Genomic DNA, 288,358 nt, shown 5'->3' on the forward strand with positions numbered 1-288,358 from the left:
ACTGGGGTGACACTGTACCCTGGCAGGCAGGCACTGAAACGCACACGTGTGAAGGAAACTGACTGCTATTATTTAACACAGTCAAAAAAGTGTTGTTTTTTTTAAATCTACACTACTGTTACACCAGATATGAGTTTGCACTGGGGTGACACTGTGCCCTGGCAGGCAGGCACTGAAACGCACAAGTGTGAAGGAAACTGACTGCTATTATTTAACACAGTCAAAAAAGTTTTTTTTTTTTTTTAAATCTACACTACTGTTACACCAGATATGAGTTGCACTGGGGTGACACTGTGCCCTGGAAGGCAGGCACTGAAACGCACACGTGTGAAGGAAACTGACTGCTATTATTTAACACAGTCAAAAAAGTGTTGATTTTTTTAAATCTACACTACTGTTACACCAGATATGAGTTTCACTGGGGTGACACTGTGCCCTGGCAGGCAGGCACTGAAACGCACACGTGTGAAGGAAACTGACTGCTATTATTTAACACTGTCAAAGTGTTTTTTTTTTTAAATCTACACTACTGTTACACCAGATATGAGTTGCACTGGGTGACACTGTGCCCTGGCAGGCAGGCACTGAAACGCACATGTGTGAAGGAAACTGACTGCTATTATTTAACACAGTCAAAAAAGTGTTGTTTTTTAAATCTACCCTACTGTTACACCAGATATGAGTTGCACTGGGGTGACACTGTACCCTGGCAGGCAGGCACTGAAACGCACACGTGTGAAGGAAACTGACTGCTATTATTTAACACAGTCAAAAAAGTGTTGTTTTTTTTTAAATCTACACTACTTTTACACCAGATATGAGTTGCACTGGGGCAGTGGCGTCACTAGGGGGGGTGCGGGGGTTGCGGGCCGCACCCGGGTGACACCCTCCAGGGGGTGACACCACCAACAAAAATTTATTTTTATTTTTTTTAAATTTTTTTGAAATTCAAAGAAATACAATGTAGAGATGCATATTGTTTTCATTAAAGGGACCAACATTTGTGAACATTAGTGGGACTGGGGAAGTTGTAGACACTTCATTTTTTTGCCCCTTGAGCCACCGCTGCAATTTCCACAAATATTTTTCACGGCTGCTTTTGCTTGTTTGTACTTAGCTCCTCCCCTACCCAATTTCACTATGAATGTTGTGGGCGTGCCGTGGGGCTTGCAAAGTTGCACTGCTAGCTTAAACGTGCCTGCCTATCTGTTCTCACTGCTCAGTGACTTGTGGAGCAGTGGAGTCACTCACTGCTGTGCTGTCTCTCTAAACGGGAACTGGGAAATCATGAGGGGGATGCCTGGCACCTGACCGCATGACTGTCTGACACTGTCTCTAAAGTGAAGGAGCCACGTTTAATGCCCACCAGACCGGTACAGTTACGGTACACTATGTTCACACTGAAGAGGTAGGAGGGGAGGGCAGGCGTGGGTTGGGGGGTGGTCAGAGAGCAGAGGTGCTTAGCCATAAGAAGCGGTAGGCACGCGGCCCGGGGCTGTGCACTGACAGACTTGGAACAGAGTCAGAGCGCAGAATTTTCATAGTTTGTGCACCTAAAACTTTTTTTTAGTGATTTATTTTTAGAGTGCTCTGTTTATCTTTCATTTGACGCTCTGCTGAGCCAGGGAGCAGCTCTAGGCATGAGCTTTATAATTAATGCAGTGCAGTTTACATATTTTGTATGTGTGTGTGTCTGAGTTTTTGTGTGTGTATGTGTCTGAGTATTTTTGTGTGTGTGTGTGTGTGTCTGAGTGTTTCTGTGTGTGTGCTTGAGTGTTTTTGTGTGTGCCTGAGTGTTTGTGTGTGTGTGTCTGAGTGTTTTTGTGTGTGTTTTTGTATGTGTGTCTGAGTGTGTTTCCGAGTGTTTGTGTGTGCATCTGAGTGTGTTTTTAAGTGTGTCTGAGTGTGTCTGAGTGTTTGTATATGTGTGTGCCTGTGTTTTTGTGTTTGTGTGTGTCTGCTTTCTGGGGGGAGGTGGGGGGGTGACACCATAACTTACCGCACCGGGTGACACCAACCCTAGTGACGCCACTGCACTGGGGTGACACTGTGCCCTGGCAGGCAGGCACTGAAACGCACACGTGTGAAGGAAACTGACTGCTATTATTTAACACAGTCAAAAAAGTGTTGTTTTTTTAAATCTACACTACTGTTACACCTGATATGAGTTGCACTGGGGTGGACACTGTGCCCTGGCAGGCAGGCACTGAAACGCACACGTGTGAAGGAAAACTGACTGCTATTATTTAACACAGTCAAAAAAGTTTTTTTTTTTTTAAAACTACACTACTGTTACACCGGATATGAGTTGCACTGGGGTGACACTGTGCCCTGGCAGGCAGGCACTGAAACGCACACGTGTGAAGGAAACTGACTGCTATTATTTAACACAGTCAAAAAAGTGTTGTTTTTTTAAAATCTACACTACTGTTACACCAGATATGAGTTGCACTGGGGTGACACTGTGCCCTGGCAGGCAGGCAGGCAGGCAGGCACTGAAACGCACACGTGTGAAGGAAACTGACTGCTATTATTTAACACAGTCAAAAAAGTGTTGTTTTTTTAAAATCTACACTACTGTTACACCAGATATGAGTTGCACTGGGGTGACACTGTGCCCTGGCAGGCAGGCAGGCAGGCAATGAAACGCACACGTGTGAAGGAAACTGACTGCTATTATTTAACACAGTCAAAAAAGTGTTGTTTTTTTAAATCTACACTACTGTTACATCAGATATGAGTTACACTGGGGTGACACTGTGCCCTGGCAGGCAGGCACTGAAACGCACACGTGTGAAGGAAACTAACTGCTATTATTTAACACAGTCAAAAAAGTTTTTTTTTTTTTTTAACCTACACTACTGTTACACCAGATATGAGTTGCACTGGGGTGACACTGTGCCCTGGCAGGCAGGCACTGAAACGCACACGTGTGAAGGAAACTGACTGCTATTATTTAACACAGTCAAAAAAGTGTTTTTTTTTTTTTTAATCTACACTACTGTTACACCAGATATGAGTTGCACTGGGGTGACACTGTGCCCTGGCAGGCAGGCACTGAAACGCACACGTGTGAAGGAAATTGACTGCTATTATTTAACAGAGTCAAAAAAGTGTTGTTTTTTTTTAAATCTACACTACTGTTACACCAGATATGAGTTGCACTGGGGTGACTCTGTGCCCTGGCAGGCAGGCACTGAAACGCACACGTGTGAAGGAAACTGACTGCTATTATTTAACACATTCAAAAAAGTGTTGTTTTTTTTAAATCTATACTACTGTTACACCAGATATGAGTTGCACTGGGGTGACACTGTGCCCTGGCAGGCAGGCAGGCACTGAAACGCACACGTGTGAAGGAAACTGACTGCTATTATTTAACACAGTAAAAAAAAGTGTTGATTTTTTTAAATCTACACTACTGTTACACCAGATATGAGTTGCACTGGGGTGACACTGTGCCCTGGCAGGCAAGCACTGAAACGCACACGTGTGAAGGAAGCTGACTGCTATTATTTAACACAGTAAAAAAAGTGTGATTTTTTTAAATCTACACTACTGTTACACCAGATATGAGTTGCACTGGGGTGACACTGTGCCCTGGCAGGCAGGCACTGAAACGCACTCGTGTGAAGGAAACTGACTGCTATTATTTAACACAGTCAAAAAAGTGTTGTTTTTTTTTAAATCTACACTACTGTTACATCAGATATGAGTTGCACTGGGGTGACACTGTGCCCTGGCAGGCAGGCACTGAAACGCACACGTGTAAAGGAAACTTACTGCTATTATTTAACACAGTCAAAAAAGTGTTGTTTTTTTTAAATCTACACTACTGTTACACCAGATATGAGTTGCACTAGGGTGACACTGTGCCCTGGCAGGCAGGCACTGAAACGCACACGTGTGAAGGAAACTGACTGCTATTATTTAACACAGTCAAAAAAGTGGTTTTTTTTTTAAATCTACACTACTGTTACACCAGATATGAGTTGCACTGGGGTGACACTGTGCCCTGGCAGGCAGGCACTGAAACGTACACGTGTGAAGGAAACTGACTGCTATTATTTAACACAGTCAAAAAAGTGTTGTTTTTTTAAATCTACACTACTGTTACACCAGATATGAGTTGCACTGGGGTGACACTGTGCCCTGGCAGGCAGGCACTGAAACGCGGAAACTGACTGCTATTATTATCACAGTCAAAAAAGTGTTGATTTTTTTAAATCTACACTACTGTTACACCAGATATGAGTTTCACTGGGGTGACACTGTGCCCTGGCAGGCAGGCACTGAAACGCACACGTGTGAAGGAAACTGACTGCTATTATTTAACACTGTCAAAAAAGTTTTTTTTTTTTTTAATCTACACTACTGTTACACCAGATATGAGTTGCACTGGGTGACACTGTGCCCTGGAAGGCAGGCACTGAAACGCACACGTGTGAAGGAAACTGACTGCTATTATTTAACACAGTCAAAAAAGTGTTTTTTTTTTAAATCTACACTACTGTTACACCAGATATGAGTTGCACTGGGGTGACACTGTGCCCTGGCAGGCAGGCACTGAAACGTACACGTGTGAAGGAAACTGACTGCTATTATTTAACACAGTCAAAAAAGTGTTGTTTTTTTAAATCTACACTACTGTTACACCAGATATGAGTTGCACTGGGGTGACACTGTGCCCTGGCAGGCAGGCACTGAAACGCGGAAACTGACTGCTATTATTATCACAGTCAAAAAAGTGTTGATTTTTTTAAATCTACACTACTGTTACACCAGATATGAGTTTCACTGGGGTGACACTGTGCCCTGGCAGGCAGGCACTGAAACGCACACGTGTGAAGGAAACTGACTGCTATTATTTAACACTGTCAAAGTGTTTTTTTTTTAAATCTACACTACTGTTACACCAGATATGAGTTGCACTGGGGTGACACTGTACCCTGGCAGGCAGGCACTGAAACGCACACGTGTGAAGGAAACTGACTGCTATTATTTAACACAGTCAAAAAAGTGTTGTTTTTTTTAAATCTACACTACTGTTACACCAGATATGAGTTGCACTGGGGTGACTCTGTGCCCTGGCAGGCAGGCACTGAAACGCACACGTGTGAAGGAAACTGACTGCTATTATTTAACACATTCAAAAAAAGTGTTGTTTTTTTTAAATCTATACTACTGTTACACCAGATATGAGTTGCACTGGGGTGACACTGTGCCCTGGCAGGCAGGCAGGCAGGCAGGCAGGCACTGAAACGCACACGTGTGAAGGAAACTGACTGCTATTATTTAACACAGTAAAAAAAAGTGTTGATTTTTTTAAATCTACACTACTGTTACACCAGATATGAGTTGCACTGGGGTGACACTGTGCCCTGGCAGGCAAGCACTGAAACGCACACGTGTGAAGGAAGCTGACTGCTATTATTTAACACAGTAAAAAAAGTGTTGATTTTTTTAAATCTACACTACTGTTACACCAGATATGAGTTGCACTGGGGTGACACTGTGCCCTGGCAGGCAGGCACTGAAACGCACTCGTGTGAAGGAAACTGACTGCTATTATTTAACACAGTCAAAAAAGTGTTGTTTTTTTTTAAATCTACACTACTGTTACATCAGATATGAGTTGCACTGGGGTGACACTGTGCCCTGGCAGGCAGGCACTGAAACGCACACGTGTAAAGGAAACTTACTGCTATTATTTAACACAGTCAAAAAAGTGTTGTTTTTTTTAAATCTACACTACTGTTACACCAGATATGAGTTGCACTAGGGTGACACTGTGCCCTGGCAGGCAGGCACTGAAACGCACACGTGTGAAGGAAACTGACTGCTATTATTTAACACAGTCAAAAAAGTGTTGTTTTTTTTTAAATCTACACTACTGTTACATCAGATATGAGTTGCCCTGGGGTGACACTGTGCCCTGGCAGGCAGGCACTGAAACGCACACGTGTGAAGGAAACTGACTGCTATTATTTAACACAGTCAAAAAAGTGGGTTTTTTTTTTTAAATCTACACTACTGTTACATCAGATATGAGTTGCACTGGGGTGACACTGTGCCCTGGCAGGCATTCACTGAAACGCACACGTGTGAAGGAAACTGACGGCTATTATTTAACACAGTCAAAAAAGTTTTTTTTTTTAAATCTACACTACTGTTACACCAGATATGAGTTGCACTGGGGTGACACTGTGCCCTGGCAGGCAGGCACTGAAACGCACAAGTGTGAAGGAAACTGACTGCTATTATTTAACACAGTCAAAAAAGTTTTTTTTTTTTTTAAATCTACACTACTGTTACACCAGATATGAGTTGCACTGGGGTGACACTGTGCCCTGGAAGGCAGGCACTGAAACGCACACGTGTGAAGGAAACTGACTGCTATTATTTAACACAGTCAAAAAAGTGTTTTTTTTTTAAATCTACACTACTGTTACACCAGATATGAGTTGCACTGGGGTGACACTGTGCCCTGGCAGGCAGGCACTGAAACGTACACGTGTGAAGGAAACTGACTGCTATTATTTAACACAGTCAAAAAAGTGTTGTTTTTTTAAATCTACACTACTGTTACACCAGATATGAGTTGCACTGGGGTGACACTGTGCCCTGGCAGGCAGGCACTGAAACGCGGAAACTGACTGCTATTATTATCACAGTCAAAAAAGTGTTGATTTTTTTAAATCTACACTACTGTTACACCAGATATGAGTTTCACTGGGGTGACACTGTGCCCTGGCAGGCAGGCACTGAAACGCACACGTGTGAAGGAAACTGACTGCTATTATTTAACACTGTCAAAGTGTTTTTTTTTTTAAATCTACACTACTGTTACACCAGATATGAGTTGCACTGGGTGACACTGTACCCTGGCAGGCAGGCACTGAAACGCACACGTGTGAAGGAAACTGACTGCTATTATTTTAACACAGTCAAAAAAGTGTTGTTTTTTTTAAATCTACACTACTGTTACACCAGATATGAGTTGCACTGGGGTGACACTGTGCCCTGGCAGGCAGGCACTGAAACGCACAAGTGTGAAGGAAACTGACTGCTATTATTTAACACACTCAAAAAAATTTTTTTTTTTTTTAAATCTACACTACTGTTACACCAGATATGAGTTGCACTGGGGTGACACTGTGCCCTGGAAGGCAGGCACTGAAACGCACACGTGTGAAGGAAACTGACTGCTATTATTTAACACAGTCAAAAAAGTGTTGATTTTTTTAAATCTACACCTACTGTTACACCAGATATGAGTTTCACTGGGGTGACACTGTGCCCTGGCAGGCAGGCACTGAAACGCACACGTGTGAAGGAAACTGACTGCTATTATTTAACACTGTCAAAGTGTTTTTTTTTTTTAAATCTACACTACTGTTACACCAGATATGAGTTGCACTGGGGTGACACTGTGCCCTGGCAGGCAGGCACTGAAACGCACATGTGTGAAGGAAACTGACTGCTATTATTTAACACAGTCAAAAAAGTGTTGTTTTTTAAATCTACCCTACTGTTACACCAGATATGAGTTGCACTGGGGTGACACTGTACCCTGGCAGGCAGGCACTGAAACGCACACGTGTGAAGGAAACTGACTGCTATTATTTAACACAGTCAAAAAAGTGTTGTTTTTTTTTAAATCTACACTACTTTTACACCAGATATGAGTTGCACTGGGGCAGTGGCGTCACTAGGGGGGTGCGGGGGTTGCGGGCCGCACCCGGGTGACACCCTCCAGGGGGTGACACCACCAACAAAAATTTATTTTTATTTTTTTAAATTTTTTTGAAATTCAAAGAAATACAATGTAGAGATGCATATTGTTTTCATTAAAGGGACCAACATTTGTGAACATTAGTGGGACTGGGGAAGTTGTAGACACTTCATTTTTTTGCCCCTTGAGCCACCGCTGCAATTTCCACAAATATTTTTCACGGCTGCTTTTGCTTGTTTGTACTTAGCTCCTCCCCTACCCAATTTCACTATGAATGTTGTGGGCGTGCCGTGGGGCTTGCAAAGTTGCACTGCTAGCTTAAACGTGCCTGCCTATCTGTTCTCACTGCTCAGTGACTTGTGGAGCAGTGGAGTCACTCACTGCTGTGCTGTCTCTCTAAACGGGAACTGGGAAATCATGAGGGGGATGCCTGGCACCTGACCGCATGACTGTCTGACACTGTCTCTAAAGTGAAGGAGCCACGTTTAATGCCCACCAGACCTGTACAGTTACGGTACACTATGTTCACACTGAAGAGGTAGGAGGGGAGGGCAGGCGTGGGTTGGGGGGTGGTCAGAGAGCAGAGGTGCTTAGCCATAAGAAGCGGTAGGCACGTGGCCCGGGGCTGTGCACTGACAGACTTGGAACAGAGTCAGAGCGCAGAATTTTCATAGTTTGTGCACCTAAACCTTTTCTTTAGTGATTTATTTTTAGAGTGCTCTGTTTATCTTTCATTTGACGCTCTGCTGAGCCAGGGAGCAGCTCTAGGCATGAGCTTTATAATTAATGCAGTGCAGTTTACATATTTTGTATGTGTGTGTGTCTGAGTTTTTGTGTGTGTATGTGTCTGAGTATTTTGTGTGTGTGTGTGTGTGTCTGAGTGTTTCTGTGTGTGTGCTTGAGTGTTTTTGTGTGTGCCTGAGTGTTTTTGTGTGTGTCTGAGTGTTTGTGTGTGTGTGTCTGAGTGTTTTTGTGTGTGTTTTTGTATGTGTGTCTGAGTGTGTTTCCGAGTGTTTGTGTGTGCATCTGAGTGTGTTTTTAAGTGTGTCTGAGTGTGTCTGAGTGTTTGTATATGTGTGTGCCTGTGTTTTTGTGTTTGTGTGTGTCTGCTTTCTGGGGGGAGGTGGGGGGGTGACACCATAACTTACCGCACCGGGTGACACCAACCCTAGTGACGCCACTGCACTGGGGTGACACTGTGCCCTGGCAGGCAGGCACTGAAACGCACACGTGTGAAGGAAACTGACTGCTATTATTTAACACAGTCAAAAAAGTGTTGTTTTTTTAAATCTACACTACTGTTACACCTGATATGAGTTGCACTGGGGTGACACTGTGCCCTGGCAGGCAGGCACTGAAACGCACACGTGTGAAGGAAACTGACTGCTATTATTTAACACAGTCAAAAAAGTTTTTTTTTTTTTTAAAACTACACTACTGTTACACCGGATATGAGTTGCACTGGGGTGACACTGTGCCCTGGCAGGCAGGCACTGAAACGCACACGTGTGAAGGAAACTGACTGCTATTATTTAACACAGTCAAAAAAGTGTTGTTTTTTTTAAAATCTACACTACTGTTACACCAGATATGAGTTGCACTGGGGTGACACTGTGCCCTGGCAGGCAGGCAGGCAGGCACTGAAACGCACACGTGTGAAGGAAACTGACTGCTATTATTTAACACAGTCAAAAAAGTGTTGTTTTTTTAAAATCTACACTACTGTTACACCAGATATGAGTTGCACTGGGGTGACACTGTGCCCTGGCAGGCAGGCAGGCAGGCAATGAAACGCACACGTGTGAAGGAAACTGACTGCTATTATTTAACACAGTCAAAAAAGTGTTGTTTTTTTAAATCTACACTACTGTTACATCAGATATGAGTTACACTGGGGTGACACTGTGCCCTGGCAGGCAGGCACTGAAACGCACACGTGTGAAGGAAACTAACTGCTATTATTTAACACAGTCAAAAAAGTTTTTTTTTTTTTAATCTACACTACTGTTACACCAGATATGAGTTGCACTGGGGTGACACTGTGCCCTGGCAGGCAGGCACTGAAACGCACACGTGTGAAGGAAACTGACTGCTATTATTTAACACAGTCAAAAAAGTGTTGTTTTTTTTAAATCTACACTACTGTTACACCAGATATGAGTTGCACTGGAGTGACACTGTGCCCTGGCAGGCAAGCACTGAAACGCACACGTGTGAAGGAAGCTGACTGCTATTATTTAACACAGTCAAAAAAGTGTTGTTTTTTTTTAAATCTATACTACTGTTACACCAGATATGAGTTGCACTGGGGTGACACTGTGCCCTGGCAGGCAGGCAGGCAGGCACTGAAACGCACACGTGTGAAGGAAACTGACTGCTATTATTTAACACAGTAAAAAAAGTGTTGATTTTTTAAATCTACACTACTGTTACACCAGATATGAGTTGCACTGGGGTGACACTGTGCCCTGGCAGGCAAGCACTGAAACGCACACGTGTGAAGGAAGCTGACTGCTATTATTTAACACAGTAAAAAAAGTGTTGATTTTTTTAAATCTACACTACTGTTACACCAGATATGAGTTGCACTGGGGTGACACTGTGCCCTGGCAGGCAGGCACTGAAACGCACTCGTGTGAAGGAAACTGACTGCTATTATTTAACACAGTCAAAAAAGTGTTGTTTTTTTTTTAAATCTGCATTACTGTTGCACCAGATATGAGTTGCACTGGGGTGACACTGTGCCCTGGCAGGCAGGCACTGATACGCGCACGTGTGAAGGAAACTGACTGCTATTATTTAACACAGTCAAAAAAGTTTTTTTTTTTTTAAATCTACACTACTGTTACACCAGATATGAGGTGCACTGGGGTGACACTGTTCCCTGGCACGCAGGCACTGAAACGCACACGTGTGAAGGAAATTGACTGCTATTATTTAACACAGTCAAAAAAGTGTTGTTTTTTTTAAAATCTACACTACTGTTACACCAGATATGAGTTGCACTGGGGTGACACTGTGCCCTGGCAGGCAGGCACTGAAATGCACACGTGTGAAGGAAACTGACTGCTATTATTCAACACTGTCAAAAAAGTGTTGTTTTTTTAAATCTACACTACTGTTACACCAGATATGAGTTGCACTGGGGTGACACTGTGCCCTGACAGGCAGGCACTGAAACGCACGTGTGAAGGAAACTGACTGCTATTATTTAACACAGTCAAAAAAGTGTTGTTTTTTTTAAATCTACACTACTGTTACACCAGATATGAGTTGCACTGGGGTGACACTGTGCCCTGGCAGGCAGGCCCTGAAACGCACACATGTGAAGGAAACTGACTGCTATTATTTAACACAGTCAAAAAAGTGTTGTTTTTTTAAATCTACACTACTGTTACACCAGATATGAGTTGCACTGGGGCAGTGGCGTCACTAGGGAGGTGCTGGGGGGTGCAGGCCGCACCCGTGTGTCACCCTCCAGGGGGTGACACCACCAACAAAAATGTTTCTTTTTTTTTTTTTTACATTTTTTGGAAATTCAAAGAAATACAATGTAGAGATGCATATTTTTTTTATTAAAGGGACCAGCATTTGTGAACATTAGTGGGACTGGGGAAGTTGTAGACACTTCATTTTTTTGCCCCTTGAGCCACTGCTGCAATTTCCACAAATAGTTTTCCCGGCTGCTTTTGCTTGTTTGTACTTAGCTCCTCCACTGCCCAATATCACTATGAATGTTGTGGGCATGCCGTGGGGCTTGCAAAGTTGCACTGCTAGCCTAAACGTGCCTCCCTATCTGTTCTCACTGCTCAGTGACGTGTGGAGCAGTGAAGTCACTCACTGCTGTGCTGTCTCTCTAAACGGGAACTGGGAAATCATGAGGGGGATGCCTGGCACCTGACCGCATGACTGTCTGACACTGTCTCTAAAGTGAAGGAGCCACGTATAATGCCCACTAGACCGGTACGGTTACGGTACACTATGTTCACACTGAAGAGGTAGGAGGGGGGGCAGGCGGGGGTTGGGGGGGTGGGCAGAGAGCAGAGTTGCTTGGCCATAAGAAGCGGTAGGCACGCGGCCCGGGGCTGTGCACTGACAGACTTGGAACAGAGTCAGAGAGCAGAATTTTCATAGTTTGTGCACCTAAACCTTTTCTTTAGTGATTTATTTTTAGAGTGCTCTGTTTATCTTTCATCTGATGCTCTGCTGAGCCAGGGAGCAGCTCTAGTCATGAGCTTTATAATTAATGCAGTGCAGTTTACATATTTTGTATAAGTGTGTGTCTGAGTTTTTGTGTGTGTATGTGTCTGAGTTTTTGTGTGTGTATGTGTCTGAGTATTTTTGTGTGTGTGTCTGAGTGTTTTTGTGTGCGTTTTTGTATGTGTGTCTGAGTGTGTTTCCGAGTGTTTGTGTGTGCATCTGAGTGTGTTTTTAAGTGTGTCTGAGTGTTTGTATGTGTGTGTGCCTGTGTTTTTGTGTTTGTGTGTGTCTGCTTTCTGGGGAGAGGTGGGGGGGTGACACCATAACTTACCGCACCGGGTGACACCAACCCTAGTGACGCCACTGCAGTGGTTCACAGACCGCATGTCTTGTTGTTATATTTTGCCAGGATAATCAGGCACGCTATATAGACCTCCCCCGATAGTGGGAGTAACAGTGATCAAAGTTCTAAGAATAGTACTACTTAACACAACCTAGTTACCATGGGTCCATGACCGCATGTTTTCTTATTATACTTTGTCAGGGTAATCATGCAGGCCATATAGACCTCCCTTGATAGGGGGAGTAACAGGGATTACAGTTCTAAGAATAGTACTACTTAACACAAATTAGTTACCATGGGTCCCAGACCAGACGTTTTGTTGTTATACCTTTGACAGGGTAATCATGCAGGCCATATAGAACTCCACCGAAAGAGGGAGTAAGAGGGATTAAAGTGCTAAGGAAAGATTTACTTAACACAACCTAATTACCATGGGTCCCAGACCGCGTGTCTTGTTGTTATACTTTGTCAGGGTAATCATACACGCCATATAGACCTCCACCGATAGGAGGAGTTACAGGGATTAAAGTGCTAAGAATAGTACTACTTAACACAACCTAGTTACCATGGATCCCAGACCGCATGTTTAATTATTATACTTTGTCTGGGTAATTATATATCTAACAAATCTATCTATTTCTCTTCTATCGATTCTATCTAACTATCAATCTATGTATATCTATCTATCCTATCTATCTATCTATCTATCTATCTTGTGTCCAGACTGTTTTGAGACAGCCACTTGTGTTTTTGACAAATTTGAAGTAGGAGGACAGACCAATCATCTTCTTCCATCTCCCGGTTCCAAAAATGAAGGCCATATAGACCTCCCCCGATAGGGGGAGTAACAGGTTGTAGTAAACTGCTAAGAATAGTACTACTTAGCACACCACGGGTCACAGACCGCATGTCTTATTGTTATACTCTGTCAGGGAAATTATATATATTTCAAATCTATCTATTTATCTATCAAATCGATCGAACTATCAAACATATCTATCAAATGTAGATTGCATCTATTGATCGATGTAATTTGTACCACCCCCCAACATTACAACCCACCACCCACATACCCCTACTCTAACCCAAACCCTCCTTAAATAAACCTAATACTACCCCCCTGAAGATCTCCCTACCTTGAGTCATCTTCACCCAACCGGGCCGAAGTCTTCATCCAATGGACCAGAAGAGGACATCCAGACCAGCAGAAGTCTTCATCCTATCCAGGCAGAAGAGGACATCTGGACCGGCAGACATCTTCATCCAAGCGGCATCTTCTATCTTCATCCATCCGATGAGGAGCGGCTCCATCTTCAAGACCTCCGGCGCGGAACATCCTTCCTGCATGACGACTAGACGACGACTGAAGGTTCCTTTAAGTGACGTCATCCAAGATGGCGTCCCTCGAATTCCGATTGGCTGATAGGATTCAATCAGCCAATCGGAATTAAGGTAGGAAAAATCTGATTGGCTGATTGAATCAGCCAATCAGATTCAAGTTCAATCCGATTGGCTGATCCAATCAGCCAATCAGATTGAGCTTGCATTCTATTGGCTGTTCCAATCAGCCAATAGAATGCAAGCTCAATCTGATTGGCTGATTGGATCAGCCAATCCGATTTGCATACCGCAAATCCCCTTACATCAGTTGCGTATCCTATCTTTTCAATGGGATTTTCCTAACGCTTGGAAAAAGTGAGCGGTACAGCCTCTCCTGTCAAGAATCCTACCGCATTTAAAAGTCAGTAGTTAAGAGTTTTATGGGCTAACGCCGTAACAAACTCTTAACTAAAGTGCTAAAAAGTACAACAGCCATAAACTACCTATTAATCCCTAAACCGAGGCCCCCCCACATCAAAAACACTTAAATAATTTTTTTAACCCCTAATCTGCCGACCGGACATGCCACCACTTCAATAAATATATTAACCCTTAAACCGCCGCACTCCCGCCTCGCAAACATTAGTTACTTTTTATTAACCCCTAATCTGCCGTCCCTAACATCGCCGACACCTACCTACATTTATTGACCCCTAATCTGCCGCCCCCAACATCGCCGCAACTATATTAAATATATTACCCCCTAAACCTAAGTCTAACCCTAAACCTAACACCCCCTAACTTAAATATAATTTAAAATAATCTAAATAAAATTACTACAATTAATTAAATTATTCCTATTTAAAACTAAATACTTACCGATAAAATAAACCCTAAGATAGCTACAATATAACTAATAGTTACATTGAATCTAGCTTAGGGTTTATTTTTATTTTACAGGCAACTTTGTATTTATTTTAACTAGGTACAATAGTTATTAAATAGTTATTAACTATTTAATAACTTCCTAGTTAAAATAAATACAAATATACCTGTAAAATAAATCCTAACCTAAGTTACAATTACACCTAACACTACACTATCATTAAATAAATTACCTAAATTAACTACAATTAATTACAATTAAATTAAATAAACTAAATTACGAAAAAACAGCAACACTAAATTACAGAAAAAAATAAAATAATTACAATTTTTTTTAAAACTAATTATACCTAATCTATTCCCCCTAATAAAAAAAAAATTGCCCCAAAATAATAAAAATCTCTACACTATACTAAATTACAAATAGCCCTTAAAAGGGCTTTTTGCGGGGTGTTGCCCCAAAGTAATCAGCTCTATTACCTGTAAAAAAAAAGACAATACCCCCCCCAACATTACAACCCACCACCCACACACCCAACCCTACTCTAAAACCCACCCAACCCCCTTAATAAAACTTAACACTACCTCCTTGAAGATCACCCTACCTTGAGACGTCTTCACCCAACCGGGCAGAAGTGGTCCTTCAGACGGTCCGAAGTCTTCATCCTACCCAGGCAGAAGAAGTCCTCCAGATGGGCAGAAGTCTTCATCCAGACGGCATCTTCTATCTTCATCCATCCGGAGCAGAGCGGGTCCATCTTCAAGACATCCGACACAGAGCAACCTCTTCTTCCGACGACTAACACTAAATGACGGTACCTTTAAGTGACATCATCCAAGATGGCGTCCCTTCAATTCCGATTGGCTGATAGAATTCTATCAGCCAATTGGAATTAGGGTAGAAAAAATCCTATTGGCTGATGTAATCAGCCAATAGTATTGAAGTTCAATCCTATTGGCTGATCCAATCAGCCAATAGAATGCGAGCTTAATCCCATTGGCTGAATGGATCAGCCAATAGGATTGAACTTCAATCCTATTGGCTGATTCGATCAGCCAATAGGATTTTTTCTACCTTAATTCCGATTGGCTGATAGAATTCTATCAGCCAATTGGAATTGAAGGGACGCCATCTTGGATGACGTTACTTAAAGGTAAAGTCATTTAGTGTTAGTCATCGGAAGAAGAGGATGCTCCGTGTCGGATGTCTGGAAGATGGACCCCCTCCGCTCCAGATGGATGAAGATAGAAGATGCCGCCTGGATGAAGACTTCTGCCCATCTGGAGGACCACTTCTGCCCGGTTGGGTGAAGTCGTCTCAAGGTAGGGTGATCATCAAGGGGGTAGTGTTAGGTTTTATTAAGGGGGGATTGGTGGGTTTTAGAGTAGGTTTGGGTGTGTGGGTGGTGGGTTGTAATGTTGTGGGGGGTATTGTCTTTTTTTTTACAGGTAATAGAGCTGATTACTTTGGGGCAATGCCCCGCAAAAAAAGCCCTTTTAAGGGCTATTTGTAATTTTGTATAGGGTAGGGATTTTTATTATTTTGGGGGACTTTTTTATTTTATTAGGGGGCTTAGATTAGGTGTAATTAGTTTTAAAAAAAAATTAATTATTTTATTTTTTTCTGTAATTTAGTGGTTTTTTTTTCTTAATTTAGTTTATTGAATTTGATTGTAATTAATTGTAGTTAATTAAGGTAATTTATTTAATGATAGTGTAGTGTTAGGTGTAATTGTAACTTAGGTTAGGATTTATTTTACAGGTATATTTGTATTTATTATAACTAGGAAGTTATTAAATAGTTAATAACTATTAAATAACTATTGTACCTAGTTAAAATAAATACAAAGCTGCCTGTAAAATAAATATAAACCCTAAGATAGCTACAATGTAACTATTAGTTATATTGTAGCTATCTTAGGGTTTATTTTATTGGTAAGTATTTAGTTTTAAATAGGAATAATTTAATTAATAATAATAATTTTATTTAGATTTATTTAAATTATATTTAAGTTAGGGGGAGTTAGGGTTAGTGTTAGATTTAGGTTTAGGAGTTAATAACTTTATTATAGTGGCGGCGACGTTGGGGGCGGCAGATTAGGGGTTAATAATTGTAGGTAGGTTGTGACAACATTGAGGAAGGCAGAATAGGGGTTAATAACTATAATGTAGGTGTCTGCGATGTTGGGGGCGACAGATTAGGGGTTCATAAGTATAATGTAGGTGGCGGCGGTATCCGGAGCGGCAGATTAGGGGTTAATAATATAATGTAGGTGAGATGTGGAGCTAAATTCTGCTCTACGCTCACTTTTTTGCGGCTAACGCTGGGTTTCTAAAGACCCGTAATACCAGCGTTGTCTGTGATGAGCGGTGAGGGAAATCTGTGCGTTAGCACCGCACACCATTACCGACAAAACTGGTAATCTAGCCGATAGTTTCCATAGATCGCAATGAAATGGCACTTTTCAATGCCGTTTTTTTCTAACACCCCACACCACCAACTTTAAAGCCCCAAAACTGCCTAGTGCAGTTTTTTTTTTAATTTAAAAAATTGCTACATTTTTTTTAAATAAAAAACTACAATGCCCTCTATATTGAGGGCATTTGGGCCACTTTTAGAAAATTAACAACTGTCTAATTTACTTCTATTATCTAATCTGTTTTATTCTCTTGGTATAATTTGTTGAATGAACAGCAATGCACTACTGAACACATGGGTGAGCCAATGATAATCAGTTTATATATGCAGCCACCAATCAACAGCTAGAACCTAGGTTCTCTGCTGCACATGAACTTGCCTAGATAAACATTACAACAAAGGATAACAAGAGAAAGAAACACATTAAATAATAGAAGTAAATTGGAAAGTTGTTTGAAATTGTATTCTCTCTCTAAATCATGAAAGAAAATGTTTGGGTTTCATGTCCCTTTAATTCTCGGAGTGACAAGGTCGCGGTAGCAATGAACAGCCACTTATAATGACTGGTTAATTATTGCACTCTCGCAAAAGGGCAAATTTGCGCAATAATTAAGTGCTCCACTTGTAATATAGCCCTATATCATTTATACACTGCAATTCTCCTTTAATGCTATCTAGCAAGTAGATATGTGCATTCAGAGGTTTCAGACAACTCTGGGTGTGAAATTAGGCTGACACTTGTGCCGTTCGGCTATTTCCGGAGCCAAATTTATTATTGTGAAATTGCAACCCACTAGGATCTGTGCAAATCCAGGCCCTAGTGTGCTGCAGTTTTACAAAAATAAATTTGACTTTGAAAATAGCAGAAAAATGGTATGAGCATTATGAGGTATACGCAACCTCCCAATACACATACAGGGAGTGCAGAATTATTAGGCAAGTTGTATTTTTGAGGATTCATTTTATTATTGAACAACAACCATGTTCTCAATGAACCCAAAAAACTCATTAATATCAAAGCTGAATAGTTTTGGAAGTAGTTTTTAGTTTGTTTTTAGTTATAGCTATTTTAGGGGGATATCTGTGTGTGCAGGTGACTATTACTGTGCATAATTATTAGGCAACTTAACAAAAAACAAATATATACCCATTTCAATTATTTATTTTTACCAGTGAAACCAATATAACATCTCAACATTCACAAATATACATTTCTGACATTCAAAAACAAAACAAAAACAAATCAGTGACCAATATAGCCACCTTTCTTTGCAAGGACACTCAAAAGCCTGCCATCCATGGATTCTGGCAGTGTTTTGATCTGTTCACCATCAACATTGCGTGCAGCAGCAACCACAGCCTCCCAGACACTGTTCAGAGAGGTGTACTGTTTTCCCTCCTTGTAAATTTCATATTTGATGATGGACCACAGGTTCTCAATGGGGTTCAGATCAGGTGAACAAGGAGACCATGTCATTAGATTTTCTTCTTTTATACCCTTTCTTACCAGCCACGCTGTGGAGTACTTGGACGCGTGTGATGGAGCATTGTCCTGCATGAAAATCATGTTTTTCTTGAAGGATGCAGACTTCTTCCTGTACCTTCTTGAAGAAGGTGTCTTCCAGAAACTGGCAGTAGGACTGGGAGTTGAGCTTGACTCCATCCTCAACCCGAAAAGGCCCCACAAGCTCATCTTTGATGATACCAGCCCAAACCAGTACTCCACCTCCACCTTGCTGGCGTCTGAGTCGGACTGGAGCTCTCTGCCCTTTACCAATCCAGCCACGGGCCCATCCATCTGGCCCATCAAGACTCACTCTCATTTCATCAGTCCATAAAACCTTAGAAAAATCAGTCTTGAGATATTTCTTGGCCCAGTCTTGACGTTTCAGCTTTATGTGTCTTGTTCAGTGGTGGTCGCCTTTCAGCCTTTCTTACCTTGGCCATGTCTCTGAGTATTGCACACCTTGTGCTTTTGGGCACTCCAGTGATGTTGCAGCTCTGAAATATGGCCAAACTGGTGGCAAGTGGCATCTTGGCAGCTGCACGCTTGACTTTTCTCAGTTCATGGGCAGTTATTTTGCGCCTTGGTTTTTCCACACGCTTCTTGCGACCCTGTTGACTATTTTGAATGAAACGCTTGATTGTTCGATGATCACGCTTCAGAAGCTTTGCAATTTTAAGAGTGCTGCATCCCTCTGCAAGATATCTCACTATTTTTGACTTTTCTGAGCGTGTGAAGTCCTTCTTTTGACCCATTTTGCCAAAGGAAAGGAAGTTGCCTAATAATTATGCACACCTGATATAGGTTGTTGATGTCATTAGACCATACCCCTTCTCATTACAGAGATGCACATCACCTAATATGCTTAATTGGTAGTAGGCTTTCGAGCCTATACAGCTTGGAGTAAGACAACATGCATAAAGAGGATGATGTGGTCAAAATACTCATTTGCCTAATAATTCTGCACTCCCTGTATCTACTAACTAGAGAGTCAAACTTTTTTTTTTTTTAACTTAAAGGGATACTAAACCCACATTAGCCACCAATCAGCAAGCTCTACCCCGGGTCCGGAACCAAAAATGGGCCGGCGCCTAAGTTTACAAGTAAAATAGAAAGTTGCTTAAAATTGCATGAAAGAAAAATATTGGGTTTAGTATCCTTTTAAACTTTCAGATGTAATTAACAATAACATGCAACTGTATGTCTGCGCTTAATACTTTGATGTTTAAAGCATTATTTTTAATAATGTTTGTAACATTTGATAAGTAAAGATGTAAAAGCAGATATTTCAGTAATATCACTTAAAGGGATATTCCAACCAAAATTGAAAACCACATGGGTGCATTTTGGTATTGAACAGAAGCAATTTTGTTATATATATGCATTAGCAAAAATGCTTCTAATAAAAGCTATAGCTGTTTCAAAAGTGTATTTAAGTATGCACCGTGCACCAGCATTTTAAACACAACACTTGCTCTGAGAGCCTTTGGCGCTTGCACCATCTTGTAATGACTTAATTTGTTAATTGCTGACATAATACAAGCCCCAGTGATGATCTGAGCAGTTGCATTATTTAACATGTAGGTGCAGTGACAATATCTAGCTATGCTTCACATGCACGTGCAGAGAAAAATGTTAACACAAAAACAGTGATAACTTTTACTAGAAGCATTTTTGCCAATACATTTATATGGCAAATATGTTTCTATTCAAAGATGTAATAAATCTATGTGCATTTATATTTTGACTGGAATGTCCCTTTAAACAAGAAAAGGATTATATTATGCAGCTAGCAGAAATATGATTCAGAATATGTTGCTAGTTTGTTGCAGGAGATTAAAAGAGAGGGAGCTAAGAGACAGAAAAGAAAGGGTGAGAGGTTGAGAATATACAGGCAAATGAAAAAGGAGAAAATGACTGTGTTATATAAATCTTGCTCCTGAAACAAATCAAACATTTTTCATTTGCAATTATTTCTTTTTTTTTCATGTTGAAAATATTTGTTTTGTTGAAGGGTGTGATTTCTACTGCAATGTTAAATGGACACAGGAGTGATGCATTAGCTTTTCTATATCACTTCCCCTTAGAAAGGATATTGTTTTTTAAAAAACACGCTTTTATTTTACATAAGAAAAATGACCAGATAAGGCCTCCCATTTCCAGTCTATTACTGTATTCAATGGTAGAGTATTTAGTTAAATTCTATAATTTGAATATATTGTATTTTGCGATTGGATAAATCTTTAATGTATGTACTGCAATGTTGTTATTATATATTTATTGTAGGTAATCCTAAGTATTTATCAACATTCAGTTAATAAAAAGATATAAACAGGTATATACAACTGATATATATAAACTTGTTGTCTAATGTGAGCTTCTTATATATATATAAAAACTAATAAAACATTTGTATAATTAAACAGAAATTTAATAACTTGTTAAAAGCATACAGAAAATAAAAGCACTTGACAGAATATCAAGGATCACTGGTTACATTACAACTATATTGAAACAGCTACGATCACAAGTTTGACGTAGGAAAAGTCACATGACATATTTTTAAATACCAGTCTCTCACTAACGGACCGGTAACACACACCCCCCACAATAGCGGGGAGGTCATCTCGTTTGGATCTTTAAGTTTTTTTAATCCAATTTCTGGACATTATCATTTGTTACACTATATAACAGGTACCTGATTATCAAATAGCGGAAATATATACTACAGTTATTCAATTGTTTTCTCTGATGAAATCGATGTTATAAGGGAGACGTCCCCTTTTTATTTTATGTATGCTTTTAACAAGTTATTAAATTTCTGTCTAATTATACAAATGTTTTATTAGTTTTTATATATAGATAAGAAGCTCACATTAGACAACAAGTTTATATATCAGTTGTATATACCTGTTTACATCTTTTTATTAACTGAATGTTGATAAATACTTAGGATTACCTGCAATAAATATATAATAACAACATTGCAGTACATACATTAAACATTTATCCAATCACAAAATACAATATATTCAAATTATAGAATTTAACTAAATACTCTACCCATGCTAATCTAGCGCTGGACTACATTCACTACATATCAACCACTGTTTTCTTAGAGGGGAATACATTAGTCTAGCAGGGTCAATTCTCCATCGCCTCATCTTTCTCACTACCAGTTTATTACTGTATTCAACTCAGGTAATTCTTCCATTTCTATGATATATCACTATAAAAAAAGATTGAGGTACCTATATACAATATTTGGGGTCATAAACATTTATTTTTGTTTACAGTTGGATACATGTGCAAATAGGTGAGCATTAAAGAGATATTTTTGTTTAAATTAGTCTTCATATTTTATATTAGGGTTTTGCAGATTTAACAAGAAGAAAAGCAAATGAAAATGACTCTATAACAGTGGTCTCAAAGTACGGGCCCTGGGACCATATTTGGCCCTCAAGATAGTTTAATATGGCTCTCCCTTATTTATTAAGTAAATGGTTCATTTGGCCTCATCAATAGTTTTTTAGGGTTCTAAGAGGCTAACTGGTTGATGTTCTATAAAGGCAATCACAAAATAAATATAAGGGCAAGCTTGCATTGTCAATTGTAGATTCCCTCCATTCTCTGCTTGGATAAATATACACTGTGTATGTCTATTGTATATTACAACTCCCACCATGCACTACTACTTGAGTAAATGACACGTCTAGTTCCTGCTAAATCCACTTCCAGAGCACTTAATCTGTTCAGTCACCCTCATGGGAGAAGAACATTTGGCCAGTGGCCCCCAGATAAAATGATCTTGATACCGCTGCTTTATAATAAAAAGCAACTGATACCCTATCTAAGATTATGTTATGGTTAATTTTAGCTGCATAGTTATAAATCATATTTAAAATGTATATTTTATTAACACTACACAAGGCCGCACTTTTGCCATTATCTGCCCTTTTTGGCATCCAAAAATCTTAAAATTATAATTTATTACTGTTATAGTATAAATAAGCTTAAATATTTATCTTGCTTATAGCAAAATGCAAACTGCACTGCTGCAAAGTGGGCCTCCTATCTGCCATCATTCATTTGGGAGGGATGTTGACACAGATTGTGTAAGAACAAAAACCCAGCCTCAGACATAATGCTGGACTTGAGGAATTCAGGTGAATTATAAGTAATGTTATATATTAAAGGGACAGTATACTATAAAATTGTTTTCCCTTAATGTGTTTCCAATTACTTTTTTTTCCAGCTGAGTATAAAATGTATGAGATTTGATTTTATAAGGCTTATTTGTGTATATGAATTAGCTGATTTTGTGTTTGAAACCACAACCTAATAAAATGGGTTGAGCTTGTAGGCATAATCAGATCTCATTACTTTATCACACTGAGGCATATTTAAGAAATGTCTTGCGGACCTGATCCGACAGTGTGGATCAGGTCCGCAAGACATAGCTGAATGCGGAGAGCAATACGCTCTCCGCATTTAACATTGCACCAGCAACTGCTGGTGCAACGCCGCCCCCCTACTGACTCGCGGCCAATGGGCCGCCAGCAGGGGGTGTCAATCAACCCGATTGTACTCGATCGGGTTGAATTGTTGCGATTCCTGTCCGCCTGCTCAGAGCAGGCGGACAGGGTTATGGAGCAGCGGTCTTTGTGACCGCTTCTTCATAACTGCTGTTTCTGGCGAGTCTGAAGACTCGCCAGAAACACGGATCGTCAAGCTCCTTTCAGATCTTGATAGATAGGCCTCATTGTGTCAATATACCTGCTTCTTTATCTTATATCTGTCCATAAACCAATCACCAATACTATAACCCACTGTTAGTTTAATTTCTTCTACTGGCAGTGTTAACACAGCTTGGCCTCATGGCCAAAAACTTTCAGGATGGGTGGGGACACCACAGGCTAAATAAACTAATTCAAATGCCAATATAAGGTTAATAGAAATACTTGTAAACAATTTAATACACTCCAGCAGGTAAAGTGGATCATTGGGAACAAATTAAAGGGGAGAAAATTTTGGAGTAAACTGTCCCTTTAAGTCTAGGGATTTTGTAAATGAGAAAAAATAAAAATAAATAAAACATTTTCTACAACCACAGAGTTTCTTATTATAATTTCTTTTTTTATTTTAAAATATATTAAACTATTTCTGTGGGCACCTAAAAGTATTGTAAGCCCTAGGCACTATGTATATTATGCCTAATGTATTGGTGGCAGTGTGCAGTGTGGCAGTGTGGCACTGACACTACACATACAGAAAAAAAGCATGAGGAGAGAAAGGGGTTTGTGACAGAAAGTGAGGACAGATGCAAATAAGAGAGAAAGCACGTCTGAAGATCAAGGACAGTATGCAAAAAAGATACAACAACAAAAATAGCAAATAAGTTATGCATGTGCTTTTGTGTACTTTGTTAGCAATAAACGAATGCCAAAAATGGCCTCTCCAGCGGCATTCAGATGGATTTCCTCTTGTGAAAGTGCAACACACAAAGATCTGGATTTCCTCAGCTCCCCCTATGATTAAATGAGGCTCAGTAGGTGATTACTTACAAGCCCTCTGTCTGTATAAAAGCAGTATTGGAACAAACTGTGTTACTACACCATCTTAAGCAATATTTGGACAGTATTGTTCTGTAGGAAGTAGTATATTGCTCTCAAAATGGTGAGAAAAAGAAAATTAACAAAGGAAGACAGACAGACCATTATAACCATGTTATAGGAAAAGTGTAGTTCTTTCCTTTAGAGAAATTGCAAAGAAGCAAGGTGTCAGTGAGTACAGTTTCCTACACCATCAAAAGGCACTTGGAAACTGGAGGAAACTCTGAGGAGGAGGTCTGGCAGACCCAGAATCAGAAGCCAAGTTTCTGAAAGTCAACCGCTTGCGTGACAGGCAGCTCACAGGACAACAGCACAGCTTAACACTGATCGAAGTAAGCAAGTCTCCGTTTCAACTGTGAAGAAAAGACTTCCAGCTGCAGGTTTGATAGGTAAAGTGGCAGTAAGAAAGCCATTGCTAAGATAACAAAATAAGAAAAAGAGGTTTGCCTAGGCCATAATGCACTGCTAGTGGACTTCTGAAGACTGGAAGAAGGTCTTATGGACAGATTAATCAAAATTTCTTTGGTTTATCACGCAGGGTTATTGTACGCTGTTGAGTAGGCAAAAGGATGGTTCCTCAGTGTGTGACACCAACTGTCAAACTTGGAGAAGAGTTTGATGGTCTGGCTCTCTTTTGCTGGATCCAGAGTCGGTGACTTGCAAAGAGTGAGTGCACAGAGTGAGTGGCACCCTGAACCGAAACTACTACCACAGCATTTTGCAGCACCATGCAATATCCTCCGGCTTACGGCTAGTTAGTCAGGGGTTCATCCCTCAGCAACATAATGACCCAGAACAAACCTCCAGGCTGTGTCAGAACTACTCTAGAAGAAAAGAGCAGGTCGACAGACTTAAACCCCATTGAGCTGGTTTGGGATGGTCTGGACAGAATGGTGAAAGCAAAGCAACTACAAGTGAAACACATTTGTGGGAACTTCTGCAACAGTATTGGGAAGAACTTTCTGAACAATATTTGATTTCAGTTGTTTAAAGAATGCCACAAGTGTGTTCGGCTGTTATATCTGCAAAAGGTGGCTACTTTGATGAGTCTTTGTTAAAGAAAATGATCCCTTAATTTCTTTTTTATGTCCAATAGTTTGTGTTCTATGCTTTATTTTAATGGTACATTGAGACATTAAAATGCATAAATTAAAAAAAAAAAAAAAGGAAAAATGGAGGTGTTCTAAAACTTTTGATCAGTATTGTTTATTTCAAAACAATAGTTTTTATATATATATATATATATATATATATATATATATATATATATATATATATATATATATATATAATATAAATAAAAATAACATTTCTTCTATGTGAAGAACATTGGAATGTAAAATATGCATTTTTTTGTTTTCAGTTTGTTTGGATTTGAAAGCTTGCATTGTGTGGCTGTTTTAGGGTCTCAGGTATTGGAGAGGACCTTGACGTGTTGTATTAATTTGTTTTGTAATATTCCCTACGGTTCTTGCACCCAGACCTGTCTGGGTTTAACTGCTTGTGGCTCTGGGGACAGCACAGCTTCCTGTGAGTGCCAGTGGCACCCAGGGCTGAGCATGTTGCAGGGTCATGGGATGTGTACCCGGTCCGGTATGAGAGTGCAGTTCCCTTCCGTGTTTTGTATATGTCTAGGGTGATTACATATTCCTGTGCACCCTTTTTTTGTTTTCAGTTTGTTTGGATTTGAAAGCTTGCATTGTGTGGCTGTTTTAGGGTCTCAGGTATTGGAGAGGACCTTGACGTGGTACCTGAGCTTGTCCCATTTGGCCAGATGCGGTGACTAACCTTTCCAGTTTTGCTTTTAAATCTTAGCTGAGAGCTTGTAAGTGAGTGCTGGGTTTTCTCTGTGTGTTGTATTAATTTGTTTTGTAATTTTCCCTATGGTTCTTGCACCCAGACCTGTCTGGGGTTAACTGCTTGTGGCTCTGGGGACAGCACAGCTTCCTGTGAGTGCCAGTGGCACCCAGGGCTGAGCATATTGCAGGGTCATGGGATGTGTACCTGGTCCGGTATGAGAGTGCAGTTCCCTTCCGTGTTTTGTATATGTCTAGGGTGATTACATATTCCTGTGCACCCTTTTTTTGTTTTCAGTTTGTTTGGATTTGAAAGCTTGCATTGTGTGGCTGTTTTAGGGTCTCAGGTATTGGAGAGGACCTTGACGTGTTACCTGAGCTTGTCCCATTTGGCCAGATGCGGTGACTAACCTTTCCAGTTTTGCATTTAAATCTTAGCTGAGAGCTTGTAAGTGAGTGCTGGGTTTTCTCTGTGTGTTGTATTAATTTGTTTTGTAATTTTCCCTATGGTTCTTGCACCCAGACCTGTCTGGGGTTAACTGCTTGTGGCTCTGGGGACAGCACAGCTTCCTGTGAGTTCCAGTGGCACCCAGGGCTGAGCATGTTGCAGGGTCATGGGATGTGTACCCGGTCCGGTATGAGAGTGCAGTTCCCTTCCGTGTTTTGTATATGTCTAGGGTGATTACATATTCCTGTGCACCCTTTTTTTGTTTTCAGTTTGTTTGGATTTGGAAGCTTGCATTGTGTGGCTGTTTTAGGGTCTCAGGTATTGGAGAGGACCTTGACGTGGTACCTGAGCTTGTCCCATTTGGCCAGATGCGGTGACTAACCTTTCCAGTTTTGCTTTTAAATCTTAGCTGAGAGCTTGTAAGTGAGTGCTGGGTTTTCTCTGTGTGTTGTATTAATTTGTTTTGTAATTTTCCCTATGGTTCTTGCACCCAGACCTGTCTGGGGTTAACTGCTTGTGGCTCTGGGGACAGCACAGCTTCCTGTGAGTGCCAGTGGCACCCAGGGCTGAGCATGTTGCAGGGTCATAGGATGTGTACCCGGTCCGGTATGAGAGTGCAGTTCCCTTCCGTGTTTTGTATATGTCTAGGGTGATTACATATTCCTGTGCACCCTTTTTTTGTTTTCAGTTTGTTTGGATTTGGAAGCTTGCATTGTGTGGCTGTTTTAGGGTCTCAGGTATTGGAGAGGACCTTGACATGGTACCTGAGCTTGTCCCATTTGGCCAGATGCGGTGACTAACCTTTCCAGTTTTGCTTTTAAATCTTAGCTTAGAGCTTGTAAGTGAGTGCTGGGTTTTCTCTGTGTGTTGTATTAATTTGTTTTGTAATTTTCCCTATGATTCTTGCACCCAGACCTGTCTGGGCTTAACTGCTTGTGGCTCTGGGGACAGCACAGCTTCCTGTGAGTGCCAGTGGCACCCAGGGCTGAGCATGTTGCAGGGTCATGGGATGTGTACCCGGTCCGGTATGAGAGTGCAGTTCCCTTCCGTGTTTTGTATATGTCTAGGGTGATTACATATTCCTGTGCACCCTTTTTTTGTTTTCAGTTTGTTTGGATTTGGAAGCTTGCATTGTGTGGCTGTTTAGGGTCTCAGGTATTGGAGAGGACCTTGACGTGGTACCTGAGCTTGTCCCATTTGGCCAGATGCGGTGACTAACCTTTCCAGTTTTGCTTTTAAATCTTAGCTGAGAGCTTGTAAGTGAGTGCTGGGTTTTCTCTGTGTGTTGTATTAATTTGTTTTGTAATTTTCCCTATGGTTCTTGCACCCAGACCTGTCTGGGGTTAACTGCTTGTGGCTCTGGGGACAGCACAGCTTCCTGTGAGTTCCAGTGGCACCCAGGGCTGAGCATGTTGCAGGGTCATGGATGTGTACCCGGTCCGGTATGAGAGTGCAGTTCCCTTCCGTGTTTTGCATATGTCTAGGGTGATTACATATTCCTGTGCACCCTTTTTTTGTTTTCAGTTTGTTTGGATTTGGAAGCTTGCATTGTGTGGCTGTTTTAGGGTCTCAGGTATTGGAGAGGACCTTGACGTGGTACCTGAGCTTGTCCCATTTGGCCAGATGCGGTGACTAACCTTTCCAGTTTTGCTTTTAAATCTTAGCTGAGAGCTTGTAAGTGAGTGCTGGGTTTTCTCTGTGTGTTGTATTAATTTGTTTTGTAATTTTCCCTATGATTCTTGCACCCAGACCTGTCTGGGGTTAACTGCTTGTGGCTCTGGGGACAGCACAGCTTCCTGTGAGTGCCAGTGGCTCACCCAGGGCTGAGCATGTTGCAGGGTCATAGGATGTGTACCCGGTCCGGTATGAGAGTGCAGTTCCCTTCCGTGTTTTGTGTATGTGTATATATATATATATATATATATATATATATATATTAATATAATATAAATAAAAATAACATTTCTTCTATGTGAAGAACATTGGAATGTAAAATATGCATAACTACCTTTGGGTTTAGCGCTGTAAGTCTAATGTGATGTCAGGTTAGCATGAAAGCATTAAGTGTTAGATTTTTTAACAGCGGGTTCCATTAAAGACTATGGGGAGAAGAAGCTAGTGTGATTGTGATATCTGAAGACCTGAAGTTAGTGCTCATGGGGTTTCGCTTGCGTGCAAACATTTTATTTCAACTTTTAGTGCCCTAACCTGCGCACATAAAACTTTTACTTCTAGCGATGTTTACAAGTGAGCAAAATCCTTAAACCGTGTGCCCCTTGTAATCTAGCCCTAAATGTTTAAACTTGTTTATTTAACAAACAAGTGGTCTAGAGGCCACTACTCTCTGATGAACGCTTCCTCTCCCATGAAGACCTTTCTTACACCTAGATTACAAATTTTGCGCTATAGAGGGTGCGAAACGAACGCAACAAAAGTTTAGCTATTTCACCCCCCATAGTGCTGCCATTACAAGTTTTTAAAAAGCCACCTTGTGCATGCAATATGGTGGTGATGAGCTCCATACCACACAAAATACAATTGCTGCTTTGACGTGCTTGTGCACGCTTTCCCCATAGACATCAATGGAGTGTTAAAAAAACAACAACCTGCGATTGCGAAATGAAAAGCTCTGTAACGCAGCACCATTTATGTCTATTGGGAAAAAAAAGTACGTTTAACCCTAACTCCCTAACATAAACCCCACGTCTAAACACCCCTAATCTGCTGCCCCCAACATCGCAGACACCAAAATAATGTTATTAACCCCTAATCTGCTACTCCTGGCATCGCCACCACCAAAATACATTCAATAACCTCTAATCTGCCGCTCCCGATATTGCACCACTATAATAAAGATATTAACCCTCTTCCGCTGCTCCCTAACATCGCCGCCACTAAATAAAGTTATTAACCCCTAAACCTCTGGCCTCCCAAATCACTGCCACTAAATAAACCTATTAACCCCTAAACCGCCAGCCCCCACATCACCAAAAACTAAATTAAACTATTAACCCCTAAACCTAACAACCTTCTAGATTTAAATTTAAATTACAAGATCCTTATTTTAAAATAAATAAAAACTTACCTGGGAAATTAAAAAAACCCTAAGTTTAAACTATATATTAAACTAACATTACTATTATACTAAAATTAAAATAACTATCAATTAAATAAATTAAATTACACATTAAAAAAACTATCACTACTAAAAAACAATTAAATCTACAATTACAAAAAATAAAAAAATACTAAAGTATAAAATATAACAAACACTAAATTACAAAAAATTACAAACAAAATTATCCAAAATAAAAACCATTACACCTAATCTAATAGCCCTATAAAAATAGAAAAGCCCCCCAAATTGGAAAAAAACCCTAGCCTACAATAAACTACCAATAGCCCTAAAAAGGGCCTTTTGTAGGGCATTACCCTAAAGAAATCAGCTCTTTTCCCTGAAGAAAGTACAAAGACCCCCAACAGTAAAACCCACCACCTAACCCACCCCACAAAATATAAAACCTAACGCTAAAAAAAACCTAAGTTACCCATTGCCCTGAAAAGGGCATTTGTATGGGCATTGCCCTTAAAAGGGCATTCAGCTCTTTTTCTTGCCCTAAAAAGGGCATTCAGCTCTTTTAAGAAAAGCCCAAACAATAATCTAAAATAAAAACACCCAAAAAAAGTTTCTGAAGCCCGGACATCCATGCGGAGAATTCTTCATCCAGGCGGCATCTTCTATCTTCATCTAGGCGGCATCTTCTATCTTCACCCTGGTGGCGTCTTCTATCTTCATTCCAGCGGCGCGGAGCGGGTCCATCCTGAAGACATCCAGCGTGGAGCATTCTCTTCATACGGTTGCCGCCGTAGACTGAATCTTTAATGCAAGGGAGCCTTTTCAAAATGGCGTCCCTTGCATTCCTATTGGCTGATTTGATTTTTTAAATTCAAATCAGCCAATAGGATGAGAGCTACTGAAATCCTATTGGCTGTTCAAATCAGTCAATAGGATGAGAGCTAGGGAAATTCTATTGGCTGATTTGAATGCGGGGGGCCTCGGTTTAGGGGTTAATAGGTTTATTGGTGTTTAGTGTACTTAGTAACACTTTAGTTATGAGTTTTGTTTAACAGTTTTGTTACGTAAAACTCATAACTACTGCTCTCGGGTTGCGCAACGGATCGTGACGGTATAGGGTGTAACGCAAGCTTTTTAGCCTCAACTGCAAAACTTGTAATGGCAGCGCTATGGAAATTGCACACAAAAACGTAATTGTAGGGGAGCGGCGGAATACGGCTTAATACATTTTATTAGTGGCGGCGATGTCCGGAGCATCAGATTAGGGGTTAATAACTTTAATATAGTATTTGCGATGCGGGAGGGCCTCGGTTTAGGGGTTAAGAGGTAGTTTATTGGTGTTTAGTGTACTTTGTAACACTTTAGTTATGAGTTTTGTGTAACAGTTTTGTTGCGTAAAAAGAACTGGATGCATAACATCAACATAACTAATAAGTGCAACATTTACATTTTTTTATTAGTGTATAGATGCTCATAATTATTATACAGCACAGAATGCTCATTATCAGTGTATAGATATTCAGCATCATTATATAGCACAGAATACTGATGGTGTATAGTGCATGCAAGAATTAGTGTTTGATTTTAGGGAAATGTTTTGGGAGAAGCTTAGCTGCCTTATCAATACAAAACTTCACCAGCTCCCACTTGCCCTAGATATACGACATTAAATTGTGTTTACAAATTGTATTTTGTCCCACACTTTCTAGAAAGCCAAAAACCAAAATCTATAACCAAGGCTTTCAAAATACAGCAAATTTCTTAAACCAGCTATTCAACTTGCAGTATCTGTTGGCCTATATTTACATGTACACAAGAGGTGTTTAATTTTCTCTTAAGTTTTGATATATATATATATATATATATATATATATATATATATATATATATATATATATATATATATATATATATATATATATATATATATATATATATATATATATATATATATATATATATATATATATATATAAGTAAACAGAAACAGATGCACTCTCAGGACTTCCACAAAATTCTTTAATGGAACGTTTTCGGGGTTCACAACCCCTTCATATATATATATATATATATATATATATATATATATATATATATATATATATATATATATATATATATATATATATATATATATATATATACACACATGTACATATACTTTTTTTGCTTTCTTTTGTTTAGCGTTGGAGATGATGGATTTGACATTAGTTTCTGCCTCCAAAATGAGTTGTTATATGTGAGCAACTTTTTTAAAAAAAAATGTAAGCCAACATTTGTCTTTGAAAATACGTCTAAAGAATTTGAATTCCATGATAACATAAATATATATAATTATAGTTTTTAAATAGGTTACTTATGAAGAAAACAGAAAGTTTGCAGGGAAATTGACACATAATCACTGTACAGTGCTTTAAAGAAATATTTTTCCTCACAAATTGTCATTCTCTTTTGTGCTGACTGCTTTGATGAATTTCAGAACAATAAGATACAGAGGAACTACATTTTATTTATTTTCAATTTAACTGGCTTATATCCCACTGGGCACCAATGGCTTAGCCAAATATCCTTTAAGCTCAGGCAAGATTGTGTTGTGCTTTCTCATACAGTGATGCACGAATTGTACAGTAGCACTGAATTGTTGAATCTTGCTGGCCAGTACTAATTATGGCAGGCAGGAGTACTGGGAAATAAAGAAATTTAGAGTCAGGAAATAATATTTCTTCTACACTGCAAATATGTTGTGCCACTAACTAACTAGGACCTACTTTAAGTAAAAATCTCATTGTCCATTTAAGGAAACATTGAACACTTTCTGATTTTGTTGTAAAGAGGGTGGTTGTCCCACAATCCCTAAAAGAAGCCAAAAAAACTATCTGTTTTTGTTTTGTTAGTTTTTTCCAAAATACTGCTTATTGCCCTAACCAGCTTTTTGTTTACAGCAGCTTAACCCCTTAACCCATTATGACGTATATATATATATATATATATATATATATATATATATATATATATATATATATATATATATATATATATATATATATATATATATATATATATACAGTATATATGTTTTGCGGTACTTTGCTTATTGTACCGCACAACGTATATATATGTTGGAGCTGCAGAAAGCTCCAGCAGTCTCAGCTGCTGGAGTTCCTGAGCTCCAAGAATCTGTCTGCATATGGAACCAGATCTGTGTTATGGTTCCATATGAAGCCAGATGCCAGATCGTTACAGATCATCTGCTGGTGCTGGAGGGAGGTTTGGGAGGGAATATGGGAGGTGGGTGGGAGGTCCAGAAGCGGAGGGGGGAGGGAGGGCCCTACATTGCAGAAAAATAAAATAAAGGGAGAGGGATTGGCAGCTACACTACAGAAAAAGGCTATAGTGGTAAATCCCCTAATGATCACGTGTGAGGGGAGGGGTACTACTACACTACAGAAACTTTAAAAACAGTAAAAAAGATAAACTAAACATTATATTAAAAAATAAGCATTTTATAGGTACTGGCAGAGAGCTGCCAGTACCTAAGATGGCAGGCACTGGTTAAAGCGGGGAGGGTTAGAGAGCTGTTTGGGAGGGATTAGGGAGGTTTGAGAGTAAAGTGGGATCCTACACTTCAGAAAATATAAAAAAATATAAAAAATATTTAATAAAAAAAAAAAATCTTCATATTGGCAGACTCTCTGCCAGTACCTAAGATGGTGGTGAACAGGGGGGGGGGGGGGGGGCATGAGTATGCTTGCCACCTCGGCCATGTTTTCCTTGACACAGGCTGCAAGGTTTACAGAGGATAACATGCATTATTATTAACAGCACTATTCATGTTCCAACCCCTGCACACCCTGCAGCATGTTTAACTCTTAAAGGGAAACTCAAATCAAAATTAAACTTTCATTATTTAGATAGAGCATGCAATTTTAAACAACTTTCCAATTTACTTCCAATAACAAAATGTGCACAGTGTTTTTATAGTTACATTTTTTGAGTGACCAGCTTCTACTGAGCATGTGCAAGAATTCACAGAATATACGTATATGCATTTGTGATTAACTGATGGCTGCCACATGATGCAGTGGGAGTGGAAAAATACATAATAATGATCTACAGCTCATTTGAAGTTGAGACAAAGGGGCCAATTTATCAAGGGCTGAACAGCCCTTGATGCCGCTGTTTCCTGAAGGCTCGACGAAATCAGCAGTTATGAGGCAGCGGTCTAAAGATTGCTGCTTCTTAACTGGTCCGTCTGCTCTGAGGCTGCGGACATCAATCCACCTGATCCTATAGGATTGGGTTGATTGACACCTCCTGCTAGCAGCAGATTAGCTGCAAATCTGCAGGGGGCAGCATTGCACAAGCAGTTCTGGTGAACTGCTTGTGCAATGTTAAATGCCAACAGTGTATGCTGTTGGCATTCAGCGATGTCTGTCGGACATGATACGCTACAGTTTATCATGTCGGACAGTCTGGACAGACATTGATAATTTGGCCCCTAAGTGCTATTGCATTGCCTTGTTATCATGTCTTTGTTGATTATGAAAAGCTACTGTATTTACTGGTCCTTTAAGTGTCCAGTAAAACATGACCGAGGTGGCAGCCCTAGGGGTGAGGGAAGGAAGAGAGCTGTTTGGGAGGGATAAAGGGGTTGGAAGTGTCAAGTGGGATTGTAATCTCTATAATAAAGCTAAAATTTACCCTTTCAAGCTACCTGATTAACCCCTTCAATGCCAGTATTTTGTGTAGTGCACATCTGCAATTAGCAGAATTCTAATTACCAAAAGGCAATGGCAAAGCCATGCATGTCTACTATTTCTAAAAAAGGGGATCCCAGAGAAATTTTTGCAACCATTTTTTTCATGATTGCACAAGAGGTAAGTAAATAATTTCAGTGAGAAACTCAAAGTTTGTGAAAAAGCTAAAAATAAATTGTTTATGATCGCATTTGGCGGTAAAATGGTGGCATAAAATATACCAAAATGGGCCTAGATCAATACATTGGGTTGTCTGCTTAAAAAAATATATAGATTTGACAGGTAAATAAAAAAAAAAACATGAATACAATCAGGTTGATTGACACCCCCTGCTAGCGGCCGATTGTCCGCGAATCTGCAGGGGGCCGACAGCATATGCTGTTGGAATTTATCAATGTGCAGCGGACATGATCTGCAATATCAGATCATGTCCGCTCGCACCATATTAAATAGGCCCCTTTGTCATCTCTAGGTAGCATGGAACATTCACAATTTTTAGAAGACACAAGGAAAAAGGGGCCCCACATAGCATAATCTTGTAAAGTTTAAATATGTGAAATTCAGAGAAGAAAATGACTCACACTTTATGATGGCACCAAAAACAATAGTGCAATAAACACAAGTTGGTACTCTCAGTCTCAGGCCCGGCGCTTGCATAAAGGTAAGTAGGCAACCGCCTTAGGGCTTGGAGAGCGAGCAGTGTTTTTTATTTTATTTTAATTTTTTAAATATTTTACATTTTATCAGCGGCAGAACTTCCAGGGACCCAAAGGTCGCATAAACCAATCCATTTGCGGCCACCGGACTATTTAGATCCGCCACTTAGGAGGGCCCTGCTGGCAGCAGCAAACACCATTTCCCAAACTTTCCCTAAGGTTCCAGACCAGCAGTGTGCCGTTCCGGTATAAGCTCCGTCTCCTCCTGCTCTAATATAAAGCGCGCGTGGTGCTCTGTCACGCATCCAATCACTAGTCATCCTCCCTGCTAACACCTTGCAGAAGTTGCAGGACTGCAGCCTGGCCTGCCGTCACCGGTGGTGTGACAGAAGTGAGTGAGCCTGTTTTTGGATTGCCTGTCTGCCCTTAATGCCTGGCACTGGGCACGGGAGTGTACGCAACATGTCGCAGGGGCATATGCCATCACATGCTTTTGGTGCTGCACTGAGTGACCATGCTGGCTTACAAGATGTCCATCTTCCTTCATATCGGTCTAAACATCAGTTATACTTTACCCCATACAGTAACCCCACACACATCAGTTATACTTTACTCCAAACTGTATGGGGAAAAGTATAACTGATTTGTGTAGTGGGGGTTGTTACTATATGAGGTAAAGTATCACTGATGTGTGTAGTGGGGGTTACTGTATGGGGTACAGTATAACTAAAGTGTGTAGTGGGGGTTACTGTATGAGGACGGGTAAAGTATCACTGATGTGTGTAGTGAGAGTTACTATATGGGGTACAGTATCACTGATGTGTGTAGTGGGGGTTACTATGGAGTAAAGTATAACTGATGTGTGTAGTGGGGGTTACTATATGGGGTAAAGTATCACTGATGTGTATAGTGGGAGTTACTGTCTGTATGGGGTAAAGTATAACCGATGTGTGTAGTGGGGGTTACTGTATGGGCCATGCAGTAACCCCCACTACACACATAAGTGATACTTTACCCCATACAGTAACCCCCACTACACACATTAGTTATACTGTACCCCATACAGTAACTCCCACTACACACATCAGTGATACTTTACCCCATATAGTAAAAAACCCCACTACAGACATCAGTGATACTTTACCCCATATAGTAAAACCCCCCACTACACACATCAGTTGTCTGGTTAGAGCTTACACTAGAGCATCTGTATTTCCTACATGTGATTTCTTACATGTGATTTGCTATGCAGCACACCAACTTTCTTATTTGCTATGCAGCACAACCACTGTCTGATTTGCTATGCAGCACAACCACTGTCATATTTGTTATGCAGCACAACCACTGTCTGATTTGCTATGCAGCACAACCACTGTCTGATTTGCTATGCAGCACACCCACTGTCATATTTGTTATGTAGCACAATGACTGTCTGATTTGCTATGCAGCACAACCACTGTCTGATTTGCAAGGCAGCACAACAACTGTCTGATTTACTAGGCAGCACAACCACTGTCTGATTTACTATGCAGCACACCCACTGTCATATTTGTTATGCAGCACAACCACTGTCTGATTTGCTATGCAGCACAGCCACTGTCTGATTTGTTATGCAGCACAACCACTGTCTGATTTGTTATACAGCACAACCACTGTCTGATTTGCTATGCAGCACAACCACTGTCTGATTTGCTATGCAGCACAGCCACTGTCTTATTTGTTATGCAGCACAACCACTGTCTGATTTGCTATGCAGCACAACCACTGTCATATTTGTTATGCAGCACAACCACTGTCTGATTTGCTATGCAGCACAACCACTGTCTGATTTGCTATGCAGCACACCCACTGTCATATTTGTTATGTAGCACAACGACTGTCTGATTTGCTATGCAGCACAACCACTGTCTGATTTGCTATGCAGCACAACCACTGTCTGATTTGCTATGCAGCACAGCCACTGTCTGATTTGTTATGCAGCACAACCACTGTCTGATTTGTTATGCAGCACAACCACTGTCTGATTTGATATGCAGCACAACCACTGTCTGATTTGCTATGCAGCACAACCAGTGTCTGAATTGCTATGCAGCAAAACCACTGACTGATTTGTTATGCAGCACTACCACTGTCTGATTTGCTTTTGCTGCACTACCACTGTTTTATTTGCTATGCAGCACACCCACTGTCATATTTGCTATGCAGCACAACCACTGTCTGATTTGCTAGGCAGCACAACCACTGTCTGATTTTCTAGGCAGCACAACCACTGTCTGATTTGCTATGCAGCAAAACCACTGACTGATTTGTTATGCAGCACAACCACTGTCTGGTTTGCTATGCTGCACTACCACTATCTGATTTGCTTTTGCTGCACTACCACTGTTTGATTTGAATTTAGCCACCAATCAGCAAGCTCTACCAAGGTGCTGAACCAAAAAATGGGCCAGCTCCTAAGCTTACATTCCTGCTTTTTAAATACAGATACCAGGAGAATGAAGTAAAATTGATAATAGGAGTAAATTAGAAAGTTCCTTATAATGTCATGCTCTAAAAAATGTGGGTTTTATATCCCTTTAACTAGCAATGGGATGGTATGTAATGGGGGAGGGGGCGGCAAAATGTATCCTCATCTGTTTGACCAAAAATCCTAGCACCGGCCCTGCTCAGTCTCCAGCTGACTGCCACTCTGCGGAACTGCTCCGTGTTTAAAGTGTACTATTTTCTGTATGCTGTTCCCTTCGGCAAATGTTCAGCTGGTAATAAAGCAAGGGATCTACAACACTTCACATCACTTCATCACTTCCCTACCTACAACTCCCCCTCCCTCTACCCCTCACGCCAAACTTCACAGAAGCACTAAGTCACTAGATCTGTATCAGCTCGCTAGCTCTCTCAAACCTCTCCTCTCATCCATCACCTCCTTTTCCTGCCCTGACCAATATATCTGCCAGTATAATTCCACCCTTACATCGGTCATTGACACTCTGGCCCCTCCAACCTTAGCTCAGAAACCACACACTCATCCTCAGCCCTGGCATACTCCTCTGACACGATACCTATGCAGAAGCTCCCGTACTGCTGAGCGGCATTGGAGGAAATCTCGGAGTTCAGCTGACTTTCTTCACTACAAGTTCATCCTGAACTCCTACTATTCTGCCCTTAATCTTTATAAGCAACAATATTTTTCTAATCTCATCTCTACTCTTTCCTCTAACCCTAAACGTCTGTTCAATACGTTCAACACTCTTCTCCGCCCACCCCCACCTCCTAACACAACCTCTCTCACAGCTCAAGATTTTGCAAGCCACTTCAACAACAAAATTGACAGAAGTGAAATCAGCTCTCAACATACTTCCAATCTCCCACCCCCTAAAAAGCTCACGATCAACCAAAATATCCAAAAATGCAGCTCTTTTGCCCCTGTTAATGAGGATGAAGTTTCTGCCCTTATACTTTCCTCCCACCTCACTACCTGTCCCCTCAACCCCATCCCCTCACAGCTACTCCCCTCCCTCTCTTCTACCCTCACCCCCATACTCACACACATTTTCAACTTCTCCCACAGCACTGGTATATTTCCCTCATCTTTAAAGCATGCACTGGTCACACCTATCCTCAAAAAACCTTCCCTTGATCCAACCTCCCCTTCCAATTACCACCCTATTTCCCTACTCCCTCTTGCCTCAAAGCTCCTCAAAAAGCTAGTTTACGCACGTCTATCCCATTTCCTTACACTAAACTCTCTTCTTGACCCACTGCAATCTGGATTTAGTTCCCATCACTCTATAGAGACAGCAATTGTCAAGGTTACCAATGACCTACTTACAGCAAAATCCAAAGGCCACTTCTCTCTGCTTATCCTCCTTGACCTGTCTGCAGCCTTTGACACTGTTGACCACCCTCTTCTGCTCCAAACCCTCCAATCCTTCGGCATCTGTGACACAGCTCTCTCGTGGTTCTCTTCCTATCTGACTAACCGTACATTTAGTGTAGCCTTCTCTGGAGCATCCTCTGCCCCGTTACCACTTTCTGTTGGGGTACCTCAAGGCTCTGTCCTTGGTCCCCTTCTCTTCTCAATCTACACGTCATCACTAGGTTCCTTAATAAAGTCCCCTGGGTTTCAATACCATTTGTATACTGATGACACCCAAATCTACCTCTCTGCACCAGACCTACCTCCTTCCTTACTAACCCGTGTCACTAAATGTCTTTCTCACATCTCATCTTGGATGTCCTCTCACTACCTTAAGCTAAATCTCTCCAAAACTGAACTCCTTATTTTTCCCCCTTCTTCCAATGTCTCCACCCCCAAAATTTCAATTTAACTGTTGATAATTCCATCATTACCCCTACCCCGCTCGCCCGATGTCTTGGGGTCACACTTGACTCAGATCTTTCCTTCACTCCTCACATCCAGTCCTTGGCTAAAGCCTGCCGCTTCCACCTTAAAAACATTGCTAAAATTAGACATTTCCTTACACAAGATACAACCAAGATTTTAATCCACTCTCTCATCCTTTCCCACCTCGACTACTGCAATTCCGTCCTCTCTGGTCTACCTAGCTGCCGCATAGCTCCTTTAAATCCATTATGAATGCCTCTGCCAGGCTCATCTTCCTTACTCGTCGCTCTTCCTCTGCTGCACCTCTCTGCCAATCCCTTCACTGGCTTCCTCTTGCATCCAGGATTAAACACAAAATCCTCACCCTGACATATAAAGCTCTCAACTGCACTGCTCCCCCCTACATCTCAGAACTTGTCTCTAGATACTCTCCCTCCCGTCCCCTTCGATCAGCTCAGGATCTCCTCCTCTCCTCCTCTCTTGTTACTTCCTTACATTCACGTTTACAGGACTTCTCCAGACTGGCCCCCATCTTGTGGAATTCCCTGCCTCGCTCCATAAGACTCTCCCATAGTTTTAACAGCTTCAAGCACTCCCTAAAAACTCTACTATTCAGGGATGCATACAACTAACACTAACCTTTCCTAACGCCATTGCTTTCCCCTTGAACCCCTTTGATTGTAAGCCTATGGGCCCAGCTGTTTACAGATCACTTTATAAGAGCCAACTACAACAGTGAAACTCTCGGCAGGGCCCTCTACCCACTTGACTCCTACAAAAGCTATCCTGTACACCGACTATGTTTACAGCGCTGCAGAATCTGTTGGCGCTCTACAAATACCTGATAATAATAATAATAATAATAATAATAATACAAGAGATTTACTCAAACAAAAATGCAAAATTATAAATAGCATATTAGACCACCACTGTACAAAGAAATAGTGAAGCTGTTAACTCTGTAAAAGAATATATATTTGCTGACTGTTTCCATCAGGCTGTAATAATACTGTAAAAAAATCTAAATAATCCTTATATATGTATATATATATATATATATATATATATATATATATATATATATATATATATATTATTTTTTATTATTTTTTTACATTATGTATAATCATTTTTAGCAATTCTTCATGTGCACTAACCCCACACTGTGTGCGACCTAAGCGTAAAAAACACGAATCGTGTTACACATATTTTACATTCCTATGTTCTTCACATAGAAATAATATATTATTAAATATATATTTCTTTATATATCTTATAATGCTAATGTAAAATAGATATCTATAACTATATATTTATAGGAATAGATATACAGGTATAGGTATATACAAATATATATATAGATATATGTATTTACTATAAAAATAACATTGTTCTATAAGCTAAGAACATTCGAATGTGAAATATAAATAACTCCTGCCGGGTTAGCATGCAAGCAATTGGTGTGTTTTTCTTTTGCACTCACCATTGACATCTATGGGAAAAATACGTTATCAATATTGTGAGGTCCGAAAGTTAGCGATCGTCGGGTTTTGCTCACGCACAAACTTTTTACTTTCAACTTGTAACATGAACGCAACCCACCGCACACAAAATGATTACTTCTAGTGAAGTTCACTTGCCCTTTTTTTGGGTACACAGTGATTTTGATGATCTTTTTTTAAAAATTTAGATGTATAACTGTGTTAACATGAATATTACTTCCCTCATCATATTTTCTTTTGTAATGTAAGTGACATATTTGTTTAACCTCTATGAAACAGATAAAACACATTTATCTGCAAGACATTTTGCAACTGATTTGCAAAGTGTTTATTAAAATCATTATTTTTTTTGTTCTCCATAGGCTTCACACCTGAGTGTTCTCCGACATGAATTTTACCTTGCACACCCACAGAAGTCTATTATAACCCACTTGCTCTTTCCGACATGTATGTTAGTGTACACTAGACTATAACTCAAGTGATTGAAACTAACTTTGGGCTTGTAATATAAGTGCAAAATAAAAGCAGTAAGGATTGTGTCTAGTCATGTTAATGCACCTTACCAAATGCTCTCCATTTGTAATCTAGGCATTGTTGCTTAGTTTATATGCGATAACTATATAATAATACATGAGTGGAATATAGTAAATTGAAAAAGGTTCAGTGTTCTTTAAAACCTGTTGGTATTATTTAATAATTCCAGTATCCAATTTGAAATTTAAGTTATTTATTAATTTATTTTAAATTTATGATTTATATGGTGTAATAGGTAATGAATATACGAGTGTAACACAAAGAAACTATTTTACAGCACCATTTTAGCCCATCATCTATACAGTATAGGAAAAACATACTGAGCTCATAAACAGACATTTTCAGCTCTATACCTGTAACACCTGATGTTTTTTCCTACTGTGACCACCTCCTACTTTATGGAACAATGACTAGTCTACAACCTCAATGGTTTCGACAGCCTCTCAAGATTCTGTTTTAACTTTAAAGCGCCATAAAAAATGTTGAGATCTGTGCATATCCTAAAAAGGGCTAATTAAGTATAAATACTGTGCATAAAAAAAATGTTTAAAAATGGCTGGCAAGTATTTTAAAATAATTTTCAAAAATAAGCAAAAATACCTAAAAAAAACATGCTGTCTGGAGCAGTCTGCCCCACCCCCTCTTATCAGTGTTTAGACACAGGCATTGTATTTCAACTGAGTTCACAGCTTCTAGGCATGCTCCAGCAGATAATCACTGTGCACTTTTGCATTCTACCATTCTAGATACAACTATCGAAGCAAATGTGTGGGGGGAGTTAGAACTTTACAATTTGGAAACTTAAAACAAAGGGTTAATGGTGAGGCACTGCAGAATACATTTGCAGGTAAAGTTATTAAAGTACATATTATTATATTTTGTATCTATCCCAACTTGTTTTATGTCCCTTTAACAGCTGAATTTCTAATATTGAACTATAGCTTCATTCTTAAGTGTACGACCTGCTTAGAATAACATAAGAGCTGGTGAATCCAGAAAGGCCAGGGAATCCAGTATAGTCCCAGTGAGTTACTTCTCTATGGTACAGGAGCTTACTGCAGTAAGAAACAGCATTATAGAACATTAGCCACTGGGATACCGTGGTTCTGTTCTGTTTTCTCCCTATGTTCTGGTTTAGCTATCAGTGATTATCTACAATATAAAGAATGATGTAGACTCATAGGGCCCTGTTTAAGAAAGCCTGGATGGAGACATTTTGCTTCCACAAACCTGTCCACCCAACATTGTGTCCAGTAGGCAGCAATATGCAGCCCACATTTAACATTGCACAAACAGCTTTGATTGGCCACGCACTAGCAGGGGCTGTCAATCAACCCTGTTGGGCTAGTCTGGGTGATTTTAATCCATCAGCTCAGAGATAGCATATTGTTTAGGAAGTAGCAACTGCGAGTAGCCATGTGCAAGAATGAGCTGTCAACCACCCCATTTGGACAAGTCTGGGGGTGATTTTAATCCACAAGCTCAGTGCTGTAGTATAGGTTAGGAAGCATTGTTTTCATCCTACTATTGACTGCAGGCTATACCGAAGGCACTCCAAAGCTGCATTCACAGCTTGATTAATGGAGCTCATAGTATTAAGTGCAGACAATGCAGCATGCTACAAGCCACATTAATAATATAAAAAAAATATATATAAAACTTCCTTAGTCTATGAATAACCTCTTACTATAATCCTTAGACATGTATATTCGTATTCGGATGAATCTGTATTCGTAAGAATATTATCTAATTTGTTCATTCATCACAGTACTGAAAATACGAATGGCAGCCTGCATAAATTAAAAGAATAATGAATGAATGTATTAATGAAATTTGTTAATACATTTTTAATTAATTCATTATTCTTTTAAATAAAACAAAAAACTGCTATAATAAACCTACACAGCCCTATGCTATTAACCCTTAAACCGCCAAAACACCAAATGCAAAACCCCACTACAATACTTAACCCCTAAACTGCCACAACACCCCTGCACTTCTTAACCCTAAACAGCCACAAGCTCCATCGCAAAATCCCCCTACACTACTTAACCCCTAAACCGCAACATCCCCATCGCAAAAAATACTATGCTATATTGACTCCTAAACAGCCACAACCCCATACCAAGTAAAACCACCTACACTACTTAACCGCTAAACCACCACAGCCCAATCACATTAAACCCTCCTAATCTATTAACCCACTTAATGCTATCTCCACAAGACCCCTAACCTAAGAACCCCATAAGTTAAAAAGAACACTAAACTAAAAAAGCAACTAAAATAAAAAAGCCATATAAAAAAACTAGAATACCCTAAAAAATAAAAAGCCCCCCTAAAAACTCTTTCTTAAAACTAAAATACCCCCTAAAAACTCCTATCCTAAAACTAAACTATAAAAAAACAAGCACTAAAACAAACACATTTGGTCAAACACTAGAACCCCAAGTTTTACTACTAACCATCCGTGATCTCCAGGAGCCCTTTTCTTGATAAGGTAGTGGTTCCTCAATGGCGGCAACAGGTCCTCAGCTGAAGGTCCATGGCGGCGGTCATCAGTGGTGGTTTTCCCCTCAATTTCAGTCCTCTCCTTGGAGGCGGAGACGGATTTTTAAAATCAGCCAACAGAATTAGCTTTTTACCTGTTTAGACAAGGAACCCTGAGGGGAACCTAAAGCTGGGTGAATGTGGAATGTGAGATTACAAACCATATAACTCCCGTGATATAGGGCAGAGAGTCAGTGTCAGTATAAGACAAAAAAGATGTCAGCGGCAAGGCTCCTCTGGTCTTCGGCGTGAAGATTTCTGAAAATTAAAAGTGAGAAAGAGGGCGCCACATAGCGTGATACTGTTGATACAGGTTCAGAAGGCAAGGAATTTCAAAAAAGGCTTACCGAACAGCTCGGCGCCGTTCTGTGACCGGTGCTATCAGGCAGACTAACACTCTCAGTGGTTAGCACACTGGGTGGCCTCAGATGAGATGCAGGCGGATGGATTTTAGCGTTGTAGGATTAGCACACTGGGTGGCCTCGGATGTGATGCAGACAGGTGGATCTCAGCGTTGCTCAATTGAAGCAAATCAGCGTCTCTGCAACATATGCACTGCAGCCTTCAATAGGTTTTAGACAAAAATACCTTTCCAGGGATCCCTTGTTTTTATGCCTGAGGAAAAGACCATTGGTCTAGAAACGCGTAGCAAAAATCTGGATTGATTAAAGATTTTAACTTTGTTATACGGAAGTTGTCGCTCACAATCATTTACCTTACCTGGAAAGGTATTTTTGTCTAAAACCTATTGAAGGCTGCAGTGCATATGTTGCAGAGACGCTGATTTGCTTCAATTGAGCAACGCTGAGATCCACCTGTCTGCATCACATCCGAGGCCACCCAGTGTGCTAATCCTACAACGCTAAAATCCATCCGCCTGCATCTCATCTGAGGCCACCCAGTGTGCTAACCACTGAGAGTGTTAGTCTGCCTGATAGCACCGGTCACAGAACGGTGCCGAGCTGTTCGGTAAGCCTTTTTTGAAATTCCTTGCCTTCTGAACCTGTATCAACAGTATCACGCTATGTGGCGCCCTCTTTTTACCTGTTGACTGATTTTAAAAATCAATAAGCCCATAGAATTTACTTTTTTCCTATTGGCTGATTTAATAAAAAAGAAGCTCCTTCAATTTGCTGATTTTGAATTAAATTTGAAAATAGTCAATACACTGCCAGGACACCCATATCAAAGGTAGAAACTGTTATTTAAGGCTCACCCTGCTGCGGGGACAGCATGACGATCAGCCAAAAAGGGAGGAGCCGCAGAAGAAGACCACTGCCAAGGACCCGTCTCCGTTATTGAGGAGCCACACCCTGATCAAGAAAAGAAGAGGGACCCTGTGGATCACGGATGGTAAGTAGTAAAACTTGGGGTTCTTTTGAGTTTTACTAAAGGGTTTAGTTGTTTTAGTTTTAGGATAGGGGTTTTTAGGGCTAGCTTTATTTTTGGGGGTACTTTAGTTTTAGGATAAGGGTTTTTATGGGGGCTTTTTTTTTTTAGGTTATTTTAGTTCCATATGGGGCTTTTTTTATTTTTTAGGTGCTTTTTTTACTGTTTAGTGGTCTTGGGGGGTTATAAGTTAGGGGATTAATAAAGTAGTTGGTTTATTGTGATAAGGGTTTTGGAGGTGTGGGGGGTTGTGGCAGTTAAGGGGTAAATTAATTAGGGGTTTATTGTAATGGGGTTTGTGGCTGTTTAGGAGTTGAATAGTGTAGGAATTAAATAGTGTAGGCAGAGTTGTTGTTTTTTTTTAATTTAAATTAAAACTAAATTTGCTTTGTTTTTCGTTAACAAACTACTGCTACTAATGAAACAAATAAAGTGCCTAACGTAAATCAGAAGGATCGAAAAAGTTCAAATTTCAGAATGATTTGTCCAATGGACATGCCTAAATTATAATTATTTAAGTGAGGTAAGTGGAATTTTATTTATAGACAAAAACAACTAATGGATGTTCTATTCAGAAAAATATGGTATGAAATTTCATTTAAACTACAAATGATGTAGTGGCAGTTGTCTTTCTGATATTTATGACTATTCATCCATGCCTACAGGTACGTTAAAATAGCCCATGTAAGCAACTGTACTTATATATAAATGGTTATTTATTTCCTGTTATGCTCACCTAATGTACTCAATCCATATATATAAATAAAAAATGAAATTTGTTTTAAAAAATAGCCATCTTTCTTCACATTTACTCTTAGCCTTTTTTGAGGCTGACAAAGCACTTTGTCTACAATTTGTACATAACAATAAATATCAATGACATACAGTATGACATAAATTTAGCTTAAAGTGTGCTTTTACGTAAATGACAGCTTAACTTTTTGGTTCAGATTTTGGCACCAAAGTGTTATTAAATATGTAAAAGAGAAATGATGACTGAAAACTTAAAGGGACAGTCTACACCAGAATTTTTATTGTTTTAAAAGATAGATTATCCCTTTATTACCCATTCCCCAGTTTTGCATAACCAACACAGTTATATTAATACACGTCTTACCTCTGTGATTATCTTGTATCTAAGCCTCTGCAAACTGCCCTTTTATTTTTTTTGACAGACTTGCAGTTTAGCCAATCAGTGCCTGCTTCCAGATAACTTATCGTGCACGAGCACAGTGTTATCTATATGAAACACATGAACTAACACCCTCTAGTGGTGAAAAACTGTTAAAATGCATTCTGAAAAGAGGTGGCCTTCAAGGTCTAAGAAATTAGCATATGAACCTCCTAGGTTAAGCGCTTTCAACTAAGAATACCAAGAGAACAAAGCAAAATTGGTGATAAAAGTAAATTGGAAAATTGTTTAAAATTACATGCCCTATCTGAATCATGAAAGTTTATTTTGGCCTAGACTGTCCCTTTAAATAAGTCTAATCTAGTGTCCTATCTTAAATACGAATAACTTCCTAAGAGCTTTTCACATCGTAGTGCTAAAGTCACTTTTAACTATTTGTACTCATTTTATTTTAAAATCCATTTAAAGGGATATTAAACACTTCAAAATATAAAAGAATAAAATGTCAAATGTTTAATAAGGTTTGGCAAGAATTTTTTTTTTATTTTTCCAAATTATCAATGACCCTTCTTACAATCCAGTGGATTCTGTGGAAACAAAAGATGAGGAAGTAAAATATGAATAATTGGTTTTATAGTGATGATAACTAGTGATGTCGCGAACCTAAAAATTTTGGTTTGCGAACGGCGGACTCGAACTTCCGCAACTGTTCGTGAACCGGCGAACCGGGCGAACCGCCATTGACTTCAATAGGCAGGTGAACTTTAAAACCAACAGGGACTGTTTCTGGCCACAATAGTGATGGAAAAGTTGTTTCAAGGGGACTAAGACCTGGACTGTGGCATGCCGGAGGGGGATCCATGGCAAAACTCTAACGGAAAATTACATAGTTGATGCAGAGTCTGGTTTTAAGCCATAAAGGGCATAAATCACCTAACATTCCTAAATTGTTTGGAATAACGTGCTTTAAAACATCAGGTATGATGTTGTATCGATCAGGTAGTGTAAGGGTTACGCCCGCTTCACAGTTACAGACCAAACTCCCCGTGTAACGCACCGCAAACAACCGCAAACAGTCCATTTGCACAACCGCAAGATAGATAGATTTGATAGATAGATACATAGATTACATAGATCAATAGATGCAATATACATTTGATAGATACGATTGATAGTTAGATAGATTTGATAGATAAATAGATAGATTTGATAGATATATAATTTTCCAGACAGAGAATTACAAGACGTGCGGTTTGGGACCCATGGTAAGGTTCCCAGAGGCAGTTGCGGCACCAGGGGACGTGTATATGGCAGGGATTTTAGGAACCGGGAGATGGAAAAAGATGCTTGGTCGGTCTTCCTACTTCAAATTTGGGGCACTGCGCGTGCAATCTACTGTGGCACCAGATATGAGTGGTGTGTTAAGTAGTACTGATCAGTTTAATACCTGTTACTCCCCCTATTGGGGGAGGTGTATATGGCATGGATTTTAGGAACCGGGACATTCTAAAAAGATGCTTGGACGGTCCTCCTACTTGAAATTTGGGGCACTGCGTGTGCAATCGTGGCCGCACTTTTAGCCAACTGCCATTTGGCTGATGGACATTTTTCCGATGGACATTTGGCCGAAACACCAGTGGCTGTCACAAAACAGTCCGACCACGAGATAGATAGATTTGATAGATAGATACATAGATTACATAGATCAATAGATGCAATATACATTTGATCGATACGATTGATAGTTAGATAGATTTGATAGATAAATAGATAGATTTGCGGTGTCCCCTTTCAGGGGATGTGTATATGGCATGGATTTTAGGAACCGGGAGATGGAAAAAGATGCTTGGTCGGTCCTCCTACTTCAAATTTGGGGCACTGCACGTGCAATTGTGGCCGGACTTTTAGCCGACGGACATTTGGCCGAAACACAAGTGGCTGTAACAAAACCGTCCGGCCACGAGATAGATAGATTTGATAGATAGATAGATAGATTTGATAGATATATAATTTACCAGACAGAGAATTACAAGACGTGCGTATTGGGACACATGGTAAGGTTACTTCCTTTTGCACAATCAAGTACAGGTTGGGGATTGCCTTTTGTGCAAATAAATTGTGGCCAGGTACCTTCCACTGCTGTGTCCCCTATCAGGGGATGTGTATATGGCATGGATTTTAGGAACTGGGAGATGGAAAAAGATGATTGGTCGGTCCTCCTTCTTCAAATTTGGGGCACTGCGCGTGCAATCGTGGCCGGACTTTTAACCGACGGACATTTGGCCGACAGACATTTGGCCGAAACACAAGTGGCTGTCACAAAACCGTCCGGCCACGAGATAGATAGATTTGATAGATAGATACATAGATTACATAGATCAATAGATGCAATATACATTTGATAGATACGATTGATAGTTAGATAGATTTGATAAATAAATAGATAGATTTGATAGATATATAATTTCCCAGACAGAGAATTACAAGACGTGCGGTCTGGGATCCATGGTAAGGTTACTTCCTTTTGCACAATCGAGTACAGGTTGGGGATTGCCTTTTGTGCAAAGAAATTTCGAACGGGTACCTTCCACTGCGGTGTGCCCTATCAGGGGATGTGTATATGGCATGGATTTTAGGAACCGGGAGATGAAAAAAGATGCTTGGTAGGTCCTCCTACTTCAAATTTGGGGCACTGCGCGTGCAATCTAATGTGCCACCAGATAGGAGTGGTGTATTAAGTATTACTATTGCTATCAGTTTAATACTGTTAAGTGTCTTTTTTTTTTTTTTGTTTTTGAAGCCACAGTGCAGCACCAGAGGCCAGAAAAATTTGGCATGTACACATGCCCTTAAAATTAGGTATTGTTGCAGCCGCTGCTGTAGCAGGGGCCAGAAAAATTGATGTTTGTTTCCCAGGCAGAAAGTGCCCTAAAACATTGCGGCTTAAACCCTAGTTGGTCTAGTTGCCAAACCCTAGTTGGTTGGTTGCCAAGTCACGCAAGTCATCCGGCATTTGAAGATAAAATACAGCAGTGTGTGGACCATTTTTAGCCCAAGGAAGCTCATGTCATCAGGCCTTTTTTACTCGAATGTATCGCCCAATATCAGTCCCTTCGGGATCCATCTCTCATTCATCTTAATAAAGGTGAGGTAATCTAGACTTTTTTGACCTAGGCGACTTCTCAGTGACAATACCTCCTGCTGCACTGAAGGTCCTTTCTGACATGACACTCGAAGCGGGGCAGGCCAGAAGTTCTTTGGCAAATTGGGATAGCTCAGGCCACAGGTCAAGCCTGCACACCCAGTAGTCAAGGGGTTCATCGCTCCTCAGAGTGTCAAGATCTGCAGTTAAGGCGAGGTAGTCTGCTACCCGTCGGTCGAGTCGTTCTCTGGGGGTGGACCCCGAAGGGCTGTGGCGATGCATAGGGGTTAAAAAGCTCTGCATGTCCTCCATCAACAACACGTCTGTAAAGTGTCCTGTCCTTGCCGGCGTGGTCATGGGAGTCGGAGGATTACTTTCAGCTCTTCCCATGTGAGATTCACGTTGTGCTGTGACATCACCCTTATACGCTTTGTAAAGCATACTTTTTAATTTATTTTGGAAATGCTGCATCCTTTCCGACTTGTAATTCGGTAACATTTCTGGCACTTTATGCTTATACCGGGGGTCTAGTAGCGTGGACACCCAGTACAGGTCGTTCTCCTTCAGCTTTTTTATACGAGGGTCCCTCAACAGGCACGACAGCATGAAAGACCCCATTTGCACAAGGTTGGATGCCGAGCTACTCATGTCCTGTTACTCGTCCTCAGTGATGTCACTGAAGGTATCCTCTTCCCCCCAGCCACGTACAACACCACGGGTACCAGATAGGTGACAATGAGCACCCTGGGATGCCTGTTGTGGTTGGTCTTCCTCCTACTCCTCAAAGCCACATTCCTCCTCTGACTCCTCTTCCTCACAATCCTCCTCCAGCGGAAGTCGTTTCTGGTGGTGATGGTGACCACAACTCTTCCTCTTCACGCTCATCTATGGCTTGATCCAGCACTCTTTGCAGGGCACGCTCCAGGAAGAAAACAAATGGTATGATGTCGCTGATGGTGCCTTCGGTGCGACTGACTAGGTTTGTCACCTCCTCAAAAGGACGCATGAGCCTACAGGCATTGCGCATGAGCGCCCAGTAAAGTGGCAAAAAAAATCCCAGCTCCGCAGAGGCTGTCCTAGCACCCCGGTCATACAAATACTCGTTAACGGCTTTTTCTTGTTGGAGCAGGCGGTCGAACATTAGGAGTGTTGAATTCCAACGTGTCGGGCTGTCGCAAATCAAGGGCCTTACTGGCATGTTGTTTCGCCGCTGGATATCGGAAAAGTGCGCCATGGCCGTGTAGGAACGGCTCAAATGGCCACACAACTTCCTGGCCTGCTTCAGGACGTCCTGTAAGCCTGGGTACTTATGCACAAAGTGTTGTACGATCAGATTACACACATGTGCCATGCACGGCACATGTGTCAACTTGCCCAATTTCAATGCCGCCACCAAATTACTTCCGTTGTCAGAAACCACTTTGCCGATCTCCAGTTGGTGCATAGTCAGCCACTGATCCACCTGTGCGTTCAGGGTGGACAGGAGTGCTGGTCCGGTGAGACTCTCTGCTTTCAGGCAAGTCAACCCCAAAACGGCGTGACACTGCCGTATCTGGAATGTGGAATAGTACCTGCGGAGCTGGGGGAGTGCCGTTGATGTGGAGCAAGACGCAGCATCAGAAGAGGACTCAGCCGAGGAGGTTATGGAAGAGGATGGAGTAGGAGGAGTAGAGGAGGTGGCAGCAGGCCTGCCTGCAAGTCATGGCGGTGTCACCAACTCCTCCTCTGCAGAGCCACGCATTCCATGCTTGGCAGCCATCAGCAGGTTTACCCAATGCACAGTTTAGGTGATATACCTGCCCTGACCATGCTTTGCAGACCAGCTATCAGTGGTCATATGGACCCTTGCCCCAACACTGTGTGCCAGACATGCCATTACTTCCTTTTGCACAATCGAGTACAGGTTGGGGATTGCCTTTTGTGAAAAGAAATTTCGGCCGGGTACCTTCCACTGCGGTGTCCCAATAGCTACAAATTTTTTGAACGCCTCAGACTCCACCAGCTTGTATGGTAAAAGCTGGTGGGCTAAGAGTTCAGACAAGCCAGCTGTCAGACGCCGGGCAAGGGGGTGACTTTGTGACATTGGCTTCTTACGCTCAAACATGTCCTTGACAGACACCTGACTCTGGGCAGATGAGCAGGAACTGCTCCGGAAGAGAGACGGAGTGGCGGATGGTTGAGAGGGGGAAAGGAGGACAGCAGTGGTTGACGTGGCTGAAGATGCTGGACCAGGAGGAGGATGGCGGCTTTGAGTTTGTGTGCTGCTTCTACTCATGTGTTGATCCCATAGGCATTTGTAATGTGCGATCATGTGCCTTCGCAAAGCAGTTGTACCTAGGTGGGTGTTGGACTTCCCACGACTCCGTTTCTTTTGGCATAGGTTGCAAATGGCATCGCTGTTGTCAGAGGCAGACACACAAAAAATGCCACACTGCTGAGCTCTGCGATGAAGGTATTCTGGTGGTGGCAACAGCATGCGTTGATTGGCGTGCTGTCTGGCTGAACCCGGGTGCCGATGCATGCTGTCTGACTGTGCCACTAGCTACTTGCGACAACCTCCCCCTGCTTTCAACTCGTCTCCTCCTCCTCCTCTATGTCTCCCCATCTGAACTATCCCCCTGTTCTTCTTCTCTTCTAGCGGGCACCCACGTGACATCCACGGACGCATTGTCATCATCAACTGCTTCACTTGTATCAGACAAATCAACAAAGGAAGCAGCAGCGGGTACAACATCATCATCATCACACCGTACGTCCATGTCTGTAATGCTGCCTGACTGAGACATATCATTGTTATCTACCTCTGTCATTGATGGTTGCACATCACTCATTTCTTCCAACTGATGTGTAAAAAACTCCTCTGACACATCAAGTGAAGCGGCTGTGGTGCTAGTGTTGGTGGTGGCGGCAGGCGGATGAGTGGTGGTAACTTGAGAGGTCCCCGAAGATAAGCTGGAGGAGGATGGTGCATCAAGGTTCGGAGCGGAAGCTATAGAAGATTGGGTTTTTTCTGTGTTAAAAAGTCAACTATGTCCTCCTCAGAACTTTTCGAGTTCATGGGACATGGCCTCTGAACACTGGGCATTATTCTACGGCCAAAGGGAATCACAGCACCACGACCACAATGGCACCTGTGGGGTTGCCTGCCTCTGCCTCTCATTTTTTTTTAAATGTACACTTACACTACTATTAAACAAGATATGAGTGGTGGCACTAGGCAAGTGTGCACAGTATATGCTGTGAGCCTGGCACACATGCTGGCAGGCAGGCAACTGCAATTAGATTACACTAGCAGACTGATGTTTCACAGTCAAAAAAGTTTTTTTTTTTAAATTTACACTACTGTTACAACAGATATGAATGGTGGCTCTTAGCAAGTGGGCCTGGCACACACACTGGCAGGCAGGCAACTGCAATTAAATTACACTAGCAGACTGATGTTTCACAGTCAAAAAAGTTTTTTTTAAAAAATATTTACACTACTGTTACAACAGATATGAGTGGTGGAACTAGTTGGCAAATGGGCCTGGCATACACGCTGGCAGGCAGGCAGGCAACTGCAATTAGATTACATTAGCAGACTGATGTTTCACAGTCAAAAAAGTTTTTTTTTTAAATATTTACACTACTGTTACAACAGATTTGAGTGGTGGCACTAGTTGGCAAGTGGGCCTGGCACACACGCTGGCAGGCAGGCAACTGCTATTAGATTACACTAGCAGACTGATGTTTCACAGTCAAAAAAGTATTTTTTTAAAATATTTACACTACTGTTACAACAGATATGAGTGGTGGCACTAGTTGGCAAGTGGGCCTGGCACACACGCTGGCAGGCAGGCAACTGCAATTACATTACACTAGCAGACTGATGTTTCACAGTCAAAAAAGTTTTTTTTTTAAAAATTACACTACTGTTACAACATATATGAGTGGTGGCACTTAGCAAGTGGACCTGGCACACACACTGGCAGGCAGGCAACTGCAATTAGATTACACTAGCAGACTGATGTTTCACAGTCAAAAAAGTTTTTTTTTTTTAAAAATTACAATACTGTTACAACAGATATGAGTGGTGGCACTAGTTGGCAAGTGGGCCTGGCACACATGCTGGCAGGCATGCAACTGCTATTAGATTACACTAGCAGACTGATGTTTCACAGTCAAAAAAGTTTTTTTTTACAAAATTTACACTACTGTTACAACAGATATGAGTGGTGGCACTAGTTGGGAAGTGGGCCTGGCACACAAGCTTCACTTGTATCTGACAAATCAACAAAGGAAGCAGCAGCGGGTACAACATCATTCATCACACCGTACGTCCATGTCTGTAATGCTGCCTGACTGAGACATATCATTGTTATCTACATCCTCTGTCATTGATGGTTGCACATCACTCATTTCTTCCAACTGATGTGTAAAAAACTCCTCTGACACATCAAGTGAAGCGGCTGTGGTGCTAGTGTTGGTGGTGGTGGCAGGCGGGCGAGTGGTGGTAACTTGAGAGGTGCCCGAAGATAAGCTGGAGGAGGATGGTGCGTCAAGGTTCGGAGCGGAAGCTATAGAAGAGTGGGTTTTTTCTGTGTTAAAAAGTCAACTATGTCCTCCTCAGAACTTTTCGACTTCATGGGACGTGGCCTCTGAACACTGGGCATTATTCTATGGCCAAAGGGAATCACAGCACCACGACCACAATTGCACCTGTGGGTTGGCCTGCCTCCGCCTCTCATTTTTTTTAAATGTACACTTACACTACTATTAAACAAGATATGAGTGGTGGCACTGGGCAAGTGTGCACAGTATATGCTGTGAGCCTGGCACACATGCTGGCAGGCAGGCAACTGCAATTAGATTACACTAGCAGACTTCTGTTTCACAGTCGAAAAAAGTTTTTTAAAAAAAATTTACACTACTGTTACAACAGATATGAATGGTGGCAATTAGCAAGTGGGCCTGGCACACACACTGGCAGGCAGGCAACTGCAATTAAATTACACTAGCAGACTGATGTTTCACAGTCAAAAAAGTTTTTTTAAAAAATATTTACACTACTGTTAAAACAGATATGAGTGGTGGCACTAGTTGGCAAGTGGGCATGGCACACACGCTGGCAGGCAGGCAACTGCAATTAGATTACACTAGCAGACGATATTTCACAGTCAAAAAAGTTTTTTTAAAAAAATTTACACTACTGTTACAACAGATATGAGTGGTGGCACTAGTTGGCAAGTGGGCCTGGCATACACGCTGGCAGGCAGGCAACTGCAATTAGATTACACTAGCAGACTGATGTTTCACAGTTAAAAAAGTTTTTTTTTAAATATTTACACTACCGTTACAACAGATTTGAGTGGTGGCACTAGTTGGCAAGTGGGCCTGGCACACACGATGGCAGGCAGGCAGGCAACTGCAATTAGATTACACTAGCAGACCGATGTTTCACAGTCAAAAAAGTTTTTTTTAAAAAAATATTTACACTGCTGTTACAACAGATAAGAGTGGTGGCACTAGTTGGCAAGTGGGCCTGGCACACAAGCTGGCAGGCAGGCAACTGCAATTACATTATACTAGCAGACTGATGTTTCACAGTCAAAAAAGTTTTTTAAAAAAATATTTACAATACTGTTACAACAGATATGAGTGGTGGCACTAGTTGACAAGTGGGCCTGGCACACACGCTGGCAGGCAGCCAACTGCAATTACATTATACTAGCAGCCTGATGTTTCACAGTCAAAAAGTTTTTTTTTTACAAAATGTACACTACTGTTACAACAGATATGAGTGGTGGCACTAGTTGGCAAGTGGGCCTGGCACACACGCTGGCAGGCAGGCAACTGCAATTACATTACACTAGCAGACTGATATTTCACAGTAAAAAAAGTTTTTTTTAAAAAATTTACACTACTGTTACAACAGATATGAGTGGTGGCACTTAGCAAGTGGGCCTGGGACACACACTGGCAGGCAGGCAACTGCAAATAGATTACACTAGCAGACTGATGTTTCACAGTTAAAAAAGATTTTTATTTTTTTTTTTACAATACTGTTACAACAGATATGAGTGGTGGCACTAGTTGGCAAGTGGGCCTGGCACATACGCTGGCAGGCAGGCAACTGCTATTAGATTACACTAGCAGACTGATGTTTCATAGTCAAAAAAGTTTTTTTTTACAAAATTTACACTACTGTTACAACAGATATGAGTGGTGGCACTAGTTGGCAAGTGGGCCTGGCACACACGCTGGCAGGCAGGCAACTGCAATTACAATTGCAATTACATTACACTAGCAGACTGATGTTTCACCGTCAAAAAAGTTTTTTTTTTAACAAAATTTACACTACTGTTACAACAGATATGAGTGGTGGAACTTAGCAAGTGGGCCTGGCACACACACTGGCAGGCAGGCAGACAACTGCAATTAGATTACAGTAGCAGACTGATGTTTCACAGTCAAAAAAGTTTTTTTTTTTAAATTTTTACAATACTGTTACAACAGATATGAGTGGTGGCACTTGTTGGCAAGTGGGCCTGGCACACACGCTGGCAGGCAGGCAACTGCTATTAGATTACACTAGCAGACTGATGTTTCAAAGTCAAAACAGTTTTTTTTTTTAAAAATTACACTACTGTTACAACAGATTTGAGTGGTGGCACTTAGCAAGTGGGCCTGGCACACACACTGGCAGGCAGGCAACTGCAATTAGATTACACTAGCAGACTGATGTTTCACAGTCAAAAAAGTTTTTTTAAAAAAAATTTACAATACTGTTACAACATATATGAGTGGTGGCACTAGTTGGCAAGTGGGCCTGGCACAAACGCTGGCAGGCAGGCAACTGCTATTAAATTACACTAGCAGACTGATGTTTTACAGTCAAAAACGTTTTTTTTTACAAAATTTACACTACTGTTACAACAGATATGAGTGGTGGCACTAGTGGGCAAGTGGGCCTGGCACACACGCTGGCAGGCAGGCAACTGCAATTGCATTACACTAGCAGACTGATGTTTCACAGTCAAAAAAGTTTTTTTAAAAAAATTTACACTACTGTTACAACATATATGAGTGGTGGCACTTAGCAAGTGGGCCTGGCACAAACACTGGCAGGCAGGCAACTGCAATTAGATTACACTAGCATACTGATGTTTCACAGTCAAAAAAGTTTTTTTTTTAAAAAAATAACAATACTGTTACAACAGATATGAGTGGTGGCACTAGTTGGCAAGTGGGCCTGGCACACACGCTGGCAGGCAGGCAACTGCAATTACATTACACTAGCAGACTGATGTTTCACAGTCAAAAAAGTTTTTTAAAAAAATATTTACAATACTGTTACAACAGATATGAGTGGTGGCACTAGTTGGCAAGTGGGCCTGGCACACACGCTGGCAGGCAGGCAACTGCAATTACATTACACTAGCAGACTGATGTTTTTTTTTACAAAATTTACACTACTGTTACAACAGATATGAGTGGTGGCACTAGTTGGGAAGTGGGCCTGGCACACAAGCTTCACTTGTATCTGACAAATCAACAAAGGAAGCAGCAGCGGGTACAACATCATCATCATCACACCGTACGTCCATGTCTGTAATGCTGCCTGACTGAGACATATCATTGTTATCTACATCCTCTGTCATTGATGGTTGCACATCACTCATTTCTTCCAACTGATGTGTAAAAAACTCCTCTGACACATCAAGTGAAGCGGCTGTGGTGCTAGTGTTGGTGGTGGTGGCAGGCAGGCGAGTGGTGGTAACTTGAGACGTGCCCGAAGATAAGCTGGAGGAGGATGGTGCGTCAAGGTTCGGAGCGGAAGCTATAGAAGAGTGGGTTTTTTCTGTGTTAAAAAGTCAACTATGTCCTCCTCAGAACTTTTCGACTTCATGGGACGTGGCCTCTGAACACTGGGCATTATTCTATGGCCAAAGGGAATCACAGCACCACGACCACAATTGCACCTGTGGGTTGGCCTGCCTCCGCCTCTCATTTTTTTTAAATGTACACTTACACTACTATTAAACAAGATATGAGTGGTGGCACTGGGCAAGTGTGCACAGTATATGCTGTGAGCCTGGCACACATGCTGGCAGGCAACTGCAATTAGATTACACTAGCAGACTTATGTTTCACAGTCAAAAAAAGTTTTTTAAAAAAAGTTTTTTAAAAAAAATTTACACTACTGTTACAACAGATATGAATGGGGGCAATTAGCAAGTGGGCCTGGCACACACACTGGCAGGCAGGCAACTGCAATTAAATTACACTAGCAGACTGATGTTTCACAGTCAAAAAAGTTTTTTTTAAAAATATTTACACTACTGTTAAAACAGATATGAGTGGTGGCACTAGTTGGCAAGTGGGCATGGCACACACGCTGGCAGGCAGGCAACTGCAATTAGATTACACTAGCAGACGATATTTCACAGTCAAAAAAGATTTTTAAAAAAAATTTACACTACTGTTACAACAGATATGAGTGGTGGCACTAGTTGGCAAGTGTGCCTGGCACACACGTTGGCAGGCAGGCAACTGCAATTAGATTACACTAGCAGACAATGTTTCACAGTCAAAAAAGTTTTTTTTTTTTAATTTACACTACTGTTACAACATATATGAGTGGTGGCACTAGTTGGCAAGTGGGCCTGGCACACACGCTGGCAGGCAGGCAGGCAACTGCAATTACATTACACTAGCAGACTGATGTTTCACAGTCAAAAAAGTTTTTTTTTAATATTTACACTACTGTTACAACAGATATGAGTGGTGGCACTAGTTGGCAAGTGGGCCTGGCACACACTCTGGCAGGCAGGCAACTGCAATTACATTACACTAGCAGACTGATATTTCACAGTCAAAAAAGTTTTTTTTTAAATATTTACACTACTGTTACAACAGATTTGAGTGGTGGCACTAGTTGGCAAGTGGGCCTGGCACACACGATGGCAGGCAGACAACTGCAATTAGATTACACTAGCAGACTGATGTTTCACAGTCAAAAAAGTTTTTTTAAAAAAATATTCACACTGCTGTTACAACAGATAAGAGTGGTGGCACTAGTTGGCAAGTGGGCCTGGCACACAAGCTGGCAAGCAGGCAACTGCAATTACATTACACTAGCAGACTGATGTTTCACAGTCAAAAAAGTTTTTTAAAAAATATTTACAATACTGTTACAACAGATATGAGTGGTGGCACTAGTTGACAAGTGGGCCTGGCACACACGCTGGCAGGCAGGCAACTGCAATTACATTATACTTGCAGCCTGATGTTTCACAGTCAAAAAGTTTTTTTTTACAAAATGTACACTACTGTTACAAAATATATGAGTGTTGGCACTAGTTGACAAGTGGGCCTGGCACACACGCTGGTAGGCAGGCAACTGCAATTACATTACACTAGCAGACTGATATTTCACAGTCAAAAAATTTTTTTAAAAAAAATTTACACTACTGTTACAACAGATATGAGTGGTGTCACTTAGCAAGTGGGCCTGGGACACACACTGGCAGGCAGGTGCAAATAGATTACACTAGCAGACTGATGTTTCACAGTTAAAAAAGTTTTTTAAATTTTTTTTTACAATACTGTTACAACAGATATGAGTGGTGGCACTAGTTGGCAAGTGGGCCTGGCACACACGCTGGCAGGCAGGCAACTGCTATTAGATTACACTAGCAGACTGATGTTTCATAGTCAAAAAAGTTTTTTTTTACAAAATTTACACTACTGTTACAACAGATATGAGTGGTGGCACTAGTTGGCAAGTGGGCCTGGCACACACGCTGGCAGGCAGGCAACTGCAATTACAATTGCAATTACATTACACTAGCAGACTGATGTTTCACAGTCAAAAAAGTTTTTTTTTAACAAAATTTACACTACTCTTACAACAGATATGAGTGGTGGAACTTAGCAAGTGGGCCTGGCACACACACTGGCAGGCAGGCAGGCAACTGCAATTAGATTACAGTAGCAGACTGATGTTTCACAGTCAAAAAAGTTTTTTTTAAAAAAATTACACTATTGTTACAACAGATATGAATGGTGGCACTTAGCAAGTCCTGGCAGGCAGGCAACTGCAATTAAATTACACTAGCAGACTGGTGTTTCACAGTCCAAAAAGTTTTTTTTAAAAAAAAAATACAATACTATTACAACAGATATGAGTGGTGGCACTAGTTGGCAAGTGGGCCTGGCATACACGCTGGCAGGCAGGCAGGCAACTGCAATTAGATTACACTAGCAGACTGATGTTTCACAGTCAAAAAGTTTTTTAAAAAAATATTTACACTACTGTTACAACAGATATGAGTGGTGGCACTAGTTGGCAAGTGTGCATGGCACACACGCTGGCAGGCAGGCAACTGCAATTAGATTACACTAGCAGAAGATGTTTCACAGTCAAAAAAGTTTTTTTAAAAAATATTTACACTACTGTTACAACAGATATGAGTGGTGGCACTAGTTGGCAAGTGTGCCTGGCACACACGCTGGCAGGCAGGCAACTGCAATTAGATTACACTAGCAGACGATGTTTCACAGTCAAAAAAGTTTTTTTTTTTTAAATTTACACTACTGTTACAACATATATGAGTGGTGGCACTAGTTGGCAAGTGGGCCTGGCACACACGCTGGCAGGCAGGCAGGCAACTGCAATTACATTACACTAGCAGACTGATGTTTCACAGTCAAAAAAGTTTTTTTTTTAATATTTACACTACTGTTACAACAGATATGAGTGGTGGCACTAGTTGGCAAGTGGGCCTGGCACACACGCTGGCAGGCAGGCAACTGCAATTACATTACACTAGCAGACTGATGTTTCACAGTCAAAAAAAGTTTTTTTTAAAAATGTTACACTACTGTTACAACATATATGAGTGGTGGCACTTAGCAAGTGGGCCTGGCACACACACTGGCAGGCAGGCAACTGCAATAAGATTACACTAGCATACTGATGTTTCACAGTCAAAAAAGTTTTTTTTTTTAAAAAATTACAATACTATTACAACAGATATGAGTGGTGGCACTAGTTGGCAAGTGGGCCTGGCATACACGCTGGCAGGCAGGCAACTGCAATTAGATTACACTAGCAGACTGATGTTTCACAGTCAAAAAGTTTTTTTAAAAAATATTTACACTACTGTTACAACAGATATGAGTGGTGGCACTAGTTGGCAAGTGTGCATGGCACACACGCTGGCAGGCAGGCAACTGCAATTAGATTACACTAGCAGAAGATGTTTCACAGTCAAAAAAGTTTTTTTAAAAAATATTTACACTACTGTTACAACAGATATGAGTGGTGGCACTAGTTGGCAAGTGTGCCTGGCACACACGCTGGCAGGCAGGCAGGCAACTGCAATTAGATTACACTAGCAGACGATGTTTCACAGTCAAAAAAGATTTTTTTTTTAAATTTACACTACTGTTACAACATATATGAGTGGTGGCACTAGTTGGCAAGTGGGCCTGGCACACACGCTGGCAGGCAGGCAGGCAGGCAACTGCAATTACATTACACTAGCAGACTGATGTTTCACAGTCAAAAAAGTTTTTTTTTTAATATTTACACTACTGTTACAACAGATATGAGTGGTGGCACTAGTTGGCAAGTGGGCCTGGCACACACGCTGGCAGGCAGGCAACTGCAATTACATTACACTAGCAGACTGATGTTTCACAGTCAAAAAAGTTTTTTTTAAAAATTTTACACTACTGTTACAACATATATGAGTGGTGGCACTTAGCAAGTGGGCCTGGCACACACACTGGCAGGCAGGCAACTGCAATTAGATTACACTAGCATACTGATGTTTCACAGTCAAAAAAGTTTTTTTTTTTTAAAAATTACAATACTGTTACAACAGATATGAGTGGTGGCACTAGTTGGCAAGTGGGTCTGGCACACACGCTGACAGGCAGGCAACTGCAATTACATTACACTAGCAGACTGATGTTTCACAGTAAAAAAGTTTTTTTAAAAAAATTTACACTACTGTTAAAACATATATGAGTGGTGGCACTTAGCAAGTGGGCCTGGCACACACACTGGCAGGCAGGCAACTGAAATTAGATTACACTAGCAGACTGATGTTTCACAGTCAAAAAAGATTTTTTTTAAAAAAAATTTACAATACTGTTACAACAGATATGAGTGGTGGCACTAGTTGGCAAGTGGGCCTGGCACACACGCTGGCAGGCAGGCAACTGCAATTACATTACACTAGCAGACTGATGTTTCACAGTCAAAAAAGTTTTTTAAAAAAATATTTACAATACTGTTACAACAGATATGAGTGGTGGCACTAGTTGGCAAGTGGGCCTGGCACACACGCTGGCAGGCAGGCAACTGCAATTACATTACACTAGCAGACTGATGTTTCACAGTCAAAAAAGTTTTTTATTACAAAATTTACACTACTATTACAACAGATATGAGTGGTGGCACTAGTTGGCAAGTGGGCCTGGCACACACGCTGGCAGGCAGGCAACTGCAATTACATTACACTAGCAGACTGATGTTTCAAAGTCAAAACAGTTTTTTTTTAAAAATTTACACTACTGTTACAACAGATTTGAGTGGTGGCACTTAACAAGTGGGCCTGGCACACACACTGGCAGGCAGGCAACTGCAATTAGATTACACTAGCAGACTGATGTTTCACAGTCAAAAAAGTTTTTTAAAAAAATTTTACAATACTGTTACAACATATATGAGTGGTGGCACTAGTTGGCAAGTGGGCCTGGCACACACGCTGGCAGGCAGGCAGGCAACTGCTATTAGATTACACTCGCAGACTGATGTTTTACAGTCAAAAACGTTTTTTTTAACAAAATTTACACTACTGTTACAACAGATATGAGTGGTGGCACTAGTGGGCAAGTGGGCCTGGCACACACGCTGGCAGGCAGGCAACTGCAATTACATTACACTAGCAGACTGATGTTTCACAGTCAAAAAAGTTTTAAAAAAAAAATTACACTACTGTTACAACATATATGAATGGTGGCACTTAGCAAGTGGGCCTGGCACAAACACTGGCAGGCAGGCAACTGCAATTAGATTTCACTAGCAGACTGATGTTTCACAGTCAAAAAAGTTTTTTTTAAAAAAAAATTACAATACTGTTACAACAGATATGAGTGGTGGCACTAGTTAGCAAGTGGGCCTGGCACACACGCTGGCAGGCAGGCAACTGCAATTACATTACACTAGCAGACTGATGTTTCACAGTCAAAAAAGTTTTTTAAAAAAATATTTACAATACTGTTACAACAGATATGAGTGGTGGCACTAGTTGGCAAGTGGGCCTGGCACACACGCTTGCAGGCAGGAAACTGCAATTACATTACACTAGCAGACTGATGTTTCACAGTCAAAAATGTTTTTTTTAAAAAATTTACACTACTGTTACAACATATATGCGTGGTGGCACTTAGCAAGTGGGCCTGGCACACACACTGGCAGGCAGGCAACTGCAATTAGATTACATTAGCATACTGATGTTTCACAGTCAAAAAAGTTTTTTTTTTTTTAAAATTACAATACTGTTACAACAGATATGAGTGGTGGCAATAGTTGGCATGTTTGCCTGGCACACATGCTGGCAGGCAACTGCAATTACATTACACTAGCAGACTGATGTTTCACAGTAAAAAAGTTTTTTTTAAAAAATTTACACTACTGTTACAACATATATGAGTGGTGGCACTTAGCAAGTGGGCCTGGCACACACACTGGCAGGCAGGCAACTGCAATTACATTACACTAGCATACTGATGTTTCACAGTCAAAAAAGTTTTCTTTTTTTTAAAAATTACAATACTGTTACAACAGATATGAGTGGTGGCACTAGTTGGCAAGTGGGCCTGGCACACACGCTGGCAGGCAGGCAACTGCAATTACATTACACTAGCAGACTGATGTTTCACAGTCAAAAAAGTTTTTTAAAAAAATATTTACAATACTGTTACAACAGATATGAGTGGTGGCACTAGTTGGCAAGTTGTCCTGGCACACACGCTGGCAGGCAGGCAACTGCAATTACATTACACTAGCAGACTGATGTTTCACAGTCAAAAAAGTTTTTTATTACAAAATTTATACTACTATTACAACAGATATGAGTGGTGGCACTAGTTGGCAAGTGGGCCTGGCACACACGCTGGCAGGCAGGCAACTGCAATTACATTACACTAGCAGACTGATGTTTCACAGTCAAAACAGTTTTTTTTAAAAAATTTACACTACTGTTACAACAGATATGAGTGGTGGCACTTAGCAAGTGGGCCTGGCACACACACTGGCAGGTAGGCAACTGCAATTAGATTACACTAGCAGACTGATGTTTCACAGTCAAAAAAGTTTTTTTAAAAATTTTTTACAATACTGTTACAACATAAATGAGTGGTGGCACTAGTTGGCAAGTGGGCCTGGCACACACGCTGGCAGGCAGGCAACTGCTATTAGATTACACTAGCAGACTGATGTTTCACAGTCAAAAATTTTTTTTTTTACAAAATTTACACTACTGTTACAACAGATATGAGTGGTGGCACTAGTGGGCAAGTGGGCCTGGCACACACACTGGCAGGCAGGCAACTGCAATTACATTACACTAGCAGACTGATGTTTCACAGTCAAAAAAGTTTTTTTTTAAAAAATTTACACTACTGTTACAACATATATGAGTGGTGGCACTTAGCAAGTGGGCCTGGCACAAACACTGGCAGGCAGGCAACTGCAATTAGATTACACTAGCATACTGATGTTTCACAGTCAAAAAAGTTTTTTTTTTTAAAAAAATTACAATACTGTTACAACAGATATGAGTGGTGGCACTAGTTGGCAAGTGGGCCTGGCACACAAGCTGGCAGGCAGGCAACAGCAATTACATTACACTAGCAGACTGATGTTTCACAGTCAAAAAAGTTTTTTTAAAAAATATTTACAATACTGTTACAACAAATATGAGTGGTGGCACTAGTTGGCAAGTGGGCCTGGCACACACGCTGGCAGGCAGGCAACTGCAATTACATTACACTAGCAGACTGATGTTTCACAGTCAAAAAAGTTTTTTTTTAAAAAATTACAATACTGTTACAACAGATATGAGTGATGGCACTAGTTGGCAAGTGGGCCTGGCACACACGCTGGCAGGCAGGCAACTGCAATTACATTACACTAGCAGACTGATGTTTCACAGTAAAAAAGTTTTTTTAAAAAAATTTACACTACTGTTACAACATATATGAGTGGTGGCACTTAGCAAGTGGGCCTGGCACACACACTGGCAGGCAGGCAACTGCAATTAGATTACACTAGCATACTGATGTTTCACAGTCAAAAAAGTTTTTTTTTTAAAAAAAATTACAATACTGTTACAACAGATATGAGTGGTAGCACTAGTTGGCAAGTGGGCCTGGCACACACGCTGGCAGGCAGGCAACTGCAATTACATTACACTAGCAGACTGATGTTTCACAGTCAAAAAAGTTTTTTAAAAAAATATTTACAATACTGTTACAACAGATATGAGTGGTGGCACTAGTTGGCAAGTTGTCCTGGCACACACGCTGGCAGGCAGGCAACTGCAATTACATTACACTAGCAGACTGATGTTTCACAGTCAAAAAAGTTTTTTATTACAAAATTTACACTACTATTACAACAGATATGAGTGGTGGCACTAGTTGGCAAGTGGGCCTGGCACACACGCTGGCAGGCAAGCAACTGCAATTACATTACACTAGCAGACTGATGTTTCACAGTCAAAACAGTTTTTTTAAAAAATTTACACTACTGTTACAACAGATATGAGTGGTGGCACTTAGCAAGTGGGCCTGGCACACACACTGGCAGGCAGGCAACGGCAATTAGATTACACTAGCAGACTGATGTTTCACAGTCAAAAAAGTTTTTTAAAAAAAATGTACAATACTGTTACAACATAAATGAGTGGTGGCACTAGTTGGCAAGTGGGCCTGGCACACACGCTGGCAGGCAGGCAACTGCTATTAGATTACACTAGCAGACTAATGTTTCACAGTCAAAAAAGTTTTTTTTTACAAAATTTACACTACTGTTACAACAGATATGAGTGGTGGCACTAGTGGGCAAGTGGGCCTGACACACACGCTGGCAGGCAGGCAACTGCAATTACATTACACTAGCAGACTGATGTTTCACAGACAAAAAAGTTTTTTAAAAAAAATTTACACTACTGTTACAACATATATGAGTGGTGGCACTTAGCAAGTGGGCCTGGCACAAACACTGGCAGGCAGGCAACTGCAATTAGATTACACTAGCATACTGATGTTTCACAGTCAAAAACGTTTTTTTTTAAAAAAAATTACAATACTGTTACACCAGATATGAGTGGTGGCACTAGTGGGCAAGTGGGCCTGGCACACACGCTGGCAGGCAGGCAACTGCAATTACATTACACTAGCAGACTGATGTTTCACAGTCAAAAAAGTTTTTTTAAAAAAAATTACACTACTGTTACAACATATATAAGTGGTGGCACTTAGCAAGTGGGCCTGGCACACACACTGGCAGGCAGGCAACTGCAATTAGATTACACTAGCATACTGATGTTTCACAGTCAAAAAAGTTTTTTTTTAAAAAAAAAATTACAATACTGTTACAACAGATATGAGTGGTGGCACTAGTTGGCAAGTGGGCCTGGCACACACGCTGGCAGGCATGCAACTGCAATTACATTACACTAGCAGACTGATGTTTCACAGTCAAAAAAGTTTTTAAAAAAAATATTTACAATACTGTTACAACAGATATGAGTGGTGGCACTAGTTGGCAAGTTGTCCTGGCACACACACTGGCAGGCAGGCAACTGCAATTACATTACACTAGCAGACTGATGTTTCACAGTCAAAAAAGTTTTTTATTACAAAATTTACACTACTATTACAACAGATATGAGTGGTGGAACTAGTTGGCAAGTGGGCCTGGCACACACGCTGGCAGGCAGGCAACTGCAATTACATTACAATAGCAGACTGATGTTTCACAGTCAAAACAGTTTTTTTTTAAAAAAATTACACTATTGTTACAACAGATATGAGTGGTGGCACTTAGCAAGTGGGCCTGGCACACACACTGGCAGGCAGGCAACTGCAATTAGATTACACTAGCAGACTGATGTTTCACAGTCAGAAAAGTTTTTTTTAAAAAAAATTACAATACTGTTACAACAGATATGAGTGGTGGCACTAGTGGGCAAGTGGGCCTGGCACACACGCTGGCAGGCAGGCAACTGCAATTACATTACAATAGCAGACTGATGTTTCACAGTCAAAACAGTTTTTTTTAAAAAATTTACACTACTGTTACAACAGATATGAGTGGTGGCACTTACCAAGTGGGCCTGGCACACACACTGGCAGGCAGGCAACTGCAATTAGATTACACTAGCAGACTGATGTTTCACAGTCAAAAAAGTTTTTTTAAAAAAAATTTACAATACTGTTACAACATAAATGAGTGGTGGCACTAGTTGGCAAGTGGGCTTGGCACACACGTTGGCAGGCAGGCAACTGCTATTAGATTACACTAGCAGACTGATATTTCACAGTCAAAAAAGTTTTTTTTTACAAAATTTACACTACTGTTACAACAGATATGAGTGGTGGCACTAGTGGGCAAGTGGGCCTGGCACACACGCTGGCAGGCAGGCAACTGCAATTACATTACACTAGCAGACTGATGTTTCACAGTCAAAAAAGTTTTTTTAAAAAAATTTACACTACTGTTACAACATATATGAGTGGTGGCACTTAGCAAGTGGGCCTGGCACAAACACTGGCAGGCAGGCAACTGCAATTAGATTACACTAGCATACTGATGTTTCACAGTCAAAAAAGTTTTTTTTTTAAAAAAAATTACAATACTGTTACAACAGACATGAGTGGTGGCACTAGTTGCCAAGTGGGCCTGGCACACACGCTGGCAGGCAGGCAACTGCAATTACATTACACTAGCAGACTGATGTTTCACAGTCAAAAAAGTTTAAAAAAAAAATATTTACAATACTGTTACAACAGATATGAGTGGTGGCACTAGTTGGCAAGTGGGCCTGGCACACACGCTGGCAGGCAGGCAACTGCAATTACATTACACTAGCAGACTGATGTTTCACAGTCAAAAAAGTTTTTTATTACAAAATTTACACTACTGTTACAACAAATATGAGTGGTGGCACTAGTTGGCAAGTGGGCTTGGCAAACACGCTGGCAGGCAGGCAACTGCAATTACATTACACTAGCAGACTGATGTTTCACAGTCAAAAAAGTTTTTTAAAATTTTTTTACACTACTGTTACAACAGATATGAGTGGTGGCACTTAGCAAGTGGGCCTGGCACACACACTGGCAGGCAGGCAACTGCAATTAGATTACACTAGCAGACTGATGTTTCACAGTCAAAAAAGTTTTTTAAAATTTTTTTTACAATACTGTTACAACATATATGAGTGGTGGCACTAGTTGACAAGTGGGCCTGGCACACACGCTGGCAGGCAGGCAACTGCTATTAGATTACACTAGCAGACTGATGTTTCACAGTCAAAAAAGTTTTTTTTACAAAATTTACACTACTGTTACAACAGATATGAGTGGTGGCACTAGTTGGCAAGTGGGCCTGGCACACACGCTGGCAGGCAGGCAACTGCAATTACATTACACTAGCAGACTGATGTTTCAAAGTCAAAACAGTTTTTTTTTTAAAATTTACACTACTGTTACAACAGATTTGAGTGGTGGCACTTAGCAAGTGGGCCTGGCACACACACTGGCAGGCAGGCAACTGCAATTAGATTACACTAGCAGACTGATGTTTCACAGTCAAAAAAGTTTTTTAAAAAATTTTTACAATACTGTTACAACATATATGAGTGGTGGCACTAGTTGGCAAGTGGGCCTGGCACACACGCTGGCAGGCAGGCAGGCAACTGCTATTAGATTACACTAGCAGACTGATGTTTTACAGTCAAAAACGTTTTTTTTTACAAAATTTACACTACTGTTACAACAGATATGAGTGGTGGCACTAGTTGGCATGTGGGCCTGGCACACACGCTGGCAGGCAGGCAGGCAACTGCAATTACATTACACTAGCAGACTGATGTTTCACAGTAAAAAAGTTTTTTTTAAAAAATTTACACTACTGTTACAACATATATGAGTGGTGGCACTTAGCAAGTGGGCCTGGCACACACACTGGCAGGCAGGCAACTGCAATTACATTACACTAGCATACTGATGTTTCACAGTCAAAAAAGTTTTTGTTTTTTTTTAAAAATTACAATACTGTTACAACAGATATTAGTGGTGGCACTAGTTGGCAAGTGGGCCTGGCACACACGCTGGCAGGCAGGCAACTGCAATTACATTACACTAGCAGACTGATGTTTCACAGTCAAAAAAGTTTTTTAAAAAAATATTTACAATACTGTTACAACAGATATGAGTGGTGGCACTAGTTGGCAAGTTGTCCTGGCACACACGCTGGCAGGCAGGCAACTGCAATTACATTACACTAGCAGACTGATGTTTCACAGTCAAAAAAGTTTTTTATTACAAAATTTACACTACTATTACAACAGATATGAGTGGTGGCACTAGTTGGCAAGTGGGCCTGGCACACACGCTGGCAGGCAGGCAACTGCAATTACATTACACTAGCAGACTGATGTTTCACAGTCAAAACAGTTTTTTTAAAAAAATTTACACTACTGTTACAACAGATATGAGTGGTGGCACTTAGCAAGTGGGCCTGGCACACACACTGGCAGGTAGGCAACTGCAATTAGATTACACTAGCAGACTGATGTTTCACAGTCAAAAAAGTTTTTTTAAAATTTTTTTACAATACTGTTACAACATAAATGAGTGGTGGCACTAGTTGGCAAGTGGGCCTGGCACACACGCTGGCAGGCAGGCAACTGCTATTAGATTACACTAGCAGACTGATGTTTCACAGTCAAAAATTTTTTTTTTTACAAAATTTACACTACTGTTACAACAGATATGAGTGGTGGCACTAGTGGGCAAGTGGGCCTGGCACACACGCTGGCAGGCAGGCAACTGCAATTACATTACACTAGCAGACTGATGTTTCACAGTCAAAAAAGTTTTTTTTTAAAAAATTTACACTACTGTTACAACATATATGAGTGGTGGCACTTAGCAAGTGGGCCTGGCACAAACACTGGCAGGCAGGCAACTGCAATTAGATTACACTAGCATACTGATGTTTCACAGTCAAAAAAGTTTTTTTTTTAAAAAAATTACAATACTGTTACAACAGATATGAGTGGTGGCACTAGTTGGCAAGTGGGCCTGGCACACACGCTGGCAGGCAGGCAACTGCAATTACATTACACTAGCAGACTGATGTTTCACAGTCAAAAAAGTTTTTTTAAAAAATATTTACAATACTGTTACAACAAATATGAGTGGTGGCACTAGTTGGCAAGTGGGCCTGGCACACACGCTGGCAGGCAGGCAACTGCAATTACATTACACTAGCAGACTGATGTTTCACAGTCAAAAAAGTTTTTTTTTTAAAAAAATTACAATACTGTTACAACAGATATGAGTGGTGGCACTAGTTGGCAAGTGGGCCTGGCACACACGCTGGCAGGCAGGCAACTGCAATTACATTACACTAGCAGACTGATGTTTCACAGTAAAAAAGTTTTTTTAAAAAAAATTTACACTACTGTTACAACATATATGAGTGGTGGCACTTAGCAAGTGGGCCTGGCACACACACTGGCAGGCAGGCAACTGCAATTAGATTACACTAGCATACTGATGTTTCACAGTCAAAAAAGTTTTTTTTTAAAAAAAAATTACAATACTGTTACAACAGATATGAGTGGTGGCACTAGTTGGCAAGTGGGCCTGGCACACACGCTGGCAGGCAGGCAACTGCAATTACATTACACTAGCAGACTGATGTTTCACAGTCAAAAAAGTTTTTTAAAAAAATATTTACAATACTGTTACAACAGATATGAGTGGTGGCACTAGTTGGCAAGTTGTCCTGGCACACACGCTGGCAGGCAGGCAACTGCAATTACATTACACTAGCAGACTGATGTTTCACAGTCAAAAAAGTTTTTTAAAAAAATTTACACTACTGTTACAACATATATGAGTGGTGGCACTTAGCAAGTGGGCCTGGCACAAACACTGGCAGGCAGGCAACTGCAATTAGATTACACTAGCATACTGATGTTTCACAGTCAAAAACGTTTTTTTAAAAAAAAAATTACAATACTGTTACACCAGATATGAGTGGTGGCACTAGTGGGCAAGTGGGCCTGGCACACACGCTGGCAGGCAGGCAACTGCAATTACATTACACTAGCAGACTGATGTTTCACAGTCAAAAAAGTTTTTTTAAAAAAAATTACACTACTGTTACAACATATATAAGTGGTGGCACTTAGCAAGTGGGCCTGGCACACACACTGGCAGGCAGGCAACTGCAATTAGATTACACTAGCATACTGATGTTTCACAGTCAAAAAAGTTTTTTTTAAAAAAAAAATTACAATACTGTTACAACAGATATGAGTGGTGGCACTAGTTGGCAAGTGGGCCTGGCACACACGCTGGCAGGCATGCAACTGCAATTACATTACACTAGCAGACTGATGTTTCACAGTCAAAAAAGTTTTTAAAAAAAATATTTACAATACTGTTACAACAGATATGAGTGGTGGCACTAGTTGGCAAGTTGTCCTGGCACACACACTGGCAGGCAGGCAACTGCAATTACATTACACTAGCAGACTGATGTTTCACAGTCAAAAAAGTTTTTTATTACAAAATTTACACTACTATTACAACAGATATGAGTGGTGGCACTAGTTGGCAAGTGGGCCTGGCACACACGCTGGCAGGCAGGCAACTGCAATTACATTACAATAGCAGACTGATGTTTCACAGTCAAAACAGTTTTTTTTTAAAAAATTACACTATTGTTACAACAGATATGAGTGGTGGCACTTAGCAAGTGGGCCTGGCACACACACTGGCAGGCAGGCAACTGCAATTAGATTACACTAGCAGACTGATGTTTCACAGTCAAAAAAGTTTTTTTAAAAAAAAATTACAATACTGTTACAACATAAATGAGTGGTGGCACTAGTTGGCAAGTGGGCCTGGCACACACGCTGGCAGGCAGGCAACTGCTATTAGATTACACTAGCAGACTGATGTTTCACAGTCAAAAAAGTTTTTTTTTACAAAATTTACACTACTGTTACAACAGATATGAGTGGTGGCACTAGTGGGCAAGTGGGCCTGGCACACACGCTGGCAGGCAGGCAACTGCAATTACATTACAATAGCAGACTGATGTTTCACAGTCAAAACAGTTTTTTTTAAAAAATTTACACTACTGTTACAACAGATATGAGTGGTGGCACTTAGCAAGTGGGCCTGGCACACACACTGGCAGGCAGGCAACTGCAATTAGATTACACTAGCAGACTGATGTTTCACAGTCAAAAAAGTTTTTTTAAAAAAAATTTACAATACTGTTACAACATAAATGAGTGGTGGCACTAGTTGGCAAGTGGGCTTGGCACACACGTTGGCAGGCAGGCAACTGCTATTAGATTACACTAGCAGACTGATATTTCACAGTCAAAAAAGTTTTTTTTTACAAAATTTACACTACTGTTACAACAGATATGAGTGGTGGCACTAGTGGGCAAGTGGGCCTGGCACACACGCTGGCAGGCAGGCAACTGCAATTACATTACACTAGCAGACTGATGTTTCACAGTCAAAAAAGTTTTTTTAAAAAAATGTACACTACTGTTACAACATATATGAGTGGTGGCACTTAGCAAGTGGGCCTGGCACAAACACTGGCAGGCAGGCAACTGCAATTAGATTACACTAGCATACTGATGTTTCACAGTCAAAAAAGTTTTTTTTTTAAAAAAAATTACAATACTGTTACAACAGACATGAGTGGTGGCACTAGTTGCCAAGTGGGCCTGGCACACACGCTGGCAGGCAGGCAACTGCAATTATATTACACTAGCAGACTGATGTTTCACAGTCAAAAAAGTTTAAAAAAAAAATATTTACAATACTGTTACAACAGATATGAGTGGTGGCACTAGTTGGCAAGTGGGCCTGGCACACACGCTGGCAGGCAGGCAACTGCAATAACATTACACTAGCAGACTGATGTTTCACAGTCAAAAAAGTTTTTTATTACAAAATTTACACTACTGTTACAACAAATATGAGTGGTGGCACTAGTTGGCAAGTGGGCTTGGCAAACACGCTGGCAGGCAGGCAACTGCAATTACATTACACTAGCAGACTGATGTTTCACAGTCAAAAAAGTTTTTTAAAAATTTTTTACACTACTGTTACAACAGATATGAGTGGTGGCACTTAGCAAGTGGGCCTGGCACACACACTGGCAGGCAGGCAACTGCAATTAGATTACACTAGCAGACTGATGTTTCCCAGTCAAAAAAGTTTTTTTAAAATTTTTTTACAATACTGTTACAACATATATGAGTGGTGGCACTAGTTGACAAGTGGGCCTGGCACACACGCTGGCAGGCAGGCAACTGCTATTAGATTACACTAGCAGACTGCTGTTTCACAGTCAAAAAAGTTTTTTTTACAAAATTTACACTACTGTTACAACAGATATGAGTGGTGGCACTAGTTGGCAAGTGGGCCTGGCACACACGCTGGCAGGCAGGCAGGCAACTGCTATTAGATTACACTAGTAGACTGATGTTTCACAGTCAAAAAAGTTTTTTTTAAAAAATTAACACTACTGTTACAACAGATATGAGTGGTGGCACTAGTTGGTAAGTGGGCCTGGCCCACATGCTGGCAGGCATGCAACTGCTATTAGATTACACTAGCAGACTGATGTTTCACAGTCAAAAAAGTTTTTTTTTACAAAATTTATACTACTGTTACAACAGATATGAGTGGTGGCACTAGTTGGCAAGTGAACTTGGCACACACGCTGGCAGGTAGGCAACTGCAATTAGATTACACTAGCAGACTGATGTTTCACTGTCAAAAAAGTTTTTTTTTTAAATATTTACACTACTATTACAACAAATGTGAGTGGTGGCACTAGTTGGCAAGTGGGCCTGGCACACACGCTGGCAGGCAGGCAACTGCAATTAGATTAAACTAGGAGACTGATGTTTCGAAGTTAAAAAAAAAGGTTTTTTTTAAAATATTTACACTACTGTTACAACAGATATGAGTGGTGGTACTAGTTGGCAAGTGGGCCTGGTACACACGCTGGCAGGCAGGCAACTGCAATTACATTACACTATCAGACTGATGTTTCACAGTCAAAAAAGTTTTTTTTTTAAATATTTACAATACTTTTACAACAGATATGAGTGGTGGCACTAGTTGGCAAGTGGGCCTGGCATGCACGCTGGCAGGCAGGCAACTGCAATTACATTACACTAGCAGACTGATGTTTCACAGTCAAAATTTTTTTTTTTAACAAAATTTACACTACTGTTACAACAGATATGAGTGGTGGAACTTAGCAAGTGGGCCTGGCACACACACTGGCAGGCAGGCAGGCAACTGCAATTAGATTACACTAGCAGACTGATGTTTCACAGTCAAAAAAGATTTTTTTTTAAAAATTAACACTACTGTTACAACAGATATGAGTGGTGGCACTAGTTGGTAAGTGGGCCTGGCCCACATGCTGGCAGGCATGCAACTGCTATTAGATTACACTAGCAGACTGATGTTTCACAGTCAAAAAAGTTTTTTTTTTACAAAATTTACACTACTGTTACAACAGATATGAGTGGTGGCACTAGTTGGCAAGTGAACTTGGCACACACGCTGGCAGGCAGGCAACTGCAATTAGATTACACTAGCAGACTGATGTTTCACTGTCAAAAAAAGTTTTTTTTTTAAATATTTACACTACTATTACAACAAATATGAGTGGTGGCACTAGTTGGCAAGTGGGCCTGGCACACACGATGGCAGGCAGGCAACTGCAATTAGATTACACTAGGAGACTGATGTTTCACAGTTAAAAAAAGGATTTTTTTAAAATATTTACACTACTGTTACAACAGATATGAGTGGTGGTACTAGTTGGCAAGTGGGCCTGGTACAAACGCTGGCAGGCAGGCAACTGCAATTACATTACACTATCAGACTGATGTTTCACAGTCAAAAAAGTTTTTTTTTTAAATATTTACAATACTGTTACAACAGATATGAGTGGTGGCACTAGTTGGCAAGTGGGCCTGGCATGCACGCTGGCAGGCAGGCAACTGCAATTACATTACACTAGCAGACTGATGTTTCACAGTCAAAAAATTTTTTTTTTAACAAAATTTACACTACTGTTACAACAGATATGAGTGGTGGAACTTAGCAAGTGGGCCTGGCACACACACTGGCAGGCAGGCAGGCAACTGCAATTAGATTACACTAGCAGACTGATGTTTCACAGTCAAAAAAGTTTTTTGTTTTTTTTTAAAATTACAATACTGTTACAACAGATATGAGTGGTGGCACTTGTTGGCAAGTGGGCCTGGCACACACGCTGGCAGGCAGGCAACTGCTATTAGATTACACTAGCAGACTGATGTTTCACAGTCAAAAAAGTTTTTTTTACAAAATTTACAATACTGTTACAACAGATATGAGTGGTGGCACTAGTTAACAAGTGGGCCTGGCACACACGCTGGCAGGCAGGCAACTGCAATTAGATTACACTAGCAGACTGATGTTTCACAGTCAAAAAAGTTTTTTTTACAAAATGTATACTACTGTTACAACAGATATGAGTGGTGGCACTAGTTGGCAAGTGGGCCTGGCACACACGCTGACAGGCAGGCAACTGCAATTAAATTACACTAGCAGACTAATGCTGCTTCACAGTCAAAAAAGTTTTTTTTTACAAAATTTACACTACTGTTACAACAGATATGAGTGGTGGCATTTAGCAAGTGGGCCTGGCACACACACTGGCAGGCAGGCAACTGCAATTAGATTACACTAGCAGACTGATGTTTCACAGTCAAAAAAGTTTTTTTAAACATTTTTTGCAATACTGTTACAACAGATATGAGTGGTGGCACTAGTTGGCAAGTGGGCCTGGCACACACGCTGGCAGGCAGGCAACTGCTATTAGATTACACTAGTAGACTAATGTTTCACAGTCAAAAATGTTTTTTTAAAAAAAATTAACACTACTGTTACAACAGATATGAGTGGTGGCACTAGTTGGCAAGTGGGCCTGGCACACACGCTGGCAGGCAGGCAACTGCAATTACATTACACTAGCAGACTGATGTTTCACAGTCAAAAACGTTTTTTTTTTTTTAAATATTTACACTATTGTTACAACAGATATAAGTGTTGGCACTAGTTGGCAAGTGGACCTGGCACAGACGCTGGCAAGCAGGCAACTGCAATTACATTACACTAGCAGACTGATGTTTCACAGTCAAAAAAGTTTTTTAAAAAAAAAATTACAATACTGTTACAACAGATATGAGTGGTGGCACTAGTTGGCAAGTGGGCCTGGCACACACGCTGGCAGGCAGGCAACTGCAATTAGATTACACTAGCAGACTGATGTTTTACAGTCAAATTTTTTTTTTAAAATATTTACACTACTGTTACAACAGATGTGAGTGGTGGCACTAGTTGGCAAGTGGGCCTGGCACACACACTGGCAGGCAGGCAACTGCAATTAGATTACACTAGCAGACTGATGTTTCACAGTCAAAAAAGTTTTTTTAAAAATAATTTACACTACTGTTACAACAGATATGAGTGGTGGCACTTAGCAAGTAGGCCTGGCACACACGCTGGCAGGCAGGAGACTGCAATTAGATTACACTAGCAGAATGATGTTTCACAGTCAAAAAAGTTTTTTTTTTTTTTAAAATTACAATACTGTTACAACAGATATGAGTGGTGGCACTAGTTGGCAAGTGGGCCTGGCACACACGCTGGCAGGCAGGCAGGCAACTGCTATTAGATTACACTAGCAGACTGATGTTTCACAGTCAAAAAAGTTTTTTTTTTACAAAATTTACACTACTGTTACAACAGATATGAGTGGTGGCACTGCAGGCAGGCAACTGCAATTAGATTACACTAGAAGACTGATGTTTCACAGTCAAAATTACACAGGCAAAAAAAAAAATGACTGATGTTCTATCCCTAAAAAGGGCTTTTTGGGGTGCTGTCCTTACAGCAGAGATCAGATGAGTCCTTCAGGACTGTAGTGGACACTGAATACACTAGCCTAGCTATCAATTTCCCTATAAAATCAGCAGCAGCTACCCTATCCCTCCTCTCACTAAGAATGCAGGATCAGAATGAATCTAAAATGGCTGCTGCCCAGGAGCTGGGAGGGTCTGGGAGTGTCTGCTGCTGATTGGTTGAAATGTGTCTGCAGACTGTGAGATACAGGGTCAAAGTTTACTCAATGATGATGAATAGGGGGCGGATCGAACATTGCATATGTTCACCCGCCGTGGCGAACGCGAACAAGCTATGTTCGCCGGGAACTATTCACCGGCGAACTATTCGCGACATCACTAATGATAACTGCATAGTTTATTTAAATGCAGTTTTTCATTTTATTATTAATATTAATTGATAATTTCATATCATATTTGTGAATTCAATTATGTGTGAGTGTGCAAATTTTTAAAAAAATAACTTTTTAACTTATTTTTTTTTTTTTAATTTAGTTTTCTTAAAGAAAAAAGTACATCCATTAAGATCACAGTTCCGAATTTCAATTGAAATAACTTACATAAACATATAATGTGTAATTTATATAAACATATTAATTCAACTGTAAATTGTTACAAAAAAATGAAATGTATTTGAGGTCTAGCAATACCTCAGCAGCTTGCATTTTCATCTTAGAAACAATGTAGAGCTCATTTGCTCTACAAAGCTCTGGTTAACTTTCAACAAAACAAGAAAGTGTCTCAAAACACATCAAGAATACATTACAAAGTACAGTTATCCTCATAATAACATCTAATAAAAATTATTAAAAAAAAATATTGCACACAAAAAATATAAGGTCTTGGGTGTTAGAAAAATAAAGGCAGACAAAGGGATTTAACATAGAGATACATACATGGCTAATATATATATATATATATATATATATATATATATATATATATATATATATATATATATATATATATATATATATATATATATATATATATATATATATGTGTATATATATATATATATATATATATATATATATATATGTGCAGATATGTATATTATATGTGTAAGTACGTATTTACAGACATATATACACATATACAGGGAGTGCAGAATTATTAGGCAAGTTGTATTTTTGAGGATTTATTTTATTATTGAACAACAACCATGTTCTCAATGAACCCAAAAAACTAATTAATATCAAAGCTGAATAGTTTTGGAAGAAGTTTTTAGTTTGTTTTTAGTTATAGCTATTTTAGGGGGATATCTGTGTGTGCAGGTGACTATTACTGTGCATAATTATTAGGCAACTTAACAAAAAACAAATATATACCCATTTCAATTATTTATTTTTACCAGTGAAACCAATATAACATCTCAACATTCACAAATATACATTTCTGACATTCAAAAACAAAACAAAAACAAATCAGTGACCAATATAGCCACCTTTCTTTGCAAGGACACTCAAAAGCCTGCCATCCATGGATTCTGTCAGTGTTTTGATCTGTTCACCATCAACATTGCGTGCAGCAGCAACCACAGCCTCCCAGACACTGTTCAGAGAGGTGTACTGTTTTCCCTCCTTGTAAATCTCACATTTGATGATGGACCACAGGTTCTCAATGGGGTTCAGATCAGGTGAACAAGGAGGCCATGTTATTAGATTTTCTTCTTTTATACCCTTTCTTGCCAGCCACGCTGTGGAGTACTTGGATGCGTGTGATGGAGCATTGTCCTGCATGAAAATCATGTTTTTCTTGAAGGATGCAGACTTCTTCCTGTACCACTGCTTGAAGAAGGTGTCTTCCAGAAACTGGCAGTAGGACTGGGAGTTGAGCTTGACTCCATCCTCAACCCTAAAAGGCCCCACAAGCTCATCTTTGATGATACCAGCCCAAACCAGTACTCCACCTCCACCTTGCTGGCGTCTGAGTCGGACTGGAGCTCTCTGCCCTTTACCAATCCAGCCACGGGCCCATCCATCTGGCCCATCAAGACTCACTCTCATTTCATCAGTCCATAAAACCTTAGAAAAATCAGTCTTGAGATATTTCTTGGCCCAGTCTTGACGTTTCAGCTTGTGTGTCTTGTTCAGTGGTAGTCGTCTTTCAGCCTTTCTTACCTTGGCCATGTCTCTGAGTATTGCACACCTTGTGCTTTTGGGCACTCCAGTGATGTTGCAGCTCTGAAATATGGCCAAACTGGTGGCAAGTGGCATCTTGGCAGCTGCACGCTTGACTTTTCTAAGTTCATGGGCAGTTATTTTGCGCCTTGGTTTTTCCATACGCTTCTTGCAACCCTGTTGACTATTTTGAATGAAACGCTTGATTGTTCGATGATCACGCTTCAGAAGCTTTGCAATTTTAAGAGTGCTGCATCCCTCTGCAAGATATCTCACTATTTTTGACTTTTCTGAGCCTGTCAAGTCCTTCTTTTGACCCATTTTGCCAAAGGAAAGGAAGTTGCCTAATAATTATGCACACCTGATATAGGGTGTTGATGTCATTAGACCACACCCCTTCTCATTACAGAGATGCACATCACCTAATATGCTTAATTGGTAGTAGGCTTTCGAGCCTATACAGCTTGGAGTAAGACAACATGCATAAAGAGGATGATGTGGTCAAAATACTCATTTGCCTAATAATTCTGCACTCCCTGTATGCACCTAAATATATACTGTATGTACACATATATAAGTGCATTGGAGTCCTTTGCAGTCAAGTAGATGAAAGCATGTAAAAACGTATTGATGCAATATTCATATTTAAGTGTTATAGTGTGTATTTACTGTGAATATTTCACATTCCAATGTTTTGCACATAGCAGAATATGTTCTAAGTATTTATAAATATGTATATATGTATATATCTATACGTATATATAATCATCTATTACTCATAAGTATAAAAATATAGGCCTAGATTACGAGTAGAGCACAAAATTGTGCTTTATTTGTGCTCCATTCAATGTTATGCGCTTCCACTTGGAGGGTGGCTGTCTAATTGGTGGATACTTGCAATTAGCCGATGACATCATCTACATTAAAGTGCGCATGGGTAATGTGTGAAAGACTAACACGCTCGATCAAATATTTTCACCTGAATAGACCTTAGTAACTGGCTTATGGTAATGACTATCACAGAGGTTTTGGAAAACATACAATTATTTAATATATAATTAAAAACGTATAAATATTTGCTAATAGCTTGTAATTTAATATAAAAAATATTTTTTGCAACACAAACCTTTCAGTCCCTATAATTGCAGCTTCTGCACATTAAAATTACATACACGAATTTGCAAGCATTTTAAAATCATGCATGAAAAAAAAAATGTGTACAAACCACTGGCATGTTAAAAATAAATAAATAAACAAAACAAAAAATATGCTAAATAAGAAATAAAATAGTAATGATTTGTACATGCAGGATAGCTTTAGCCCTAACACTGCTCACTTGACAAGACGCCCCAGGCAAGCTTTCTTAGGAAATCCTGTAATCCCATCCATGCAGCTTCTGAAAAACAGAGAATCTCTTTTGTGGCTCAGATGAGTAGTAATATGAGGTAAGTGAGCACAGCAGGTATTTAATGCTTCAGGGGACTTAGTAATGTAACCCTCTTCATTACTTGCAAAATCACTTTTGTCAATACCATAGCAATGTCTCTACTGACAGTTTCTATATGTGATATGCTCAGTCTTCCTTTTTATGAACTGACAAAGACATATTTTTTTTTAGAAAAATACATTTTTGTTGATTATTTTCGTAGTACAATAAATAACAGAGTGATTTTACAATGTGACATGTTTTTAGTCTAAAAAAAATAAAAAAAACTTTTAAATTAAATAAGCAGATGAAAGGAAGTATGTCCGAGTAGCAGAAGCAAAAGAAAGAAAACACTCTCAATATAGAGTATGATTTGTAAATGAATGTTCCAATAGATACTCTAAAAATGGAACAGTCTCTTCAGTTGATCTGAAAAAGTTGAAGAATAACCTAGTACTCACAAGTCACGCAAACATGATCACGGTTATTTAAAAACACAACATAAGAAGATAATATTGCATATTTCATAATCAAATGTTATGTACATAGAATATTATGTTATATTTATTCTTAAAGAAATATTTAAATATATATCTGATGGATTTTTGCACAAATATATTATATACCTAAGTATACATATACAATGGGGCAAAAAAATATTTAGTCAGCCACCAATTGTGCAAGTTCTCCCACTTAAGAAGATGAGAGAGGCCTGTAATTTTCATCTTAGGTATGACAAAATGTGGAAACAAATCCAGACAATCACATTGTCTGATGTGGAAAGAATTTATTTGCAAATTATGGTGGAAAATAAGTATTTGGTCAATATCAAAAGTTCATCTCAATACTTTGTTATATATCCTTTCTTGGCAATGACAGAGGTTAAACGTTTTCTGTAAGTCTTCACAAGGTTCTCACACACTGTTGCTGGTATGTTGGCCCATTCCTGCATGCAGATCTCCTCTAGAGTAGTGATGTTTTGGGGCTGTCGCTGGGCAACACAGACTTTCAACTCCCTCCAAAGGTTTTCTATGGGGTTGAGATCTGGAGACTGGCTAGGCCACTCCAGGACCTTGAAATGCTTCTTGCGAAGCCACTCCTTTGTTGCCCGGGTGGTGTGTTTGGGATCATTGTCATACTGAAAGACCCAGCCACGTTTCATCTTCAATGCCCTTGCTGATGGAAGGAGGTTTGCACTCAAAATCTCACGATACATGGCCCCATTCATTCTTTCATGTACACAGCCCCAAAGCATGATGCTGCCATCCCCATGCTTCACAGTAGGTATGGTGTTCTTTGGTTGCAACTCAGCATTCTCTCTCCTCCAAACATGACGAGTTGTGTTTCTATCAAACAGTTCTACTTTGGTTTCATATGACCATATGACATTCTCCCAATCCACTTCTGGGTCATCCAAATGCTCTCTAGCATACTTCAGATGGCCCGGACATGTACTGGCTTAAGCAGGGGGACATGTCTGGCACTGCAAGATCTGAGTCCCTGGCGGCGCAGTGTGTTACTGATGGTAGCCTTTGTTACGTTGGTCCCAGCTCTCTGCAGGTCATTCACTAGGTCTCCCTGTGTGGTTCTGGGATGTTTGCTCACCGTTATTGTGATCATTTTGATCCCACGGGGTGAGATCTTGCGTAGAGCCCCAGATCGAGGGAGATTATCAGTGGTCTTGTATGTCTTCCATTTTCTAATTATTGCTCCCACAGTTGATTTCTTCACACCAAGCTGCTTGCCTATTGCAGATTCAGTCTTCCCAGCCTGGTGCAGGTCTACAATTTATTTCTGGTGTCCTTCGACAGCTCTTTGGTCTTCACCATAGTGCAGTTTGGAGTGTGACTGTTTGAGGTTGTGGACAGGTGTTTTTTTTATACTGATAACAAGTTCAAACAGGTGCCATTAATACAGGTAATGAGTGGAGGACAGAGGAGCCTCTTAAAGAAGAAGATACAGGTCTGTGAGAGCCATAAATCTTGCTTGTTTGTAGATGACCAAATACTTATTTTCCACCATAATATGCAAATAAATTCTTTCCAAATCAGACAATGTGATTGTCTGGATTTGTTTCCACATTTTTTTTTTTTTTTATAATATAATTTTTTTATTATAAGCATAAATTGTTACAACTGTTGTTTCAAACATTACAAGTATTGGGTAAACACAAAAATCCCAAACCGCATTAGGGCTGAGAGACAGTAACATTGTATAACATTGTCATTTTTTCCCTCTGTTCTTTACCATTCTGGGGAGTCAATCAATTCTTAGTTGGTAAGTGAGGTGCGGGGTGTGTAGATGCGCTCACGGTTAAGTAAAGTCATAATCTGCGGGTAGGTTAGGATTGTGGCGATTTCCGCCTCTTTTGAAGTGTAGTTATGCTAGTAGTCCAGTGATGGTTAAAATACTGCATGAAAAGGTAGCTGAGTAATAGTGCGGAGGCCGACAGGGGCCACCGCCCACATGCAGTCGGACCTATATCTCATTAAGATTATCTTTGTACTGTCGTGGACTAAAGTACTCCCACTGGGGGGGAAGGGGTAAGCAATCAAAGGATGGTAAGATGGTTTAGGTAGGGAAGGGGGGGGAAAGGGCTTATTAAGTGATAAGGAGGAGGGGGGGTTAAGGAGGACGCAGAATCAATCTGGGTTCCGTTTCAGGCATTAGTACTACCGAGGGACTGAAATGTCTAGTGCTTAATCTTATGTCTCTGTAAGTAAGACTCCCAGGGTTCCCAGATAAGACAGAAGATTTGTGTGGGGGCATTTTCTCTAATCCTAAGTGTAAGAGAGCCATTCCGGGATCCGTAATCTCTGGGAGACCCATCGAGCTACAGACCGTGCTGGTTTTACTCCAGAGTGGCTTAAGGCTGGGACAAGACCACCATGTGTGCAGTGGGGCGCCAATGCCACCACAGTTTCTCCAACAAGAGGAGGAGTGGCTAGGATAGAGGGTCTGAAGTCTGGTTTGGACCAGGTGCCACCTGGTAATCATTTTAAAGTAAAGCTTGTACATTGTGGTGCAGTGCAGAGTAGCCTTGGTCTTGGTGATGGCCAGTGTCCATTTCTTAGTATGTCATTTTTAGGTCTGCCTCCCAGTAGAGCATGTGTCTCGTCTTTGGTGTTGTAGGAAGTACCAGTAGGCATCTATAGTGTGCTGTGAGAGGTTTATAGGTCTGGAGGCCCATTTCCCATCTAGACTCCCAAGCCGTAGGGGCTCAAGGGGTATCTCCCAGGAACCCCCATGCCTTCAGCAGGGACCATAATCTTAGTTGTTCAAACTCCATGTGTCGTGGGATCTCAAAGTTAGCCACCATTTCGCCTTGCGTAAGGAGACGGTCCCCTGCGTAAAAATCTCTGACTGTCAAAATCTCCACTTGTCGCCACCAATTCAGTCTCACATTAGGGAAGGTCTGAAGTATGGGGAGTATGGGCTGAATAGGAGAAGGATGGGGGGGGGGGGATCTAGGCATGATGTGTAATTTATACCAAAGTAATTGACATCCTCTCACTATTGGATTGGAAATAACATATGTAGAGGCAAGATGCGGGGGGAACCATAACAAGTCAGACAGATCTATATACGCCGGAAGTGAGGCCTGCTCCAGCTCCCTCCATCTCGTGGGCAGGAGATCCCGCCCCATGCCGAGACGTGGGAAATCATTGCCGCCTCATAGTACAATCTCACACTTGGCAAGTCTAAAGCTCCCTGGTCTAGGGGGGGCTGCAAAATTGCCGCTGAGACTCTGGGCCTCTTGTTGTTCCAGACATACCTATTAAAGAGGGTCTGAAAGCTTTTTAGCAGCTTTTCTGGGGCTGGAAGGGGAATACATCTCATGATATATGTTATCTTAGGTAACAACATCATCTTCAGGGCCGCGATTCTACCCATCCAGGAAAGTTCATCATACTTTTTGGCTCTCAAGTGTTTGTCAACTTCTTTCAGCAGGGCCTGATAGTTCTCTTGGAGGACTATCTCTCTGTCGTGAGATAGGAAAACCCTGAGGTACTGAATTCCTCTGGTACACCATATAAATGAGAATTGTTTCTGCAAAGCTCTCTGCTCTGAATGGTCAAGGTGTATCATGTATGCCTATGTCTTGGTGACATTGATTTTGTAGTTAGAAAGTTTACCAAATCTATCAATTAGAGCCATCAATGGCGGAAGCAAGAGAGTCGGTTCCACAATAAAGAGAGTAAGGTCGTTGGCGAATAACGCCACCTTCTGGACTGAATCATGCAACAATAGGCCCTGGATCTGGGTGTCTCGCCTAATTGCTTCTGCTAGTGGCTACATCACCATCGCGAAAAGGAGCGGCGACAGGGGACACCCCTGCCTCGCTCCATTCCGTATATGTATCCTAGGGGAGCAAAAACCCAATCCCTTGACAACTACTGTGGGGAGGGTATATAGGGCCTCTACTGCTTTACAGAATGAGTGCGGGATCCCAAATATCCTCAAGGTTTCAAACATGTACTCCCATCTCACCCTGTCAAACGCCTTTTCAGCATCTAATGACAGGGTGAGAAGGGGCAGGCCCATATCATGTGTTTCTGCGAAGACATTTAGCAGCCTACGGGTATTGTCGGTACCCTGTCTGCCTTGGACAAACCCAACCTGGTCCTGGAATAGATCTTAATGTCAACATTGATAAGGGAGACAGGTCTATAGCTTCCACATTCCTTAGCATCTTTCCCTTCTTTAGGAATGGTCAAAATGTTGGCCTCCAAGAATTCCTTTAAAATCTTGCCTTCCTTGGCCACACCGTTAAACAGTCGGAGGAGGAGAGGAGAAAGTAGAGAGGCAAAAGTCCTGTAGAATAAAGATGTAAAGCCATCAGGGCCAGGGGCCTTATGGGGCTTAAGGGACAAAATGGCCACTTTTATTTCTTCCAAGGTGAATGGTTTATCCAAATCTTCAACAGACTCCTCGCTCAGCGTTGGTAAGTGCAGCTTTGTTAAGAACTGCCCCAACTCCTCTCTACCTGACAGTGGGTCACTAGACCTGCGGTCTAGATCGTAAAGGGTAGCATAGTAGTCTGAGAAAGCTTTACCAATCTCCTTGGTGGAACGGACTATGCCACGGGCCGATTTAATGGCCGGGATCCTGCTGGTGACCGCTCGGTTTCGAAGTTTGCGGGCTAAGAGCCTGTCAGCTTTGTTTCCTTTGCAATAATATATCTGTTTCAGCTTAAACAAGTTAGCCTGAACTTTTAACAATTCTCGTTTGTTGATTTCGGATCTTATAATACCCACCTGGGTGGCAAGAGCAGGATCTGGAGATTTTTTGTTAGCCATTTCAAGGGGTCTCAGTTCTGCGTACAGTTTCGCTAGGGGGATCTTGTGCGGCGCTTTCCATTGGGTCCTTTTCTTTATGAAATGGCCTCTTAAGTACGCTTTAAGAGCGGCCCACACTATTTCGAGGTTCGTATCCTCAGTGTCGTTAAATGTCAAGAAATCTATTTCTGTGAGACACTGATCTGGAAGTTTCCAAGATGGCCTACAGTCAGGGGGTTGCAGGATTGAGAGTCGGGCACTAACCATGTCATGGTCTGACCACGAACAGGGCCTAATCTTTTAGGTAGTAACTTTATCTAGTGTCCATGAATCATATAGCAAGTAGTCTAACCGCGAGTATGAATTGTGAGGTATCGAATGGTGCATGTAGTCTAGTTCAGTCGGGGCTAAACACCTCCAAACGTCAAACAGTCCAAATTGATACATGAGCCTACGGAAAGCCAGTGATAGTGTACTTAAGTTGCGGTCAATTGGGTGATTTGTGTTCTTTTTTTTATCTAGCACTGGGCCCCAAACCAAATTCAGATCCCCTCCCATCAAGACATGTCCTCTTTTGATGAGATCTAGTTTGTTTAAAAAATTTCAGAGAAAGGGGATCTGTCCCCTATTTGGGGTATAGATGGAAGCCAACGTATAGAGGATCCAATTTAAAGTACAGACCAGGATGAGGAATCTACCCTCAGGGTCTCACTCAATATGTTCTATCTTACAACTGACATCTCGGTGAATCACTATGGCTACCCCTCTCTTTTTTTTCGTAAAAGAGGCAGTTTCACATATCGGGTACAGGGGGAACTCCTAGGCAGTTTAGAGTCCTTTTCCCAATGGGTCTCCTGCAAAAACATTAAATGCATTTTATGTGTAAGTAGGAAGTTATACAAGATACTCCGTTTAGTAGGGGAGTTAAGCCCCTGAACATTCAGGGTAGCTGCCGAAATGGGAGCCATGTTATAAGTGGATTTCTCCTGTCTCGCGGGTCAGGATCGCAATTGTGGGTCAGGGCATAAAAATTGGGGGAGGTGGTGAAGGTAGGCGTGGTTGAGGGAGTGTGGGAAGGGGAAAGGGGAGAACGGATGTTAGAAGCACTTCAGTCCACGAACAGAGTTTCTTGTCCTTTAGATCTTACTAGCGTATGTCGATGTGTATATAAACACTATCACTATGAGTGATCTCTCAACTATCAGTAGGAGAGCACAACTATATAAGTGTGGGGGGGAGAGGCCGGCATGAATAGCCTAGCCCCAGTCAGCTAACTTAAAACATGCCAAATTTTCTCATTCTATATGAGAATCTTATACTATTTTGCTGTAATGTGGTCACATTGTTATCTCTGTCTCAAGATTAAAAAAAGTGCAAGAAAATTCTACTCTCATATCTCTAGTGTAGAAGTCAAGTGAAAATATTCGTACAATGGTCAGCATCTAAATTTTACTGTCCATGTCATCTGGGGCACCCCTTGGGGTTCCTGTGTATCAGTACTGTACTCAAGCAGGGCAGTGTGTCTTATATCTTATAAATATGATGTTGTTAACATAAACAGTAAAATGAACAGTAAGAAACATAAACAATAACAACACCATTAAAAATAACAATATACATTGATGACCATCATCTCGATAGGGCTAATCTGGGAAGTTATAGCGTCACTACTCCTCATGGCTGCTTTCTCAGGAGAGTCTAGTGAATGTCCGGTTTACAAATGACTGCCCTAACAGGAATAAGGGTGGCTGTCTACAGTAAGTGGGAAGTAGAGGAATAAGAGTTTTTAATCTTTCGTAGTACTTTCTCTATAATAGGGGTATGCAACCTAAAGGGAGCGTGAAAAACTATTAGTGGTGCACATTACCTCTTGGTTATTTCTCTTAATTACAAAATAGGGCATGTGCAGCTCTGGGTGATGATCATCTAAGTGCTGTGGCAAAACAAGGTAGATCACAAACTATAACATCTCTTATCTATTATTGAAAAACTTGAGATATACTGCAACAGGTACTCGTGAGCACAAAGAGATAAAGAGGAAAAAGGAGAGAGAGAAGAGAAGGAGTGTAGAGATGAGAGAATAACAGGTAGGGAGAAGAAGGGAGACAAAGAGGAGAAACAGCCAAATACATTCATGTGGAATACATTTATTATATTGTAGCAGTCTTACCAATCTTCGTGTACCCTTGATACACACGGGTCAGTCTCTTTAGTTACAAAGGATCTCTCAATCAAAAGTCCAGAGTATGGAGAGATAACAATCTGCATATCAAACTAATGTCCATCAACTAATGTCTCTTGTGGGAGAGTCTCTATCCCTTGGTATTGAGGTTTTCCTCTGGTTGATTCTAGATCTCTGCGGAAGGGAGCCCCATTCGGGGGCTGATGCTCTCAAGCCTCTTCCTGGTACAATTGCTTGGGCAGTTGCGGGTGGATCCTGTGATAGTAGACCGCATATTTGAAGTAACTCTCTCGCCTGCTGGGGAGAAGAGGCCGCAAACTGCTGTCCATCTTTGTTTATGTAGAGCTTAACAGGACAGCCCCACCTGTATTTGATGGCTTTGTCCCTCAAGATTTTAGTGTAATGTTGGTAGTGTCTTCTTATTTGGAGGGTGTGGGGAGAGAGATCCTGATATACTTGGATATCGGCATATTGCTCCGGAAGTGGCTTGTCACTTGCTAGGGTTCTCAGCAGTTTTTCTCGGAAGGTATAATAATGAAGCCGGGCAATAACATCTCTCGGTTTGTCTCCTTCAGCCGTCCGCGGCCTCAGGGCTCTATGTGCTCTGTCGATCAACATCTCTTTCTCGCTCCCAGTGCCAAGGACAGCAACAAAGAGATCCTGCAGGAATTTTTCCAGATTCTGTGGGGGCACAGACTCAGGGATACCCTTTACCCTAATATTATTACGGCGAGTCCTGTCCTCAAGGTCTGAGAGTTTGAGTTCCAGATCCGTGATCTGTTCTGCAAGTCCCTGCGAGTAGTCTAAGAGGTTGGCATGATCTACCCTCAGGTCCTCCTGCTTGCGCTCTAGTGCATCTGTTCTTTCCCCGATAAGGGCTATGTCTCTCTTCAGATCAGCATGGCCCTTGTCAAACTTCTTAGACAGGGAGTCATGGTGCGAGGCCAGTAGCCAGGAGTCCATAATATTATTATCAGCATTTGCGTCTTGATGTTTGAGGTGGCCTGTGGCTTGAGTTAATGTTGTTCTGATGCGAGCATCATTGAGGCTGCTTGTGTCTGAGGCTTCATCTTCTGAGCCAGATTGTTGTCTAGAAGTATGTTGACCAAAGTGATCAGCAACTGTTCTTTTCGGAGTGTTGTGGGACTTTTGTTTTATCTTGAAAGTTTGAGGCATCTTGTGTTTCTGCAGTTGTAGTGGCATGAGGTATACCAAACAGATAATGAGAAAAATATAGCACTATGGAGATATCTATTATAGGGCTGACTGGGGCTATGGCATTAGCTGAGTTATTGCATCGTCATCTCAATTTGTTACATCCATCCGCAAATGGAGCTGAGCTTATTAGGAATCTGTGCCTTAAAGCTTGAGGTTGATAGGGTTTTCACATAAATGTATAGTCTCTCCTCTGGGGGGGTTGTCCCTTTAGGACGATGTGGGGTCAAGTATGGGGGTATGACCCGCAGGCAATAAGGGCCAGCGGGAAAGGAAGAGGAGAGACCAGTGAGACAGCAGTAAATACAAAGCAGAGTCTGGATCCTAGTCTGCTTTCTGGGCAAACAGTGGAACTATTTTAGTGGGGTAGCTTCTTGGCTTGGGCAAATAGGAAGTTCTGATGTGTTACCCCAATAAAGGTGGGCTAGAAATATTGGATGTTGTCAGTGTCCCAGTATCGGGTCAGTGGTCCTAGGCCGTCTGTATAAATAGCCCCAGGTATTGAGGGCTGGGTACACAGCTCAGACTATGTTTAAAACAGCTTTGTGCTGTCTATATCAGCCTTAGTGATGAAATAGCAAAGTTTGGCTATATATAAGGTTCACTGCCCTCCTATAATGGCTGCTTTTAACTAGGCCTCTCAGAGATAAGGTTACTCTTTGTCAATTTGATTAACTGCGTACAGGCTAGGTCTACAGTTCTCAAGGGCTTTCAAGGTGCAGGCACTTATTACAGAAGTTTTAATTTGCTGCATGGGCAAGCCTGGATTAGAGTCTAAGGTACTGCGGTATGTCCCCAGGCCTCACTGAAAGCCTCAAATGGCCAAAAGGTAAGAGTCAATGGTTGGGACTGTTCCACAATCTTACCAGAAGTCTCTGCTGAGCAGCGTGCAAGCCGCCCTAAGGACTACCGGTGGTCGGGAGATCGAGCTGCAGAAGTAGGCCCAGAAGAAGATGGCGGCTTTTTCCGCCACTGCGTCTTTACAGTCCTCAGGTTCCGAGCTCCACAGTTGCCGATGCCGGTGAGTGTTAGGTGCTGTGGTGGTCCCCGCTGGCAAACGCTGCTTGTCGGGTTAAGCTGAAATAGCGGGTATCTGTTCGCGGGTCACAGGCCGTGTGATTGCGGCGTCACGAACTGAAGTGCTCCTCAGACGTCTAGCTGTAGACAAAGAGTTGGGCTTGGAACTTCAAACTTTAGCCCCCAAGCTCCAGAGCGGATCCCTGACCCTCCGGAGCTCTGCTGCGTTCCCTAAGTGTCCAGAGGCTGATGGTCGACCAATGCCGCTTGTGTGTGGCTTGCATTGTCTCTGTGCACCGCACCTATGTACTCCAAAAGTCCGGGAACTCAGTATGAACGGATGTCCTCCTGCAAACAAGTGGTGTTAGGCTACTAAAGTTCAAATTTGGCTATTTATATCAGGCAAAATTCTGTTTTTTATCTCTCAGAAGCAGAGAGCTATAGACAGACACGTCTGCTTCACTCGGCAGCTAACTCCGCCCCCCTTGTTTCCACTTGTTATGACGAAAATTACAGGCCTTTCTCATCTTCTTAAGTGGGAGAACTTGCACAATTGGTGGCTGACTAAATACTTTTTTGCCCCACTGTATACAGATTTAATAAAAGAATATCTATTTAAAAATACATAAAACATATTCTGCTGTGTGCAAAACATTGGAATATGAAATATGTAAAGTAAATACACAGTATAACATGTATTAACTAAAAATATTGCATACATATGATTTTTCCTGTTTTCATCAACTTGACTACAAAGGGCTCCAGTGCCCTTATATATATGTCTATATATGTATTCATGTATATTTATATGTTTATATGTGTATATATATCTGTAAATACACATATAAATACAGATCTACACACACACATACACACACACACACATATATATAAATTCCACTTTATTCTCACAAAGAATAAATCGCTGCACTCACCGGACTTTTTAAAAAGGCTCTTTTAATGCATCAAGTATAAATAACAAGTACCCCCAAACATTTCGGTAGCACCCCGGCAAGTATCTAAGAGGATTAGTGAGTGCACCTGACTCAGACTGCTCCATATATATACATATATAGTAAAGTAAAATTAACTGCAACATCCAGAAAATGTCCAAAGTTGAATATTTAAACTTTTAAACTTTGAAACAAAGTTCTGACTCCGGAGGGTAAACGTTCATGAACCAATAGGTTAGCAGAAAACCACATATGACCGCTCAAAAAACTGATCAAAGTAATACTGATCCAGCAGAATTCCCCCTATGCACGCTCTGTGCATTAACAATAAACTGCAGCATATTTATTCACAGCTCTAGAGAACAGCAGGGTTGTACATATTTTAACCACACACAGGTATTGGGTAATAATCAGGGGGAAACCGTGTTCCCAGGAGGCACTACCGCCTCAACTCACCACCACACGGGTGCACCGATTAACCTCTCGTCTGGTGTGTGTATTCAGCGTCCCTTAGACATCAAATCCCCAGAGCTGACTTGATCCAAAATGCTGCAGCGTCTTCGGCAGAGCGTCTCACTATGCGGGAGGGGGTGTGTTCCAATCCTCTCACACCATGTGGTATCCGTGGATCAATCGAAAAGAGGGTCTGTACTGCTTGGAAAAACCTCCGTGAACTTTGGAGCTTAGAGTCCTTAGACCGTTGCTGCAGCCCAGTTAAAAGTACACAGCCAAAAAAAAAGGATTGTGCAGACAACGGTCAATATGGATAAAACTTCATCTTTATTGTGCAAAACATAAAAGCATTCCAGGGGTCAGCACAAGCACACAACAGCACAAATGTCCGCTAACATGTTTCGGCCCTCAGGCCGTAATCATAGCTAAAGGACTGTGCACCTGTGTTTCTTAAAAAGCAACAGGATCTCATTGATTGGTTTAAAATAAAGAGCATGTTGTGTGGAGTTTAACACTGTGGGAACCCACTTTGATTTACATACATATATATGTGCATTGCCCATCTAAGAACTTAAACAGATTGATACTTAATAAATGGCATTAATTGTAGTACATAAATGCGTTATTTACGCTTGTAAAAATAGTGATTCAATGTGAGCTTGATAAACAGTATTCAATATTAATACATTGCAATTCATTATATAATTTCATAATTCCATACGATACTCATCAACAAAGTTAATCTCACAAGCATACAGTTTATGTAGTGCAAAAAATATGCTTCTTAAACGCCAGATATTACAAACCTAAAATATCAGAAAACTAAACTAAACTAAAATATCAGCATATAGAATACTTAAATAATGTAACATCATGTGCTACAAGAAAGAATTTTTAGAGAGAGAGAGCAAAGAAACAGGTAAATGTTATACATGATGATAATACTGCATGCTATGTAGTGTCTGTGGTGCTGAAGATTTGGAGTGTCAGCAGAAAAGGACATTGGAAAGATGTTAGACCATCATTAGAGTTATATAGTAAACCCTTAATGATGTACTCTACACAGAGCAGGGAACCAGGGGCGCATAATAGAAAATGTTTGTACCATAGTTATATAGAAACACTAAGACGCATAGTAATAATGTATAATTATAGCATTGGTATCATGAAAATAGTGTACTATGTGTATCTCATAACTGTACAATAAATTGCAAAAGAGTTAGTTGGTAAATGAGAACAGACCACTGCACAAGAGGGAAGGGACATTACTCCCAATAATTGATCAGGTCATATTCTGAATTTAAACCCATGGGTACACGTGTTTGCAATTTAAAAATCCAGAACATTTCCCTCTTCTGCAGTAGCCTGTCTCTATCACCCCCTCTAGGAGGACAGAACACTCTCTCAATGGCCTGCCACCTAAGTGTTTCCACACTTTTCTGGTGACGTTTTGCAAAGTGTTGCACTAGAGGAGTAGATGCAACACCTGCCTGGATTGTGGATAAATGATTTCGGATGCGTACTTTTACCTCAGTGGTCGTGAGCCCAACGTATTGTAAATGGCACATGGTGCAACTTAAAACATAAACTACATACGTTGAGGTACACTTAAGGCAGGATTGTATGGAATAAACCTCTCCGGTAACTTCTGATCTGACACTATCTGATTGTAGTACATATTCACACACCCTACATTTATTCAGGCACTTAAAGATGCCTTTATGGGTCAGCCAGGAGCTCTGTCCTTGGTCAGTCTTGGGTAAAACAGAAGGAGACAATAAGTTACCAAGTGTAGTTGTCTTCCTATAGGAGCAACGCAAACCTTGTGCAATACAATGCTCTAGTTTGTCGTCAGCCGCCAGAAATGAAAAATGTCTTTTGATTATTTTACATATATCTGCATATTCCTGACTGTACTCCGTGACAAAAGTCACTCCTTTATGCTTATTGATGGCTTTGGACTTATTATTAGTGCCATCTCTGTTTAAAACTGCAGACCTTTCCAAAGGATCAACTTGGCTCCTGGTCTTCCTAATCACTTTGGCATTGTACCCTCTGTTTTTTAATGTCTGCAGCCTTTTTTTATAACACCTGAGACCTCACATCTTTGATCCCTAATAGCTTTTTATTGCAATTTTTTTATAACAGCGTTATTATGAGTGTAACTGTACTTTTAAATGTATTTCTGACATGTTTTGTGCAACTTTTTGTCGAGCGTAACAGTTAACCAGAGCTCTGAGGCCCACGGTAATCATTGTAGTGTGACTCATGCTTTAGAATTCAAATTCTAACTTGTAATATGAGCGGAATTTAACTTGCGCACGAACAGATGTGAAAATGTGATATTACTCGCGTGCAAACGACAGTGCTCCACTAGTATTCTAGCCCAAAATTGATTATAGTATGGCTGGGAAGTGAGCCTATGAACAAATTCTTGCATTAAAAATTTTTTTATTCAAGGTAGGGTAAAATGGGTAATGCAACCCACAGGTACACACACACAGAGTAGCACTAGATGGCTTACGCGTTTCGGCTACAAACATGTAGTCACAGCCTACAGTGCTTTTTCTAACTCAAGTTTAAAAAGCATACAAAGGTTAGTAATAGGTTAAAAACAACAACGCCTACATGTGTATGGACCAATCAACTATATACAAACTGAACATGCATTGCGTTACAGTGTTTACAGAATACATAGAGCACATGAAATCTATACAGTATGACCAAAATTAGTAAATCAGAATCAAGTTCAATCCGATTGGCTGATTCAATCAGCCAATCAGATTGAGCTTGCATTCTATTGGCTGTTCCGAGGGCTGGTACGGTAAAAAAGCTTTGAACTTTAGTAATTTAGAATAGGGTAGGGCATTTTTTTATTTTGGGGGTCTTTGTTATTTTTTTTTTTTTTTTAATAGTTTTTTATTGAGGAACAATGAAAAAACTTTAACAGCGAGAACAAGACATATGTGTAGGAGTTACACAGGCTAAACAGTTGTATAGCACAATTTTCGTTAGGACATAGGATTTTAGTAACATCATGTAACAATTATATTAGTATATATGGCATACTATAAAAAAAAAACAAAAAAAAAACAAGGTACTGTTCATCGCGAGGCAAAGGCATATATACATACATTATTTCCTCATTTTTCTTTTCGTATATATATTAGATACATATGTATATGAGAGAATATAGAAACAAACGTTAAACTAGTATCTTACACTCTGAACAACCAGCGCAACCTAGATCGATTGAATATCTCCTCATAATAGGTTCGTATCCCACTTGACACTATATGCAGTTTATCAATCAAGGAGAGTGAGTATACATGTTTGAATAAAATTGGCATGTTTGTATAGAGAAATGCTAAATGCTTGGGTGTTTAAGGGTAATAAGGGGCAGAGGGGAAGGGGGCACAGGGAAAGAAGAAGAGGAGGAGGTTAGGAAATAGGAGAAGGAGAGAGACAAAAAAAAAAAAAAATAGGGAAAAACCCCTATAGAGAGAGGGAGGGTTTACACCAATAGAGTTCATGTAAGTGATCTTGTACTATATGTTTCCCCGATGTCTACGAGGCTTGCGCCTCTTTCCATTTATTCCAAATCTCAAGGTATAGTTCTAGTTTGTTAGACTGTCTAAATGCAAACTCTTCCATCTGTCTAATATGATCAATTATAGCAAATATTTTCTTGGGTGTAGGAGAGGAAGTTTGTTTCCAATCCCTGGCAATAGCCAGTTTAGTAGCCATCAGGACATATATGGTGAGATGTTTGTCAGCATCAGACATAGTTGGAAGTTGGTGATGCAGGAGGCCCACTGAAGGGGTTGAGGTCAATGATATGCCTAGCATCCTAAGAGCGTCAAATACAAATCCCCAGATACCCCCAATTATAGGGCAATCCCACCAAATGTGGACCTGCGTACCTAAGCAACCGCAATTCCGCCAACATAGGGGGGAGGTCTTTCGATAATATTTATTCAGTGTGACCGGCACAAGGTGCCACCTGGTGGTTATTTTGTAATAAAGCTCCCATAAAGTTGTGCTATGTAAAATTTTCCTAGCACTGGTGAGCTCGTTGAGCCATATTGTGGTCTCAATATTAATGTTGAGTTCCTTTTCCCAAGCTTTGTACTGACTATGCTTAGCTGGTTGTAAGGGCGCCACCATTAAATTATAGTGGAATGAAAGAGAGCCTTTAAGTAGCTTGCCCAGACTCCATCTCTGTTCCCATCTAGTGGGAGGTCTTGTGGATTGACCCGATAGCCCCCAAGCCCTGAGGATGCTTGCCAGTCTAATAAATTCAAAGTTCAGATATGAGGGTATGGAGAGCTTAGTCTTTACCTCTTCGAAAGATAATAGAGAGTCCCCATTATATAAAGACGCAATAGGCTCATTAGCAGCCTCAGACCAGCTACCCACATGTGTCTCAGGCATGGAAATTAGAATATTTCGTATCTTATAAAGGGGGGAGGGGTGTGGAGCAATAGACTCCATGTTTTTTCTGTTATCCCAATGTACCAGGGTGTTCAGAATAAGGGGATGATCAATCCGCAGAGTTTTACGAACATGTGCCGGGATCCAAGGTAGGTCATAAAGTAGAACAGCTCCAGGGAGGAGGGATTGCTCCACCTCGTACCATCTAGGTTGGTCCATCTCTGCGCTCCAACACACAAGATGAGATAACCGAGCGGCATCGTGGTATGTCAGAATACTAGGATAGGCTAGTCCTCCCCTATCTAGCGGTTGTTGAATCGTCGTGGTGGCGATTCTGGGTCTTCCACCCTTCCAAACATATTTTGAAATCAGACTCTGGAGCTTATTAAGTATAGGTCTCGGAACCGTCAGATTTATGCATCTGAAGAGGTACGTGATTTTAGGAAGAAGTGACATTTTGACCGCGGCAATTCGCCCTGTCCACGAGAATTCTCTGAATTCCCAGCTCTCAAGAAGCTTCCGGAACTCGGGAATACGGTCAGTAAAGTTTTTCTGGATCATGATTTCGGGGCTTGGGCTCAGGCGAATACCCAGATGCTTGATCGAGGTATTAGACCAGTGGAATTCGTATTTCCTTTGTAGGATTTTCAGCTCAATTTCTGGAATATGAATATGTAGGACTTCTGTTTTAGAGTAGTTCAATTTGTAGAAACTACATTTGGAAAAAATATCCAGGCATTTAAAAACAGCTGTTAGGGATGAAGATGGGGAAGTAAGCAACAGGGTTACGTCGTCCGCAAATAACGCAATCTTGTGGACTGAACCTCCAAAATCGACCCCTTGAATATCAGGATCTTCTCTTATCAACTGAGCCAAAGGCTCAATAGCCAATGCGAATAGTATCGGAGACAGAGGACAGCCCTGCCTGGTTCCGTTCAGGATGGCAAACGGGGCAGATTGAAAACCCACTCCACTAATCTTTGCAGTGGGAGCTGAATATAGGACCTTGACCGCCCTAATAAACTGAGGAGGTATGTGAAAAGCTTCAAGGGTGCACCACAGGTAATCCCACCTGACCCTGTCAAACGCTTTCTCAGCGTCAAGAGACAGGGCCAGAAGGGAGTCCCCCCTGATATTAGTTTCATATAGTATGTCAAATATCCTTCGAGTGTTGTCCGGACCTTCCCTACCAGGTATAAAGCCCACCTGATCAGGATGGACGAGTCTGCCAACAACCTTAGCTAGTCTGTTGGCAAGTATTTTAGAAAATAACTTTATATCAGAGTTTATCAGGGAAATAGGTCTGTAACTCTGACAGGAGCCAGAGTCTTTGCCCGGTTTTAATATGGTGATGATGTCCGCCTCTAGAAATTCGCCCAGACACAACCCCGTGTTCATGAAAGAATTGAAAGTTTGTAACAAAATGGAAACTATGATTTTGCTGAAAGATTTGTAGAAATGGCCCGTGAACCCGTCTGGGCCCGGGGCTTTGTTTCTCTTAAGTTGGGCGATAGCGTTTTTTAGTTCCTCTAGGGAGATTGGAGAACTAAGCATGTTTGATGCCTCTATGTTTAATTCTGGTAGACGCAATTTGCCCAGGAAAGCAGATATCTCTTCTATGGAGTAGACTTCAGTAAAAGTCTCGCCTGTCAAGCTATACAGTTTAGAGTAAAAGGATCGAAACGCTTCACCAATATCTCTGGGAGATGTCACTGTGTTTCCTTCCATTGTGATGGAGGGAATGGTTCGTTGTGCTTGTTTTAATCTGAGTTTGGATGCTAGTAGAGAATTGGCTTTATTACTGTGGTAGTAATAGAATTGTTTAAGTCTAAAGAGAGTTTTTTGAATCTTAATGGCTTCAAGCCTATTAAGTTCTTCTTTCAGGAGCTCAAGCTTCTTCGCACCCTGCACAGATGGATTTAACTTTAGGAGGGAGGTCTGTTTTTTAAACTCGCATGTTAGTTCCGCCAGCAATCTACCCTGATTTTTCTTAAATGCATTAGCTTTATTAATTAATATCCCTCTAAGGTAAGCCTTAAGCGAGGCCCAAAGAAGCTGTACATCTGTCTGCTCTGTATCATTAATTTGAATAAACTCTTGGATACTATTCCCAATTTCCTGTAAAGAGTGGGGATTTGCTAATACCCACTCCTCATACCTCCATTTCTTAATTGATCGGGCCTGGTGGGTGAAGAAGGATACAATCACAGGGTCGTGGTCGGACCAGGCGATTACTTCAATTTTGGAGAAGCGAATCTCATCAAGGGTGTGTGCCTCAACAAAAATATAATCGATTCTCGAAAACATCTTGTGGGCACTAGAGTAAAATGTGTAATCATTATCTGAGGTATGCATAGCTCTCCATACGTCATAAAGGCTGTATTGTGCCATGAGATTTCTAAATGCAGCTGAAAGTGAACTAGTTGAGCGGTCCAGAGTCGCTCCTGTAGTTCCCCTTTTATCTCTAAGGGGGTCAGAGACCAGGTTGAAGTCTCCTCCAATTAATAGGGTTCCCTGTTTAAGTTCGGCAATAAGCTTAAGGACATGTTTTAAGAAAGGTATTTGCCTAGTATTAGGGGCATACAGGTTGACTAGAGTGTATTTTCGTCCGTTTATTTTACATATAAAAAGAATATACCTAGCCTCAGGGTCTAATTCGACATATATCTTTTCTACTTGTAGGTTATCTTTAAGGAGAATGGCCACTCCCCTAGACTTAGTGGGGTAGGAGGCCTCTAATTTTGTTGAGAAATTTTTGAAAGAAAAGGGAATACCTGGGGACCTGATCCAGTGGGTCTCCTGCAAAAAGATAACATTAGCCTTCAGCTTTTTAATGCTGTTAAGTAGGAGGCTTCTCTTGGTCGGAGAATTAAGGCCTTGAGTATTATGTGTGATCACCGTTAATTCCATGATAAAAAAAAAAAGAAGAGAGGGAGGGAGAGAGAGAGAGAGAGAAGAAAGAAGGAAAAAAAAAAAAAAAAAGAGAAGGGGATGAGTAATGGGGAGGAGGAAGAGGGGGGTGGGGTCAAGGGAAGAACGGAGAAGGTTAAATATAGTTGTGTGGAGACATGTAAGTAAGCCTGAGTATAATTGATAGGGATATATCGAACGTAAGTGTTGCTCTTTTTTAAAAAGGGAGAATTATTATGAGGGAGATTAAGTACAATGAACAAGAATAAAAAACTGAGAGTGTATTCCTATAGTGTCCAAGCGCACTGGAGGTCCAGAGACATAAAAATAAACTTGGGGGGGGTGATGGGGGGAAATTCAGCGGGTAAGCACCGCTATGAGTAAGGGAATATGTTATAGGGATATATAATGAAATATGCAATCTTGCATAAGAGAAAAAAAAACAACATAACAAAATAGTGGTTACCACCCAAAGTAGGGGGGGGGGGGGGGCGGGGCAACCAGAATATTTAGCTGATGGTTAATTAAGCTTTAAATTGTAGTAGAAACAAAAAATACAAATCCGGATTAATTCCGGGACTAACTCAACCAGTTAACTTGAAACTTTAAAAACAATAATCCATACCTTATCTTGTGAGGATCTGGAATATAATTAGGAGCATGTTAGAGTTGCATATTTAAAAAGAGATGAGAGTGTACTGCAAAACAGCGCAAAAACAGTCATAAACCTAAAACACAAATAGTACAATGCTGACCAACCCTCTTTCCTACCTCTCCCATCTTTTTCCCTATATGTTTTTAAGGGCCAAACCTTTGAAGTTTTGATTTCAGGTATATTTTCATTATATGTGATTATTATAATTGTTAGCTTAACCGCTTATTGTAAAGAAGTTGTACTTGCAATCTAGTAAATTGTATGACATTCACACACTAACACAGTTAATAGGGAAAATGGGTATATTTGGTTGCCAATGAGTGACTATAGTAGAGGTCCATGTGCTAGCCTGGAACATCAGGGATTATTTACCAGGATCTTATCATTGAGCAAAACAGTGCAGATACTTAGATTAAAAAACTGTGCTCAGGGTGGGTTATATAATGGTGTCTATCTGCTTTTGTAAGCTTTTTCCTGTACAACTGTTATTTAGACTAGATTCTATACTGATCAGACAGAATACAATCCCTTAAAAAAAAACAAAAAAAACAACAACATTAATGAATAACCTTATACCCAAGGTGCACATAGTAGAAGCATAAGCAAAAATTATTTTTCTCTTTTCCTTTCCCCTTCTCTCCCCTTTCTCTTCTCCAAACATATATCCTTTCATAAATAAATTACATAGCATACATCTTCTACTAGAGCATAAGACAAGACCTGTAAGGGAAAAATAATATTAGTAAAAATCAAGCTTTTCATGCATGAAGCTAAGATGGGATTCAGGAACAGAGGTTGCTGGAGATTTCCTCTGTAAGCATAATGCATAATTTCAGCAAAATACAGCTAGAGTACACAAGTTTTCAGGTTTTGTACTACTTGTACCAATCAGGAATGTCAGATATAACACCTATTGGGTAGTATTCCGCCTCTTGGAGGCGGGTGAAGATCTTCTTGGCTTAGGGCTCCATTCTATTGCATCAACCCGGAGTGGGGTAGGGTCCAAGGTGGCAGGATCCAAATTTGTAGAGCTAGTAGCAGAGGGATTGTTGCGGGTAGGATTTGACTCAGAGCTTGTAGGGGGTGTGGATTTGGAGTTTTGTAGAAGATTTAATTTGTTGAGAATCTCCAATCCCTGTTTTAGACTAGAGACAGTGTAAGAGAGTCCATCATGTTGAAAAAATAGTCGGACCGGAAATCCCCATCTGTATTTAATAGAGTGCTTTCGAAGGCAATAGGTAACTGGCTGAAACGATCTCCTCTTTGACAGCGTGTGAGAAGATAAGTCGTGGAAGAACTGCAGATCTTTATAAGGGTCCGGCAGATCCTTTTTCAGAAAGGCTGCCTTAAGGATTTTTTCTTTAAAGGTGTAATGATGCAACTTCACGATAACATCCCTGGGCTGTGCTTGATTTGAATTTCTTGGCCTAATGGCTCTATGTGCTCTATCTATTTTTGCTTCTTGATCCTGTGGAGAGTCAACTAGCACTCCAAACAACTCTTTTAGGTATTTAAGGAGGTCGGTATTTGTAACACTTTCAGGAATGCCTTTAAGACGCACATTGCTGCGTCTGGACCTATCCTCTAGGTCTGCTAGTTTCACTTCCATATCTGAAATCATTTCTGCCAAAGACTGAGAATATGCTAGTAGATTTGAGTGATCTGTTGCCAGATCTTCATGTTTATGCTCCAAAGTCTCAGTTCTATCTCCCAGAGAGGATATTTCCCTCTTGAGGTCGGCAACTGAAGTTCTGATTTCCTGTTTTAATGAGGTGTGGTGGGAGTCCATTTTAGCTGAAAGCGAATTTATAAGTTCTTTGAGAGAGGAGGGCTCTGTATTAGGATTAGAATGTTTTCCAGAGGGGTGTACTTCTTCGTCTCCCTGTCCTGACGGAGAGTCTCTAGAGTCCTCGTCTGATAGATCTCTCTCCACGAGAAATTTACTGTGAAAGTGATCCGCCACAGTTCTTTTAGGGCCATCATTGTGTTTATTGGAGGTTTTCTTCCTGTTAGAGTGAGACATTTTCTCCACTTCAGTATCTCTTTGTTAACAGCGGATTGTGTAATCAGTTCCACAGGATCTAGATATGATGAGATATATGATTTGTACGCTTCTTCCTCTGGGGAGAATGCCCTCACAGGACGATCACGGAAAAGGTAGAATGTGGTATGACCCACTGCCACAAGAGACAGCAGGAAAGGGGAGAGGAGAGCGTACACTTGCTAAGTATCTGATAATATTTCAACAAGGAGAGGAGATATCTTAATACTTCAGGGAACTGTTGTCTGCAGGCTAAACAGATTTGTCCCAATTGGTACGCTTCCACAAGGAGAAGCAAAATTTGGGTAACTTGTTATTACCTCTGAAGATTCTGTACTCCAGGTTTCAGAGCCAACCAACTCCGATTGCAAGTATCTTAGGAGTGAGCCTCAGTGGAAGCCCTAGGAGAAAATATTACAGCACCCTGCAAGAGAAATCTTTATATAGAGCAAAAAAAAAAAAAAAAACATACAGCAGTATGTCTATCTCTGTTGTGTCAGTGAATGCAACTTCTGCTTAAAATATCTTTCTGGGGTGAGCCAAACTCTGGAAATCTGACAGCTTCAAATTTTAACACATTTGCATAGTAGTGGAGAGCTGTGAAAACTACAGCATGCGGGAGTGACACACGATATAATTGTAATTATGGACACAGATTTTTGATGAATAAAGGTGATATGAAGTCCACTTCTGTCTCATGTCATAACAGAAAAAGGAAGTAGCAAGCCTTATATGTGAGAGAGAATTTTATCTGCAGGCAAAGACCAACTTGACCCAGTTAATGAGTTATCTCAGTGATCTGCAATGTGCAGGGAGATTACAAATGCTTCTGGGGATTCTGCTCTAAAGAGTTCTTATCTTTCTTTTGTTGATAAAAATTTCTCCAGATATAAACCAGCAACAGTAGGTCTGTGTGAGAGTGCTATGCAAAACCAAAACAAATAGTAGAATGTCTGACAAAATAACCACCCTGGTTATGTTGAAAAAAAGCAACTGTGTATTAGGAAAGTTGTTCAAGAAACATCAGTCTCTGGGTTGCTGACACCTGTACAGTTCAATGTTTTAACTCAGCTACAAAGAGTATGAATACCTTACTGGGTATCATTAAATTTGTGGGCATAGGTTTGTAAAGAAAATGAAGGTGTTATACTCCTTAACACTGCTATGCCTAAGATAAGTGAAGCGTGTTACACTATAGCTTTTCACTGGTCTTCTTAGATTAATAGTGTAGTGCTGTGAGTGGGGTATAAGTTAAGGCGTGCATTCTCACTAACAAATTCAAATATATGTTGATAACATCACAATGCCGCTTCAGTAACTATTAGAGAGGATTACAACTTGTCTTCTTACCTCTCCTCTATCTTTTAGATTTGATGCTGAAGACAGCTCCCGGCTCCTGCCGCCGGAGCGCTGGGTACTGAAAAGTAGAGATGCAGCCTCTCAGGCCTCAAGATGGCGATTGTTCGCGCCAATTTCCTTTAACCAAATCTTCTATTTTTTTTTTTTTTCCCCCTCTAGTAAGGCACTTATCTTATCTCAGCTATGTTGCCAATGCTGCCGGGGCTTCCCTCTATATAACCCACAGTGAAGGTGGGAACTCTGAGTCGCTGCAAATAGCCCCGAGTACAGCTGGCTATAGCGCTACACTGCCTCCCGGATCGCGTAGTTGTTAGACAGCTGCTGCACCGGAGCGGGGCCCCCGACCCTCCGGGCAGCAGAGTTAAGGGTCCGGGAGAGCAGTTGAGGACAAACGCAGGCTTAGTAGATAAGTGGAGGTGTAGCACTCATAGCTTACCAGCCGGTCCCTTCTTTCACACTAACGGCACTCAGTCAGGTGAAGGCACTCTCTCCCACTTCCAAATTCGGCATCACAAAAAGTCTCTGACCAAGCACTGCTCCAATGGTCCTGACCAAAGCAGAGTGTCCGGTGACGATTATAACCTTTGCAGGGTTATCTATATTTTAGTTTTTCAGCCCAAATTAGATTTTTATGAGAGAGCTCCAACAAGATGCGTCTCTCCAGATTGACGGTTAGCTCCGCCCCCGGGGGTCTTTGTTATTTTATTAGGGGGCTTAGAGTAGGTGTAATTAGTTTAAAATTGTTGTATTTTTCTGATGTTTGTAAATATTTTTTTATTTTTTGTAACTTAGTTCTTTTTTTTTTTGTACTTTAGTTAGTTTATTTTATTGTATTTATTTGTAGATATTGTATTTAATTAATTTATTGATAGTGTAGTGTTAGGTTTAATTGTAGGTAATTGTAGGTATTTTATTTAATTAATTTATTGATGGTGTAGTGTTAGGTTTAATTGTAACTTAGGTTAGGATTTATTTTACAGGTAATTTTGTAATTATTTTAACTATTTTAGCTATTAAATTGTTCTTAACTATTTAATAGCTATTGTACCTGGTTAAAATAAATACAAAGTTACCTGTAAAATAAATATTTATATTGTAGCTATATTAGGGTTTATTTTACAGGTAAGTATTTAACTTTAAATAGGAATAATTTATTTAATAAGAGTTAATTTATTTCGTTAGATTTAAATTATATTTATTTTAGGGGGGTGTTAGTGTTATTGTTAGACTTAGCTTTAGGGGTTAATCCATTTATTAGAATAGCCGGCAGATTAGGGGTTAATAATTGAAGTTAGGTGTCGGCGATGTTAGGGAGGGCAGATTAGGGGTTAATACAATTTATTATAGGGTTATTCAGGCGGGAGTGAGGCGGATTAGGGGTTAATAACTTTATTATAGTGGTGGTGAGATCCGCTCGGCAGATTAGGGGTTAATAAGTGTAGGCAGGTGGAGGCGACGTTGAGGGGGGCAGATTAGGGGTTAATAAATATAATATAGGGGTCGGCGGTGTTAGGGGCAGCAGATTAGGGGTACATAGCTATAATGTAGGTGGCGGCTCTTTGCGCTCGGCAGATTAGGGGTTAATTATTGTAGGTAGCTGGCGGCGACGTTGTGGAGGGCAGGTTAGGCATTAATAAATATAATATAGGGGTCGGCGGTGTTAGGGGCAGCAGATTAGGGGTACATAAGCATAACGTAGGTGGCGGTCGGCAGATTAGGGGTTAAAAAAATTTAATCGAGTGGCGGCGATCTGGGGGGACCTCGGTTTAGGGGTACATAGGTAGTTTATGGGTGTTAGTGTACTTTAGAGCACAGTAGTTAAGAGCTTTATAAACCGGCGTTAGCCCAGAAAGCTCTTAACTACTGACTTTTTTCTGCGGCTGGAGTTTTGTCGTTAGATTTCTAATGCTCACTTCAGACACGACTCTAAATACCGGAGTTAGAAAGATCCCATTGAAAAGATAGGATACGCAATTGACGTAAGGGGATCTGCGGTATGGAAAAGTCGCGGCTGAAAAGTGAGCGTTAGACCCTTTCCTGACTGACTCCAAATACCGGCGGTAGCCTAAAACCAGCGTTAGGAGCCTCTAACGCTGGTTTTCACGGCTACCGCCAAACTCTAAATCTAGGCCATATTGTTGATACATATTGTTGATACATCATCTGTGAAAAAAACTATTACAACACAAATTATACAGGTGTGAAATTATATAGATTTATCAGTGTACAATTATTTATATATATAATCTACACGTCATCATTAGGTTTCTTAATAAAGTCCCATGGTTTTCAATATTATTTGTACACTGATGACACCCAAATCTACCTCTCTGCACTATCACCTTCCTTGCTAACATGTGTCACTAACTGTCTTTTTCACATCTCATCCTGGATGTTCTCTCATTACCTTAAGCTAAATCTCTCCAAAACTGATATCCTTATTCCCCCCCCTTCTTCCAAAGATTCTCTCCTCCTTTGCTATCCCCTTAAACCCCCTTAGCATGTAATCCTATGAGCAGTTTGTAGATCACCTTCATAAGAGCTGACTAAAACAGTGCAACTCTTGGCAGGGACCTCTACCAACTTAAACCGTATAAATGTTACCTTGAATACTATGCCTATGTTTATAGCACTGCGGAATCTGTTGGTGCTCAACTAATAACTGTTTATAATAATAAAATAAATAATAATATTCTTTTTTATATATATATATATATATATATATATATATATATATATATATATATAGTTATACCTATAAATAATCATATATATATATATATATATATATATATATATATATATATATATATATAAATATTGTATCAAAAAATCATCAGATAAATGTAGAAATATTTATTTCAGAACATATTCTTGTATGTGCAGAACTTTAGAAAGTGAAATATTTTACTCTATTGACTATGGGAAAATACTTGAAAGGGCACGCAATATTCTAACTTTGGGTTTTTGCACTCGTTGGGTGTATGCATCAGCAAAAAACAGTTTACTTTTTACACCCACAAAACTGATGAGTGCAAAAAGCTTACTTCTAGCGCAATTAACGCTCAAGTGGGAGTATTAATTAGCCCTAAATATTTATGCTCTCTTAACCCTAATATGATGTAACAACATATTCATATACATAAAAGTATAAATAATTTTTTCAGCCAAATGTATTACACATTTGAATAGTTTTTTTTTCTTTTTCTTGTTACAAGGTATATATGTTACTTTTGCTTACCACCTGCCCACTCAATAAAATGTATTGGGGCCTATTTATCAAGCCGTCAACTTTCTTGCATTCGCCGGCACCAATACACTCGCCTAAGATCGCCTAACATCGCTGCCGCGGACCTGAATACGCTCTCCAAAGTTACCAAAAAAGCTGTCAAAAGCTGCGCACCAAGTACGGGGCAATGAGCAGCGGACTGTTGTTAACTAACAGTCATCAATCTCGCTGCTCTTCGGCTTTTTCCCAGCTTTATTGGTATACTGTCATTAAACACTGCCACTATACTAAACTGTTTAACCCCTATCCCGCTGCTCCTGGAGCTCACCGCCACCTACATTATGTTATTAACCCCTAATCAGCCGCCCCCTACACCGCCGCCATCTACATTATGTTATGAACCCCTAATCTGCCCCCCCTACACCGCCGCCACCTACATTATGTTATGAACCCCTAATCTGCACCCCCTACACCGCCGCCACCTACATTATGTTATTAAAGGGACACTCAATCAAAATTAAACGTTCATTATTCAGATAGAGCATGCCATTTTTTTTTTTTTTTTTTTATTACTTTTTATTAAGGTTAAAGACAAGGTACATTCTTAAATAAGACATGTCAAATCATATATAAACACAGTAAGAAGGAATACAAGATCGTGTCTAGAGCCTCGCCATAAAAAATAGAAAAGGAAAAATAACTCCAGACATATAAAAACTATACTTAACCTCATATTTTCTAATATTTTTCCTAACTATGAATATGCTAAACATATGTATAAGCTTATTGTGTAGCATGAAAAAATATGCTGTACCTGAGTTGGTGAAATAAAAGGACATCATGTCTCTTTTCCTGCTACAGATGTTTGTATAATCATTTCTGTTACATTAATAAAATAATGTTTTCTTCTATTTTATTGCGCATAAAGAAAAGAAAACTTGTCGATACATACAATCTAGGTATATATATACCTATATATACCTGTATATATTTAAAGAAGAGGGAAGAGAGAGAGAAAAGGAAAAAAAAAAAAAAAACAATCATAATAAAATATCCTACCCCTCTCCTTCTCCCAACCTCCTACCAAATATCCAGTAGAACTATTTCCGAGTTTCTAAATGGAAAGATCAATTGATCTATTTCGTTAGGAGGAAATATTTTAATAAATTTTGCTAAAATTCACGTTCTTATTTAAATATTTTGGATATACAAACCTCTCGCTTGTGCTTGATTGTATATACTTGGAATGTCTAACTGTATAGGGGCATGATCGGAGATACAGATTTCGGATACTGAGGCTTTTACTCCAGATTTATATAAACTATCATTTATTAAGAATAGGTCAATCCTGGATAATGATTTGAAGGCTTTAGAGTAACAAGTGTATCCTCTAGTATCCGGATTCTGTGATCTCCAAATATCTCTGAGAGCAAGATTATAAAAGATAGACTTGAATATTTTGGTTTCTAGATTATCTTTCTTTGTTTTTTTGTAATGTATACCTCGTCTTAACCTATCCAGTGGATATTGAGGTGCCATATTGAAGTCACCTGCCAAGATTAGATGTCCTTCTGTCACCTGCAAAATTTTGGTTTGTAGAATGTCCCAGAATTTAGTATCAATTACATTTGGTGCGTATACATTACAAATGGTGTATATCATATTAGCAATTTTTAATTTAAGGATTAGATATCTACTTTCTGGGTCTTTAATAGATAACATTACCTCGTATTTTAACTCTTTCCCTAGCAGAATGGCCACTCCATTTTTTTCTCTTTACAGATGGTGTAAAGAATACTTCTGCTACCCATGAAGATTTTAACTTAATAGACTCTGCAGTGTTTAAGTGGGTTTCCTGTAGAAGGGCTATTGTTGTATTAGATTTTTTAAGATGTGTCAATATTGTTTTGCGTTTTATAGGGGAAGTTATGCCTCCTACGTTCCAGGAGGTAAATCTGATAGAGTTTTTCATGTTGTTTTGATTAATTTATTGAAGACAAAAGAGAAGAAAAAAACAAAAAAACAAAACAAAAAAAAAAAAACAGAATAACTTATAATAATCTGCTTCCCAGTTTTAAAAGTTTGGGAAGCCCTATGATTTATTGTTTTGCCAGCCATTTTTATCAGTTCAGCTAGGCCATTAGGTTGTCATGTTAACTTGTTGTTATTTAATTCCATGCTCCGCAAGTTTCCTTTCTGCCTCTGGGACTGAATCAAAGAGGAAAGTGCGGCCCCCAAGCAACAATTTTAGTTTAGCTGGGTATATGACGGTGGCTTTCCATCCTGCATTAATCATTTTCCCACATACTGGGGAGAGTTCCCTTCGTTTTCTGGATGTTTCAGCAGAGAAATCCTGGAAGAGCAAGACCTTAATTTCGTTATGAATTATTGGTTGATTTCTACGATAGAATTGTAAATACAATTCTTTATCTTGATAATTAAGAAATCTTGCAATGATTGGTCTTGGTCTAAGAGGATCCCCCATGCTGTCTCCTAGTCTCCCCAGTCTGTGTACTCTCTCAATAATAATTGGTGCTTGAGGTGGGGGAATCTTTAATAATTGTGGTAAAGTATGTGTCATTAACTTCATGAGATCTTCGGGTTGATTGGATTCTGGGATTCCAATAATTCTTAAATTGTTTCGTCTAGATCTGTTTTCCAATTCATCTAGTCTATTTTGAATCTTAATTAAATCAATTTGAGTACTCTCTAACTTCGGTAAGGCTATATTTGTCACATCTTCCAGGTCTGAGATCCTTTGTTCAGCTTCTTGGAGTCTATTAGAGAATTGCCTTACTTCTGTTGTTAAGGTTATTATATCTTGCTTAATTTCTGATTTTAATTATTCAAATTTAGGTGTGATTGCCTCTAAAATACTAGAAACTAGAAGTTGTGTTTCTTGAGCTGTTTTAGGGTTTTGAGTGGTTGTACTGTTGCTTTCAGGGTGAATTTCTGCTAAAGTTTCAATGGAGTTTTTATTTCTACGTTCCCTGTGTTTGGCTGCCATATCTGGTTTAATTTTGTTTGTGACAGTAGGTGAGGTGATGAATTTATCCATGTACAAAGTGATAAGGAAAAAAAAGAGAAAAAAAAGTGAGTTATTAGATTCCAATGTGAGAGTGAAAAAGAGTGTATAGGGTGGTAGTGATAGGCCAAGAAGGGGTGAGGAAGTGAAGAAGTAAGAAAAGCAAAAAAAAAAAAATAAAAAAAAAAAAAAAAAGGAAAAATGTATGCACTAAAAAGCTGTGATTTATTTTCTTATGTGTTTAGGACCAGAATATGGCTCTCATTAAGTTTCATATAAGAATAATCTCTAATTGTTTTGATTTCGGGTGTTTTATCAGGGGGTTCCACTATGTTAAGTTTAACTCATTAACCTCAGACTCCTTCGTGGTGTATAGAGATAAGCAGTACCTTTTATCTAAATATTAAAATTTAATATAGACCAACTTCTAATTCAACCAATTCTTCTAACCTAATTAGGTATATCAGTTAAACTTCTAGTTTTCAGTGATTCCTACTAGGAGTATTCAAACAATAACAATTCTTAAGTTTAGGTGTTTCCTGCCTTAGAATATTCCCTTAATGGTCTCAGTGATTAATATATAAAAATACAATTGAATTTGTGAATTTATAGACATGAACTATTTAACATTTGACCACAATTAGGTGGTCCATGCTGATTCAATCAGATCAATTTTAACCTCTGATCTAATTTTTCAATCTAAATTTCTAACAACTTTCTAAGATTAGTTAACACATTCCCAGTTGAAAAATCCTCTTAGTTACTTAATGCTGGCAAGTAATAGGTAATGTTATAAATAAACAATAATTATCGTTATATTAAACAGAACAAAACAAAAAATAGTTCTCTCACTAGACTAGTTTAGACAAGTTTTTTTCCCATTAGTTAACTATGAGGGGTGTCAGTCCAAGGGTCCCCTCTTGTGTATCTCTGCAATTATTATTTCTTATCTGTTGGGTAAGTTTAGCTCCAACAATGTCCACCACTCACCCCACCAGCGACTCCATTCCTGTAGAATGTCTCTGCAGCCCCTCTGTTTCCTGGATTAACACAGACTGTCACGGGCTGACAACAATATTTATGATTTTAACTTCTGACTTTTTTCAAGCGATGCAGGGTGAGATCATGCTGGTGTCTTTATCTGTGTGGGGGCGTTAGATCCAGGCCTGCTCCAATTGCCCGGAGTCTCTAATACTTTCACTTTGTAATTTCTTAAGGTTTTGGCCCCTTTGAAGACTTAGCGCTGCAACGTTACCTCCCCCTCGCAGCACCGGTGGGGGGGAGGAGATGTAGAAACAGCCGTGGATATCGATCCTCCGTCAGTCCACTCCTGCTGCCGGACCCTTTTATCAAAAAATGCAGGGTAAGATCGTGCTGGTATGTCTTCACTATATGATTTCTTTAGGATTTGGCCCCTTGGAGATTCCGTAGCACTGCAGCGTTGCCTCCGTAGCACTGCAGCGTTGCCTCCCCCTCGCAGCACCGGTGGGGGGGAGGAGGTGTAGAGACAGCCGTGGATGTTGATTTTCCGTCAATCCGCTCTTGCTGCCGGTCCCACACTATTGACCTCCAGGCACTTGTCTCAGTCAAGGGGTCCTCCGGTAGCCTTCAGGATACTTGTTCCCCGCTAAAGAGCTGGTGAGATTATTTATTTAGATCAGTTAGTTCTCTGACCTTATCTCAGTGTATTAACTAACGGGTGTATGTTTGTATAGCTTCAGAGCTGGCTTCCTTTCCACATATTTATTCATGTGGTTTTTAGAAGTGAGCTTTATCTGCTTTCAAGTTTTGTTGTATTTATCTGCTTGCCGGTCCTCTTGGTATTTGGCTATCTACCCCCCTCACGCTGCACCGGAGGGAGGGGGGGACTGCCGATGTTGTTATATTTTTCTCTCAGGTGTTTGTACAGGTTGCTCTTTGTATAGAGCCGATCCTGGAGATTTTAAAGCGCTGTATGGTTCTGCGCTTTGTGTGGTTCCTCCAGGCTTGAGAAGGCCAAGCCAGCTGCAAAGTCTTTTTCCTCCGTCAGTAAGGAATCCAGCGCAAAAACTCCGCCAATGGATTAACTGCAGGGGATAGAAGCGTGCACACCTGAACCTGGGTGCAAGCTCCTCCTCCGGAAACCACACCCTAGAGCATCTAGAGCATGCCATTTTAAACAACTTTCCAATTTACTTCCATTAACAAAATGTGCACATTCTTTTTATATTTAAACTTTTTGAGTCACCAGCTCCTATTGAGCATGTGCAAGAATAAGTGTATATGCATTTGTGAATGGCTGATTGCTGTCACATGGTACGTTTATACATTTGTGAATGGCTGATGGCTGTAACATGGTACAGGGTGAGTGGAAAAAATAAATAACTTTTAAAATTGTCAGAAAAAAAACTACTACTCATTTGAAGTTCAGACTAAGTGCTATTGCATTGTCTTGTTATCTTGCATTTGTTGATTATGCAAATCTACTGTGTTGACTGGTCCTTTTACCCCTAATCTGCCCCACTTACACCGCCGCCACCTATATTATACTTATTAACCCCTAATCTGCTGTCCCCAACTTCGCCGCCACTATATTAAATGTATTAACCCCTAAACCTAAGTCTAACCCTAACCCTAACAACCCCCTAACTTAAATATAATTTAAATAAATCTAAATAAAATTACTATAATTAACTAAATAATTCCTATTTAAAACTAAACGCTTACCTATAAAGTAAACCTAATATAGCTACAATATAACTAATAATTACATTGTATCTAGCTTAGGGTTTATTTTTATTTTACAGACAAGTTTGTATTTATTTTAACTAGGCAGAATAGTTATTAAATAGTTATTAACTATTTAATAACTACCTAGATAAAATAAATACAAAAGTACCTGTAAAATAAAACCTAAGTTAAAATTACACCTAACACTACACTATAATTAAATTAATTCCTTAAATTAAATACAATCAAATACAATTAAATAAAATTATCTAAAGTACAAAAAAAACAAACACTAAATTACAGAAAATAATAAACAAATTACAAGATTTTTAAACTAATTACACCTAATCTAACCCCCCTAACAAAATAAAAAAGCCCCCCCAAAATAAAAAAGCCCTAACCTACACTAAATTACAAATAGCCCTTAAAAGGGTCTTTTGCGGGGCATTGCCCCAAAGTAATCAGCTCTTTTACCTGTAAAAAAAATTACAAATCCCCCCCAACATTAAAACCCACCACCCACACAACCAACCCTACTCTAAAACCCACCCAATCCCCCCTTAAAAAACCTATCACTAACCCCTTGAAGATCACCTTACCGGTAGAAGTCTTCATCCAACCGGGCCGAAGTCATCAACGAAGCCAGGAGAAGTCTTCATCCAAGCCGGGCGAAGTTGTCCTCCAGACGGGCAGAAGTCTTCATCCAGACTGCATCTTCTATCTTCATCCATCCGGCGCAGAGCGGGTCCATCTTCAAGACATCCGGCGCGGAGCATCCTCTTCCAATGAAGTTTTCTTACTAAATGACGGTTCCTTTAAGTGACGTCATCCAAGATGGCGTCCCTTCAATTCCGATTGGCTGATTGAATTCTATTAGCCAATCGGAATTAAGGTAGAAAAAATAATATTGGCTGATCCAATCAGCCAATAGGATTGAGCTGGCATTCTATTGGCTGTTCCCATCAGCCAATAGGATTTTTTCTACCTCAATTCTATCAGCCAATTGGAATTGAAGGGTTGCCATCTTGGATGATGTCACTTAAAGGAACTGTCCTTTAGTAAGCAGACTTCGTTGGAAGAGGATGCTCCGTGCCGGATGTCTAGAAGATGGACCTGCTCCACGCTGGATGGATGAAGATAGAAGATGCCGTCTGGATGAAGACCGTCTAGAGGACCACTTTGCCTGGCTTGGATGAAGACTTCTCCTGGCTTCGATGAAGACTTCTCCCGGTAAGGGGTTAGTGTTAGTTTTTTTTAAGGGGGTATTGGGTGGGTTTTAGAGTAGGGTTGATTGTGTGGGTGGTGGGTTTTAATGTTGGGGGGATTTGTAATTTTTTTTACAGGTAAAAGAGCTGATTACTTTGGGGCAATGCCCCTCAAAAGGCCCTTTTAAGGGCTATTTCTAATTTAGTGTAGGGTAGAGCTTTTTATTTTGGGGGGGGGGGCTTTTTTATTTTGTTAGGGGGATTAGATTAGGTGTAATTTTTAAAATCTTGTAATTTCTTTATTATTTTCTGTAATTTAGTGTTTTGTTTTTTCTGCACTGCTAATTTTATTTAATTGTATTTAATTGTATTTAATTTAGGGAATTAATTTAATTATAGTGTAGTGTTAGGTGTTAGTGTAATTTAGGTTAGGTTTTATTTTACAGGTAAATTTGTCTTTATTTTAACTAGGTAGTTATTAAATAGTTAATAACTATTTAATAACTATTTTACCTAGTTAAAATAAATACAAACGTGCCTGTAAAATTAAAATAAACCCTAAGATGGCTACAATGTAACTATTAGTTATATTGTAGCTAGCTTAGGGTTTATTTTATAGGTAATTACTTAGTTTTAAATAGGAATAATTTAGTTCAGTGCTTTCCAAACTGTGTGTCATGACTTATTAGTGTGTCGGCGGCAGTGTGTAGGTGTGTCCCTGCTTCAGCAAAAATTGTTTTAATTTTAAATTCTTTTTACTTTTTTTTTGTTTCCGCCTTTCCGCCTTCTTGCTACGCATATCACATAGCTAACACGTGATTGATACCTAGTGGGTCACAGATCATCTTAAAGGGACAGTCTACACCAGAATTTTTCCCAGTTTTGCATAACCAACACAGTTATATTAATATTATTTTAACCTCTGTGATTATCTTGTATCTAAGCCTCTGCAAACTGCCCCTTTTTTCAGTTCTTTTGACACACTTGTAGTCTAGCCAATCAGTGCCTGCTGCCAGATAACTTCTCGTGCACAAGCACAGTGTTATCTATATGAAATACATGAACTAACACCCTCTAGTGGTGAAAAACTGTTAAAATGCAATCTGAAAGAGATGGGCTTCAATGTCTAAGAAATTAGCATATGAACCTCCTAGGTTAAGCTTTCAACTATGAATACCAAGAGAACAAAGCAAAATTGGTGATAAACATAAATTGGAAAATTGTTTAAAATTACATGCTCTATCTGAATCATGAAAGTTTATTTTGGCCTAGACTGTCCCTTTAACCTATTGGCGCAGCTTAGCGGGAACTGAGACTATTCCCATTGGTGGCACATTGGCTCCTGACTGCACGTGTAGTCTCCTCATTCGACTCGTGATTGCACGTGTAGTCAGTGAGTGGGACAGCAGTGTGCTTGCAGTGTGGGCAGTAGTCAGTTGGACTCGCAGAGCTCTGAGGGCGGCAGCTTAAACGCTGAGCTGAAGTCAGAAGTCAAAGCGTTGTTTTTTTGCAGCCCAGTAGTGCATTGCTGCTTCTGCTCTTGATATATGGATAGGAAAATGAAGCTAAAAAATGCTTGATGATGAGATGCGAGTGTCTTTATCTAATATTACACTAAATATTCAGAAACTGTTCATCCCATCAACCTCATACATTCCATTAAATTAGTAACTAGCTATTGGTGTTATTGAACCTTTTTTTAGTTCTTGCACATACATACTGTTACTTGTAAATACATTGTTATTATATAATTTATGTAAGTGTCCGTATCTCTTAAAACAAGTAAGTTTAACCTCCTGTTTGCTAGTACAACGGAATTACTGTGTCGCGAAATGTTGTAGGTTTAAAAAGTTTGTCACCAACATGAAAAGGTTGGAAAGCTCTGATTTAGTTAATGATAGTTATTTTTATTTAGATTTATTTAAATTATATTTATGTTAGGGGGTGTTAGGGTTAGGGTTAGACTTAGATTTAGGGGTTAATAACGTTAATATAGTGGCTGCAAAGTTGGGGGCGGCAGATTAGGGGTTAATACATGTAGGTAGGTGTCGGCGATGTTAGGGACGGCAGATTAGGGGTTAATAATATTTATTATTATAAACTAGTGTTTGCGATGTGGGAGTGTGGCGGTTTAGGGGTTAATATATTTATTATAGTGGCGGCGATGTCCGTTTCGGCAGATTAGGGGTTGAAAATTTTATTTTAGTGTTTGCGATGTGAGGGGGCCTCGGTTTAGGGGTTAATAGGTAGTTTATGGGTGTTAGTGTTCTTTTTAGCACTTTAGTTAAGAGTTTTATGCTACAGCATTGTAGTGCAAAACTCTTAACTACTGACTTTAAAATGCGGTACCAGTCTTGACAGGAGAGGGTCTACCGCTTACTTTTTGTCAGACTTGTAATACCAGTGCTATGCAAGTCCCATTGAAAAAAGAGGATACGCAAATTACGTAAGTGGATTTGCGGTATTTCCAAGTCTAGCTAAAAAAGTGAGCGGTACACCTGTACCTGCAAGACTCGTAATACCAGCGGGTGTTAAAAAGCAGCGTTAGGACCGGCCAACGCTGCTTTTTAAGCCTAACGCACAACTCGTAATCTAGCCGTCTGTTTGTTGAGTTTAGTGCTTTTATTAAAAACAGAATTAAGAAGATTTTTTTTTATTCTGCTATAAAGTAATTCTATGCTAGTTGTGACCTGTGAACACATAATGTTCTGCTGAAGAGCTGATCTAGATGCCTCTATTACACAGACATGACAGCAGGTGAAATGAACTTGACCCTTTCATTACTGCTGTAAATGAATTACCAACCAAGTATATGAAAATAATTTATAACTGAAGTTTTTGATTAATAATGTTAAACTTGAAATTACTTTTACTCTTCTAAGAATATTTTTTTCCTTCATTTCTTTTAAGCAAAATTAATATTAGTTGCAACATTTGGACAAATATGTAAAAAAAAAAGAAGTTGTTATGAAAGAAGACTGCAGAGTTGATTTATGAGGCAGCAGATGCTGCGTCTGACCCACTCCGCTTTAGTTCCACTTGAAGCGGAAGTTAAGAAGCAGCGGTGCTAAGACGGCTGCTCCTTGACTCGTCCGCCACCTCTGGCGGACAGTAATCAGCCTGATCAAATATGATCGAGTTGATTGACACTCCCTGCTAGCGGATGATTGGCTGTGAATCTGCAGGGGGCGGTATTGCATCAATAAAAATCAGATGAGGGGGGGGGGGGCGGAGCTAACTGCCAACAGGATAAGACGTGTGATAGGAAAGCTCCTGGCTCCTATGTGATAAAAAGTGATATATAAGCTTTAAAACCCTAGATATTTTGGCATAAAGTTGCTTAATTGCATGCAGGAAGAGTAACTCTACATAGCGGTATCATCAGAGAAACAGAACAAAAGAGTAAACTTGCTTTTGAGCTTTGCAGCCGACTGCTGCTGAAATTGGACCCACCTAACGCCTATCACCACGGAGGTACCCTACGCTTGCTCCGGAGGGTCGGGGACCCGCTCCGGAGCACAAGTCTGCTGCTAGCTAACAAGCTGAGAAGTTAATTAGCCCTCCTTATCCATCGCTGGGGATCCAGCGGCAAAACTCACCTGCACCCAGCATTGGAGGTATCACCCTTTGGAGCCCTTTAACCGGCAGCGGAGCTTCCACCCTCTATGGCCATATTACCCAGCCTACTCCGTCTGTAACGGACTATTGCCAGCTGACCCTGCATATCCCGGCCTGACACTCCTTGGCAGAATTGGCGTGAAAGTCCACCATCTTGAGGGGTGCCCTGCTTTTCGGGAGTGTAGCGGCCTGATCTGGAGGAGAAAAGGGAAGTGCACTTCCAGGCCCGTCTGCCATACCTATTGAGCCGCAGACCCACCCGACCGGCGGTAACACCTCACTGCCCACAGCTGCAAGTTGGGAAATTGACGGAAGCTTTTGGCCTTTGAACTGCTTGGACGGATCCTGTGAGGAGGACTCTGCTCGCGCCTGGAGAGGGGGTAAGATTGAGGTGGAAAGCGGGTCATAACAGAGGGAGACATACAGCCCTGACCTATACTCATTAAGGCTGCTTACACTATCCGGCCCCCTTTGCAGCTCCTGAGACTTACTGTGACTGAACAACCCAGAGTTAACCCACGCAGTCCTTGTGACCTCAGCTACTAGGCCCCTGTGAAAACCTCCTCATAGAACTCTCCATATCCCAAACTCCTTGTCTCACATTAGGAAGAGAAGCCCATATAAAGAATTGACCTTTTGGGACAACACTTGAGAAGTGGTGAGGGCCTCATATTACCTTAACTTGCTAATAGGAGCCAACAAGATTAACCTCTTACTTCTGGGCTAGTCCTGCAACTCTTCTGAGCTGATAAACTAGAATCGCAGCTCAGGTGCTACTTGAGGTTGTCCCTGGGGCATAAGGTGACTGAAATTTACACAATACAAGATTAAAGGCTGCTGCGACAGTCCAAGTGTCTATGTAATTTGTGCATAATACAGAGTGTAGTGCTTTTACATAACCTGCAGTTTTTCTTTTACAGGACATGTGACAACATTTTACTTTGCCCTCAGTTTCTCTTGCCTGGTCACCGCGCTTTTTCTTTTCGAAATTTGTCAGTTAATAGAGAAAGCAATCTTGGCTTCTCGCTTTGCGCTCTGGCTAGTAGGAGCTACTGTCCCACATATTCTATGCTGATGAGTTCATTTGTGTGTTGACTTCATTTTATCTGGCTGAACCCCCCCTTTGGACTCCCCCTTTCCGGCCTGCTAACGTGGGCTGGTCACTTCCACTCTCCTTTTCCCCTTCTTTTGGGTCGTACTCCTCTTTCCCTGAGTCCAAAGGGGACGCCTCTCTCAAGGTATATAGTGACCTCCCATACTAATACGCTTTGAGTGTTAAACACTTTTGCTCTCACTAAATCCTCCCCTTCGGACTCCTCCTTTCCGGCCTGCCCACGCAGGCTTGTCACCTCCACTTTCCTTTTTCCCTTCCAACAGGTCGTACCCCCCTTTCCCTGGGTCCGAGGGGGAATATTCCTTCCAGGTTTAACTGAGGTGTCTCATTATAAACTAAAGGTGATTCGCAGTAGGCTCCACTGGGCCCCTGTCTCCACGTGGGTTGGCGTCTTAGGCTAATTACACAGAGTTGTAGGGCAGAGTTCTGCTCATAAACGCCGCCATGGGGAGATAGAGGTCATAAGTGGACGTCCGGCCCCACTCAGTCATGTAATACTAATATGCATGTGTATTTTCCTTTTTCCAATTTGTCAACCTGCTGGGCTTATATATCTCCTTAGCAATTTCTAATCCAGGTTCAACTGTTTAGTATAGGATATTCTCCTCTCATTTGAAAATGCCTCATAACACTAAGAGACACTTGAAAACACCAGGTTCAGTAAAGAAAACGGTTCGGGACCACTTCACGCAACCAACTAAAGACCGGAATGAAGATTTACTTGAGGATCAGAGTGACTCTGAATCCCTTGGGGATGGCTCCCAACCTGACCTTACGCCTCATGTCAGATCACAACACCTAATTACGGAGGAAACCCTTAAAAAATGCTGGCAAACCAAAGTATCTCCATTACTAAGGAAATTCAGCGCAATCATGCTGAACTCCGCAAGGACATCTCTGAGATCGGGGACAGGGTTGACTCCCTGGAAAGGAAACAGGATGACCTTGCTACCGACCATACCAACTTGCTGGCATACTCGGAATCTCTGGCAGACCAGATTAGCCAACTAGAATTTAAACTTGCCGATGTGGAGGATAGGGCTCGCAGAAACAACGTAAGATTTAGAGGAATCCCGGAGGATATCCAACCTGCAGAGATTCAAACCTTTCTGAAAGACCTCTTTAAAGACCTGCTGGGCCCAACAGATAGACTTAATGATACCATGGAAAGAGCTCATAGAGCCTTACGACCTAGAACTGTCTCACAAGAGAAACCGAGAGACGTCATAGTCTGTTTCCATAGCTTTCCATTCAAGGACAGGCTCATGCAGGCGGCCTTTCGGAAACCACAGATATCAGAGAAGTTCAAGGACATACAGCTGCTGCCAGACCTATCTGCACACACTCTACAACATTGTAGATACTTCCAGCCGGTCACACAGATCCTCCATAGGGAAAACATCAAATACAGATGGGGTTACCCTACTAAACTAATAATCACAAAGGACAACAAACCATTCACGGTGACCTCTCTATCTCAAGGAACCGCTTTCCTGGGTCAGTGGGGCCTTATGGCAGTAGACTCCAGGGGACCCCCCGTGACCCAATCTAAACTGAGAGTCTCGGCCCCCGAGTGGTCGGTGAAAGAACAAAGACAGAAGAGACTGAAAACACTGAAGCCTTTGGATCCTACCCAAGTGGAGACTCTGTCCTCATGATAAGCGGCAATTGCTTTTGCCACATCTCAGGAACCTGGCAAGCTACAAAACACCCACTTCTGCCCACCTATGGTGCTATGCAGTTGGGCAGAGGAACTATGATGGTATGGCCTGACACATGTCCCCCCACGGTCCCTTGGGCCATACTCTATGGTTTCATACATGTTAGGTTTATGTGTTTAGACAGTTAATTACGCCTATTGTTCTTTTTTGTCAGACCTACATGCCCATCATATTTTACAGGCCTGTTAGGTTTAAATATGCTCACCTCTGCCTTTAATGCCCTTTGTTGCTATTTTCTGGGGTTATGGAGTGGGGTAGGTATTGTACTAAAAATCGCAACTACTGAGTGTATGGGACCGCATTTCACCACCTCATGACAGGCCTAGGTGCTTCCTATTTTCTCTACAGCTTAATGCTATATACCTGGCCTCCGTATTCACTCTGCCTGGTGTCCCATGGACTTTACATGGTGAAATGCTCTTATTCTTACTCCCTTTACCCTTTGTGGTTGCACTGATGTAATAATGAGTTGGGCCTGCATTGACTGAAATATATACCTATATAATTATATGCGACTCCATTCTGTTCTTTATATTATGCTCATGTGTTTTGACTGTATTGCATTTACTGTTCCTTGTCAGGTTTCTATGTTCACCTGGACTATTTTGTTTAGGTTATGCCCTTTTCGGGCACATAGGTTGATATTTACTCACTTGCACTTTGGTTTACCTTCCCAAAGCTTATCTATCTAGTTTTCGGAGTGGGGCTGGACTTTCCAGTTCCCCTCTTCATACATTCGCTCTTAGCTCCCCCCCACTGGTTAACCCATGCCAGGGTTCCAACTAGGTGGGCTATTTCCACCTGTGCTGACAGTACATTTCCTTGTTACGTGATAACCATTTCCCTTACTCCCCAGCCCTCACACACCTCTCACTAGGAAGACGGTCTAGGTCTCCCAGATATTTCCCCCGCCCATATACTTCCCTGGATCGGAGGTAGAGAATGTCCTGCTTACGAATATGCACACACAACTCCAGAGGCTTAAACTCCCCCTACAAGAGGAGCTTACTCTCCTGTATGCTACGTCATCATAGTCCTGATGTAGTGTTTCTACAGGAAACACATTGGCTGTTAGCTTCCCCCAACAGATTCCACTCTCGATCATACACGACAATCGAGTGCTCTTCATTCACAAAGAAAGCTCGAGGGACTGCTGTAATGATCCACAGGAGGATAGCTTATGAGGAAATCCAGGTACTTAGGGACCCCCAGGCCAGATTTACGATAGTAGTCTGTAAGCTAGATCATGTCACACATACCCTTGTCTCAGTTTATCTACCCAATTCTCAACAGCCTGCTTGTCTCAGGAAAATCCTGAGGCTGATTGACCAGCATAAACAAGGCAGAGTCATAATAGCAGGGGACTATAACATGATTTGGGATACTGAACTTGACCGAAAGACACTAAACCCTATTAAGTCCTCCTCCCAACTGACCCTTCTCTCCACACGATTCAAATCAATCATGTCTGAATTTGGATATTATGACATCTGGCGGTCTCTACACACCACAGATAGGGACTTCACTCATTTCTCCCAGGTACACAAAACCTACTCTAGGTTGGACCATATATTTTGCTCGGCTGGGACTTTGGACTCAGTGCTCCAATCCAGCATTCCCCTATGCTCATGGTCCGACCATGATCCAGTACTTGCGTACTTACAAATCAGTGACCCTTGTCCCCATAAAAATAGATGGTCTCTTCCGCGCAATATCCTAGCAGAAATCCCCTTCAGGGAGGAGTTGCGAAGAGATCTTATAGACCTCATCCAACTCAACGACAATGGTCAGACTGCCGATGACACACTCTGGGGAGCCATCAAGGCGGTAACCAGAGGCTATATCATCCGCAAGCAAGCCCGCCTTAGGAAATTAGCTGGACTCTCCCTAGCCCAAGCCCACTGCAGACTTAGACTACTTGAATCTGCTAATAGAGCCAAGGTCACAGAAGCATTGTCCTCCCAGATCTTGGCTGTGCGCTTGCATATTAACTATCTAGAATTGCGGTGTATCCAAGAGAATCTCACAAGACTTAAACAGATATTTTATTATAAAGGCAACAGGGCAGATACATTGTTAGCGAATAAACTGCGCCAGCGGAACAGCACGTCTCGTATACACCAAATCTTCTATAACAACAAGATTCACAAACTCCCCTCACAGATAGGGGACTGCTTCTCAGACTATTATTCCAAGCTCTATGATCTTGAGGGTACTGAGATCAGGGCCCCCGCCTCCACTCAACAGATTAGAGAATTTCTCGATACTCTAAATCTACCCTCCCTATCGACGGAACAACAGGAGTCTTTGACTAACCCGTTCACTCAGTTGGAAGTCAAGCAGGTCATCCAGTGACTTAAATCTCTTAACGCCCCTGGCTCTGATGGATTCACTGCACAGTTCTACAAAACTTACAGCCAAGAACTAGTGCCGCTACTCCTTAGGTTTTTTTAACACTGCCAGACAAGGAGGAAGTTTTAAAAGGGAATTTTTGGAGGCTAAGATCATTATGATCCCGAAACCAAACAAGGACCCCTCTCATTGCCCCAACTATAGACCTATTTCGCTTATAAACGTGGACATAAAAATCTACTCCAAGCTTATCGCGAATCGAATTTGCAAACTTCTGCCTACCCTGGTTAACCCAGACCAAGTAGGGTTCATATATAATCGTGAGGGTCCAGATAACACCAGGTGCCTCATTAACATAGTTTGTGAATCGACAAGAATGAACAAGCCTTTCTCGGTTATCTCTCTAGATGCAGAGAAGGCCTTTGATAGGGTCAGATGGAGCTACCTCTGGGAGACCCTAGACGTTTTCAAATTTCCCCCTGACATACGTCTCGCGATCCAAGCCCTATATTCCAACCCCACGGCAACAGTTAGGGGGTTGGGGTTCCATTCAACTTCATTCCCCATCCGTAATGGCATGAGGCAAGGCTGCCCTCTCTCCCCACTTCTGTTCGCCCTGGCAATTGAGCCACTTGCAGAAACAATACGCACCAACAAAGATCTGGTGGGTATCACACTCTCGGGCTCTAAACATAACATCGCCTTATTTGCTGACGATGTGACGGTGTTCTCAGCGGACCCTCTTCGTACAATCCCTAAACTCCTGGATGTGCTTGAGTCCTTTGGCTCTCTTTCCTTTTACAAACTTAACACCCCTAAAACAGAAATTTACTAGTGAGGTTTCCCCCAAAACTACATCCTAGCCCTCCAGAGACAATTCGACTTCAAATGGTCAATAAATGTATCACTCACCTTGGAGTTAAAATATCTAACGACCTGAAGCAGATGGTCAAAGATAACTTTTTACCCCTGCTGGCAGACCTGCGAGCATTAAAAAATGCCTGGGATCACAAGAGCATTTCTTGGATGGGCCGCATAGCCTCTCTCAAGATGTTGTTTCTTCCGCGGCTCACCTATCTGTTTAGGTGCCTACCAATTAGAGTGCCCACCCACCTACTGCTGCAATTCCAAAGCGAGTGCACCAAATTTATCTGGCAGAATAAAACCCCTAGGATAGCCCATAAAACACTCCAGTTCCCGGTCCTCTTAGGGGGACTGGCCTCCCAATCCATAGTAAAGTATTATGAGGGAGCCATGCTCACGCACATCTCTCAGTGGGGATTATTACACTCTCAAGACAGGTGGAGGGATATCAAACAAGCTTCACTGCCCTTCGATATCTATTTAAAAGATCTAATCTGGACCCCGGTCCACAGCCGTAGAACCTTGAACATCCACAATTATGTGGTCGTGGAGTGCTTGGCGGTATGGGATAAGATCCGGCACCGCAAGCTGATCGCGCCGCATCCCTCCCCGATTACCTCTATTCCAGGCCTCTTTACAGGCCTCCCTGAGACACACCCTAACACATGGGCTAGAATTTGTGTGAAACAAGTTTCGGATCTTTGGTCTGCGACTAGTGGGGACGGCTATTACATGTTGTCTAGGGACAGTCCTGGTGATGATGTCCCACCCTACCTCCACTTCGAGCTTACTAGGATTAAGAGTTTCCTGTCTAGCTGGGGCTTTTCCCCCTCCACTTCGCGTCCACTTACCCCATTGGAATCTATGTGGAAGGGTGGGCGTAGACTCCACAAGCCCCTATCGAGACATTATTGTCTGCTAGAGGGTACGGTGCCCCCAGACCTGGCCCCGCATCTGAGTAAGTGGGACACTATTCTCCACACTAGAATCTCGGCTGGCGCCTGGCAAGGGTCTCTTGCCCTGACCAAAAAATCTTTGCATTGTGTGACAATGTTTGAAACGCACTATAAAATCATTTCTCAATGGTACCTGGTCCCAGTGCGATTAGCCAAGATGTTCCCGACGTCCTCCCCACAATGCTGGAGGGAATGTGGGGCCCGGGGAAGCATGCTCCATATCTGGTGGGAATGCCCCAGGTTGTCTCATCTGTGGAACCTATGTTACCGCACTCTATCTACCCTCAAGATTCAATTGCCTAAAAGCCCTGCCACAGCCCTTCTACACTTAAACTTACATGCCCTTCCCAAACACCAACAGATCTTTTGTGTATACCTCCTAACATCAGTCAAAACTTGTATTGCTAGATGCTGGAAGAAAGCTTCTCCCCCTTGCTTGCATGTTATGGAAAGGGACATATTCTATAGTCTGGACAAAAGTGACTTGCTTGAGATGGTCTGGGCTGACTGGATGGAAACACATGACACCACATGGCTCCCCCAGGTCAGGGTATAGGAACACATGTTCCAGCTGCTTCAGACAAACCCCGATAGGTGTCTTCCCCTCCCCCCTCTCCCTCCCCACTCATATTGATGAATCCCCCCCTTCCTTCCCCCCCTCCCACTCTCTTTTGATCATTTCTCAGAAATGTACTGACTTTTGTCTCTGATACTTCAATGATTAAGCTGTATCCTATCTATTCATTATTTCCTCTTCGATTGTTTGTATTCTACTCTAGCATTTTATGATGTGGTTTGTACTATAATGTGCAGGGGACCTGCGAGTCCCCAGTCAGTGTTATACTTGTTAAAACAAATAAAAATCTTTGAAATAAAAAAAAATAAAAAAATCAGATGAGTGGGTTAACATTACACAGTCTGTTGGATACCATAAACCATAATGATATAAACACTGAAATGTGTTACTGTGTCTGTCATTATCTAGGGAGCAATAACCACAGTTAGCTTGACAGGTTTTCAGCTACTCGTAAACAAAGGAGAGGTTTAAATGACAGTCCGGGCCCCACCAACAGCATTTGAGATTTTAAAACAATCGCAATGTTACTATCAAGCTGGTTATTGAGTTGGTATCAATCAAAAAAAATAAAAAAAATGGCACAAAACTAAAATGTGAATGTAGAGATTAGCAGCGACTTCTTAAATTACCTTTGATTGGTGTTGAGGTTAAAGCTAGAGGACGAGTGACAGAAAGATTCCATGGTCGTGAAAAATGTTTGTTTCCCTTTGATAGGTACAGTGAATTTGTTCCAACTGTAAAGTTGACCACAGTAACCTATTCTAATAAGGAATTGGCAGAATTTATCTCTAAAATCTATGGGGGCCATTTATCATGTCCCCAGCCAGCAACTTGTCCACTCATCATCATGGCCAGTGGGCAGCATACTCTGTCTGACAGCAGGAGCGAGCTGCACTTAGTGTTATGGCCCGGTCGGGCCGGGTTGTGACTATACAGCTGGCCCGATGGGCTGTGGAATAAAAACAGACCCGCTCAGCAGAGTACAGAGATGGCATATTTTAAAAAAATTAAAAGGGAATATCAGGTTTAATAACGATAGCCCTAATATAATGTTATAATTCTGCACTATGTGCAGAATTATATAACATTACATTTTAGGTTTACTGTCCCTTTCATATCATGTACGCTTGCACATTGTTAAATAATATGCACCCAAAGTTTATAGTGACAAGGTCATGATGCAGATAAACTCTATCACTATTGATTGCAGTTGATACAGATAACTGCAAAATAATGCACTTTATGCTAACATAATGACTATTGCTAGTCTTGTTTTCTGTAGACTCAAGATCAGATAGTTTCCTCCAAAAATGGCAAGGGGTGGGTGGAGTTTGTCTATTCAAAAACAATTGCAGCAAACAAGGTATGAATTTCTTTTATGATATTTAAACTTGGCTGAAATGTTATTTCTATAGCAAGACAACAACAATATTTACATTGTGGTATTGTCCCTTTTTAATTTAAAATTGTGCTTAAATGTTTTCTTTCTCCCATTTACAAATGTGTTACTTTTTTTTTTTTAAAGTTGATTATCTTGATCTGAACAAATATGTTTTCTAGTCAGGTGTATGGTGGCAATCTGTGGTAACTGATCCTTTCAGCCAGTGAACATTAATATAGCAGTATTGGTTTTGCTAAAGGGACAATTTACTTAGACAAGTAGCTGATATAAAAAATAATGGTATTCAAAGCAACTGCAGGAACATCCTTTCAAATGAGCTGAAATCTCTTGATTTTAGTGTAGATGGCAGTTTCAATAGGTAAAACAGCTATTTCAAAAGACAAAATTAAGGTAAAAGCTATTTGTAAACAATTATATATATATATAAAAATAATAATGTATATATTAATGGGTAGACTAACAAATCACAAGTCAATAGCCCTTTTGACCCTCCAGTTCATACTCCAACCAACCAACCATGCACAACACACATGTATGCCTTATTTAAACCTATACTTTATAGCTGTACACTAACACTTTATAAATAAAAAAGTAATAAACTGTGAATCTAAGTAAGCAATTCAGAGTGAGCTCTATACCAGGCTTGTTCAACGTAAGGCTTAGAGGCCATAATGCAGCTGTATTGTATTTGGTCCTCCCCTGCCACAAAGATACAGTATATGTACAAATTAGGGATTTGCTGTTAAGTACTTCAGTCTCATAACAACACTATTGTATTTATTTTCATCAGGAAATGTATACTGATAGAGAGAGTTAATGCAAGAGTGGGATTTATTGTATGATTGTCTTACTGGTGCTAAGAAATAATTCTTGCTTGAAAATGTTTATTTATAGAATACAGCATATATTTCATGTTTCAATAAGTATTTCTAAAATTTAGTCAACATCCTTCTGAGTGAAAAATCAATTGCAGCAATTTTCCCCTCAGGTGAGAGCTTGTAGACCCCTGACAAAATTAATATTTGCATTATATATAATATATATATATATATATATATATATATATATATATATATTGCGAATAGAAACAGCACTAATGTCCAGACAGACTAAAAGAGCTACTAATATGTATACACCACAGAGATTCAAACAGCAAGCTGTACAAACATACTGCAGCTACACACAGATCCAGGAGTACCAGATCTCTACACCCCCACTGATTCTAAATATTTCTAAGTGTCCATTGTAAATACAGTCAGTAGATACAGCAAAAGGTAGTCCGTAGAAGTGAATATCTAGTAAGTATCTTAGGACAGTTCCACTGAATCCCCACGACGTGCAGCTCAGTCTTCAAAAAAAAAAATCACCTCCCCAAAAGAGAATCCTCCACCAGAAGTCTACAAAATAGAAGAAAGACAAGCGCAAATAAACCTTGGAGACATTTGTTCAGAGGTTTGCCCCTCCCCTTGATTGTGTAACGGGAGCCTCTGCACTAAGGTGTACAGGTACTGCTAACTTCACATCTTTAGGGACACCAGGATCCAGAGAGATTGTCTATCCAAAGAGAATAAGCTGTAATTTTATTACATGGGCATAGCACATACCTCATAACGTTTGAGGTGAAATCATGTGAGTGTGTTCCCAATATTACTTTCACGGATAGAAAGTTAAAAAAAAAACCCTGTGCGCTTGTCTCATCATATTTTGTTGGTGCTAATGTGAGATTTAGAGAGGCAATTACATTTTTTAGGTTAAAAGGACATTGTAAGCAAAAAATGATATTTTCTAAATTATGGATCCTAGTTCACTATCTGTTTATCACCTGCAAAGGGGTTAAACACATAGGCAGCTACAAAACAACATTTGCAATATTTCCAAGTGTTATATTTATATTAAATCACACAGTAACAATAAATGGGTGAATATTGTAAGCATGACATTTTTTTTTATATATTCCCTTTAATTACAATATACCTCTTTCCATCTAAAGGGGAGGAGAGTCCACGACTTCATTCATTACTGTTGGGAATTAAAAACCTAGCCACCAGGAGGAGGCAAAGACACCCCAGCCAAAGGATTAAATACCTCCCCACTTCCCTCATCCCCATTCATTCTTTGCCTTTCTTCACAAGAGGACGGCAGAGAAGTGCTGAAGATCGGAGTAGTTTCTTATGGAGGGTAGTACTCTTTGCATTGGGACTGGAGTTTTCAGTAGTCCTGTCAGTCTCTCAGTGAGAGCCTGGGCGAAACTTAGAGTCCAGAGATGCAGGGGGAGTCTTTCTGCAAAACCATCCTGACTCATCTTCATCTTCTTCTTCCTTTAAGAAACTGTTCCCCATTCTGGACTCTCAGCTTGAGCTGTGGGGTGCTGTCCCTAAGGTGGATGGTGCTATCTCCACGCTCACGAAGTGGACAACTATTGCCCTTTGAGGATTGTTCGTTGTTTAAAGAGCCCATGGATAAAAAGTTGGAAAACATGTTAAGGAAGATGTTTCAACACACAGGGTTTATTTTTCAGCTGGCAGTGTCCGTAGCCGCAGTTTCCGGAGCTGCGACATATTGGTGTTAATCCCTGTGTGAAATGGTGGAGGGGGAGACTTCCATCTGTAATGCCAATATGCAAATTATTCGCCTGAACGCTAAGGTTTCAGGTTTTTCCGTTTTAGCTTGCAGGGCTCTGTGGCTAAAGTCTTGGTCTATGGACATGACCTCTAAGTCGAGGCTGTTGTCCCTTGCTTATCAAGGAAAGATTCTGTTCAGTCTAGGATTGGATTCAATTATATGCATGGTTACGAGAGGCAAGGGAGCTTTCCTACCACAGGATAAGAAGGCTAAGCCTAAAGGATCTACTTTTCTTCCCTTTAGTGCAGACAAGGCCCAGCGCCAGCAGCCCACTGAGAAAGCAGACCAGTCCAAGGGAACTTGGAAGCCGGCTCATTCTTGGAACAAGTCTAAGCAGAGCAAGAAGCCCGCCGATCAGCAAAATTGGCATGAAGGGGCAGCCCCCGACCGATCTCCGGAGCAAGTAGGGGGCAGATTATCTCTCTTCTCAGAAGCCTGGTTACAAGATGTTCAGGACCCTTGGATTCTGGAGGTTGACGCCCAGGGATACAGGATAGGGTTCAGATCCCATCCACTCAGGGGCAGATTCCTCCTGTCAAACCTGTCTTCAAGACGAGAAAAGAGAGAGGCCTTTCTAGAGTGTGTGAGTGATCTCTCCCCTCTCGGCATTATCATACCAGTACCCCTAGCAGAAAGGGGTCTAGGGTACTATTTAAATCTTTTTTGTGGTTCCAAAGAAGGAGGGCACGTTCTGCCCGATTCTGGACCTAAAGTGTTTAAACAAGTTTTTGAGTGTTCCATCATTCGAAATGGAAATGATCAGATCTATTCTGCCCCTAGTTCAAGAGGGGCAGTTCATAGCAACTATAGACTTGAAGGACACTTACCTTAATCTTCCAATTCACAGGGACCACTTCAAGTTCCTAAGATTTGCATTTCTGGACCAACACTTCCAGGTTGTAGCCCTCCCCTTTGGTCTGGCGACAGCCATGAAAGTCTTCACGAAGGTTCTATGGGCGCTACTTGTGGTGGCCAGAGCCAGAGGCATTGCTGTAGCGCCCTATCTGGATGACATCCTAGTCCAGGAGCTGTTGCTCAGTCTCGCAGAGGATCATTTGAGGGCTCTTCTTCTTTTGCTCCAATCTCAAGGTTGGAAGATCAACTCAGGAAAGAGTCCCCTGGTACCCAGCAACAGGATCGAGTTCCTGGGCATGATAATAGACTCTATGTCCATGAAGATATTTCTCACAGACCATCGATGCAGGAAGATTGTGTCCTCTTGTCTTGCCCTTCAATCCTCCCCAAGCCCTTTGGTGACTCAGTGTATTGAGGTGATCAAACTCATGGTTTTCAGCATAGACGTCATTTCATTCATAAGGTTCCATCTCAAACCTCTTCAATTGTGCATGTTGAGACAGTGGAATGGCGATCATTCAGATCTATCACAGCAGATATCCATGGATGCTCGGACTCGGATCTCCCTCTCTTGGTGGATCCGTCTGCAGCAACTGTCCATGGGGACATCCTTCTTGAGTCCATCCTGGGAGATTGTGACCATGGACACGAGTCTGGCAGGATGGGGAGCTGTTTGGGGTGCCAGGATGGCACAAAGAAAATGGTCCCGGGAGGAGTCTCTCCTTTCCGATAAATATTCTGGAACTCCGAGCAATCTACAATGCTCTGAAGGCATGGCCTCCTCTGAGGTCGTTCAGCTTCATCAGATTCCAGACTGACAACATTACCTCGGTGGCTTACATCAACCATCAGAGGGGTATGAGGAACTCCCTAGCCATGAGGGAGGTGTCTCGGATCTTGGAGTGGGTGGAGTCCCACAGCTGCTTGCTCTCAGTGATTCACATTCCAGGTGTGGACAACTGGGAAGCAGACTTTCTCAGCAGGAAATCCTTCCATTCGGGGGAATGGTCCCTTCACCCCGAAGTGTTTGCAGAGATTTGTCTCAGATGGGGAACACCGGATATAGATCCCATGGCATCCAGACTCAATTGCAAGCTACCCTGATACGGGTCGAGGTCCAGGGATTCCCAGGCAGAGCTAATAGATGCCTTAGCGATGCCTTGGGGGTTCAGCCTAGCTTACATTTTTCCACCCTTACCACTTCTACCACGTGTAGTGGCACGCATCAAACAGGAGCGAGCCTCAGCCATTCTGATTGCTCCATTGTGGCCGTGGAGAACATGGTTTGTGGATTTGGTAGGAATGTCATCCTCTCTGCTGTGGAGGTTACCCTGTCACAGGGATCTGCTGGAACAGGGCCCTTCTCTTGATTCTCTGAGGCTGACTGCGTGGAGATTGAATGCCTAGTCTTGGCCAAGAGAGGCTTTTCTGAAAGTGTGATTGATACTCTAATTCAGGCAAGTAAGCCAGTCACTCATCGCATCTACCATAAGGTGTTGAGGACTTATTTGTCCTGGTGTGAGAAGCATGGATATCCTTGGCATAAGGTGAAGATATAGATGAAGTCGGTTTGGAGAAGGGTCTTGCTGCCAGTTCCTTAAAGGGAAAGATTTTGGCATTATCAGTCTTGTTGCATAGGAGACTCGCTGAGCTCCCTGACATCCAATCTTTTGCTCAGTCTGCTCCCCCATGGAGTTTAAACTTGGTCCTTACGGTATTGCAGAAGGTTCCGTTTGAGCCTATACATTCCATTGACATTAAGATTCTGTCCTGGAAGGTTCTTTTCCTGTTGGCCATTGCATTGGCACACAGAGTATCTGAACTGACTGTGAGCCTCCTTATCTGGTTTCTTATCTGGGTTTTCATGCAGATAAGGCTGTGCTTCACACTGGTTTGGGGTTTCTTCCCAAGGTGGTGTCTAACCATAACATCAATCAGGAAATAGTGATTCCTTCTTTGTGCCCTAACCCTTCTTCTTCTAAGGAGAAGTTACTTCATAATCTGGATGTAGTTCGTGCCCTGAAGTTCTATCTTCAGGCTACGAAGGATTTCAGACAGTCTCTTTTTGTGGTGTATTCAGAGAAGCGCAAGGGGCAGAAAGCCTCTTCTACTTCTTTGTCCTTTTGGTTGAGGAGCTTGATTTGCTTGGCCTATGAGGCAGTGGGACATAAGCCTCCTCAGAGGATTACGGCTCATTCCACTAGAGCTGTGGCTTCGTCTTGGGCCTTCAAGAATGAGGCCTCTATGGAGCAAATTTGTAAGGCGGGTACCTGGTCCTCCTTACACACTTTTACAAAGTTTTACAAATTTGACATTTTTGCTTCTGCAGAAGCTGTTTTTGGGAGAAAGGTTTTGCAGGCCGTGGTGCCCTCAGATTAGGGTCCGCCTTTTCCCTCCCGGTTTCATTCAGTATCCCCTAGAGCTTGGGTTTATGTTCCCAACAGTAATGAATGAAGCCGTGGACTCTCCTCCCCTTTAGATGGAAAACATAAATTATGCTTACCTGAAAACATAAATTATGCTTACCGTATCTCCGATGGGCAGACCTAAATTTAATTAATCTTCTGGCATCATTTATACCCTGATATTTCTCCTACTGTTCCTTGTACCCTCGACAGAATGACTGGGGGATGAGAGACGTGGGGGAGGTATTTAAGCCTTTGGCTGGGGTGTCTTTGCCTCCTCCTGGTGGCAAGGTTCTTACTTCTCAACAGCAATGAATGAAGCCGTGGACTCTCCTCCCCTTGATGGAAATGAAATTATCAGGTAAGCATAATGTATGTTTTCCACATAATTATGTCCTCTAAGCATAATGCCCAAGGACAATAGTGTTTCCTAAATTTGTATGTTAGTTATGCTTCTAATATCTTGAAATACAGCTTAATTATTGCAATCTCTTTTAAAACTAAAAAAAAAAGAAAAGAAAAAAAAATATTTTGCACACATGACTGAGTACATTTAAATATTTAAACAAATGCACAATGTTATAACATACTACATTACGGAGCGCATGAAGACAGAACACTTTGAAACACTAGTGCATTCTTTCTTTATGCATATGACACACACTTGAAAATAATTTGTCTTCAAGAAATATACCTTTGTCAAGTTATCATACGAAATTATGAGTAATGAATAAGATATTAAAGTGCTAGCTTGAATAGAGCACCAGTTATGAGATGTAATTCATTTACATAATTGGAGAGACGAAGGCGTGTGATACAGAATCTTTCATTGTGCTTTCATTATTTCTGCAGCTGTTTAAACTTTTTGTTTAATTTCATCGTATAGCAATAAAGAAAGACCTTTAAAAGCCCATTAACATGTAGATAAAGGAATGCATGCCTTGTCAGGTGGATATTGTAAATTATATGACATTCAATTTTTTTTTCTTTAAGCTGCAGATGCTAATTTGAGCATTATTCAATTAAAATTCTCATTTATCATCTTGGTTTGCGAATTATCCTGGGTTCAGTTAGTTAAAAGATTGTTTCGATTTCTCTATAGGGCTGTTCTAAGATCAGAGTTCAATAACTGACAAGTTAACGTAATTGTCACCATTTTTTTTTCTCTAAAATAATATACAAAGCAATGTAGCTATGTAGTTAAAAAAAAGACTGACACCATCCATCTTGTTAGTAACTGATTTCTCTCTCTGCTGTAAAAGTGATATGTGAGTGCAAACAGACAATGTTAGTATTCTCCCCAAAGACTGTCAAAGGTAGAACAATTGGTAAATTGAAAGAAATTGTACTATTCAGGACTCTAAACCATTTCACATAGTCTAAAAAGCTCTATTGATTAGATAAAAGGCATACAGGTTTCACTTAAAAAGACACTATCATTACAAACAAAAAGAGATTGTCATTATTTCTTTTTTTATGTTCCTTTGTTATATAAAGAATTCATTTAAAAATCTGAATCAGCCCACATCTTTTGTTATAAAATCACTGGGTTTTATGCAAAGTTTTCATAACTTGTTACAACTATTTGAAAATGGAACCACAGTCATGAGTTCTTTAACATAAACTGTATTATTAAACCTTAGGTAGGTTGGCTAGATGCAAGTTATTATGGTCTATCCACTAGTTCTAAAAGATCTTATAGGTTTTGCAAGATTCATTTTCTTGTAACTGTCTATGGAACGTTCACTACATTTCTCACTTTCAAGGAGAACATATTGACAAAAGGTTCTCTCAGAATTGGATTTTAATTTATTTTGCAATTTGTATTTTGTATTTTTCATAGTAGAGGACTTTTATTATTGGATATAATACTAAGAAAATGTAAAAATTAAGCATATGTTTTATTTACTTACTTTATTTACTCTCTCTCTCTCTCTCTCTCTCTCTCTCTCTCTCTCTCTCTCTCTCTCTCTCTCTCTCTCTCTCTCTCTCTCTCTCTCTCTCTCATAATTCATACACAATTTGATTAATAATAGGATCAGAATATAAGATGGGAATTGATTCCCTAACTATATTACACATTTTGTTGTACTCCAAACTATTGTATCTGAACACTGTCAGAAAAAAGGGTAAGGTTTGGGGTCCATTTGTAAACACAAGCACTTAACATTTTATTTTTTTAAATTTAGAACATCAAGATGATAACTCTTACACATAAAGCAAATATATTAACTTAAATTACAAAGAAACAAATTCATTTTACATTCTATAAAATAATCAAGGGTGGTTTAAGAACATGTTTTTATAAAAAAAAAAATTAAAACTGTAACCGTTCTCAGTCAAATACATGGACATAGCACCATCTATTGGTTGAAAGTTAATGGACATGTGTAACATAGCTCCATCTTTTGGTAGAAGGCTCATCACCAAAATGTGTACTGGGGAAATAGACTCATTTGCATACATTTTGCATAGAGTGAAAATTCAATGGATGGTTGTGAGTTTTATCGTTTATCCCTCCCCTGAAACCCCCTTCCTTTCGTGAGAGTTATATTTTATTATTATGTTGTTTTCTAGATGTTTTCTATATATTCATGTTTTATGTGGCATGTCACCCTAAGTTAAATAGGGTGTTGTTAGAGTCTAGTACAGAGTGAAATAAAGCATTATAAGTAACTCCTTATGGAACTGGTTGTTCTATCTGGTTATTTCAGGAATTTCAGTAGCAGTCTTAGGACCTACTATTTGGCTACACTTATGAAACTGCAGTTTGGCTTTTATAATACTGTACTGTCTAAACAAGAACACAGTAGATAAATGCATAATTGAATGTTATATAATGAATTTGATGGAACAGCAATTTTATCATACTATATGGAGTAGAAATTTGCCATTATGAGGTACAAAGGGCTTGTTACTGGGGCAGTACCCTTAAAAGGCCAAATTTGCACCATTTTTAAGGGTACATTATGGTACCATAGCGTTGAGGTACAATCTAGTCACTAAAGGTACATATTTGCCTTTGAAAGGTACAATCTGCAACTGTACCAATATGTTCCCATATTAAAGGGTACAGCGGGTGTACCTTTGAGGGTACTGCCCCAGTGAAAAGCTATTGTACCCCTAAAGGTACAATTTTTGCACATTTTTCTGACAGTGTATCTGAGTATTTCTGAGTATTTTTATATTTAAGTAATTTATCTCTAGAAATTTCGTCCACACTTTTTTTAGTTTTAGCCAAGATTTTTTATCTTAGTACCCACCTGTCTTTAAGTCTATCAGTAATTGTAGTTTCATTGTTTTTATAGTCTATATCGTTTGTACAATTTCTTTTTGACCTGATATATTCACCTTTGGGTATTGCTTTAAGAATATGTCTAGGATGGCATCAAAATCTAGAATGGTATTTCCTGCTGAGAGTTTTCTGTAAAGAACTGTCTCTATTTTATCTAATGTTTCGCTACATCTGATGGTTACATCCCCAAAAAATGATATTCTTAGGATCATGTTCGCCCAGAAAAAACATATCACATGAGTTGCTATTTAGATAGCTGCATAAAGAATTAGCCATATTGGCATCTCCACCAAAAATAAACAACAGATCATTAAAGTGAAGGTAAAGTTAGTCCCTTTTGAACACATATATACATTCTTTAACCTTAATTTATCAAGATCACTAACGGCCAGATTATGAGTTTTGCATTATGAGCTGTGCGGTGCTAACGTGCAGTTTATTGTCACTGCTCACTTACCTGCAGCGCTGGTATTACAGGTTTTTACAAACCCAGCGTTAAAAGGCAAGAAGTGAGCGCAGAGCAAAATTTTGCTCCATACCTTACTCCAATACCAGCGCTGCTTAAGTCAGGGGTGAGCTGGTCGTACGTGCTTGTGCATGATTTCCCCATAGACATCAATGGGGAGAGCCGGCTGAGAAAAAGTCTAACACCTGCAATAAAGCAGTGTAAAGCTCCGTAACGCAGCCCCATTGATTCCTATGGGGAAACACATTTTATGTCTCCACCTAACACCCTAACATGAACCCTGAGTCTAAACAACCCTAATCTTACACTTATTAACCCCTAATCTGCCGCTCTGGACATCGCCGCCACCTACATTATACTTATGAACCCCGAATCTGCTGCCCCCAACATCGCCGACACCTACATTATATTTATTAACCCCTAATCTGCCGCCCCTAATGTCGCCGCCACTATGCTAAATGTATTAACCCCTAAACCTAAGTCTAACCCTAACACCCCCTAACTTAAAAAAATCTTAATACAATTACTATCATTAACTAAATTATTCCTATTTAAAACTAAATACTTACCTGTGAAATAAACCCTAATCTAGCTACAATATAACTAATAGTTACATTGTATCTAGCTTAGGGTTTATTTTTATTTCACGGGCAAGTTTGTATTTATTTTAACTAGGTAGAATAGTTACTAAATAGTTAACCTAGCTAAAATAAATACAAATTTACCTGTAAAATAAAACCTAACCTAAGTTACACTAACACCTAATACTACACTACAATTAGATACATTACCTACATTAAATACAATTAAATAAATTCAATTAAATTAGCTAAATCACAAAAACACCCCACTAAATTACAGAAAATAAAAAACAAATTACAAGATATTTAAACTAATTACACCTAATCTAAATATCAAAATAAAAATCCCCCCCAAAATAACATAAAACCTAGCCTAAACTAAACTACCAATAGCCCTTAAAAGGGCCTTTTGCAGGGCATTGCCCCAAGGAAATCAGTCTTTTACCTGTTAAAAAATACAAACAACTCCCCAACATTAAAAACCCCCACCCACACAACCAACCCCCCAAATAAAAGCCTAACTAAAAAAACCTAAGATCCCCATTGTCCTGAAAAGGGTGTTTAGCTCTATTGCTGCCCAAAGCCCTTACCTAAAAATAAAACCCACCCAATACACCCTTAAAAAAATCCTAACACTAACCCCCATAGATTCACTTACAGGGAGAAGTCCTCATCCAAACGAAGCCGGCAGAAGTGGTCCTCCAGACGGGCAGAAGTGGTCCTCCAGATGGGCAGAAGTCTTCATCCAGACAGCATCTTCTATCTTCATCCTTCCGATGTGGAGCGGGTCCATCTTCAAGACATCTGACGTGGAGCATCCTCTTCTTCTAACGGACTAACGACGAATAAAGGTACCTTTAAATGATGTCATCCAAGATGGTGTCCCTTAGATTCCAATTGGCTGATAGAATGCTATCAGCCAATTGGAATTAAGGTAGAAAAAATCCTATTGGCTGATTGGTAAAACAAGCCATAGTGAAAAAGCAGCGTTAGGACCTGTTAACGCTGCTTTTTCAGTTTACCGCAAAACTCGTAATCTAGCCTTAAGTTTTTTGTCAATTAATTCTTATTTCTCAATTTTTAATAGATATATTTTTTGCTCAAATGCGCATTCACATTGAATGTTTGTATTGTGCATGCGCAAATCCTAGATTCCTAAATCTACGGCGTATGTGCTATCTATCTCCAACACGCAATGCTTAGACTATGCTGATGACGTACAAGCGTTACTCCCTGAAAAAATTAATGCAAATGCGTGACACAGGAGCGCGCTCCTAATTGTAGAAAGCCAGTAAAAAAAATGTGCATGTGCTGTAGAATAAATAGGCAGATGACGTTGCTTGACGGCCGCCTAATGGCCAGAGTTTCAATTGGGTATCTAAAAAACGTGACCCACATGTAAAAAAAAAACTGGTTGAATTTGTCCAGTATCAAAAATAAAATAATAGCAGGGCATGTCCCTGGGCGGCAACTTGACTGGTTGCAATATTGGTTGCTCTGAGTGGATCACTGATACTCTGCCAAAAATCAGTGTATTAGAAGATCATCCATCTACCTCATCCTGCTACTTACAATCTACAGATTGAACTGAATCCGAGGATATGTTATTTCTGAAAATCCACCTCTGCCAACCGATCCAGAGCGTTGAGGCCTAAGGCAGACTGTTTACTGAGAGGCTCTCAACACCCCCCCCCCCCCAGTAAACACACAGGCAGGTAATTAGCGCACAGACGCACATAAATTAGCCAACTAGAGTCACAGAAGATATCTTCAACTACAGCTTTAGGTTGACCTAAAAATTATTGCTCTATTTCAACTCTCATCAAACAATGGAGAACACTCAGATGTTGATTGCTGAGCTGACCTTGATTCTGGAAGGATATAAAATTGATCTTTGCAACGTAGTACAACAGGCATTTTATTCTGAGCCCCGTAACTTTAAGAAAGAGAACGAGCAAGTGCAGGCAGCTAAATCATCCTATCCACCTAAGGAGGTTCGCATAGGAACAGATCAAGAAATGATTCCCAACAGCCTTAATAATGGATATAAACCTACCCATGACCCAAGCATTAAGGTAAAACAGCTGGATATTCAGGCTGCACACGGAGGCCCTACTACGTGCATGCTGGATGATGCAGTGATCCCCACCGAAGCTGATCACTACCACCAATATTACTCTACGATATTGGAGTGTACAGGTCAGCTGGTCTTACCTTGTTGAGCTGGGATACAAAGATGAGGGCACGCTGGATAAGATTAAGTGGCACTGCTATGGAGAGCAACTGAGCCTGGTGACAGATAAAGCTGACATGAGGTCAGAGGCATCCTTGCGATCTCTCCATCTTCAGCTTAGCACATGGGAGGCTTCCACTGAGCTCTTACCGGAGAGATTTTTTCTTACACCCCCAGGAGAAACACATCCTCTGAAGCTCCTATTCCTTTGCAGATCAGCTATGTACAGATGCAATGGGCTGCAGCTATCTGATGCCCTCATGGGACTTAAACTGTGGAGAGTAGGTGTAGGGTAAGATGGTACCTTTATAGTATCCCTGCAAACCTTTATAAACTGCCCGCTAAGTTTTACCATGCTGCCTCCCTATTAGATGGAACTTTTTATGGAGACCATGTGATCAGAGGACTCAAGTTCAATGATTATTCCTACATTTCTTGTAAGATGGCTCTCCTATTTGAAAAAGCACATTAAACGCGTACATATCTTGTATAGTACCCTATTTAAATTACTCATATAGTATGTATAGAAGCATAGTTTACTAATACCTGTTCATTGGCATTTTTTTTTTTTTTTTTTTTTGTTTTTTTGTTTTTTTTTTTAATATTTATTTTCATATTTCTAATCCATTTGGGGTACAAAAAACAAATGGTAGTACATCAGATGATAACATATTTGGGGGAGTAATACAAAATATGAAAAAAAAAGAATAAAGAAGACACTTATAAAAAATAAAAACACTCCCCAGCAGAATTTGAACACCACTTGATTTCATCCAGCTTATCCAAAACATATATCCCCAGTCAGCAATACATCATGTAGACCGGGATTAATCCTTCTTCTAGTCAGAATATCAATTAGAAAAAAAAAAAAAATTCTCAAACACCCCCATATGGATACCTTTCCTAACGATACATCAAAACTCATAAGAAAAAAAAAGAGAGAAAAAAAAAAAAAAAAAAAAAAAAAAAAAAGAAAAAAAAAGAAAAGAAGAAAAAAAAAAAAAAAAAAAAAAAAAAAAGGATAATTTTCCGTTAACAAATAAAAATTACATAAATGTATTTAAGTTTAAATAGATAAAGGATTTTCAATCAGCCCTGCCCCAACAGGCCTCAGCAGTCTGTCTTATCTTCTAGAAACAACAATTAATTGATTGAACCTTTGCTAGGTTATATCAATCTTAACCCTCCACTTTGCTAACCATAATTAATTATTGGGGCAAATTTATTCCCCCCTCTTCTCTTCCACAGAAAACTTTTTTAGAACATATATAAACTTAATAGATCAGGCATTTAAGACATATTCCGTCGATCTGAGGGGGAATATAATTTTCTTTTGTACTTCTATTGTTTGAGAGAGAATAAAAGTTTCCCATTTTCTAAAAAATCTTTGGACTTCTTTATCTTTGACTTGTTCTATCAAACATTGCTCCATTATCATTTTTTGAAATATCTGCTTATTGAATTCAGCTATAGATGGGGTTTTTTTCGAAATCCAAGTTTTTAACAGAAGAAACCTGGCTACTCCAATTACCGTTTCAATAAACATCTTATCTTTATCTCTCTCCTCCGGTGGTAATAAAAAAAATACTAGCTCGCGATATACAACTCTCTCTTTTTTAAGTATTCTGGTAAGCCAAACACTTATTTTATTCCAGTATTGTCTGACTATTGTACAGTCCCAAAAATAGTGGAGAATATCAGCGTTTCTACTGCCACATTTAACACATTTATCTTTCACTTTGCTATTCCATCTAGACATTACTGAAGGTGTCAGATATGTTTGATTTATTATATTGATATGTGCTTCTCTATAGTTGGTAGATATAAATATCTTATTTATTCTATTGATACTATTCTGAATAATTTCCTCGCTACATTCCGTCAGCCCTTTCATATGCCATTTTTTGAGTATCATTTGCAGATTTAATAATCCCTCTTGGAGTGCTAAATCCTTATACCATTTTTTAATAGAATATACTCCCATCTTACATAATTCAAGCTTAGCCGAAATTACAGACCAGCTCCATTCTTTCTTCTGGATTAATAACAACTTATTAGCAAGATTTCTTAATTGGAGATAGGCATAAAAATCTTTGTTAGGTAGATCATATTCTCGTCTTACTGTTTCAAAAGTTTTAATTTGTGGTGGGTCCAAGTCAAAATTGATAATTTGCTTAATATATATCAGTCCCTTCCTTTTCCATCTGTGAAACACAGCTGATTTGAGTGCTTCAGGAAATGGGGGTATCCTACTATTGTTAATTGATTAGATACTGCATATTCTACTTTAAGATTTTTGCAATATTGTTGCCAAGCTTTAACAATGCCCATGACTGATCTGAAATTTTTAATTTCCTTTGGTATAGCTTTTCTTTGTGTATGCAATAAGGCTGATAGCGAGAATGGTTTCACTATTTCCTCTTCTAACGTTTTAGCAGTATAATATTCAACATCTGTCCACCATTCAGCTGCTATTTTAGTCAAACACGCTATATTATAATTTTCTAAATCTGGGAGTGCGAGTCCTCCACATTCTCTCGGATGAGACAATATTTTGAGAGATAATCTTCTCCTTTTTTTACCCCAAATAAATTCTACCATCTTTTTGTTAAAAATTTTAATATCTACTTTCTTTATGAGAAGAGGAAGATTCTGCAATTTATATAAAATTTTTGGAAATGCAATCATCTTTATTAGACCAATCTTCCCTGATAGAGCCAACGGTAAGTGTTTCCAAACATTTAATTGGTCATATATCTTTTGCAAAATTGGTTTAAAATTCAGGTCATACCAGAGATTTGGATTCTTATGTAAAGTAATACCCAAATACATAATTTGTTCTACAACTTTGAATGGGCTTTCTCCAATAGAGTCCCTTTTCCTATCTAGCCATAATAATTCTGTTTTGTTGATATTAACTCTGTAACCCGTAAATGAGCTATATCTTTCTATAATATCCATTAGTCTAGGAATATTCTGCTTAGTGTTCCTTAAAAATATTAATACATCGTCTGCATATAGTAATATTTTCTCCTCAACACCTTTGCATATGACCCCTTGTAGATCTTGTCGTATTTTAATGGCTAACGGCTCGATGGATAGATTAAACAAAAGGGGAGAGAGTGGGCACCCCTGCCTGGTTCCTCTTTCCAGTCTTATTTCTAGGGATTCTATTCCATTTACTGAAATCAGAGATAGAGGATTTCTATAAATTGTTTTTATAAAATTCAGGAAAGATCCCGAGAAGCCAAACTTGATTAAAGAGGTGAATAAATGATCCCATTGCACAGCATCAAATGCTTTTTCAGCATCTATTGTTATTAATGTAGCATCTTGATTTAAGTTATTAAGTCTCTCAGGTTGATTCCTGAAACATTCAATGATAATGCATGCTTTACGTATATTTACAACTGAGCTTCGACCATTCATAAAACCCACCTGGTTGGGATGAATAATTTTACTTAGATTTTTTTTTAATCTATCCGCTACTATTGATGCTAAAATTTTGTAATCTGTGTTTAACAGAGAGATGGGTCTATATGACTCTGGCTTCTCGGGATCCTGTCCCTTTTTATATATCATAATTGTTACTGCTTTGGAAAAATTTCTTGACATCACTCCATTCTCTATATAATAATAGTTGAATAACTTTGTAAGGCATGGTACTATTTCTTTATTTAATATTTTATAGAACTCGGCTGGTAAAAAATCTGGTCCTGGGGCTTTATTAAATTTAATCTTATCAATAGTGGCCTCGACTTCCTCTTCTAGGATTGGTTGGTTAATATATTCCATTTCTTCTAGTGTTAACCTAGGTGTGTCTATACTATTCCAAAAACACTCCTTATTAGATCTGTCTATCTCACATGCACTATAGAATTCTTGAAACATATGATAGAAAACCTCATTAATTTCTACTGAATCGTGTATATGCTTATCTCCTACTTTTATAGAGTGTATGACATTCGTTTTTTTCTCCAATTTCGCTATTTTCGCTAGATAACCACCTGTTTTATTTCCAAACTTTAGATACTTTGCCTTGTATTTCAAATCTTCTCTCGCCATCTCTTGAAGGAAAAATGTATCCCTTTCTTGTTTCGCCTGTATATATCTAGACCAATTATTTTTAGAGGCAATTTGAAGATACCTATTATACCTATTTGTTAATTGATTAGTTAGCTGCTCTTCCCTTCTTTTTCTCTTTTTATTAAATAATGCCATATAGCTCACTATCTCACCCCTTAAAACAGCTTTTGCTGTTTCCCATAGAGTTTCTATGCGATTTTCATACTCTTTATTTAAATTTAAAAAAATATTCCATTTTTCTTTCAACATTGCTACAAAGGAGGCATTCTTTAACATGTATTTAGGAAAATAAAAAGAATTCTTCTTGACAGCTTTTATATTAAACTTATCCATGTGAATTTCTAGTGTTATAGGTGCATGGTCTGATACTGTAAATTCCTTAATATCAGCTTTGAGATTTTCTTTTAACAAAGTCTCTGCAACTAGGAAATAATCAATCCTAGATAAAGATGCTGTTGATTTGGATAGACATGTATATTTATTATAGTCTGGATATTGGATCCTCCAAATATCAAATACTTTAAGTGTTTTTTTAAATGTTTTTAAAATTTTCATTTCTTTCTCAATCCTATAATCTTTCTTCCTTCCCTTCATACTTTTCCTATCTATTGGGAATCTAGGCGTCAGATTAAAATCCCCTGCGATTATTAAATTGTCATCAACATAGTTCAACAAAAGGGCCTGTAACCTATCCCAAAACTCCACCTCCAACACATTAGGTCCATAAATATTACATAATGTGAAGATCTTTTTTTTTAACTCAATTTTAAGAATTAAATATCTTGCATTTTCGTCTATTTTAACTTCCAGTATATTATAATCTACATTTTTACTTAATAAAATGGCCACTCCCTTTCTTCTTTCAGTACAGGGTGTTGCCACAATTTCTTTAACCCAATTAGTTTTTAATTTGACTAATTCTGGTGAGGATAATCTAACTTCTTGGAGAAAAGCAATATCAGATTTCAGTTTTTTTAAATGTTTAAGAATTGTCTTTCTTTTAATTGGAGAAAGTATTCCTCCAACGTTCCATGACGTCAAGTGTATTATATTTTTTAAACTATTTGCCATGTTGAGATTCTAAAATTACTAACCTGATCTTCTAGTAACAAGACTAGAAAATCTCCTCTACATACCAAATATATAATATACCTCCTTTTCCTGTAGGAGAGGGCTGATTGGAAGAAGAAAGGAGAGAAAAAAAAAAAAAAAAAAAAAAAAAAAGGAAAGGAAAACGAAAAACAAACAAAAGATAAAAAAAGAACCTTCACACCTTCTTCATATAATTTATTCATTGCTGCACTCTTTCTTTAGATATTGTCTAGCTTCTTCACTATCTTGAAAGGATTTATGCCCTGCTTTTCCTATTACCTTGAGTATAGCCGGATATACCACAAAAGCCTGTACTCCTGCCTGGATAAATTGAGAGCATAATTGTGACATTATTTTCCTTTTGTTGGACGTTTCAATAGAAAAATCCTGAAATATTAATATTTTTCTATCTTCCACTAACAATGGTTCAGAGAGCTTTTTATAATATCTCAAGATTTCTATTTTGTCCTTGTAATTCAAAAACTTTGCTATAACTGGTCTCGGTGAAGACCTGTTTGGTGACTCCTCTGTAGAATTCTGTCTATTAAAGCCAATTCTATGTACTCGCTCAGCTATTATTTCAGGACCTTCTCTTGAAATGCCTAGGCGTGTTGGTATTTCTTTAGTGATAAGAGACTCTAGATCTTGTTTTGCATATTTTTCAGATATACCAATAAATCTTAAATTATTCCTTCTTGCTCTGTCTTCTGCCATATCTGCTCTATCTTGTAGTTTTATAATTTTATCATTAAGTATATCAATTATATTACTTTTAGCATTCATCTGATCCTCTAGATCAGAGATGCGACTTTCAGCCTCTCCAACTCTCATGTTGAATTGCTTTAACTCATTTGTCACTACTGATAGGTCCAATCTTATTTTATCGAATTGCGGCATCAGCAAGGCAGAAATTTGAGTTATCAACATTTGTGTGTCTATATTAGCTTGTGAGGGACTTATATTATCAGAGATTTCTAGGACTTGTTCAGTTTGATTTTTATTCCTGTTTCTTTCTCTATTTTTTACAGACATTGTTGCTGGTGATTTATCTTTTAAATTATGGACAAATTTTTCCATTAATATAATATTCCTCTTGGAATTAGTCTAGAAGAGGGGAGAGAGAAGGGGAGGAAAAAAAAAAAAAAAAAAAAAAAAAGTGTGTTTCCCCTTGCTTATTGGGAAACAAAACTGTGAATATCTTGAATAAGACCAATTTTGTTTGAGTTAAGTGTAGGTTGGGTGGAGTGTATGTGAAAGTATTGGGTGTTGCATTAGTGGCATATATTGTGAGAAGAAAAAAAAAAAAAAAAAAAATTTTTTTTTTTTTTTAGAAAAAAAACACACACAAAAAAACAAAAAACAGTGAGAACACAGTGCTAGTGCTAATATAGTGTGTAGGGGACAAAAAAAAAAAATAAGACTGAGATATACTCAGATTCAGCTATGTGTTTGTGAGAGAAAAAAAAAAAAAAAAAAAAAAAAAAAAAAAAGAAACCCCTACTCTCAGACCCAGCTTAACTTCCGAGATCAGTCAGGAGCGGGTACATTCAGAATAGTATATCAGTATATTCCTTTATATTTTACCTTTAATTATACCAAGTTTTTGTCTACATGTAAAACCATCAGAATCTGTAGAGTACTGTTATTATATGAAAGCCAGGTTACAACTGGTGAGACCAGGCTTTTCTCTTTTTTTTCCCCTTTTTTCCCTTCTGTTTTTAAGTTTTCGCCTCTCTAATATGGATCATAACTTTTACATTTAAGCACAGTATTTCTTTCCAGTAATATACAGCAGCTTTAGAACATCAAATGCTTATATTAAAGGTAGATATTTTTTAAAAAATTCTCAGAATTCACTTTGTGCCTAGTGTCGGCTTCTTCACTTGGTTATCACATACTCTATAGATCTTATCCCGCTATTTATCCAACCCCAGACTGGAAAACTTGACACCCTTATTAGGAATAATCTATATCTTGAATGACCTTTAACAATGTATCACAAAAGAAAAAACTGTTATAGCATGATATATGTCTAATTACGACAGCTTTCAGATATATCAGTTCTGCTTATATATGCAACAAGGAAGTCCTCTGCAAATTGACTGTATGCTACTTCACTGGGGCTTAGTAAAAAGTATATAGAGTGTCCCTGTATACCAAGTCTTTCTTCTTAGATTGTTTCCATATTCAACACTTTTTCTGCTTTTATAGATAGGCATAGAGGCAGGGGACAAGCATCAAATTTTATCTCTTAGGTGTATCTCTGTGGAGTGTTAGGGTTAGCGCTAAATTAAAGCTTAAAAAGGGTGAAAAGATCTAAATTCTTTAAGAGTATAAATATTTCTTATATAGTGATGTTCATAAAAACATTGTGTTTCATATTAAAAATTTAATGAGAATTAAAAATACAAATAAAAATGGATGCCGGCATCAATTGTATATGGATAGTTAAATACAATGTATATAAATGTAACGTGGAACAATTGACAAATATATCGAAATAATCCAAATAATTTAAAAGCAATTTAAACAGGTTTGAAATATTATACTTTAAAGGGAAAATAGCGATTATCACCGTGCATATAGGTGTTAGATATTTGCGTTGATATTACCTTATATGCAGAGATTTGTGTATATTCGCTATTGCAATGGACCGGGACTCTCAGTGTTTAGTCCTGTATTGATTAAGTTTTTTTGAAACAGTTTCTATTTGTCGGCAGTTCTCTCAAGAGAAATAAAAGGTCAAAGTTCCAATTTTCGCTGCCGTATGATGTCCGTGTCCTGATGTTTGTGATGGCTTTGTGTGCGTATCATATACGCCGTGTCGAATGTCAGCGTGACAGTGAAATCTCTGTATTGTTGTGGGGAGATTTCTCCTTGTGGTTAGTTGCCTCCAAGTAGTTCCGGAGCAAAGTTGAAGAGAGGTAAATTGTTTACTGAGTCCCCGCTGTATTATTTCACAGCGTTAGTATATAAGAAGGATAGTGATCAGATCATGGGTTAGGAATTATACTTATAGAACTGCACATGCTTATGATTAGTTCAAAGTACCCAGCCTACTGCACTATATCCGACTTAAATAAAAGTATCCAAAAGTAACAATGTTTCCAGTGAGCAAAGTTCTACGCGTTTCAGCCGCTTGGGCCTTTATCAAGATGCTCACCTGGGGGATTCACCTGGTTTAAAAATGTTGAGTTTTGTTCTGATTGGTGGTTATTTGATTGATGCATATTGAATCGTTACATCTTATGAACTTTTAAAGTTTTTTTAGAGTACATTTAAAATAACTTATCTAGTTTCAAAAAATCATAATAATTAGTCTTATATAAAAGAAACACATATAATTCACATTATAAAATTTATTTACAACTTATATCCCTATGTTAATTATCCCTATATTAATTAGCGCTATTGTGGAAATTTAACCCTTAATCTCTATGGTGAAGATGGCAAAATTGTCTTTATTGTCTCTGAGATTCCACAGATATTGTTAGGAAATATAAATATATATATATATATATAGTGGCCCTAAAAAGATGTATATGTATAGAGGGTAATATAAAATAATGTATATTATAATATAAACATATAAGACAACGTGAAAATTAATAAATTATATATACATATATCTGAATGTAATGATGTATGTATATATAATAATTTATTTAATTCTATTGGCGATCGGGGGGGGTATTAAATAATGTGTTAGGATGCTAATATAGCCATCCTTTTTAAATGTTGTTGGTTTGAATATATAAATATTACATGTATATATAAAAATTAAGAAAATTTTTTAAAAATTAAAAAATGTTTTTAATATTGTTAGAAATATATAAAAATATATAAAATTATAATTGTCATTTTATATACATGTATTATATTTGCCCATGTATCATCTCTAAGTTTAGTACAGTAATATATCGCGGAGGGATTATTATATAATGGTGGGATTTAAATTTCCACTATACAACTATTTTTCATGTATTTGAACTTCACTGTCTATTAGAATAGACCATTCAGATCCAATTCTGAGTTTAATCCAGAGGGGTAAAGTGTTTTAAAATTAAAAATGTATTCAGCTTCTTTTTTACATAGTAATGTTGTGATGTTGCCTCCTCTAATTCCTAGATTAAGTTTTTTAACCCCCCAATATTTAAAATCTTTAAGATTCCCTGAATGTATTTCTTTAAAGTGAGAATAGAGTTTAGTGTCTTCTGATCCGTGTTCAATTTTTAGGATATGTTCCCTTATTCGGTCACGTAATGTTCTACTAGTCTGTCCAAAATATAATAAATTACAAGAACATTTTATGCAATACACTATATTGTTATCTGCACATCTTAGAGTTTGTGTAATTTTAACACTGTATTTGTTATTTGAAGAATTAATTTCCTTAGTTTTTGTACTGTATGTACATGCTTTACATGTGTTGCACGGGAAATAACCTCTTAATACATTACCTTTAAGATCTCTATCTTTTATTATTTTTCTTTCCTTGAATTCACTAGGTGACAGTAAACTTTTAAGGTTTTTTGCTTTTTTGAAAATTATATCTGGCTGGGCTTTCACTTTTTCACCTAATATTCTATCTTCTTTTATTAAGTGCCAGTGTTTTTGAAGGATTCTTTTAATTTCCATATGTTGGGTGCTATATTCTGTTATAAATGGAATGAATAAATTGTCTGTATTAAAATCCTGGTTTTTCTTTTTATTTTTTGATTTTAGTAATGTATTTCTATCTAATTGTTCTACTTTTAGTTTAGTTTTCTCTATTGTTTTTGCATTATATCCTTTTTCTATGAACTTTTTAGTTAATATTTGTGATTGGGTTTTGTAATTATCTATATCTGAGCAGTTTTTTTTGATTCTCATGAATTGACCTTTGGGGATATTTGATTTCCATGAATTTAGGTGACAACTTTCATGATGTATATAGTTGTTGGCATCTGTGCTTTTGAAATAGGTTTGAGTATGAATTTTATTGGATATAATGTTCAATTCAATATCTAAGAAATTTATTTTTTGTTTACTGTATTCATGAGAAAATGTAATACCCATGTCATTTGAATTGATATCCTCTATAAATGATTCTAAAAGTTCTGTGTCTCCTCGCCATATGATGAATATGTCATCTATATACCTGCAATAGTGCACAAGGTTCGCCCCCCATGGGCTATTATATATATTTAATTCTTCAAATAGACCCATAAATAAATTTGCGTAACTGGGGGCGAACCTTGTGCCCATTGCAGTTCCTTTTATTTGTAGGAAGATGTCATTTTTGAAAAGAAAACTGTTATTATGAAGGATAAAATTAATACAATCCAGAATAAATTTATTTTGTAGAATGGGGAGTTCTTTGTCTCTGTCTAAGTATGTTTGTATAGCTTCTAACCCTATATTATGTGATATATTGGTGTAAAGCGAACTTACATCGCATGTAACAAGGGTGAAATTTTCTTGCCATTCTATATTTTTAATTTGATTTAAGAACTGTGTGGAATCTCGTAAATATGCTGGTAATTTGCTGACATATGTCTGTAAGAAAAAGTCTATATATTGAGAGAGATTTGATGTAAGTGACTCTATTCCTGAGATGATGGGACGTCCTGGGGGTTTTTGTAAATGTTTGTGAATCTTTGGTAAAAAATAAAATGTTGGTGTCTTTGGATGTGTGATGGTTATAAATTCTAATTCTGAATTATTTAATATTCCTTTTTCATTAGCCTCTCTTAGTAGACTTTCTAGTTTTATTTTTTGGTGTTTTAGTGGGTTCTGTTTAAGTTGTGTGTAGGTAGTGGTATCTTTTAACAGTCTATATGATTCGCTGATGTAGTAGTCTGTATCCATTATAACAATACCGCCACCCTTGTCGGCGGGCTTTATTGTTATGTCTTTATTATTCTGTAATTCTTTGAGTGTATTTAATTCTTTGTTGGTTAGATTTTTTTTAAAAGGACGAGTTTGGTCTACAAGATCTAAATCTTTTTTTATGTTTTCTTCAAATAATTTTATATGTTCGCTTTTCTCTTGTATGGGAAAAAAACTTGATTTAGCCTTCATATTTGTGTGAATATATTGACTATTAGTATATGTAGTTTTATCCTGTATAGGATTTTTTAGAAAATATCTTTTTAATGTTAGCTTGCGGATATATTGGTTAATGTTGATCAAAGTTTCAAATTTGTTAAGCTTGCATGAAGGTGCAAACGTTAGCCCTTTATTAAGTACTTTAACCTGTGTATCGTTAATATTGCATTTACTGAGATTAAATATTCCTGAGGGTTTGGTGTCTATTTTTACCTCCTTTGTGTTTTGTTGTCTGGTTCCTCTCCCTCTTCTACCTCTAACCTTCTTTTTCCTAACTGATTTCTTTGGGGTTTTCCTATTTCCATAAAATCTCTGGATGTCCCTGCCTGAGCAGGGGACTGCTCTAAAAAATGTGGATTCTGGATAGAGTTCTCTTTATTAGAAAAGGTGGGTGGTCTATTATCTGAAAAAGTCCAATTTCTATTTGAACGGGGTGTGTCTTGTAAAGGGTAAAATCTGTTCTGTAATGGTACTCTCCAATTTTGATTTTGATTATATGATTCCTTATAATGTGGTTTGTTGTGTTCTTTATTCCAATTTGTGTTATATGTGTTCTGATGATAGTATGGTTGTTTTTCAAATGAAGTGTTAGTTCTATATGTATTCTGAAAAGTATCATTATAATGTGTTCCTCTATTTGTCCAATTTGATTCTCTTACTTCTTCTGGGTATCTGTTATAATCATAATTGGGTCTGTTATATTGTTCTCTATATCCCTCTTGTTGTCTATAATGATGTTGGCTCGGTTTATTATGGAAATTCTTGTATCCTGTTTGTTTATACCCACTTTTGTTATAGTTATTATAATTATAATTATATTCTTCTGTATTTTGATTCTCTCTTTTATAATTTTGTTTGGCTTTAAAGCCATAATTATAATTGTCATTTCTATTATTAGAGTATTGTTGTTTTCTGTTTGAAGTTTGATGATTAGAGGTAGTATGTCTATTTTCCATTACCGAAGTGTGTGTGTTTTTTCCTTTACTAAAAATTTTTGCTAGTTCTTTTCTATTGTTATGTGTTACAGTATTATCATCCATTATTCCAGTGTCATTTATTGTAGTTATGTTTTCTACATCTGAAATGGTCTCATCATTTCTGTAATCAGATATATCCCTATTTAGTTTGGAGTTTTTCTGGGTTATGATGTTACTTTTAAGTTCAGAGATTCTTTTAATTATTTCAGATTGAGTATACTTATGTTCTTCGTTTAATTCAATGTTGCTGAGTTTATTTTTAGAATTTTCTATTTCTTTTTTTGTATCATTAAGTTGTATGTTCCTTGCTTTAATAATTATTTTCATTAATGTTAGTGAGGCTGTTTCAAGGGTTTCAAACCATTCTTTCGATAGATGGTCAGGTAATGAAAAAGTGCAGTTCTTTTTTAATCTAAGTCCTCTTGGTACAATTTTTAAATCTATGTAGTTTTGTATGTATTTGGTTTCTAGAGTAAGTTTAATTTCTTTCTGGAGTGAGTCTTCTAGAATAGAATGTATGTCATCTGTATTTAGATTCTGAAGAGTGTTTTCTATTTCTAATTGGCTGTTGTTTGATATATTTTTTAGCATAAGATCTCTATGGGCAAATATATCCATGTTTTTAATCTTAATTTTGGAATTGTCTCCAATAGTTCACAATTAAAATTTCATATATAGAGAAACAATTTATAATATAAAAAATCCAAATTTGTATAAATATTTCAATGTAGAAAATGTGAATAGATTTGAATAAAGTGACTAAATTTTGATTCTATTGGGAATATTGGAAAAAGTAAGTGAAGAATTTCTAAGTGTATGAGTCTAAAAGAATTTTTTTTTTTTTTTTTTTTTTTAAAATTGTGAATTATCTGTGAAATATATCTTTATTTATATTCGATCGTGATAAATTATGTGTAGTGATAACTATCAGTATTGTAAGTTAGTGTCCTAAAAGATGATGTGATAGTGTTTAGGCCAATATGAGGCTATACTATATAATTCTAATTTGGCTAAGAGTGATATATAGTGTTATATAGTGTATGTAGTTCAATTTCGGCTAATCTTGATATATAATATATCTATATTTATCGATGTTTATATAGTGATTCTATATTTATAGATGTATAAGTGAGTGGATCTAGAAATATGGAGGTTATTCGAAAAATGGAAGTTTGGGGTTATATTTAAAGATACTACACTCAAAATTCCCTTAAACTTAACCCAGTGTTTATGATTAGACCTCCTGACTAATCAGAAAAAGAATTTATGTAAAAAGGTGTGTTAGGGTTAGCGCTAAATTAAAGCTTAAAAAGGGTGAAAAGATCTAAATTCTTTAAGAGTATAAATATTTCTTATATAGTGATGTTCATAAAAACATTGTGTTTCATATTAAAAATTTAATGAGAATTAAAAATACAAATAAAAATGGATGCCGGCATCAATTGTATATGGATAGTTAAATACAATGTATATAAATGTAACGTGGAACAATTGACAAATATATCGAAATAATCCAAATAATTTAAAAGCAATTTAAACAGGTTTGAAATATTATACTTTAAAGGGAAAATAGCGATTATCACCGTGCATATAGGTGTTAGATATTTGCGTTGATATTACCTTATATGCAGAGATTTGTGTATATTCGCTATTGCAATGGACCGGGACTCTCAGTGTTTAGTCCTGTATTGATTAAGTTTTTTTGAAACAGTTTCTATTTGTCGGCAGTTCTCTCAAGAGAAATAAAAGGTCAAAGTTCCAATTTTCGCTGCCGTATGATGTCCGTGTCCTGATGTTTGTGATGGCTTTGTGTGCGTATCATATACGCCGTGTCGAATGTCAGCGTGACAGTGAAATCTCTGTATTGTTGTGGGGAGATTTCTCCTTGTGGTTAGTTGCCTCCAAGTAGTTCCGGAGCAAAGTTGAAGAGAGGTAAATTGTTTACTGAGTCCCCGCTGTATTATTTCACAGCGTTAGTATATAAGAAGGATAGTGATCAGATCATGGGTTAGGAATTATACTTATAGAACTGCACATGCTTATGATTAGTTCAAAGTACCCAGCCTACTGCACTATATCCGACTTAAATAAAAGTATCCAAAAGTAACAATGTTTCCAGTGAGCAAAGTTCTACGCGTTTCAGCCGCTTGGGCCTTTATCAAGATGCTCACCATCAATCTGAAATAATTAAAAGAATCTCTGAACTTAAAAGTAACATCATAACCCAGAAAAACTCCAAACTAAATAGGGATATATCTGATTACAGAAATGATGAGACCATTTCAGATGTAGAAAACATAACTACAATAAATGACACTGGAATAATGGATGATAATACTGTAACACATAACAATAGAAAAGAACTAGCAAAAATTTTTAGTAAAGGAAAAAACACACACACTTCGGTAATGGAAAATAGACATACTACCTCTAATCATCAAACTTCAAACAGAAAACAACAATACTCTAATAATAGAAATGACAATTATAATTATGGCTTTAAAGCCAAACAAAATTATAAAAGAGAGAATCAAAATACAGAAGAATATAATTATAATAACTATAACAAAAGTGGGTATAAACAAACAGGATACAAGAATTTCCATAATAAACCGAGCCAACATCATTATAGACAACAAGAGGGATATAGAGAACAATATAACAGACCCAATTATGATTATAACAGATACCCAGAAGAAGTAAGAGAATCAAATTGGACAAATAGAGGAACACATTATAATGATACTTTTCAGAATACATATAGAACTAACACTTCATTTGAAAAACAACCATACTATCATCAGAACACATATAACACAAATTGGAATAAAGAACACAACAAACCACATTATAAGGAATCATATAATCAAAATCAAAATTGGAGAGTACCATTACAGAACAGATTTTACCCTTTACAAGACACACCCCGTTCAAATAGAAATTGGACTTTTTCAGATAATAGACCACCCACCTTTTCTAATAAAGAGAACTCTATCCAGAATCCACATTTTTTAGAGCAGTCCCCTGCTCAGGCAGGGACATCCAGAGATTTTATGGAAATAGGAAAACCCCAAAGAAATCAGTTAGGAAAAAGAAGGTTAGAGGTAGAAGAGGGAGAGGAACCAGACAACAAAACACAAAGGAGGTAAAAATAGACACCAAACCCTCAGGAATATTTAATCTCAGTAAATGCAATATTAACGATACACAGGTTAAAGTACTTAATAAAGGGCTAACGTTTGCACCTTCATGCAAGCTTAACAAATTTGAAACTTTGATCAACATTAACCAATATATCCGCAAGCTAACATTAAAAAGATATTTTCTAAAAAATCCTATACAGGATAAAACTACATATACTAATAGTCAATATATTCACACAAATATGAAGGCTAAATCAAGTTTTTTTCCCATACAAGAGAAAAGCGAACATATAAAATTATTTGAAGAAAACATAAAAAAAGATTTAGATCTTGTAGACCAAACTCGTCCTTTTAAAAAAAATCTAACCAACAAAGAATTAAATACACTCAAAGAATTACAGAATAATAAAGACATAACAATAAAGCCCGCCGACAAGGGTGGCGGTATTGTTATAATGGATACAGACTACTACATCAGCGAATCATATAGACTGTTAAAAGATACCACTACCTACACACAACTTAAACAGAACCCACTAAAACACCAAAAAATAAAACTAGAAAGTCTACTAAGAGAGGCTAATGAAAAAGGAATATTAAATAATTCAGAATTAGAATTTATAACCATCACACATCCAAAGACACCAACATTTTATTTTTTACCAAAGATTCACAAACATTTACAAAAACCCCCAGGACGTCCCATCATCTCAGGAATAGAGTCACTTACATCAAATCTCTCTCAATATATAGACTTTTTCTTACAGACATATGTCAGCAAATTACCAGCATATTTACGAGATTCCACACAGTTCTTAAATCAAATTAAAAATATAGAATGGCAAGAAAATTTCACCCTTGTTACATGCGATGTAAGTTCGCTTTACACCAATATATCACATAATATAGGGTTAGAAGCTATACAAACATACTTAGACAGAGACAAAGAACTCCCCATTCTACAAAATAAATTTATTCTGGATTGTATTAATTTTATCCTTCATAATAACAGTTTTCTTTTCAAAAATGACATCTTCCTACAAATAAAAGGAACTGCAATGGGCACAAGGTTCGCCCCCAGTTACGCAAATTTATTTATGGGTCTATTTGAAGAATTAAATATATATAATAGCCCATGGGGGGCGAACCTTGTGCACTATTGCAGGTATATAGATGACATATTCATCATATGGCGAGGAGACACAGAACTTTTAGAATCATTTATAGAGGATATCAATTCAAATGACATGGGTATTACATTTTCTCATGAATACAGTAAACAAAAAATAAATTTCTTAGATATTGAATTGAACATTATATCCAATAAAATTCATACTCAAACCTATTTCAAAAGCACAGATGCCAACAACTATATACATCATGAAAGTTGTCACCTAAATTCATGGAAATCAAATATCCCCAAAGGTCAATTCATGAGAATCAAAAAAAACTGCTCAGATATAGATAATTACAAAACCCAATCACAAATATTAACTAAAAAGTTCATAGAAAAAGGATATAATGCAAAAACAATAGAGAAAACTAAACTAAAAGTAGAACAATTAGATAGAAATACATTACTAAAATCAAAAAATAAAAAGAAAAACCAGGATTTTAATACAGACAATTTATTCATTCCATTTATAACAGAATATAGCACCCAACATATGGAAATTAAAAGAATCCTTCAAAAACACTGGCACTTAATAAAAGAAGATAGAATATTAGGTGAAAAAGTGAAAGCCCAGCCAGATATAATTTTCAAAAAAGCAAAAAACCTTAAAAGTTTACTGTCACCTAGTGAATTCAAGGAAAGAAAAATAATAAAAGATAGAGATCTTAAAGGTAATGTATTAAGAGGTTATTTCCCGTGCAACACATGTAAAGCATGTACATACAGTACAAAAACTAAGGAAATTAATTCTTCAAATAACAAATACAGTGTTAAAATTACACAAACTCTAAGATGTGCAGATAACAATATAGTGTATTGCATAAAATGTTCTTGTAATTTATTATATTTTGGACAGACTAGTAGAACATTACGTGACCGAATAAGGGAACATATCCTAAAAATTGAACACGGATCAGAAGACACTAAACTCTATTCTCACTTTAAAGAAATACATTCAGGGAATCTTAAAGATTTTAAATATTGGGGGGTTAAAAAACTTAATCTAGGAATTAGAGGAGGCAACATCACAACATTACTATGTAAAAAAGAAGCTGAATACATTTTTAATTTTAAAACACTTTACCCCTCTGGATTAAACTCAGAATTGGATCTGAATGGTCTATTCTAATAGACAGTGAAGTTCAAATACATGAAAAATAGTTGTATAGTGGAAATTTAAATCCCACCATTATATAATAATCCCTCCGCGATATATTACTGTACTAAACTTAGAGATGATACATGGGCAAATATAATACATGTATATAAAATGACCATTATAATTTTATATATTTTTATATATTTCTAACAATATTAAAAACATTTTTTAATTTTTAAAAATTTTTCTTAATTTTTATATATACATGTAATATTTATATATTCAAACCAACAACATTTAAAAAGGATGGCTATATTAGCATCCTAACACATTATTTAATACCCCCCCCCCGATCGCCAATAGAATTAAATAAATTATTATATATACATACATCATTACATTCAGATATATGTATATATAATTTATTAATTTTCACGTTGTCTTATATGTTTATATTATAATATACATTATTTTATATTACCCTCTATACATATACATCTTTTTAGGGCCACTATATATATATATATATATATTTATATTTCCTAACAATATCTGTGGAATCTCAGAGACAATAAAGACAATTTTGCCATCTTCACCATAGAGATTAAGGGTTAAATTTCCACAATAGCGCTAATTAATATAGGGATAATTAACATAGGGATATAAGTTGTAAATAAATTTTATAATGTGAATTATATGTGTTTCTTTTATATAAGACTAATTATTATGATTTTTTGAAACTAGATAAGTTATTTTAAATGTACTCTAAAAAAACTTTAAAAGTTCATAAGATGTAACGATTCAATATGCATCAATCAAATAACCACCAATCAGAACAAAACTCAACATTTTTAAACCAGGTGAATCCCCCAGGTGAGCATCTTGATAAAGGCCCAAGCGGCTGAAACGCGTAGAACTTTGCTCACTGGAAACATTGTTACTTTTGGATACTTTTATTTAAGTCGGATATAGTGCAGTAGGCTGGGTACTTTGAACTAATCATAAGCATGTGCAGTTCTATAAGTATAATTCCTAACCCATGATCTGATCACTATCCTTCTTATATACTAACGCTGTGAAATAATACAGCGGGGACTCAGTAAACAATTTACCTCTCTTCAACTTTGCTCCGGAACTACTTGGAGGCAACTAACCACAAGGAGAAATCTCCCCACAACAATACAGAGATTTCACTGTCACGCTGACATTCGACACGGCGTATATGATACGCACACAAAGCCATCACAAACATCAGGACACGGACATCATACGGCAGCGAAAATTGGAACTTTGACCTTTTATTTCTCTTGAGAGAACTGCCGACAAATAGAAACTGTTTCAAAAAAACTTAATCAATACAGGACTAAACACTGAGAGTCCCGGTCCATTGCAATAGCGAATATACACAAATCTCTGCATATAAGGTAATATCAACGCAAATATCTAACACCTATATGCACGGTGATAATCGCTATTTTCCCTTTAAAGTATAATATTTCAAACCTGTTTAAATTGCTTTTAAATTATTTGGATTATTTCGATATATTTGTCAATTGTTCCACGTTACATTTATATACATTGTATTTAACTATCCATATACAATTGATGCCGGCATCCATTTTTATTTGTATTTTTAATTCTCATTAAATTTTTAATATGAAACACAATGTTTTTATGAACATCACTATATAAGAAATATTTATACTCTTAAAGAATTTAGATCTTTTCACCCTTTTTAAGCTTTAATTTAGCGCTAACCCTAACACACCTTTTTACATAAATTCTTTTTCTGATTAGTCAGGAGGTCTAATCATAAACACTGGGTTAAGTTTAAGGGAATTTTGAGTGTAGTATCTTTAAATATAACCCCAAACTTCCGTATCTCTGTGGAGTGTCTGTATCTTCACTGGGCTGTTGTTATGTATACAGAGTCTTACTCCCAGACTTCACTACCACACACTCTAGCAGACTCCCCTATATCACTTCTCTCTGCTGTTTTAGTGATGTGTTCTCTGAAAACAAGGAAACAACCTGACCATCTGTTGGTTAACAGGAATCCACATATGATTACCAGTAGTTAGAAAAGTTTTTTCTGATAAACACTCAAAGTCTCTGGCACATCTATATATTACCAAGCACACCAGACTTAAAGCTATACAATTTAGATATCCCAGGAGAAGGACCAACAAGTCTCTTTCTGCTTCACAGCATGGGGTCCCCAGGGGGATAAAACAGAGTATCGGTATTCATATTGAATGTCAGCACAGCTGGCTAGGTCTCAGTGTCTTATAATATTCCCCTTTATAGATTCTCTTTTCACTCCAGACTTGTGTCCTTTAATAAACTATACTGTTTTATATCTTTCCCCCTGGTTGAATCCCTTCATGCTGACTTAAACAACATTCCTATAGCCACTTTTTACATGGCGTCTTGTGCTCTTTCCTTTAATTATATCCACACAACAAACAGCCTTTTTGAAACGCAAATTTCCTGTCTCCAAACAGCCCCACTTCTTTAACTGTGTATATTGTCACATTGATATAAGTTTCCCCTAGTCAGGGCTGATGCACCCTGATAAGGGAGAAAAAAACTTATCTGGGGAGTCGACTTCTATGCGCTAGATTCCTTGTAGTTTTTCAGCTACACTCGATCACGAGTTTTGAGAAGGTGCTGCTCCTGCCGTGGAGCTGTGGATGCTTGACTGGCCTCGGTGCAGTAAAGTTGTTTACTCTCCGTCGTGCGCCTTTACCAGCATGCGATGCTGACACCCGTACTGGATGGATCTTCTATCGGGCGTTGTATGGCACTCCTGCCCGGCTCTATTTTGGGCCTAGGGCTTCGACAAGCGGCTGGAACTCCTTGGACCGAGCACCGGATTCGCGCCCTTCCAACGTTGCCGCCCACCGGAAGTCAGTCAATCAAACACTCGTTCATTGGCATTTTTGGATACCATGACGTTTGAAAAAAAATGTATACTGGCCCTCCTTTCATGTTTGGGATGTTTAGCAGAACATCAGTCAAAATCCCTGTAGTTAAGTAAAAAGCACTGAGGCTTAGGCTGTAACCCATACAATTTAACTTAAAGCCAGGGGGCCTCTCATATGTTACCATAAAATGTAGGGCTACTGGATGTATGTATCATCTTTCCTATTTAGAGATGTCTATTACTACAATTAACCTTTGAAGTGCTTACAGTTAGTTCTGTGCTATGATCTAGTGGTATTGTATTTACTCCTGAGGCCTATTTTTATGGCTAACAATAGTTAGTAGTCCTGGAGATCTAGATGAATTTCATTATCTTAGCTTGTAAATGTGTTTCGAGTGTTCCTATTCTATTACTGTGGCCTCTTTCTTGCCCTACCATGCTGTGCTGCTAATGGCCGTAGTTGCACGGCACTCATATCTGTACCATAGGGAGGCCTACTATGTGCAATGAGACCTAAACTCTGGTAACATTACCAGGTAAACACATTTATTATAAATACTACATATAGTACCACTAGACGGTGAGTCATTCCCTTATTGTCTATGCTAATGACTTCTCCCCTATTTTCAGCTAGCTTAACTGATTTAAAAGTGCGAAACCAAAGTATGGAGGTGTCCACTGCACTGTCACTACACATAGTGTAACTGTCACTAGTATTATTTTGAGACCTAGCATGGGCACTGATTTTTCTCACTAGGGGGGAGTAAGGATTTAGATACAGATTTGTAGGCCCAGCAGAATTCATTTAGATTTATTATCATTTGAGAGTGCTTCAGATAGGAGCTATCCCTACATAAAAATACAGAATAGTCCTTGTGAGTTGATTGTAGAACATTATACAATACCTTATGTTAGTATGTTGTCATAACTGGTGCATAACACTGGTTGTCTCTTACATATTGGTATTTCTGAGAATAGGTAATCTTGCTGCACTACATATTGCTTGATTAGAGGTCCCAGAGTGAGATGCCTGAAGCTGTTACTAATATATATGCATTTTGTTATTACATTTTTTGTTAAAATTATAAAATGAGGATATCATCTGAGACCCCATAGTGGTCTTTTTTTGTTAGTAAAAGCCTCCTATAATTCTGATATATATATATACAGGGAGTGCAGAATTATTAGGCAAATTAGTATTTTGACCACATCATCCTCTTTATGCATGTTGTCTTACTCCAAGCTGTATAGGCTCGAAAGCCTACTACCAATTAAGCATATTAGGTGATGTGCATCTCTGTAATGAGAAGGGGTGTGGTCTAATGACATCAACACCCTATATCAGGTGTGCATAATTATTAGGCAACTTCCTTTCCTTTGGCAAAATGGGTCAAAAGAAGGACTTGACAGGCTCAGAAAAGTCAAAAATAGTGAGATATCTTGCAGAGGGATGCAGCACTCTTAAAATTGCAAAGCTTCTGAAGCGTGATCATCGAACAATCAAGCGTTTCATTCAAAATAGTCAACAGGGTCGCAAGAAGCATGTGGAAAAACCAAGGCGCAAAATAACTGCCCATGAACTGAGAAAAGTCAAGCGTGCAGCTTCCAAGATGCCACTTGCCACCAGTTTGGCCATATTTCAGAGCTGCAACATCACTGGAGTGCCCAAAAGCACAAGGTGTGCAATACTCAGAGACATGGCCAAGGTAAGAAAGGCTGAAAGACGACCACCACTGAACAAGACACACAAGCTGAAATGTCAAGACTGGGCCAAGAAATATCTCAAGACTGTTTTTTCTAAGGTTTTATAGACTGATGAAATAAGAGTAAGTCTTGATGGGCCAGATGGATGGGCCCGTGGCTGGATTGGTAAAGGGCAGAGAGCTCCAGTCTGACTCAGACGCCAGCAAGGTGGAGGTGGAGTACTGGTTTGGGCTGGTATCATCAAAGATGAGCTTGTGGGGCCTTTTCGGGTTGAGGATGGAGTCAAGCTCAACTCCCAGTCCTACTGCCAGTTTCTGGAAGACACCTTCTTCAAGCAGTGGTACAGGAAGAAGTCTGCATCCTTCAAGAAAAACATGATTTTCATGCAGGACAATGCTCCATCACACGCGTCCAAGTACTCCACAGCGTGGCTGGCAAGAAAGGGTATAAAAAAGAAAATCTGATGACATGGCCTCCTTGTTCACCTGATCTGAACCCCATTGAGAACCTGTGGTCCATCATCAAATGTGAGATTTACAAGGAGGGAAAACAGTACACCTCTCTGAACAGTGTCTGGGAGGCTGTGGTTGCTGCTGCACGCAATGTTGATGGTGAACAGATCAAAATACTGACAGAATCCATGGATGGCAGGCTTTTGAGTGTCCTTGCAAAGAAAGGTGGCTATATTGGTCACTGATTTGTTTTTGTTTTGTTTTTGAATGTCAGAAATGTATATTTGTGAATGTTGAGATGTTATATTGGTTTCACTGGTAAAAATAAATAATTGAAATGGGTATATATTTGTTTTTTGTTAAGTTGCCTAATAATTATGCACAGTAATAGTCACCTGCACACACAGATATCCCCCTAAAATAGCTAAAACTAAAAACAAACTAAAAACTACTTCAAAAAATATTCTGCTTTGATATTAATGAGTTTTTTGGGTTCATTGAGAACATGGTTGTTGTTCAATAATAAAATTAATCCTCAAAAATACAACTTTCCTAATAATTCTGCACTCCCTGTATATATATATATATATATATATATATATATATATATATATATATATATATATATATATATATATATATATATATATATATATATATATATATATATATATATATATATATATATATATATATATATAAGATCCAAAAGTGATCCCATGTGCCCTGTAGGAGGGAAAAAGAATAGTAGGCACTTGATTTATCCACTATTCCTGTGAATTTTATTCTAGGAATATACTCTGTCTAAAAATTCAATGTAACATGATTTGTTTTCCATTGCTGTTATGTTATATTGCTTGATAATACATGTATGCCTTCTTTCAATCCTCAAATAAAAATTATTAAAAAAATAAATAAGAAAAAATTAAATAATAGCGACGATAACTTGATTTCAAGATAAGATGGGAAGAAATGATGAATGAAAGTCCTAATATTATTGAACAAAGAGTATTGAAGAGCGCAACCCTGGTAAGTTTACCTTCACTTTATTATACCTATAATACTGTATGATGTTTTCTCTAAAGGGATTACTATCTCCATAAACATGGGACTTGTCCCATCAACCCAAAAACAGGTTGGCATAGGAGGGGGCAAATTTTGTCCCATAGCAGTCTCACGCTCCTGGTGATAGAGTTTTTTGGATACTATTTATCTTACAAGATAGTTTGCAAAAGAACATCACAGAGTGGTTGAAAGCTTTTGTAGAATGATATTTTATGGTGTTTTATTTATTTATTTACAGACATAGGCCTCTAGTTATCAAGCCGTCAACCGCAAATACGCTGGGATTCCGCAGTGTATTTGTGGCGAGGCTGATTCGCCTTAGTTATCAACCCCTACTGCCCGGCAAAAGTAGAATATAGGGACGTAACCTACGATCCGCCGGATTCAGTCCGAAACAGATCGATGGTTACGTCACTACTTTTGGTAGTTATCAAACTACTACCAGGTACGCTCACCACTATTCCGGGCCAGCATACCTGGATTTCAATCTGCCGCCCTGGAGGCGGCGGATCCCATAGGAATCAATGGGAGTCTGACCATAGCAAAAGCTCATGTTCGCTGCTGCCCGATATCCCATTGATTCCTATGGGAAACGTCTGCACTTAACACCCTAACATGTACCCCGAGTCGAAACACCCCTAATCTGCCCCCCCTACACCGCTGCAACTAAATAAACTGATTAACCCCTAAATCGCCGCTCCCGTACCCCGCCGCAACTATATTAAACATGTTAACCCCTAAACCGCCACTCCCTGACCCCGCCGACACCTATATTATACATATTAACCCCTAATCTGCCGCCCCTTATACCGCCGCCACCTACATAAACTTATTAACCCCTATCCTGCGGATCCCGGACCCCGCCGCAACTAAATAAATTGTTTAACCCCTAAACCCGCCGCTCCTGGACCCTGCCGCCACCTATATTAAAGTTATTAACCCCTATCCTGCCCCACCTATACCGCTGCCACCTATATTAAAATTATTAACCCCTAAACCTAAGTCTAACACTAACTCTAACCCCCCCTAACTTTAATATTTTAATAAATCAAAATAATATTACTCGTATTAACTAAATGAATCCTATTTAAAACTAAATACTTACCTGTAAAATAAACCCACACGCCTAGATCTAGAGTTCAAAACCAGCGTTAAGGGCTCCTAACGCTGCTTATGGCCGCCCGCTGGTATATAGAGTCAGTCAGGAAAGGGTCTAATGCTCACTTTCCAGCCGCGACTTTTCCATACCGCAGATCCCCTTACGCCAATTGCGTATCCTTTCTTTTCAATGGGATCTTCCTAACGCCGGTATTTAGAGTCTTGGCTGAAGTGAGTGTTAGAACTCTAACGACAAAACTCCAGCCGCAGAAAAAAGTCAGGAGTTAAGAGCTTTATGGGCTAACACCGGTTTATAAAGCTCTTAACTACTGTGCTCTAAAGTACACTAACACCCATAAACTACCTATGTACCTCTAAACCGAGGCCCCCCACATCGCCGCCACTCTAATAAAAAATTTTAACCCCTAATCTGCCGACCGGACACCGCTGCCACCTACATTATCCCTATGTACCCCTAATCTGCTGCCCCTAACACCGCCGACACCTACATAATATTTATTAAATCCTAATCTGCCCCCCCAACCCCTTACCTACACTTATTAACCCCTAATCTGTCGACCGGACCTCACCGCCACTATAATAAATGTATTAACCCCTAAACTGCCTCACTCCCGCCTTGCAAACCCTATAATAAATTTTATTAACCCCTAATCTGCCCTCACTAACATCGCCGACACCTAACTTCAAGTATTAACCCCTAATCTGCCGAACGGACCTCACCGCTATTATAATAAATGTATTAACCCCTAAAGCTAAGTCTAACCCTAACACTAACACCCCCCTAAGTTAAATATAATTTAAATCTAACAAAATAAATTATTTCTTATTAAATAAATTAATCCTATTTAAAGCTAAATACTTACCTGTAAAATAAACCCTAATATAGCTACAATATAACAAATAACTATATTGTAGCTATTATAGGATTTATATTTATTTTACAGGCAACTTTGTATTTATTTTAACTAGGTACAATAGCTATTAAATAGTTATTAACTATTTAATAACTACCTAGTTAAAACAATTACAAAATTACCTGTAAAATAAATCCTAACCTAAGTTACAATTAAACCTAACACTACACTATCAATAAATTAATTAAATAAACTACCTACAATTACCTACAATTAAATCAACTAGACTAAATTTCAAAAACAAACACTAAATTAAAAAAATTAAAAAAAATTACAAGAATTTTAAACTAATTACACCTACTCTAAGTCCCCTAAAAAAATAACAAAGCCCCCCAAATAAAAAAATGCCCTACCCTATTCTAAAATAAAAAGTTAACAGCTCTATTACCTTACCAGCCCTTAAAAGGGCCTTTTGCGGGGCATACCCCAAAGAAATCAGCTCTTTTGCCTGAAAAAAAAAACATACAATACCTCCCCCAACATTACAACCCACCACCCACATACCCCTAATCTAACCCACCCAAACACCCCTTAAAAAACCTAACACTAAGCCCCTGAAGATCTCCCTACCTTGTATTCACCCAGCCGGGTATCACCGATCCGTCCAGAAGAGGGTCCGAAGTCTTCATCCTATCCGGCAAGAAGAGGTCCTCCAGAGGGTCTGAAGTCTTCATCCTATCCGGCAAGAAGAGGTCCTCCAGAGGGTCCGAAGTCTTCATCCTATCCGGCAAGAAGAGGTCCTCCAGAGGGTCCAACGTCTTCATCCAGGCGGCATCTTCTATCTTCTTCCATCCGGAGCGGAGCGGGTCCATCTTGAAGCAGCAGACGTGGAAAAATCTGGTAGGAAAAATCTGAATGGCTGATTGAATCAGCCAATCAGATTCAAGTTCAATCCGATTGGCTGATTGGATCAGCCAATCAGATTGAGCTCGCATTCTATTGGCTGATCAGAACAGCCAATAGAATTTTTCCTACCTTAATTCCGATTGGCTGATAGAATCCTATCAGCCAATCGGAATTCGAGGGACGTCATCTTGGATAACGTCATTTAAATTAACCTTCATTCGTCGTTAGTCCGTCGGTGAGGAAGGATGGCTCCGCATCGGCTGCTTCAAGATGGCTCCGCTCCGCTCCGGATGGAAGAAGATAGAAGATGCCGCCTGGATGAAGACTTTGGACCCTCTGTTTTTTTTCAGCTCAAACTGCCCCAATGTTTCCTATGGGGGAATCGTGCACGAGCACGTTTTTCAAGCTGGCCACTACCGTAAGCAACGCTGGTATTTAGAGCTGAAGTGGCGGTAAATATGCCTGTACGCTCCCTTTTTGGAGCCTAACACAGCCCTTCAGAGAACTCTAAATACCAGCGTTATTTAAAAGGTGCGGGGCCGCAAAACTCTAAATCTAGGTGTAAGATAGCTACAATATAACTAATAATTATATTGTAGCTATTTTAGGATTTATTTTTATTTTACAGGCAACTTTGTATTTATTTTAACTAGATACAATAGTTATTAAATAGTTATTAACTATTTAATAACTACCTAGCTAAAATAAGTACAAAATTACCTGTAAAATAAATCCTAACCTAAGTTACAATTAAACCTAACACTACACTATCATTAAATAAATTAAATAAATTACCTAAAATTAAATTAAATAAACTAAACTATAGTACAAAAAAAACAAACACTAAATTACAGAAAATAAAAAAGTATTACAAAAAGTTTAAACTAATTACACCCCTATGTGGGTGGTGGGTAGTTATTAAATAGTTAATAACTATTTAATAACTATTGTACCTAGTTAAAATAAATACAAAGTTGCCTGTAAAACAAAAATAAATCCTAAAATAGCTACAATATAATTATTAGTTATATTGTAGCTATCTTACAGGTAGATTTGGAGTTTGGCGGTAGATGGACTGCTAACGCTACGCGTGGTTTATGTCTAACGCACAGCATTGTTTGACTCTGGTATTTAGAGTTCTAACAAAACCTTCTAACGATACTCCTAACGCGTTTATTTCACACGCGGAATCCTGCCCGCGTTAGACAGTCTCCCATAGAGATCAATGGAAAAACAAACAAACACGCTTTTTTCACCTAACACTCGATCTCGCGAGAAATACGCACAGCTCGGTCATATGACGCATAACACATCATGCACAACAATAACACGCCGCAAATGTCACAACAACAATCACTCAACAAAGCACAGAAGCATTACACATTCACAAGCGGGGGGATTTTTAATAAAATTTAATACAGGAAATACGCATATACTTTAAGATGCAGAAATACGCAAAATAACAACAAGGAAATAAAAAATATATACATACACTAGCAAAATAATCGCATTCAATATCACTATATATTAGGACAAACATACATATACAACACTTCACTAATACCACACCATCGCAAATTCACATTTAAACATAATACTATTGGACAATGTTATAGAAAAAGACCACTATGACATTATCGCATTCTACACATTCCACAAATAATAACTCCAAATTCACACAACTAATACACATTGCACTAATATTAATTGCTAATAAAGCACACATGAACACAATTTACAACGGAAATTGGTACATCATTAAACATTTACACAGGGTATATAAGCACCACACAAGCATGGCTTCTTTGACTGTGTTGCTGGTGGGTCTTTGGAGATTGGAGGTTTAAGATTAGAGAGTTTGTGCATTATTGTCAGTGAGTTAGTGTTAGTGTGAGAGAGTCAGTTGTTAGTGTTATCGTGAGTGAGTTAGTGGGAGTTAGTGGTAGTGGGAGAGAGTCAGTTAGTGGGAGCGTGAGTGAGTTAGTGGTAGTGGGAGTTGTTAGTGAGAGTTAGTGGTAGTGTGAGAGGGTCAGTTAGTGGGAGCGTGAGTTAGTTGTAGTGTGAGTTATTGAGTTAGTGGGAGTTATTGAGAGTTAGTGGGAGTGTGAGTTATTGAGAATTAGTAGTAGTGTGAGTTAGTGAGAATTAGTAGTAGTGTGAGTTAGCGAGCGAGTGATTTTTCTGTACACTTAACACATTTACACGCAAACACATTCAATACATACATACACTTATCAATAACACTACATACACTCCATACCCCATACCCCCTCATACTACACTCCATACCCCATTCCCTGTAGTCCCATTCCCTTTCATCCCATTTACTCTTATCCCATACCCCATCCCCATCCCATACCCATCCCCTAGTTACATTTAGTTTACATATCCTCATTTTAGTCTTCTTCTTCTTTTGGTTTATTTAAATACTCCTTACCCTCTTTGTTTTTTTAGATCCCTCTCACACTTTCAGCACTTATTTTGTCTTTTTAGTTCTTTATTTCATCACACTCACTTTTTGTTTGATTATTTGGGGTTTAGTTTAGGGAACAGATGGAGGGCAGGCAGGGGAGAGGTAGAGGGGGAGGAGAGGGAGGGGGAGAGGAACAGGGCAGGAAGGGGGGCAGGAAGGGGGGCAGGAAGCGGGGGTGGAAGCGGTGGGTGGACCCAGCCACTTTGTTCAAGATGAACAAGTGGCTGGGCCCAGTGGCGGACAGAGTAGGGCTTCACAGTCCGGGAAACAGAGGGCATCGTCACAGGGGAAGGCCAAGGCGACTAGGGAGGCGAGGTTTTCGATGGAAGAGAAGGAGGCCCTCGTAGAGGCCTATATGGCCAGGTATAGGAGGCTGCAGCACCAGAAGACCACCCCGACTGAGAAGAGGAAGCTCTGGCATGAGATAAGGAATGCAGTCAATGCAGTTGGTGGACGGAATAGAGATATGGACTCTATAAAACATCGATACCGGGACTGCAAGATGGATCTCAAGAAAAAGTTAAGCCTGGAGGCCTGACATGCCGCAGGAACCGGTGGCGGCCCTGCACTGGAAATTGAGTACTGCCGATGGGAGGAAATGTTGCATCCCAGCATCTCCGAGGTGGATGTAGTCGGTATCGGAGGAATTGATACCGGGAACCTGCCACTCTCATCTGACGGTAAGCTCATTTAAGAATAAATTCACATACGAATGTATTTCAAGGGACACTATACGCAAACCTTTACTTTCATGATTGAGGTAGAGAATACAATTTGACAAAACATTCAAATGTACTTATATTACCTAATTTGATTCATTCTTTAGATATACTTTAATGAAGAAATAGCCATGTACACGGTGAACCAATCACAGGAGGCAGCTATATTCAGCTAACAATCAGCATCTTCTAAGCATATTTAGATATGCTTTTCAGCAAAAGAATATCCAGAGAATGAAGCTAATTAGATAAGAAAAGTACATTAGAAAGTTGATTATAAATGTATGCTTCTAAATCATGAAAGATAAAACATTGGGTTTCATGTCCCTTCAAGGATCAGATTAATGCTATTACTCTGTTTACACGCATTCACAATTACTTTGCGGTTACATCACTATCTAGGCTATAGGTTAGGTGTACATTTAAACAGACTGCAAACAAACGCTAAAACATTCAGATTGAACAGACATATCACAAACACGGTTTAGAAAATGCGGAAATCGTATTGATTGTTAGATTTCAAAGTGGATTAATGATTCTGCATTTGTAATTGTATCGTAAGCTAAGTCATTTAAAGCTTGATTTGGAAATATGCTAATATATACATATTTTTATTTTTCAAATATACAGAGTCTGGGGAGGAGGCAGCACAACAAATACAGCCTCCTCCTTCTCCCCGGGATGAGAGTGGTGGGGAGGAATTTCCACCTCGGAGGGAAGAGGCCCCCCGTGACGAAGAGGGCACGGAAGCAGATGAAGAGGCCCCGGAAGCAGAGGAGGAGGCCGCGGAACCAGAGGCCCCTCAAGGACCCGCACCCTGCCGTGCACGGGCACCCCGCCGTGCACGGGTACCCCGCCAAGCACAACAAGAGGAAATAGCGGAGGTGCGGGTTCTACTAGACTACATAGACCAGATGCGTAACTCCCGGATACAAAATATAGAAGGCCGAACTAGAATTCTTGAAGGACAAAACAAAATAATTGAAGGCCAAAACCAAATAATAAACATACTTACTAGAATAGAAGAAGGGCAAAACAGAACCTTTAATCTACACCAAGAGATGTTTAATTTTTTCCGGGAGGCGCATGCTGATCTGCCTCCTGGTCCGCCTCCTGCTGCTGGGCCTCCTGCTGCTGGGCCTCCTGCTGCTGGGCCTCCTGCTGCTGGACCATCTTCTCCTGCCGGGCCATCTTCTCCTGCCGGGCCATCTTCTCCTGCCGGGCCATCTTCTCCTGCCGGGCCATCTTCTCCTGCCGGGCCATCTACTCCTGCCGGGCCATCTCCTCCTGCCGGGCCATCTCCTCCTGCCGAGCCATCTCCTCCTCCTCACCTTGGTCGTCCCAGTACTCTTCCTTCCACTCTTCCCACAACATCTCCAAGGAGAACTCGTCGGAGTCGGCAGTTGCCCCTCCCAGAGCCTCAGCCCTGTGGGAAGAGGGGAAGGAAGAGGAAGTATTTGTTTTCATGTTTAATGTTTTTTTTATTTAATGTGTAATGGATAGGTATGTGATGATGTGGTTTTCATACACTTGTGGACCACACTCTGTATATAATCTACTTCTATGGGACCGGGTCCATGGAGGCAGATTGTTTGCAGAGTGTGGGTTATAGGTGTGTGAAAACCACATCATCACATACCTATCCTTGTTCATGATATTGATTGGTTTCTGTGATGTGATGTCCAAACTGTTTCCCGAATCGCAAACAAAATTACCATTACAATTATCCATGATGGTATATTACTGTTTGAATGCCAATAACACAGCTTAAAGGGACAGTCAGAAAATTATTGATTACAAAGAAAACACTGTATTACGCATTATCAAGTTGGAAACAACAAAACATGGAGAAATACGTGTGACTTATGTGCTTACCCTTGTATCTATGACTATGAAAAATGACCACTTATTTGTTGTTCTGACATAACAACATTTTAGATATCAATGATCAATACATGGTAAATAATATGCTGTATGAGCACAAGGTTTTACATATACAAATGCTATCCAAATGCCCTCTAGTGGTCAAATTGCATAATGATTACATGCACTCTTCAAGCTCTAAGAAATGAGCACACGAACCTCATTTAGCTAGCAAATTAAAATAAACACAGACAAATGATTAATTGGTGAGAAACCTTTGATATCATTGATATTACAAAATTTACTTTTATAATAATGCAAAACATGATTTGTTTTCTAAACTGTCCCTTTAACAAAAATACATATGCTAACATATATTTGCAGATTGTTGGTATATCTACATGTACTTGTTCAAACAATAAATATTGAAAACAGATTTATATTGACGTGTTAAATAAAGTCTATTTTCTTAAAGAGACATTATTGTGTTAATTTATTTTTAGAAAGACATTTGTTTTAACAATGAATATGGTTTAAAGTCCTTTTAGGAGTGGGGGGTGAAAATATGCTAACAATAATATATTTGGAGATTAACCAATGTGGAACTCATACATGATACAAAAATAAACATTTGCATTAAAGGGACAGTATACTATCTTTTTAACAGAACTGTATGTAATAGACACTACTAGAAACAACAAGATTAACATATACTGATATCAATATTACAAAGCTTTAAACACTTTGAAAGAAAATCGGGTTATCTCTATTGAAAATATAGATGAACCCCCATTACAACCGTAAAACAAGACAATACCCCATCATTAACATATGAAAAGACCCTTTACACAAACAGGAGAAAGCTGGAGATGGTACTCACATGAAACTTAGAGGCTTGGCGAGGAGTCTGAAAATTACTTACATTTTATTTGAACAGAAGCAAAATGAAACGTGTATTTGGTAAACAATGGACTATCTAACTAGAGACCAAATAAAATATTTTGATTTATAATGTCAGTGTCTAATGAACCTTTAATAAAATATACAACGAAATTACATTTAGAAGAAGTCGGCATCATATATTTAGCATATGATAAAGATAAATGCATATTGATTACTTTATTCTAACACAATAGCGCATATTTATGAATTAGATATCTTTAACATTAAACACAACAGTCATTTTTAAGAAAAAGGAACATATTGTTGACAAACATATTAAACAACATGGACTATAGAGATTTGCACTTGCCTCGAAATATCATATGCATGAAAACATTTTGCTTTCGTTCGTTTATTCAACCAGACATCCATCAAAAGAGAATGTGGTGGTCTTTATCAGCTATGGGTCAACAATGTAACATGATTCAAACGATCCATATTCGCAATGTTTTTAAACTTGGCTTCATTCACAAACGTGTTTAACGTGCACAAACAAATATTGCGGGACTACGTAATACAATCAGACGTTTTTTTACCTTTGCATGTGACGTCTTAATTAACATGGCGCTTCCTTGATCACGTAAGAATGCAATCCAATAAAAGGCACATTCTTGATCACGTAAGAACGCAAACAAAAAAAAAGGCGCATCCTTGATCGCGTAAAAACGCCATCCAATAAAAGGTGCATCCTTGATCGCGTAAAAACGTCAGTCAATACAAGGAGTCATTGGACAGCCTGGCAGGTGCCGTCTTAAGCAACATGGCGCATCCGCGATCGCAGAAAAACCGCAGCCAATACAAGGACTCAGTTGACAGCTTGGCATATCATTGAGAAACGTATTTATATTTTTGTAACTAGTATGTGTCTAGATTGCTATCTAGGAATGTCACGAAATCATGAATCATCTTTTCGGACTTGACTGTCCCTTTAACTATAGCTATGGTGTATATCTTTAACATTTAAAAGATACACATGAGAAATACATATGCCATTGATGTTTTAAGATATGTTTAGATTGTTTTGGAATAACAATAATGACACATGTATTGATCAAACGTGTCATTTATTCAATTTGAAATATGGTCAGACTACCTATAGCCATATATGGGATGAAAAGTATTTTTTAACAATATTTAGAAAAACATATTCCTCATCTAAAATATGCGCATTACACACAGAGATTGATTTGGTTACACTTTTACAATAAGATAGAATAGAAAATGAAATACATGTGCTGTCAACATTACGATAAGATTGGTTATTATTAAGATTATATGTCCTTGTTCATGTAAAAAGGACAAAAACGCTTTAGAAATGGAAATACATTCATTAACAATTGTGCTCACCATCACTTAAAGGGACATGATTTTTATTTATAAAAAGAGGATTCACAGAGACAATACCATTTCAATTAAATGAACACTTTACAGGGATTATATCATTGTATCAATCCTCAGATCATTTGTTAAAGGTGCATCAATTCATGCAGAGTTTATAAATACACACATGGATGTGAAATTTGAAATATACATATATAACAATCTATATATACATATATAAAACAATTACTATGCTAATCATAATCATGCAATGATAAAGCTTTTAGAAAAAAATATAAAGACAAAAATAAAAATTACATTGGAGATGTTAATCTTAAAGTCATTTACAATTGTATTACATATATGATTCAGGAAACAACATTATTTTGGGTAGGTCCCTTTAAGGATCAACCAGATAAAATAGAGATTTCAATCAATGACATGAATAAGGAGGACAAAGAATCGTGCAATGACATGTCTTTTATTAGTATGTCAGAAAACAACGTTTATAAATAATATGGTAAAGATCATGAAAATTGGAGCCATATGACAAGGTAACAGAGTGCATCACAGTCCATGAAGAGAGTTGCCAAGGGCCAGCATAGCCCCATTGTAGATATATGACAAGGTAACAGAGTGCATCACAGTCCATGAAGAGAGTTGCCAAGGGCCACCATAGCCCCATTGGAGCCATATGACAAGGTAACAGAGTGCATCACAGTCCATGAAGAGAGTTGCCAAGGGCCACCATAGCCCCATTGTAGATATATGACAAGGTAACAGAGTGCATCACAGTCCATGAAGAGAGTTGCCAAGGGCCAGCATAGCCCCATTGTAGATATATGACTAGGTAACAGAGTGCATCACAGTCCATGAAGAGAGTTGCCAAGGGCCACCATAGCCCCATTGTAGATATATGACAAGGTAACAGAGTGCATCACAGTCCATGAAGAGAGTTGCCAAGGGCAAGCATAGCCATATTGTAGATATATGACAAGGTAACAGAGTGCATCACAGTCCATAAAGAGAGTTGCCAAGGGCCAGCATAGCCCCATTGTAGATATATGACAAGGTAACAGAGTGCATCACAGTCCATGAAGAGAGTTGCCAAGGGCCACCATAGCCCCATTGTAGATATATGACAAGGTAACAGAGTGCATCACAGTCCATGAAGAGAGTTGCCAAGGGCCAGCATAGCCCCATTGTAGATATATGACAAGGTAACAGAGTGCATCACAGTCCATGAAGAGAGTTGCCAAGGGCCACCATAGCCCCATTGGAGCCATATGACAAGGTAACAGAGTGCATCACAGTCCATGAAGAGAGTTGCCAAGGGCCACCATAGCCCCATTGTAGATCTATGACAAGGTAACAGAGTGCATCACAGTCCATGAAGAGAGTTGCCAAGGGCCCCCATAGCCCCATTGTAGATATATGACAAGGTAACAGAGTGCATCACAGTCCATGAAGAGAGTTGCCAAGGGCCACCATAGCCCCATTGGAGCCATATGACAAGGTAAAAGAGTGCAACAGGCACAACAATAAACTGAAAAAAAGGCCAAATGGCAACAATAACAAAAACATCAACATGTGGACGGAGGGTTCTTATCTGCGCCCTTGGAGCATCTTTAGATCCTCCACTTACTGGTCATCCTCTTCATCGTCCTGTGCATGTCCAGCTCCAGATTCAGGCCTTGAATTTAATAGCATGATTTGACGCAGAGTCAAATCCTGAACCCGGAGCTGGGCCTGCATGGTGTCGTTCATCCCTCTCAGGACAGCTGCGTTCCTCAACACGGCCTGCTCTACTCGTGCTATACCTTCTAGCATGAGCCATGCTGAGTCACAGCCTAAAATAAAGAATAAATCAAATATTAAGGATAATTACACAACAGAAGAAAAAATAAGCAAAGATACATTGTCATCATAAAGACAAATCATTCTTTACATCAATTTGTTGAAATTGATTCTTTACACATTAAATATGTTATTCAGACAGACCGAAATCATTAAAGGGACAGTTTCCTCAAACATGTTGTCCCCTTTAATTGGTTTTCGATGATCCACTTATACAGCTTGAGTGTATAAAATCTTGTTAAAGGATTTACATTGTACTTACATTAGCTATTTAAATATTTTAATTATACTGTGGTAGGCACACCTATCCTTAAACATTTTGGCGTTGAGGACAAGCTGTGTAAACATAGCAACCTGAAGAAATTACATTCCCACTGGGTTAGACAAGAGATAATGTATCAACATTTGTACATAAATTGTTGGATCCAAGTAGTGGTGATTGGTATATGTAGTGATATCAAATTAAAGGGACACTGAACCTAAATATTTAATTGACTGATTCAGATAGAGCATGACATTACAAATATTAAAAAATTACACATATTCTTTAAATGTTAGAATTCTCTAGCTAGATTTTGAATGCAAGAATGTAGGTTTATAGGGCAGGCCATATTTGTTTATCAACTTTGGTTGTCCCTGCTGGTTGATGGATACATTAATCCAACAATAAAGAAATGATGTCCACAATTATTTTCTATTTAAAATTAATTCTAGGCATTTCTTTGTTTCAATAAAGATAGCAAGAGAATGAAGAATAATTCATAAGAGTAGTAAATTATAAATTTGATTAACATTGCATGCTCTATTTGAATCACAATAGAAAAATTTTGCCTTCAGTGTACCTTTAAGTATCTTATAATGTGGATTTTGAATGATACTTACAGCTGTGCATGGGAAGGACAATCCGACACCCAGGACAATGAAGGTTGAGGCAGGGGGGAGGGATGGGATTGGGTTGGGGAGGGATGAGCTGCTGCTCCGGGGTAGGCCGTACAGCTGGGGAGTGGTGAGTTGGGGTCTGGGCAGCTGGGGTAGCTGTACGGCCCATAATACGGGGAGAGCGGCAAAGGGGGACGAAGGGCCGTTTTTTGGGAGGGACAGGAAAGGAAAAATAGGAAGGGCCGGCAGGAGTCTGGGCCTGGGCAGGGGTCTGGGCCTGGGCAAGAGTCTGGGCCTGGGCAGGGGTCTGGGCCTGGGCAGGGGTCTGGGCAGGGGTCTGTGACTGGCCAGGGGACTGGGCAGGGGCGGAAAACAGATGACCAGAGGTGGAGGATCCATCTGAAAAAAATAATACAAATATATTAGCATCTCATACATCATGAAATCAAATCAATGCATTTAAAATTGATTATGTTTTCAATATACTTAGAAGTGTGTTTGAATTTCTAAACAATTATGAAATGAGGATATGGTATGCATATAGGCACTCAGATGAATATCAATGACTGTCTGTACAATTATAACATTATTATTGTGGTTTGGCCTGGAATATGCATGTGACATAATGATGGCATGAATTATAAATAAAATAAAATAAAAAAACATCCAAGCATATTTTCATGCTGCCTGATATAGAAAGGGGGCAGTAGTGTATTTGAACAGTCAAATAATATTCCTTTTTAAAGTTCAAAAGCTGTAGACTTTGAATGTCTTCAATAAAATGATTTCCAATAAAGCAACATGTTGTAAACATGATAGATATATTTCACATACCATCAGACTTCAAGGCAGCCTCTTCCTCCTCCGTCACACATGTTAAATCAATCTCTGTAAAACATAACATGTTGTGTACACGTTAAGATCAGATATTATAACATATGTTACTGTTGCTCAAAGACACACATCAATGTTGCATTAAAGATATACACACCCAAAGTTATGATTTACATCATTTTGATGGAGCATACAAATGACATTAGATTTGTTATTCTCAATGATTCAGATTTTCAATGTATTGTTTGTATTAATTTTAAAATCATAAAAGCATAGTACATAGAACATTTAAGATTTCTCATGTGTGTATCACTTGATGACTGTTGTCAAAAATGAACATGGAAACAAACATATGCTATACATCTTCTGAATAACAAAGGTGTAGACTAAGAAAGTTTTAATTATTAATCTTTCAATATTCCAAGAAAATTAATATATAATCAGAGGAGTAAATTATATGTTTGTTTCAAATGTTATGCTTCATGAGAATCATGCTCATAATATTGATTACCAATACACCTTCAATGACATATAAATGAGTCAATGGACTTACCAGAAGACAGCAAATGTGGCTCTGTGTCAGTGCTGGATTCCTTGGGGCTCCCCACACCAACTCTCTCTATGAATGATATAGATATATATTAGTGAACACATTTGGGATAGCACTAAATCACATCTGTAGCGATTTTTAAGAATAATCGACTTGAAAATGTGAAGAATAGAGCAGTCATTATCCTAAAAAATGCTTGATTGAATCAAGGGGATTCTGTTAAAAATGATGTATTGAACATATGTTTAATTTCTGACTATATTAGACATCAAACTCATCTCATACGATGCTATTGCATATCTAAATATACCCATTAATCAATGTTCTTAAAAGAATACACACAAACCACATTTTGAATAACAGCTGTTGACAAATATAAACAAAGACATGTGGCACATCGAGCCATTTGTGCAATGTACAGTAATCTTGTTTAGGACACAACACATATTTATCACAATACAAAACCAAATTGATTAGTACAAATATGTAATCATGGTGCTGTTAGAGTATGCTGATATCTATAAAGTAACTCCAACAGTGAATATGTGAATTATATATCAATATTGTCTAATCCAAAGAATGTAAAGATGAATCAATCTATTGTTTATTAAAGGGACACTGACATGATTTATTTCAATCATTGATTTCACTGTTCAAACTGTTCCAAATGATTTTACATTGACTCCTATTATAATTGGAATGTTGCTACATTTTAATCTTAAAGGCAGAAAAGCAATATTGGATTCAATAAATATTGTTTGTTGAAGGTATCCACCAATCATCAATCAAAACCCAGGTTGGTCAACCAAAATTGAGCTGCAGATAAACGTACATTCTTGATTTTAAAATACATTTAGCAATAGAATATTTCACATATGATTATAGTATTATATTTAAATGTTGATTAATATTGCATGCTCTATCTGAATGACAACATTAATAATTTTAGCTCAGTGTCCCTTTAATATAAAAATATATTGATTTGACAATGTTGGTGTTAATGAATTCTCTACTCCATATGTTGATGTAATGAATGGGATTGAGCATGCAATTCCAATCTAATATGTTATTTAAGGATATCCTAAGAATTATTTAATTGTCATCTATTAAAGGGACATGAAGCTCTAAATGTCTAATTGTATACTTTTTGAAACTATGTACTACTGTTATCTCAACACATGATTTTAACTTTGTAAAAATGCCAATTTATGCATAAAAAAAAGCCGGATAATACCAGTAATGCATTGTTTAACCTAAACCAAAATCCATCTTTTTTTTTTAAGAACTAAAACAATCCAATGAACCAATGTAGCTCATAAAATGTTTAAACAAAACAATAAAATCACGTTTAAAAATCATTCTATGTAAAATTTAGTTGGCATGTCCCTTAAATGACGTGATCAATTTCAAAAATGGAATATATATTTTTAAAATCTAAACATATGCAAAAGTGTGTGTATTTTTTAAAAATGTATACAAATAAGATTAAGCAATACACAAGGGAAGAATATAAATTGGACATTCAAAGAATCTTACATTAAAATTAAGACATCCAGAATAGATGGGATATCTTAAATTCCAAACAAAAAAAGAGTAGTCTTACAATGTAATCCTATTTTTTGGTTTTATTTATTCTTATTTGCAAAAAGTTTTAAAATCCATTTTGCAGATACATATAAATATTGAACAATGTGGATTTAGTATGTAATGTTCTGTCCATGTTTCTAAGACAAATGTCAATTAAAATGAGACATACCATACTGTGACAAGCCCTGCCTTGAGGATCCAGCACCAACATCCAGATCTGTAATATATTAAATGAGGATTGGATATCATTAATACAAATCATACCATGTTTAAAATCTTTACATTATTAGCAAATCAATTAAAAACTATTAATCCTTTGGTAGTCCCATGAGTTAATTGTTTCTTCAATTAAATTCATGATAAATATATCCTGTACTCTTATTTTCAATCAGTTGTGTTATTTACTGTAGCTTAAATTATTTTTTTGTGTTATTTCATTCTCATCAATTGATGGGCATATGTTATAATTTTTTTGGATTCTGCTTTTTTCTTTTTTTATTATGTATAATATTAAAAATAAGAATACTGTATTCTTCACATATATAATAATTAACTTTTCATTTTGACCAACATGTGTAAAGCAATGCCACTTACAGCAAACCCATGTTAACGTGTATGCACAATTCCATTTTCGCGATCATTGCGCAATGATTCCAAGCGGAATTACGCATCCGTCATTTGACCAACATGTATAAAGCAATGCCACTTACAGCAAACCCATGTTAACGTGTATGCGCAATTCCATTTTCTCGATCATTGCGCAATGATTCCAAGCGGAATTACGCATCCGTCATTTGACCAACATGTATAAATCAATGCCACTTACAGCAAACCCATGTTAACGTGTATGCGCAATTCCATTTTCGCGATCATTGCGCAATGATTACAAGCGGAATTACGCATCCGTCATTTGACCAACATGTATAAAGCAATGCCACTTACAGCAAACCCATGTTAACGTGTATGCGCAATTCCATTTTTGCGATCATTGCGCAATAATTCCAAGCGGAATTACGCATCCGTCATTTGACCAACATGTATAAAGCAATGCCACTTACAGCAAACCCATGTTAACGTGTATGCGCAATTCCATTTTCACGATCATTGCGCAATGATTCCAAGCGGAATTATGCATCCGTCATTTGACCAACATGTATAAAGCAATGCCACTTACAGCAAACCCATGTTAACGTGTATGCGCAATTCCATTTTCGCGATCATTGCGCAATGATTCCAAGCGGAATTACGCATCCGTCATTTGACCAACATGTATAAAGCAATGCCACTTACAGCAAACCCATGTTAACGTGTATGCGCAATTCCATTTTTGCGATCATTGCGCAATGATTCCAAGTGGAATTACGCATCCGTCATTTGACCAACATGTATAAAGCAATGCCACTTACAGCAAACTCATGTTAACGTGGATGCACAATTCCATTTTCGCGATCATTGCGCAATGATTCCAAGCGGAATTACGCATCCGTCATTTGACCAACATGTATAAAGCAATGCCACTTACAGCAAACCCATGTTAACGTGTATGCGCAATTCCATTTTCGCTCTGTGACGCATATTCTGTAGAGTGCAAGAAACATCATTCCTATTTCATGTGTCACTAATCTAAAATCAGATATCTAAACATCATATGTAGTGTATGTTGTGAGATCTGTAAAGGTTTAGTATCTGACTATATACACATTTTTAAAATAAAATTCAAATATTAAGATATTATATGAAGTTGGAAAGTTACCTGGTTCAGATTCTCCATCATCTCCTCCCAGGCCACCGGACGGAGAAGCAGCTGCCCTGGCCCCCGCGTCAGGACTTTCAGATCCCGCAGCTGGGAGGGAAGAAGAGGAGGCCAAGGATGGCGAGGATCTAAATCTTTTGGGGACCCGGAGATTGAGGAGCTCGCATAAAGTCACCTCATAAGGGAGTAGGTATAGTTTCCGCGGGGCCTTTCTTTGGCCCCCTCTTTTACGGGCTTGTACCCAGTCCCTTATGAGGTTGACTTTTTTTGTTAAGCGCAACCTCATATCTCCGAATCTCCTCATGATTTGATCCTGGCTCCTCTGGACGTCACACACCAATTTAACCACATTGGTGATAGACTCCCAGAGGGCCTTCTTAACAGGCGCATCTGTTGACCTCCTCTTGTTCCCAAACAGCTGGGGATAAAAGTCCTTGACAGCGTGGACCAGTGCAGCGCTCTCCTGCTTGGTGAACCTGGGAGGTTTCATGCCTCTTGGGTTGTATAATAATAATTATAATAATAATAATATATATTGCCTGCAGGCATTAGAGAACTGACAAAGATGGCAACGTGTAATGGACTTTTATATGGTGAAGTAAACATGAGATGCACCATGGGACAAGTTATCTGTACATCTGATTGGATAAAAGTTTGAAATATTGTTAGAATGTCTGTGAGACCATCCTGACTCAAGTTGTGTTTGTGTGATGAACTCTGATTGGCCGTTCCTTAATGTTTCATATCTTAGTAACTTCCTTACACATACCTCCTGGTGGTGCTGTTACTTCATTTTTCATGTAGACTTATTTGTAACTCATGGGCCTGTCATGCGGATATGTGTGACGCAGATTTAATATCCGTGATCCGTTAAATATTAATGATAAAATTCTATTTAAAATCTAATACTGTCACATTATTAAATGTTGTATACATTTTTCGGTTTAATAACGGTCTGTTTCTTTAATACAAATACACATTTAATATTGTATGTCTTTATTTTTCATAAAATCCATTTATTTACTTATTGTGAAGTATTGATATTGCTCTATTAAATGTATTTCATAATGCAGATTGATTGTGTGCTATTGCGTGACGTTAGACTCTAATGTTTAAAGATGCAAATTTGGTGTTTCAAGATCCGTTTCTCACGCAATCTTTCTGAATGTTCAAATTCAGGTTATAATGTCCGTAACTTGTATAATCTGTTTATAAATGTTAAACTACAGGTTTGTTTGTTATTAGTAAATAAACCTCGAGCTTGTATTTGTCTGAAGTGCTCATATATGTTATTGTGCAATGGCGTCTTTATTTTTAAATAGACATTACAAACAAACAATTGTATCAAATGATCTGTAGAGATAGAAAATTGTTTAGACTTTAAAATGTAAATCAATTTATCTTTGTATTTAGATATCCTCAACAGAAGAAATTTAAATGCACATGGTTGAGCCAATCACATAAGTTATCTCTGTGCATCCACCAATCTTCATCTACTGAGCCTATCTCGATATGCTTTTCAAGCAAAGTATGTCAAGATAAGAAGAGAAGTAAATACACTCTTTAAATCTCTTAAAGGGACACTGTCCAAACAAATTTAGCGTTCGTGATTCAGATTGAGCATGAAATGTTAAGCAACTTTATAATTTAATCCGATTCTCAAATGTTAAGAATTATCTTGTTATCTTTCTTTGCAAATCAATAATGATATTTTAGATTACGGACAATTGTTGCAAAAAACCTGGGTTGTCCTTGATGATTGTTGGATAAATTAATCCAACCAAAAAAACCAAGTTCTGTCCAGAGTACTGAAGCAAATAAATTATCTATTTAATGCCTTATTTTTAAAGTAATGATAGCAACATCACAAGGAACATTCATAATATGAGACAATTTTTAACGTTGCTTAAAATAGAATACTCATTCAGAATGTATAAATCATTAATTTTTTAACTGTCTCCCTTTAAGTATATTTTGAGTTCATGTCCCTTTAAAGAGACATTTCACAATAATGCTTGAAATATCAGAAACCTAGGCACCTTCCTTTTGCTAAATTAGTATAACATATGAGTAAAGCATATTTAGATTAACTTCTGGATTGTTTTACACACTGACTGAAATATATATTGTAAAGGATGTATTTCGGAGTCTTCAGCTTAGAGGGACATTAAGCTATATTTTATTTATGCATTTTGGATAAGATTATAATATTTGAACAACTTAATATGTTTTGGTATTTAATCATTAGATTGTAATTATATATATTCTTGGATTAAATACATATCTACATAGGCTATTTTGATGCTGATTGTTGGTTGCACATAGATGCCTTATGTAATTGACTAAGATATGTGCATTGATGTATCTTTTTCGAAGTATATTTAAAGACTGAATGTAATTCTATAGTACTTTCTAAATATGTTTAAATTCTTTTATGAATTTTTAAAAAATCAATACACAATATACTTTGTGAATGTCCCTTTAAGGACCAAAACATTTGGAATGTTGATTTAACATTGTCAAAATAATCTAAAGGGGAATGAAAATTATATATAGATATGTGATGTCTAACCCAAGAGGTAAGATTTTAAAAACTACATAATATTAATAACTATAGTTAAATGAACCCACTAGAAAATTAAATCTATTAACCTGGCATCCAATAACTAGCTTGTGAAAAATATGAAGTTAAATGACCTACCATTTATAAATGTAAAAATTTAAAAAGTTTAGAAAATAATGTTTTGAGATACCTAAGGAAGATACAAGAGCTTATAAAATTAATTTTACATTCAACAACACTGTCACTTTAATGTAATTGAACCACTTCCCCTTCTTAAAAGTAAAACAAAATAATTTATGTCAAATTTTGACTACATATCCGAAATTATTTTAACATCTAAGAATTTCAAAAGAAAAGCATCGATGGATCTCACTCCCCAATTAATTTAAAAAAGATAGTTTAATTTAATTTAATATTCTCTGAATCAGTGGATTTTCTAAAATTAATGCATTATTTGATCTTATGCATGTGCTTGTCAAATAGCCAACTACCAGTCATGGGAGTCAAATTGTTTTTTATTGACAGATTATATGGATATTTATTATAATCTGTTCAAAAGAGTGTATTTAATAATAAAATGATTATTATTACCATTTAAAAAATCAAAAGTTTCTGAAACAAAAAAAAAAAATATTCCTGGAAGTCATCAGATGACAATCTGAAATTAATTTTTTTAACAAAGTTAATACACACGTTGTCAAATATTCATAAAATACATTTACAATCATCTTGTGTCTATGCTCTAACTTTGTTCAACATTTTATCAAGATATTTATTAATTAAATTTAAAAATAAATAAAATAAACATACACCATTATATTGTGTAATAAAAATTAAATGTAAATATCTGAATTTCTAATTATACATAATAATGTATATCACATTTCAATAATATATATGTATGCTGAACATAAATGTAATATTTCATGTCCATTCAAATACCTCTATATCAACTATAATATGTATTCCTTTTTCTGATTGTGATCCCTAAATATCTAATTATGAAATAAGTATGACTAATGTATGTAAGCTACTAATATTCAACATTCTTCCTGTGATTCTTAACTAGCATGCATTGGTACACCAACCTGGATAATGCATGGTCTTTGAAAGTAAATTCAGGGGTAAACAGTTGATCTTCAATAGGTGTCTGATTCATCAGTTCATAAAATAGAGGACTGAAATACCATCTAAAAAAGTAAAATCATCTAAGTGTCTGATTGTGATCCCTAAATATCTAATTATGAACTAAATATGACTAATGTATGTAAGCTACTAATATTCAACATTCTTCCTGTGATTCTTAACTAGCATGCATTGGTACACCAACCTGGATAATGCATGGTCTTTGAAAGTCAATTCAGTGGTAAACAGTTGATCTTCAATAGGTGTCTGATTCATCAGTTCATAAAATAGAGGACTGAAATACCATCTAAAAAAAGTAAAATCATCTAAGTGTCTGATTGTGATCCCTAAATATCTAATTATGAACTAAATATGACTAATGTATGTAAGCTACTAATATTCAACATTCTTCCTGTGATTCTTAACTAGCATGCATTGGTACACCAACCTGGATAATGCATGGTCTTTGAAAGTCAATTCAGGGGTAAACAGTTGATCTTCAATAGGTGTCTGATTCATCAGTTCATAAAATAGAGGACTGAAATACCATCTAAAAAAGTAAAATCATCTAAGTGTCTGATTGTGATCCCTAAATATCTAATTATGAACTAAATATGACTAATGTATGTAAGCTACTAATATTCAACATTCTTCCTGTGATTCTTAACTAGCATGCATTGGTACACCAACCTGGATAATGCATGGTCTTTGAAAGTCAATTCAGGGGTAAACAGTTGATCTTCAATAGGTGTCTGATTCATCAGTTCAAAAATAGAGGACTGTGAAATACCATCTAAAAATTAGAAAATAATCTAAGTGTCTCCAATAGGATGCCTCCACAGCCTTATTCTATCAAATAGTTGGCACTTACCATGTGAACATGTCTTTGTATGGTTTTCAAGGTCAGCAGATTGGAAAGATAATGCCAGACATGATCCCATTGGTATACTTCAATTTCAATCTTGGCTTTTTCCACTGTCAGTCTGGGCAATCTTCACTGTCAGGCTTCTAATTCTTCCCTTTCAGTCTTTAGATTAAGTCCGCTCCCTAATGGCAGAAAAAGTTTAATAAAAATTACTACAAGTGTGTGAATCAGTTCTGTACCCCTCTACCACTCCCCATTTCAGAATAAATTTCTGTCACTAGCTTACTAAGCGTGTGTAGCATCTTGTGTTATGTTCTATCAAGTGTGAAGATGAGTCATATTGAGCAGAACGAACCTCTAATGTGTGACATTGAACCATAGTCATGCTAGAGGATAGTAATGCTAGAAGATCCCTTTCTGAGTATGTACATTTTAAGTAATGTGTAAACTAAATACTAGTTTTGAAAATGTATGCCATATGATGTATTTGTGTACAATTCATGCCAGCAACAGTCCATACATTTATACTTACCAGCTGCTGTCCTCTTTAAAAACCAGGTGGCAAAGACTCGCTACAGGACCCAATGCCCAGAGCATCACCTATATTAATAAATGAAACAAATTTTTAGCATTTGATGAACAATCCTAACCTGTTTGCACAATTCTCTACTTGTTATTTCCCTAGAGTTCACATCTATTGACAATACTCCAGTCTAACTTCTATTATTTACCGTCTAAAGTGGCGGTTGATGATGCCTGCTCTGACATTGAGCCCCTCGTCCCGGAATGGCCCCTCTAGAACAGGATCATCCTCCTCATCTCTGAGGAGGTTTCGTTGCGCCTGGACGCCCTGCAGCATCCCAGCCCGCTGTGCAATATTATGCAGGACACTACAGGCTACAAAGATCTTAGCCACCTTCTTTGGGTTGTACTGGAGGGCTCCTCCCGACCGGTCAAGGCACCTGAACCTCATCTTCAGGAGCCCGAACATTCGTTCAACCACCGCCCTGGTTCTCTTATGAGCCCTATTGTAGCGCTCCTCAGACACATCAGTCTGGCTACGCAAGGGGGTAATAAGCCAAGGCCGGCTCATGTACCCAGAATCACCTATAAATTATGAACAGAACATAATTCAAACTGAATCCTCAAAATATTATTTTGATTCCAATAAAAGTTTTTGTACACGATAATCCACTAACAAATGTTTATTTTTTAAAAGAATAATCTAGTTAAATCTTATTCTCTATCTTCCCATTTCAGCTAAGACATGCTACATATGCGTATTTCTCCTAAACCAGACCTTGTGTAAAATGCTAACTAAATGGTTACATTGCATTCTCTATCTGAGCATTTAAGGTAAGACATGCTACATATCTGCATTGAACTAAAAGTAGACATTAGCGGAAAGAGACAATGACATGGTTAAATTGCATTAGCTAATATCTTGCCATTTCAGCTAAGACATGCTACATATGTGTATTTCTCCTAAAACAAACCTTGTGTAAAATGCAAACTAAATGGTTACATTGCATTCTCTATCTGAGCATTTAAGGTAAGACATGCTACATATCTGCATTGAACTAAAAGTAGACATTAGCAGAAAGAGACAATGACATGGTTAAATTGCATTAGCTAATATCTTGCCATTTCAGCTAAGACATGCTACATATGTGTATTTCTCCTAAAACAAACCTTGTGTAAAATGCAAACTAAATGGTTACATTGCATTCTCTATCTGAGCATTTAAGGTAAGACATGCTACATATCTGCATTGAACTAAAAGTAGACATTAGCGGGAAAATAAAATTAATGGTTACATTGCATCCTATAGCTGAACATTACGCTAACATTCTAAAAATACAGTGGCAATTGTCAAACTAATTAATCATGTTGTGCACAAATACTCACCAACGAGATAACCAGGGGGCATTTGTCTTTCCTCAAACGGTCTCCACAGGGACGACAGAGAGAGGATGCGGGCATCATGACTAGCCCCTCCAAAATTCGCACACACATGCATAATCCTCATCTGTGCGTCACAAACATACTGCACGTTGAGGCTATGAAAATGTTTGCGATTTCTGAAGGGCAAGTCATCAAATGGAGCACGCAGCGCAATGTGGGTACAATCTATGGCTCCCAAGACATTGGACAATTGAGCAATATCAAAGAATTCCCGCTTCAGGCGCCTCCAATCACCATCATTCTGTGGGAATCCTATGTATTGCTTACTGATACGTACCATGGCGTCCAGAAAGTTATCAAACACCACAGAGAATGTACCTTGAGCCAGGCCATGCATGTACAGTTCTCCGGATTGAAAACTCCCAGAGGCCAGGACGTATAGACAGCTTAGCATCTTACTCATGGCGGGAACAGCAGTCCTTATTCTTATACGTGGCTCCAAATGAGGTTTAAGAAGATCGTAAAGGCCAATGAGCTGTTCGCGATTGAGCCGATACTTATCATAAACCTCAAAGTCGCCTGTAGACAGGAGGACCTCGAACCAGATGACCCCTTTGTCTCAGTCTGAGCTGCCGAGGCTGCCTGATTCGATCAACAGCTAGTTCGCCAATAGCAGCACCAGCAGTGTCTACCATGTCATCGTCATCCATCTTTCAAAACGTAACAAGGTATGCACTTGATCTGATGTGGATCACAAGTGATGCTTTGGCCATGTTGTTTGGTGGATTTATAGTACAATTAGTCCAATGGTATTGAGTTTGTAATGATTGCTGATTGTATTCACTTGTTTGTATGTGAGCGGCGCGAATGCTTTCACAGTGGGCGTTTTTTTGTTGTTTGCTGAAATGTTGTTTTCCAACAATGAATCTCAATGTGAAAGTGTCAAATATCACACATACAGTGCATGTTTGTAATGTTTGATCATATGCGTAATCAATATTTCTTAAACGCGATATTATAGTAACAAGCACACGTCCAGGCTAACATGAATGAAAGTGCATAGTTGTATATAATGTGCATCAAATGTGATCGATCAATGTTGCTGCAACATTGTTTGTAAATGATAAAGTAACATCTGCCATCTGTAGTATTGTATATATAAGTGATTGCCGAGCTGTCAATATTGTATGCGTCCCTTTCAAATCGCAATAATAATTCCGAACTTCCCGTCTGCCATCTGTAGTATTGTATATATAAGTGATTGCCGAGATGTCAATATTGTATGCGTCCCATTAAAATCGCACTAATACTGAAGAACTTCCGGCTCTCATCTGTAGCATTGTATATATAAGTGAATGCCGAGCTGTCAATATTGTACTCGTCCATTTAAAATGGCACTAATACTGAATAACTTCCGGCTGTCATCTGTAGTATTGTATATATAAGTGATTGCCGAGCTGTCAATATTGTATGCGTCCCTTTCAAATCGCAATAATAATTCCGAACTTCCCGTCTGCCATCTGTAGTATTGTATATATAAGTGATTGCCGAGCTGTCAATATTGTATGCGTCCCTTTCAAATCGCAATAATAATTCCGAACTTCCCGTCTGCCATCTGTAGTATTGTATATATAAGTGATTGCCGAGATGTCAATATTGTATGCGTCCCATTAAAATCCCACTAATACTGAATAACTTCCGGCTGTCATCTGTAGTATTGTATATATAAGTGATTGCCGAGCTGTCAATATTGTACTCGTCCATTTAAAATGGCACTAATACTGAATAACTTCCGGCTGTCATCTGTAGTATTGAATATATAAGTGATTGCCGAGCTGTCAATATTGTATGCGTCCCTTTCAAATCGCAATAATAATTCCGAACTTCCCGTCTGCCATCTGTAATATTGTATATATAAGTGATTGCCGAGCTGTCAATATTGTATGCGTCCCTTTCAAATCGCAATAATAATTCCGAACTTCCCGTCTGCCATCTGTAGTATTGTATATATAAGTGATTGCCGAGATGTCAATATTGTATGCGTCCCATTAAAATCACACTAATACTGAAGAACTTCCAGCTGTCATCTGTAGTATTGTATATATAAGTGATTGCCGAGCTGTCAATATTGTACTCGTCCATTTAAAATGGCACTAATACTGAATAACTTCCGGCTGTCATCTGTAGTATTGTATATATAAGTGATTGCCGAGCTGTCAATATTGTATGCGTCCCTTTCAAATCGCAATAATAATTCAGAACTTCCCGTCTGCCATCTGTAGTATTGTATATATAAGTGATTGACGAGCTGTCAATATTGTATGCGTCCATTTCAAATCGCACTAATGCTGAATAACTTCCGGCTGTCATCTGTAGTATTATATATATAAGTGATTGCCGAGCTGTCAATATTGTATGCGTCCCATTCAAATGGCACTAATACTGAATAACTTCCGGCTGTCATCTGTAGTATTATATATATAAGTGATTGCCGAGCTGTCAATATTGTATGCGTCCCATTCAAATGGCACTAATACTGAAGAACTTCCGGCTGTCATCTGTAGTATTGTATATATAAGTGATTTGCGATCCCATTCAAATCTCCCTAATAATGCTGTTCCAAACTGTTATTTACGTATATGTTGTATTGTAGTATTGAGTGTTAAAGTTCCGAAAGGGGCGGTACAGTCGTGAATCTGTGATGTGTATGGTTGAATCTTCTAATGACGTCATTATATTATTAACCTGCCTATGTAGTTCAGAAATCCTCATTGTGTTGTTGTATTGTGCTACATTGTTATTGTGTGCTGAATAAAATCTAAATGTGTGCTTTGTGGTTGCGTGATGGGTGATGCGTGTTATGTACATGTACGTATATATTGTGATTGTGTCCCACATATGCTGACTTCTATATAGCGGTCTGGCATTGTTGTTCCTTCCCATAAAGTGACATCTGTAATCTGGTGTAATTATGTTCTTGTTGTACGTAATTCCTAATGGTTTATTGTGATGGAATTATGATGTTAAAAGTACAGTAAAATCCATATGTTCTGTTTTGTGATTCCTATAGAGAATGTAATGTGTTTTTCCCCCATCATTTGAATGCACATGTATGAGTGAATGGTAAAAGTAATGTATGTGCATCCATGACTGATCATGTGTTAAGCCTATGTAGATATGCTGTTGCTGCAAGTATATGAGTTGAATAAATGAAATGCAATAATAAAGGTAAATGAGAAGTGTTTCCCATTGTGTACTGTTTGTGAATCCTGAAAAGTTTAATTTATTTTTGTGTCCGTTTAAATGTAATATCTTTAACAAAAATGTTTGTTACTAGTGATGTTGATTTGTAGTTGATGTAATATAAAAGTCTGAAACAATTTAATGGTGTTGTGAATATTCAATAAGTACAATCCATAAGTCCACCATATGGAAATAGTCATTTCTTGATCTATTTATCATAGCTGGGTCTAACGCATAAAAGCATGTATTTTCTAGCGCTGGTATTTGGAGTTTTTCGGTCTACGCTATTTGCGTGCGTTAGGGAAATGTGTGTTTCGCGTGCACGAGCACGTCTTCCCCATAGAAGTCAATGGAGGCTCTAAAATTTGGTAATTTTTTTTTTCAAAGACTGGTTTTCCTCGTAAAGTGAGTGACGTCATGAGCTTGTGTGAAAAAGTAACTAAATCGTGTTGTTTTTGTAATAAATAACTTTTTTTTGTATGTCATGTGGTGTATATTGTTTGTATGCATCGATGAGTGTATATTTGTGATAAGCTTATTAGTTAGATGTAGGTATATGAGGGTCTTTTCCCGTGTGTCAATGTAAGTCAATGGGAAAATGGATTTGTGTTGTTTTTTTTCAAACACCCGAGATCTCGCAACTTTGATCCTTTGTATTTTGCTTAAAAATTATTAAATCTGAAAAAAATATATAGTGTAGTGTTTGTATGAGTGTAAGTGTACTTTGTGTAATATTTGTTTTGTGATTCGTGAATGTTTATTTTGTCGGTATATGTTAACTACTGGGTCTGAGCTGTCGGTAGAAATTTGAGCGTTGGGTGATTTTTGAGTGAACTCTAAATACCGGAGTCCGTAAGAAACCAGCGTTAGGGGCCTCTAACGCTGGTTTTCATGGCTAACGCCAAACTCCAAATCTAGGCCTTAGGGTTTATATTACAGGTAAGTATTTTGCTTTAAATAGGATTAATTTATTTAATTAGAAATAATTTAGTTTTAACTAGGAATAATTTAGTTAATAATAGTAAGTTTTATTTAGATTTATTAAAATAATATTAAAGTTAGGGGGGTGTTAGTGTTAGACTTAGGTTTAGGGGTTAATAAGTTTAATATAGGTGGCGGCGGGGTCCGGGAGCGGCGGTTTAGGGGTTAAACATTTAATTTAGTTGCGGCGGGGTCCGGGTGCGGCGGTTTAGGGGTTAATGAGTTTAATGTAGGTTGCAGCAGTGTAGTGGGGGGCAGGATAGGGGTTAATAACTTTAATATAGGTGGCGGTGGGTTCCGGGTGCGGCGGTTTAGAGGTTAAACATTTTATTTAGTTGCGGTGGGGTCCGGGATCCACAGAATAGAGGTTAATAATTTGAATATAGGTGGCGGCGGTGTAGTGGGGGGCAGGATAGGGGTTAATAGGTATGATGTAGGTGGCGACGGGGTCCGGGAGCGGCGGTTTAGGGGTTAATACATTTATTATAGTTGCGGCGGGGTCCAGGAGCAGCGGTTTAGGGGGTAATAACTTTATTTAGTTGTGGGGGGCTCCGGGAGCAGCAGTTTAGGGGGTAAAACAGTGTAGTTTAGTGTGGGTGCTTAGTGACAGGCTATCAAAAAAGCTGCGAAGAAGCCGATGACTGTTAGTTAACAACAGTTCGCTGCTCATCGCTCTGTACTTGGTGCGCGGCTTCTTGACAGCTTTTTTGATAACTTTGGCGAACATATTCAGGTCCGCGGCGGCGATGGTAGGCGAGCTTAGGTGAGCGTATTGGGCCGGCGAATGCAGGAAAGTAGACGGCTTCATAACTAGAGGCCATAGAATGAAAGCCAGGGCTCCTGTTCCTTAGTTTCAACATATCTGGCTGCAGTATGTATGTTTTATGGTCTGTGAATATAAGTAAAATTGTTTGAAGTGTTAAAGAGACAACTTGTTACAGTTACCCTTAGTCTCGCTGAGAGATGGACCGCTTAGTAGCCTGGATCCCTATTGCTAAAGAGGGGAGAAGCTGCTTTCCATAGTATTCTATATGAGTCTCGCAAATATAGAATAATCTCCCTTAGCTGCAGTACAGCTAGGATACCCTTCTGCCCACAAAAACGAGTCAACGCTGCGATTGAGGGTCAAACAAGAACTCAGGACTGGGATGCCCAGCCTGCTTTTTATTAAGGTTACATGCACACAGGGCACTCCCAGGGGGAGAGGGGGGGAAGCACAAAATCCCCCATCACACATTTAGATAGAGAGCACTGTCCTTTGACAGGCCACAATAGGATTACAGTACTTAAGATAACAAGTTTACAAGTTCATCTTATCAATTAGCAGTCTGGCTCCAGAGGTGATTAGACAATAGTTTCTAAAAGCTGAAAAAAAAAGAGTTAACTCTTTATGAAATGATACTTGTTACGGTTTTCTTGGATCCCTTCTTAGGCGCTGGCTTGCTGGTTCAGGCATTGCTGCTGGGAAATAAGCTCTTCACAACAAAATAACTAATGCTTCTGTAACAGTGCTCCCTTTCTGTGGAACACTCTGGCAGACACGGTCTGACCCCTTTTCGGGGCAGACTAAGGCTGTCCAGACCGCTGGTTATGCGGGGCTGAGGTCGGTTTGTCTGGACAACCCGTCGGCGTTGCCATTCTGTTTCCCAGGTCTGTAAGTAATGGTGAAATTGAAGGGTTGCAACGATAAGCTCCAACGTAATAGCCTGCCGTTATCTCCAGAGACCCGGTTCAGCCACACCAACGGGTTATGGTCGGTGACCAGAGTGAACTCCTGACCATATAAATAGGGAGTCAATTTCTTTAATGCCCACACCAAAGCCAAACACTCCTTTTCGACCGCTGCATAGCTGACTTCGCGGGGCAGGAGCTTCCGGCTGATGTAGGCAACTGGATGCTCCCCTCCATCTTCGCCTACTTGGCTGAGGACGGCTCCCAGCCCGAACATGGAAGCATCTGTATGGACGATAAAACGTTTGTTAAGGGCTGGGGCCGCCAAGACAGGAGCGTTAATTAGAGCATTTTTGAGAGCCTGGAAAGCCGTTTCACAGTGGGGAGACCACAGGACCTGTCGAGGTAAGTTCTTCTTGGTCAAGTCAGTCAGGGGTTTGGCAAGTGTGCTGTAGTCTGGTACGAACCGTCTATAGTACCCTGCCGTGCCCAGGAAGGCTAGGACCTGAGTCTTAGTGATGGGGGTGGGCCAATTGGCGACAGCTTCTATTTTGGCCGGCTCTGGTCGCTGCTTTCCACACCCCACCCGGTGACCCAGGTACTGTACCTCGGCCATCCCAAAGTGGCATTTTTCTGGCTTCAGAGTCAGGCCAGCAGCCCGGATCTGATCCAGAACCATTCCCACATGAGCTAAGTGGTCCTCCCAGGACTCACTGTGGATCGCTATGTCGTCCAGGTAGGCGCAAGCAAAACTCTGGAAGCCATCCAGGAGCCTATCCACCAAGCGCTGGAATGTAGCTGGGGCATTCTTCATCCCAAACGGCATTACCCTAAACTGATATAAGCCGAATGGAGTGACGAATGCCGACTTGGGGATAGCCTCCGGGGCCAGGGGAATCTGCCAGTAACCTTTGCAGAGGTCAATAGTGGTCAGGTAATTTCCCCTGGCTATACGATCGAGTAGCTTGTCTACCCTGGGCATAGGGTAAGCGTCCGTCACGGTCTTTTCATTGAGCCTCCGATAGTCTACGCAGAACCGGGTGGTCCCATCTTTCTTGGGCACCAAGACAACTGGGGAGGCCCAGGGACTATCGGAGGGCTCAATTACCCTGAGCTGGAGCATCTCATCGATCTCCTTCTTCATTCCTGTCCTAACTGCTTCGGGGATTCGGTACGGAGCCTGGCGCAAGGGAGCTTGTCCCGGAGTATCTACCTGGTGGGTGGTTAAAGTAGTGTACCCTGGCTTCGGGGAGAAGGTGAGGTGTTTGGACTGGAGGAGTTGGTTGAGCTGCTCCCTTTCAGTGGGGCTAAGTCGGTCCCCTATCTGAACCTGCGCCACTATACCTGTGGGGAGGCTCTTTTCTAATAGGTCTGGAATGGGTAAACTGTCGGGGTCTTCCTGAGGGGAACAACATACGGCCGTCACGTTCTCTGGTCGCTCAAAATATTCCTTGAGCATGTTTACATGGAATGTCTTTCTAAGATTGTTGTCGTGGCAGCTAGCTATCACATAAGTGGTGTCTCCCCTTTTCTCTACGATCTGGTAGGGACCCTGCCAGGACGCCTGCAATTTGTCTGTCTTCACCGGCTTAAGTACTAACACCTTTTGTCCTATGGTGAAGATTCTCTTTCGGGCCCCCCGATCGTACCATACTTTCTGTCTTCTCTGGGCCAACTGGAGATTAGCCCGCACGGATTTGGCTAATTGCTCCATTCGGTCCCTGAGTTCCAGCACGTATGGCACAATTGGGACACCGTCAGCCTCCATCTCTCCCTCCCAGTGCTCCCGGATCAGGTTTAGGGGTCCCCGTACCTTTCTTCTGTAGAGCAACTAGAAGGGAGAGAACCCTGTCATTTCCTGGGGCACCTCCCGATAAGCAAATAGGAGGTGCGGCAGGAAGCGTTCCCAGTCTCGGTATTCCTGAGTGAACGTCTTGAGCATTTGCTTGAGGGTCCCATTGAACCTCTCACACAGCCCGTTCGTCTGGGGGTGGTATGGGGAGCTCAGGAGGGACTTAATTTTGCAAACCTGCCAGAGTTGTTGGGTCAATTCAGCCGTAAATTGGGTGCCTCGGTCGGATAGGATTTCTTTTGGAAATCCTACCCGGGAGAACACCTGTACTAGTGCATTCGCTACCGTATCCGCTTGTATGTTGGATAGGGCGACAGCCTCTGGGTACCTGGTAGCGTAGTCCACTACGGTAAGAATGTATCGCTTACCGGAGGGACTAGGGGTAGCCAGTGGTCCCACTAGGTCAATAGCAACCCGGCTGAAGGGTTCCTCTACAATGGGCATATTTACTAGCTGGGCTTTAGGGTGATCGCCTCGCCTTCCTACTCGTTGACACACATCGCAGGTGTTACAGTAAGTTCTAACGTCAGCGTGCACCCCTGGCCAAAAGAACGTGTGAGTAATGCGGTGTAGGGTACGGGTAACGGCTAGGTGGCCTGCTAAGGGGATGTCGTGGCCTATTTTGAGGATTTCTTGACGGTATTTGTGGGGCACTACCAGCTGTCGCCTACGCTGTCCCCTTTTCTCTGTCCAGCGGTATAGTTTCCCTTTTTCCCATAAGAATGTTTCGTTATCTGCCGCGCCCCCTCCGGTCTCTGCTCGTTCCCGGTACTTTTGTAAGGTCGGGTCAGTCTTAGACTCTGCCTCGAAAGCATCTGGGGTGTCCCAGGGTATGGGGCCTAACCTGTCAGGCAAGGTCGGGGTAGGTCTTACCTGTGTCTCCCGCACTGGTGAGAGCTCTCGCTCCGTCCGGGCTTGGGCCCGTGTAGTCACTGGGTCCGCCTCGTTGTTGCATACTGGAGCATAGGCAGAAGTCATGGGGCCCAAATCGTTGCCCAGTAGTACTTCGGCAGGTAAATTATCCATTAGGCCCACGTTCACAGCCCCCTTTCCCGCTCCCCAATCAAGATGCACTTTAGCTGTTGGAATTTTGTACACATCCCCCCCCGCCACTCTAACGGCCACAGTCTGTCCGGATCGCTTGTGCTCTGGCACCAAATGACTCTGTACCAGCGTGATAGTAGCCCCTGTGTCTCGCAATCCCTCGGTAGATCGCCCCTCGAGCCATACCCTCTGCCGATGGTGCTGGCGGTTATCTGAGGCAGCATATACAGGGTCTGCCTCGTGAAGCGGCCCCACATATCCCTCCATAGGGGCCTCTTGGTTAACACAGAGGGCCCGGGCCGGACGATAGGACCCAGAGGGGTAATTGTAATTCCTGGGTGTCTGGTGCGTATTAAGGGGGCAGCTAGCCATGAAATGCCCTGGTTGCTTGCATCGGTGGCAAGTCGGTCTGGGACGCTCAGAGCTGTTATTGGGTGGTCCTGAGTGTCGGACGGGCCCTGTGGGCACCGGGGCTCGGAATTCAGCACGAGGGGGTGCACGGTAAACCTCTCTGGGTTCGACCCGTGCTGGAGCTCGGTAGTTCAAGGGTTCGTGAAGACGGGAGTCATAATGTTCATCGGCCAATTTGGCTGCTTCTTCTAAGGTAGAAGGCCGCCTGTCTCGCAGCCATTCCTTCCCTTGCTGTTCCATGCCATTATAAAAATGTTCTAAGAGAAACAATTGTAAAATTTCCTCCCCAGTCACCGCTTTACTTCCGCTCAGCCAGTGATTTGCCGCTCTCCGCATTCGGTGCGCCCATTCCATATGGGTATCGTTAGGCTTCTTTTCCGTGCCCCGAAACTGTTGGCGATACGTGTCCGGAGTTACAGCGTACCGTCGCAACAGTGTCTCCTTAACTAGCTCATACTGTGCCACTTCCTCAGCACCCAGAGTACGAAAGGCTTCCAGTGCTCGCCCGGATAGTTTCCCAGACAATATCGTGGGCCACTCTCTGTTGGGAATCTGGTGCAGGGCACATTGCCTTTCGAAGTCCGCCAAATATTCATCAATCCCTGTCTCGCTCTCTAGGAAGGGTCGAAATGCTGCATAGGGTATCTTGGGCCTCCCAGCATTTTCGACAGGGATGATTACCTGCGGGGCTTCAGCATTGCGGTGTGCGTTCGCTAGGTTGAGTTCGTGGGCTCGAGTCTCTCGTATATCCTCGTCCGCCTCCGCCATCAACTGCTGTACCAATTCCATGGAGGGGTTCGGCCCGTATAATGAGAGCCTTTCCCGAACAATCCTGGTTTTTTCGTCACTAATCGTGGTCGGTGTTTCCGCCATTGTGAAGCTCTGATCCAGTTCGGTCAATTCTGCGATCAGCTCTCTCCTCGGCTGGTTGCTGGCGTACCCCCCTCTGCTTTCAAGTAAATCTTTTAGGGTTGTACGCTTCAATTTTTCGTAAGCGCTCTCCATCCGTTCTGTACCTCTCCTAGGAAATCCAGGAAAATCCCACCGCTGCCGCCAAATGTTACGGTTACCCTTAGTCTCGCTGAGAGATGGACCGCTTAGTAGCCTGGATCCCTATTGCTAAAGAGGGGAGAAGCTGCTTTCCATAGTATTCTATATGAGTCTCGCAAATATAGAATAATCTTCCTTAGCTGCAGTACAGCTAGGATACCCTTCTGCCCACAAAAACGAGTCAACGCTGCGATTGAGGGTCAAACAAGAACTCAGGACTGGGATGCCCAGCCTGCTTTTTATTAAGGTTACATGCACACAGGGCACTCCCAGGGGGAGAGGGGGGGAAGCACAAAATCCCCCATCACACATTTAGATAGAGAGCACTGTCCTTTGACAGGCCACAATAGGATTACAGTACTTAAGATAACAAGTTTACAAGTTCATCTTATCAATTAGCAGTCTGGCTCCAGAGGTGATTAGACAATAGTTTCTAAAAGCTGAAAAAAAAAGAGTTAACTCTTTATGAAATGATACTTGTTACGGTTTTCTTGGAGCCCTTCTTAGGCGCTGGCTTGCTGGTTCAGGCATTGCTGCTGGGAAATAAGCTCTTCACAACAAAATAACTAATGCTTCTGTAACACAACTATTGTTTAAAAATACTTTATAGAATATTTTATTTTTAAACAAATTAATTTAGTTTACTATGGGTCCCATTTGTTAAACTGTGGATGCAGCTTTGGGGCTTTGAGCATTTCAGGCTTGGCGAAATCCGTTCGGGATGATTAACAATTCCTGCTCTAATGCAATTGGTTGTGCTATACCAGGGGGCATGGCTGCACAGGCAATTTCTTGTGTAATGTTAAATGCGATGCCAGGTGGACGAGGTTCCTGAGAGTGAACCTTGTCCATCTGGCACTTAATAAATGGGGCCACGTGTTTGGCTACTTGCTTTATAGTTACTAATCCTCATTATACAGTACAGAATACACATTCTCAGTATATAGATACTCATCATCATTATTAAGTGAAGGTTGTTCATTTTTCATATATAGCTATAGATATTCAACACCATTATACAGAGGAGCTTTTATGGTCCAACAGCATTTACCCACAATTTTGTGTTATTCAAGTTGGGAGTAACAAAAAAAATATGCATGTACTCTACAATGAATATCATGAAACAATAATTATGTATTGCATAGTTGTATGCTGTAGCCATTATTGTTTAAATGCTTCCAAAAAGTAAAAATAGAATAGAAAAGAAAGAATCTCTCTGTTGGTTTGTGGTTTAGCTATATCATTAATGTAATTTGATTTATCATTATTTCCTTTTACTTTCAGAATACACAATACTCTACCCTTGTCCTTACATGCATACTATTTGACATCATTGTGATCTCTTAAAACAATTTCAGCAGCTCAGTTTGCTATTGAAAGATGATGTTTTTTTTCATTCTTCTTTTTTCCTCGTGGGAATTTCTGTTAGCTATATGAAGTCGTTCAGACACAATGTACGTTAACCTTGTATTCACCATATTTTGTTGCAGAATTGCTTTAAAATGCTTAAAAAAAACAAGTGAATTATATTAATTTAAAGAACACGTGTGCGTGTGTGCATGTATGAGTGTGCATGTCTGTGCATGTCTGTGCATGTGTGTGCGCATGTGTATGTGTGTGCATGTGTATGTGTGTGTGCATGTGTATGTGCATGTGTGCAGGCATGTATGTGTGTGTCTGTGCATGTCTGTGCATGTGTGCATGCATGTGTGTCTATCCAAGTATGTGTGTGTCTGTGCATGTGTGTGTGTGTGTCTATGCACGTATGTGAGTGTGTGTGCATGTGTGTATGTATGTGTGTGGTGCCTGTGCATGTGTGTATGCATGTATGTGCATATCTGTGCATGTTTGTGCATGTGTGTGTGCATACATGTGTGTGTGTGTCTATGCATGTATGTGTTTGTGCATATATGTGTATGTGTGCATGTATGTATGTGCGTGTCTGTGCATGTTTTTGCATGTACAGTATGTGTGTATCTGTGCATGTTTGTGTGTGCATGTGTGTGTGCATGTATGTATGTGTATGCATTTCATGTGTGTACATGTATGCGTGTGCTTGTCTGTGCATGTCTGTGCATGTGTGTGCATGTGTGTGTGTGTGCATGCATGTTTGTGTGTGCATGTGCACATGTATGTGTGTGGTGCCTGTGCATGTTTGTGCATGTGTGTATGCATGCATGTTTGTGTGCATGTATGTGAGTGTTTGTATATGCATGTCTGTGAATGTTAGTGCGTGTTTGCATGTATGTATGTGCGTGTGTATGCGTGCTCTTGTGTATGTGTGTGCATGTACAGTATGAATGTGCATGTTTGTGCGTGTGTGTGCACATAGAATTGCCCTGTACTGCTAACACATTTTTGGTATTTCTTGTTGTATAATTAAGTCTGATCGAGTGGGGTGGACAGGTGAATCACTTGGATATGTTTGAAATGTTTCTGCTTTCATGATACCACTGCAGAACTGTTTGATCTGTCTTACCTTTTCCATTTGTATAAGTCACATAAGCAGAGGGCAGTTAAAGGGACACTTAAAGGGACAATCAAATCCAAAAAAACTTTCATGATTTAAATAAGGAATGCAATTTTAAACAACTTTCCAATTTACTTTTGTCACCAATTTTGCTTTGTTCTCTTGGTATTCTTAGTTAAAAGCTAATTCTAGGAGGTTCATATGTTAATTTCTTAGACTTTGAAGACTGCCTCTAATCTGAATGAATTTTGACCACTAGAGGGCATTAATTCATGTGTTTCATATAGATAACATTGAGCTCATGCATGTGAAGTTACCCTGAAGTGAGCACTGATTGGCTAAAAAGTGAATCTGTCAAAAGAACTGAAATAAAGGGGCAGTTTGCAGAGGCTTAGATACAAGGTAATCACAGAGGCAAAAAGTGTATTTATATAACTGTCAGCCAGATTACGAGTTTTGAGCGCTATAGGGAAATTAACGACTTCAGCATTTTTGACGGTATTTCACTCCCTATAGCGCTGGTACTACGAGTTTAAAAAAAGCTGGCGTTTGCGAGCGATAGGACAGCGTTGAGCTCCATACCGCACACAAATACCAGCACTGCTTTGAGCTGCTGTTAAGTGCTTGTGCACGATTTCCCCGTAAACAACAATGGGAAGAGCCGGCTAAAAAAAAGCCTAACACCTGCAATCACAGAGTGTAAAGCTCCGTAACGTAGCCTCATTGATGTCTATGGGGATTTTTTTTTTTTATGTTTATTCCTAACACCCTAACATAAACCCCAAGTCTAAACACCCCTAATCTTCTGCCCCCAACATCGTCGCAACCTACATTACTGTTATTAACCCCTAATCTGCTGCCCCCAAAATTGCGCAACCAACATTACTGTTATTAATCCCTAATCTGCTGCCCCCAACATCGCCACAACCTACATTACTGTTATTAACCCCTAATCTGCTGCCCCAAAATCGCCACCATCAAACTACACTTATTAACCCCTAATTTGCTGCCCCAATGTCGCCGCCTCTATACTAAAGTTATTAACCCCTAAACCTAACTCTAAATCTAACCCTAACGTAACCCTAACCCTAAAACCCACTAACTTTAACATAATTAAAATAAATCCAAATAAAAATTACAATACCTAAATTATTCCTATTTAAAACTAAATACATACTAAAATAAAACCTAAGCTAGCTACAATATAACTAATAGTTATATTGTATCTAGCTTATGTTTTATTTTTATTTCACAGGTAAATTTGTATTTATTTTAACCAGGTAGATTAGTTATTAAATAGTTATTAACTATTTACTAACTACCAAGTTAAAATAAATTCAAATTTACCTGTAAAATAAAACCTAACCTGTCTTACAGTAAAACCTAACATTACACTAAAATTAAATACATTGCATTAATCAAATACAATTAACTAAATTAAAAAAAATACACTAAATTACACAAAATAAAAAAGAAATTATCAAATATTTAAACTAATTATTCCTAATCTAATAGCCATATCAAAATAAAAAAAGCCCCTCAAAATAATAAAACCCCAGCCTAAACTAAACTGCCAATAGCCCTTAAAAGGGCCTTTTGCTGGGCATTGTCCCAAAGACATCAGCTCTTCTACCTGGCAAATAAAAACACAAACATCCCCCCCAACAGTAAAACCCACCACCCACACAACCAACCCCCCCAAATAAAATTCTATCTAAAAAACCTTAGCTACCCATTGCCCTGAAAAGTGCATTTGGATGGGCATTGCCCTTAAAAGGGCATTCAGCTCTTTTACATTGCCCAAACCCTAAGCTAAAAATAAAACCCACCCAATAAACCCTTAATAAAACCTAACCCTAACCCCCGAAGATCCATTTACAGTTTTGGAAAACCGGACATCCATCCTCATCCATCCGGCGAAGTCCTCATCCACGCAGCAAAAAGTCCTCAACGAAGCTGGGAGAAGTCTTCATCCAAGCGGCAAGAAGTCCTCAATGAAGCCAGGAGAAGTCTTTATCCAAACAGCAAGAAGTCATCATCCATGCGGGCAGAAGTCTTCATCCAGACGGCATCTTCTATCTTCATCCTTCATGCGTGGAGTGGGTCCATCTTCAAGACATCAGGCGCGTAGCATCCTCTTCATACGGTCCCAGCCTTAGACTGAAGGGACGTCATCTAAGATTGGATCACTTGAATTCCGATTGCATCAGCCACTAGGATTTTTTACCCTTTAATTCCTATTGGCTGATAGAATTCTATCAGCCAATCGGAATTCAAGGGACGCCATATTGGATGACGTCCCTTAAAGGGAACCTTCAGTATATGGCTGGGACCGTATGAAGAGGATGCTTCGCGCTGGATGTCTTGAAGGTGGACCCGCTCCGCGCCCGGAAGGATGGAGATTGAAGATGCCGTCTGGATGAAGACTTCTCCCGGCTTCATTGAGGACTTCTTGCTGCTTGGTTGAAGACTTCTACTGGCTTCATTGAGGACTTCTTGCCGCTTAGATGAAGATTTCTCCTGGCTTTGTTGAGGATGGATGAGGACTTCGCCGGCTGGTCGAGGATTGATGTCCGGTCTTCCAAAACTGTAAGTGGATCTTCAGAGGTTAGTGTTAGGTTTTATTAAGGGTTTATTGAATGGGTTTTATTTTTAGTTTAGGGTTTCGGCAATGTAAAAGAACTGAATGCCTTTTTAAGGGCAATGCCCATCCAAATGCCCTTTTCAGGGCAATGGGTAGCATAGGTTTTTTAAATAGAATTTTATTTGGGAGGTTGGTTGTGTGGGTGGTGGGTTTTACTGTTGGGGGGATGTTTGTATTTTTATTTGCCAGGTAAAAGAGCTGATATCTTTGGGGCAATGCCCCGCAAAAGGCCCTTTTTGGCAGTTTAGTTTAGGCTAGGGGGTTTATTATTTTGGGGGCTCTTTTATTTATATATGGCTATTAGATTAGCAGTAATTAGTTTAAATATTTGATCATTTCTTTTTTATTTTGTGTAATTAAGTGTTTATTGTTTTGTAATTTAGTTAATTGTATTTTATTAATGTAATTTATTTAATTTAGTGTAATATTAGGTTTTACTGTAAGACAGGTTATGTTTCATTTTACAGGTAAATTTGTATTTATTTTAACTAGGTAGTTAGTAAATATTTAATAACTATTGAATAACTAATCTACCTAGTTAAAATAAATACAAACTTACCTTTGAAATAAAACTAAAACATAAGCTAGATACAATATAACTATTAGTTATATTGTAGCTAGCTTAGGTTTTATTTTACAGGTAAGTATTTATTTAGTTTTAAATAGGAATAATTTAAGTATTAATTGTAATTTTATTTGGAATTATTTTAATTATGTTAAAGTTAGTGGGTGTTAGGGTTAGGGTTACGTTAGGGTTAGGGTTAGACTTAGGGTTAGGTTTAGGGCTTAATAACTTTAGTAGAGTGGCAGCGACATTGGGGCAGCAGATTAGGGGTTAATAAGTGTAGTTAGGTGGCGGCGACATTGGGGGCAGCAGATTAGGGGTTAATAAGAATAGTTAGGTGGCAGCGATTTTGGGGGCAGCAGATTAGGGGTTAATAACAGTAATGTAGGTTGTGGCGATGTAAGGGACAGCATATTAGGGGTTAATAAGTGTATGTAGGTGGCAACGACATTGGGGGCAGCAGATTAGAGGTTAATAAGTGTAGTTAGGTGGCAGCGATTTTGGGGGCAGCAGATTAGGGGTTAATAACAGTAATGTAGGTTGTGGCGATGTAAGGGACAGCATATTAGGGGTTAATAAGTGTATGTAGGTGGCAACGACATTGGGGGCAGCAGTTTAGGGGTTAATAATATTTAACTAGTGTTTGCGATGCGGGAGGGCGGCAGTTTAGGGGTTAATATGTTTATTATAGTGGTGGCGATGTCCGGAGCGGCAGATTAGGGGTTAATAATTTTATTTTAGTATTTGTGATGTGGGAGGACCTCGGTTTAGGGGTTAATAGGTAGTTTATGGGTGTTAGTGTACTTTGTAACACTTTAGTTATGAGTTTTATGGTACAGCTTTGTAGTTATATGGTGTACCGCTCACTTTTTGGCCTCCCAGGCAAAACTCATAATACCGGTGCTATGGAAGTCCCATTGAAAAAGGACTTTTTAAAAAGTGCGGTACTTACGTTGCGTGACGGCCAAAAAGGCTTGCGGTACACCTATACCTACAGCATCTGTAATACCAGCAGTAGTGAAAAAGAGCTATAACAATGCTTTTTCACACATAACGCACAACTCATAATCTAGCTGTGTGTTGGTTATGCAAAGCTAGGGAATTGGTAATAAAGGGATTATCTTTCTTTTTAAACAACAAAAATTTTGGTGTTGACTGTCCCTTTAAGTAAAAACTAAACTTACATGGTGGATTGGATAGAGCATTTCATTTCCAGTTTTACTTCTATTGTTAATTTTGCTTAGTTGCTATCTTTTGCTAGAGTAATCCTAAATGAGCTCAGTAGTGTGCATGTGTATTTAGCCCTATGGCAGGTGTGTTTGCACATTGTTTTTAGCAACATTATAGAATGTTGAAAAAAAAATGCTGCCATAGACTGCAATAGTCACGTACACACTCCAAAACCCCTATAGGCCTATAATTACTCTTTAACAATGGATACCAAGAAAACAAAGCAAATTTGATAATATAATTGGAAAGCTGTTTGAAAGTGCATGCTCTGGGGTCAAATTATCAAAGGTCTTGCGGACCTGATCCGACAGTGCGGATCAGGTCCGCAAGACCTCGCTGAATGCGGAGAGCAATATGCTCTCCGTATTCAGCATTGCACCAGCAGCTCACAAGAGCCGCTGGTGCAACGCCACCCCCTGCTGACTCGCGGCCAATAGGCCGCCAGCAGGTAGGTGTCAATCAACCCGATCGTATTCGATCAGGTTGAATTGCGGCGAATCCTGTCCGCCTTATCAGAGCAGGCGGACAGGGTTATGGAGCAGCGGTCTTTGGACCGTTGCTTCATAACTGCTGTTTCTGGCGAGTCTGAAGGCTCGCCAGAAACATAGCCCTTCAAGCTCCGTTCGGAGCTTGATAGATAGGCCCCTGTATCTCAATCATTAATGTTTAGTTTTGACTTTACTGAATATCCAGCAAGTTCACATGAATAATGTATATTAGATAGCCAGTAATTCAAATATCAATATTCAAAAGCAAATAGAGAGTTGTATACATAAGAAAAAGTGTGACATGCATGTACTTAATATTCAAATTCATTATGGTAGAAGTAACATGCATATGTTGTCACATTCATGACATTTTGTTTAGGCAAACAATATTTGTTTTCTCTCACTGATAATTAGAGCACTCGGCAACAACTTTGACATATAACTGTAACATAAATGATTCTTTTTTCATGTATAAATTTAACAGTGTTTTTAGTAAAATAGTTGATCAACATATAACTCACAGAAAGGCAGTGCAGGGTGATTAGCCCGGAGCATAGCTAAGGGTTACGGCCTGGTTGAGCGAGTGCTGCTGCTGTGTGTATGTTGGTTACAATGTTACATTATTTTGGGGAGGGGTTTACTCATCTTATATATGGCATGAGCAGGGAGTCCACTAACTCTTTGTTCCGGTGGATCCCTGGTAGCTCTTTCTACAACACGATTCACAGCTAAATTCTCAGGCATGGAAGGCAAACCTGTGGAGTGGAAAGAGATGGACCTTGAGGATATGGATGATTCCGTGCTTCTGTTTATCCCTAGGTCTAAGACTGACCAGGAGGACCAGGGAGCCTGGCTTTCCCTACCAGGACAGCCAGGGGTCATTTGTTGCCCATTACTTTTGGTATCTTCATACCTGGGAGTGCGACTAGGAGGATTTTCCAGGTTTCTTATCCATGTTGGTGGGGACCCATTGACAAGATACCAATTCAGGAAGATATTGGGGCGGATAGTGCAACAGGCCAGTTTGGATGGTTCACGTATTGCACCACACTCATTCAGAGTGGGGGCGACTACGATGGCAGCGGAGTTGGGCTGGTCCTCTGACCGTATTCGCTCATTGGGGTGCTGGAGATCCCAGCGGTACAGAGCCTATGTGAGGCCACTCTATGCATAGATGTAATGGGTTAATATGGGGGGATGTTCCCAGGTGGTTGGGGTCTCAGTATGAGAAAATAGGGGGGCTGGCCATGTAAGCTTGAGGTCAGGTCCAATATGTGTTAAAGCTAATTGTTGTTTCTCTTTCAGGCACATGCCCAGGTCCTGTTCGGGTGTGGATCGTTGGCCATTTGTACATGAAATGGGCTGCGGCTATGCCAGGAGGACAACAGCTAGGATTCCCATCATCCACGGCTGTGCTGCGTTGGCTAGGGCGTAGGGGTTTGTCCTGGGCAGATCTACCTGCTTTGCTGCAAGATGCTGCAAGAAGGTGGTAGAAGCCACACATTTTAATCATACATGCTGGCGGCAATGAGGTGGGGGTCATCCCTACATTCCGAGAAATGCAGGTGGATCTGCAACAGTTAAAACTCTGGTTTCCAGGTGTGCGAATCGGGTGGTCGAATGTGATCCCTAGATTGAAGTGAAGGCACATGTTGTGCCATAAGGCAGCTTTGCGGGTCAGGAAGAAGTTAAATAGGGATCTGAGGAAGCAGGTTGGGGACCTCAAGGGTTTTGTTATCGAGCATTAGAACATTTCAGCAGCCATAAAGGGTTGAGTGAGTGCTGCTGCTGTGTGTATGTTGGTTACAATGTTGCATTATTTTGGGGAGGGGTTTACTCACCTTATATATGGGATGAGCAGGGAGTCCACTTGATCTTTGTTCTGGTGAATCCCTGGTAGCTCTTTCCCTACCCTTCCATCCCTATTGTGTAAATTGTTATATTGTACATTTGTGTATTGTGCATTTGTTATACTTTTGCAATCATTATTTGATGAAAAGGGCGTCAATCATTTAATTTAGGACTCTATACGAGATTAGGTGTTTGAGGCAGGAAGAGGGTTACTCAAACTACTTTCTTAAGTCCAAGGACGGTAGCTTGGGCTCCCCAGTTATTGACATGCTGTTCGACAAGTCAAGGCTGGACCTACTGGTTTGGAGTTTCTAATGTTGGCACCTTAACCTGGGGGGTGGTCGGGATCATGGCTGCAGGCTGAAAGGAGGTTAAAATGATGGCCTTGTGGTCAGGGTGACGCCACAGGCTTGGTAGCTTGGGCGTGCTCTGGCTGGTTATTGATGGGCCAGCAACCCCCTAATTTCTTAAAGCTGTGTTGAGTATCTCCGCCTTGTGGTCTGCAGCTATATATATATATATATATATATATATAGCTATATATATATATATATATATATATATATATAGTAAGTTATCTAGTCCCCGATTGCCGCCACCCGTGTTTACCATCACTGTCATTACCAGTTCCCATTGCTCGTATTAATAAATACGACCCACGGGTCTTTCACCCACCTATTGTGTCGAGTTTTATTTGACAAGGTTACTAAAGTTCAATTGTGAGTTAAGTGTTTAAGTTATTACTTGGTTAGGTTACATGCAGACACTCAAGAAAAGTGGGGCATTTAATCCCTTAGGTTGCTAACATTGGGTTGTGAACAGACAGTTTTGTTTTTTAAATTTTAGAAAAAGGCTATAAAAACATATCTAGCAGAAGAATTTAAACTACCAGTGGGGGTTAAGAGAGATGAGTAAAAAAAGTTACCTTTCTGTTGCTCTCTTTAAGGCCCTGCTATTTAAAGGTTCTCCAGCTTGGAGAGAAGTTGCAGTTGAGACTTTGCAGGAGCTGAACTCACTGAATATTCAAAAGAAAAAAGAAAACTCTCAAGCACTGTGACATCTCTCTCATTTTATATGAAGGGAGACAAGCCCAGTGCAATACAGCACTGCGTGATATGAGAGTTTTGCTACACTTACACTTAGTGATTTGTATTTTACATTGCTTTACAATTTAGATTGAGTTCTTTCTGTACACTTTTTCATTCATATTTTAATACATTTAGATTAAGCTCTAGCAGTGAATTTACAAATTATGATTATGTTTTGAAAGTTTCTGTGTTACCTAAACAAATTAGATTACCTTATATATTTTTGTGTAGCTTTTATAAATTACATTGCACATCAAATTTTCTGCATTGCAAACTAAAACTGACAGCTTCATAAAGTGAGAGGGACAGGGTAGTTCCCTGTGCTGAACAGTGGAGTTCCCAGGGCATGTCTGCAGCTGTCATTTCAAACAAGCTGGTCTCACTGATTTGTCTCGCCAGCTGCATGCAGGTGAAGTTTGCTCAAAAATTCAAAATACACTTATTTTAGCTAATACAAAAGTAATACATACTAAAATATTGACAAAAGCAAGTTAAATTGTAGTGAATTTTTTTTAATTTAATGTGTAACTGATGCAAACTGAGCCTTATATCAGTCCCAGGGGTTCTCCAGTTACCTTCTCTCTCTCATTTGAAATGTTGTATACCAGAGAGCTTTATTACTTCCTATGGCAATTATTTAATCTCTCTGGGATTTCCAGGTCCCTCCCCTTTTCTCAGTGAATTCAGTGAGTTCTGCCTCCATGGAGTCAGCACTATAATCACTCTCCAAACTAGAGAATGTTTCATTGTCTATTTTAATTTAAATAAAAGAAATGCAAAGTGTAATGACATTTGTAAAAGATAAACATAAATATACAAAGTATGATCCTAATTTGTTAAAGTTACACATAAACTATGAAAGCAAAGTTTAAATAAAATTAAATTAAATCTGAAGTTTAAACTGATATAAAATAGAAAGCACAAAGTGTAAATGCCACAGAAGTGTCATATCATGCAATGCTATATTGCATTAGGCTTATCTATCCTTCACATACAGAAATGCAGGGCATGCCGCTTGGAGAAGTAAAGCAAAATCTGCCTTTTGAAAATTTCACTAGGGACCTCACAGTGCTGGAGGATCATTTTAGAATATCTCAGCTAAGCATAGATGTTTTGAATATCAGGGCTTAAGTTTTGGGTTTTGGTTTACAAACAGGTATAAGATAAGGAATTATGTTTAAAAAGTAATAAAATAAGAGATCTTACTTACAAGCTCAACCCGTTTTAATGAACAAAACCTTTAATTTAATAAAAATTTACCTAAATAAGCAATATCTCATACATTTTTTTACTCTATATGCAAGTCATTGGAAACAAAGGGTAAACAATTTTACAATTCACTGTCCCTTTTAAATCAAAGCACAAGTGCAACTTTAATTCAAATTAAATTTATTTGCATAAAAATAAGTGCAAGCACCATCTGTGCACTTAATAAATATAAAATTAAATTAGCAGAAAAATTGTCTCTCTGTCTTCCTAATATGGAACTAAATTTCCCACTTGCAGAACATTTTACTCTAATCTATTAAATATCCCTATCTAAAATGGGCATCTACAACAAACTTTGATATATATTGGAAGCTGAGGAGTTCATGATCCTAGTGAGGCTGTTTGTGGAAGAATTGCTAGGGTAGACATGATGATCCAGAGCTAAACCTGAGACCATGGCATCTCTATACACCACACAGTGATCTAACCTTGTGCGGCTACTATTATCTCAAGTCGAAAGATCAGTTTTCTTCTGGACTTAACTTACGGCTATCTCACGTCTGCTATATCTATTAAATATTGTAGCTATCAAACTCATACTCACTGAGTTACGCCACCTTCTTGATTACCATCAATCCGTGTTTGCATAAAAATTAAAGATGACGTTCATTCCTGATACTTTCAATTCTATGCAGACTACGCGGGCTAGTCTTTTTTCTGAGGAGCAAGAAAGTGGTTGCATTCTAGGCCCTTACCTCTACTAGTCTGCAGAGAAATATAAAACCGGTCCTAGAAGAGTCTAAAAAATGGAACGAGAGGGCGTAACATGGAGCGAAAGGAGCACAGATACAAGCCTTACAGAGCAGATGGGAGCATATAGAAATACTGCCATTCTGAACTGGTCTCCTTCTAAGCAGTCCAGAAAAGAGTTGACACCTACTCGCATACACCTAGATTGCGAGTTGTGCTTTCATGTTTTAATGCTGAAAAAATGGTTATAACAGTGTTAAAACAGCACTGCAGCCATTACGAGTCTTGTTGGTATAGTTGTAATGCAAGCCTTTTAGCCTGTAACGCAACGTCAGTCCCGCACACGTAAAAATTAAGTTTTTTCATGGGACTTCCAAAGCGCAGCCATTACGAGTTTTGCATTCAGGCTAAAAAGCTTGCGTTGCAGCCTATATCGACAAGATCCATTCCGCAATCTGAGAGTAGTAGTTATGAGTTTAACGCTACAAAACTGTTACATAAAACTCATAACTAAAGTGTTAAAAAGTACACTAACACCCATAAACTACCTATTAACCCCTAAACTGGGGCCATCCCGCATTGCAAACACTAAATTAAAGTTATTAACCCCTAATCTGCCGCTCCCGACATCACCGCCTCTAATGACTTTTATTAACCCCTATTCTGCTACTCCCCGACATTGCTGCAACTATAATAAAGTTATTAACCCTTAAACCTCTGCGCTCCCACATCGCAAACACTATTTAAATAGTATTAACCCCTAATCAAGCCCCCCACAATGAAATATACAAAATTAAACTATTAACCCCTAAACTGAAAGCCCCCACATCGCAATAAACTAATTTATACTAGTAACCCCTAAACCTAACGCCACCTAACTTTATATTAAAATTACAAATTCCCTATCTTAAATTAAATTAAATCTTTCCTGTCGAATTAAAAAACTAAGTTTAAACTAGCAATTAAACTAATATAACTATTAAACTAAAATTAAACTAACTACCAACTAAGTAAACTATATTACACATTACAAAATACTAACACTACTCTAAAAATTACAAAGTATCTAATTACAAAAAATAAAAAAGACTAAATTACGAAAAATAACAAACACTAAATTATGAAAAATAACAAACGAATTATCAAAAATAAAAAATAATTATACCTAATCTAATAGCCCTATAAAAATAAAAAAGCCACCCCAAAATAAAAAAAACCCTAGCCTACAATAAACTACCAATAGCCCATAGGGCATGGCCCTTAGTTAAACAGCAATTTTACCTGTAAAAAAAAATAAAACCCAACCAGCCAACCCCTCAAAATAAAAAAACCTTACTCTAACAAAAACCTAAGCTACCCATTTCCCTGAAAAGGGCATTTGTATGGGCATTGCCATTAAAAGGACATTTAGCTCTTTTGCTTGCCCTGAAAAGGGCATATAGCTATTTTAAGAATAGCCCAAACCCTAAACTAAAAAAAACAAAACCCACCCAAAAAAACTTAAAAAAAACTAACACTAACCCCTTTTTATGTACTCACAGTTGTTGAAGTCCCGCTTGAAGGATCTTCATCCCGGCGGCTCCATCTTCATCCAGGCAGCTCCATCTTCATCCAGGCGTCATCTTCTATCATCATCCTGGCGGAGCGGAGCAGGTCCATCCTGAAGACATACGGCATGGAGCATCCTCTCCATACGGTCGCCGCCGTATACTGAATCTTCAATGCAAGGGACGTGATTCAAAATGGTGTCCCTTGCATTCCTATTGGCTGATTTGATTTTGGATATTAAAATCAGCAAATAGGATGAGAGCTACTGAAATTCTATTGGCTGTTCAAATCAGCCAATAGGATAGAAAGGATCTTGAGACTTAAAAGAGGGAGAGATATAGATAAAAAAAAACTGGCTAAACGTGAGGCATTCTGGATTTTTACACTGGGCACAAGACTGCGTGCAGGTTTAAATTCTAAATAAGATGTCATGAACCACTGGGACTGATGTTACTTACTGAGAAATAAATAGTTTTGTACTTGGAGGTGGAATAAGTATCTTTAGTAATATCCCCTTGTATAGGATTTTTTCATTTTTAATTTTTTAATCTTTATGAGATATACTATATAATCACTGAGCCTATGACTAGAGACAACACCAATTAGGAATCATATTGGCAAATTAATTATATCAGTGGGATAATTCAGTTACTTTGATTATGTATTAGCTTATCTCTGCTTTTTCTTGCTAGGATATTTTATGGATATATTTATGAACTATGTTTGTTCTCACTAATTGAAGAATATTTCTTATACATATATGAATTCCCAAATTCTCTGTATAGAATATAACTGTGATGGTATTCATAACAATTGTTTGTAATGCTATTCTATATGTATATGTTTCCTAATATGAATATGAACTAGTTTTACTGTGATTGTTATAAATAACTGTATATATTTATGTATAGATACCTAATAGATTTACGGAGTTCTCTGACGCTTAAGGGAGATAGTAATTTGATAGGTTACTCAATATGTTAAGCGGGATAATTTTTAAGCAAATCTTATTTTAGAATGTGCTTTTTAAAGGATTGGGATTGTATACACTATAGGCTATAACTATGGATTTGTATCCGAAGCGCGTAAGCCCGCTAGTGCTACGCTCCAGAATGTATGTGTACGGAGGGTTGTTGCACCTCTATTTTAATAGTATAAAAAAAGTATTGAATTTTTAAAATTAACATTTGGACATCACCTCTTCATTGAATCAAATTTGAACAGCCAATAGAATTTCAGAAGCTCTCATCCTATTGGCTGTTTTGAACAGCCAATAGGATTTCAGTAGATCTCATCCTATTGACTGATTGGAATTTCCAAAATCAAATCAGCCAGGTATGCAAGGGATGCCATTTTGAATTGCACACCTTGCATTGAAGATTCAGTATACGGCGGCGACCGCATGAAGAGGATGCTCTGCGCCGGATGTCTTCAGGATGGACCTGCTCCGTGTTACTGGGATGAAGATAGAAGATGCCGCCGTGATGAAGATAGAAGATGCCCCCGGGATGAAGATGGAGCCGCCTGGATGAGGATGAAGCAGCTGGGATGAAGATTCTTCAAGCAGGACTTCAGCAACTGTGAATACCTAAAGAGGGGTTAGTGTTAGATTTTTTTAAGGTTTTTGGGGTGTTTTTTTTTTTTTTAGTTTAGGGTTTGGGCTATTCTTAAATTTTAAGGCAATGTCCTACAAAAGGTCCTTTTAAGGGCCCACAAAAGGTCCTTTTAAGGGCCCTTGGTAGTTTATTATAGATTAGGGTTTTTTATTTTGGGGTGTTTTTTTTTTTTAAAGGGTATTAGAATAGGAATATTTTTTATTGTTTTGGATAATTCTGTTATCTATTTTTTGTAATGGTAGGTTTTTTATTTTTTGCAATTTTAGTGTTTTTTGTTTTTTGTAATTTTAGTGTTTTTTATTTTTTTGTAATGTTAGGTTTTAGTGTAAGGCTGCTTTAGTGTAAGGCAGCTTAGGTTTTATCTCACAGGTAAGTTTGTATTTATTTTAACTAGGTAGTTATTAAATAGTTAATAACTATTTACTTACTAGTCTACCTAGTAAAAATAAATACAAACTTACCTGTGAAATGAAAATAAAACCTAAGCTAGCTAAAATATACCTATTAGTTATATTGCAGCTAGCTTAGGTTTTATTTCACAGGTAAGTATGTATTTAGTTTTAAATAGGTATTATTTAGTTAATAATTGTAACTTTAATTTAGCTCTATTTTAATTATGTTAAAGTTAGGGGGTGTTAGGGTTAGGTTAGGGTTAGGTTTAGGGTTAGGTTTAGGGGTTAATATAGTTTAATTTAGGTTGTTGCGATGTGGGGGGCTGGCGGTTTAGGGGTTAATAGATTTATTTAGTGGTAGTGATGTGGGAGGCCAGAGGTTTAGGGGTTAATGACTTTATTTAGTGGCAGCGATGTCGGGGAGGGCAGAATAGGGGTTAATAGATTTATTATAGTGTGGGCGATGTTGGGGTGCAAGGGAATAGGGGTTAATAACTTTAGTATAATGGCGGCGATATTGGGAGCGGCAGATTAGGGGTTAATAGATTTATATAGGTGGTGGCAATATCGGGGGCAGCAGATTAGGGGTTAATAACATTATGTAGGTGTTGTCGATGTTGGGGGCAGCAGATTAGGGGTGTTTAGACGTGGGGTTTATGTTAGGGAGGTAGGTTTAAACGTAACTTTTTTTTCCCCATAGACATCAATGGGGCTGCGTTACGGAGCTTTTCATTCAGCGATCGCAGGTGTTAGGTTTTTTTCTGACCCGCTCTCCCCATTGATGTCTATGGGGAAAGCATGCACATGCACGTCAAAACAGCTCTTGTATTTTGTGCGGTATAGAGCTCAACGCAACCATATCGCACGCACAAGCCGGCTGTTTCAAAACTTGTAATGGCTGTAAAAAACCTATAACGCGCATAACTCATAATCTAGGTGATAGTAACTTCAGTTAGACCCTTAACTCACAGTCTAAAAGACTTATGGAAGATGTACAGCATTTGGAAATTGTCACACTCTCCTCCATTATCGTGGCGAAAAGAATCAATGTGGATTAATAAAAACATTAAAGCTGGGGTGACTGGTTAATAAATCCTAGGCAGTGAATGGGTAGTTCAATATTCAGAAGAATACAATGTTGTTTACCCTCATCTAAGGGACACTGAGTTGTTGAACTGTAATGTGACGAACTTTAATATCTCTCTTATATAGCGGATAATACTCTAGATGAAGACCTATTGGCCTGAGGAACAGGGACATAAGCTTTTCTTCACATCAACAATTCTAATTCAGCTATTAGCCACTGCAATTTAATATTGTAGACAAATCATATATGTTTTATTCTTTTTTTTTCGCTCTGTTACATAACCGATGTTTGGAATTCATGTGCAGACATATATTTTATTTTATTTGATATCTATGTTCACCGCTTATTAAAAGCCAGGAGCAATTTATTTGCATTACAATAATAATAGTATCTAAGATGATAATTTTCAATGCCAAATGTTTTCATACAGCTCATTTCTAGTCACTATATTATAGCCGTAATGTCAATCTTCATATAGACATGCAATTGAGTTTTATACTTTGTTATTTTTATATGTGTTGCTGTGTTTGGTATATATTTGCTTAAGTTGGGACCATAAGTGAACCTATTGTGTTTTCAACACTATAAGCTTTTTCTTAGCAAATCTAATATCAGTGATTTTGGAATGGCCCATTCTTGGCTAATTTAATTATCATGTTATGCTGTATCTAATGTTAATTACATTTTTTTTTCAGCACCTTAATATTCTACTAACTAAATCCTAAAGTGTAAATTTCTGACCTTTCGCCATTATAATTGGTGCAGCCCTATAAACTCCCTACCCATATTTTATTTTAGTTCAGAGAGACTTAGGTTTTTCCTTTGTAATATTATATGACTTGTAGGGACCCTATTTTGAGATAGGTTGTCTACTTCACATCACCTAGTTATATGTTTAACCAGTAGACAACGCATATCTAACAGTCATTCCATAATGCTACCCGGTTGAACACCCCCCCCCCACCACTAATTGTGTTCGGGTACTTTCTGACTTTACCCAGACACATATAGTGCAGTTTATCTTGCAATTACCGCATTTTATATATATATCTGACAACTATTCTACTGACCATAAAGATAAATTATCTTACGTTTAGTGGTTATCCAAAATTTAGATGTACCTAGCTATACATACAAACAAACTATGAAGAAAGAAGGATACCAGAGCCAAGGTGTGATTGCAAACTGGTAGGCGACAACAGGTAGGCAAACCTGCTTTAACTGACGCATTTTGCGCATGCGTACATGCACTTCATCAGAGATAGTTACTTGATACTCCAGGTGAGCCTAAGTACTGTGTGTTGACCAATAGGTGGTCAGTGCTCTCCCATTTGTGGAGGAGATAAGCTCCTATGGAGAATACAGGTGCCATGGTATCTAACTTGATGGCATAATAGAATTAACATTTTTCTAAGCATTGAATATTACTATGTGCATGTTGTTATTACAAACTATATATTACAAGACAATTTTCTTGTTTACTCAAAGAAAAAATTTTTACACTGCTATTTTTTGGCTAAATGTTAGCAATCTGGAGGCAGGGCTAGCTCTTGAACTGAGAAGCTGTGTTTGAGGAGAGCTCCCAAACTTTAGCCCATAATCTTGAAATATTTCAAAGTTTTTTGCTCCCAAATCAGTAAACACTACTGGCCAATAGTCCCACAAGTATTTTTATTAAGGAAAAAGGAAAAAAAAAAAGAAAAAAAAAAGATTTTTGACGGGGCAGTTAGCTCCAGAGAGCCTCTTCATATTGGGATACAACAGAAGGAGGACCGGAGTGAACAGTGGCCTATTTCATCTCTAAGCGAGGCCACCTGTCCCCTATCGACTATAAGCAAACACCACTCCGGAGGGTCGGGGATCCGCTCCGGAGGTCTATGGTGGCGAATTGAAGGAGGCATCGACCTCGGCACACAACTGGGGGTAACGGTTCTACAGGATCAGACCACGCTCTGTCAGGGTAACTTATACTACAGCATCCCCTTACTCAGAGGAATTTCTAGGACCTGCACACATAGGTCTCTCTGGCAAGCACTTTTTAGAGGCTGAGAAAAGCTTCCTACTCCTGAGCCAGATCGGACCTGTTGTGGCGTGAAAATCCGCCATTTTACCTCCGGCCTCCATCGGCCTCCAAACCCACCGGACCCAGCAGGCTGAAGGGGGAACTCAAGCGGCAACCACAACCAACCGCAGCGACCTATGAAAAGGGGTAAGAAATTCTTCCTAGTCCCCTTCATTCACACAACATTTTAGCTAGAGGTGAAGTCCCTCATAACTGTACCTTCTGGCACCACACTAAATCTGCAGCAGGAAGTAGTCTGACTCGGTCTGGAGGTCTCTGGATTCACCCAGCCAATTTAGATAACGTTAAATATAAAACGTTTTAGAGACCTCTAGGCTAACTGAGGACATTATTAGCAATTAAACTAAAACTATTCCAAACTCTTTCAATAAGGAGTGACAGCTAGAAAAGGAAGTTACTCTGAGTCAGAGCTGGTTCATAAAAGACAGACTGATAAATCTGTATCATATCCAACTAGGCAGGAGTTCCTACAATACACAGTCTGATGTGACTTTGTTACACAATTGACAGTTACTTAATGTTTTAATGTGTATTTAAAAATATACAGTTCCTCTTCACATTAACCCTTACTAGAAATAACATCTTCACCCCCTATGCCTAGAGTAGCAGCACATGAAGTTGTGCTTTGGGAGTCACATTAGGGGCACTACTAAAGGGACCAGAGTCTTCAGACAGAGGAACTGCTAGATCTCGATACTAAGAATATAGACACCCCTCCATTCTTCACAGCCTGTTCATAGTCCTTGCGATGATGACACATTAAGCGAGATGAAGTGAGGGAAAAGTGGGCCAGATATCTATCTCCTAATTCTTATATTGCAATCAAAATGCAATTCCTAGACAATGCTACTTTATTAGAAGCCTCATTCCAACAGCTTAACCCCTGAGCTGAATGTCTAACTAAAGCTACTCACTATTCTATTTTACTTACTCTCTCTGGGTCCTCTACCATTATACATAATGAAGAATAAAACACAAACTGTCAAGGAGTGCCTGTCTAAGTCTCAACTTAAACAAAAACAGCTGAACAAAGACTTCCCTACACAGGGAGAAACTCTAAATTTCAGCATGGCAGAGTTAACAGCGTCTCTCCCCTCTGACACCCAAAATAAGGAACTACTCTCTCAAATTAAAACTTTATTCCAAGAAGAACTGAAATCGGCATTGTCTGACTTACGCCAGGTCATCAAGGAAATCGGCACCCGCACAGCAGAATTAGAGGAAAGAACAGATGTATTAGCGGAAGAAATACCACATATGCAGAAAGACATTTCGGATCATGCAGAATATATACACAGACTGGAGGAGCAAATTGAAGACCTCGAGAACAGATCTCGTAGATCCAATCTACATATAAGAAATTTGCCAGAATCATATAAAAACTTGACTGAGGCCATGACTTCACTTTTTCACCAATTGGTTCCAGATATAGAACTGGATAAGCTCCTGATGGACAGGGTTCACAAAGCCCTCACGAAACCACAACAGTCTACTACAAGAGACATTGTCCTTAAACTTCACTACTTCCACTCATCCTTAAATCGTCTAGATAACAACCAACAATTGACTTCGAGGGCCATGCAATTCAAGTATATGCAGATGTTGCTCCAATCACACTAAGGAAGAGGAGAGATCTCAAACCCATCACGATGGCACTCACAAAAGCCCAGATAAAATACAGGTGGAACTTCCCCTTCAAGTTGGCTTTTACACACGCTAATGTTAACTACACCTCTTCCAATGTGAATGAAGGGTCATCTATTCTGCATCAATTGGAGATTCCATTGAGTCTCCTCAAGTCTCCTTCAATAAAATCCCGCAGAGAAAATCCATACAAAAAGAGTGGACCCCTGTGGGTCATGCTAAAAAACAAAGAAAATCAAAGAACACCTCAAACAACCATTCGGATTCTGAGTCACCCCCGGAAGAAGAGTTCCCACCGACTTGACAAAACAAATGGTCTAGAGGAGTATCTTAATTGAACTGCTTTGGTTTAATAGAAGAAAACTTGTGGTAGTCAAGTTTTCCAAGTTTATAGTTGCCTACCTGTTTCACTAAACATGACTTTAAATTTCATAGAAGTGTATTAGTCAAATTTTTATATATATATATGTTCAGGTTAGGCTTTATTTCTGCCTCACTCAGGGGTTGTTGTTGTTGCTATTATTGCTTTAGATATTGTTACGAATAATGTTATTATTATAGTTGTTAACACTGCATCAAACCCATCTCGTTCCCCTCCCTATTTCCCCTGTATCAGATTAAGATGTAAAAATGTTCAGTCAGTCACTATCCATCCCTCCTTCCCTTCCCCTCCTATCCCCTCACCTCCCAGTTTCCCATCCCTCCCCCCAATCCCCTTCCCATACTGTCACCTTCTCCTCTCACCTCATTGTCATATTGGAAGTAGAACTGGAGCTCATACTATATTACAGATATTGGAGCGTTCTCCCAATGCTCATTTAAACCCCCCACCTTCCCCCTCCCATACTCCCTATTAGCTTATGATTAGGAGATACGGCTATATATGCTCTTAAAAGGGCCCAGTACCCTCTACTTTAGTAAATGTTTCCCTGGCTAGGGATACTAACATACAGTTTAAAGTTATTTTGCTCATTGTTACTCATGTATTATTTTTCCAGGCATGTTATAAGTTAACTGTGGTCAACCCACCTGTACTATCTTTTATAACACACACTACTTCTCGTTACACAGATGTTTTAGATATCCTAGCATGGTTGGGGTCTTTGCCCTCTTACCCTGGCAATCTAACTCTGGTTCTTCTCTGGTTTGAGGTAAGTCCCAGCTCTCTCCTAATGACACCCACTTCCTCCAGTCTATCAGACTCTTTATCCCATGCATTACATCGAGGGGTCCAGTTGATAATGTTACTTTTACACTCTCCAAATGTCTATAAAACTCCTCTCACATAATGTTAGGGGGCTCAACTCGGATATCAAAAGAAAGAAGGCTATCACCACCTATAAATCATTACATGCCCATATAGTCATGTTACAAGAAACCCATTTTACTAAAGATTTTACCCCAAATTACTGGGATAAATCATATCCAACACAATATCATGCTATTAGTGGGAAAAAGAAAAGCAGGGTTACCGTACTGTTACATTCCTCTTTAAATTTCAAAGAGGAGGAAGTTATCAGAGACAGAGAAGGAAGATTTTTATTAGTTAGGGGCTTAATCCAAAACACTCCAATACTTATTGTTAATGTCTATGCCCCCAATGAACACCAGACACCCTTCCTGACAAAATTAAGCAAGTTACTGACCCAATGGAAAAGACATAAAATCATTATGGGGGGTGACTTCAACTTATCACTTGATCAGACTCTAGATAGGACTACGAATAAAATTTCACAGAGTAGACCTTCCCACTCACCCATTAATATCCTGAGAGATTTTGCTTTAGATCACAATCTGATTGATAGTTGGAGATCCTTAAACGAAAAGGTTAGAGATTATACTTACTTCTCACCAATGCACCGCACTCAATCTAGACTGGACTATATATTTATTAGTCAGATTCTGGTCCCTCTCTTATCGACTGCAAAAATTTTAAACTGCCCTTGGTCATATCACTCTATGGTGGAAGTAAACATATCTGGAGTCCTAAACCCCAACAGATCTAAATCGTGGTCCCTTAATGCCAATCTGTTACAAGATGCCTTAATCTTACAGAAGATTAAGGAACACATAGTAGAATTTATAAGACTTAACTCAGGTAGTACTTCCAATCCAACCTATGTCTGGGGTGCACTTAAAGCCTACATAAGAGGTAGTTTGATATCTGAATCTAGCAAACGAAACAAACTTTTTAAAGCTAAACTGTTACAATTACAATCTGAAGCCAATGCACTACGATCTCAAACTACTGCTAATCCCAGCAGCAAAAAGAGAACGAAATTGACAGCTATAAATGATGAGATAAACAAACTACTAAATAAAGAGGCAGCTAGATCTATTAAACAGATAGATACTCACTACTACATATACGGGAATAAGCCCGACAAAATGTTAGCTAATAAACTCAAGGAAATCACTAGAAATACTACAGTTCCACAACTCCTATGATGGATAACTGAAACAGAAACAGAGGCGCCTCTGTTTCTGTTTCAGTTATCCATCATAGAAGTTGCATCATCCTTGTGGGTGAAGACCGAGAGCTGCCTGTTCACACGGATATTTGAGGACATTTATTGGACTTTTTTAAACATAAAAAGCTCTAAAACGCCTGGTCCGGATGGATACTCCGGTATCTTCTATAAAACATTTTTAGATGAAATAGCACCCCTGCTCTCCCAGATGTTTAACTCTATTATGCAAAAAAAAGAAACTCCCAAAGAAATGCTCATGGCCAGAATAGCAGTAATCCCAAAACCGGGAAAGAACAAGCAATATTGTCAAAATTATAGACCCATATCTCTGATAAACCAAGATGTTAAAATCTTCACAAAAATCTTGGCAAATAGACTTAACCCCATTCTTGAGAGATTAATTCATCCGAACAGGTAGGATTTATTAGAAATAGGGAGGCCCCAGACAATACACGTAAAATTATTGACCTGATTAATGTGGCCACGACTGAAAAAACGCCTTCTCTGTTCCTCTCTCTGAATGCAGAGAAGGTGTTCGATAGAATCAATTGGAATTACATGTTTGCGGTTCTGAGAAAAAAAGGTATCATGGGAGCCTTTCATGATGTCCTCACTATGCTATACTCCCACCCCTCAGCCTATGTCAGGCTTTCAGGTTACCAATCCAAGCCTATACAAATTAGGAACGGGACGAGACAAGGATGCCCCTTATTCCCATTACTATTTGCCCTTTGTATTGAGCCATTAGCTATTCAAATCTGGAACCTACAAACATCTCTGGCCTTCGAATAGGGACCAATGAATATAAAATCTTGCTATTCACGGACGATATCATATTATCATTGACCAAACCCCTTCTCTCTCTCCCTCCTTTATATGCAATGCTTCACCATTATGGAATCCTATTGGGGTATAAAATAAATGGGGCCAAATGTGAAGCTCTCAGTATTAACTTACCCCAACACACCAATAAGTTACAGGAAATTAATTTTTCTTTCACTTGGGCACTTAAAAAACTTAAATATCTCGGAATATATCTTACTGCTGACATTTATTCTCTATACCAAGCAAATTATCTTCCAATGTTTACATATATTAGGAACTTAATCATGAAATGGTTAAAACTTAGAATTTCCTTTTACGGGAGAAATAACTCCACAAAGATGACACCACCCATCTCACCTCCACAAAGATGACCTTGTTACCAAAATTATTGTACTAATTTCGGTCCCTACCGATTTCTATCCCTATAGCTGAGCTTAACACACTACAGAGAGATATCCTGCGCTTCGTTTGGCAGGGAAAGCGTCCCAGAATAAATAAAAAAAATTATGAGTATGCATCGGAGAGAAGGGGGGTTTGGTCTCCCTCATTTGATACCCTATTATTATTCAGCACGCGTGGCCCAATTGACATATTGGTTTAGTAACACAAAACAAACTTTATGGACACAGATTGAATCGCAGATTGCTAACACGGACCAGATTTCTAGGCTGCTATGGACCCCAAAAAAGTATAGTCATCCTCCACTATATAAATATGTAGCGATATCTCATATGATCTTCCTATGGAATAAACTAATTACTAAATATCCCTTAATCCAAGATAAATCAAAACTAACACCTTTAGTATTGCCACAAACCACAATAGACTCACATATAAAAAAAATGGGCTAACAAAGGACTGTACAGAATTGCAGACGTGTACATTGATGGAGGTTTCCTCTCATATGAACAATACAGAGACATTGACCCTTCTGACAAAAACATTTGGTACCATTATTTGCAATTAAAATCCAGGACTAGGGAATTAACAGACCTCTCTAAATTGCCATTAAGTACGACTTTCATATCACTATGTTTAACTAAAGAGCCGACACACGGCACAATTTCAACACTATACCTGATATTTAATAACCAATATAAAGAGACTAAGCCTCCAAACATACTGAAATGGGAACAGGACTTAAACAAGACCTGGTCTCTAGAGACATGGAAGTCTAATTTAGCTAAGGGTATCTCTTTCTCACAGAATGCCATTTTGAAAGAGAACTACCTCAAGGTAGCGTTCAAATGGTATATTTATCCAACCAGATTTGGAGATTCGGAAGGACCCTCACGGAACCCTTGCTACAGAAGATGTAATGAGAGGGGGACGTATATACACATGTGGTGGGAGTGCGGCAGAGCAAAAGAAATTTGGGAAAAAACTTCAGAGCTTCTCAGTTTAATATTTCATAAACACATTATATTATCTCCTGAACAGGCTCTACTACACTTCCCGATTCCTAGCATCCTAAAACAACACCAAAAATTACCAATGACATTATGTACAGTGGTTAGGATCAGCATTGCACAGTGTTGGAAATCCACACCCCCAAGTTTCACCTTTATCACAAAAAAAATAATCCACCATTATGAAATGGCTAGCTTAGCAGCAGAAAATCTAAATACAAAAGATGAGTTCATTACACAGTGGGAACCATTCATTATGTATCATGAAGCCAAAAGAAGAAGAGGTATTGAAACCTTATAGAGAAAATGTTATCTGCTTGTGGGAACTGTGTAGAGAGAGCCGGGACCGAATTCCGAATGCCAACTAGCTATCACCTCCACCACTTAGTTGGTATTTGCTTTCTAGGCTTTGGCTTGCAACAAGTTGAGGATATGAAAACCATGGACTATAGCAGAGTAGCCAGAACATAGTCTTGTAACGATATATATAAAGTGGACACTACTGAAATTTTACTAACTGTATTGCTTTGTTTAACTATACATGCCTATAACTGTTATGAAAAACTCTATAAAATCTTTTCAAAATAAATGTTAGCAATCTATGGAAAACAATGCATATTATTATAAGAATATATATTTCTAGGTGATAGAAGTTAGTTAAGAAAAAAAATACAAAAAAGAGAAAATATAAACAGAAAGTTAGAGCAATATTGAGATTAAAAGGGTATACAAGTTTACCTTAAAAATGATCTGTTAACACTTAGAGGGATATTTTTTAAATTTAAACTTACCTTTAGAATAAAAATAAAATATATTAAACTATTAATGAACCTACCCTAACTATTATACTACAATTACATTAAACTATATTAAACTATTCATTAATCTACCCTAACTATTATACTAAAATTACATTAAATTACATTAAACTTTATTAAACTATTCATTAACCTACCCTATTATACTAAAATTACATTAGACTAACAATTACATTAACTATATTTCATATTTAAACACCTAACCCTACTCAAATTATTTAAATCTACTATTAAAAATTACTAAGTTACAAAAAAATAACAACTAATTTACACAAAATAAAAAACACTAAGTTACACAAAATAAAAAATAAATTATCAAATATTTAAACTAATTACACCTAATCTAATAGCCCTATCAAAATAAAAAAGCCCCCAAAATATAAAAAACCCTAGCCTACACTAAACTACCAATGGCCCTTGGGTGGTGGGTTTTACTGTTGGGGGGGTATTTGTTTTTTTATTTACAGGTAAAAGAGCTGATTTCTTTGGGGCAATGCCCCGCAAAAGGCCCTTTTTATTTTTTTTTTTATTTTTTTTGATAGGACTATTAGATTAGGTGTAATTAGTTTAAATATTTGATAATGTAATTTTTATTTTGTTTAAGTTAGTGTTTTTTTTATTTTGTGTAACTTAGTGTTTTTTATTTTGTGTAATTTAGTTTATTTTTTTTAACTTAGTAATTTTTAATAGTAGATTTAAATAACTTGAGTAGGGTTAGGTTTTTAAATATGTAATATAGTTAATTTAATTGTTAGATTAATGTAATTTTAGTATAATAGTTAGGGTAGGTTAATGAATAGTATAATATAGTTTAATGTAATTGTAGTATAATAGTTAGGGTAGGTTAATTAGTAGTTTAATATAGTTTAATTTAATTCTAAAGGTAAGTTTAAATTTATTATAAGATATGGATGAGTTAATATTTAATGTAAAGTTAGTGGGTTGTTAGGTTTAGGGGTTAATGGCTTAATTTAGTTTATGGCGATGTGGGGGACTGGCGGTTTAGGGGTTAATAGGTTTAGTTAGTGGTAGTGATGTGGGAGGCCAGGGGTTTAGGGGTTAATACATTTATTTAGTTGTGGTGGGGTCCGGGAGTGGCAGGATAGGGGTTAATACATTTATTTACTTGCGGCTGGGTCTGGGAGCGGTGGGATAGGGGTTAATAACTTTATTTAGTGGCGGCGGGGTCCAGGAGCAGCGGGATAGGTTAATCTTTTTAGTATAGTGGCGGTGTTTAGTGACAGGGTTTAAATAAAGTTGGAAAAAGCCAAATAGCTGCGAGATCGATGACTGTTAGTTAACAACAATCCACTGCTCGTCCCCCCGTACTTGGTGCGCAGCTTTTTGACAGCTTTTTTTTATAAATATGGAGAGCATATTCAGGTCCACGGCAGCGATGTTAGGTGATGTTAGGCGAGCGTATTGGTGCAGTCGAATGCAGCACAGTTGACGGCTTGATAGATAGGCCTCTTAGTGTGATCCTGTGATGAACTCCGGTCCTGCATCTACGTGATAAGACCTCAGGTATGTTAGAATATATAGTTGGAGGCCACTGGACTAGGGCATTATTCATGTTAAAATCAGATTTTGTTTCTTTCTTTTACTTCTTAAGTACAAAAATGTGTTGGGTGGGTAGAGATATGTATATTTGTGCTATCTAATCGAATACACCTAATATCTCACTTAATTTTGTTATGTGCAGATTTAATGTAGCCTCTGGCTATCAGTTTGTTGGATAGTATCTTGGCCTCTTGTTTATATGATTTTAGTGTAGAGCAATTCCTGCATAAGCAAAGAAATTGGCCTTTAGGTATTCCCTTCCTCATATGGGGTGCATGGCAAGAGTCAACTTTCAATATATTTTTTCTGGAAAGAGGTTTGCTATAATTAGAGTTAATAATATTATTGTTCTCATCATGTTGTAGATACAGTTCAAGATACTGTCACGCTCAGCTGCTGGGAAGCTCTGCAGTCCTCTCTGTGTGCTTGATTGACAGGTGTCTGAGCCACCCCTTCCTGATGATGTCACAACCAGGCTTTTTATTCTTGGCTTCCTGTTTCTCCAGTGCCAGTTTGTTTGTTAACTTTGTGGCTTCTGATAGGATTTCGCTGAGGAATCTCTCTAACTGCTGCTTTTCTGTTGCCAATCTCTTAACCTTCAACCTCCTGATTACCTGTCTCCAAACAATGCAAGTACTGTTTGTTTTGTGAAACTTTGAAACTTCTTGTTTACCTGCTGCAAACCCTGCATATTCAGACTACTCTGTATACTGCCAAACTATTCAAATACTGTTATTTCTGTGAAACCTTCAATCTGCATGTTTACCTGTTTCCAAACTCTGCAAATACAATTATTCAGTGTAAACCTTCAAACTGCTTGATATCCTGTTGCCAATCTCAACAAGTACTGATTAATCTGTGTTAACCTTCCAACTACCAGCTTACCTGTTGCTATCTCTGCAAGTTCTGACAACACAGTGTTAACCTTCAAACTACCTGATTACATGTTGTTAATTCTGCAAGTTCTGACTGCACAGTGTTTACCCTCAAACTGCCTGATTACCTGTTGCATACTCTGCAAAGACTGTCTACACAGTGTTAACTCTCAAACTGCCTGATTACCTGTTGCATACTCTGCAAAGACTGTCTACTCAGTGTTAACCCTCAAACTGCCTGATTACCTGTTGCATACTCTACAAAGACTGTCTACACAGTGTTAACCTTCAGACTGCCTGATAACAAATGACCTACTCCTGCATTATTAACTGTTTCCTGTTTTACCCTTCTTCTGTCTGAGTATAAGTGGACTATCCCTGCTCTCCTGATACTGTGGAAGACATTTCCTGAAACCAGTTCCTTATTCAGAAGTCTATCTGACTGATATCATAAATTACTTTGGCACAGGCTAACCCTGCTCCATATCGTGAGTACTTTGTTTTTTGGAGGTTGTCGTGGGGTCACATCCTGGATTAAACTCAGAGTGCAAGGGTGTTGTTTAAGTTCGCCCTAGCATTTGGGTCTTCTTCTGGACATTTCCTAACCTGACAGTACAAACTGGCCATAATATGGACCCTGACGAGTTATCCAGGGCTGTGGCTCTACAAGGGCAACTTCTAGCAAATCATTCTGCTCATTTGCAATCTTTGGATTCCAAGCTTGAACAGATTACTGCTCTGCTACATAACCTCTCTGCTCCTTCTCAAGCGACGGTGACTCCTGCTGCCACTGCTACTAGCACCAATGCTGTCTTTAATCCACCTCAAACTGTTGGACAGAATATACCACGAATCCCACTTCCAGATAAATATGACGGTAATCCTAAAGAATGCCGTGGATTCCTTAATCAGTGTCGTTTACACTTCAGAAACAATCCTCAAGTTTTTTCCAATTCTACTTCCAAAATCACCTTTATTATTTCTCTCTTGAAGGGTAAGGCTCTAGCCTGGGTGTCCCCTTTTTTAGAGAAGAATGATCCGTTACTACAGGATGTGGAATTATTTGTGTCCATTTTTTCTTCTGTTTTTGACAAGCCTGGGAGGTCTGCAGCTGCTGAGGCAGGATTGTTGGATCTGAGACAGGGATCCCTTTCGGTAGCTCAATATGCTATTGAATTCAGGACTTTAGCCGCAGAAACTGATTGGAACCATGGAGCCTTACGGGCAGCCTTTCGCAAAGGACTTTGCGAATGCTGTAAGGATGAACTAGTATTTCGGGAACTCCGCGATTCATTGGAGGGTCTTATCAATTTATGTATTACTCTTGATGCCCGGCATTCTGAACGTCTTCAGGAGAGAGATAGGAATCGGAGATCCTTTGTTAAATCTTCTTTTCATCCTCCTATTCGAACCTCAAGTCTTTCTAATAATAATTCCCAATCTCCTGAGTCTGTGGAACCCATGGAAGTAGGAGCTATTAAATTTTCAGAAGCTGAACGCCATAGAAGGCGTACTCTTGGGTTATGTCTGTATTGTGGTACCAAAGGACATTTACTGAAGGACTGTCCTATCCGGCCAGTAAAAGCCAAGGCTTAACTTTTGATAGAGGGACAGAGTTAAACCAGAATCCCATGTCTTCCCTCAATTCTAAACTTTTTGTTCCTGTAACTATCTCTTTTGGAAACACCAAGTTTCATCATCGATTCTGGAGCTGCTGGAATATTCATTGATTCAAACTTTGCTGACTCTCTCAGGATTCCTCTTCAAGCCAAGAAACAGTTAATTAAGGTAACTACTGTCAGTGGACAGCCTCTAGGTACTGGTATCATACAACATTCTACCATTCCTCTTCTTTTGACTGTGGGCATACTTCATTCTGAAATTATTCGTTTTGATGTAATTTCTTCTCCCCACATACCATTGATTCTGGGGTTACCTTGGTTGCAGCTTCATGATCCAGTTTTCTCATGGTCTAAAGGAGAACTTATTTCCTGGGGAACTACCTGTTTCAAACATTGCCTGCAAAATCCCTCTAAACCATCCTGTCCTGTCGTAGCTATGGTGGAAGTTCCTGAATCATTGCCCAATTACTATCATGCCTTTTGTGATGTGTTTTCTAAAAAAGAGGCTGAGACGTTACCTCCACACCGGATATTTGACTGTCCTATCGAAATGTATTCAGGGTCTCCTCTACCTAAGGGAAGGACCTATCCCCTCTCTCGTCAAGAAAATGTCTCTCTTGAGGAATACATAAAGGACAACTTAGCCAGAGGATTCATTCATCCTTCCTCTTCACCTGTGGGTGCAGGATTTTTCTTCATTGGGAAAAAAGATGGAGGTCTTCGTCCCTGTATTGATTATCGAGCCTTGAATCAGATTACTGTCAAAAACAGCTATCCTCTGCCGCTCATTTCTGAGTTATTCGATCGTCTTCAAGGTGCTTCTATTTTTTCCAAGTTAGATCTCCGTGGGGCCTACAATCTGGTCAGAATCCGTAAAGGAGACAAATGGAAGACAGCATTTAACACTAGATTTGGTCACTACGAGTATCTAGTAATGCCATTTGGATTGTGCAATGCACCAGCAGTATTTCAGCACTTTGTCAACGAAATCTTCAGAGATTATCTAAATCAATTTGTTATCATTTACCTTTATGACATTCTAATCTATTCGAAAACATTACAGGAACATGTACATCATGTAAGACTGGTTCTTCAGAGGTTACGAGACAATTCCCTGTTTGCTAAATTGGAGAAATGCTCTTTTCATCAGAGTTCCATCCCCTTTTTGGGGTATATCATTTCTGAATCAGGTTTTGAGATGGATCCTGCTAAACTGTCGGCTATCAAGGACTGGCCCAGACCAACTACTCTCAAATCCCTGCAGAGGTTTCTTGGCTTTGACAATTACTATAGGAAGTTTATAAAGAACTTTGCTGACATCACGTCTCCACTCACTTCTCTTACTAAGAAAGGGCAAAATTGTAAGAACTGGTCCTCTTCGGCAGTACAGGCTTTTGAAACGCTAAAATCAGCATTTTCTTCTGCACCTCTTCTCAGTCATCCAATTCCTGATTTCCAGTTTATTTTGGAGGTTGACGCTTCCTCTATAGCAGCTGGAGCTGTTCTCTCCCAACGTGATCCGACTACCAGCAAGATACATCCTGTGGCGTTCTTTTCGAAATAATTCAATCCTGCCGAGTTAAATTATGATGTGGGCAATAAGGAGCTTTTGGCTATAAAATTAGCTTTGGATGAATGGAGGCATTGGTCAGAGGGTACCAGTCAACCTTTTTCATTCTGACAGATCACAAGAATCTTTTATACCTCCAAACAGCTACATGTCTCAATCCTCGTCAGGCTCAGTGGGCCTTGTTCTTCTCCAGGTTTAATTTTGTACTTTCCTATGTTCCTGGTTCAAAAAATTCCAAGGCAGATGCTTTATCTAGGCAGTTCAAATCTTCTGAACCTTCTCCATTGGATTCAGAATCTATACTACATCCAGTTAAAGTTTTGGCTCAAGTATCCTCTTTTCCAGTACAGGCTTTACATGCTGCTCAAGTCCGCGTACCATCTTCTTGCAAACTACCTTCTGGTATCCTGTATGTACCCAAAGGATTACATCTTAAGCTTCTACGTTGGGCTCATGACAACATTTCAGTAGGTCATCCGGGAATAACCAATACATTGTGGAAACTGAAGCAGCATGTTTGGTGGTCCACTATGAGGAGGGATGTTAAGGATTATATTGCTGCTTGTAGTTCTTGTGCTTCGAACAAACAATCTTCTCATCAACCGTTTGGTCTATTACACCCTCTTCCTATTCCTCATTACCCTTGGTCTCACTTATCCATGGACTTTGTTACAGATCTTCCTGTTTCTGCTGGAAATACGACCATTTGGGTAGTGGTGGATCGGTTCTCCAAGTCTGCTCACTTCATACTCTTCCAGACTTTCTGAACTCTTTGTTCTACATATATCTCGTTTACATGGTTTTCCCACTGACATAGTCTCAGATCGTGGAGTCCAATTTGTTTCCAAATTTTGGAGGTCTTTTTGTAAACACTTCGGAATCAACATACCACTTTCTACTGCACACCATCCTCAATCCAACGGACAGACTGAGCTGTAAATCAACCCTTGGAATCTTTTCTAAGGCATTATGTAGACCATCACCACTCCAACTGGTCTCAGTTATTGCCTTTGGCGGAATTAACTCACAACTCACATTATAACGCCTCATTACAGACCTCTCCCTTTAAGGCAGCTTATGGATTTGAACCTAGAACCTTTCCTATGATTACCAGTTCTACTGAAGTCCCTGGAGCAGATCGTATAGTGAAAAATCTCAGTAATCACTGGCAACTCATTCGTCAAAATCTACTACTACAGAAGGTGCAAGGCTCCGTTACTTCGTACTGGAGACAGAGTATTTTTATCCACCAGATTCATACATCTAAAACAACCTTGTACCAAGTTGGGTCCTAAGTAAATTGGACCTTTTCAAATTGTTTCCAGAGTTTGTTCTTCTGCATACCGCCTGGCCTTACCCAAGACTCTCAAGATCCATCCAGTGTTTCATGTCTCCCTACTCAAGCCAGTCATCTACAATCGGTACTCTATCAAGAGTAAACCACCTCCTCCACTTTCCGTAGAGGGAACTTCTGAGTTTGAAGTCAGCCAGATTCTCGATTCCAAGCTACGGGGCAATCGGCTGAACTACCTGGTCCATTGGAAGGGTTATCCTATCTCTGAACGATCTTGGGAACCGGCCTCTCATGTTCATGCTCCAGCTCTTGTCAAGTCTTTTCACAAGAAATACCCTGCCAGGCCCGGTCGGGTCCCCCGGAGGGGTCCTTGAGGAGGGGGCACTGTCACACTCAGCTGCTGGGAAGCTCTGCAGTCCTCTCTGTGTGCTTGATTGACAGGTGTCTGAGCCACCCCTTCCTGATGATGTCACAACCAGGCTTTTTATTCTTGGCTTCCTGTTTCTCCAGTGCCAGTTTGTTTGTTAACTTTGTGGCTTCTGATAGGATTTCGTTGAGGAATCTCTCTAACTGCTGCTTTTCTGTTGCCAATCTCTTCAAGGATTTACTATTCTGGATTAACCTTCAACCTCCTGATTACCTGTCTCCAAACAATGCAAGTACTCTTTGTTTTGTGAAACTTTCAAACTTCCTGTTTACCTGCTGCAAACCCTGCATATTCAGACTACTCTGTATACTGCCAAACTATTCAATTACTGTTATTTCTGTGAAACCTTCAATCTGCATGTTTACCTGTTTCCAAACTCTGCAAATACAATTATTCAGTGTAAACCTTCAAACTACTTGATATCCTGTTGCCAATCTCAACAAGTACTGATTAATCTGTGTTAACCTTCAAACTACCAGCTTACCTGTTGCTATCTCTGCAAGTTCTGACAACACAGTGTTAGCCTTCAAACTACCTGATTACATGTTGTTAATTCTGCAAGTTCTGACTACACAGTGTTTACCCTCAAACTGCCTGATTACCTGTTGCATACTCTGCAAAGACTGTCTACACAGTGTTAACTCTCAAACTGCCTGATTACCTGTTGCATACTCTGCAAAGACTGTCTACTCAGTGTTAACCCTCAAACTGCCTGATTACCTGTTGCATACTCTGCAAAGACTGTCTACACAGTGTTAACCTTCAGACTGCCTGATAACAAATGACCTACTCCTGCATTATTAACTGTTTCCTGTTTTACCCTTCTTCTGTCTGAGTATAAGTGGACTATCCCTGCTCTCCTGATACTGTGGAAGACATTTCCTGAAACCAGTTCCTTATTCAGAAGTCTATCTGGCTGATATCATAAATTACTTTGGCACAGGCTAACCCTGCTCCATATTGTGAGTACTTTGTTTTTTGGAGGTTGTCGTGGGGGTCACGTCCTGGATTAAACTCAGAGTGCAAGGGTGTTGTTTAAGTTCGCCCTAGCATTTGCGTCTTCTTCTGGACATTTCCTAACCTGACAGATACTCTATACACAATTCGTCAATCTTGTATGTGAATGAAAGATTAAGGTTGTTTTAAATGAGATGTTCTATGAACTGTGGGATTATTGTTACTTGATCATCCTTATATATTAAAATCAAGTCATCTATAAACCTTCCATATGTTATGATGTTGTGCTTGAGGGGACAATCCCCTCCAAAGATATTACTGATCTCTAAGTATCCCTTATACAAATTTGCATAGGAGGGGGCAAATTTTGCCCCCATGGCAATGCCACACCTCTGGAGGTAGTAAATCCCCTCAAACACAAAGTGATTGTAGGTCAAAAGGTATTTTGTTGTCTCTGTAAGAAAACTGATAAACCTTTCTGGAAAATCTGTGTAACACTCTAGCATAAATTTTAATTCTTCTTCCGAGTGGGGAATGCTAGAATACAGGGAGGAGACATCTATGGTTAATCATTTGTAGTCTCTCTCCCATATGTTTTTTTCCAATTTGTTGATCAAGTGTGTGCTATACATTCAAACACTAATAGTATAACAATACAATTTTTCATATTTTATGATCATCTAGGACATGTATATACCTATCTATATATATTTCTATTTCTTACCTATAATGTTGATAGTATCATCTCATTACCAATATATCAAAATAAAAATAAAATGAGGTCCCTGACTCCCTACAGGAAGTTCAACGTAACCTCCTATACATTAGCATACCCACCACTACCTTAAACGCCTTACAAGCTAAGGAAATCCAAAAGCAACTTCACAAAATGATGTATGAGTTAAAAATGTGTTGGGATACTATTTAAATACAGCTCTTAATAAATATACATATATTCCTTTAAGACATTGAAAACTACTTTTCTTTGTCTATAAATATATTGAGTATTGTGGAGATGTTCTAATGCAGGTGCTCTTATGTTTATGTATGTATCACAATGCACTGTTATCTTTGTTATACATTTGGTCTGAATGCCTCAAGATTTACCTCAATAAAAAAATATATACAATTTCCCACTAACATAGAAAAATTCTGGTTCATCTCATTTGTGTTCATAATGTAGGTGCCAACTTATGCTGCTCACCAGAGGTCCAATATACCAGCTCCAACTTAGGCGTCTCACATGGGTAAGAAATCTAGCAACGGACAGTTTTCCACAGCTCTATGCATTTTGTCCATTATATGTACGGACATTCGCAAGAGGAAATGATCGGATGTTCTTTATTCCACAATACTCCTTAATATAATGAAAAAATCCCCCTCTAGTGGAGATAATTTATAATAACATAAGCCTATTTGAAACATAGAAACATAGAAACATAGATATTGACGGCAGATAAGAGCCATAGGCCCAGCAAGTCTGCCCCACCTTACCTAACAGTATAAACTTATCTAGTTCGTAGGATAGCCCTATGCTTGTCCCATGCATTTTTAAAGTCCCCCACAGTGTTTGTTGCTACTACCTCTTGAGGAAGTTTATTCCATAAATCAATCACTCTTTCTGTAAAGAAGTGCTTCCTCAAATTACTCCTGAATCTACTACCCTTTAGCTTGAGCTCATGACCCCTTGTTCTTGAATTTTCCATTTTATGTAAAATACCCACAGCCTCAGTTTTACTAAACCCTTTAATGTACTTGAAAGTGGCTATCATATCACCTCTTTCCCTTCTCTCCTCTAAGCTATACATATTTAGGTCATTGAGCCTATCCTGGTAAGTTTTATTTTTTAGACCATGTACCATTTTAGTAGCCCTCCTTTGCACAGATTCAAGTTTGTTAATATCCTTCTGAAGATATGGCCTCCAGAACTGCACACAATACTCAAGATGAGGCCTAACTAATGATCTATAAAGTGGCATAAGAACCTTACTATTTCTGCTGCAAATACCTCTACCAATACATCCAAGCATTCTGCTAGCCTTACTCGCTGCCTTACTACATTGTTTACTAAGTTTTAAATCATCTGAAATAATAATTCCCAAGTCCTGTTCCTCGTCTGTAACAGTCAGTAAAGTGTCATTGAGTCTGTAATTAACATTTGGATTTTTCTTCCCTAAATGCATTATTTTACACTTTGCTGTGTTAAACTTTAGATCCCAGTCGTTTGTCCAATCCTCCAATTGTTGTATATCACTTCTCATTTTGTCTACCCCCCCTGGAACATCCACTCTGTTGCAAATTTTTGTATCATCTGCAAAGAGACATACTTTCCCCTGTAGCCCTTTGCTGATATCGCAGATAAATATGTTAAACAAAACAGGCCCCAGAACTGACCCCTGAGGAACACCACTAGTAACAGCCCCCTCTGCTGAATGAACTCCATTTACTAAGACACTTTGTTTTCTGTCCTTAAGCCAGCATTCCACCCAGTTCACAATTTTTGAATCTAGACCAAGGAGATATAGTTTGTGAATAAGTTTATTGTGTGGGACGGTGTCAAATGCTTTGCTGAAATCTAGATATGCTACATCAACTGCTCCTCCCTTGTCTAATACTTTTGTTACATAATCAAAGAAGTCAATTAGATTAGTCTGACATGATCTCCCTGAAGTAAAACCATGCTGATTTTGGTCAATAAATTTGCACAATACTAAAGTAATATATCAAAAACTATTTTAAATAGTAATATAAAATAATAAGATGTAAACTGTTAAAACAATGTATATAAATGTTCCTTGCTGCCTTAAAGGGACATTGAACCCAAATTTTTTATTTTGTGATTCAGATAGAGCATGTGATCTTAAGCAACTTTCTAATTTACACCTATTATCATTTTTTCTTTGTTCTCTTGTTATATTTATTTGAAATGCAAGAATGTAAGTTTAGATGCCGGCCCATTTTGGTGAACAGCCTGGGTTGTTCTTGCTAATTGGTGGATAAATTCATCCACCAATGAACATGTGCTATCCAGGGTCCTGAACCAAACAAACAGCTTAGATGCCTTCTTTTTCAAATAAAGATAACAAGAGACTGAAGAAAAATTGATAATAGGCATAAATTAGAAAGTTGCTTAAAATTGTATACTCTTTCTGAATCACAAAAGAAAAAAATTGGGTTCAGCGTCCCTTTAAAGTTCCACTAAAGCACTAAAGTTCCAATATACTTCCATTATCAAAACCTGAACATTATTTTTATATGTACAATTTCTGAGGATCCAGCTCCTACTGTGAAAAGTGCACATTATGGACCAGATTACGAGTGGAGTGCAAATTTTTGTGAGCAATAGATAATGGGTTTAACCCGGCTGTTTGCATGCGACGGTTTTAACGCTGGTATTACGAGTTGAAAGTAAATGTGATTTACACTAGCCTCCCAGAGAAACAGCGCAGTCTGTGTGCCAAACACTTTCCTCCCAGAGAAACAGCGCAGTCTGTGATTTACACTAGAATGATTACCGCGACTTCAGAGCTCTGGTTAACTGTGAAACTAAAAAGTGTCACAAAACACATAAAAAATACACAAGTTACACTCATAATAACTCCAAAAAAAAGAGATCTAAGGTGTTAGAAAAAAAAAAGGTAGGCAAAGGGCTTTAACAAAGAGATACATAAATATATGTCTAAATATGTATGTATATATTTTTCTATGTATGTTCATATTTATTTATGTATTTATATGTGTGTTCATATTTATTTATGTATTTATATGTGTGTTCATATTTATTTATGTATTTATATGTGTATATATACAGTGGGGCAAAAAGTATTTAGTCAGCCACCAATTGTGCAAGTTCTCCCACTTAAGAAGATGAGAGAGGGCTATAATTTTCATCATAGGTATACCTCAACTATGAGAGACAAAATGTGGAAACAAATCCAGACAATCACATTGTCTGATTTGGAAAGAATGTATTTGCAAATTATGGTGGAAAATAAGTATTTGGTCAATATCAAAAGTTCATCTCAATACTTTGTTATATATCCTTTGTTGGCAATGACAGAGGTCAAACATTTTCTGTAAGTCTTCACAAGGTTGTCACACACTGTTGCTGGTATGTTGGCCCATTTCTGCATGCAGATCTCTAGAGCAGTGATGTTTTGGGGCTGTCGCTGGGAAACACAGACTTTCAACTTCCTCCAAAGGTTTTCTATGGGGTTGAGATCTGGAGACTGGCTATTCCACTCCAGAACCTTGAAAGCGATCTGGGAGGGGGAGGCTTGTATGGTAATGAGGGGGGGGGGGCAGCTACACTACAGAAAAAAAAGTTTTTGTTTGCCAAATAAATAAAATTATAGCAAACTGGGAACTGGCGACAGCTTCCAGTACCTAAGATGGCAGCTAATAGGTAGAGGGGGGAGGTTTAGAGAGCTGTTTGGGGGGATCAAGGAAGTTGGGGGTTAAGGGGGTAACCTGCACTGCAGAAAATATATTTAAAATATATATATATATATATATATATATATATATATATATATATATAAAAGCCTTTTATTTTAATACTGGCAGACTTTCTGCCAGTACTTAAGATGAGGGTGACCATTGTGGGGTGAGGAAGGGAAGAGAGCTGTTTGAGATGTATAGGGAAGAATCAGGGGGTGGAATGTGTCAGGTAGGAGGGTAACCTATACCTTAAAACTAAAATGAACCCTACAAGCTACCTAATTAACCCATTTACTGCTGGGGATAATAAAAGTGTGGGGCCTTCTAATTACCAAAAAGCAATTTAAAAAGGCATATATGTTTGCTATTTCTGAACAAAGGGTATCCTAGAGAAGCATTTACAACCATTTGACCATAATTGTTTGTGATAACTTTTTTTTTTAATTTCATCGCATTTGGTGGTGAAATGGTGGCACGAAATATACCAAAATGGGCCTAGATCAATACTTTGCATTGTTTACTAAAAAATATATATATCATTTTGATAGATACATATAAAAAAAGTCTCTATTTCTGTTTAAATTTAGTGATGGCAAAAATGCTCTGGTCTTTTGTGAAAGTTTTAGTCTGAAATACCTGGTCCTTAAGGGGTTAATAAATACTGTGAATTTACTGTAAATATTTCACATCCCAATATTCTGCACATTGCAGAATATGTTCTATGTATTTGTAAATAGATATTCCTACATAAATCTATACCTATATGTAATTTATTTTTTATATATATATATATATATATATATATATATAGTGTTTTGCAACATTGTATAGCAAAGCTACAAATAATGTTGCAATACACTGCTGCCATAGAGTACTAAAGACACGTGCACACTCCCGAGCTCTTATGAGCCTACCTAGTTTTACTCTTCAATAAGAGATACCAAGGAAACAAATACAATTTGATAACAGATGTAAGTTGGAAAGTTGTTTAAAATTGCATACTCTATCTGAATCATGACAGTTTAATTTTGACTTTACTGCCCCTTTAAACTTTCACATTCTCTCTTTTCACATGAAATGCTTTAACTAGACTAATAAAATAATCCACGCTCTATCTAAAGTATACTATGGGCCATTTAAACCAACTATACTGATTTCCACTATTTTGTGGTCAGTCAGCTAGGTCTGGTCTGGCCATGCCAGTGATCACAGTATTAGCCATTTTGCATAACCAAATGACAATAAAATCAAACAACTAATTTAAACTTCAAAATTACTACCAAAATGAATGTAAGTCCATAGCATTGTACCCTGAACAGACTATTTAACATCCTATTGCAGAGTTTAAAGGACTGAACTGTAAAAAATAAAGTAAACTTATTAAGCAAACTATTTAAGCTCCTTGATTGCCAGAGCCAGAGCTTATACCTAGGGCTCTACATCTGCTAGATAGTTCAATGCAGTCCTCTTTGGCAGTCAAGGTTCTTAAACAGTTTGTTTCATAACTAAAACAAAGAACTTGAAATAGAAAAATTTATTATGGCTCACTCATAGCCTGGATACAATATTCCACGCAACTCCTCTTCTTTCTTGCCTCTCTGCAGCCTTGCAAGATGACCATCCTCCACAGCAGAAAAATGTTAAGTCCCTTCTAAAATTTCAACCCTGGGCACTGGAAACCAAGAAGGTAGTTACTGAAGAAACCAGTAGTGGACTTACTCAGCAGAGGGCCCTGGTGCAAACATTTTTTATGCCCCCCCCCAAAAGTAACTCAGTATTAAGAACAGCACTTATATAGATAGATAGCTAGATAGATGGATAGATAGATACTATCTGCAACTTGCACTAATTAAAGGCTTTCCTGCATAAGGATTGTGCACAATTTTATTACAAGACCAGAGACTCCTATTTTTGCATTACTCTTTCTTTTTTACTCAATGCAGCCTTTTAAAGAACAATAACATTGATAAGATAAATATAACATAATACATAATATAAGAAGCTAACAGAAGCTTATTATAATGAGAGAAAAAACAGCCAATCAGCACAGAGAATAGCCTATAAACTGAGAACCCAGCTAACACTCTCTCTCTTTCTTTTGCTGCTCAAACTCAGATAAGTTGTGCAGATTTAGAATACATTTATAATTGTTGTTTATTGTACTTATATATATTTTACTTCTTTTTATAGCCTTATTTTCTGTTTATCATGTAATTACTCTAGTTCCGTTTTCTGTGTCATTATTATTTCATCCGTTTTTCATTTAAATTGTTTTATTTATATTTCACCTTTCCGTTTTACCCTTTTTTCCTTTTCAGCCTTAGTGTTTTCTGTTATGCTCGTTTTCCTATCTATTTTATCTGTTTTCTGCCTAATCTTACCTTTTACATCTCCCCCTCCCCTTCTTGGTTCTTTCCCTTTCGGCCACTCCGCCTCCATTTTGTGGGCCGTCCCACTTCTTCCCGCCCATTCTCACTGACGCGATTGTGTCTCTCCTCAGTCTGAGTGCCGAAGCCTTGCAGAAACTGGGTGGTAACATTGTTGCTGTTACACTCGGTTGCCATATTTCTCATTATTAATTTTATTACTGCCCTATATTGCCATCTTCTGGCCCCTTTTAGATATTAGTTAGTCTTGGTTTTATGAAACCTATTTAGCAAACGTTTTTAGTCAGCTTTAGTTTGTAAAATTATTAACAATACCTTAGTGGTTTTTTAAAAAGTTTTTTGAAAAATCATTCTATCATTTAAAAAACTAATATTTATTTTTATATATTTATTTGCTTAAGGGAGTTACTTATTTATTAAAATATTCTCTTTTACATTGCTACCTGTGCAAACATATTTAATAAGCAATGTCTGAAACACAAACAAAAACATCTCCCTTAACTTTACAAACTGTACAATCTATGATAGATTCCTCTATGGATAATTTATTTAATAAAATGACCTCTTTGATGGGAGAGAAACAGAGAAAAATATCTTTAAAAAGAAAAAACCCATCTATTGCCTATAAAGCAAGTAAAAAACTTATTGAAAAGTCACGTCAGCTTTTAGCTGAGCCTAATTTTCCTCACAGCAAAGGAAGAAAAACCGCTGTCAGTAGAACCCTGCACCCCGAGGGTAACCAAACGGGGGATACCTACGTATGCCAAAAATTTAAATTTAAAACAAAAAACATTACTGATAATCCATCTTCAGAATCTGAGGATTCAGATGGTGACGAATATACTCAGACAATTTCAATGAATCGGATAATTCTGATGGCTCCCCTGCAGCCAAAAAACTGAAAAAGAAAACCAAAAAATCCTATGATTACAGTGAGGATGAGGAGGACTTTATAGATTGCTTGGGCAACCCTAGATTTAAACCAGACGAGTTACACCATCCCTGGTCCGCTGAGTGGTGCCCCCCATTGATTTAGCCAAATTCATTGACCATCAATTACGTAAACCCCTGAAAAAACAAACCCATAACAAAATGAAAGCTGAATGTCCTCGCCCCCTGTTACCAAAAAATGCTTCTATCACTCCTGAGGTTGATCCCAAAATTCTTAAATTTATCGGCACCCCAGGTTATAAATTGAAAAAAGGAGTGGATAGATCCTGGAAAATTTGCCAGGATAAACTTTTAGATTCTGTTGGGCCCCTCACTAAACTGTTTGAATTATCTGAGCAAGGTGTAGCTGAAAATTGCCCCTTGGACCCTTATGTAGTCAGAGAATGGGTCCAAAGACTTCTTTGCTTTATTGGAAATACTAATTGTGCAATGTATGGAGAAAGAAGACGTAACATTTTGAGGAAAATAGATCCTAAAATTTCCGATTTTTCCTCAAGCAATACCGCTTCAGACCACAAGGGTCTTTTATTTGGAGATTCATACTTAAAAGCTCTTAGCCAATATGTCAATACCTTCACTAATTTAAACAAAGTAAAGACATCTGTAAAGAAAATTTTCTACCCTAACCAGAGTTTTTCTGACAGGGCCGGGAGAGGCAGAGGCCGCTTTCCCGGCCGCCAATCCTATTTATCCAGGTCTCACTACTATCCCCAACAATCCCAATACCAACATCAGTTTCAGACACAATTTCAAAGAGGTTATTCAGAACCATCTACCTCCTCCTTCTTTCCGACAAGAGGTCGACCCTGGACTCAGAGAGGTTTTAGGACCAGAGCCAGAGCTAGACAAGCTCCAGGTAAGTTTATTACTTTCTCCCCATGTCTCTTCTTTCCCAGAAAAAAATGGTGGCAGACTTGCACTGTTTGCTCAAAATTGGGCTTCAATTACTTCAGACCCCTGGGTCTTACAAGCAGTGTCAGGTATTCTCATAGAATTCATATCTCTCCCAACTCAAACCTGTCTTCCTCATCCCATTCATTTTTCTCAGGAGGATTCCCTTTTGGTCAAGAGAGAAATTTCTACTCTCTTTTCCAAAATTCTTTCGGTCATTCAATCCCAAGATTTTTACCTAAGCAACCTATTTTTAGTAAAAAAGAAAAACAACCAGTTCAGGCCAGTCATAAATCTAAAGTCTTTAAATGCCTATGTTGTGTACCATCATTTCCAAATGGAAGGAATTCACTTGTTAAGAGAATGCTTAAGAGAAAACGATTGGTTGGTTCGGCTAGATCTTACAGACACATATCTAACCATCCCAATCGCTCAAGAACATTGGAAATTCTTGACATTCCGTTGGGAAGACCAGATTTGGAATTTCACTTGTCTTCCCTTTGGCCTGTCCTCAGCCCCTTGGATTTTCACCAAGTTATTCAAACCAGTAGTGGCCTGGTTGAGACTCAGAGGGATTCATCTGATAATTTATTTAGACGATATTTTAATTATGGACCAAGATTTTTATTCCCTTCAGAGTCATCTAACTACCACAATTTCCTTACTAGAATCCTTAGGTTTTATTGTGAACAAACAGAAGTCAGTTCTTTCCCCTACAAAATCTTTGATTTTCTTAGGTTTCAAAATCAATTCGATACTCTCCACTCTGAGTCTTCCTTCGGACAAAGTGAAGAACATCAAGAAGGAAATTGCCAAAACCTTATCCAAAGATTCAGTCCCTATCAGAACTATAGCCAGAATAGTAGGGTTACTATCATCCTCTATTCAGTCTGTCTTTCCTGCCCCTTTACATTACCGAGACTCCAGAGATTAAAGATTCTTCATTTAAGAAAAGGGTTTTCCTACTCTCATTTGATACCTTTGTCTCTAGAGGCCAAAGAAGAACTATCTTGGTGGCTTTCTCACTTAGAAGCCTGGAATGGGAGAGCCATTTTTGGCAGGACTCCAGATTTCGTTATAGAATCCGACGCCAGTCTTTCAGGCTGGGGTGCGCGTTGTGGTCCTTCCATCACAGGTGGCAAATGGACATTGGAGGAGAAACGTTTCCATATCAATTGTTTGGAATTATTGGCTGGCTCGTTTGCAGTCAAAAGTTTTGCCAAATTTTCTTCTCCAGTTTCTATTCTCCTTCGCATGGACAATATTTCAGCAGTGCGATATCTCAATCGTTTGGGAGGCACCAAATCAAGGAATTTGTCCAACATAACCAAGGAATTTATTCATCTTTGTTTAGACAGGAATATTTCTATCAAAGCGGAATATATTCCAGGACAATCGAACGCAGCTGCAGATTGGGGATCTCGTCATTTGACAGATTCCAGCGATTGGAAGCTAGACAAGAAAATGTTTCTATTCCTTCAATCTCTCAGAGGTCCATTTTGTTTGGACCTTTTTGCGTCCAGGACCAATTTTCAAATTTGCCCATACTTCAGTTGGCGCCCAGATCCAGAAGCAGCGGCCATAGATGCTTTTCTACATCCATGGCCCCCGCAGAAAGCTTATGCTTTCCCTCCATTCTCAATGATCCCGAGGACAATTTCAACAGTTCGCAGGGATCTCCTATGCCTAACTTTGGTGACTCCCTTTTGGACAACCCAATCTTGGTATCCCTCCCTTCTGGAGATGTCCATCAATCTTCCAATTCTTCTTCCTCCGCTTCCTCACCTGTTAGTCAACCCAGAGGGCGAATATCACAGTCTAATTCTCCAAGGCTCTCTTCTTCTGATAGCATGGACAATATCAGGGGACCCTGGTCTCTCCGAGGCCTTTTGGAGGGAGCTAGATCCCTCATTCAAGATTCCTGGGCCCCAGGTACCCGCAGATGCTATTTTGCCGCATGGTCAAAATGGTCTAGCTGGTGCTTGCGAAGGGATTTGGATCCCGTTTCTTCTGATTTAACCAAGATTATTAACTACCTGTCCCATCTTTTTGACTCAGGCCTAGCATACAGAACAATTAATGTTCATAGATCAGCTATTTCAGCCAGACATAATTTAAATAATAATTTGCCTGTTGGCAACACCCTTTAGTTTGTAGAGTTCTTAAAGCCATTAGATTAAAGCGACCTCGTGTTCCCAAACATTAATTCTTCTGGGATGTAGATTTAATTTTCTCTCTTTTTAAATCTTGGCCAGATAATAACTTGTTGTCTTTAAAACAACTTTCCTCTAAACTTGCTACCCTACTCTGTCTAATTTCTTTCAGGAGAGTGTCTGATGTGAAAGCCTTGGACTGAAACTCTAAACGTTTCTCTCCTGAAGGAGTTACCTTTTTTCTCTCTCGCAGAATAAAAACTTTGTCTACTTCCATTTTCTACCCTTATCTTTTGGACTTATCATGATGCTTAATATTTTATTTCTTTTGAGCATTAGAAAGAGGAAGAGTGTTAGCTGGGTTCTCAGTTTATAGGCTATCCTCTGTGCTGATCGGCTGTTTTTTCTCTCATTATAATACGCTTCTGTTAGCTTCTTATATTATGTATTATGTTATATTTATCTTATCAATGTTATTGTTCTTTAAAAGGCTGCATTGAGTACTAAAGAAAGAGTAATGCAAAAATACTCGTCTCTGTGTCTTTAATAAAATCTGTGTTTTTAATAAAATCTAAATTAATTAAATACATAAATCAATAGTCAATATATATGGTACGGCCTGCACTAGTCAGCCTCAGTAACCCGCTGGGATTGGGTGAGCTGAACGCCCTTCACCTGCATTAGCGTGGCCCCCCTGTATACTATCCTGACAACCATAATAAGACAAAGGCACCTCGGGCAGTTGCCCAGTTTGCCTGCCACTAAAACCAGCCGTGAAGTCATGTATAATGTGTCTTTATTTCAAAATTTAGGTTGTTATTACCTTTGAAAATAGAATACAATAGAAATGACAAGCAGTGTTTGCACTCACTGAAACTGCCTCTAGTTTTGCTTATACCTAAAAGTCACATTTAAGATTTTTATTTAAACAATTGTTCTTCAAATGTAATTATTATTCATGCAACTTTTCTCAGTATAACTGTCTACTCTGGAATGATATGCATTGAATTTTATTGTTGTCTTCTAAGAGATTTAAACGAGTTGACACTAGATAATAGAAGAGATTTACATTGAAAACCATTTATTTACTCTTACAACAGAGGAAAAAATCCCTGGCATATTTATTTGAATTATTGTAGAAACCTTTGAATCTAATTTGCAATCAGCATCCAACAAGCATTTTACATTTGAATATTCTCAAGGTGAGTTCAGTTATTGAATATTTATTCTTCCAAACTTTTGTATTGTAAGGAAATAAATACAAGTTAGGAATGAATTAGATGTAATCATTTATATATAAACAAAATAATATATGCTCTTAGGTATATATACTTAGCCACTTATTTTATCCGGGGATATGTTGAGATAAATAATACAATCAAATGGGATTTTTATTAGAAATAAAAGAAATGTATATATCCTTTTATATATATATATATATATATATATATATATATATATATTTATTTAATTTAAAGGTACATAAAACACCTTGTAATGACACCAAATGAGGCATACATTACGATTATAAATGAGACAACACACACGAGAAATGGGTGTAAAGGCCACAGCCCGCATTTAATAAAATTATTTTATATAAATATAACACAGAAATCATAACTCTGGATAACGTATAAACATATTAACATGAGAAAGCCGTAAGGGGCTTGCCACAACAGATGAACCTTCCACAGGCTTACACGCCAGTAACATCCCCCACCAAACTCTCCCGCCTCTTAAGGAAGGTACCAATTTACATAAAGATATTGAATACTAAACAAGCACCCCCGCCACATCAGGCTGCGACACAAGCCTGAAAAACAGAAAAAAGGGGAGGGAGGGAACTTCGCCTTGCCATTGCAGGGACTCAAGAGAAGGCTGAGACTTCCGCCCCAGCCTTAAAGGGGCAGTAAACCTACAAGATAATGTTAAATAATTCTGCACATAGTGCAGAATTATATAACATTATCGTAGCGCAAATTTTATGCAACATAATATTGCAGCTAAAATGTGATTATAAAAGAGGATTTTTCAGACCGCCGATCTTGCTCTACTGAGCGGGTCTGGTTTTCCTCCTGAGCGCATCTGGGCAGCTGTCTAGTCACAGCCCAGCTCGATCGTGCCATTACACTCAATGTAGCTCGCTCCTGCTCTGTCTGATAGCAGGAGCGAGCTACATTGAGTGTAATGGCGTGATTGGGCCGGTCCATGACTAGACAGATGGCCAGAGGCGCTCATGGGGAAAACCAGACCCGCTCAGTAGAGCAAGATCGGCGGTCTGAAAAATTATCTTTTTTTTTTAAATCAAATTTTAGCTGCAATATTATGTTGCATAAAGTTTGCTCTAAGATAATGTTATATAATGCTGCACTATGTGCAGAATTATATAACATTATTTTGTAGGTTTACTGCCCCTTTAAGACTCATCTGCCCAGCCTCTACAAGGCTCCACCCACTCCATTAGCCGGCATTGGGGTCAATTTCCCCTCCAGCGATGCTCTCCTCCAGGAAGCTTTTTTATAATCAAAGTAGTGCAAAAATGTTTTGTACAATGTTAATGCCAGTGGTGGGTTTTAAAAATTAAGGGGACTAACAAAGTTGTTGTAAGACAAAGAATAAATAATGTATGGAGCTACTTGACAGAGCATGCCTTTGCAGGTCAATGGGGGTACTAGACGTACGTTTGGAGATGCGTAGGGCCACCAGCACGCAACTAAAATCACCACTGATTAATGCTTTGTTGGCTTTAATTGTTTTTCAATGGAGGAACTCCTCGCCTCATGAAACTGGGGTAGATATGGCTAGCTGCTGTCATTTTGCTAGAAAACTCCATTGTTTAAAATTGTCACCTTTGTTGAATCTAATCAGGGACATATATGTAGCAAGGTTAGGCTTGTGAAGTCTGCTGTGTACTTTCATCTTTCAGAAACAGAAAACCCACAATTTTCAAAGTTAAATTATAGGCAAAGGGGGCAATATAAATATATATTTTTTTACTATACATAATTTTTTTTAAATATATATCTCGACCTCATAGTTTTTCATGTCCCTTTAATTTTACATGTAATGTCACATTTCTTATAACTGAAACATTTGTTATTGCTATTCAGTTACATATACATTGGAGTTTTAAAGGGACAGTCTACTCCAGAATTTGTATTGTTTAAAAAAGATAGATAATCCCTTTATAACCCATTTCCCCAGTTTTGCATAACCAATACGGTTATATTAATATACTTTTTAACTCTGTGATTACCTTGTATCTAAGCCTTTGCAAACTACCCCCTTATTCCAGTTCTTTTGACAGACTTGCATTTTAGCAAATCAGTGATGACTCCTAGGTAACTCTACGGGCGTGAGCACAATGTTATCTATATGGCACACATTAACTAATGCCCTCTAACTGTGTAAAACTGTCAAATGCATCCAGATAAAAGGCTGCCTTCAAGGGCTTAGGAATTAGCATATGAGCCTACCTAGGTCTAGCTTTCAACTAAGAATACCACGAGAACAAAGCAAATTTTATGATTAAAGTAAATTGGAAAGTTGTTTAAAATTGCATGCCCTATTTGAATCATTAAAATTTTATTTTGGGGGGGGCGTGGCCAAGCAACCAACATGGAAGGATGCACAATTCACAGCTCCTTCAGAAATCTGTGTAATGGACTGCTTTTTCCTGTCTATGGTCTCTAGATATAGAGTTAATCTTTCTTATAAGAAGTATGAGCTTAAGGGGAACAACAGGAGCATTTTTTTTAGCCACATTGAATGTCCTTCTAACGCAAGACTTGGAAGGCTGCGGCCTACTCACATAAGCCTGACGTCTCCCCCCCTGGCCACCTGGGTTAAGGGGCCGTGCACAGAGCGAAAGGGAAAGCTCACATTGTATTCTCAGCCATTATTTTGCTGTGATCCGCTTTGCAAGCCTAACTGACAGCTATGGTCCGGGCCTGTACCCTGACGTGGGACGCACTGGCGGAGCTCCTGCGGTCTCACTACAGCAAGCTGGAACAACGCATTGAGCTTATTATTACAGGTCAGAGATGCACAGAACCAAAGCAAGACACGCACTACGATGCCGAAGAAGCCGCCTCTCGTGGCGCAGCTGCAGCCTTACCTGACGGACTGACTGAGGTGCTAAGGCGGCCCACTCAAAATAAGCTAAGTAGCAGCCGATCGCACATTGCAGCGATCTCCCTAGCGCAGAGGCCTTCTAGCTCCGTGAGTACAAATCAACTATCACAACGACTGACCCACCGGAGATTTGCAAGGAGACCTATACATGGGAGGTCCTGGATCCTTGCAAGACAAAGCAAAATTGGGAGATCAGGACTGTCTGGGACTAAAGGGACACTGGATACAGCATGTCTGTCAACCTACACAGGTCTGTTCTGTACGCAAAGTTGGGGGGGAGCCCCACCTTTAGAGACCTGCTTGGAAGATTTGTATGCTCCAGGATGGGAAAAAGCCGGTGTGGGATGAGTCTGATAGTTTACTCCACGATGTGTGGTGTGTAGTGCTGGGGGCCCGACTACACTGTTCACTGCGCACTAACTCTTTACCGAGGCTCTCTTACTACATTTTTCATTTCTGTGGGGCCGGATGCAGCGCGGTGCTCCTCATCTTGCCACCAGACTAATAGGAACTGAATGTCTATAAATTTATTGCATACCTGTATTCATTTCAAAGAAATCGCCCATGTTTTTATGTTCCCTGTTCACCTATTGGGGCTTACCTAACATCACAACTTAAAGCTATCTCAGATGTAAGAGTTAACGAGTGAGGTCCTAATTAATGATTGTTAGGCAATATGTTTTGTATACTAGCGTGCATAAAATAGTAGGATCTAATTATCCATGTTTATAGGTTAACTAACTCTATTGTTTAAATGTCAAATGAAGGTATATAAAGTCCTACGGGCCTACCATACCCATACCAGTGACGTACAGCCCTATTCGGACTAGTAAGAGGAGTGACATAGATGCTCTGGCGCTCGCCATAGCTTGAAACATAGGGCTTGAGTATTTTCCCCCCAGTGTTAGTTGACATGAGCAGCCCTAGGGCGTCTTGAACATAAGTACAGACTCCTGATCTTGAATATGTCTAGCACTAATATTTGTTCAGCCTTTACTTGACATGCAAGCAAATTGTGCAGCACACCACCTATACTGATTATGTTTGCTTCCCCTTTGCTAAGCTCTGTTTATTTGGCAGAGTTGAGTAGTCTCTGCCCTGCTCAGTAACTTGTTGCTGAGCCTTTATATTGTGAATGTTAAATTATAGATTCATGTGCCCTCCTGCACCCTAAGGGGCTTTATTAGTTGTACCTGGACCCACCCGAGGTCCGTGTGACTTAGGAGGGTAAGCGTTGAAGATGGGCCCATTAGGGACCTATATTCATTTAGTCCCCCCAACTTAGATGGTTTCATTGTGGCCCTGAGGAGGCCTCTACTGTGTAACCGAGGAAAGGGGGAAAAAATACAAGAAAAACTGAGGGAAGTGTCTAAGTTGCTCACCTATGATTGCACCTTTTATGTTGTAATTTTCTAACAAATTCTGTGTTTTGTTAATTTTATGTTCTGTGAGCACAACAGCTGTTGTTTTGTTTCTCTCAATAAAAATATAAATTTAAAAAAAAAAAAAAAAAAAAAAATATTTTGACTAGACTGTCCCTTTCAATGTTGTTTGAAAGGTTACCGGTATCTAGCACATCAAGGCCTGACTCTGATACTTGCAGGTTGGATTAGTATAGGTATGGAGAAATATAAATGAGCCAATGGAATGTAGTAAGATTGTTTAAATAGAATTGGAACTTTTTTTTGTTTTTTTTGTTTTTATTTTTAAACCATCTTTTATTAATCATGAGTGCAAAACAAACAGTTACAGGTAAAGGCACCAATGTCATACAGAATACAAAGTTCACACTTCATGTTTATGATGTTAAAGAAAATCATGATATGAGATGGCATTTTCTAAACATTGAAACAAATAACATAAACAACAAAACAAATAAATACAGTGCTGGTCTCTAGCATCTACTTGGCAACTACAGATAGGTATGTAAAGCTATGCTCGTTTGTTTTATGCAGTTTTCTCCTTATATGATTAGGCTCCTATCAAGCTGTGAGTATGCATACATAAACTGTCTCCCGCTGAGTATGCTATAAATTATTAGCACCAGGCAAAACTATGTGAGTCTCCCACTCGGTACAGGGTGTTGGGAGGAGAGGAAAGAGGGGGGACCTCCCAGCCCCATCGTCAGAAGTAGGCTACCGTTCAGTCGAGTCAAAGTTAAGGGGCTGTGGGAAGTCGGATGTCAGTGAGTCTTCCCAGAGGAACTTCATATCATGAAAAAGTTCTAATTTATGTCTTTTTAGATAGCCGTATTCCTCTAGACTTAATAATTCTTTTGCTAACCACATTTGACCAGTCATTTGGGTGGGAGTTTTCCATTTTAAAGCTATCATAGCTTTGGCACTATTTATTTCGATTTGCAGTAATTGTCTTCGGAGTTTACAAGGTATTTTTGGGAATTTATTGAGTAGGACTATGTGGGGAGTTAAGCTTAAGTCTCTAATTAATCCTCTCCTGAAATGATTTTCTATGAAGGTCCATAGTGGCTGTAGCACTCCACAGTCCCACCACATGTGCAAATAGCTACCCTTCTCCTCACATCCCCTCCAGCAGCGGTCACAAGAGGATGGGTAAATCGAGTGTAATCTTGCCGGGGTCAAGTACCAGCGTGTTACTATCTTAAAGTTAAGTTCAAGGAACTTGGGAGATGTCGAGGATTTTTTAGTATATTGGAATATCAGTCCCCATTCTTTATTAGTTAACTCCACTCCCAGTTCTCTATGCCACTTATTGGTGTAGGTGGGTAAGTTTGTTGACATGTGAGTCTGTAGCAAACTGCGCATTTTAGACAGTGAGTGCGGGATCGTCGTTTTTGTAGAACAGGCTTTTTCGAACGGGGTTAACTGTCTTAAGAAATTCGCTTTATATGGTGAGGTATCAAGGAAGTGGGCAAGTTGTCTATATTTTAACCAAGGATGGTAAGCACCTTGTGCCACTTCTTTTATCTCGTCCCTATTTAGAAGTCTGCCTCCCTTCAGAAACTTCTCTAAGGGGGTGGTATGTTCCCATTCTAACAATCTCTGGGTGTCTCTGTCTAGTCCTCCTATGAGTTCAGCGTTCATCGGGATAGGAAAGAGGGGGGACCTAAGACCTGATATATCCTTTCGTCTATTAATAATTATATCCCATTCTTTAAAAAAGTGAGAGTGGATCGGTAGTGTCATGCACTGTGGGGGTCGCAGACGTTTGGGTACCCAGCAGAGGGCTCCCACCATGGGTGTCTTTAATATGTGAGAATCTAACGCTATCCAGGCTTTGTGTTCTGGTGTTTTATGCCAGTCAAGTACTCTTTGTAGCACAATCGCATCCTTGTATAATTTTATGTAGAATTGGAACTTTTAATGATTTAGACAGCGCATAGAATTTAGTATCCTTTGCTTAATATTAGCTGCTTTCCATAAGGACATTCTGAAACCGGTTCAGAAGCACGCATGTGTGAGGAACAGTGTGTGCAGCAATTTTATACAAGCAACCTGTAGAGGGAGCTTTAGAGTAGAGTAGCTTTAGCCATTAAATGTTAAACCTCTAAGATTAAAGGGACACTAAACCCAAATTTTTTAATTCATGATTCAGATAGAGCATGCAATTGTAAGCAACGTTCTAATTTATTCCTATTATCAAATTTTATTTGTTCTCTTCCTATCTTTATTTTAAAAAGAAGGCATCTAAGCTAAGGAGCCAGACAATTTTTGGTTTAGGACACTGGACAGCACTTGTTTATTGTTGCTGTCCAATCAGTAAGGACAACATGGGTTGGGAACCAAAAATGGGCCGGCTTCTAAACTTACATTCTTGCTTTTCAAATAAAGATAGCAAAAGAATGAAGAAAAATGATAATAGGGGTAAATTAGAAAGTTGCTTAAAATGTCATGCTCTATCTGAATCATGAAACAAAAAAATTGGGTTCAGTGTCCCTATAAACTAAGCTAGTGAACTTGACAGACAATAGCTAGACACATTGTTTAATAAAGAAGACTGAGCACAAATGGAGTGTGCATCTATCTTTGCATAGGAAACACACAAATCGGGGCCTATCTATTAAGCTCCGAATGGAGCTTGATGCCCCGTGTTTCTGGCGAGCCTGCAGGCTCACCAGAAATAACAGTTATGAAGCAGCGGTCACAAAGACCGCTGCTCCATAACCCTGTCTGCCTGCTCTGAGCAGACGGACAGACATCGCCGGAATTCAACCCGATCGAGTACAATCGGGTTGATTGACACCCCCTGCTGGCGGCTGATTGGCCGCGAGTCTGCAGGGGGCGGCGTTGCACTAGCCAGACTTTGGTAAATAGAGGCTATAGTGTTTACAGTAAAAGTGAAGGCAATACTGTGGGTGTTCATTGCTGTCACTCTGCCCTGCTTGGGGTCTGTGTTTTATAAATGTGTCTTTTTAAATAATATTTAACTTATTTTCATGAAGTGTCATATGGAACTGTGTCTTTTGTTTTTGCCTTCTTGTATTAGGTAGACACTCCTAAATGTCACCAGAATGCCTGTATCTGTAGTTCTACTCCAGTTTGAAGAGTTTACCTAACTCCTGAAGAAGAAGATTACAGACTCCCTTCTGACATGTACATGGTCTATTTTGTTAGGCGCGCCTCAGGAAACAATGAGACATTCTACCCTATGAAGGATCTTGAGTCTAAAAGATGTCTTTTTATGCAAAGAGATCTTATCAGCAGAGAAACAGTAAGATTTATGGGACACCCAAATTGCTATTATAGGTTCATACGATTTGTATTCATATTTAAACAGATTCTGGATCACTCTTCTAAATATTCTTCTTTTAAAAAATCAAACAAAAGCTGTATGTTTTTGTAATTGATTTCAGGAAAATTGGCTTAAAGGGATACTAAACCCTCATTTTTTTCTTTCATGATTCAGATAGAGCATGCAATTTTAAGCAACTTTCTAATTTACTCCTATTAACAATTTTTCTTCATTCTCTTGCTATCTTTATTTGAAAAAGCAGGAAATGTAAGCTTAAGAGCCGTCCCATTTTTGGTTCAGCACCTGGATAGCGCTTGCCGATTAGTGGATAAATGTAGCCAACAATCAGCAAGCGCTATCCACGGTGCTGAACAAAAAATGGTCTGACTCTTAAAGTGAAGGTAAAGTTAACTATATCTCACAATATACTAACACTTGTCACCCAAATTGAATATAAGTTTCATTCATCACTTTTTGAAATTGTAATTATAAAGACAGTTATAAGCGTTTTTACTCACAATTTTTAGATAGTGAAATTCAACCCGTAATATTTGTTTTTTCTTCTATGGTCACATTTTATTTTCAGCCTATTGAAATGCTGGCCGTTAGGCGGCCATCAAACGACGTCATCCGCCTCTCATATGATATGCGAATGCGTTAATTATTTGCCGTTGTTCAGTGCGATACAAGTGCGCTCCTACTTTGCAGAAAAAAATTGACGCCTGCGCATTGGACACCGGTAGGCATAGTGCATGCGCATTGCTGAGAGTATTACACATATGCGCAGTTCGTTGGATGCTCGTGAACGCGCATTGTTGGCACGTATAGAGCGGGTGGGACCGCTCTACAGGGAGTGCAGAATTATTAGGCAAATGAGTATTTTGACCACATCATCCTCTTTATGCATGTTGTCTTACTCCAAGCTGTATAGGCTCGAAAGCCTACTACCAATTAAGCATATTAGGTGATGTGCATCTCTGTAATGAGAAGGGGTGTGGTCTAATGACATCAACACCCTATATCAGGTGTGCATAATTATTAGGCAACTTCCTTTCCTTTGGCAAAATGGGTCAAAAGAAGGACTTGACAGGCTCAGAAAAGTAAAAAATAGTGAGATATCTTGCAGAGGGATGCAGCACTCTTAAAATTGCAAAGCTTCTGAAGCGTGATCATTGAACAATCAAGTGTTTCATTCAAAATAGTCAACAGGGTCGCAAGAAGCGTGTGGAAAAACCAAGGCGCAAAATAACTGCCCATGAACTGAGAAAAGTCAAGCGTGCAGCTGCCAAGATGCCACTTGCCACCAGTTTGGCCATATTTCAGAGCTGCAACATCACTGGAGTGCCCAAAAGCACAAGGTGTGCAATACTCAGAGACATGGCCAAGGTAAGAAAGGCTGGAAGACGACCACCACTGAACAAGACACACAAGCTGAAACGTAAAGACTGGGCCAAGAAATATCTCAAGACTGATTTTTCTAAGGTTTTATGGACTGATGAAATGAGAGTGAGTCTTGATGGGCCCGTGGCTGGATTGGTAAAGGGCAGAGAGCTCCAGTCCGACTCAGACGCCAGCAAGGTGGAGGTGGAGTACTGGTTTGGGCTGGTATCATCAAAGATGAGCTTGTGGGGCCTTTTCGGGTTGAGGATGGAGTCAAGCTCAACTCCCAGTCCTACTGTCAGTTTCTGGAAGACACCTTCTTCAAGCAGTGGTACAGGAAGAAGTCTGCATCCTTCAAGAAAAACATGATTTTTATGCAGGACAATGCTCCATCACACGCGTCCAAGTACTCCACAGCGTGGCTGGCAAGAAAGGGTATAAAAGAAGAAAATCTAATGACATGGCCTCCTTGTTCACCTGATCTGAACCCCATTGAGAACCTGTGGTCCATCATCAAATGTGACATTTACAAGGAGGGAAAACAGTACACCTCTCTGAACAGTGTCTGGGAGGCTGTGGTTGCTGCGGCACGCAATGTTGATGGTGAACAGATCAAAACACTGACAGAATCCATGGATGGCAGGCTTTTGAGTGTCCTTGCAAAGAAAGGTGGCTATATTGGTCACTGATTTGTTTTTGTTTTTGAATGTCAGAAATGTATATTTGTGAATGTTGAGATGTTATATTGGTTTCACTGGTAAAAATAAATAATTGAAATGGGTATATATTTGTTTTTTGTTAAGTTGCCTAATAATTATGCACAGTAATAGTCACCTGCACACACAGATATCCCCCTAAAATAGCTATAACTAAAAACAAACTAAAAACTACTTCCAAAACTATTCAGCTTTGATATTAATGAGTTTTTTGGGTTCATTGAGAACATGGTTGTTGTTCAATAATAAAATTAATCCTCAAAAATACAACTTGCCTAATAATTCTGCACTGCCTGTATATGTCATTGTTAGTAAAACGGCTGTTGGGAGGAGTCAGGGACCAAACGGTAGGGAAAAATAAAGTTATTTATTATATATTTATATAATCCTTTGGGGGGAAAAAAGTTAGCGACTGAGTTATTTAGAATATGACTAACTCATTAGAGTGTACAGATAAAACTTTACCTTCACTTTAAGTTTACATTCCTGCCTTTTGAAATAAAGATAGCAAGAGATTGAAGAAAAAGTGATAATAGTTGTAATTTAGAAAGTTGCTTACAATTGCACAATCTATCTGAATCATGAAAGAAGAAAGAAATTCGGTTTAGTATCCCTTTAAGGCAATTCTCTTCAAGTGTGCATCTGAGCTGTGTTGATGTTATTGAAGGCCAAAGAGGGAGGATAAAGTTTTTATTTTGTTTCTTCAGTGATTTCAAACCTTATTTCTGAGGGATACGGTAAGTTTTTTTTTCTTCAACTTCCATGTAAAATATTTTGTAATTTTTTCCTTAACTCTGTTTTGCAAATTGGGAAGTGATTCTAAATTTGGATACGTCAATTTCAAGATTATACTGGTGCTTAATACATGTGAATTGCCTACTGTATGTAGCTCTTATGGATACATACTGACTAGGCACTGTTAAGAATGTGATGAGTCCCCTATAGATCTCTTTTTAAGCTATGTTTTTTAAAAGTGATGATAAACAAAGCTTGATTCAAACAGATATATGAAGCACTGGTTGCATAAAATATATAGGAGTACCTTTACTTCATTGTAACATCGCTCCTAATCCATATTTTATCCTCCTCTATTTGAATCACGCTTCATTTACCATCACTTTAAGTTAAAGGGCTATGAAACCCACATTTTTTTCTTTCATGATTCAGATAAAGGGGTCAATTTATCACGGTCCAAATGGGGCCGTATACCCCTGTTTTCGCGTGAGCCTTCAGGCTTGCCAGAAACAGGAGTAAAGAAGCAGCGGTCTTAAGAACGCTGCTCCTTAACTTGTACGCCTCCTCTGAGGTGGCGGACAGCAATCCACCTTATCAAATATGATCGGTTGATTGACACCCCTGCAGGGTGGCGTTCATTGCACAAGAAGTTCACCAGAACTGCTTGTGCAATGATAAATGCCGACAGTGTATGCTGTCGGCATTTATCGATGTCTGGCGGACATGATTGCTACAGCGGATCATGTCCACCAGACACTTGATAAATTTGCCCCATAGGATGCAATTTTAAAACAACTTTCTAACTTATTTTTATTATCAATTTGTATTTGTTCTTTGGGTATCTTTTGTTAAAAAGCAGGGACATCAGCTTAAGAGCCTAACCATTTTTGAAGCACTATATGGCAGCAGTTTGGCAAGAATGTTATCCATTTACAAGAGCACTAGAGGGCAGCACTATTTCCTGCCATGTAGTGCTCCAAATGGCTACCTAGGTATCTCTTCAACACAGAATATCTTGGGAAAAGCAACTTGGAAAAGAAAAATGGAATGGTCTGTCTTTTTTGTGTTTCACTGATATATCCACTGTTTCCTTTTAAGAAAAGGGATAACTTTATGTAATTTTGTGCAACGAAGAAAATCATTTACGTTGAAAGTCAGCACAAGGATATTTTTATTTATTTCTGGTTGGAAAGGAAAACTTTAAGATAGTCAAAAAGTAAAAAATTGTTCCAATATTACAGACTCTAAAACAATTGTTAATATATCCAGTGATGATGAATTGAAGCTTGAGACTATGGGGCCTATTTATTATTGTGCGAGCGAATATGATCCGATATTGCGAATCATGTCTGCTGCACAACGATAAATGCCGACAGCATACGCTCTTGGCATTTATTATTGCACCAGCAGTTCTGGTAAACTGCTGGTGCAATACCGCCCCTTGCAGATTTGCGGCCAATCGGCCGCTAGCAGGGAATGTCAATCACGATCGGGTTGATTTCTGTCTGCGGCCTCAGAGCACGTGGACAAGTTATGGAGCAGCGGCCTTTAGAAACATGGGGCATCAAGCTCCATAAGGAGCTTGATAAATATGCCCCTATGTGGTTCAGAATATAAAAATATACAAGCAGGAAACTATTCTTATGGTACCAGCCTGACCACAAAGGATGTGGGTTTTGTTAGTAGTTATTCTAATACAAAATCATTAATGTCTTTATTCTTTAGTAAATAATTTTCACATACATTATTAACTGAATTCAAATTTACCTCATTAAAATGAAATATACTGTGGGTACCGTATCAGCATCTCACTATACTCAAATAAAGAATAACAAAGTTAAAATATTGCAGTGTAGTGTTCACAAAGTTCTTCAAATAACACATTCTAACACATTTTGCTCCAGTTAAACTGACTTGCCTTGATTTTTAAGCAAATGATTTTCTTGCAAAGTTATTTCCATCCCTTTTGACACTATAACAATGATATGAGAATGTTAGTGTACTCAATTGTGCTGGTCTTTCATTTTTTTTCTGTGGAAGATTGTTTTTTACATAAATGTTTTGACATTCTCCAAGGCTTTACATCAAATTTGTAATGGCATCCAATATCTCCATTGGATATGAAACTGTTTCTTTATCTTTTGAATCTATGTAGATATGGGCCTTCATTTATAATTTTCTGAATGGACAAGGTTTGCTTTCAGGAACCTTGTCCGCCAGGTTTCGCGGCAAGCTCATGTATCATTGTACAAGTCTATGCTTGTGCAATGACACCCCCTGATCAGATTCAATCAGGATGTTTTCAGTCCCCGACACTTTAGGTGGTGAGGAGGTTAAGTAGCTTTCTGTGAAGATATTGAGTTCCAAAACACTGATTGATCACCTATATCAACAGCTCTTAATGGCATTTCCCCTATGTCTCTGGATATAGTATTGTTACTGTGCTAGCCTGTCTGACCATGCCTAACATGGGGCACATGACAATATTCCTCTTTTACAACTAGTTCTAACGTAAAAACTGAACTACCTCAAATTCTGTGCAGTATCTTGCTGATTAGCTACTATTTCCTATTTTCCTTCCCTAAAGACAATATAATCACTCACATCTTTTAGAATTCTCTTAAAAACAAGTTAACCTTTTTAGGGAGTTTTGTTTTTAGGGGGCAGGATTTTCTTTCAAAATTTAGGGCCAGATTATGAGTGGATCTTAAAATTGCGGTTTTCCGAGCATGATATTTGCACTCCACTAAGTAATACTGGTGCATGCAAATGTGCACTGTAATTACAAGTAAAGCACAATGGAGGAGTGCGCATTCATAGGCTCCAATGGGAGCCTCATTCTGATGTCAATAGACACGGCACAGAACCTAGCGCTGCGATGGGCAGCATATTTAAAATATATAATATGAATACAGTATATACATAATCATTTACATTGAAAGTCAGCACAAGGATATTTTTCTTTAATTCTGGTTGGAAAGGAAAGCTTTAAGATAGTCAAAAAGTAAAAAATTGTTCCAATATTACAGACTCTAAAACAATTGTTAATAAATCCAGTGATGATGAATTGGAGCTTGAAACTATGGGGCCTATTTATTATTGTGCGAGCGGACATGATCCGATATTGCTGATCATGTCTGCTGCATAACGATAAATGCCGACAGCATACGCTCTTGGCATTTATTATTGCACCAGCAGTTCTGGTAAACTGCTGGTGCAATACCATCCCTTGCAGATTCGCGGCCAGATTATGAGTGGAGTTTAAAATTGCGGTTTCGCAAGCACGATATTTGCGCTCCACTAAGTAATACCGGTGCGCGCAAATGTGCACTGTAATTACAAGTAAAGCACAATGGAAGAGTGCGATTTCATAGGCTCCAATAGGAGTCTAATTCTGATGCCAATAGACACGGCACAGAACCTAGCGCTGCGATGGGCAACATATTTAAAATATATAATATGAATATATACATATACACATATTAACACATAAATATATATGTATATAAGCATATACATATATATTTATAGTTTAAACATAGTCCCCATAGACCTCTATGTAAAGGCACTTTTTCAGTAATAATACCCCACATCCGCTTACTTTAACCCACTATAACTGCTTCATGCAGCTATTTAAAAAAAAATAAAAAAATTAAATGTTCATATATTTTTTTTATAAAGGAACTATACACTTTATTTTGGGGGCAATAAGGGGACATTTTTTTCATTAACCAGAGATCTGATCACTTTTTAATGAATTAGAGCATTACCAGCCACATGTAACGACTGGTTATTTAACTAGCACCCATTAACTGGAAAATCTGCCCATTTATGGGCGCACGTTAAAATTCCTCTCCCCTTGTAATCTAGCCCTTAATTTGGGAAACAGGGATTTGTAGTTTATGCCAATTTTAGAATGTACGCTTTTCATTCTTTACTTGATTTTAATATATTTTAATAGTATCCTTTACTTAAAAAATTAACTTGAAAATAAATATTCCTTTTGCATAGTTTAAATACAATATATCTCACGTTAATCTAATTTATTAACATGTGAATCCTCCATCTATGGTGTATCTAGAATCTACTTCTTTATTTTATGATATATAAAATGTAAAAAAAAAAAACTGCAAAAAGAATAGCTAAATGTCTGAAGAGTGCAGGGGAAAGAGTGCTTTGTTGCTGAACTAAACATTCAGTACATTTAATTCAGTTTAGTTTGTATATTTTAATTGGACCAACAAATGCACATTTAAATAGAAAATTTGCTTGTAAACATTCAGAATATGGTAAATATGGTGTAACAGTCCACTCCACGGCCCCTATTTATCAAAGGTGTTGCGGACCTGATTCGACAGTGCGGATCAGGTCCGCAACACCTCGCTAAATGCGGAGAGAAATACGCTCTCCGCATTTAACATTGCACCAGCAGCTCACAAGAGCTGCTGGTGCAACGCCGCCCCCTGCAGACTCGTGGCCAATCAGCCGCCAGCAGGGGGTGTCTGACGATTACTGTCCGCCTGCTCAGAGCAGCCGGACAGGGTTATGGAGCAGCGGTCTTTAGACCGCTGCTTCATAAGTTGTGTTTCTGGCGAGTCTGAAGACTCGCCAGAAACAGGGGCCCACAAGCTCCGTCCGGAGCTTGATAAATGGGCCCCCACTTCTGTATAAAAGTTCATGATGATCATGTTAAATGGCTAAAGGAAACATTCTCTGTAGGAAGTTCAGAAGATTACCTGATGTTGATATTTGCAGGTTTAAGCACACTATAGGTAATACATTCATTTTCCTTTTTAAAAAAGATGTGTCATTGCTCAGAAGTTACCAAATTGTGTTTATCGAATAGTAGCTTAGCCGAACTGTTTGTGTATGGTTGGTATATATAATGTTTTAAATTTAGGACATTGTGGTAATTTTTATTCCTTTTTTTTTTTTTTTCATTTAAAGGGGAGCATTTAAAAAAGAATCTCAGTTTTGTTTTTTTTTTTTTTTTTTTTCAATTGTCATGTTACTGTCATCAATTAAACATACCTTACTTGCTACACTTGCAGAGGTATTTGTCCTTATCAGGCAGTGAGAATTGGTAGATTAGAGTAAATTAAGCCCGGAGTCACTTCAAAAGCAGGTAAAAAAAATGTAATCTTTATTTGTTCATTAAAAACAAGTTTAAATAGTGCAGGTATTGGAGTGGTGTGTCCGTCAGTTTCGTTGACGTGTTTCGGCTGTCATGCTGTAGTTATAGCGTGGACACTGACAGAAACACCTGTGCATTTAAAACCAGAGACACCCTCTGATAGGCTAAAAACAAAAGACAACCTCCTATTTTAAAGGGACAGTCTACACCCAAATTTTTATTTTTTAAAAAGATTGATAATCCCTTTATTACCCATTCCTCAGTTTTGCACACCCAACACAGTTATATAAATACACTTTTTACCTCTGATTATCTTGTATCTAAGCCTCTGCAAACTGCCCCCTTATTTCAGTTCTTTTGACAGACATCCATGTTAGCCAATCAGAGCTGGCTCACTGGAACTCCACGTGCTTGAGCATAGTGTTATCTATATGACACACATGAACTAACACCCTCTAGTGGTGAAAAACTGTCAAAATACCCTGACAGAAGAGGCGACCTTCAAGGGCTTAGAAATTAGCATATGAACCTCCTAGGTTTAGCTTTCAGTTAAGAATACCAAGAGAACAAAGCAACATTAGTGATAAAAGTAAATTGAAAAAATGTTTAAAATTACATTCTCTATCTGAATCATGAAAGTTTATTTTTGACTAGACTGTCCCTTTATTTAAGCTTTTACACATTGCATAATCGTATCACAAGCTTCTCTTGCACTATTCTATTCTACATTCAGAGTGTGAGGGGGAGTTAATACTTGCTATTCAATAATGTAAATACTTTGCAAAATCAGGGTGAGTAGAATACAGAGTTATGGGAGTGTGGTGTGCATAGTCAACCTGTAGTGATTTTAAAGCGTCCCACACACAATTGGGACACACAGGGTGGCATGGGACTTGGGAGCTGATAATGTTGGGAAGAAAATCTCACTACCATCCCATTTTGAGTGAGTAGCTTATTTGGTTAGTTTAGCCAATATCAAAGCCCTAGGTTTTTTATCCCTAATAAACTAGCTTTGATTCGAATTCCATGCTATCTATCATGTGTTATGTTAATACTTTTACATTAGAATGCTATCAACACCTTAGTGTAGGCCTAATCTCAGTTTCAGTCACTGTTCACTTGTTAATTCAATTATTGGTTTAATTAGTCAATTGTTAACTTGGCCATTATTAAAGGGACACTCAATCAAAATTAAACTTTCATTATTCAGATAGAATATGCCATTTTAAACAACTTTCCAATTTACTTCCATTAATTAAATGTGCACAGTCTTTTTATATTTAAACTTTTTGAGTCACCAGCTCCTACTGAGCATGTGCAAGAATAAGTGTGTATGCATATGTGAATGGCTGATGGCTGTCACATGGTACGTGTATGCATTTGTGATTGGCTGATGGCTGTTACATCGTACAGGGGGAGTGGAAATAGACATAACTTTTAAAATTGTTATAAAAAAAAATCTACTACTCATTTGAAGTTCAGACTAAGTGCTATTGCATTGTCTTGTTATCTTGCATTTGTTAATAAGGTCGTATTTGCTATTCAGACCTGTAATGCAAACCTTATCTAAATCAAAGCTTAGTTCATCTCTTTCTACTGATGATTTTAAAGAGAAACAGTCCTGTTTTTCCACTATAGTTTCCAATATGGCGGTAGTGCTAAGTTTCCCAAAACAGCACTATTTTGGGAGTAACTGTATTGAGAGTCCCAGAAGAAGTTAATAAAAAGTGATAATTAGTAGGCAATAGAAAACCTACACAGCAGTATTAGTTTTAAAGGGGCTTTAAACTTAAAATGTTTTTTTCATGTTACAGACAGAGAATACAATTTTACACAACATTCCATTTCTATTCTATTATAAAATTTGCTTCGTTCTCTAGGTATGGTCTTGGGAGGTAACTCAGCATATCAGATGAGCCAATGACAAGATGCATATAGGTGATGCATATATGTGCTGCCACCAATCAGTAACTAGCTCCCAGCAGTGCATTGCTGCACCTGGTCCTATCTCATATACACAATAAAAAAAATTTAGTACAATGTCCCTTTAACTACTTTGCTGGAACAAAACAAATACTTTCCTCAAATTGTTTCCACAAAGCTGGTAGCATCCAGTTCTCTAAAATATGTTTATATCCTGTAGCATTAATATGTTTCCACTGCTCCAGAGTCTAGTTGTATTGTGGTTTTCACCACTTTAGCCAATTGGTATTGCACATGTTTATGTGAGGCTTATTTATAGCTTCATGACCATAGAAACTCTGTGTAGTGAGTCATTTAACAAATGATAGAAAATTGTTATGAGCTTCAGCACTCAGCTGCCCCTTTCTGTAAGTTTGCGTTTACCACTTCATGGCTAGGATGTTTTTGCTCCTAGTCACCTCCACTTCACAATAACAGCACTTACATTTGACCAGGTCAGATTTAGTAGGGCAGAAATTTCCTGAACTTGCTTGTGGCTGAGGTGATTTCAGTATGACCGATTGTACTGCCTGTGTTTGTCTATGGAGATTTCATGGCTTTGTGCTGGATTTTATGCACTTGATAGAAATGGGTGTAAATGAAACACCTGGGGCGCGATCCGATATATGGCATAGTTTTCGGCACAAGCAAGGGAACCCGCGCCGCCCGTAATTTCACCTCGCACATCGGGCTATCCAATATACGGCGCGTCAGATGCTAAAGTGGTGTAAGTAGGGACAAACTGCCGTTGTTCCGAAAAGTGCGCAAATACACATTTTAGTTGTTGCAAGTACTTACGCCAGTCTTTTGTTCACGTAAAGTCTCAATAAAGTGTTGTTTTATGCAAATTTGTCTAAGACTCCTAAAATTACCCGATACTCCATCTAAAACTGTGCAACGTAATTACGCTATTCAAAAGTCATATATAAACCCATGCGCAGCCACCATTTTCTTCAGTGTGTTTGGATGGTTCGTTGAGCTACAGCACACTACAGTGAGTTTAGGATTAGTAAGAGTAGTGAGAGAGGCGCAGCATAATAGTTAGTTAAGTCGGATTTTTGTTTGGGTAAGCTTGTACATTTCTAACACTTATTTTTTACATATTGCACACATATTGCATACATACATATACAAAATACACAACACATTTTATTTCAATTTTACAGTGTGATAGGCTGAGTGTTTGGTTGTGATTGTGTGTGATTGAACTGGGAGTGAGTGTGAGTGTGTGAGTGTGGGTAGTTTGAGGATGGCAGGGAGAGGTAGGGCGGAGGGGAGGTAGGGAGCGGAGTTGCAGGGAGAGGAGTATTGTAGCGGAAAGGGGGAGCAGCGGGGTCCCCGTCAGGGAGTTAGTGGAGTGGGGAGAGGGAGAGTTAGAAGGGATGATGGGAGGGGAGATGCCCAGAGACCAGGCACACTTAGAAGAGGGAAAGAGGGTGCACATGGGGACAGAAGGGGGAGGAGGGAGAGGATAGGGAGGAAACCACACCAGGGACATCCCAGGGAGGAAGCCAGGTGGCCACAGAGGAGGAGCGCATGAGATGCCCAAACTTCTCATTTGATGAGAATGTTGCGCTAGTCCAGGCCATCATGGACAACCACAGTGCCCTCTTTGGCCAGGAGAAGGGCAAAGGCACTGCCTGAAGGCGTAAGGAAGCATGGTTGGCGGTAGAGGATGCTGTAAACAGTGTGACCCCGCAGAGGAGGACTGTCGAGGGACTTAAAAAAGGTGGAACGATTGCAAGAGGCGGGTGAAAGAGAAAATGGGCCTGGAAGCCATGCACCAGAGGGGAACAGGCGGTGGTCCACCCGTGGAAGCAGAATACAACGTCTGGCAGGAGATGATATGCAGGTCCCTGAGTATCACAGAAGTCCGTGGACTTCCAGGGGCTCGTGATTCAGGGATTGCAACCACAGCACCTCATGCTGGTGAGTAACATCCCACACACCAGTATCATATGTATTTGAGATATAACATCCTTTAATGTCACACATTCATGTACACAATGAGGAGCATGGTATTTGGCCTACTAACAAAAACATCTACAATTATAGTTGACATTAATGCTAGTTAACACAATGCAATTCATGATATGAGGTGGAATAGTGCAATACTAACATATCTCAGAGTAACACAGGCCACAAGCCACATGTAGAGTTTTCAGTAAATGGACACTATAGCCATCACGAGACTTTTAGCTCAGAAAGCAGGTTTTGTGCCTACATCATGCTAAAGTAAATTGTGTGACCATAGTGTCACTTAAAAAACACATTTTCTCCATCACTGACATGTACACATAACTATTGTATGAAACACATACCTGTATACTGTGCAGATTAAAATCCCTCATATCACAAATCACATTGTGCACATGCATGTTATACAGTTTGACATGAGAATGAGTATTGTCCCTAGCATGTATCAATGTATATTGTATGCCCACATGGACATATATATGACTGTACTAATCCCTATCATCATTTGACTCCTCCTCAGAACCTCCTGTCACCAGGCTGCAAACTGGCATGCTGCCACCTCCACCACGACCACCGGTCACAGGCATGCAGCCACCTCCACCACTAGTCACAGGCATGCAGCCACCTCCACCACCAGTCACAGCCATGCAGCCACCTCCACCACCAGTCTTCAGGCAGCAACATGGACATTATGCTCCCAGGCATCAGCAGGGTTGGATTGTCTCAGTTGAGGACCCAGAAGTGACGCCACCACCATTGGCATATGACCCCTGGCAAGATACCTGGCCTGAGGAATATCCTTTTGGCTTTGAGGGGGAGCCAAGTCAGCCACGAAGGGTCAATGTCTTTACCCCCCCAACACAATATCAGGCCAGTCATGGCTTTTCCACACAGGGGATATCGCAAGGTATGCAAACTGGACAGGCTGAGTGGTCACACACTAGTCGTCAATGGGACTACCAATCCAGCCTGAGAGCTCCACCATCCGCTTCCCTTGGGAGAGCTCCACCATCCGCTTCCCTTGGGAGAGCTCCACCATCCTCAGATGAGCATATAGCTGAGGTTGTCCCTGAAGCACCAGCAGCTGAAGTTGTCCCTGAAGCACCAGCAGCTGAAGTTGTCCCTGAAGCACCAGCAGCTGAAGTTATCCATGAAGCAGATGCAGCTGAAGTTGTCCATGAAGCAGATGCAGCTGAAGTTGTCCATGATGCACCAGCAGCTGAAGTTGTCCCTGAAGCACTAGCAGATAGAACAGAACCTGCACCTAGAATCACTGCTGCTCAAGAGCCTGTAGATACACTGTATTCTCCCCTGGGCGAGGAATACATTTCACTCCAGAGGAGGCTCATAACAAGCTGCGAGAGCATTTAAAGAGGCCAACAGAAGTTTCATAGGAGCCAAGAGAGGTTACTCAAGCGTAGCATCGAGCTGCAGAGGGACATTGCAGCCTCATTAAATGGAATTGTCCAAAATCAGTCTCAGATGATGAGAATCCAGTCTGATATGCAGATGAAGATGGACAATAGATGGCGGGAACAAAACCAACTCTTGGGTGTGTTGGTTGAGCACTTCAAACACCAGCAGGACACTGCCTCCAGCCTTTCATCTGTGGCCAGCACTCCAGCAGAATCATCTGAAGCTTCCCAAACCAGGAGAACCAGGAAATCCACTCCAGTCACCTCTGCCCCCTCATCCAAGAAGCCGAAAAAAAATAATAATTCTTATAGTTCACCATAAATCTTATCCTCTGTTATTTACCATATCATTGTCATCCACATCCATGTGAGGGGTGTTTTAGTACACTAATATTGTTAAAACATTGAGGCCTAGATTTGGAGTTTGGCAGTAGAAGGGCTGTTAACGCTCCGCGGGCTTTTTTCTGGCAGGACCATAAATTTAACTCTGGTATCGAGAGTTCAAACAAATGCTGCGTTAGGCTCCAAAAAAGGAGCGTAGAGCATTTTTACCGCAAATGCAACTCTCGATACCAGAGTTGCTTACGGACGCGGCCGGCCTCAAAAACGTGCTCGTGCACGATTCCCCCATAGGAAACAATGGGGCTGTTTGAGCTGAAAAAAAACCTAACACCTGCAAAAAAGCAGCGTTCAGCTCCTAACGCAGCCCCATTGTTTCCTATGGGGAAACACTTCCTACGTCTGCACCTAACACTCTAACATGTACCCCGAGTCTAAACACCCCTAGCCTTACACTTATTAACCCCTAATCTGCCGCCCCCGCTATCGCTGACCCCTGCATATTATTATTAACCCCTAATCTGCCGCTCTGTAAACCGCCGCCACCTACGTTATCCCTATGTACCCCTAATCTGCTACCCCTAACACCGCCGACCCCTATATTATATTTATTAACCCCTAACCTGCCCCCCACAACGTCGCCGACACCTGCCTACACTTATTAACCCCTAATCTGCCGAGCGGACCTGAGCGCTACTATAATAAAGTTATTAACCCCTAATCCGCCTCACTAACCCTATCATAAATAGTATTAACCCCTAATCTGCCCTCCCTAACATCGCCGACACCTAACTTCAATTATTAACCCCTAATCTTCCGATCGGAGCTCACCGCTATTCTAATAAATGGATTAACCCCTAAAGCTAAGTCTAACCCTAACACTAACACCCCCCTAAGTTAAATATAATTTTTATCTAACGAAATAAATTAACTCTTATTAAATAACTTATTCCTATTTAAAGCTAAATACTTACCTGTAAAATAAATCCTAATATAGCTACAATATAAATTATAATTATATTATAGCTATTTTAGGATTAATATTTATTTTACAGGCAACTTTGTTTTTATTTTAACCAGGTAAAATAGCTATTAAATAGTTAAGAACTATTTAATAGTTACCTAGTTAAAATAATAACAAATTTACCTGTAAAATAAATCCTAACCTAAGATATAATTAAACATAACACTACCCTATCAATAAAATAATTAAATAAACTACCTACAATTACCTACAATTAACCTAACACTACACTATCAATAAATTAATTAAACACAATTCCTACAAATAAATACAATTAAATAAACTAGCTAAAGTACAAAAAATAAAAAAGAACTAAGTTACAGAAAATAAAAAAATATTTACAAACATAAGAAAAATATTACAACAATTTTAAACTAATTACACCTACTCTAAGCCCCCTAATAAAATAACAAAGCCCCCCAAAATAAAAAATTCCCTACCCTATTCTAAATTAAAAAAGTTACAAGCTCTTTTACCTTACCAGCCCTGAACAGGGCCCTTTGCGGGGCATGCCCCAAGAAGTTCAGCTCTTTTGCCTGTAAAAAAAAACATACAATACCCCCCCCCAACATTACAACCCACCACCCACATACCCCTAATCTAACCCAAACCCCCCTTAAATAAACCTAACACTAAGCCCCTGAAGATCTTCCTACCTTGTCTTCACCATCCAGGTATCACCGATCCGTCCTGGCTCCAAGATCTTCATCCAACCAAAGCGGGGGTTGGCGATCCATAATCCGGTCCAGAAGAGGCTCCAAAGTCTTCCTCCTATCCGGCAAGAAGAGGACATCCGGACCGGCAAACATCTTCTCCAAGCGGCATCTTCGATCTTCTTCCATCCGGAGCGAAGCGGCAGGATCCTGAAGACCTCCAGCGCGGAACATCCATCCGGACCGACGACTGAACGACGAATGACTGTTCCTTTAAGGGACGTCATCCAAGATGGCGTCCCTCGAATTCCGATTGGCTGATAGGATTCTATCAGCCAATCGGAATTAAGGTAGGAATTTTCTGATTGGCTGATGGAATCAGCCAATCAGAATCAAGTTCAATCCGATTGGCTGATCCAATCAGCCAATCAGATTGAGCTCGCATTCTATTGGCTGTTCCGATCAGCCAATAGAATGCGAGCTCAATCTGATTGGCTGATTGGATCGGCCAATCGGATTGAACTAGATTCTGATTGGCTGATTCCATCAGCCAATCAGAAAATTCCTACCTTAATTCCGATTGGCTGATAGAATCCTATCAGCCAATCGGAATTCGAGGGACGCCATCTTGGATGACGTCCCTTAAAGGAACAGTCATTCGTCGTTCAGTCGTCGGTCCGGATGGATGTTCCGCGCTGGAGGTCTTCAGGATCCTGCCGCTTCGCTCCGGATGGAAGAAGATCGAAGATGCCGCTTGGAGAAGATGTTTGCCGGTCCGGATGTCCTCTTCTTGCCGGATAGGAGGAAGACTTTGGAGCCTCTTCTGGACCGGATTATGGATCGCCAACCCCCGCTTGGGTTGGATGAAGATCTTGGAGCCAGGACGGATCGGTGATACCTGGATGGTGAAGACAAGGTAGGAAGATCTTCAGGGGCTTAGTGTTAGGTTTATTTAAGGGGGGTTTGGGTTAGATTAGGGGTATGTGGGTGGTGGGTTGTAATGTTGGGGGGGGGTATTGTATGTTTTTTTTTACAGGCAAAAGAGCTGAACTTCTTGGGGCATGCCCCGCAAAGGGCCCTGTTCAGGGCTGGTAAGGTAAAAGAGCTTGTAACTTTTTTAATTTAGAATAGGGTAGGGAATTTTTTATTTTGGGGGGCTTTGTTATTTTATTAGGGGGCTTAGAGTAGGTGTAATTAGTTTAAAATTGTTGTAATATTTTTCTTATGTTTGTAAATATTTTTTTATTTTCTGTAACTTAGTTCTTTTTTATTTTTTGTACTTTAGCTAGTTTATTTAATTGTATTTATTTGTAGGAATTGTGTTTAATTAATTTATTGATAGTGTAGTGTTAGGTTAATTGTAGGTAATTGTAGGTAGTTTATTTAATTATTTTATTGATAGGGTAGTGTTATGTTTAATTATATCTTAGGTTAGGATTTATTTTACAGGTAAATTTGTTATTATTTTAACTAGGTAACTATTAAATAGTTCTTAACTATTTAATAGCTATTTTACCTGGTTAAAATAATAACAAAGTTGCCTGTAAAATAAATATTAATCCTAAAATAGCTATAATATAATTATAATTTATATTGTAGCTATATTAGGGTTTATTTTACAGGTAAGTATTTAGCTTTAAATAGGAATAATTTATTTAATAAGAGTTAATTTATTTCGTTAGATAAAAATTATATTTAACTTAGGGGGGTGTTAGTGTTAGGGTTAGACTTAGCTTTAGGGGTTAATACATTTATTAGAATAGCGGTGAGCTCCGGTCGGCAGATTAGGGGTTAATAATTGAAGTTAGGTGTCGGCGATGTTAGGGAGGGCAGATTAGGGGTTAATACTATTTATGATAGGGTTAGTGAGGCGGATTAGGGGTTAATACATTTATTATAGTAGCACTCAGGTCCGCTTGGCAGATTAGGGGTTAATAAGTGTAGGCAGGTGTCGGCGACGTTGAGGGGGGCAGATTAGGGGTTAATAAATATAATATAGGGGTCGGCGATGTTAGGGCAGCAGATTAGGGGTACATAGGGATAACGTAGGTGGCGGTCGGCAGATTAGGGGTTAAAAATTTTAATCGAGTGGCGGCGGTGTGGGGGGACCTCGGTTTAGGGGTACATAGGTAGTTTATAGGTGTTAGTGTACTTTAGGGTACAGTAGTTAAGAGCTTTATAAACCGGCGTTAGCCAGAAAGCTCTTAACTCCTGCTATTTTCAGGCGGCTGGAATCTTGTCGTTAGAGCTCTAACGCTCACTTCAGAAACGACTCTAAATACCAGCGTTAGAAAGATCCCATTGAAAAGATAGGCTACGCAAATGGCGTAGGGGGATCTGCGGTATGGAAAAGTCGCGGCTGAAAAGTGAGCGTTAGACCCTTTAATCACTGACTCCAAATACCAGCGGGCGGCCAAAACCAGCGTTAGGAGCCTCTAACGCTGGTTTTGACGGCTACCGCCGAACTCCAAATCTAGGCCATAATAAGGCCTGTGTGGAAATGGCCCAAAAAAGGTAATATTATCCTGTTTCTAACATATTCTTGTACTATAACTCCCATCCACAATAGTTGTTTCTGAAGGGTACATATAGTAATATTCACTTGTTAGATGCAAATCAATGTATCTCACATCCAATATAAATTGACCCATTGGTATATATAGTAGTGATGTTACTGATAGGGTGGGCATTATCAGGTGTTTTAAGCCTGCAGGTGAGAGGTTGTGGTGTGTGTGATTGGTTTAACACAATTGCAAAGAGGCAGCCTTCAAGAAGGTATTAGAAATGATCATATGAGCCATCCTAGGTTTTGCTTTCAACTAAGAATACCAAAAGAACAAAGCAAGTGTTCTAATTAAATCTGAAAGTAGTTTAAAATAACATGCCCTATTTAAAAGAAGAAGGTTTTCTTTGGACTTGACTGTCCCTTTATATATTTTGGCATCAGTGCCAAGCTGTGTTAGCATTAGAATAAATTAAAGAGATGATGGTAATCCGATTGAAAGTAAATAAGCAAGTATATGTCCACAATGTGATAAAGTACCTACAAGCTCAATCCATTTGATTATGCTGTGGCTTCAAACTATTTCAAATACACAAATAAACCTTAAAAAAGCAATATCATAGTATACTGGCCCTTTAACCTTGAGATGCTGCTTAAATGTATGTGTTTGTTAAGGCTTCCAGGGAGTTGCGTTGTTTTTTTTAGTCAGTGCAAGGGCTCCTGCACCTGCAATTTGTGGCGAGATGAGAATGGAGTAGATTTTCTGAAATCTGCGCGCGTAAGTCCTTACGCTGTATATTGGATACCAAACTGCGCGTGTTTTGTATGTCAGTCTATGGGTAAAAATAATACGGGCGAAGGCAGAAATATAATCGCGTAAGTTGTATGCTACACCGTATATGTGATACCAAACCCGCGCAAAATTTGGCGTCGCCGGCTTTTGCGGACTACGCTGCATATCGGATCGGGCCCTTGAGCTTAATAATTAGTAGGGTTATCCATGTAGTGATAGATAGATAGATAGATAGATAGATAGATAGATAGATATCAGGCTCAGTTTTGACATTTTTTTCCACTCACAATATTGATTGGTTAACATAATTAATTAATCAGGATTGTTCCATATTTTTATAAATAGAAAAGGAGCCCCATTGATATTGTGACATACAAGGCTTAACCAACCCTATGGAAGTCACCAGTTTGTTACCGAAAGGGTTAATCAATCCGTTCTACCTTAAAGGGACAGTCTACTCCACAATTGTAATAGACAAAATGGATAATCTCTTTATTACCAATTTCCAAGTTTTGCATAACCAACATGGTTATATTAATATACTTTTTACCTTGTTTCCAACCCTCTGCAGACTTCTCCCTTATGTCAGTTCTTTCGACATACTTGCATTTTGCCAATCAGTGCTGACTCAAAAATAGCTTCACTGGAGTGAGCACAATGATATATATATATATATATATATATATATATATACATATATATATACATATATATATATATACATACATATATATATATATATATATATATATATATACACACACATATATATATATACACACACACATATATATATATATATATATATATATATATATATATACACATATATATATATATATATATATATATATATATATATATATATATATATATATATATATATATACAGGGAGTGCAGAATTATTAGGCAAGTTGTATTTTTGAGGATTAATTTTATTATTGAACAACAACCATGTTCTCAATGAACCCAAAAAACTCATTAATATCAAAGCTGAATAGTTTTGGAAGTAGTTTTTAGTTTGTTTTTAGTTATAGCTATTTTAGGGGGATATCTGTGTGTGCAGGTGACTATTACTGTGCATAATTATTAGGCAACTTAACAAAAAACAAATATAAACCCATTTCAATTATTTATTTTTACCAGTGAAACCAATATAACATCTCAACATTCACAAATATACATTTCTGACATTCAAAAACAAAACAAAAACAAATCAGTGACCAATATAGCCACCTTTCTTTGCAAGGACACTCAAAAGCCTGCCATCCATGGATTCTGTCAGTGCTTTGATCTGTTCACCATCAACATTGCGTGCAGCAGCAACAACAGCCTCCCAGACATTGTTCAGAGAGGTGTACTGTTTTCCCTCCTTGTAAATCTCACATTTGATGATGGACCACAGGTTCTCAATGGGGTTCAGACCAGGTGAACAAGGAGGCCATGTCATTAGATTTTCTTCTTTTATACCCTTTCTTGCCAGCCACGCTGTGGAGTACTTGGACGCGTGTGATGGAGCATTGTCCTGCATGAAAATCATGTTTTTCTTGAAGGATGCAGACTTCTTCCTGTACCACTGCTTGAAGAAGGTGTCTTCCAGAAACTGGCAGTAGGACTGGGAGTTGAGCTTGACTCCATCCTCAACCCGAAAAGGCCCCACAAGCTCATCTTTGATGATACCAGCCCAAACCAGTACTCCACCTCCACCTTGCTGGCGTCTGAGTCGGACTGGAGCTCTCTGCCCTTTACCAATCCAGCCATGGGCCCATCCATCTGGCCCATCAAGACTCACTCTCATTTCATCAGTCCATAAAACCTTAGAAAAATCAGTCTTGAGATATTTCTTGGCCCAGTCTTGACGTTTCAGCTTGTGTGTCTTGCTCAGTGGTGGTCGTCTTTCAGCCTTTCTTACCTTGGCCATGTCTCTGAGTATTGCACACCTTGTGCTTTTGGGCACTCCAGTGATGTTGCAGCTCTGAAATATGGCCAAACTGGTGGCAAGTGGCATCTTGGCAGCTGCACGCTTGACTTTTCTCAGTTCATGGGCAGTTATTTTGCGCCTTGGTTTTTCCACACGCTTCTTGCGACCCTGTTGACTATTTTGAATGAAACGCTTGATTGTTCGATGATCAAGCTTCAGAAGCTTTGCAATTTTAAGAGTGCTGCATCCCTCTGCAAGATATCTCACTATTTTTGATATTTGAGCCTGTCAAGTCCTTCTTTTGACCCATTTTGCCAAAGGAAAGGAAGTTGCCTAATAATTATGCACACCTGATATAGGGTGTTGATGTCATTAGACCACACCCCTTCTCATTACAGAGATGCACATCACCTAATATGCTTAATTGGTAGTAGGCTTTCGAGCCTATACAACTTGGAGTAAGACAACATGCATAAAGAGGATGATGTGGTCAAAATACTCATTTGCCTAATAATTCTGCACTCCCTGTATATACGGCACACATGAACCAGCACTCTCTATCTGTGAAAACTGTCAAAATGCACTGAGATAAGAGACGGCCTTCAAAGGCAAAAGCGTAATAAAGGAACATTTATTATGAACAAAAAAGAGTCACAGTGCATATACGTATATATATATATAACAAAATTTAAACACAATTACACAAAGCAAAGCAGTTTTTAAAATTTAATAAGGAGAAAATATAACAGTACCTACTAATACTGTACTAGCTTAGATATCTGTCCAAAGGGAGCTTGACAAAGGATGATAGTCACTTACTCTGTTTTAAGCAGCCTCCCATGTAAAACGACAAAGCTCTTAGTTCTCCAAAAAAGTAACATCAATTATATCAGGTTGCTAACTCTGCCCCACCTGGGAAGACACACAGAGAAGTTTGGGATGGGCTTTTGCAAGGGGTCATAAACGAATGCCAAAGCTAACTAAAATATATATTATACTATATTTTATATTCAGGTGTTGCAAACTTATAAACTATATAATGAACCATACAGGAAATATTATTCAAATTAATTTAGTACCAAATAGGATGAGATGTCTTAAATGCTAATATTAAGAAAAATCTTATTTTGATTTGATACAGCGCTAGCCCCTAATTGACTTCATGGCTATGTGGTGAAGAAGACTTTGGCCTCTAGTTATCAAGCTGTCTACTTACCTGCATTCGCCGACTCAATACGCTCTTGCCTAAGTTCGCCTCATATCGCCGCCGCGGACCTGAATACGCTTGCCAAAGTTATTAATAAATTTTTACATTGTAGCTATTTTAGGATATATTTTTATTTTAAAGGTAACTTTGTATTTATTTTAACTAGGTACAATAGTTATTAAATAGTTATTAACTATTTAATAACTTCCTAGCTAAAAGAAATACAAAATTACCTGTAAAATAAATCCTAACCTAAGTTACAATTAAACCTAACACTACACTATCATTAAATTAATTAAATAAATTAGCTACAAATACCTACAATTAAATACAATTAAATAAACTAAACTAAATTACAAAAAAAACCACTAAATTACAGAAAATAAAAAATATTACAAGAATTTTAAACTAATTACACCTAATCTAAGCCCCCTAATAAAATGAAAAAAAATAAAAAAAAAAAAAATAAAAGTCCCTACCCTATTCTACATTACAAAGTAATCAGCTCTTTTACCAGCCCTTAAAAGGGCTTTTTGCAGGGCAGTGCCCCAAAGTAATCAGCTCTTTTACCTGTAAAAAAAAAATACAACCCCCCAACATTAAAACCCACCACCCACATACCCTTACTCTAACCCACCCAAACCCCCCTTTAAATAAGCCTAACACTAACCCCCTGAAGATCTCCCTACCTTGAGTCGTCTTCACCCAGCCGGGCCGAAAGTCTTCATCCTATGGGGCAGAAGAGGACATCCAGACTAGCAGAGGTCTTCATCCTATCCGGGCAGAAGAGGACATCCGGACTGGCAGACATCTTCATCCAAGCGGCATCTTCTATCTTCATCCATCCGACGAGGAGCGGCTCCATCTTTAAGACCTCTGGCACGGAGCATCCTTCCTGGCCGACGGACTAACAACGAATGATGGTTCCTTTAAATGACGTCATCCAAGATGGCGTCCCTTGAATTCCGATTGGCTGATAGGATTCTATCAGCCAATCGCAATTAAGGTAGGAAAAATCTGAAGTTCAATCCGATTGCCTGATTGGACTCAAGGTAGAGAGATCTTCAGGGGGTTAGTGTTAGCTTTATTTAAGGGGGGTTTGGGTGGGTTAGAGTAGGGGTATGTGGGTGGTGGGTTTTAATGTTGGGGGGGTTGTATTTTTTTTTACAGGTAAAAGAGCTGATTACTTTGGGGCAATGCCCCGCAAAAAGCCCTTTTAAGGGCTCGTAAAAGAGCTGATTACTTTGTAATGTAGAATAGGGTAGGGACTTTTATTATGTTTTTTTTTTTTATTTTATTAGGGGGCTTAGATTAGGTGTAATTAGTTTAAAATTCTTGTAATATTTTTTAATTTTCTGTAATTTAGTGGGGGGTTTTTTTGTAATTTACTTTACTTTATTTAATTGTATATAATTGTAGGTATTTGTAGCTAATTTATTCAATTAATTTAATGATAGTGTAGTGTTAGGTTTTATTGTAACTTAGGTTAGGATTTATTTTACAGGTAAATTTGTATTTCTTTTAACTAGGTAGTTATTAAATAGCTAATAACTATTTAATAACTATTGTACCTAATTAAAATAAATACAAAGTTGCCTGTAAAATAAAAATAAATCCTAAAATAGCTACAATGTAACTATTAGTTATATTGTAGCTATCTTAGGGTTTATTTTATAGGTAAGTATTTAGTTTTAAATAGGATCAATTTAGTTAATAAGAGTAATATTATTTAGATTTATTTAATTAATATTTAAGTTAGGGGGGTGTTAGGGTTAGTGTTAGACTTAGGTTTAGGGTTATTAATTTTATTATAGTGGTGGCGGTGTAGGGGGGGGCAGGATAGGGGTTAATAATTTTATTATAGTGGCGGCGGTATAGGGGGGGCAGGATAGGGGTTAATAGGTATTATGTAGGTGGCGGCGGGGTCCGGGAGCTGCGGTTTAGGGGTTAACATATTTATTATAGTTGCGGCGGGGTCCGGGAGTGGCGGTTTAGGGGTTAAACAATTTATTTAGTTGTGGCGGGGTCCGGGATCCGCAGGATAGGGGTTAATAAGTTTATGTAGGTGGCGGCGGTATAGGGGGCAGCAGATAGGGGTTAATATCTATAATGTAGGTGGCGGCGGGGTCCGGGAGCGGCGGTTTAGGGGGTAATAACTTTATTTAGTTGCGGCGGTTTTAAGGGCGCAGATTAGGGGTGTTTAGACTCGGGGTACATGTTAGGTGCAGACGTTTCCCATAGGAATCAATGGGATATCGGGCAGCAGTGAACATGAGCTTTCGCTATGGTCAGACTCCTATGGGACTTCCTATGGGATCTGCTGCCTCCAGGGCGGTGAATTGAAATCCAGGTACGCTGGCCCGGAATAGTGGCGAGCGTACCTGGTAGTAGTTTGATAACTACCAAAAGTAGTCAGATTGTGCCAAACTTGCATTCGGAACATATGTAGCGACGTAAGCATCGATCTGTGTCGGACTGAGTCCGGCGGATCGAAGCTTACGTCACTAGATTCTACTTTTGCCGGGCAGTAGGGCTTGATAACTAAGGCAAATCAGCCTCACCACAAATACGCTGCGGAATTCCAGCGTATTTGCGGTTGATGGCTTGATAACTAGAGGCTTTTGTTTCTTATTACTGTGTTGACAATTTGGCTCATAAATATCACTGTAGAGAGAAGACTGAATTGCCCGCCACCCCCGCATCTTGTTGAACCAGATACAGGTAGTTGGTCCTATAAGTTTGACTTTTTAGATCAGATTTAGTTCAGGTACAGAGTTCTAAATAGCAGAGAAGAAATAGCAAAAAAAGAAAAATTAACCCCCACATCCTAAAATCATGGGGTTTTCATGACAGATATTTTTGAGATGGTAAGGAAGATAAAGGTTATTGTTGATGGCAATGCTTATTTTTAAATGTTATTTAGGGTGGCTGTGTATGATCAATAGGGGAAAGAATTACATAGGAGGGGTGATACAATGGGGGTTCACGTAAAGAGGGTTAAATTTAGTACTGATTCTTACTAATAAGAGTGTGGAAGGAGGGGTGTTAAAAATTGGTGTTGCAAGGAAAGTTAGCATTAAAATAGATTGGGGTCGGAGGAGATTGTAGTTAGGGTTTATTGTCATAGGGGTTCAGGTCAGCCAGTCAAGTTTAATTGTCTATAAGACATATAACTATTTTTTATAAGTACCAGTTTTAAAGGGTTTGGAGTAAACACTTCTTGACCAACTGAATGGATTTGATCATTTATAGTTCCCCACTTACAATATGTTTTCACTAAATAATAGTGGTTCAAATTTGGTGCATTTACTGAGATGTAATTGAAAAATCTAATTTTAACACATTCATGCATAGTGGCCCAATTATAGGGACCAGAATAGGGCATAGCTCTTGCTTTTCTAAATGAATTGGCAGCAAGATTGCCATAATGTTTTTACTGGTTAATGGTTTTATTGTAGTAAAGATTTGTGTAATTATAAAATGGATGTGATAAGATATGAAGGAAGGCAAGACTTAATACAATTAAATAAATAATTAAATATTGGTTAGTAGTGGAAAAAAACTTTATCGCACATCAAATATTTTAATAAAATAAAATAAAAACAACATTCTTAAATTAATTAGATAGTAATGCATCTCCTCTTTTCACACAAACATGCAAGTGAATTATTAATTTACAACTTTTTTTATTGGTCAAGCATATATTTAACACTTTATTCTCCATTTATCAATCTACAGACACAGCTTCAGAGCCCTTGTGATAAAGGCACATGTGAGCTTGCAATCTCTGCTGTCTAACCTCACTGCAACATCAGAAAGAGAAGACATAAATCAACACTAATTGATTACCATGATTGACAAGCCCTGCTCTCGTGCAACTGGCTGCATGAAAGCAGGGGGCAGGGCTACACAAGTGATGCCAACAGAAGATGAGGCATCACTTGCCCCTGAACACGTGTAAACAGGTTTCTGTCCTGAGAAGATTGTCTGCATAAAAGAAAAAAAATAGAACCTTATAAGGCTACAGATATTTTAGATATAGTGATGAATAAGTATAAGTGCATTGATTTTCATTTATAATTGTTTTATATGTAAAGAAAAAATAATGTTAAAAAGTTGAATATACTCAGTGTTTAACATTTTCTCACACTCCCAACATCTTAAACGTCACTGAAATTTATTGTTATTAATATTGCTGTGGAACAGAATAATTATAGTTACATCTCACTCGTAAAAAGGGCCTGTGTAAACCCATGAATGAACATTGAAAATGATCAAAAAATATAGTTCCTTTTAATTCTTAGAATTTATTACTTAAATGGTTTAATCATATAGTCTATTTTGGGAGAGTGCCCACAATTAAAGCTTGCTGTTCAATTAAATGTTATTTAAGGTCACTGTAATTTTTGAATGAGCATTTCTAATAGAAAAATCCTATCCCACCAGGAGTTTGCAGACTAGATAAAATTGTAAATTAAAATTAAACTTTTCACATTTGAGTGGAAATATTAAAAAATATCATATCAGTCAAGATCACAGGAAACCCTAAAACTATGCAATTAAAAACTGTAGCCGAAAAAAAAATAAAAAAAATAATATGGGTAGTTAGATACATGAATGGCCAGATTACAAGTGGAGCAAAAAAACATCGCTTTGGCTAAAGCAATATTTGCACTCCACATTATAATACCAGTGCAAATGTGCAATGAGAACACAACCTCACGTTCGCATTGCATGGAAGCATTGCGCACTTCCATACTCTCCAATGGGAGCTTTATTCTCAGGCTGTCATACACAGCACAGAACCTAAGTGCAGTGAAGGGGGTAAGTCACGCAGCAATGGGCAGTAAATTTAAATATGTATGTATATGTTGATATACATATATATTTATGTGTTAAGATGTGTATATACACACATTCACACATAAATATATATGTATATAAGCATATACATATATACTCACAGGCCACTTTATTAGGTACACCTTGCCAATACCAGGTTAGACCCCCTACTGCCTTAATTATTCATGGCATAGATTCAACAAGGTGTTAGGAAACATTTTGGTCCATATTGACATGATAACATCACACAGTTGCTGCAGATTTGTCGGCTGCACATCCATAATGCGAATCGTCTGTTCCACCACATCCCAAAGGTGCTCTATTGGATTAAGATTTGGTGACAGTGGAGGCCATTGGAGTACAGTGAACTCATTGTCATGTTCAAGAAACCAGTTTGAGATGATCTGAGCTTTGTGGCATGTGCATTATCCAGCACTGTTCGAGTTACTGTTGCCTCTCTATCATCTCAAACCAGTCTGCCCATTTTCCTCTGACCTCTTATATTAACAAGACATTTTAGTCCACACACAGTGTCCTGTTCTTAGCTGACAGGAGTGGCAACTGGTGTGGTCTTCTGCTGCTGTAGCCCATCTGATTCAAGGTTCGATGTATTGTGTGTTCATAGATGGTATTCTGCATACCTTGGTTGTAACGAGTGGTTATTGGAGTTACTGTTGCCTTTCTATTATCTCAAACCAACCTGCCCATTCTCCTCTGACTTCTGACATCAACAATGCATTTTCATCCACACAAATGGATATTTTCTCTTTTTCTGACCATTCTCTGTAAACCCTAGAGATGGTTGTGCGTGAAAATCCCAGTAGATCAGCACTTTTAGAAATACTCAAACCAGTTCGTCTGGCACCAACAAACATGCCACGTTCAAAGTCACTTAAATCCCCTTTTTTCGCCATTCTGATGCTCGGTTTGAACTTCAGCAAGTCGTCTGATTAGCAATTTGTGTTACCAAGCATTTGAACAGGTGTATCTAATTGTAAGATGTTACTGGACTCTTGTCTTTTGTGTACTGTTCCTTTAACTATGCACACTCCTCCCTATTTAAGGCTGCCTTTCACTAACTGCCTTGCTGGCTTATTGAAGTTCATTCTTCCACTGCTAATCTGACTGACAGAATATCGGAACTAACCTTGGAACTTCCTTGTATGCTGCTCTGTTAATCCACTGATTCTCCCTGGCTGTCATGATCGGGTAGCTGACGTCATCAGCTATGGACCGGACTTTCTTTCTCTCTTTCCCAGCAGCCCACGGACACTGCCAACAGCTCTACAGCTCCAGCCTAGCCCAGTATTCAGCAGGAGGCTCTATCAGCCAAAATGTCTGCTATAGACCTCCACTTACACCGCCTCTATAAACACCTTGCTAACACTGAGTGAGTACTTCAACCTTTTCTTATATAAACTGTTGCACTCTCCTCTCCTGCTGTTGTGCTTTATTTACACTGTGGTAACGCACTATGACAGGATTAGGCAATATTAAGTCATGGAGTTAACCCCTCAGCTTCACTTGTGGTTACCTCTGTGACACAAATCACCACTTAAGCAGCCGGTTCCCTTACAGATAAACATCATACAATTCTAATTGCATATCTCTGTATTTAGTGATAACAGCAAAAGTACACATTGAGAGTTCAGCTTTATTATATATATTACATAATAAGGCAGCCAGAAATAAATAAATATATATACGGTCTTGGAGTTTACTATACACTCACTTTTGACCTTATACTTGATTACACTTCACCTTCCATTACAATGGATCCTACTCTTATCACGAATCAGATACAAAGTCTATCTGATAGGATGGACATTTTAACTAATTTGTTCCATGAGCTACAGGTGGAGAATCAGGCCTTAAAAGCCTGCCTAAGGGAGGTGCTTACATCTAAAACACCACCTACTGATACTCATCCAGAACCACTAGTATCACCACCAGAGAAATTTACTGGTAATCGCTCCCAATTTAGGGAGTTCAGGAACTCATGTATGCTATTATTTGAACTAAAACCCAAAACCTATCCTACCGACAGGATACGGGTCTTGACAGTGATCTCCTATCTCAAAGGAGAGCCTAGGGCCTGGGCTGACTCTTTTTACAAACAGCAGACTACAATCCTAGGTTCCCTAGATAGATTTTTTTTCTGAGATGTCTATTTTGTACGACGACCCCTTTAAGCAGAACTCTGCTGAAAACTCGCTTAGGTCTCTAAAACAGCAGAAGAGCCCAGTGGAGTCATATATTACTCAATTTAAAATTGCTGCCACTGATTCTATGTGGAATCATATTTCATTAAAAAATCAATTCCATTTGGGGTTATCGGAGGAGAGCAAGGATGAGCTTTCCCGTACTGGCATTCCAGATAGTCTTGAGGAATTGTACAGTCTATCTATTAACATCGACAGGCGCCTACGGGAAAGACACTCTGAAAGGGCTAATTCTGCTAGAAAATACCTATCTTCTCCCACCAATGTTGGTAAGGACTCTGGACAACCAATGGAAATTGGCTTCATAAAAGGTCCCTTGACACCCCAGGAGAAGACCAGAAGAAAGAATTTAAATGTATGCTTGTATTGTGCTTCCCCTGCACATGTGGTTAGGGAGTGTCCTGTTCTATCCAAACAAAAGATCGGTAAGGAATCTCCATCTCAGTACTATAACTGATACTAGCACCACTCCTTATATAACCCTGCCTCTTCTTTTATAGTGGAAGCATCAAAAGATTAAGACCACCACCATTATTGACACGGGATCTTATGGAAATTTTATGCACATGGGTTTTGTGAAGAGAAATAAATTACCACTTATTACTAAGCAAAATCCTGTCTCTGTCAAAGTCATTGATGGTAATTTACTTACATCAGGTCCTGTCACATATCAACCTACCAAATGTCATCTTATTACTTACACTGGTTTTTCTGACAAGTTATCTTTTGACATAATATCTTCACCTATGTTTGACCTTATACTGGGTATAAACTGGTTACGGGCACACAAACCCTATATAGATTGGACGACTCTTAGCCTCATTCTTCCCACACCTCCTCATGGGCGCTTGTAGTGTTGTTGCAACCATTTCTCAGGAAAGCAACTCTATTTTACCCACACATTACACACAATTATCTGATGTTTTCAATAAAAAGGAAGCAGAGGAACTTCCGGTGGGCGGGCTAACAAGCAGTAGCTGTGGTGTGGAGCTCCGTGGTGGCTATCTGGTATATCCGCTGCTTTCTAGGCATTCAGAGCCCGAATTTGTCTGGCCCTTGACGGACAACGTGTCTGGGCACTATAGGGATTGGAGGATTCCAACTTCCCCCACCGAGGTCCCAAATCTACTTGTTTGGAAGCGACAGAGTGATCTCCCGGAGATCGCGGTGGCCATCTTGGCGCGAAAACATCAGGAGAAAGGAGTGAAAGAGTTTGTGGCACCCGTTGTTTTTTCCCCTGGCAAATACGGGTTTTGTCTGAACTTCACTTGGGCTAACCCTGCATGCCACTCGACCAAGCTCTCTGGGCTCACTGCGCTGCTACAGCTGAAGAAGCGGGTGAACGGACACACGTGGCGCAGTCAACGCGCAAGTAGTGTGAGAGAAGTGGGGACAGCAGCGGTTACAGAGGCATCCGGTGGAGCCACCTCCCATCTACCGCAATCATCGCCCTGCAGCAGAGGTATCCCTGCCAGATACCCAAAGACCCGATAGTGCTGGCGGCTTGCTCGGCTGATGCTGCTCACAGAGGAGAGGTACTGGTGAGACACGGCCACACATGAATCTGTAGAAGCGGCAGGAGGTTATCCAGGTAACAGGGGTGACCTTGCACCCTTTGACACTTATTGCTGGCTGGGATTGATTGTGACTATGACTAGACATAACATAAACATGGCGGCATGAGACAGCACAGGAGCCTGATACAAGTACGCTCCTACGGTTAAGATCACTGGGACTCACAGCTTCATAACAAAGTATACCTATGGTGCACAGTGTGAAAGGGGTGCACAGGGAAAAGGAATAAAAAAAAAAAAAGGGAAACAGACAGTCCCTTGCTATTAACTGTGAGACTGATAATGGAACACTGACTGTGGTTTAGACCTTGACCGCTTTCATCCCTCTTGCCCCAGGGCTAAACCCTGTAACACAGAACACTGCAAGATCCTGGTACAGCTGCTAAAAGCATCTCTGTCCCCCTGGTGGGACCTTTGGGACTACATAGCCACATATTAAGTCACATCACGCCTCGTGGCAGTTTACACACCTAGGCTGTCACTGTTTATATCTCTCTGGCCCCTGTGAAGAGCAGGCTGCAAAGTGTGGGACTTGACACAAAGGGACACTGGATCTTATCAGAAGTGACTGACTTTTACAAGACAGTGCCTGGAACAGCTTGAATAGGCACAGACCCATTTAAACACAAGACTGGGATATTTTTGCCATATTGCCCTCTCTCATAGATCTGTCCTACCCTGTCTACTGTATCATTATAGGAACGGAACTCAGAACTGGTTAAAGGATCACTAATTGTGTGTGTGGAAAATGCAGAAATGAAGCAGGAGTGATTGGTTTTATTTGTATGGAGTGAATGTATAGGTTAACTTGAACACAATCAGAAATTACGTGATAGTTGAAAGCTGTAATTTGTGCTCTGTACCTCTCTTTTAAGGGATAACTGAACCTATGTGTGATACATACTGACAGGTATTGCAACACCTGCTCACTAGGGTGTTTTTTTTCAGGAAAAACACTCCCTTGCAACACAGTCACTGTGTAGTGTGATTTAGCTTAAACTAGGGTCATTGCATTTATTCGCACTGCATTATTCTATACCCTGTTGTTGTTTTTTCCTTTTTTTTATTTGCTTTATGGGTACATGGAGAGATTTTTAACTACCCACGCAATGTCAAGCCGCAACAAAAATAGTGGTAGAAAAAATAGAGTGGCCACAGAACAGGCCTCCCAAAGTTGTAATGCAGACCCATTTCAGGAAGTCAGTCAGATAGATACACACCCTATAGTAAAGCAGATTTCGATGCTATTTATGCCTAAAATTGATAATTTACAAAGAGGGGTTGACACTCTCACTGACGATGTCAAGCAATTCTCTACCAGGGTGGCTGAGGCAGAGGGCAGAATCTCTGACCTAGAAGATAGCAATGTAGCCACTACCAATAAAATTAGGAATCTGGAAAGACAGGCTCTCACTTTACAATTAAAAGTAGACGATCTGGAAAACAGATCGCGACGCAATAATGTGCGTCTACTGGGCCTCCCAGAAAAGGTTAAACCAGGTGATATACTCCAGTTTGTTGAAAGGACACTACCCACTTTACTAAACATCCCACTTAGAGATCTAGATGGAGGAGTTGAGAGAGCACATAGGGTAGGAGCAGAGCAGCCAGGCGTAGACAGATCGCAGCCCCGCCCTATCATGATCAAATTTTTACATTTTCAAACAAAAACAGCCATCATGAGAGCATACAGAAAGCTGGACCATCTAACTTTTGAAAATGCACGCTTGCTGCTATTTCAAGACTTCTCCGCAGACCTCACGCGCAGAGAGTTCTCACCTATCTGCTCTAAGTTGCACAAAGAGGGCAAGCAGGCCTTTCTTTTATACCCTGCTAGGCTGAAAATCATTACCCCTAGGGGACCAAAATTCTTCAACACCCCCCTGGAAGCCCAAGAATTTGTAGAGAAGGGGGACTCCCCTGCGCATAGCCCAGTCAGGGAACAGGATGGGGGGGACCTAGGCTGAAGAGTCATGAAACTAAGTAAACATTACATGATGGCTCAGGATTTGTGTAAAGAGTTCCAATTTGAGTTATTATGTACAAGTTATGTTTTAAGGTTTGTTGTCCTTGCAGGGATGCTTGTTCTGGTAAGGGAAAAACAATACCGCACCACTCAGCAGAAAGATTCGGTTGAGGTTCATGGGATAAATGTTTATGCTCGAGTGATTGTAAAGTGTCTTACACATTATTTGAAGTGTACTACTGTAAGAAAGCTGTTTCTCTTGCAACACCAGGGTGCTATGTTAAATGTGATAATAAACATTCTTTTTTCTACCATAGAACAGCTCATGCAATCGGATTTAGGTTGGGGCCCGGCGGTGGCCCGTCGCAGAGAGAGGCTGAACCGGGAGCCTGCACAATGCGATGAGGTTGGTGGTGGTGTATTGTGTTTGTTTGTTTTTTTGTTTTTTTTCTCCTCCTTTCTCTCCTACCCTCCCTCCAACTCCCTGGTCACTATCTTGGCTATATCCACACCTTACACACATATACCCAATTGCACAAACTCATGGGATCCGACCAAATAACTAGAATTTAATCTCTATTCCTAGAACATTGGAGGTATACACTCCCTAATAAAGAGAAAAACTATTCTCACTCAGCTCAGAAAAAAGAAAGCAGACATAGCGTTCCTACAGGAAACGCATTTTCTAGATCCCGAACATGAGAAATTGAAATCAGACTGGGTGGGGAGGGTTGAGTATGCATCATATAGCTCGGCTAGTCGAGGAGTAGCGATACTGCTGGGGAAGAGACTTGAATACGAAATAACAGAAGTACTCAAGGATCCAGAGGGTAGATACATAATAGTACAGATAAATATTGCAGGAAAATCCTATACACTATGCAACATTTATGCCCCCAATCAGAGGGATAGAAACTTTTGGAATGCCCTTGTGGCAGCTATCACTCCATATTTGGGCACTCATATTATTCTGGGAGGGGATTTTAACCTTACTCCCAATTCTCATTGTGATAGGCTAAGGGAACCACAAAAAAGGCCACCGGGTAAGACTACCAGACCCTCAGAAAAATTTGAAAAAGATATCTTTGCGCTTCTGGGTGATTCCCTGGATGTGGTAGACATTTGGAGACAGCGTGCCTCCCCTACCCTGTCTCGGATAGACCTCTTCTTGGTCTCAAACTCAATGCTTCCGCACGTTATTGACACCAAGATTGGGGAAGTGGTGGTCTCAGACCATGCCCCAATAGCGCTCTTTTTGGATGGGAACCCCCCCAGTTTCTAACAGACGTACTCTCAAATTCCCGAAGCATCTCATTCACTCACAGGAATTTCAAAGTTATTTGGTACAATCTTGGGATGATTACCGGGCAAATAATGCCCAACACACGGATTCCCCTGAACTGTTCTGGTCCGCTGCCAAAGCGGTCCTGGCAGGTAACATCATCGCCTTTCTAGCCCGCAGGAAGCGTCAGTGTACAGAAAGGCTTGAGAGATTGAGGGAGGCCCTGGCTGAGGCTTACCACATCTACTGTACAACACCCTCTGTCCCGAATCACGGCAACTATATTACTTTGAAAAAGGAATATGATGCTTTGCTGGCTAGCCGGGCCTCACAGGATCTATTACGATCCAGAGGCAAATATTATAGATTCGGGGATAAATCCGGGAAACTGATGGCAACCTTGGTAAACAGTCCCACATCCTCTAAACACATACCGGCATTGAGAACCCAGGGCAAAATTGTAAGGGATGCAGAGTCCATTGCGAAAGCGTTCGCAACATATTACTCTACTTTATATTCCAGCGAACGCTCAAATGATGTGGAGCTGAGGGATAAATTCTGGGAAGGTGTTAACATCCCACAGATCTCAGAGTCTCAGTTGGAGAAACTAAATGCTCACACAGGAGAGGAAGAGATCCAGAGGACAATAATGGCAATGTCATTGGGCAAGGCACCGGGCCCTGATGGGCTACCGGTGGAGTTCTACCGGCTTCTTAAAGGACAAGTCTCCCCAGTCTTAGCAGCTCTTTACTCTTCATATTTTGGGGGGGAGAGAGCACCAATACCTGAGTTCTCCGCAGCATACATCACCTTGATCCCGAAGACGGGTAAGGATAGCTTATTACCAGAATCGCACCGTCCGATTTCGCTACTAAACTCGGATTACAAGATACTAACAAATCTATTGGCCGAGAGACTCAAATATATCTTACCAGATATCATTCACAGTGATCAAAAGGGATTCATGCACGGAAGGTCATCGGTGGTAAATGTTCACCGTGTCCTACAAGTCATACAACACTATTGGACCAACAAACATAATGACTCAGTTACTAATGGTAAGGAGGCCTTCCTGCTGTCTCTGGACGCAGAGAAGGCCTTCGATCGCGTTGAATGGGACCACCTTTTTAATACCCTGTCCAGGGCCAACTTCTCAGGCCCGTTCTTTGAATTTATCAAGAACCTATATCACTCTCCTTATGCCAACATAATTGTTAATAATACCTTTTCATCCAATATTCATCTCCACAGAGGAACGCGACAGGGTTGTCCCCTGTCGCCTTTACTCTTCAACATAGCCCTCGAACCTCTAGCGATCACGCTTCGGCAGGCGTTTCCTGGCATTGATGCCTTGGGTCAACCACAACACCTGGCGTTGTATGCGGACGACATGCTGTTGTTTGTTCAAGATCCTCAAACTCATGTTCCGACGGTTCTGGAGTCACTTACTGACTTTGGCCGGTTTTCCGGGTACAAGGTGAACACACAGAAATCGGAGATCTTGTGGTTACACCTAAAGTTCTCTGGGGACGGAGACTTCCCGTTCACGGTGGCTAGAAAGGACATCACATATCTAGGCGTTAAGATCTCTGCCAATCCCAACAAATTATATGCTAACAATCTAACGCCCATCTGCACGAAACTACAAACTCAGATGAATAGCTGGAGATCCCTACCTCTCTCATTATCGGGAAGGATTAACCTGCTAAAAATGATGGTCCTGCCCCGCCTCCTTTACCCGCTCTTGATGTTGCCTTTGCTTCTGTACAAGGCAGACATTAAAATGTTAAACTCAGCAGCAACCCGCTTCATATGGCGGGGGGGGCAAACCACGTATATCCAGAGAAAAATTGAGTATGAGCTTCCTCAATGGAGGCCTGGCTTTGCCAGACTTCAGATTGTACAATTGGGCCGCTCTAATTTGCCTGGTGCTGGACTGGCAGGTAGGCACACACCACTTCTGCCAGTATCCTCTGGAGCAGGCTGTACTGGGGAATATCTCTCTGGCATATTTGCCACACATCACAAACATGAGGACAGTAAAAACACTAGGCCTCAGTACATTATTTACAGACCCCTTAAGGGCCTGGCACCAGGCCCACAAATTCCTGAAGAAATCATGTGGTGCCTCCAGTTACTTACCAATGGTCAAAAACCCGGACTTTCCGGCGGGTTCTGATTCACAGCCCTTCCTGATTTGGGAAAAGAGAGGATTGAGATCACTTAAACAGCTACGGGACCCACTTTCAAGGGAAATAAAGACCTTTGGGGCCTTACAAAGAGAGTTCAACCTCCCCAGGACCCACTTCTTCACCTTCTTGAGGTGAGACACTATGTCACTACCTTAATAAGAAGCACACCAGAACTCTGGGAGAGCTCTCCCTTCAAAGTTACCCAAACTCTTTATCAGATAGGGAGATTCTCCCTGTCTGAAATTTACCAGGCGCTCATACATCGGTACTCAGAGGGCATACGCGAGAAGCTGCGGGAGGGTTGGATCAGGGAAGGGATTGGGGGAATTACGTGGGAGGATATATGGGTAGGACTGGAAAGAACTAAGTCAACCACTCTGTCTGCCATGTTCAGGGAAACCCAGGTGCGCTTTCTCCATAAAGCTTACCTTACTCCAAAACATCTGGCCAAATGGATACCCTCACGCCCTAATGAGTGTTCAAAATGCTCCATAGAAGCTCCTAACCTCTTACATTACCTGTGGGAATGTCCATCAGTTAGACAGTATTGGGGTAAAATCCAATACTGGATTAATCAAATCTTACAGATAAGATTCACACTTCAGCCTGAAACGGTCATTTTCCTACACTGGGCATGACAGAATAAGCAACAGGATGCAGTGCTGATCTTGGTGCTACTTATAGCCAGAAAATGCATTCTAAAAAGCTGGACAGAATAAGCAACTATCTACCCTCTCTCCAAACCTGAGCTAGAACATCTAAAAAATTACATTGATGAGAACCTGAGAAAGGGATTCATTAGGCCCAGTACTTCCCCAGCCGGTGCCGGCATATTTTTTGTCACTAATAAACATGGTTCTTTGCGGCCTATAGTGGATTATAGGGAGCTCAACAGATGCACAAAAATCCGCTCCCCCTCATCCCTGAATTAATAGAAAGATTACGTGGTCCCTTGATTTTCACCAAATTGGATCTCAGAGGTGCATACAATCTTAGTAAGTAAGAGCTGGAGATGAATGGCTTACTGCCTTCAGGACCAGATATGGCCTGTTTGAATATACGGTAATGCCTTTCAGATTATGTAATGCTCCTGCTACATTCCAATGTCTCATCAATGACATTTTCAGATATGTTTTGGATGTATACATCATTGTCTATTTAGACAATATTTTGATCTTCTCCCAAAACTCTGATGACCATAGGATACATGTCAAAAATGTTTTGGCCAGGTTAAGGGCACATAGATTATACGCTAAGTTGGAGAAATGTATTTTCGACTCCCAGGATATCACCTTTCTAGGTTACCATATCACTCCCAATGGAGTCAGCATGGAGAACAATAAGGTCCACGCTATACTGGATTGGCCAGTCCCCACTTCCAAGAAGGATATCCAACGATTTTTAGGGTTTTCAAATTTTTATCAAAAATGTATTCCTGGTTTTGCAGCCACCACAAAACCTTTATCTGATTTAACCAAACTGGAGACCACCTTTAGGTGGACAACTACCACTCAGGCGGTTTTTGACTTGTTAAAGTCCAAATTTTCTTCTGCACCTATACTACAATTTCCTGACTTGGATAAACAATTAATTCTCGAGGTAGATGCTTCGGACTACGCCGTGAGTGCCATTCTTTCCCAAAAAAAAATCCTTCATGGAACCTATGCCTCCTGTGGCCTACTTTTCAAGACTCATGCAGCCTGCTGAATTGAATTATCCGGTTGGCGAGAAGGAACTGTTGGCTATTAAATGCTCCTTTGATCAATGGCGACATCTTCTGGAGGGAGCCACTCATCCTATTACCGTCTACACGGATCATAAAAATTTGCAGTATCTGCAATCCAACAGGACTCTCTCATCCAGACAGCTTTGTTGGAGTTTATACTTCTCCAGGTTCCGATTCACAATCTGTTACAGACCAGGGGCTAAGAATGGGAAGGCGGATGCCCTCAACCGCAAGGATAACAAAGTATCGATAAACAGAACCCCTTCCACCGTGATTCCGAAACATAACTTCATAGGCATACTGACCGACCTCACCACACAAATTAAGTCAGCACAATGTTTGGATGATAGTAAACCTATTGACCAATTAAACCTACATCTAGATGGACTCTTATATATGAAAGGAAAGCTTTATGTACCACCCTTGTTCCAACAATCTGTACTTAAATTAATGCATGAGTCCCCCCTTGCTGGACATATGGGAACCAATAAGGCCTTGGAAGTAATTAGTAGAAGCTATTGTTGACCCCATATGTTCGATT

Source organism: Bombina bombina, chromosome 1 (genome assembly GCF_027579735.1).
Source record: "Bombina bombina isolate aBomBom1 chromosome 1, aBomBom1.pri, whole genome shotgun sequence".
Taxonomy (NCBI): Eukaryota; Metazoa; Chordata; class Amphibia; order Anura; family Bombinatoridae; genus Bombina; species Bombina bombina.